The following is a 262,777-nucleotide window of genomic DNA, read 5'->3' on the forward strand; positions in this document are numbered from 1 at the left end:
ATTCTATATATTAAAACTATAACATTTTCTCCTTTTTTCTGCTAATTTTTATTTTATATAGTATTATTTGTTATCCAATTGTAACGTACACAAAGAAAAGATGCGCATTAGGTCAAATGAAGGTGTTGTGCCGGTATAAAGGTGTGACAACAACGAAGGTATTTTCCATGGTGAGTACGGAAGAGGAAAAAAATCAAGATTCTGGACCAGTGAGCTGAAGGATGGACCCTTCTCCATTTGATCAGTAGTTACTGTCAAAATCATTCGCATTCATATAGAGACAGTTTTCAATAATTGTTATACTTCTTTTGTCCTTCCAAAACCTTTTGAGAGATTGGAAAGAATTGGATTCGAGATCATCCATCCATTGTCCAATTCTGAGCTCTTTCTGGGGCTGCAAAGGGAGGCCTTTTTATGAACTGACCTGGTGGATGTAAATCACCTTTCTCTTTGTTTGTCATACTAATTCATGGATATTTTGGCCATTTGCTTTGGATTACTATTTTTTTTTTGGGGTAAAAGTTTTTGGTTCTTTACTTTTTGCCGTAAGAAGGCACCACAATCATGTAACTAACAGCTATTCAAGCATACGAACCAACTAAAAGCAGCTTTAGACGAAGCAAACAAATTACTTTTTTTTAAGGATCTAACGTGCAATAAAATGAGTTACACATCTAATAATCTGCAAATTTTTTTCTTTTTTCTTGGATCCAAAAGGCACAATCATAACCGGTTATCTTCATATGCATGAGTCAGTTTACAAGGCCATGCACCAAACTAGTTCAACATATAGTGTTAGGTGGCCACAGTAATTTTCTCATGGTAAGAGAGCATAGTTCTGAATTTTGGGGTATTGGAAGCACTTACTTGTTGGTGAATCGACATAAGAAATGCTTTGGGGTTATCCACACTAAGTTTTTCACCTTCTGGATTTGGTTAATCATTTTACTAAACGATGAACAAGTTGCTCTGTTGGTTTAGAAATCAAACAATGACTAAGGGTCCGTTTGTTTCGGGTGAAAATCTTTTCTAGGAAAATATTTTTCTAATTTTCTGTGTTTGGTTGCACAAAAGTTACTAAAAATATTTTACTGTGTAATAGATTTTCACTCATCTTATGGAAAACAGCTTCCCTTCCAAACTTATTGAAGTTGTTTTCCGAAATGCATGCATCCCAGCTGATAAAGGTATCTGTCAAACTTTCAAAACTTGTAGTATATTCAAAATCAAAAAAAGACCTCACCCTGCTCATCCTATGCTAGTAATTAATTATGTATAATAGGGGCATTCTTTTCTAGAGAAACTTTTAGCAATGAGAATGCAAGATATATATCACAATAAGCATTGCGTGTGATTGATATTTGACAATGAATGGCCAGCAATTTGTTTATTGCTTAAGGATAAATTTTTTATTCACATATACATTTCTCCAAGATTTTTTTAAAGTTAAACAATGAGATAAATTTTTTATTTTTTTTGCATGGGAAGATGTATGTGGTTATAATGTGTAGAAAGTACAGATAGAGGTAAAAGTGAAAATATTTCAAAAGTTAAACAAACACTAGAAAATGAAGTAAGAAAATATTTTTAATAGGCTAACCAAACACTGAAAATGATGAAAGGGAAATGATTTTCCTGGAAAATTACTTCCATGGAAAATATTTTCCCAAGGAAAACATTTTACTTCCAACCAAACGGACCCTAAAGGTAATTGTTTTGTCTTAAATCCATAGTTTGTTAATTTTTTTTGGAAAAGTTGTAATGTTAGTCTCCAATATTTGGCCTGTATATAAAACTGGTCTTGAATGTTTCTATCAAAACAAATTTGGTCCTCAAAATTTAAGATTTTGGGCACTAACAACTTTGACTTTGCACTTTTGGTTTTTAGTATTTCAAATTTAGCTCATCATGTTCCTCAATTTTTAAATTGTGATATTGAAGGTTTTAAGATGAAAAGAAAATGTGAAATAGATCAAAATTATGTTAAAAAACACGCAAAGGCTAATTAAATTTTTTTCTTTTTATTTTTTCATCCCACTAATTTCTCATAGGTTTTCTTCTCTCAAGCATAACTAGTTTCAAATTTGGCAATATATGTATCTATTATTTTGCACTGCAAACTATTAATTAATAATGAGTTCTATCATTTATTCACTTCTATTGATAATTAAACCTTCAATTAAATATCTCTTTAAACTATGAGGAATATATTCTATATGTAAATCAGGTTGATTGTCTTTTTATCCTCCCTATTTCAATAGGTTATCAATTGCGTTTGCAAATGAAGTAGATTTTTTTTGAATTATTTGAATAATTCAATAAAATTACCAAGGTACATAAATAGAAAAATCAATACTCTAAAACTTTAAATTGGAACGTATTTATTTAATAGGTAGACAAGATAACAAAAAATATAAGAAAGTTTTATTTTCAAAAATTCCTAAAATCACTTTGTATACTTAAAATTACGTTTACTAATTTATATAATCACAATTATTAACTACAACCATTTGAAAACTATATCATTCATTAGTCATGCAAGAATTTGCTTAGCAGTAATTAATAAAGTTATATATTTTTAATTGATATTTAATAATTATTAAAGTTATATATTAAAAATATAATGCTTTCTCCCTTTTTTCTAATAATTTTATTTTGTATGTTACTTATTGTTATCCAATTGTAACTTGCACAAAGAAAAGGTACTCATTAGGTCATCAGGTTACATGACGATATTGTGCCCATATAAAGTATTCTTTTATGAAATTTTGTATGGATTTAGGAGTGCATATATCATATATTTAATTAATTCACATTTCATTTCATCTTTGCAAGCTAATTGTGATTATTTATAACTTAAGAGACCACATTAGTTAAAATCTATAATATTAGAGACAAAAAGTACAAAGTTAAATCTGTTGACTAAAAGCAATTTAATTTTAACCATTAGTCATTGTTGAATTTCGTCGATTGTCCTAATTGAGCCTAAAATCTTGAGGATCAAATTTATTTTAGTCAAAACATAAAGGACCAATTTGACATATAAGTTAAATAATAGACATCAAAACTGCAATTCTCCCTACATAAAATCTGCTTATTGGGCTTAAATTCTGAAAGGATACAGCATTTGCATCCTAGAGCTGTGGACTAGACATTTGGTTGCGCCATTACCGTTCATGAAGTTCTATGGTTCATCAGCCCTAGAAGTTTTGCCACAATTTAAGAACACCAGATATGTAAATATACAAATTTCATGATATAAAAAATAATACAAGATAACGAGATATGAATAAAACCGCTGCCCTGTGCTTCTGAAAATTGTGGCCCACTAAGAGTTGGGCCTTAACACAATAATCATGGGCAAAGTTTGTTGCAAACAGTAATTAGCCCGTCGATTTATCCAGAACGGAAACAGCCTGTAGTGCGAAACTGAATACCGTATAGCAAAGTTCAGGCAAATAAGTAGTATGTTTGGATAAGAGGTTATTTGGGATAATTTTTTTTAAAAAAATATTATAGCACTTTTTTGATGTGATGTATGTGAGATGAAAAGGTGACCGAAAAATATTCGCATTTCAAAACAATTCCCCAACACGTGTGTTTGGATTGCAAGACTTTCAAATAAAAATCGCAAATTTTGTTTTGCTTGCATCATTCACATAATTTTCAATCACCTTTTTATCTCACATACATCACGTCACAAAAAGAATTACAGTAGTTATTTCAAATAAATACTTCAAATAACCTCCTATCCAAACAATCATAACAATAAAATTAAACTTTTCTTTGGTTTATCTTTATTTGGCTTATCTTTATAATAAAATTACCCTCCCTCCCTTTGTCTTCTGCAACCAGACAAGTTCCAAAAACACTATAGCTGCTAGAACAAGCTAATTGGGTAAAATGAGAGCAATGTTTTCTTTTCTTTTTTCTTTTTTCTTTTTCAATGTTCTCTCTTGAATAATCTGAGAAGATAATCTTCCTCGTGTAGTAATATATTAAAGTGGAAATAGTACAGTATGCTTATGTAATCCACACAAGTGAGGGGTAAACCCTATGGAAATAGTACGGTAGGTAAGAGCTAAAACATAGAACAAATAGAACAACTAAGAAACTACAATGAAATTGGCTAGCTGGGATGGAATTAGGATCTTGGTTTGGGAAGAGGGAGGGGGCGAGAACATTCACCATATTAATAAGAAACAGACATATTAACAATCATTATAAAATTTTGAATCACGAATTAATTTAGAATAATAAAAATAGTTGCTTAAATAACTAATAGTTACAATAGAAAAAATTGTAATGCAACAAAAGAAAAGAAAAAAAGAATTGCCTTGAAACAATGGTGTTTGGGGAAGAGTCAATGTGTGAAATAAATTCGATGAAGATGGGTCAGATAAGATTGATGCTTGATTAAAGTCGAAACTTTTCGTGTTTGTTTTTAATAATACTCCTACCATTGTTTTTAACAAAATTGTACCAATGGTCAAATTTCCTTTTGTTTGTATTTTTTTTCGATTTGTGCAGTTTTTCTTTAGTTCCTATTTCAAAATTATACTACTAAGTACTAATTGTATATTGCTGTTAAAGTAATATACTAATAGTATATCACTATTAGAACATTGATTAATACATTAATAGTATATTAATTAAAGAAATAAAGAATCGGGTTGCTTTAAACGTTATTTTAAAGAGAAATTAAAGGAGATTTATTGATTGCTATTTCAAATTTACTGAATATTACTCATCTACTAGAATTAAAGTCGTACTAATTGCATATTAAATGAGGAAACTAAGAGTTAAATTGTTCTAGTGCACTTATATATATAATGAGAAATTAAAGGAAGTAAAAAGCCTAATAATAAATATATGAAGATAAAATTTAATTTGAAAGCTACTAGTCCTTGTACACATTTGAAAAAAACAACTGGAAAACTTTAGAGGTGGTTGCCCGTGGCAGTCCCCTTCACCCCTAAATCCATCCCATGGTGGCAAGTCCAATGTAACTAGTACTTGTTCTTTGATTCTGTAATTTTATTTTCCAAATTTGCTTGTTATAGCTAAAATTGCTTTTCTTGGCATGAAATGCAATACTACATATATAAGTACTGTAAGCATAACATAAATTGATATCATGATATCAATTTATAGTCACGCACCAAATCGCTATGTTTAATAGGTAAAGCTTCTGATATCATGGGTTAAGATCAGTCAACGTATCAAAAAAAAAAAAAGATTGGTCAACGTAAGTGATGAATTTATACTAGCATAACCAAAAAAAAAAAAAAAAAGGATGATGGATGATCATGATTGATGAAAGACAAATGCAGCTCGTCAAATACAGCTGAAGTGGAACAACTATATATCCTTCGATTTTGGATGTTGCATAGTATCGTCTGCAGGTCTGCTGGCTTCTCTAGGCAATAAAAGTTCTCCATCTACTCATTTTTCTTCGCTTGAGCTTTCTGCCATGATCAATTATTATCAACAGAAGACTGTAAATCCATAAATAGAGAAAGTGAACAGTATTGACCAGCTGCAATAAACTCAGAGATTCTTTGGTGACTTGCATGCACTGATGTTCATAGATGGTAACAATAATGTCAGCAAGCATTTGGCTGATACATATGCCTATGAACCTGCTGTTGTCGGAAATTCTGATCCCTAATATTGGAGACAAACTAGTCAAGCCCCATGTGAGACTAGCCTGCTGCTACTATTGATCTGTATAACTAACATTTCCATGGTGGGAATGGTGGTCGAAAATATCAGGATTGAGAACGATCATTGGGCTGGAATGTTGCTCCATTCTTTCACGTAAACTGTCAATATCATATCATGCATGCATGTGAAGACAGTTCTCATTTATTATCTTCCTGCCGTCCTTCCAAAAAATTTTCGGTGATGGACATCAAGCATTTAATTCGAAGTTTGGACAGCATTCAGACTCCAATCCATGTTTGTCTGTCTGATTCTTTCCAATGGTGGAAGGGACACCTTTTTCTGAATTTCAAACTGACATGGACTATTGAGTGTTATATGCTTTTTTGAGTATCGTGACGATACTATGATAAGATAAGGACGAGGGGCAGGGATGGTTATCGTCCTGGCAGTTTACGATCAAGAGTTGCCAAACAAAATTATAAGGTTTAGATTTTAATATATATGGGATTCATAAAATTTTGTTCTAGAATTATACGTTATTAAAAGTAAATTACACCATGTACAAACAGACTTATGTTGTGTACAAAATACATATAATCTTCCGAAACAGTTGCTTCTACAACTGCTCCAGCCCCGGGTCCGATAAGATAAGGTTTTTCAACTGACATCTTGGATTCGTTCTTCCTACTTTCCTCGATAAATTTTGTACGCTGATATACTTCCTTTAAGTGAAAATATATTTGTTTGGACTGCGATTTATTTGTCAAAATATATTTGCTTACATCATCATTATAATTTTCAACACACCTTTTTATCTTCTCAATTACCTTTTTATCTCACATACATCACATCACAAAAAGTGCTACAGTAAAAATATCTCTAATAATTCACAATCCAAACAAACCCAGTGCATCCAATTCCACTGATTTTCTTGACTTTCAGTAAGAGGGTGAGTCGACAGGTTACTGGTTCTATGGATATTAATCGTGAATATTCAATCTTTTTGTACCATCTAGTGATAAGAACGTGTATGGTTGAGTTTTGTTATCAAAATCCCACCGGTACTCGCTCCTTCGAGTAAAAATATGCAGCGTTTTAAGTAAAAATTTGGACTTTTGTGAAAGTTTCTCAAAATTAGATTATTACTAACACATTCCTCACGAACTGCGTTCCTTTGGAGGTGTAAGTTTTGTAATTTTTTTTTTCTAATTTCTACTTTTACCGATTTAAATTTTCATGTTAATTATACTTTACTCATTTATTTCTTTTACTTGAAGTAACGTTCATAGTGCATCACATTCTTTCCAACTCATTTTGGCGTAGTTCTTACAAGTTTAGGAATCATTTAAATTTAGGAATTCAAAATAAAATTTATGGATTACGTTGCATAATCAAGAAGACTTAATTGAATGGTTTTACCATTTTAGAATTTCTCAAAAGTTAAAAGCCAATCTAATTACATATACCAAACTCCTCTAATTACATACAAAATAGGAAAAGAGAATGGAAAAGAAAATAAATATGCAAGCATCCTAATCGAATACTAGTTGTATGGAGTATCCGGGTTGGGATCCTCTCCATTGTACGCTCCATTTTGTCTTCATTTATTTATATCTAAACTATTATAATTCTATAAATGACCCAATTATGTTATTAATTACTTTTCTTTTGATTTCTAGATCCATATACTCGAACATGATTTTTTTTAAAAAAAATATTTTGACATTTAATTTGCATGAAATACTTGAACGACAAAAAAATGGGTTCAAATTACAAAAATAATCTAAATGATTATTCAAACGGTAAAACTTAGTCAATTTCATACGCCATTTAATTTGTGTATAATTAACACAATATATCATGAATTTTGTTGGTTTTCAAAAACAAATTTTCAAATTAACTTTGTTGTGATGTAATAGAGAGAGAAGTTCTTTCCAATTCAATGAAGAGGAGCCTAGTCCGAGATCATTCCACAGAAAAAGCTCAAAACAAACCTTGGATTGGTTTGATTTTTTTTTTTCTTTTTTGGTTTTACTTTGTGTGTTCAGTGGAAGAATTTATTTAAACTATACAATTTACGAAGGGAAGGGAGGAAAAGGTACTAGAGTCAAAAGTCGACCTCACGATCACTTGATTCCTGTCCATGTAACATGGGCTTGATGCCCAACACGCTTAGACGTAACGGGTCTCAGTAAGGATGAGTCTTGGGCCAAGCAACAACCTCTTAGTCGCGGTTAGACTTTACCCTACGCAAACTTTAATTGGATTTATCTCCTTTTTGGTCACTTCATTCTTGGGCCGATCTGCAGGAGCGAAACAGGAGAAAGAGGAGGAGAAAATGATTACAAATTTCTTTCGAGTTGTTTGAAAGTAGGGAAAATGGCCATTTTCGTCCCTAAATTTTTTTGTTCTGTCGATTTGGTCCCTAATTTTTATTTTTGGCCAATATAGTACATGAATTTAATTTTCAGATCCAATTAAGTCCTTCTGCGGCGGCGCCACCACCTTTAGCTCCAAATTTAACATTAAACAAGAGCATTTTGGGAATTTTGAATTATCTTCTCCCCACTACCCGGCTCCACACTAAGAAAGTTTAGCATTCTTTCATCTAGAAATTTTAATCGCTTTAGATAAAAGAAAAAAAGTTAATGAAAAAACTCCATAGGAGCAAATCTCTATCCAGACAACCCAAAAACAAAAAAAAAGAAAAAAAAAGTGGATAAATTCTTACATTGAAACTGAGTGGGTAACTAGAGACGGAGTTAGCTTGGCATGTAGAAGATTAAAGAGCAGCAGCAACAGTAGTATTCTCCAAATCGCGGTCGGTAGTCGGTACGAAGCAGATGAATCAGTAAATGAACTACGTTGTATTATTGATTCTTGCGGAGCTGTGTGTGTGTGTGTGAGAGAGAGAGAGAGAGAGAGGGGGAGAGAATTTAAACGAAAAATGGTCAGGGTGGTGCTGGGGCAATACAGTGGGATTTTACCGTGCGAATGAGATGTTTTTTGCCATTTAGTCTGTCAAGATAGTAAATAATTTTCATCGGAGATACGAGGTATTCCACTTGCTTTCTAAGTTTTACACCCGAAAAAAAAAGAAGTCTGAAGAAGAAAAACTAAAGAAAGATGCTGTATTTATGGCATCCCTTTCTGGCTTTGGTGCTCCGATATTAAAAGGCTGGAGGATGGTACAGTTTTGAATCGAACGAAAAAAGGGCAAAAAAAAGGGGAAGAAGAAGACGAAAAAGGGTCCGCCGGCAAACACCAAAGGAATATAAAGTCATGGGCAAGCCAAGCCACCCGTGTCCAGACTCCAAACCAGATTGGTTGGGTTGGAGGGTAGAAAAAGAGAAATGGCCAGGCAAAAACACACGCGCACACACCACCAACAGACACACATTCTCTCTCTGCAGTGGAGTCTGGTCTCTGCAATGAATTCATTCATGGCTAGGCCCATTTGAGCAGCTTCAACTTTGTCGTTTCCCATTTAGAATTCCACAATTAAACAATAATTTCCATCCATCCATGGGATGAGATGGGATGGGATGATTTTATGATTATGCCCCAGAGTGAGGGTAGAGAAGAAAATGTGCAACGGGAGTTGAATTATACTAACCCACTGTGCACTTTTACCCTCTGTGTGTCTGCATCCACAAATTGAATTGCGATCTTTCTTCTCTTTTTTTTTTTTTTTGCTTGCTTTTTGGAAGATGATAGAACTGGGGATTGAATTGAAAGAGTATGATCTGGAGACAGTTCTGGGTGATTGGTGGCGGAGCCGGGTAGTGGGGAGGAGATAATTTAAAATTTCCAAAATGCCCTTGTTTAATGTTAAATTAGGAGCTAAAGGTGGTGGCGCCGCTGCAGAAGGACTTAATTGGATCTGAAAATTAAATTCATGTACTACATTGGCCAAAAATAAAAATTAAGGACTAAATTGACAGAACAAAAAAGTTTAGGGACGAAAAAGGCCATTTTCCCTTGAAAGTATTAGCAAATATAATGAGGATGACTTAATGATGATTTGTTGGGTAGCCAATGAGGATAACTTAATATAATGATTGAGAGCACTCATTTTGTCTCCATTGCTCTCTACTTAGGGATTATTCTTTTTTTTAAAAAAATAATAATAATAAGAAAGAAACTTGGCAAGTTTAAAGTATAAAAAATCCTCTCATCTCTTTTCTTTTCATTTCTTTCAAAGCTTCTAAAGATAAGGGTATTTTGATTTTGGTTAATTATATTTACCTCCTCTAAGATTTGACCAAACTACCGATCGAGCCTTGAGATTTAGCCAAAAAACAGTCTACCCCTTGAAATAAACAAGCGTTTATAAAAATACCCCCTAATGTCTTGAACCATTGGAGTTAGCGTTGATGTCAACAAAAACATAATGTGAGAGTCCAAAAATACCTTCATAATATTCGTACATTATCACAAACAAAAATTTTTTTTTTTTTGCTGATAAACTCAAAAGAAAAAAAAAAAGTACTTCAAATATAGCAGAACATAATCCGAACGGAGCCACCACTTTCTCCATCTTCATTAGGCATCATTCAAACTTCTCTATTTTCTTTATCAAGAAATTTTTCTACTACCACCTCCATCTTCTTCTTTGTTTTCCTCACATATTCACACACTCAAAGTCTCAAATCTACCGGTATCCTTTTCGTCTTTACAAGTCATAAGGGATGTTCTACACAGTTGGAATCCTCTGTACCACTACTCGGTGCCACTACACAGTTGAATATGCACATCAATATCGATTGACACCAAGCTGGTAGGATTAGTCGATTTCTGTTTGCAAGTAGGTATGATTGATTATAACTTGGCTTCAAGTGAGAAGGAATTCTACCAAAAAGATACCAGCAATTAAATGCACCATTCTTTTCTTTTCAACATTTTCATTATTTCTTGTGGGGTTACTGATTGGAGGGGCTATGGCCTTGTTGAGGACTTAAAAGCAAGGTCTTGCACATTAATTTCTTCGTCCTAAAAATATCTCCCAAGTAAAGCCTTCAATTTCCAGTTCACTACTTCACTCTTGGCTCAAGTATATAGTTTCATTGAGACTTTATTTTCTGTAAAACATATGGCTTCTTTTGCATTTTACGCCACCAGAATTGGTAGTAGTCCAACAACACACATGGCCCTTTTCGAAAAATTTGACCACCTTAAAAATGATCACTCCATCTTTGGGAAGGTTAACTGCCAAAAATGGGACTTGACTGCTGCCAACGTCGCTAGAAACTTCCGGCGGCTGCTTCGCTGGCTCCAACAGTGACAACGATGATTGATACGGTCGACAATGAACGAAAGCTTAAAGCGTGGACTAGTATCCAGCAGGAGAGGTGGGAAGGAGAGCTCGAGGTCGAAGGAGAAATACCACTCTGGCTGGCAAGTCAAACTATATTCTTCCATTTGAGTTGCCTTTTTGTTTATTTCAGGACTAATTCCGCTTTACATCCTCTAAATTGGATCATATAATTACTTTTCACAATAAATTTTAATTTTTGATATAATTTACCCTAAACTCTTATATTCGTCTAATTAGAGTCCAATCGTTAGCATTATAAACAAAATTAATAGAATTAAGAAGCGAGCACAAAACGCATGAGTATAGCAATTGCATGTCGTTAAAAGGACCAATTCCATTTTGCACTCTTAGCTTGCATCCAATTCTTACATTGTTGCATGTAATTCTTATTTTGGTCCCTAAACTTTAATTTCAGATAAATTGCACCCTAAACTCTTAAGTCTGTCCCATTCGTGCCAAATTATTAGTACTATTAGCAAAACTAACAAATTAAGGAGCATTTCAAAATGCACTAGTATAGCAATTGCACATGATTAAAAGAACTAATTTCACTTGGCGCCCCTAACTTATATCTGATTTTCACTTTACACTCATATCTTGTACCCAATTTTTACTTTACACCATAAACTTTAATTTTGCATGCATTGTACCCTAAACTCTCTGATTCATCACCTTTGAGTCCAGCTTTTTGGCACTGCTAAGAAAAACTAATGGAAGTATAGATCATGCACACAACATGCAAGTGTAATAATTACACACCAGGAAAAGATGAAACAATAGAGATGGTAAATTTTCTCTCATTCACCAATAAATTGGTCTTATAAATCGAGTCTTTGGGTTAAAAGGAAACTCAATTGCTTAACAAAACAAAATAGAGCTAAGAAAAGAAATTAGAAACTATAGAATTTCAACTAGAATCTTTTCAGCATAAATAAATCCAAGACTAAACTTAGAAAAAGATTCTTGAGATATGCCAAGCACCAAATTAGTGGCGTGAAATGATGCTTTTTATTGGGAGTATTAGCAGCACTAAATCGCCAATAGACCAAATCATTTTTCTAGCTTTATTCCCAGTACGGCATTTGTTATTTCTTGTGCCATATTTATCAATTAGTGGCCTATCATGTCCAAATATTTGGTACAGCATGGAACATACCTAAGGAATGGCCCAGGTTTGTGGCACTTAGGTGACTACAATTTCCGACACTTGTTCAGTGGTTACGCCACCCTTGTTCGACGGCACATCGAAAATGGCCGTCTAATCATGGGACATCGACAGATTGAGTCCGAGGCATACAAGGCAGCAAAGAAGACCAACAAAGTTTGCCACCGAGAATTTTCAGAGTCACCTTATGAATCTAATAATTTTCTGTCCTACATTGGACGCATGGCTAAGTTATTCACGGGTGCTTTGCTGACGGATAATGCCAACATCGGCGTCTTTATGCTCGGGGATGACCGTGTCATTTGCCTTACGGAGACCATTAAAGGGTCGATCCAACGACATTGGACACCATTGGAAGGAAGGTTTGAGTACGATGATAGTCTTGGGCAGTTAATTCAATCCCCTCATCCAATTGTGACGGATGAGGAATTTATAACTGTGTTGCCCGATTTGATTAATCCTGGATATACTGTTGTGAGGATGGAACCGGGCACAAATGAGAGGAAATTTATTGGGAGGGTGGATTGCCGAGGAGGACCAGCACCTGGTTGGCTCCATTCTTTCTCCGTGACTGAACGCTACGTGATTGTGCCGGAGATGCCACTCCGATACTGTCCACAGAACCTACTCAGGGCTGAACTCACTCCACTCTATCAGTTTCAGCGGCACCCCGAGTCCAAAGCGTTTATCCACGTCGTCTGTAAAGCCAGTGGCAAATTAGCAAGTCTCCCTTGGAAACGAGGCTTCATAAGCTTGAGTTTTATCGAATTCAAATTGATAAATGTAATTCTTATGATTTTTGGTGTATGCTCTTTCAACTAAATTGACGAAAATTTCAAAATTACATCAAAACTGTACGAGTTTATATCAAATATGATAAGAATTACATAAATTGGTTTGAACTCAACAGTACTTAACACAAACGAGTTTATACCAAATCATTCTTTGGTCCAATTATTTTCCCTTGATCATGACATACTGTTTGTGTTGCAAAGGTGGCAAGCGTAGAAGTTCCACTATATATGACTGTCCACTTCATCAATGCGTATGAAGAGACAGATGAACATGGAAGGATTAAGGCAGTCATTGTTGATTGTTGTGAGCACATTAATGCTGATACAACAATTCTTGAAATGATGAATTTACAGCATCTTAGATCATTCAATGGTGAAGATGCCCTTCCAGATGCAAGGTACGTAGCACTTAGGTCTCAATATTTGAAGAGTTGTGAAGTCCTCTGTCAACAACACTTCTGTAAATAAGATATTAATTTGTCTAGATCAAATAGGATATTTAGGCAGGCTTGTTTTTAGGAAACAATATTTGAACGGTGAAGATGCCCCCGACATTTCGACCTGAACAAATGTGATCCCAAAACTTTTGATTTTAGGCATATTTAAAACAACCAAGGAAAGTTGATAATCAGGTAAAAATCAAATTACCATTAGTCAACAAGTTTAACTCTGTACTTTTGATCCTTAACATTCGGAGTTTGAATCATTATATCCCCTAACTTTGAAGTGATGATATTATGAGTTTTAAGATGAACTGAGATGCAAGTCAAAACAAAATTGTGTTAAACAAGTAATAGGAATTCTAATAATAAAAAATGTATAAAGGCTAACTAAACTTATTTTGTCTTTTTTTTTTGTCATTTATTCATGCCAGTAACTTCTCACTTACCTTCTTTTTTGGAGCTAGTTGGCCTCAGATTCGGTATAATATATGTAATTGTCATTTTGCACAATTAATAATTATCTTATAAAGAGTTCTATCATTTTTTCACTTGTAGTGATAATTAAATAGCTTAATTAACTATCCCTTTCATATATAAGGAAAGTATGATATATGCAAATTAAGTTGAATATTATTTTGCATCTCAAATTATGTTATCAATTGAGATTCAAATGATGGCAATGTTTTGCAAAATTATTTGAATTATTCAACAGTTATCAATGTACTTTATATTAAAGTAAATACTTTAAACCTTAGTATTAGAACATTAAATTTTAATAGGTAGGAAAGACAAAAAAAAATGAAAGGAAAAATTTTCCAAAATCTCTAAAAGGAATTCATATTGGTACTTACTTTTAGTAGTTTTTAACATATTCCTAACTACAATAATTTGAGGCCTTTCACTACAAAATTTGTATAGGATTAATTATAAAGACCTTGAATGTCAAAACTAAAATTTTCTTTTTCTTCCACTAATTTGCAGTTATCCATATATTGTTCTCCAATTGTAACTTATTTAACAAAGAGATGCTCTTTAGGCTAATCAATGATTTTGTGCCAATTTAACGTGTTTTCATAAAATTATATAGGGACGTTGGAACACATTTGTCATATATTTATTTTTGTTCATATTTTATTCATCTTATAACCCCTAATTATAACTGTTTCAAATTCAAGGGGCCATATGGATCGAAATTTCAAATACTAACGACCAAAAATATAAGTCCAAACTTTTGACTAACGACAATTTGATTTTAACTAGTAGTCAATTTTTCATTAGTCGTGTTAAATATGCCTGAAATCAGAAAATTTGAGGGCAAAATTCTTTCGGCAAAACATTAGCAAGTAGTTTGGCACACATGCTAAACATTAAGCACCAAAACTGTATTTTTTTTAAAAAAAAATTTCTTGTTGCTAAATTTCTATGATGGAAACAAATTGAAAAAGAGTTTGATTGAGTAACAGGCTGGCAACTCACTTGGACGACATAAAAGACTTTTGCTCAATGTTTAGGAAATGCTCATTTGATAGTTTGCCTGTTGCTATGGATAGACTCAGTACTAAACTGAGTAGATTAGCTATGATTATACTTTGAGGATGAAATTTCAGTTCATCAGTGGCCTAGTCCACTTTTGTAAAGACCAATTTGAGCCCTTGCTCAACCTATGTAATTTCACTTCCTTATTATAATAAAATTCTATCGTTTCAGGAAAAAAAAAAAAGAGTAACAGGGTGGGGCGATTCATAGTACCGTTGGATGGTAGTCCATATGGGAAACTAGAGGCAGCATTGGACCCGGATGAACATGGGAAAGGCATGGATATGTGTAGCATAAATCCTGCTTATCTAGGAAAGAAATACAGATATGCCTATGCCTGTGGAGCTCAAAGGCCTTGCAACTTCCCAAACACCCTCACTAAGGTATAGCACTCTTCATCCCTTCAACATCAAAAGGGTGGTTACCTATTTTGTACATATCTTTTGTCTTTTCTTTGGGAGGGAGAATATATCCAAAAGAGTTACTTTCCAATTTTGGAAAAGCTGACTCCAATTGACTCTTAAAATTTTTGTTCTGCAGATTGACTTATTTTAAAAGAAGGCAAAGAACTGGTGTGATGAGGGCTCCGTGCCCTCCGAACCCTTCTTTGTGGCTCGACCTGGTGCCACAAGGGAAGACGATGGTATGTTTTGATTAAGCCTCTTCCCGTTGCTTTACACATAATAAATATAATACAGCTAAAGTTAAGTTGTAGCACTAATTTGATTTTGTGCCTGTTGCTCATTGTCCATTCCACCAACCCTCCAATCTAAAATAAGACGTTAAAAAAAAAAAAACAACCCTTCCGAATTTGGCTTCGGGACTAAATCATATTACAATTTGTATATAGGAGTTGTGATCTCAATTATCAGTGACAAAAATGGGGATGGATATGCTTTAGTGTTGGATGGAACAACATTTGAAGAAATTGCTAGAGCAAAATTCCCTTATGGTCTTCCATATGGATTCCATGGCTGCTGGGTGCCAAAGAAGTGAAAATAGTCATGTTGCAGTTTAATGGAGTATCTTTAGCATTATTACTAGCCATCAGTAAGGAATTTGTTCATCCATGTATTATATGAATCAATATTGTGGTTAGTTGTCATCATAGTGCTTTTGTCTTCTCGTCAGCTGAACTCTGAGGGATCGCCCGAAACATTGGTTGTAATACGTAAATCCATGTTTTTAAGTAATGCAGTTGAAGATCCATTCTGCTATACTATCTAAAGTATAGCATCCATTTCGTCTGGTTTTCCTGATCTACGACTAAGAAGGTGGCTTTACCACTAAGATCAATCTTTTTTGCAGTCGACTAAAATTTGAATATGCAGGAAACCTGTAAAATTTGGCCTTACTCTGAAACTTTCTCAAAATTAGACTATGATTAACATGTTCCTCATGAATTGCTTTCCTTTGGAGTTTGGGGCAACCCCCCCCCCCCCCCCAACAAATTTTTTTCCTTATTTCTACTTTTATCATTTTAAAATTTCAAGTTAATTATGCTTTACTCGTTTAGTTTCTTTTACTTTAAGTAGCATCCATAGTGTATTGCATTTTTTTCCAACTCGTTGTGGTTCAATTCTTCAAAGTTAAGGAATTATTTATAGATAGGAATTCAAAACAAAAATCATGGATAACGCTGCATAATTTGGAACACTTAATCCAATGCTTTTGCCGTCTTAAAACCTCTCAAAATTCAAAAGTCAATCTAATTACATATACCAAACAACTTTGTTTTTCTTTTTTTTTTTCTCCTTGTGTTTTTTCCCCTTATGAGTGGTGATATATGCTTTGAATTTTGAAATTCCAAATTTTGCATATGTATTCTGCATTCAACTATGATAATGTATATACTGTCAGCGTATATAAGATTTACTCTAAGAAAATCTTGTATAATATCACATAATATTTCTTTTTCTTGCTTCAGAGTGATAATATTGATACCAAATGTTATCTTGAGATCAGAACTCAAACGGCGAATCATTTTCCATCTTTTAGTTTAGCAATCAATTATATATAGTTTAAGCTGTTAATTTTGTTGTTATCTGGTGTCAGTCTTTATTTAGTTCTTTTGTTCTTCTCCTTCTAGTTTCGTATCTTCATAATTGAGAGGAAAAATTACATCATTCATCCTTTCCACTCCAAAATAGGAAAAGAGAATGGGAAAAAAAAAGTAAATATGCAAAAACCCTAGTAGAATATCAGTTGTAAGGAGTATCCGAGTTGGAATCCTCTCCATTGTTCTCTTCATTTTTTCTTCATTTATTTATATCTAAATTAGTATATTTTTATTAAATCACCCAATTATGTCATTACTTTTCTTTTGATTTTTATATCAACATACTAGAAAATGGTTTTTTTTTTTTTAAAAAATATTTTGACATTCAACTTGCATGAAACATTAAATGATAAAAAAATGGGTTCAAAATTTATAATGATTACTCAGACGGTAAAACATAGTCAATTTCACACATAATTTTGTTCTATATAATTAATGCAAGTGATGAGATATATCATGAACATTGTTGATCTTTAAAATAATTTTCAAGTTAAATTTATCATGACGTAATAGAGAGAAGTTCTTTCTAATTCAATGAAAAGAAACCTAATCCTAGATCATTCCACCAAAAAGTCCAAATTGAACTTTGAATTTTTTTTTCCCTTGTATGTGTTCCTTAGGAGACTCCAAACTTTACCAACAGGCTGGAGGAAGAACAGGATTCAAGAGTCTACCTCGCGGTCACTTGGTTACTCTCCATTTAACATGGACTTGGTGACCCAACTCGTTTAGACGTAACGGGACTCGGCCAGGGTGAATCTTGGGCCCATAAATGATCTCTAAGTGGGAATTAGAATTTACACCTAGACAAACTCTAATTGGATTTATACTTCATTCTTGGGCCGATGTGTAGGGCCATGTTTGAGAGTTTAGGTGGGGGAAAATTTTTTCTTGAGGAAACTTAGGAGAGAGAGGAGAAGAAAATGATTACAACTTTCTTTGGAGTTGTTGGAAAGTTTTAGCAAATAAAATAAGGATATGGGTCTTTGACATGTTTGATGTACCATTAAATTTGGAATCATGATGATTTGTTGGGTAGCCAATAATGATAGTAATACATTATTGATTGAGAGCACTCATGTTGTCTCCATTGCTCTCCTCTTAGAGAAAAAAAATATAAGAAAGGAACTAGACAAGTATAATGTATAAAGAATCCTCCCATCTCTTTTCTTTCCATTTCTTTTAAAACTTGTAAAGTGAAGGACATTTTGCTTTTTCTTTCCAAACTTTTTGCTTTTCTTTCCATCCAAACACAGAAGTAATCATGGCCACAGCTAAGGCCAAGTTAATTGCCCCAAAACCTAGTTTAACCAATAAGAACATTAGTCACATGATTATAAAATCTTTCCATTGTAAGGCTTGGAGCCTTCCATTGAATTGAAAAAGGTGAATTCATCAAAACTCAAAAATTTTTTGGTATTTCTTTGACGCCTTACAATTATCTTCCCTTTTTCTTTTCCTGGTTCTTTTTTTTCAAGTTTCTTTGGTAGGAAGAGGACAAATCACGTTTTAGCCCTTTTTTAAAAAAAAAAAAAAAATTTATGGTAGTGATTAGGAATTCGTACTTTTGTTTTGATAAAATTTAAATTTCATTAATACGTTGTTAAAAATCATACAACACGATTTTACTTTTTTAAGAAATTCGTTCTTTGTCTTACCTTTTGTCATGACAAGTTACCACTTTATGCTACTGCATCATTTCAATGTAATTCTGATAGCTGATCAAAGTTAAAGAAATGAAACATGAAGTCAATTGACACCATACAATAGGTTTAATAGGTGGTGTGCAATAAATAACTCGAGAGTGTAAATTAGAATCCCTATGAAGGCTATGAGTGTGCAGTGAAATCAATCAAACGAATACAGAAAACAATTCCTTTAATTTCGAAAGCCCCAAGATTTGGTCGTCCAAACAACAATAAATGGCAGTGTTGGATTAGTCCACCGGATTAAATATTGGTATAGATTATGAATGCCTTTTAATGATCCCACAATTTCACAAGACCCTATGCACAATATGACAAAAGGAAAGGTGAAGTTATGGAATGCTTTGTAAATGGTCAAGGAAAAAAAAATTATTAAGAGCAAGCAATCATGGTCTATGGATAAAGAACAAGCTCTAGAACATGTAGAAGTCTAAGTTGATGTTTACAGAAAGAATAATATAATTACATCATCTCATATTTTCAAATATGCACATCAATGTCAATTGTCACGAGGTCCAATACAGAAACCACACGGCCGCAAGGAGCATGCAGCGGAAAAGAGAAAGTACAATCATATGCTTACAAAACTAAGTTATGACAATTAGAGGAATATTCGGACTCTATTATACTTTGTCTAATATGACCAAAAAAAAAAGACGTACATACTATTTAATTGTAGCACTGAGTATATCACCTATTTTGGAGTTAAGATGTCTTACATTTCTGACAGAAAGTACAGGCTAGAATATGCGTTAAACATCATGCTTTCTCACATCCATTTTGAGAAAGTTTTTCCCATTTTATATTTGGATGAAATATCTCATACTTTTTTGTCCCAAGTTTAGTTGTTTCCTACTTTGTTTTTCCTGATGGTAAGTTATGGTTTTCTAGAAGCTAACTTGTGTCATCAAACAACACTTAGATCAAGGAGGATTAAATTGGAATTAGCGAAATCACATATTTATCAAATGTCAACATTGGATTATACATAAGGGTATTTCATGACGTGCCCTAATGCCGAGATCCAAAGATTTTCTGTTCCTAAACAAGGACCAATTTTTAATAAAAACACAAAACTATAACAAGACAACCAATTTTGGTTGCTTGCTGAACTCTTTTGTACTTAATTTGTGTCATCTCTTAAATTTGAAAATCCCAACTCCAAAAATTCTAATATAGGCCTAAATCAGTTAATTAATGAATTAAAGTTGAATTTTACATTTGAAAGAATTGGATTCATTGAATGGTAATATTTTGTATTGAATTACGTTTCATTTTTCACCCTCAGATTCTCTCTTTCAAAGCCAAAGAAATGGTAATCAAAGTTCAGTGGACTGGACGTACACATGAGGTCTAATCCGTATCTCGATTTTCACAAACTAAAGCCCTTGAGACATTCCACATTTTTGATTCGCTTCCCACTTCTGATGTATTGATTTTGACTTTGATAAGCTTGAAATGATAAAGCACATAATAAAAATTGAACAGAGAGAAAGAAAAGCTTAGTGCAAGTAAATCAATCAATCGTCAAATATTCTTTTACACCAAGGGAGGTTATCAGATAAATTACCAACCTGACACGTGAGTACGAGTCAGCATTAGCCCCAAATTCCAAATGATGGTTCATGTGTAAATGGGGCCTCCCATTAGTGAATTCTAAGTTAGTTGACAGGCCAAATTAATCTCTCCCTCTCTCTCTGAGTTTTAGTGTTGCCATTGGGAAACCCTAATTTTGTCTGCCACATTAGGTCAGCCCATGACTCTTTGGTTGATGTTTGTGGGAATCAAAGAAGGCATGAAGGGACAGAAGCAATTACAACAGGCACTTCAACAATCTTAAATATGTATAATCCTCCAATTGCAAGCCAGATAGGACACATCTTTCAAGGCATTTTAGGTTTAGTGGATCATAATTCATGAGTTATTTTATAAGTTAATCACTTTAGCCATTACACATGTAGGGCTCGACTTAACCCTCAAAAAAAGAATAGGAAAAGAGAATGTAGGGCTCCCATCAGTTTCAGCTGTACCGCTGCCTTCTTTTCTACCCAATAAAATTAGGGCACTGAATGCAGTTAATTGACCTTGTGTAAGTGTAATCAATTTCGAACCATCTAGTAATACTCAAATATGGTTTGTTATTATTTTTTTTAGTAGGGAATGTGAGAAAATCCTATTATTAAAGCCAATAATACTTCTTTATCCAAATATGATCACATTTTCATCTCTCAATTATTGGTATCCTATCAGTAAATCCTATTATTCATCTGAAATTACTTATTTATGAAAATGGAAAAAACAACAAAAAATTGATATGTTTAAGAGAGGGGGGGGGGGAGTGCTTACAAATAAGATAACGATGTAATTTTTTAGAAGTTTGAGTCCGTTCTATTTGGATTATAAACAAGAACATGAAGGTGAATATTGACTATATGGATGCAGTTCTTTTGGAATTTCTTATGTTAAATTCATTCATGAATTTTAGTATCTAAACTATATTCTCAACTTGAAAAAATTGAGACCAAACGTAGACAAATCAAGAGTGGAAGGGTCAGCTCGAGCAGTCGAGCTAATTTTACCAAGGTCTGGATGGTAAATTTTGAAAGCAAATTTTGTGTTTTTCAAATTTGAATGCAACAACCAGGATTGATTTCAGCCAATTCCGGTCATGAACCAATCTTTGCTTTTTTTTTTCCTTTCTTTTGTTTTAAACAAAAAAAACTTTGGTCACCATTTCAAATCATGATACGTTTTCACTATCATAAGTTACTTGTCGAGAGATTTACAGATTATTCATCAAAAGAAACCTTAATTAGTAACAAAATTTGAATGCATAATATTTTGCAAGAAAAATGATCCGTTCTTATCAATTAAACAAATTTATATTGACAATGTGAACCTTCTCTTCTCTGCAACCACAGCCTCGGATCCAAAAATAATAAACCGAGCTAAAATATTAAACCAGAACCGTGGATCCACAAGTATGATCCAATGTGAGTCCTAAACCAACTTATGTGATTGGAGAGCTGCCGATCCACGATAGACTGGGCATTTCTTGTCGTGTGCATGGCCGAGCACAGTGTCTGACGTCAATTCAACATTTGAAAGATTCCCATCAATTCAGGAATAGTAATAATTAAGAGTTCCAAGTGCGTAATTAAGGTCTGTCATTTTCCACCACAACTCTGCACAAAGAAAAGAAATTTTATTCCCCATGAAGTAAACTATAAGTAAATACTAGTAGACTCGTGAAGCTTTGGCATGAAAGGATGCCGGGTGGCAGACACGAGGACCCATATAGATTTGTTTTGCGGACATTAAAATGTTTGCTGATTGCAGCAACGTTGATGAATCAAGAGGGAGTTCTTGAGAAACCACTTTCCCAAAGGGTGTGGACTACCAAAAGAATGAAAATGGTGTCCCCATCGCCTTGAGCTTGAAATGGGCCACAGGAAACACCCCTTCTTCCTTTCCAGATATCCTCATGAATGTTCTTCTGTTCGGTGATTTTGGTGCAGAAATTGAAAAAAGAAAGAAATTATTGATCAATTATATGATGACAAGAAGTTAGTAGATTATTTTGTAGACACTTGCTACTATATTCCGAATGCTGTGTGCTCATTCCCTTAGGAACATTCCACAATATTGGAAGCTAAGGGTACATAGAAAGTACCCTATAGAGCCAAAATCTCCATATGACCCCTATGGCGAGCAATGGATGTAGGCCTGTCAACGGGTTGGTTCTAGACCCGGATTCGTGAAATTATTGCGGGTATGGGTAAGGATTTAATTCCGTTTTCCGGATCCGTTTTGTCAAACAAAAAAACGGGTCGGATACGGAATATAGTATTCCGATCCGTATTAGATCCGGATCCGGATATAAATGAATTAATAATTTAAAAAATATATATTTATCAATATAATTTGATTAGGGTGATGTATTTGAATAAAGTCAATTTGATTTCTTTTCTTATTTGGTTTTTTCTTTGCATTAGTTAGAAATTAGTTTACAAATATATTTTTTTCTCATTTTTATTAGAAATTATAAATTTTGCTAAATTTGTTCGGGTAGACCTGACCCGGATCCGGAACATAGAATAAAAGACCCGTCGGGTAAACGGGTCGGATCCGGGTCCGGAATAATGAATTCCGGCCCGGACCTGGCCCGTTGACAGCCCTAAATGGATGATATACTTCCTCAGGAGTTTTTGCGAATAAAATTTGAAATTTGCAGGATGCATAGATTTTCTTTTGCATGGCTGTGGAAACCCACTATTTTCTTTTGTATGTTCCTCCTCCATTTCTGCAGGTGTTTCTCAATTTTACTACATTTATGATGGACGTATATAAAGTAGGTTGCATCGTTATATTGTTTTCCAAAAGTATTTATATCTTACATTAGTACACTTGGATTGTAAGGGAGGCGGGGAGGGGCTACCACCCCTAGAAGACCACAAAAATTCTTTTGCATCCCTTAAAAACTCTTAAACATTTCATATATATATATATATATCGTTATAGAAATTAGTATTTGTCCAACCCCGGGATTTAAAATATCCTTTTCTATCTTCTTAAAACATTAAAATGTTCACTTATATCATTATAACCATTAGACTTTGCCCTCAAGTTTCTTATAAAGATATGGGATAATTTCAAAAACCTCTCTTGAGGTTTTTAACAATATCACCTAGTTCTCTTGAGGTTTGAAAAATTACATATACCTCCCTCGAGTTTACCGTTTCTGTAACAAAAATTATTTAATGGTCAAAATTTTAAATGAATAACCCAAAATGCCCTCATGAAATTGTGAAGTTCATTTTATCTTCTTACAAAATTATTCAAAAACTATGGAACATGCACAAAATTTCAAACTCATTTTCAACACTCATCTCTACTATTTTAACCCTTTTCATATTACCACATTTCAAATTAGTACTATTATCACCATGACCATTACCACTACCAATTCCTCCTACATTCTAAAACCTCAATCAAAATTTAAAAAAATTGTATTGTTAAATTCAAAAAATTTTAATTACCGCATCAATATAACATCCTATCCCTCAACTATTGAAGTATCAATACGAACCTATCTTTTTTAAACCCAATTTACATATTCTTCTATTCATATTCAAATCCTTCAAGTAAAGTTAAAATTAATTTTTAATATGTTATTATTGTGTCTAGGACATGATCGATTATTTCACGAGTGAATTTTATTTTTGTTTCTATTAAATGTCTAATTGTGTGATTCATTCATATGAACAAGATTAGAAGTGAATTGGTTAATTGCATAAAAAATTATTAATATGTTAAAACTATTATGGTCATTTTGTAGGGCCAAGAGAGGTATGTGTAATATTGAAAATCTCAAAGGTACTGGGTGAAATTGTCACAGACATCGAAGGAGGTTTCTGAAATTATCCCTAAAAATATAAGAGTACCCCCTTAAATACATACATCTTCACCAGTCTTGCCTCCAAATTCCATCTCTGATTCCATCATGCCAGTGCATGAATATCCTTTGACAACTGAGATTCAACATGCTACTAAAAAGTAGTGAAAGCATCACAAAAAAATTTTATGCGATATAGAAACTACAATCAGCTTAACATAAAAATCTATTTCTTTACCTGGCAATACCCGGCAAGTCTCCACTGTTTTCCTCTAGGATGGAAATTGATAATCTTTGAACACCTACTCAACTCCACAATCAAGTGTTTATGCATCTTGATGGGACCCAAGACCCTCAAGATATTTAGGCCATTTAGGCCACTGGATATTTGTTTTAGAACATTTTTTGTTGGCATATATTTAATGCAATTTCTCTTTTCGTAGTGCTTGCTCGGGTGACGTTCTAATTATTGTGAATAAGTTCAACTTAAGCCTTGTTTTAAGCGTCATTGAAAAATGAACTATAATAATTTGATGTATATGAGATAAAAGAGTGACTAAAAAATATATTCATGAAAAATATAAAAAATTTTCCTTAAAAAACTGCAATTCAAACAATGCTTAATTTTTTTTCCAATTAAGATTAGATCGACAAAACTTTTTTCTCTGCACATATACTCAACAAAACAGCTAAAGAAGCCCACGTACTGGAAATCTCAAGCCAAGGTCAAGCTCATCCAGGGAGCCTATCATGACGTCAAGTAGGCAAGAAAAACGATTGAAAGCAATCAGCTCAGAATCATTTTAACTAGCTCTTATGTCGGCCTAGCCTTATTCGACATTTGATTTAGGGATAATTTCAAAACCTCTCCAGAGGTTTCTGATAATTTTACTGAACTCCCCTAAAATTTAAAAAATTATACATACCTCCCTTATCATTTAAAATGACAATACTACTCTTAAATATTTTAATAAAATTTCCTTATTTGGTATGCTTATACTTAAAATGACTTTAAAATTATTTTTTTTTATTCTTTTTCCTTCTTATTCCTTTTTATTTTAATTTTTTGCCAATAAAATTGTAAAATTATCACATTATCTCTAGTTTCTATTGTAACCAAATATTGAACTAATGATTTTTTTTTATGAGTTAAATTTATACGTAATCCGATGTTTTTTGCCAATCTTTGTTTTCTATTTTTTGGTATTAAAATTAACAATAAATAAAAAAGAAACTGCCCAAATCACTATTAAATTATCATAATTTCACTACTCAAAAAATTCATGAACTCTGAATCAATTATTTCAATATTTTATTTTTTATCTTATAAACCTAAATTCATAATAAAATACCATCAAAAGTATCATATTATAGTGATAAAATTATTATTATTATAGTTGTTTATCAGATAATAGGTATGGATATGAAAAATTCGGCACCTTTTCCTTATAATTACAGTAGATATTCTTATGATTCTATAGAAAAGTAAATTAAAATTCATTACACAAGTACATTTTTGGATATTCATTTAAAAATTTGACCAAGTCAATATTATTCTAAAGTTTTGCTACAAAACTATCAAATTAGGGAGGTATGTGTAATTTTTCAAATTTCAGGGGAGTTCAGTGAAATTATCAGAAACTTAGGGGAGGTTTCTGAAATTATCCCTTTGATTTACAACGTTAGATACAGTACTTCAGTTTCCGAGCTTAAAAGGCGTAAAACAAAAAAAAGTTTTCAAGCTTAAAACTTTTGATACATCAAAAAAAATTATAATTAATTTTGGTACTTTAATTAATAGGTTATAGAAGTTGGGCTCCCTCTCCATTTAAGAGTATGACGGAATAAGTTATAAATGTACACTAATTAATATAGAAACCCCCATTACTTTGTAGAAATAACTGAAAACAGCGAAAATTCGGGTGTCTTTAGGGTTGTGTTCAAAATTGGCACCAACAGTAATTTCAGAAATAATTAATTTGATTACCCATTTAAGTACTGAAATTACTATGTGATATATCTACAGCTCGTGGGTCAATTCAGTTAGTTCAATTGTCAAACCAGTGACTCTTTGGCTAATCACTTTTCCTTATTAAGATCCTATACTACAAGGAAAAAGAAACAAAAAAAAAAAGAAGAAGACCTTTTCTATGTTTTAAGGTTAGAAAACTTTGTGAAAAAAGTTGAAGGACATCAACAAAAATTATCCAATCTTACTTTACACTGCTCTATGACATGCTCGTGAGAAAAGAATCAAGATCAAACTCTCCTCTCTTTACTTTGGACTGGAAAAATAATAAAAAATTTAGGCCGGAGACTAAACTATTGACTCATCTTCAGTTGCTTAGTGGCAAAATCAGAGGGCTTAGCAACCAAAGAATCAAGCTCGAAATGAGATGTCTATGGAACCAAGATTGATACTCCAACAATAGCTAACAAATAATCAGTTCGTGGCCTGCAAAAATATACGTGATTGACATTTTCCAATCTTCACCATTCCTCTCCCAGTAGAGAATCTATTAATTTAGCCGAATATAGGGACATGTATATACTCTTAGTATGCCAAAGTCCAAACAACAAAGGAGTTGTAATTTATAAAAGGTACATTTTTTTTGTTAGAAGATATTACTCTTTATAGTATTCAAACTGTAAGTTAAAAAGCGATGTTGAGGAAGTCCATTGAGCTTCTCGTCCAAATGAAAAGGACGAGTTTAAATGCTTCCGTATCCAACTTCTCTCCAATGGTATAGGTTTCTCAGCTACTCAACCACGTTATTAGGACGTGATTTTTGGCTTCTTTACCTCATGAAATGGACTTGACAGGAAGAATCCAGCTGTTTACAAATGCATTCTTGCAATTTGCCAAACTTGAAATATGACATCGCCCTAATCAGTTCCTAGAATTATAATTATCAAAGAGTTACATATTGCTAACAATAGTTTAGTTAATGTGTGTCTATTGGACACTCGATAAGAGGAAGTTCACGTGTTAGTTTTTTAGAAAAATGTAGTTTATTGGAAAAAAAAAGTTATAACTCTGGGAGTGCAACAAATGTGAGATAGATGTGTCAATGTGTATATTTGCATGGTAATTTAACTGTAATTTAAGTGTTTTAATGAGTGTTCACTGAATACCCGTTAGAAAAACCCTTTTAATAATAGAAAACCTCAAGGACATAAAATTGCTGGAACCTAGTAAGTTTTCAAAAGGTAGAAGGGCCTTGTTCTGATGTGTTTCAAAGAGTGGTTAGTGATGTCAAATCCTCACTAGTGAATTGTAGAAAAGTTGAAAGAAGCAAGAGGAATTGAGAGTTCATGAGTATAATTAGTTGGGACTTAAATCAGAAAATTTTCAGTTAATTTTGTTGTTTAGTTTGTCTTTATATTCGTTTGCTTTACATTGTAATTTGCTTGGTATTATTTATGAAATTGGTTGTATATGCAGCTTTGTTGTACTTGTGGGTTTTCCCTTGTGTACTCTTTTAATGAAATGCTAATTTTGTTAAAAAAATGAAATTGCTCCAACAATTATCAGAGTGTGTGTATGCCTTGGAGTATAGAACATTCGGCCTAAGTAAATCTTTTCATGCTTGAAACGAGCATACAATTGCCCCATTCCTTATCCCTAATTAGGATGGTGAGGGATTGTAGTCAAGGAAAAGAAAAAAAAAAACCAAGAAAAACATTAGAAAGTGCTAAGATAAGAAAACAGAAAAAAAAATTTCGAGTTCTTCATTCTTCCGCTCAAAAGTATGACACACATTCTAAGAGGAAAGTCTATCTGGAAACCAGGTCTCTAAAGATTATATCTAGAAGATTTCATCTAGAAACCAATTGAATTGTCCTCTTACCTTACATTAGGTGGTTGTGGATAGAACCCTAAATAAATTTACCTTGTTCAATTTTGTACATGCATCACCCCTGCCTCAAAAGCATGATGCACATTTCGAAGAGGAAATTCTATCTAGAAGCCAAGTCTCTGGAATTCTATGTAGAAGGGTTTCACCCTCTTACCTTACATTAGTTAGTTTCGGAAAGAACCCCAAAATAAATTTACCTTGTTGAATTATATATGTACATCAAGTTTGCTCGAATTTCATCGAGAAGGGGTATCCAAAAAGCTATTTAGGATGGTCATCCAAAACTCCAACTATTTTTAGAGTGTACTCCACCGCCATAAAATTGTGTTCCTCTATTAAATTACTGTTCTTCTAACTTCTCTACATTTTTATTCTCCCCAAAAGGTTTTCCAGGTAAGTATTAAGTTTACCAAGTTTGCTTTTCTTTAGCATATTTACTTAACTTCGGAAGCAACAAAATAAAAACACCTTTTGCACTGACCTTTCTCCCATGCTCATTTCTCTGTTCAAAAACTGATCTTTAAATAGGTTGAACTGAAAAGGTAACGTAAGCATATTATCAGCATGTAGCTAGCATATTGATATCCTACCCCAATCCCAACAGCTTAGTGGTTTTACCCCATCTAATCAGATTCACATACCTTTTTCTTAAGCTAATCAGATTCATTAGTACAAAACAGACAACTTGGGTTTACGTGTCAACTCAACTTTGATTTCCACTGATTCCCAGCTGGTAGGATTTGTATATTTCTGTTTGCAAGTAGGCATAACTATTTGTAACCTGTCTTCAAGTGAGAAGGAATTCCACCAATCAAGATACCAACATTTGAATGCACCATTTTTCCCTTTTTCAACATTTTCAATATTTCTTGTGGGGTTACGGATCATGGGGGGAATTTGCCTTTGTTAGGGACTAAAAACCAATTACGACTTGCATATTTCTTGGTCCTATAAATACAGCCCACCTGAAGCCTCCATTCTCCAGCTCACTCCAGCTTGGCTACACATATATAGTTTCCTTTAGACTTTATATTCCAAAATACGTAAAACTTCCAATGGCTTCTTTAGCATTTTCTGCCACCAGCACTTGGGGCAGTCCGACGTACATGACCCTTCTCGAAAAATTTGACGGCCCTAAAAATGATCGTTCCGTTTTTGGGAAGGTTAACTGCAAGAAAAGGGACTTGACTATTGCCAACGTTGCTAGCAAACTTCCAGTGGTGGCTCCACCGGCTCCACCTCCCACAACGACGAAAACTGTCGAAAACGAATGCAAGCTCAGAGCATGGACCAGCATCCAGCAGGAGAGGTGGGAAGGAGAGCTTGAGGTTGAAGGTGAAATACCACTCTGGCTGGTAAGTCAAACTATATTCCATTAGAGAAGCCCCTCTCCTTCTTCCTTTTTTTTTTAAAAAAAATTTGATCATCCCAACATCTAGCGAAAACTGTACGATTTTGATTTATCTAATGAAGAATATTCTAACTTTGATTATTGTGATGCTTTGCACATCGGTATCCAACGCATGGAAGCTAAATATAAGATAATTGTTTGTCGCAGTGTTGTCATGTTGCACGTAAATATTTTGTTCTGGTGGGATCATATCCCAGAGAATGAAAATGGAGACCACCAATATTTTTTCATACCGGTCCCCAATACAATCAGATATGATTACACATGAGATGTCCTGAGGTGTTCTAATTTTTTTTTATTGTGCAGGGAATATTGATCCGGCTGCATCAATGATTACCTCATTCTACTGATAATTGAATTGATTCTGATTATATAATTTTTTGAAAGAACTTGTCTTGTGAGATAGTGCATGTTGGTTGGTAACTGGTAAGGCTTGCATGATGATCATAGCATCTGTTTCAAATCAAATCAATTTCCTAACATAAAGCCTTATTCCCACTACCAGATTTATTTATTTCCTGTGACGCATTTATCAACCAGTGGCCGATGTCTTTTTTTTTTTGTTTTTTTTGGTAGAATGGAACATATCTAAGGAATGGCCCAGGTTTGTGGCACTTAGGTGAGTACAATTTCCGACACTTGTTCGATGGTTACGCCACCCTTGTTCGACTGCACTTCGAAAATGGCCGTCTAATCATGGGACACCGACAGCTTGAGTCCGAGGCATACAAGGCAGCAAAGAAGAACAACAAACTTTGTTACCGAGAATTTTCCGAGGTACCTAAACCTGATAATTTCCTGTCCTACATTGGAGACATGGCTAAGTTATTCTCCGGTGCCTCATTGACTGACAATGCCAACACCGGCGTCGTTAAGCTCGGCGATGGCCGTGTCGTTTGCCTTACGGAGACCATCAAAGGGTCGATCGTGGTCGATCCTGCGACTTTAGAAACGATTGGGAAGTTCGAGTACGATGATAACTTTGGGGGGCTGATTCATTCGGCTCATCCAATTGTGACAGATGAGGAATTTATATCTTTGTTGCCTGATCTGATCAACCCTGGATATACTGTTGTGAGGATGGAACCAGGGACAAACGAGAGGAAATATATTGGAAGGGTGGATTGCCGAGGAGGACCAGCGCCTGGTTGGGTCCATTCTTTCCCTGTGACCGAACACTATGTGATTGTACCGGAGATGCCGCTGCGATACTGTGCACAAAACCTACTCAGGGCTGAGCCCACTCCACTATACAAGTTTGAGTGGCACCCTAAGTCCAAAGGGTTTATCCATGTCGTTTGTAAAGCCAGTGGCAAATTAGTACGTCTCTCTCTCTCTCTCTCTCTCTCTCTCTCTCTCTCTCTCTCTCTCTCTCTCTCTCTCTCTCTCTCTCTCTCTCTCTCTCTCTCTCTCTCATTGTCACGAAGCAATTCGAACACCGCATACATACATAGAGATAATTACAAATTTATGCTATACAAAACTGGACTGCTAATTCTAGTATTTCGTGAACTTGCTTGAAGTTGAGTCGCTAACTAATCAAAACTATTGGTTTTAGCTTTTCTTTATTTGACAAGCCCAACTCGTAAAGTAGACTAATTGATAATCATTTCCAAATGGTTTAAGGATCTGCTCGACTTGGATTTGACTTGGTTCCCTACATTTTTTACGACTTTTGGTTGAGTAGTAAAACAAGTTTGGATATAAATTTTAACCTTGTTTGATAAGAAATCTTAAAAAACAAAAAAAGGTACTCGTATAAAATAATGTTAATCTAAGTTTGCTTGCCTCATTCACTCCCTACACACTGTTAATCTGATTTAACTATAATCTATTATCATATCATATATGGATGCATTTATTTAACTACAAACAAGAGGAGGGTATGGATGACATCAATCCTAGAGACATTAAATTAACCAAGAAGAAGCCGGTTTAACTTTGTTTTTACAGGAAATCACAAGAGAATCCTACATCGAATTTTTATATGCTCGATGTTCTGAATCTTGATATCATGTCTACTCTTGTCCAGTATGAATACGATGTATGCTGCCATCATTTTCTGGTCCAATTTTGTTCCCTTGATCATGATCTGCTATTGTTTGTGTTGCTAAGGTGGCAAGCGTAGAAGTTCCCCTATTTGTCACATTCCACTTCATCAATGCATATGAAGAGACAGACGAAGATGGAAGGATTAAGGCAGTGATTGCTGATTGTTGTGAGCATAATGCTGATACAACAATTCTTGAAAAGCTGAGGTTACAGCATCTTAGATCATTCAATGGCGAAGATGTCCTTCCAGATGCAAGGTACCTTGCTCTTATATATACATCAAATTTTTTAGAGTTAGTCCTATGTACACTACCATTATAGTTGAAATTAGTATAGAAAATTGAAAATTTTCAGATTAGTTATCATGCATCTAATGAAAATAGTGTATACACTGTTAATATATAGAAAGTTAATTAATCCAACTTTAAATAGGTATACAAATTTTTGGTTAGTAACATTTCCACAAATAGGATATTAATTTGTCTTGATCAAATGGCATAATTACGCAGGCCTGTTTCCTTGCAAATCTTGAATTGGTTCATTGTCAGTTGATAATTAGCCTGTCATTTTCTAGGTTATGTAATAAATTCTTTGTCATTATCACCAACCGAGTTAGTCTAACCGTTATCAAGATTTTCTTTATGATAATTATGATTCATGTCAAACTTTCCCGTCCAAAATCACAAAAGAACAAACGTTTTAATAAATTAGTGATTATGATTGTCTAACTCATTTTCCCTTCCCTTCTGAAGAACTCTATCTTCAGAAGGGAAAATAAAATCGAGTTTCTTCAACAGTCGGCTCTGCATGCAGATGCATGGACTTTAAGAATCATCGTCTTTCTCATATGTGTCATATATATGTGGCCAAACATCGTGGGAACAATTTGGAAAATAGTTACCCATGGCCATATATATATATATATATATATATATATATATATATCTATATCTGACTTGACAAGAAGTGAAAGCCTCATCAAGGAATCCTAACCTAGTGAAAGTTGATGAAGAAAACGATAGATATAAGAACCCTTTTGCATGCATGGTCAACACATCGCATTATAACATCAAAGCGCCGGCTTTCGGCTGGCCATATTTCGTCAAATCTGCTTTTCGTCTGCTTGTTTTTTTGGCCTCGGATAGTGCATGCACGTCTCTTTCTAGCTAGCTAGTTCACCCATTCATCACTTTGACTTACAAGAACCTTCTTTGCTTTCATAACAATGGTGTAATCCAGTTACACATCATTTTCACATTATTTGCCTAGGCTTGAATCCAAGAACACATTTTGGCCGCAAATCAAGGGGTCATTGACTTGTAAACTGATTCTTGATGTGGAGGAAATTTAAAAAAAAAAAAAATTTTGACAGAAGTGTATGAATGATATTAACAGGGTTGGCCGATTCATAATACCGTTGGATGGCAGCCGATATGGGAAATTAGAGGCAGCATTGAACCCTGATGAACATGGGAAAGGCATGGATATGTGTAGCATAAATCCTGCTTATTTAGGAAAGAAGTACAGATATGCCTACGCCTGTGGAGCTCAAAGGCCTTGTAACTTCCCAAATACACTCACTAAGGTACTATACTATTGATCCTTTAAGGGCCAATTCTTTTTTTTTTTGTTCATAATTTTTGTAGCCATTTAATTTGGGAGGGAGAATAGATCCAAAAGAGCTACTTTCGGATTGCGAAAAGCAAACTCCAATTGACTGTTAAAATATTGCTGTGTTATTGCAGATTGACTTATTTGAAAAGAAGGCAAAGAATTGGCATGATGAGGGCTCCGTGCCCTCTGAACCATTGTTTGTGGCTCGACCAGGTGCAACAAGGGAAGATGATGGTATGGTTTGATTAGGCCTCTTCCCATTGCTTTATATAATAATAATAATAATAATAATAATAATGATAATAATATAATCCAGCCGAACTAAAGTCAATTAATTGTAGCACTAATTTGTTTTTGGCCTGTTCTTCATCATCCATTCCCACCAACTACGCAATCTCAGAAAAACAATTAAAGAAAAAACACCGTACGTACATTTGGCTTTGGGACTGAATCATATTACCATTTGTATACAGGAGCTGTGATCTCAATGATCAGTGACAAAAATGGGGACGGATATGCTTTAGTATTGGATGGAACAACGTTTGAAGAAATTGCCAGAGCAAAATTCCCCTATGGTCTTCCATATGGGCTACATGGCTGCTGGGTTCCAAAGAAGTAAAACAGAGAAAAGAAGATGATATTTGACAGACATCCATCAGAATTATACACTGAACTAATCAAGAAACACCACCATGTTTATGGTGATTTGATATCTTTGGGCATCATAAACTAGCCATCAATAAGCAATTTTGTTCATCTCTCTCTCTATATATATATATATATGGTGAAGCAATGTGGTTAGTTATCAGTATAGTGCTTTTGTGTTCTTGTTAGCTGAACACTGAGGCGATGATATTCCTTGTAAATCTGTGTTTTTGGTAATGAAGTTGAAGATCTATTGTGATACATTATTCACAGTGAAGAACAGCAAATTTCCGAAACTCCAACTGCTAAAAGTTTTTACTAATACCGTGTAACTGGTGAAAAAATGAAAATGTGAGGGAGAGAAATTTATTTGTTTACGTCTTTTTGTTAGAAACAAAATCAGAATACATCAATAATAATATAGGAATTATAAAGCTCTAGCTAAAGTACACAGGCAATGTGCACAAACATAGAAATGAAAACAAAAGTATGTCCTTTTGGTCACCTGAACGTTGACTACCAGCTCCTCATGCAATCATAGAGGAAATGGTCTGCTAAAAAAAAAAAAAAAGGCCAGCAATTGCAATCGAGGGTGTGAAATTTCTTACACAACCAGTTAAAGACGTACTCGCAACTATTAGGTGAACAAAATTCTGGTGTTTTTATACCTCTAATGATCTATTGGGTACATGGCTAAAGACGAGATTGAACCTCGTGGAGACATTAAATAATGTTAGCGTCAGGCGGTCGAGATCTCTTTCTTGGAAAGAAAATTGCATCAACGAACTCTTGTGGTAAAACAACTCTAATGTGTGTTCTCATCTTTGCCAATGGGTAATTCTCATCTTCCATGTTCTATAAGATGCATTTAAGCTGCAAAATTGCATATTCTGAGCAAGAAGTCACACAGAGAATGCGTAGATATTTACATTCTTGATTCAAGGGGAAATGAGTCATAAACATGAATGTGGAAACATATGTACAGCTGAGCAAATGTTTTTGTAGCAAGTGAAGGGGCAATGAGTCAAGGGACTGAGACAATAAAAGTTCTGATTATATCGGTGCAACAGCCTACCAAAATGGCAAATCTGTCAGGCTCTGGAAAGGTAAAGAAGGGAAAGAATTATTACGATTAGACTTTCACAAAGAGAATACATTACATACCAATGAAATAGGATCAACAGCAAATGAGTGTCAGTAAGCAAATCATGAATCAATTTCAGGACTCCAGTAAATTATATTTGTGATTGTGAACAACCTTACAGAAGATGAATTAGAGGAGCTATAAGCAAAAATTCAGGCGCCAATGAGATCATGATGAAAAGGGTCGCTCTCCAGGGTTGTCTTCAAAATCGGAATCTACGGGTTAATCTAAACTAGTATCTAGAAGAAAAGAGCATATGGCATTAGTTACAACTCGATCTTTTCATCAAAACTGAAAATCGAATATGTATATTTTCCTGTGCAATATTCTGTGAATGCTACTGCTACCAGATATTTCTAAGCAATGTTCTCCAATGAATGTTGGATGAAGCCATCCGCATCATCCATGGAATATTTATGCTAAGCCTAACAGATCTAAACCTCAGTGACATTTTAGGTGTTTATTACAATTATTGATCTCATAACTTCTGATCTGTATACACGGCATCAACATCATCAAGTTCAAGCAGTTTGGACATGAGTTCTCTGTTCAAATCCATAGCCTCATCATCTACCTGCAGACCACAAGAAAGCCTTTCAGTCACTCGAACAATAGATTTATTGTTGCAATGCTTCTTAAAGCAAACAAAAATCTTGAGATAACTGGAAAATCATACATGATAATATCCAGAATGTATGGACCGCATAAACTAGTCAAGTTAAAGTATTTGCTATATACTTGGCAAATATGTATCAACATGTCAGTTTACCAGAAGAACTACCTGAGATAACAAATCTCGGAGAAATGGTTATTGTAATTAAAATAATTATTCCAAGCAAAGTGATAGATCTTCAAAGCTCTCTCCAATTTATCAAATAATAGGGCAAAAGACAAAAAGCCCCCTGTAATAAACCTAATATACAGAAAAATCCCCCGTGATTTCAAAACGTACAACACGACACTTCATGCTTTGAACTAAATTGTAAAAGTGACGGAATCCGTTAAACTTAACGGAAATAACTTATTGGAACCTAAAAAAAAAATTTTTATACCTAATTTTTACCAAATATACCTGTTGTACCTCTTAACCCTCAGTTCTCTCTCTCTAGAGAATAAAACAAATGATTTTGTCGAATTGTCTTTTGCTTAATTATATCAAGGCATTTTTGTCATTTCATCCATTTCCGTTAAGTTTAACAGATTCCATCACCTTTACAATTTAGTTCAAAACATGAGGTGTCGTGTTGTATATTTTGAAACCATGGAGACTTTTTGTATTTTAGGTTTACCACAAGGGGCATTTTTGTTTTTAACCCCAAATAATAAGATGAAAACATCATAAGACCATTTATAGTTTTATCAGCCCTCACTCTTGTCTCAGTCTGAATAGAGTTGTTTTCTTCTCTTCACTGAGGCTTCGATGTCTAAAGCCTGTTAGCTGTTCTTGGGTATGTTGAGATAAAAGATGGCACATCTTCCTACATATTTTCTTTGTTGTTGCCTAATAATTCCCCACCTCATTACCAAAGTGTTCCTCAAAACATCAGAAGTTCTTTCGTAGAAAAACGCGAGTAAAATGCAGAACTTTGATGGTCATCATGGTCATAATTATCATTCTAAAATTAAAAAGCTGGATTTATGCGTCTCTCGTAGAATCAGAGAATCATTTTCAAAGTTCACTAGACGCAAGAATCTTTATTACCATCATTCAGATCAGTTGATAGCGTCTACCTTAGACAGGAACTTCCCCCGTAATAGAGTGATAAGGACAGGGAAAACAGTCTTTTACATTTACTTACCTCAATCGGATTTATGGGAAGTAGCTCAGATCCATTATCAGTTTCACATGGAATTCCAGCATCACGAAGCTTTGATAGCATATCAGAGTAATTCTCAGCTGAACTCACAACTTTATAATGTCTGCCAAAGGACCATGAAAACATTAAAAACTTCAACAGTTAAGCACTATAAATTAAAAGAAAAGTCAAAGTACTTCCTCCAGATGCTGCATAAGGTAGAGCGCAATTAAATTGATGCCAAATGTACTTAAGGAGATTTCAGAATTTTTACGAATGACACAACTGATTGTAGTCTCTCTCTCTCTCTCCTCTCTGTTGGACACACGCACACACACCATTTTTTCTTTCTTGCGGTTGGAGCAGACATTACATGTTATCATCACCACCTAAAGATTATAACAGATTAGGAATTTGCTCAAGGCCACACTTCTCAACCATTTCAACCCAAATGAACATTAATAATGAACAAGATTCACCAATAAAGTAGGGAACCTTGAGAGAGATAGGACTTGTGACAGAATTTCCTTGTGGCAAAATATATTTTCAGGCAGATAGTTATGATTTTAAGGGACAAAAAACAAGCAAATCTGCACAACAACAATAAAAGCAATAGCTCAAGTTACACATATGGAAACGAGCTCCAAACACCTTTCTGACTTGTCTTCTTCAGAATCATCTTCATCCAGTAAAGGTTCTATGATGTCTTCAGCACCAGCATCTAAAGCAATAGAGAGAAGTTGGTCTTTCTCAACATCTGTTACCTTTATGTTCACAACCCGAGCACGTTTGAACTTGAATGCGATTGAACCAGAATCAGCCATCTTTCCACCACAGTCTTTAAGTACGCCTCTGATAGCTGCCACTGATCTGTTTATTTTATCTGTTAATACTTCAACAACAATACCAGCTCCACCATAACCATATACCTGAATATAACAGGCAGAAAGTTCAGAGCTTGTTATATCCATCAAAGTTGTAAACATAAAACTAGCATGGAAATGGAGATGAACATGTAGCACGCAAAAAATTAATCATGGACTGGACGATACATACAAGATGAATGCTACCTCATATGTTTTCTCGATGTAAGCTTCCTGACCCTTCTCTGAAGCTCTCTTAATGTTACGCTCAAGAATTTCCTTAGGCACATCAAACTCCTTAGCTTTCTCAAGTAATGCAGCAAGAACTATGTTAGATACCGGATTAGGACCTCCTTTCTTAACCCTATAATAGACATATCATGACTATCAGTTAGCAATGTCGCTCGGGGTAACCAGTCCAGAAAATACTTCCCTGTTTATGAAAAACAGAAATAAGACTTCTATAGGAGTTCCTTGTACACTTTAAAGGTTCAACCTATTTGTTAAATTGGTGATCAGAGGCAAACTTACGCTGATACAACCTCTTTTCCAATCCTTGAATACAATTTTGTCTTCTTAGCATCTTGGGCTGTCTGCAATCAAAAAGAGATTCACTGAACATAGAGGTTAATTATAAATGCAGACCCTCAACTTCTAATCCAATGCCAAGGAAGCACAAGATCAAAATAGAAATGCGTTGATATTCCTCCAATTCAAATTTTTCTTAATTTGCAGTAATCACCAACTTTATATGCTTTGCATGCCTCCATAGGAAACCAGAAAGAACACAGTTATACAAAGTGATTGAATGAAATGCCAATAGAACACAAGATCAAGCAATCATCGAAATTTTATCATTTTGAACAGGGTTGTTGATACAACAAGCTCCACATTCGTAAGATCAGCAAATCTACTACCAAAATCATTTTTTCTACAACTCAATATGTACTCAAAGCTCAAGCTAACTATCTAATAAAGGACATTGATTAACACCATTCATGGCGACTGCCAAAGAAATTGCACTCATCTTCAGCCACACGACATAGACTAGTTTTTCACTGGAAATATTCATAAATTATACCTTTTGCAGTTAATTCAATATATTCTCTCAAGCAATTAATCAAACAGGTACATCTTGAAGTTGAATTAGAGTTGCTCAATAACCCCACGTATCATCAAATTATCAACAAATAACAATGAACAACTAGTCACAAGAGCCACCAATATCACACAAAAACGAAATTGGAGATATACAAGTACTTACCTTTCTACCAGCAATTTTGCAGGAGCGCCTCCCCATAAAAAGAGGGGCGAAAGTTCGAATCTTTCTAACAGAATTCCCAGTTCCGAAGTGAAATGCCGAAACCCATTTGCCTGATGATGAATACCGCGAGCAAGATGATAGCTTTTCGCTGAAAAATAGCTTCCCTGCATCCAAAGAAACAAGTTCAAAACTTTATGTAGCAAGACAAAGAAGTTGTCTGTGGCGGGGCGACACAGAAAAAATGTGCTTACTTTGAAGAGCGAATGAGTGAGAGGGCCTAAGAAAAACCCCATTTGAGAATCTGCAAATCAATGAACCAAACGATCTAATTGAAGAAGAAGAAGCCATACTGATGATTGCTCTTCTTTATCTCTGCACACTTTTTTTTTTTTTTTCCAATTCAGTTGGCAGTCACATTCCCCTTTCGGGTGTCTATGTTGACTGGAATTTCGATTAGAGGATTGTGGAAGCTATGTAATTTGTAAATGAGCGTCTAAGGTTTAAGCGACTGTAATTTGTATCCTCCGAATTTCCAACTTTTTACATGTTTTTCCTGCATGTCGTTTATTCCTTTGAGCACTAAGTGACCTGCACAACAGGGTTAATTTCTGGATTTATCCTTCTCTTTTCTTTGTTGTGTGCAAGAATTTTCTCAAATATAGATAAAAAGTCCTTCTAAAACCAATCGAAGGTTGAGACTGAGAGTAACGCCCCATTTGATAACCCAGTTCAGCGCTTAAATTTAATGGATTTAGGTTATAATATATTCAGACGCATTTGATAACAAAAAAATAGAATATATTAATTAATTAAGTAACAGTAAATCTTCTAAACAAAACTAACTCCGAAAAATAAATGATAAACTACTCACTTATCAGTTAATGCAAAACATGCTGAAATGTTAAAATTTTATACTTAATACATTTTAATTTTATCAAATGCACCCTAAGATTATTCATATCTAAGAAAGAATTTCTGGGTGAAATAAGCCCCTCCTACGCTCCCCACTCCCGCCTCCCCAACCTCCAATAGAAATATTGAATTGACATCTAAGCAAATCAATAATTATTTTTATTGGATTTATAAGGTTAAATTTGGGGGACAAAAAAAACCAAAAAGTGTCAAGAGCGCCATCACACTTCTAGTATAGGTACAGATACATATACGTAATAGTAATTCAATCTTGTATCATCGCATAAATCAAGTTCAATTTTATATCGTTCCAATGTCCCAAGAACCAAGAGAACGGATACAGATAACCGAAAGAACCCACATAGATAGTTTTAGAATGCTGTTGTTAGGACCCTCAAAACTATCTATTTGATTTTGACAAAAAAAAAAAGAAGAAATGAGCCAAATATTTGATGTTTTTTAGAGAAGATAAATCTGAAGGCGTGATTTTGTGCCTCGGATGCATTTATACTTTGGGCTTGCTCATGGAGATTGCTATGAAAAAAATTGAGGCTTCAAGTATTAGTAAGGTAGAATATATTCATCTCTGAGGATGTTCAAACTAGTAATGAATTCATACTAAGTATCCAACGAACTGTAGCAGTTGTAACTCTAACTAGAAGAAATGATAACCAATTCGTTAACAACGCGTCAAATCTTCTGAAATATAGAACCATAATCTGTTATCCCTTCAAAATGAAACCAGATTCTAAACAAGTGAAAGGACAATGCAGATGAGAAAATCCACTCATTAGATTAAATATGTGCAAGGAAAAAGGACAACATCCTCCTCACAAAATATAGAAAGCTTAAGCTCCATTTGGATTGCTATTCTTAAGAGTTTTTTGTAGAAAAATATACTGTAGCAATTTGATGTATATGAGGTAAAAAAGTAGAGCTGGCAATTTGTCCCAAGTCCCAATGGGCTACCCATGCCCAAAGGAACTTTGGGCGGGATGGGTATTATAATTTGGTATTGGGTTTAAGTTGGGACACATCCCAACTATACCCATTAATGAATGGGAAAGGATGGGAAATACTTGGGTACCCATTGGGCTCAAATGGCAAGGGCTCCGTTTGGATTAGCTGTTTTTGGTAGGTGTTTTTGAAATATTTTATTGTAGCAGTGTATATGAAAAATTTTTACTATAAATTTTTTTTGAAATATTTGAAATATTAATATGGATGGGATGTTTCTTGAGTTATTGTATATTAGTGTAACATTGTATTTGAAAAACTTATTTTTTGAAAAAAAAAGTCAATCCAAACGGAATCTTAGATTCAAAAATTATTTTTAACAATTTTTATAATCATACCAGCGAATATAATCTAGTAGTCTTCCTAGTCATTATCCACAAGAATTTCCAGCATTTCAGTTAGTTTAGACCTGTCATCCTTGGACAATGATAAGGATAAATATTCAACATCCTAAGGACCTTGGCCATCTTGATATATGTTGGAATATGGCTGTATATCTATCTTTTCCTTTATTTGTTAATCCAATTTTTGGTGGGAATCTTAAGTATAAAGCACTTGCATGTTTATTTAATAAAACTAAAAGAAATTTAATAAATCAAAAATATTAAAATTATATAAAAATAAAAAATGAATTAAAGGAAAAAAAATATGTAGAAAATGGATTTGGGTATTGGGCGGGATCAATCTAAACCCATCTCAAAATGATACCGCCCAAGTTAGTCCCAAAACACATATGGGTAAGGTTGGGCCCAAACCCATATGACTCGGTTCCATCTCAAACCCAAGCAAATCCCGCCCATCCCGCCCATTTTGCCACCTCTATAAAAAAGTGATTGAAAAATATGTTCGTGGAAAATGTAAAAATTTTTCTGCAGAAAAAAACTATACAAAAATCCAATCCACACAACTAATCCATGACCTGACTTATGTGAAAGTGCCTAGCCCTAACTTATGTTCTAAACACTAAATATTGAAGCTCAAATTAGAGGAGCAACGTAACTCATTCAAGAGAAGGGCACTTTCTAGTTCAGACCCTGGAAAAGGAACAGAAATATATGCAGCACATATGGAGTGACAATTGTAAGTTTGTAACTCCCCTTGTGTTCAGTTGTAATGCAAGCATTCTTGTTTTCTAGATGTATATAACTATCAAATTCAAATACTTCTATATGGCAATTCCTGCATATGAAGGCTGCTAAATGCACATCTTTAACCACAAATCTAAAATCCTAGTAAATGTAGACAGAGTTCCTCTATAAAAGCCTGAAAGGCAAGAATTCATATGCCAATACTTAAAACTTGTGCTGACAACATCAAGAGCACGTATTGGAACACATTGAGAAGACCATCAAGGCTTGTACTGCTAGCAATATCAAGTGTAATTGAACAACTGAACACTTCCATTCCTAGCCCTCTAAAGATGATACATTGTGCCTGCTGAAGACAATCTGCAAATTCAACAGAGAAAAAATGTTGATCAAGTACAACAAGCCCAAGGTAACTCCTCAGTCTAGAGATTACACCCTCGTATATGGAGTTAAGAGCCTAAACATGACGTTATATGGCAGAAGAAAGGGCACGCAAGAACAATGATATATGGTTTCTACATCAGTATCGCATAGCACACAAGATGTATTAATAAGGATCCCTAGGCCAGCAATCTAGACTTAGTAACAAGCCTACCTTTACAGAACAGAATGAAATCCTGGGAGCAAGTCAGTCATACAACATAAGTGAAAGCCAGCAAAGAGTAGGGTGATGTGACTGTAAAGATACAAAGGCCGATTTAAGTGGGAGCAGACCAGATTTAGCCATTTAGGTACTAACAGGTAATCTAATCTTTCCTAAACACTAGATCAGATTGCTAAAAATTCTAATCAAGATTACTTTAACATTTGAAGGTTATTGGCAAACAGAAAGACAATATCCCCACAAGGAAAACGAATTGTACATCCAGCATACACAAAGAAGCTTTGTATCATTACAACTATCATCTCTAGGATTCCATGCAACTGCTCCTTAACTGCTTCTTTACCCAAACAGAGACTCTTTAACATGATCTAACAAGACTCACAAAAGAATATAAATAAATTTTATGAGACAGAAACATGGGAACGATAGTAATGAAAGTGGACAACTAGAAAAACAGAAAGAATATACCTTGACAAACTTGAGCACCATTAACTCAAATCCATTTGACATTTCTACATAAACAAAAAGAAAAAAAATATAAAACAATAAAAAAGAAAAATCACCAGTCAGACACGAACATAGCTGTCTGGAGAAAGTACGAACTCCAACTTCTAGTTGGCTCACGTTTCAGACCACATGCGAAAGGTGAGCATTCTAAAACTACAGGGATGTTATGTTATACTTCATAATGGTTCACGAACCACAGGCTATCCTTGACCTTAACTTTTATGAATGAGCATTACATTAGCATCTTGTAAAGGATATTATAATGGCACCACATGCTACAAGATATCCAATTCTTTTGCAGGAAACCAAAGTAATTCCGTATAGGTACTTCACCAAATTGGCCTTCTAGTAGGGATACGTCCTAATGTGAAATCCCTTCACCTAGAATAGAAGCTTGAATTTCTGTCTTGTCTTTGCCTTTGCACTTATCATCATCATGTTTGTCTAGAATACAATGAGGAGCAAAAATCACAGTATAAGAGATGTCACCCGCATTGAAACCAAATTGCATTATAAAAATGGCATACAGGAACGGGAAGTAAAAGAAAAGGACACAGTTACCTGCAGAACAATTCCTTCTACTAACAAATGTAAGTCTTTTATTGGTCTATAACCTCCAAGAAATCCGACAATCTGGCCTAAATATATTCCCCTGCTCTGTAACAGGTATCCAACTTCTCAATCTTTGATCCATTCCAATAAACTCCAAAGATTGGCATCCAAGCACCAGCTCTTCGACATCATTTACGTTAAATTTATAAATACCATACAATTCTAGCTTACGTAAAGACTTGTGGCCAGTAAATGCACGGATACCATCTCCTGTAACCAATTCACAGCCCTCTAAATGAAGTGTCGCCAAATTTTTGCTATTTTGAGCCAGAGCAAAAACTGTGTCATCAGATACATTTATCAGCCACGATAAATTCAATCTCTTGAGACTTTCAATTGCAGCCACAGCCCTCCCACCAACATCAGTCACTTTTGGACCACATTCTGCCAATTTCAATACCTCCAAGGACTTCATTGCCACCAATTTCATCACCCCATCATCCGAAATTCGATCACATTCTGCAAGATTTAAGAACTCAAGGGACTTGCACAGAGACCCTTTTGCCAAAGAAGCCAGCCCCTCATCAGAAATTAAACAACAACCTTGCAAATTCAAGCTTGTCAAAGCACTCATGGTCCCAATTGCCTCAAGTGCTTCATCACTAATCACTTTACACCATCTCACGTCCAAATTCACTAAATTTCGCGAAAACTTAACAAGCGAAGAAACTCCAGCATTGCTGACTCCTCTTCTCCGCCTCAACACCACTGACCTCAAATTGCAACACCCTTTTGCCAGAGCACATAAACCAACATGGCCAAAGTCGGAATGTCTAGCTGATGCCCAGGTGTGAAATGCCTCGTGGTAGTAGAGGTTGAGTTTCTGAATGCTGGGGCATGTTCTTGCAAGAAACTCCATCTGGGCATCTGAGATTGGCTCCGATGATTCAAACATAAGCAAATTTGGGAATCTTGGTAGAAAACTTAGGAGGTAATTAGGCTCAAAAACGCGGAGAGAAAATTTATTCAAGCCTTCAACATTGCACCAACGCTTGCAAACCAGAGAAAATGAATTTCTGTCACGAGGGTCTTGAATCCATTTCAAAATTGAGGCTAATTCATCTTCCCCAAGCCTATCCATTTCACAATTTCGGCTGATGTGAGTTCTAAGATTTTGCAAAAATAATTGAATCCCTAATGCTCAGAACTGAGTTTGAGGGGGTTCAATGTTCTTTAAGAGGCGGCGGTAATTGGGCGGGTGGAGCAGGAATTGGGCGACCTATTGATGGGTTTACTATTATGGTTGGGCTATGATCCAACTAGTCTAAACTTTCAATGGGTTACTTTTGGGAAAAGTGAACTTGGGTTCACTCAAACCCGAATACCCAAAATGACCCAAATCAGTTTTTAACTCGATTTTAGGTAAATTACACATTTTAGTTCGTCGTACTTTGGATTAAAGTGTAATTATCTAATTTTTTTTTTTTGTCAAATTCAACTACAAAATAAATGAATTCATAACTTCACAAATTTTAGTTTTTTTTTTTTGCATTTTTCTTTTTAATATCTTAGTTTTTTTTTTCCTTTTCCATCTATTTTCTCAAGTCAAATATGATTTTGTAAAAATTTAGAGGGTCAAAGTGCAATTTCGAAAATTATTGTTATCCTGATAGTCTAAATGTTTGTAACAACACTCTTTACCGCTTTTACATGTTGTTTCATAACTGAATATTCTATGGTTTTGGTAAGTTAACATTTCATTTATTAGATTTGAAAGGGCATATTTTTAAAATTTTATAGTCCTTGAGTTATTGGTTTTTTTCATAATGTTACTTTTGACCACACATAGAATAAATTATATATTATTTCAATATTTCTATTATTTGTATATTAATTCAGTAAATCATGTCCATAGAACTATTTCAAGGAAAGGCTTGCATATTCTCTATGTTTTATATTCCTAGAATTATCGATAAGTTTTATGATCTTTCTTTTCTTTAATATTGACTAGGTTTTAGACTAATAAAAATTATGATACACCTAACCTGCGCTCATACATTATTGAAGTTTTTTTTTTTTTTTTTGTTAGTGTAAGTGAGATAGTTCAAAATTGGGATCTCTCACTTATACTCCCTTCCCCAATTATTGAAGTCGTTACATATAATGCTTCTAGGTAAACTGCAAATGCATGTGACAAACAACTTTATCTGGATAAACAGAAAGTACTAATTAAGGTAAAAACTAAAGAAAGTGCAAAGGAAGAACAATGATCAAATTTGTCAAGTATGCTTAGAGAAAATTCTTCTTCAACTTGTGCTAGATATCCTTGAACCACCATTCAGATTATATTCAATAGTCATGGACTATTCGCACAATAAATTAAGTGTAATACATATTATAGAAGCTGTTAAAATCTATTTATTTATTTTCCAAAACTTCTGTGGAAATCGAATACATTTATACCACAAAATTATAGTTATTAATATTCTCAACACAGGTGTGTACCTGTACTTTGCATAAGACTAGAGTAAGTTCTGTCACAAAACTACCATGTTCTGCTCATACAAGTAAATCTTCTGCAGAATACGGATTAATTAAAATGAGAATCAAATGAGTTGCACAGAACTTATTGGCAAATCTAGAATGAACATATAGAATTACGGATTGATCTTATATATATTAACAGTGTATACACTATTATGGTTGGATAAATGACACATAATCTAAATTTAAACTTACAATTCAAATTTTGCAGATATGTCATTCATCTAATCATAATAGTATATACACTATCGGTACATATAAGATTTACTGGTAGATTAATTAGGTAGGGCGAAGCGAAGAGAGGACGACATCTTGGAGTGAGCTGTCTCTTTGCATTGCAGTTTTAAACTCTTCAAAGGTGACTCTTCCATCACTGTTGGCATCCATTAGATCAAATATCTCATCTAATTTCCCAGGTTCAGTTATATCCACCGGAAGGCAGTCATCAGGTAATGCCTGCAAGTTTTGTTTCAAGAAATTCTAGTGTATCACATAAATGTTATGGTACAAGAATTTACATATACAACCCAAAAGGTCTCAAGAATTAGCTTGTGGTTAGAAAAGGGAAGAGGGTTACTCTAAGCATTGAGGCTACTTCTTCCTTGCTGATGCATCCTGACCGGTCTGTGTCGTACATCTGAACACCAAATTTCTTCACTTTAACCAAATATCATGTTGTTCAACAATTAACGTACAGAAGATAAATAAAATTCTTCATGTCATGTTCTTTTTTTCCCCTTAATTATTGTCAGTGCTAGATCAATTTGGCAGTCTAAAGCAAAGAATCATTGCTGGATGTGGATCTTTGGCATCTGAAGAGGGACCAAATTAATATACCTGGAAACAAAGACGAAGTGCATCATCTCCTTGTGAATATTTGAGACAGGAGAAGCCCCCTATTATCTCTCGCATGTCAACAGTGCCATCACGATTGTTGTCAAACAAATCAAAGATCCGAGCTGCTAGAGGAACCAGTGATGACATTTCCATTGATTTTAGCACTTCCTCGAACTGAGATAATGTGGCATTCTCACCATTCGTGCATCTGCAGATATTTCAATGAAAAGATACAATTGCAAATTACTCATTCTACTCTCATTAAGTCTTGTTTGAAGTTCCCCTTTTCCCCTAGTTCTGTATGCTTTAGTTGGTGAAACCAAAACCAAAAAAAATCCAGCCAATGAGGTCTTGATCTAATGGTCAAGGTTGAGATCATAAAATTTAAAAGTATTTATTTAAAATCTGTGAATTTTGTTTAACTTATGGATTACGTGAACGGATACAAAAAAAAATAAAATAAAATTTTGGGCTTCTTATACTCTTATTAAACACACACAAAAAAATTCAGAAAATGACAATTGGAATCGAAAACATCAAAGTTTAGTACTATTAACTTCTCACAATTTGCTCAAAGGCCCTTGAATCCTTTAAAAATGTTCATTTCACCATCTGTAAACTTTTGGCTGCGAGGAAAGGCTTCTTTTTTCTTTTTTTTTGGCGAGGAAAGACTAATTATATATAAACCCTTGCAGTTGAAGAAACACATGAAGAATGGAAGTTTGACCGGGGAAAAGAATTAGAACACTGCACCCAGTTTTGCAAACCAAGTTGAATTACTGCAAAACTAGGTTTCGCTCCTTAGCAAGTTCAAAATCTTTATAGAATAAATCTTATATACACTGACAGAGTGACAGTGTATACACTATCATCGTTAGATTCATGATATACATGCAAAAGTTAAATTTCAAATTCAAATTTTGCACAGTTGTCATTCATCTAATACTGACAGTATATATACTGTCGGTGTAGGAAAGATTAATCTTTGTTTATAAGCACAAACTTTTGCCCCCACAAACTTGAAACTATTTTATATTATTTCTTAAATTCAAAATATGCAAAAAGTTTGCCTACTCAAAAGTAAATTTTCTAATTCTGTATACTAAATGAAGTATTAAGTTGAGCAAATTCAAAGGTTTACCCACACACTTTAAGTAAATTATCGTGGTACTCGAGTGCTGTAGAAAAAAAAAAAAAGTTACAAAATAGTAGTATTATTTTTGAAACAAGGTTTGGTGACTTACATTCTCTTGAAATGTATTCTGAGATTCTCCAGTTCCTCAGGCTTGAGGTCATAGGATCCGACCAAATTCTTAAGCTTTTTGGTTCTCAAGGAAAAACTAGTGCTTAACACGCTTGCCATTGCAGCAGCCCGGAACTTGCGCCTTGCATTGAAACTCTGAAGGCGTGAAACAATCTCTGCATCCATCTGTTCTTCCTTTGCCAAATCCCCAGTAACCCAAGGATGTTGAAGAACCTAAAACATAATTACAAAATGAAAAAAAAAAATTTTGGGATTGTTTCGACTTTCGACTACTAATTATTCCAAAGCAAAATTTTTAAGACCATTTGAGTCTGCATTACTATGATTTTTAGGATCCCATTAGCATATAATTGCGAACAAACTGTGCTTAACCTATTTTACATCAGACCTGAGCAGCCGTTGGTCTCAACTGAGGATCAACAGTAAGAAGACTGGAAATCAGTTGCTTAGCTGAAGAAGAAATGCTCTTCCATGTTTTTTCATGAAAGCTGAAGTATCCCTGCATGTTTAAGATTTAGCGTAGGCATTTATTATTGTGTGTAAAGAACTACAATTCCACAACTGATCAGTATGCAAGATATACATAAACAGGAAGACTCACTTGCATAATCATCTGCTGCTTTTGCCTAGTTGATTGTGCTATAAAAGGCGGATACCTAGCAACGCAACATTGAATATATCGTTAGTTTAACAGTATATTGATAAAGCCGAAGAAATAATTTCTTACCAAAAACAAAAAAAAAAAAAGATGAAGAAATTATACTGTATCAAATTTCAATCCATGGGGGGGGACAGTCGTAATTTACTATCCTATGCAAATCTCCAAACCTACTTCAGCATTCACTTTAGTTTCCCTTTCCTTAGCATTCTTTCTTTGTCAAGGAACGACAAGGGAGTGAATAAATACTCTTTTTTTGTCAAGGATGTAAGATGAAGTTAGTCTTGTTTCACCTTTAACAAGAGCTAAAATCAAAGCCCACAATTAATAAAAAAAAAAAAAGGCTTCAATGGTCTATTTGTGTGTTTTTTCTGTTAAATCTAATATTTGTCCGACTGAGGCAATAATGTCACCCCAAAAAAAAGGCTGAACAAAAACCCAAGTTTTTTTTTTCAATTGTTACTGAAGCTGGAATATGTAATTTCTTGAATTTCTTTGTTGTCCCTTGAAAAAAATTGGCTGGAGAGTTCTAAACTAATTTTTGGTCGAACTTAAGCTCCAAAGTTGCAAATTGGTAAACATGAAACTAAAACATCACTGCCCGAAGTCAGTTAACATACCCGGAGAGGAGGATATAGAGGATTACACCAAGTGACCAAATATCACTCTTGGGAGTAATTTTGTCCTGGGAAAGTGCTTCTGGCGATACATAATCAATCGAACCAAACAATCCAACAACAGAATCAGTAAAATCCTCTACAGAACTCAGTCCAAAATCCATGATCTTCAACGGAGAATTTTCATCTTTATCCAAAAACAGGCAGTTTTCAGGCTTCAAATCCCTATGAATAATCTTAGCTTTATGAAGAGAATTTAACCCTTCAGCAATTTGCCTGACAACAGCCGCAGCTCCAGCCTCTGAGTACCTCTCCTGAGCAACTATCCGATCAAACAACTCCCCACCAGAACAAAGCTCAAGAATCAAATGAACCCCATTAGAATCTTCACAAACATCATAAAGATGAATCACATTCGGATGAGGTGAAACATCTTCCACAATCTTCCTCATGACCAATAGTTCATTTGTCAGTAAAGCATCAGAAACCAGGGCCTGTCTTGAGTTTGGAGCAGTCACGCTCCGGCCGCGACCGCCAGGGGAAGGCTGCCATGGTCCGATTCTTCTCAGGGTTTTGATAGCAACTTGAATTTTTCCACCACTGGATTTTCTTATCCCTCTTCTTACAACAGAAAAGCCTCCTCTTCCTAAAACATCAGTCACCTCATATTCATCGTCAAGTCTTTTGGTTCCTTGTCCCATTAAATTCTCTTAAAATCAAAAGGATTTGAAAAGAATAAGATTCTACGATGGAGGGTTTAAGAATTTTTTCAGGTCAACTTGGAGGATGAGGACAGGATTGATGGATCAATGATGAGAAGAAGTGGAGTAAGGTTTGGTGTATGACTAAGTAGTTTATTGACACGGATTTACATCATCATATGAACAACTCTTATGTTGTTATTAGCATATGATAAGAATAAATTATGAGATGGCTACAATTGAATAGCTGTTAAACATGGAAAAAGCTAAAGAACAAGAGACGATGACCAAGTCTAAGAAGGGTTTTTTTATTCTACATACACCCGTTAGTTAGATTAATCAATCTTCTTAATAGCTCTCCTCATCTCCCATTTTATTTTTGTTTCTTGAAGGAAAAAAAGAGAAAAAAGTTCAAGTCTTGTCGGTGTTACATTCTTCATGTCTATCTCGACCTGTATTTTATACAATCCAAAAGGAAGAAACAACTATTGTGTACATTTCTTCAGAGCGTATTAATCTATGCACTCTATGCTAAAATTGTGAAAAGATGCTAAGGAAATATAACAGCAATGAGAAGATGGATTTAACGCTAATGACTAATATTGACATGTAATGTAGTTGAACCTTTCATGATTACCGGTCAAAAAGTAGAATTGCTTCGAACATGCAAGATGAGAATAAGCAAAAATTGAAAATTATAAATTCTAGAGCACAATTTATGTACTAAAGCTCCTTCAGCTAAAATCCTGAATATTCCTCAATTATGCAAACGAGTTGAACGTAATTGAATAGTTTGCGGGCTTACTCGACACAAGCTCAAGTTTGAGTTCGAGCAACTCGACAATTTGACGAGCTCAAGAATGAGCTTAATATATGAAACTCAAAAATTCATTAAACTTAATCAAATTTAATCGAGCTTTATGTATATATATTTTTATTTATTTATTAGTATGAAATGTCTCTCTTGTCTCCAGTTTAAAATTATATAAAATATAATTTTATATTACTTACACTTGATTGAGCTTGATTAAACTCGTTTGAATTTGAATTTAGCTTAAATTGGGCTTGATTTAATTAAGTACACAAAACAAAATCGTGCTCGAAGTCAAATTCAACTTTCAAGAACTTGACAAGCTCGAGTAAAACAAAACAAAACAGAGTTCGAATTCAACTTTCAAAAGTTCGACTTAAATTGGGCTTGATTTAATTAAGTACACAAAACAAAATCGTGCTCGAAGTCAAATTCAACTTTCAAGAACTTGACAAGCTCGAGTAAAACAAAACAAAACTGAGTTCGAATTCAACTTTCAAAAGTTCGACGAACTCGAGCTCAAGTTTTTTAACTTGAGTCGAGCATGAGTAGTACACTACTCGATTCGACACTAATTCAATTCGATTTGATTACATCCCATCTTGATCCCAAAGAATAAATGGTAAAATACATAAAACCCCCCTGTGGTTAAGGAAATTGACACGAAACTTCCTCATTGTTTAAAAACTCCCACATAACCTACTTGTGCTTTGGACTAATTTGGAAAATGGACGGAAATCATCCAAATTGACGGAAAGATGTAAATTTCCTATATTAACCCTATTTACAAACTGAATCGAAGTTTAACTCAGGGCTCAATTAAAGTTTTAAAAACTTTCTTCCTTCATTTGAAACAAAGGTAGGACTAAGGGGCTCATTTGAAATTTTATAAGATGTATCATCTTCTTCAAGGGAATGTCAGAACGTTCTGGGCTTTTGTTTCTTCCTTTTTTTTTAACATTTTTCCTGTTTTCCCTTTCCCCTTTGATTTTCCATTCCTTTTCTTGCCCCATCAATCCAACCAACAGCACCCTTTCATTGCTGCCACCATCTCACCATCTTCATTTTCAATAGCATCTCTATCACTGCCAGTCCAGATTCAACACTTTTTCATGTGTTCTTTTGTAAAATTAAGAACCCAAATCTAAGCAGCAACTTTCTTTGAAGACTTGGGTTGCTTAGTCTCTTTCTCGTCTGAATCATTAGAGCGCATGCAGGGTTTTATAAAATTAAGAGTTTCAACTGATGGTGTGGTTCTTTAACTGGGTAATCCACTTAGTGAATCGGCTCTGACGCTCTGCGTCCATGGGATCAACTACATCTTAGGGATCTAGAGGATCCACAACTACAAGCTCTCGAGTGGCTCAGAAGTACTGCTCCTGCTGATAGGTATGTAATCGAAGAATCAGGATCTGCGAGATATGGATATGAAACTGGATATGCTCGAACCGGACCGCATCTCAATTTGCACATGGATAATCTACTAGTGGACCCCCTTTCCTTCCTTTCCCAAACCAATCTTCTTTTCTTGTTTACGAAACCAACCGCTTTCGTACCTAGAAGAGTGTACTTGGGTCTAGGATCTCTGGTGTTGAAGATCGTCTTCTTAGCTTAGAGGAATCGAAAACGCCACTCATAGAAGCCCGACAGTTAGCATCCTCCCCTTTCTCCTGAAAAGTGGAAGCAGAAGTGGATGTTCCGGGCTTAAGGAAGCGATTGACTCCGAGGGTCATTTTCTTCTTTACTTTAGGGCGTCATACCAGGAACTCCCATTCCAGTACTTGAACCTTCTCAAGACTAGAACTCTTCCTAATGTGCCTGATGTTGTCACAAGAATAGCATGTCAAGTAGCCTAGCAAGGGAATCCACTTCCGAAAAAAGACAGTCCGGTAGGAGATGACAACTAATGGTAGCTTTCTTCTTTCTGCTGAAATGCTATGGACGTCACACACAATCTAGAAAAGGACACAATCTAGAGTTGTTGGTGATTGGTGGTGATGGTGGAGCTACTGGTGATCGGTGGCGGTACTGATGATGATTGGTGTTCACCAATGTCATTGACCATTTTGGTGTTATTGACCAGTTTGGTTGCAAGCAGGGAAGAAATGGAGAAGGAAAATAAACAAAAAAAATGACAAAACACTGCAAAATACTAAATTGTCCTTGACAATGTCACTTGAAGCTCTCTTAATACACGAGTGCATCTCAAACGCCGTTAATTTGGATGATTTTCGTCCGTTTTCCAAATTAGTCCAAAGCACAAAGAGGTTATGTGGGAGTTTTTAAACAATGAGGAAGTTTCGTGTCAATTTTCTTAACCACATGAGAATTTTATGTACTTTACCCAAGAATAAATGACAATTCTTCTTTTCAAGGCTTTTAAGTCAAGTGCTAGAAACTAAATGGGCTCACCATTATTTCCTCGGGTCCATTTTATTACGGATTGTAGTCCGTCGCCAAAAATACCATTTGTTAACAACACACATGTTTCTATTTGGGGCCCCTTCAGATTTTGAAGCTAGTTGTCTTGGTCAATTCTGCACCTTATGTCATTCAGCCAGTGGCCTTTCTCATATGATTAATTTGACTTTTGATCGATCTTCAGAGTTTATTTTAACGTTCGGCCAAGTTTTCTCTTTCGAGTTTGAGAAGCCGATTTCTACTGAACTCGTACAGACCTTTTATTACTTTGTTTAATTTTACCATGACTGGTTGGATGCAAGACTTTTACTCACCTCTGTAATATAGTCATCAGAGCTAGGATCTAATTCTTTTCGGTTATTGAAAATGATAGGTTGAAAATATCCAACTACATTTGAATCAAGTTAAACCCAAAAGAAAATATTCTTTAAGTATCATAACATGAATAAAAACAAGTACTTTATTGCTTAATTATGAAGTTAAAAACTTGAGCCCCATAGAGTTAAAAAACATCTGCAACTTTTGTTACCTAGCTACACTCTTTTACCTTAATTAACTAGAATGAGAAGTAAATAGAAAATATTCCTTTGGATGCTACTGATATCATTAGGCATGACAACGAGTCGTGTCTTACTTAGATCTAATCCAGATCTAATATATTTGGACAGGGTTTGAATTTAATTTATCAAATCCAAACCCTGTAAGAATATTATAGATATGGATAGGGTCTAATTTTCTATAATCCATATCCAAACTCAAATCCAAATCAGACCCAATCCAGGGGTCTAATTACAATATTTATAGATATAGATGAGTGCACACATACACACATATATTTATTGGATTGATTACAATAACACTTCGTGACTATTAGATTAAAAGATGTGCTCTTAATACAAGAAAACACCACCTAAATAGAAGTAATTGACAATAGTTCTTTCTTTGAATTCATAACGTTGCATTCTATGTTTTAAATGATAATTTTATTATTTGAAAACAAAAATTGAATGTTATTTATACCATTTTTTAACTTTAAATATTTTTATTTTAGTTCTTGACTGTATATCTAGAAAAATATCCATGGATACTAATTAGATAATCAAATCCACGAGGGTCCGAATTTCGATTTGCTTTTTCAAACTCATAAAGGTTTAGATCTGAATTTGAATCAAGATTTAGCTAAATTTAATGAATTTAAATTTGAATCAAATGATGCAATTCAGATCCTATCCATTGACACATCTATCAAATATTAACAAAGTTGTAGTTAAAATACTCGTTGGATAACTAAAATCGTACTCTTGTTTTTTGTCTTCTCCAAGGAGAGAATATCATCCTTTTCGTAGTAGTAATTACTGAAAATCGAATATGAAATCAAGAATGTTAAAGTCTTGTAGGCTTCTTCTTGATCCGGGTCGCCGCCTTGGAATGTTTTATGCAATTTCTACTAGTACCATGTTTCCCCGCATCGGCGCTGCTAATTGTCGGTCAGGAAATAGATAAACATTCTAGCCGGTGTCAAATCATTCGTTTTTCATTTGATAAGATTGCAAACAACTTATAATGGTGGAGGTATTATAATCAATAAACTAACTCATTAATGGTATTAATTACAACTCAATTATACTACAAATAAGCCACAAAAAATGTGAGAAGAAACTCAAATATAATAAAATTTTATAGACTTGTGGGCCGGGAAAAAAAAATCAGAAAAGACAAAATGGTAACCTTAGTGGATTCTGAAACTGGTCAAGACATTAATGTGACATTTGCAAAGACTTGAAAGATTACAGATTCTATCTTAAAAATCAATCACCAAATTCATAAGTTTATCAGTTTAGTTTAGAGATGATTGCTGCAACTATACTGTCAAAATATGCTTTGCTAATTCCAACATTTTATTGCATGACAGGAGCATGTGGCAATTTGTCTTCTCAGAACTTCTATCTGATTCTTAAATCTTTCACAGTTTGGCATCTATACACAGGGCGGGGCAGCTGTCCAACTCATTGGACAATCTGTCCCTATATGAATAACAGTACTAATCACTATTATAAAGTAATGAATGGTATTATTAATAATGACGTTAGAGGCCCTCATTCTTGCAGAGAGATGTAAAGCTAATTGTCTTGAAAAAGGCTGCTGAACTTAATCAGATGGTCAAGATATTGAAGAAACCACGGGAAGAAGGAATACAAAACATGAGAGGAATTTGTACTTCGAGATTTGAAGCATAAGACCATGTCCAATCCGAAGATTGCATAGAATGTAGAACCAAACTGAATTGTTTTCTCATTTTAACAAATACAAAGCAATTTTCTTGCACAAAATTGTAGTACGAAGGAAGAATGACATGTAACTTTATTAATAGCGATATGTCTAATTGAGTACCGTGTTAACGTGCGTCTACTTGGCACTCGAGCACTCGATAATTTATAGTTCAAGTGTTCAGTTTTAGAAAAGTAAAGTTAATTGGGAAGTTAATTATTACAGTATGTGCTTGTATGATAAGTTAAATGTGATTTAGACGTGTTAACGAGTGTCTATTGAACACTTGCTAGAAAAACTCAATTAGTAGTTATAGAACCCTTTCTATTACTAGTTAGTGCATTGGATTAGCCATTCGAGCCAACATTTCTTCATCAAAATTTTCACAAATATGAAGTCCTATGCTGAGCCTAATACTTTTAGTGGAGTTAAAAAGTCGAGAAACCATGGTCCTTGTTTAAGAGGGCAAGTAAGAGATAATTGTACTTATTATCCCAAAATCTTTGTGCACTTGATGACTTGACAAGAAATAAAATCGAAGCAACCAATCCCATTGGATAGCAAAGCTGCGTCCACAACTTTGTGATAATGACTTCTTAGCTACTAAACCATAATCATTTTGCAACTCTTCTTGTGAATTAGTCAATGTAGCTGTGTCTAGTCCATTCCCTAACATATCAACAATGGAAAGTTTTAAACATTCACCACTTAAAACCTGCCAAAAATTTGCTGCCAACAAGATGACTCATAATTTTATGTTTTGTACCCATTTTTAAACAAATTCTCCTACAGTTACAAAATCCATCTATACATAAAAACTAGTATATACAAATACTATTGCATATGGACCCAACTGGTATCTTTACTCAAATAACCTACCTGTGTAATCACCCCTTCAATTTTCTATCGTTCCCAACAACATTTCTCTTATGTGAAGTAGTATTACTACCAAACTACCTCCAAAGTCATAAAGGAACCAATATTGGGAACATGGGGCTAGAGATGTAATCGAGCCAAGTCGAGCTCGAGTATCGCTATACTCGAGCTCGACTCGACTCATACACATAGAAGCTCGAGCTCGACTCGAGCTCGATCGAGCCCGAAAAATCGATACTCGAAGATCGACTCGAAGAATTTCCTTAGGCTCGAGACTCGACTCGATAAGGCTCGATCTTTAATCGAGCCTTATCAAGTCGAGCCTTATCAAGCTTTTTGACTCGATTTGACCAAAAAACCAGATCAAAGGTGACGTTTTGCATCTTCACAAATCAACTATACAGCACTTGGCACTTTCAATATAACAATAACCCAAGGAATTCACAAATGGTGAAGTGGTTCAGTGATCAAATGGACAACTTAAGCTTTTACATAAGGTGATATTTAACTAAATTTCAAGTTAAAGGCAAGAGTAACTTATTTATAATGCACTCTTATTTATAAGGTGATTCTAATGTCTTTCAATAGGCCTAGCATGTATAGACATTAGAATCAGAGACAGTGAGAATTTAACTCAATACATACCCACTTCAGTACCATTCTTTTTTGCTACTTCATCCAAAATTTTTATTTGCGAGAAACAGAAACGATCTATTTATTTCTGCACTCTAAGACCAGCTATTCTGTTAAGTGTTCATATATTTGAGTAAATGCAATAAGAGAATTGGCAATGAAGTCAGTTTGAACACCAATTATGAATGTGATACTTAATTACAGATTATCAGAATCAGCGAAGAAAGTTGAAATCCTGAACAAGCATGATAGTGGCTAGGCTCAATCAACTGCAAGAGGCCAGCAACCCCATGATATCATGAAATTGTTGACCATTTAGTGAAGGTTCTCCTACAAATGTTTTATATAAAAAGGTCGAATGCAACTATATTGAGAATTCAGCTTTCTTGCTCAATACAGAAATGGACAAATGCGAAGCTCATAAAATCATTTTAAAGCAAAAGATAAATGTTCTGCAAGGAATTAAGATAATGATGATTGATGAGCTGAGCCACCAAATTGAGAGACAAACAATTATCTCAAACAGCCACAATATCCCAACTACCACAAGCTCAATTCAGAAACCAATGCCAAGATCTATCCAGAAATTCCTTTTCCCCACAAATATCACTAATTACTAACTAAAGAAAGCTGCTTTAAACAAGAACATGTCAGAAAAATATTTGAAGAGCAAATACTTGAACTCCAGCTGTTGTTGTATCATTACTTATGAAAACAGGGGTATCCAACGTGAATGGAGTAGTTGAATCATGAGCAGATGATCGCAGGATAGAAGATACCTCGGGAGGACTAATTGCCATACCTACAATTTACCCATAAAGTGAATATAAACATTCATTAGTACCAGCATATCACCTCAAAAAAACTGCCCAACATATTATACATTTAGCTTACCAACTCCTTCGACATTGCCTTCTAATCTTGAGCAACTCGTTGAATGTCTAGTGCCACTTTGCATTTTCTTGACAAAGATTCTGCCCGACTGGATTCAGAAGGCATGAAGGTAGTAAGACATCCAAAACAGTCTAAGAAGGAGCAGAAAAAGAAAAAGAATAAGCATGTGAGGTTGCTCAAATCCGAATTTGGGCAAATTCATCACACCTAGTTGGTCAAATCATAACACAAAGGATTTTGAAGTCAGTCTTAGCTATATTTTTGCACACCATTATCCTAAGTCTGATTTTTTTAAGAGCACAAATTAAAATTATTTACATAAATATTGCACGATTCCTAAATCTGCATCAGGTATTTGGCGCTTCTTGAGCGCCCACAGAATTGAAGTACTTAGAAATCCGCAGATGCCTCATATGACGCATACTATTACTAGCAAATGTCCAGTTTTAAACCAAAAGTACAAGGTTTAATGTTACCGCAGGACAGATGGTTCAAGTGGAGTAAATCCAAGAGCAGGAGACTCTTTGTTCTGGTGGACATATACAACATGCCTAGCCATTTCAAGATCAGCATCCATCTCACTGTTGTGTTAACACTCACAACTATCAAAGCAAAAATAATCAATGCTCTTAACTTTAAGCAGCATGGTTTGCATGGTTTACGGATAACAAGTTTCCTAGTCGATCTTGGCCCATTTTAATGCCAGAGACACAGAGCCAAAAACAGAGGAGCACTTACCTAAGTGAGCCAGAGATGAGCAGTGATGAACCAGCAATGAACTAGTGAGATCTTGGTGCTTCGTCTTCGACACTCGGCAACGATGAACCAGCACGGCAGGACACAGCCGACAGGAGACGTAGAGCGCGGCGGACTGGCGGAGGCCGGAGAGGCAGAGAGCAGCTTCGATTTGGGACCTGGGACTTGGGACTTGGGACTTGTTAAGGCGATGGCGATGGCAATGGCGATGGAGTCTCACAGATGCGGCGAGCAACGGCGTCGGCGACGAACGGAGTGAGGGTGTAGATCTAAATCAGTCAGTGGCTGCCGGCTGGTGAAGTGAATTTTTTTGTTAGGCTTTCTTCGAACAGAGAAGAAAGTCGCACACAGAAGGAAGAAGTCTGTTCTTCCTTTTTTTATTTAATTAACTCCGGCTCGTCGAGCTACTCGACGAGCCACGAGCCCGGGAAATACGACTCGAAACTCGACTCGATTTGGAGTCGAGTTACTCGAAACTCGACTCGAACTCGGTCAACCCGAGTTCGAGTCGAGTTGTTGACCGAGCTACTCGCGAGTAGCTCGCGAGTAGCTCGGCTCACTAACATCCCTACATGGGGCATTAGTAATGTACAGCTAGATGTAGGTTTCATTATTCAATTGACAACTAAGCTGCTTTACAAGACAAACTCACCATCGTAATCCATTTCCAACTTCACCAATTTGCTAGAAGAAAGCAACTGTCACCACATTTTTTTTTTCACTGAAAAGTTTTCGACATCCAATTCTCTAACACATACAATATCAGAACTTTCTAACACGTAAATAGATTTGTGCTGACGCACCAATGTTTCAAGATCCAGGCAAAGGAGAAAACCCTAATCCCACGATTATGCTTATTTATTACCATTAGCCAGTTGTATATTTTCAGTTTAGTCTAGTAATCCAAAGTCAAGGCATATAATTAAGTATAGATCAAAAGGGGAAAAAAAAAAAGAAATTGTCTAACCCTAATGGGCTTCTTCTTCGCTTCTTCTGCCAACTTACAGTTGAGACATTAAAGTGTAGAGGTATTGGGATCAAATTCTCTCTATCTTTCCGTTTTTTAAATCTCATCCGCTTCGTATTGAAAAAAAAAAAATTGAGTTTAATTGTGTGTCTTGAATGATAATTGTAATTTTAGACATCGTGTGACATCTTGTTCGATTTTCATTTTTTTTATCCAATCATGATCACAGCCCTTGATAAACAAGTAGTTAAGTACTAATATATCGTTAATTCTTGCAGTTGGATCTTGCTTCCCATTCTTTAATATCTCATATTTTCTGAACAGTTAGAAATTAGGATTCTGTTTATGAATAGGAATAGCTTTATCACTTGAGCAAGCTATTTCTTTATTCCAGCTTTTTGTGATACTTGATCTTTTCACAACATTGGGAGAAAAGGACAGAGACATAAAAAAGGAAAACAAGCAGTGGCTTTTAGATCAAATGTGTAAATGGTTTTTTTTTTTTGTTCATTTTTTGTTCCAAATAATGAAGTAAAGTAGGTAAGATGTCCTATTCATGTTTTTTTTTAATATTTAAAATGGGGAGAGTAGATTGAATATCCTCAAACATGATACACGAATAAATATGCGAGCCATTTGACCAGCACTTTTATTTAGCCATCTTTTGATTACAAATGCATTTTTTTTTTTGGGAAAAATAGAGGTAATTATAAACAAATAAAGCCCTTAGCATTTTCGGAGCAAATTGTTTCTTTTAATATTTTTTAAAAATATTTCTAACAACATCTTTATTTCACATCCATCATATTACAAAAAATATTACAGTGTTATTTTAAATATTTCTTAATAATCTTCACAAGTAAATTCTTGATGACAAATGATAACATCCAAGTATATCTAACGATTCATAATATTCCTCAAGTGTTTGGGTGAAAATTGATGAGCACCATAATATGTTACTTCGCAGTAAATTTCAACTCGTCAGTGCTCTGCAGCTATGAAACTTTCTCTTTTCTTTCTTTCTTTCTTTCTTTGGGGCAAGAGAAGGACCTTTTCTTTATTGCCCGCTGTAGTAGCCAGAGGATGCCGGTTGACATGCCATCATTCTTGAATCTTGTACCTACTACTAGCAGGTTGTTAGTTACAAATGAAATAACTAGTAGAACAAAAATTTGGATGAAATACCAACCACCTTGAGAGAGTCCTTTTTCAATTTTAACCCGATTGATTTTCTTTGTTTTTAGCAATAATAACTCTTTACTGAAAGGGATGGACTGAAAGATAGAGAGGAGGACTGTAGATAAGAAATTCGAGTTTGAATTTGAGTCGTCCGACTTATTAAAAAAGAAAAAGTTTTATTGTGCTCATAATAAACATTAAATATCGTTAACTTTTTTTTTATCTTTATCTAAAATGCTTTCTTAAACATTACTTCAAATTAATATTTATTTGTGTATCACATTATGAAAATAAAAGCATCACAAAAGTAATTCACTATAGATTTTTGCAAACAATCACAAATCGATTCTCAGCAAAAAAATTCAGCTGTTAAATGTGTCAAATATTTTGGTTTTTTCCCTATGCAAATCACTTTGCATATACAACCTTTTGTTTTTATTCTACTCGTAATGGACTGTGCTGTTGCTGCCGCTAAACATCATCCTCTATATTTGTGCAATCACCTTATCGTTTCCGGCAAACCATGCAAATATTTGTCTCTTTCAATCCTTACACGTCAGGATTATTTCTCCCCACCTCTCCATCTAAATTATTTCCACAAAATTAGCAAAAAAAAATTAAAACAAGAAAAAAAAACTGAAACCACATTAAAATCATAACTTATAGTAATCAAAATCCCAAAAACCCAAACAAAACTTGACTCTTTTCTGGACTACAATGGATTATCTCTCTATTTCTCGCATTGCACTGTACATTTGAATGCATGACACGTGTTTTAAACGTAAAGGTACTCAGATTACAAATCTTACTAGAACTGTTCGTTTTCTATCAGAAACTCGTGACTTGATCGTTGTAATCGAAAGTCGGGGAAAACAATTCTTAATTGTTGGTATTAAAAATAAAGCAACCGATTCAGTAGTATGAACTGATTAGCATTAGTCAAACTTAAAATGATACGCTGTTAATTACTAGTAAAAAAAACATGAAGAGAACGTTGTGAGAAATGGAGAGGGAACCCAAATCCGACCCAAACCACCAATCACATTCTATCTTTCTCTCTCACACACTCACACACTAACTCTCTAGTCTTCTCCTCTACTCTTTCTTCTACTGCCAAACTACTACCATACTTTCTCTGGTATTTTCTCTCTTTTTTTTTTCCTTCCTAAGGAAAAATAACAATGGCTTCTCTTTTTAGTAGGGAGAGGACTTTTGGCCACTCCAGAAGAGATTCCCATTCCTCTTCCACCCCCACCACCACCATCACAATGCCCTCCACCGCCGCCGCCGCCACTGCTGCCTCCTCCGCTAGCTCCCGTTTTTCCACCGCTGCTGCTACAACAACGACCTTGTCTCTCTCTTCCCTGCCCTCTCCATTCGGGGACCTCACTTCAACTCTCTCCTCCTCGGACCTCCGGGAAACCGCCTTCGAGGTCTTTGTCGCTGCTTGTCGGACTTCCACCGGAAAGCCACTTGCTTACATTTCCAATAACAACACAAGCAGTCCTACGAGTACTGCTGCGGTTAATGGGCATGTTAATAATCATCATGCGAGTTCCTCTCCGATTTCGAACTCGAGTTCGCCGTCTTTGCAGAGATCGCTGACGTCGACGGCGGCGTCCAAGATGAAGAAGGCATTGGGGTTGAGATCCAGCTCTAGTTTGAAGAAAGGGGAGGGTAGTCCGGGTTCGGGTTCGGGCTCGGGTGGAAAGGGGAAGAAGCCGGTGACTGTTGGGGAGCTAATGAGGGTTCAAATGAGGGTTTCGGAGAGTGTGGATTCGAGAATTCGTAGGGCTTTGCTTAGAGTTTCTGCTGGACAGGTCTGCTTTTAGTCAACATTTCTCCTTTTTTAGTGTTCATTTATTATGCTAAAAGACTTTAAATTTGGAATCTTTAGAAGTTTTAGGTGATGAATGGGGAAATTATGATCCTTTTTTCAACTTTTAGCATTGGTTGGGAGTTAATTTTCAGGAATTATGCTTATTTTGTAGTGGGGTGAGATTGATTTTATGGGATCTGGGTGATCCTCTTGCAGTTTTAGGAATAACAGAGCACTGGGGATGCTTATTCACTTTTTAAGATATGTTGCTTATCGGTAATTTTGTAATGACTGGTTGCTGAACAATTTGTAAAAAGTTTGATTCTTTATAATATTTCCTTTTTTTTTGTGGTTTTGTTTTTGTGGCGAATGGAAGGTTCTAGAAAGACAATCACCTTGTATTGTATTGAGGTTTTCAGTTTTAGATTTCTTCTGATCCAGATTAGCATATCTTTCTTAACATGACTTCTCCACGAGAAAGCAGTCAAAGGCTATAATTTTTGCTTCTAAATTAAGTTCTCTGATGGAATTGTAACAATTTGATGTGATTGTCAAACAGATATGTTGATAGCTATGTCAAGTCATTAAATTTGTTCATGTATCCTGAAATTCTTGGTATTGTTATACTGGTTTAATTCAAAGTCTGTATTTCTTTTGATTCGTTGTTCCTTTACAACATTTAGTATCCAAAGTAGTATTAAACTTCTTAATGAGGCAGTTTGTTGTCTTTTTCTGTAAACCTGGTATGTTTGTTTTGCACCATTTGTCTGTTTGAGAAGTTTTTGTTTAGATGTTAATTTGTCACGAATGTTGCAGACAAATGTCTCCCTTGGACGCTAGTACTCATAAATTATGGTAAAAAATAAAAGCTGGTCAAGTGAATATTTAATTCAAAACTAAGTGGTCGTGGGATTTCTTTTCTCTGTATTTAACACAGACTTTGCTTCAATGTTGGAGCTTTATAGGTTACAAATGGCCTGCGCTTCTTCTACATTGACTGATATCATAAAGTTTCTTACTTTTCTTGCAATAGGTTGGCAGAAGAATCGAGTCAATGGTTCTTCCTCTAGAGCTGTTACAGCAGTTCAAGTCATCAGATTTTACTGGTCCACATGAATATGATGCGTGGCAGAAAAGAAACTTGAGGCTTCTTGAGGCTGGGCTTCTTTTACATCCTCAGATTCCTCTTGATAACAAGTCCAATGCTGCTGCACAGCGGCTGAGGCAAATTATTCAAGGGGCCTTGGATAGGCCAATAGAAACCGGCAGAAACAATGAGCCGCTGCAAGTTTTGCGCAGTGCCGTCATGGCTTTAGCAGGCAGATCATCTGATGGAATCCTGGATTCATGCCACTGGGCTGATGGTTTTCCATTGAATCTCAGACTTTACGAAGTGCTTCTTGAAGCCTGCTTTGACATTAATGATGAAACATCTATCATCGAGGAAGTTGATGAGGTTATGGAACTCATAAAGAAAACATGGGGTATTCTTGGATTAAATCAAATGCTCCATAATCTTTGCTTTACTTGGGTTTTGTTCAACCGATATGTAGCAACTGGACAAGTCGCAAATGATTTGCTATATGCTGCTGATAATCAGCTTGCTGAGGTAGCAAAAGATGCAAAAACAACAAAAGATCCATCATATGCAAAGATCTTGAGTTCTACTTTAACCGCTATGCTTGGTTGGGCTGAGAAAAGGCTTCTTGCTTATCATGACACCTTTGATAGTGGAAATATTGATTCCATGCAAAGCATTGTTTCTCTAGGCGTATCCTCAGCTAAAATCTTGGTTGAAGATATATCTAATGAATACCGCCGCCGGAGGAAGAATGAAGTTGATGTTGTCCGCAGCAGGATTGACACTTATATCAGATCTTCGCTTCGCACTGCTTTTGCTCAGGCAAGTTCATATTCTGTGTTACTTGCAGTCTTTACTGCTTTTGAGAAACAGAAGGCAGCTTTCAATGGAATCAATATTTGAATTTTGTATGGAGGAATTTTTACAGATGATTTTCCCTCCGGTCATGCATGCTTGTCAAAAGAATATGACAAAAATTTAACAAACTGCAAAGTTATCCAAAATTCCATTACTTCTATTTTTTTTTTTAAACAAAGATGGGCAAGGTGGGGGGGTATCAGGGATCAAAAGAATGGTGGCACTGTGGCTCACCATCTCTTAAAAGCTGCATTACAGCAGAACTGTGATTATAGCATCCTGTATACATCTATTATTTAAGAGTGCAGGAATTATCTAATGTTTCTCTCTGGAGTGCTCATCTGGTGCCAGACCAACCAAATTGGTGGCAACTTTGTGGGAGTATGTGATACTTAAGGGCATACAAATTTACTAATAGTTATGATGGAGATATGTTTATCTAGTAGCATTTCATCCTGGCAACATAGCTGGCAGAGAGAATTAGTGATACATCGTTGATGTGCATTATGTTGATTTCGAATTAATAAATGAGCTGCTGCAAAATAATTTGACATGCTCTGGCTCAGTAGCTGAGGAAACATCCATGAACAAAATTGAAGAAACATTGGACAGTTGGTGAAGTCAGGTTTCAACTGGTCCTTGAACAATTTTTACCAATTGCTCGACTTTGGTAATATTGTATTATAACCGTGAAAGGAATATGGACTATTGAGGTTTGATTGCTCTGATATAAATTTATTTGCCAATGTACTCATTACTGAAGGGAATACAACAAATTGTTGATATTTGGTTCAAGGGCCACAAGATCCTGACGAATCAGCAGACTGTTTACGAGGGTGCATTGACTTCATTATTGCTGTTATCAAAAGACACAAATTGGGTCTCAGCTCCTCGCAAACAGCTCAGGCTTGATTTGTTCAAAGCTTCACTCGATTGGTGTTCCAGAATAAAGATAGAACAATTAGTGAATCAATCTGATGTCTAAATAGTTTATACAATTTATAGTCTGCAATAAGCTATAAAGGTTTCTGTCATTCGTTGCTCTCTATTGCAAAAGAAGAAAAAAATAATAATAACAAGGACTGCTGATTCATACTGTCCTGTTGTTTGCTGATATAAGAAAGAACTGCATAACTATTCTGAATGGATTGTAAATTATCTAGTAAGTAAAAAGATTTCTGAATTTTGACTTGCAGAGAATGGAGAAGGCAGATTCAAGCAGGAGGGCATTGAGAAATCAACCAAATCCTCTTCCAGTCCTTGCCATTCTTGCTAAAGATGTTGGCGAACTAGCTAGTAATGAAAAGGAGGTCTTTAGTCCTATCCTGAAGAGTTGGCATCCTTTTGCTGCAGGTGTTGCTGTTGCCACCCTTCATGCTTGCTATGGAAATGAGCTGAAGCAATTTATTTCAGGTATAACAGAGTTGACACCAGATGCTGTTCAGGTATTGAGAGCTGCAGATAAGTTGGAAAAAGATCTTGTCCAGATTGCCGTTGAAGATTCAGTGGACAGTGATGATGGTGGAAAGGCGATTATTCGTGAAATGGCGCCTTATGAAGCTGAAGGTGCAATAGCCAAGATGGTGAAAGATTGGATTAAGGCAAGAATAGACAGGTTAAAGGAATGGGTTGACAGAAATCTGCAACAAGAGGTATGCTAATTGCTCTGCATTCCCCAGGATGCTTGTGATGGAATATACTTTTCAACCTTTCTATGATTCCCTCAAAATTATGCCAGACTTTGTTTCGGCTAAAAGGGAAAGGAGACGGAAGAATCTTTGAACTGAGATAAGAAATAAGCATGAAGAATCTCAATATTTTGTAGTTAAGTTTGCTATTTGAATTGACTAGTAATGACAAAACTGGATATGTAGGCTTGATGGGAACTAATTATTTTCATACACTTCATCTCTCTTTATTCCTTTACAGCTCAGTTTATTACTTGTGCTGTCTGAAGATTGAAAAGCTTTACTCGTGTGAATCTGACAATATGTGCTACTATTGCAATTCTATCAATGACCATTTGTGTTTAACTTTAGTGCTAAAAGTTGTTGCTTTGCGGCCTTCAACATATAGGTATGGAATCCCCAAGCTAATCAAGAAGGATATGCCCCATCTGCTGTTGAGGTCTTACGAATAATTGATGAAACATTGGATGCATTCTTTCAGCTGCCAATACCAATGCATCCAGCACTCCTTCCTGACTTGATGATGGGCCTTGACAGATGCCTTCAATACTATGCAACAAAGGCAAAATCTGGCTGTGGTAATTATTGTAGATCTCAATGATTTTGCAGTAGAAAATTTGCGATTAGAATCTGCTCTCATATTTTCTTTTTCCCTAATTGCACTCAAATGTAGGATCAAGGAACATGTATCTCCCAACTATGCCAGCTTTGACAAGATGCACAATGGGGGCAAAATTTCAGGGGGTGTTTAAGAAGAAAGAGAAGCCAGTTCATACCCAGAAAAGGAACTCACAGGTTGCTACGATGAATGGGGATGACTTATTTGGGATACCACAACTTTGTGTGCGTATCAATACTTTACAGAGGCTGAGGGTAGATTTGGAAATTGTGGAAAAGAGAATTATTACCCTCCTCCGAAACTCTGAATCGGCTCATGCAGAAGACTTTTCAAATGGATTGGTCAAAAAGTTTGAGCTTACGCCAGCTGCTTGTGTTGAGGGGATTCAACATATTTGCGAGGCAGTGGCCTATAGAATCGTTTTCCGCGATCTTGGTCATGTCCTATGGGATGGTTTGTATGCTGGGGAGCCTGCTTCATCCAGAATTGAGCCTTTCCTTCAGGAGCTTGAGCAGAAACTGACAGTCATAGCTGACACTATTCATGAAAGGGTTCGTACGCGTATTGTTGCCGACATAATGAGAGCATCTTTTGATGGTTTCCTGTTGGTTTTGCTGGCTGGAGGACCTACCCGTGCTTTCTCCAAGCAGGACTTCCAGATAATTGAGGATGATTTCAAGTCCCTCAAAGATTTATTCTGGGCCAATGGTGATGGATTACCAACTGATGTAATAAACAAGTTTTCTACCACTGTAAGGGATGTCCTTCCTCTTTTCCGAACGGACACAGAAAGCCTGATTGAGCGTTTCAGACGGTTGACTCTGGAAGCATATGGTTCCTCGGCAAAATCTAGGCTTCCACTGCCACCAACATCTGGCCAGTGGAATCCAACTGAACCAAACACGCTTTTGCGTGTTTTGTGTCATCGGAATGATGAAGCAGCATCAAGATTCCTTAAGAAGACTTATAACTTGCCCAAAAAACTGTAGGGATATATGGTGTGCCTGGGTTTCTACTGAACCTGCTACTCAGAAGAGTGATACCGGCAGCATATTGAAAAGATTCTGGCCTGTAATTAGTATATTGATCAAGGATGCTTGTGTCATACTTAAGCGTTGCTAGTGCAATTTCAGAGTTCCGAGTGCCTTAAGAAGTAGATTATTTCTTGTATAGGAAACATTCAAATCTTGGTTGTTTATCTCCTGTTCACTGCTTTCTTGAGGATCAAGGGTTCTAGAAATATTTAAAGGTTTGTCCTAGGGAGGGAGTGGTAGTGGGAGATGGTATTTAGTGGTTTCGATCATCTGTAGATTATAGGATAGAGTTTTGTTCTTTTTTCTGCGTTGCATTTATTCTTATTCGTTTCATTGACATCATTGGTCTTTCCATATTCATTTGTTGGTTATAATCTTTATTCTGATCACCTGTAATGTAGATATGGGGCCTTACCCCTTATTGCAGCAATGTAGTAATATTTGATTAATGTGTTGTGTTTTTTGGTATCATGTTGTCCCTTACCTTTTTAGTTTATTCCATTTCTTTAATGTCTGTTTATATATCTTTAGGGTAAATCAGTTTCTGGTTCAAGATAGCATTTGAATTTGCAAAGCTTGGTCTTGCCCTTCGTAGGTTAGAAACCTGGAAAAGAAAATGAAGGGGTTTTGCTTTTCGCCTTGTAAGTGGGACTGGGAATTAGCATCAAGGAATTCATAGGAAACTTGCATAATGTATAAAGAAGACCACGTAATTACCATGACGTTCTGTTAATAATCTCTCTTGGCGATTAGGTGTTTGGCACACCTTGTGCTACTTAAAAGGCAGGCACAGAGTTGTCTTTTTATGTTAACAAGGAAGTTAAAACATTTCCCAGAAGCCAAACATGTTTTCTTCTTTTTTATTATTTTGTGCAAGGAAAAGAATAAACCTAACTGTTCATATTCACCCTTTTGGAGATTATCCAATAAAGCAATTACACTTAATGTAATTGGTTTATTCAAGATATAATAGTAAATTAATCCACACATAAGTTTTTTTTTTTTTTTGTTAAATCCGTATATAAGGTTGATCATCAAATTCATAAAATAAGTTAATGTTATGCGAGTCAAATAGTCAGGTTGGTTGATCCTGCATTACGAGTTTTGTAATTCTCTCCATAATACATTTAAACTTTTCATGCCAAGTAAAGCCCAAGAGCAGAACTGAGAGCTATGGATTTTATCTTTCTAATGAAAAATTTTTACGTTTTCGTAAACATATTTTCTTGTCACTTTTTATCTTATATACATATATATATATATATATCAAATCATTATAATATATTTTCCTATTTAAACTCCAAAACATAACAATCCAAACGGGACCAAGCTACAAAATCAAATACTGCAGCACTGTGTGTTCAATTTGAAAAGTAACACGTGGCTTGTACTAAAAAAGAATGTACAATGAGAGGGGTTAATCTCTACAGTATTGCTACAAACTTACAATAGCGTCAACTGGTACACAGGGAACCTTCACCTCAGACCAATTCAGTCACCATACATCTCATCACACTGAGCAAAACCAACTTCTAATCCTGTAATCTAAGAGTAATTTTACGTTGAAAGGTCCCTTCTTTTTGAGGCACAGTAGCAACATTCTCAGCACATAATGATCATCCAACACAAGTCACAAATCAATTAGTGCAGGTATGAACCAGTGTCCTTTCTCTTCTCCATTTTCCCAAGAGCATGGACAATCGGTGACCTTGAAAATCCACAGTGGAGATAGCTTTGGATATAGATATCTCTGCGGCAGGAAATTATTACATCTCTGGGCATAACAATTCTGTCAATGATCACTCGCCAAAGTAGATTATGAGGTACACAATTAATGAACCCAGCCCACAAACAGGATGATCCAGAAAAGCGCCACCAACTCTACAAGGAGAAAATGCAGCAAATCACTGGTGTCACTCCTCAAGAATAGCACGTCCAAGATTAGTGGCAATAGCTAATCTGACAGAGTTCAAGGCTTCAGGTGGCAAGTCAGCATTGACAAAATCTGGCCGCAATCTTGCCATTGACAACTCTTGCAGTTTATTCAACAACACATTAGTCTGTGAGACATTAAGCAATGGACGCCCTGCCCAGTTAAACAATTTCAACTGCAAAAACACAAAAACAGGTCAGCAGGGACTCTGTGAAACCACTATGAGTTAACACATACAGCATCTTCAAACTATTATCTTGCAACTATGTGATCGCCTGTAAGTACCAACTAATAGTGGGGCAGTGCTGTTTATATTCCATGCATCAAACTATTTCACAGAAAAGTGCAGGGTGTAGGGAAAGCCATGAACTAATTAAAACTTGCAAGGCCGCAAAACTAAAGAATATAGGATTAGAAGCAGCTTACCGAATCATGTAGAATAGGCAGCCAAAATCTCTGAGGTGTAGAGGGGTTTTTCATAAGCTGCACAAAGTTACTAGCCTGATCATTGCTCAGAAGAATATGAAGTTGAAATTGCAATAGTAAAGTATTTCATTTATCTATACAGAATAATGGACAATAGGTTATCCTTAAAGGGAGTGCACCATGATAACAATCACAAAAGACCATCATATCCATTAAAAGGCTTTCTATCAATTCTTATAAGAGGTCTAGAAACTAGCACAAAGTACCGAAAGCTTGTAAACCTAGAATTTCTTAAAGATTAATTTCTTTGTTGTTGCTTTTAAATCAATCATCGTCTCTTCAATGAATATGGATGCAAATATGTGATGGGTTAAAAATGTGTGGAACATACTGATATAAGGGCTTCAGCAGCTCTCTGAGCAGCATCAGTAGCTGTTCCACTGTGAACCTGCTGAAGAGAACGCCTAAATTCCCTGTACCTGTCAACAAAATTGGAGAGGTAGAATGAAATGAGAATGAGAATAATGCTACTAATTTTGAGTCTGGTTTGTGTGAACAAACAATCATATAGATCAGCAAGTCCATACTTGTTCAAAAACTCGAGTCCCCCAGCAATCCCTGACTCAGGTCCTAGCAATTCAATAAGTCTTTCCCATTGCTACAGAGGAAGCAACAACAAAAGCGAAGTAATTAGGTAAAGGCACCACACTAATTTGCAAAATTTAGTTTGTTTATGATCCAATGTAACATGACTTCACTTGCTTGATTGACTTTCACAACAGCTAAGAGCTAGCAAATAACTCATAAAAGTTGGGTAACTTTCCATAATGTTAAACCAAAGTTCAAAAGTAGAGCATAATTCCAGGGAAGATCAAATATTTATGATTGATGTCAGGGTAAATGACACATCCCAAAATTGACTTTGTCATAGTTGCAAAACCTCCCCTTCTGAATCTGGAAGTAACTACTCCAGTAAAAAATTTTCATGATACATAATAAACCACCTCATGGCTATGTGGCCAAGAAGATGGTGCTTGTACTTCAAATATATCCTTAATGTATACTATAAAGATCACATATATAATTTAAAGGACAACCAGAATATATTAGCATAAACATCACCTATGATCCAGATAAACTACTAGTAAAACCTTACCAAAATCAGAATTTTGAACAATAAAAACGGTATTCCATTCCCCGTCACTCAAATCCATTGCAAATTTAGCAATTCAAATAACAGAAAATGTTTCATTAATTTAACCTAGTGGCTAGTGTTATGCATGCATTACCTTGAAACTTTCATCAGATAATGACTTTCCGACAAAATCAAACAAATGCTTTGCAATTCTATTTAAACGGACTTCATCTCGAGCTTGCTGAAGCCAGAAGACTCCTGAACCTTTCTTTCCATGTTTCCAATCATGCACTGCAGTTATCTATTTGACAATATAGCACAATGTTAGTGAAGACTACAAATACATTTATTCTTTTGTTCTGCAGTCTCAAGACTCACCAAGAAAAGGATGCTTGTATCAGGAACACTATCCTAAGTTACAAAAGAAAAATATCCTACAAATGTGCTTGCTGATACCATAATATGAATCAATCACCATTTGCATCTTAGCATACCTTCATCAGGTTAGAACTAACAGTTCCAAGTTCGTAAAGGCGGCAAATCTCTATGCTCTGCTTAAAAGCAAAATGCAATTCATTGTTCCATCAGAAAACAAGAAACCATCACTTCAAATACAATACGTGGAGACAGAAAGGTAACCAGAGGAGGAGGAGGAGGAGGAGGAGGAGGGGGGGTGGGAGGAAGGGTGTTAGACATTCAATAGAAGGTCATACAAGATTGAGTCTGTAACCTTTAGAAGTACTTGATCATGTTGTAGGGCTTGCTTGCTCAATACTGTCTCCAACAAACCCATTCCTTGTTTCATACAGGAAGACAAATATATTGGAGCGATCTGTGAGAATATCAAAATCAGGGAAATAATGAACGTCATGGATAGTAACTAGTAGTTGACAAACGAAGGGAGGTAAATCAAGTACATTCAGAGGACTGACCATAATGGAAAAAGTGGAAAGGAAAACAATAGCACAGCCCGCAACTTTCACTTGTATGTCGTAATATATACTATTTGGCAAACAACATATACAAACTAATAGAGCAACGAAAGAAAGGTTAACCAACCCCAGAGATATCCCATGAAATACACTTGACGTGCATACAAAAACCATTTCCTTCTAGTATAAATAAATCAATCCATTTCTCTGTTTAGGCAGTCCTTTCACTCAAATAGTAGTTTCTGTGTCTCTTTTACCTCATGCATATGAATATTCAGGGGAACACATGCAAATGTTTTAACTGAAAGGAAATAAAGAGGCCGAGGAAATGAAATTGTTAAGGTAATGTCTAATTATTTTTCACACTTACCTGCCAAGTCAAGGCATGAGAAGATAGAACTTGGGCATATACAAGTCGATTCAGCTCCTCAATGCAGATTCCCCCCAATTGAAATTGTTCCTTCTGCAAAAGCATTTCAGCTTGAATGTTCCCAGCTGTCAACAATTCTGCAGCATGTGCCATCATCCTATTGAATTTTAAGTACAAGATGCAGGTTAATGTCATAAGTATTTGGTCCAACCACCTCATTTGGGTCAGTAAGGACACTCACAGACACTAAAGGTGCCAGATGTAAATCCCCCACCTGCAGTGTCATCACTAAAAATGTCGTGTGTTCTTCTTACAACATACTATATGCCAAAGAAAACTACTAAAAATGGCTCCAAAGTGAGAGGATTTACTTGTCCCTATGTATTCAAACACCACATAGAGAAGATAAAACAGTCCTGATAAATTATTAACAAATACAGGAAGTATTTTGAAAAAGACAAACAGAAGGGCTGCAGTCACAGTATCATGCTGCCTGGGAAAAATGATCAGATATTGCAGAAGTTTCTAATGTTTTTGCTATTCTTTTGGAGCAAAAAATGCTACACAGACTTAAAACTGATATATTGCAAGTTTTCCAGCGGATTCCATCAAGTTAAAGTAAAATGGACCATTCATGCTCCATATGCGAGATTCAAAATTTTTTCACGATGAGCAAGAAAAACGGTTGCTGGATATTATTAAGTAAAAATGCCATGTGCTTACCTTTAAAGAATCAGTGATTAATAAAAAACTGTTAATGAAAATTTTCAGAGGCATGTGAAAATTGAGTTCGGGAAGGATTCAATGACCAATCCATCTAACAGGTCCAGAGTAAGGTAAGAGAAGAATTTGCTTTGATTCAGGTTGCCTGTGTTATTATGGAGTCTGGTCTTTGTTCAATAGAAAAAGCCCCTTTGGCTGCTATCACGTAATCCATACTCCCCCGAGATTAGGGAGTGAAAAATGAAGAAAACTTAGATTCTACTTCTCTATTCATTGTTAAACCACCATAATTTACTCGCAGAATCAGTAAACGAAAAATAACCATAGCAATCTTACCAGGAGCCAAATGATTTTGAGCACTCTGCTAAGACAACCTGAATAAGAAATAAAAACCAAATTATTTATCTTCAGATGAAAGGCCACAATATGAACATCATGTTAACCAAATTACTTATTTAACCTCTGGATTTTCGCCAAGAATTCCAATTAGAAGTCCAATCAATTTATGGTGACCAGAAACTGGTTTTATCTGCATGCACTTTTGAGCTAAGTTGTACATGCTTTCTAAACCCTGCACCAGGAAAAATGATCAACCCTATTTCCTGCCAATTTCCAGTCTAACACTGAACAGAAGTCACAGCAAATACATGATGGTAATCATCAAGTACATATAGGGATTCTAGAGTTACTAACAGCAGTGAAGGGTCTGATGTACAAAAAATGAGCAATGTACAACTCCATCCAATGAAATGTTGCATTGGACAAACTAGTGGAGTTTCCAAGCATGGTTTGAAGTATATTTTTCAGCCCGTCCCTTGTCTGGTGGTGCTCACATTGAAGCCAAAATGCACTGCAGTCCAGCTTAGTTATTTGTGCTCGCCATTTCTCCCAAGCCTAGCAGAGAATAATGTACTTATAATCAGCCAAATATCTTTTTACCTTAGATACGAGTTATGTGACAACCAAAAGTACCAAAATTACCTTCACAAAATCAGGCTTGTTCTTATAACATTCGCCTAATTTGTCTGCTCCCAGATCAGCGCGCAAACGTGGCATCTTTGATATAAGCACAGCGACTGCTTCCACTAATCCATTTTCAGTCTGTTAGAAAGGGTGAAAGGCACGAAGTACTATGTTACATGTCTGGAAACTTAAATGATATTCTTAATTAAGAGATCAACTTCTTTTTCAAAAAGGGAAAAAATAAAAACACAGTCAAAAATGAAACCAAATTTCAGTGATTCTCCCTCCTCCCCCCAAAAAAAAAATTCAGTCAAATATGAAAAGCTTCCATTCCTATATCAGTCGAATAGAAGTAAAACCTTGAAGAGAAACAGTTACATTTGAACTCCATTTGATGAGCAGCACTGGATATTCCACTTAAGCACAAACTATATGCTACATGCATGTGTTTTCCAACCCCAAGGAAGAAAAGGTTAAAGATGCAAAATTGCCAGTATGGAGTAAGTAGCAAGCAGATATAAATTTTGCTCAAAGAAAGTAAATGCCCTTCATTTTTGCATCTGTTTTGAAGCACTCAAATGTTCAAATACATACCCACCAGCATTTTCCAAGGACAAAGAAATATCTGAACTGTTTTTTTTTGGTACAAAGGATCCAAATCATACAGTCCGGATCCTCATCAACTTAAGTCTTCCGTGACCTCCTATTAGCAAAAGCTTCATGGACCTGGTTGCCATCCCCCCCTTCCCTCACTGCCCCACGAGTATTCTAGCAGCCTTTTATCTTAATAGAGCACAGATATATCTGGCAAGAAAACAATAAAAGAGGTATAGAAAACCCTAAGAAGGGTGAGGCTTTCAGTTCATATGGGCACTCGCAGTAAGTAAATGACATCTATGCTGTAGTATCTCTTTAAAAAACTTGCCCCAAAAAAAAAAAGATTTGAACCCAAACATCTATTACATGATAGAAATGTCAGAACTGAATATCAAGAACAAGCTAGGAGATTTGATTTGCTTCCTTTTAGCATCCTCCTCAAGTTAAAGGAGAAACAGAAAAACTTTTTCCCCTGTTTTGGCCAGAATATGGAGCAACGGAGATATACAGCAATAAGGGTCATTTTTTCATACACTACAAATAACACAAAATGGTTCCCTGGCACATTCAATTTCTTTTACAGTCTGTTTGGGAGCTTGGATTTGATAAGAAAAGAAGAGAAAGTGAGAGAAATCAGAACTATTCCTACGTTTGCAAGTTTCTTCAGACAGAAAAGAATGGAAAGGGCCAGAATTAGACAGATTATGTAGCTGCTGTAGATTCAAAAGTTTTCTGCCCATTTATGGCCAGATTTGGACAGGAAGCTGGGAAAGCATTGTATAATTTTTGAAAATACCAACTCTGTCCTGGAATGACTTCTAAACTAAAATTTTAATGATGTCTATATCCAAAATCATCCCATTTCTTTCATAAACTCCCAAAAAACATTAAAATCTCCTCTTCTTTTCTTACCGTTTCTTTTCTCTCACAACTTAAGGTTTCTCTTCTTTTCTTTTCTGTCCTCAACTCCCAAACTAGCCAATAATGCTTGATTCTCATTCCATTACAGAAGGAAGTTCTGAAATATGAAGCAAATATTATGTACTCCAGAAAAGATCAACCAGATCACAGCAACATTATCTTTATGGAAAATCATGACACGCAGACAATGAGAAGGTAACAGTCATGCCACAAACTACTAACTACCATAACTTACTTCACGACTCCCGAGCTGATCAAAGTCATATGATCCATGCAACCGCAGCAATTTCACCTGCAGCAGAACTTGAACTTTTATGCACATTCATACAAGAATCATAAAGTACAACTCAGTCACTCCTAATTTTCATGTAAAAGGCTTCATGGTAAAATTCACTGTCGAAAAAAGTTAAATTCACTATAGAAAAACAAGGTATGAATACCCCAATTTCCAGCCAGCCAATTGCCAATGTTGATGATATTGCTTCCCAATACTTGGGGTGATCTTCAACTGCCTGAGACATCACATGGTTCACCAAATGAAAACATTTTCTAAAGAAAATAAGGCATCAATGAGTATAATGATTCAAACAAGTGTTTGCTTCCAGAAAGAAAATGCATTAACTGATCGATAATATTTGATGCTAAGTGCTAATCCAGAATGATAAATAAATTTAGCATAACCTTGATGCAGCCCCCCAAAAAAAAAGGAGTACTACAGTCAAAATATTTAACTGAAAGGAAAGGAGTGAGAACAAAAATGTTGAGTCTTTTGTGAACATCAAGAGCTACACGAATATCTCTATTTTGAATCTTGCCTCAGAAATTGGTACAGAAATTTCCATGTCTGCCTATCCCAGTCACATATAAAGCAAGCTTATAAAACTCAGTTCATCGTTGAAACAATAAGAATTAAAAGTAGTTCCTAAGAACATGGCCAGAGCCATAAGTGCCTAGTTCTGTCTGATAATAAGTTAATTATCAGGGTAGCAACCTGCCGAGTGACCAGTTCCTTTTGAAAGTTTACAAGTTCTGAATGGACAGTTGGCTGAGTACCAGAGAATAGACAATCGTAATCCTGAAAGAGAAACCAATCGTTAGATCACCTAAACTTTATTCAGACGGTAACAGCAGAAATAGAGATCCAAAAAAGTAAACCACAGGTTATAAAGAGAAAATATCCATACAGCCAACCAATCAAGAAGCCTTTCAGGGATCCAAGCTTGAGAGTGCTGGTCTGCATAAAATATTTCCATCAGCTCCCAGGCAGCTTTGAAACATGTTGGCTTTTGGACATCCTAAAATTAACAGACACAAGATGGATAAGCAAGCAAAGAGCTAATGTGCACTTATAGATGCAAGGAACCACTCAAAGGTAAAGATTCACCTTTAGCACTGTCTTTTGATCTTCAATGGCTAAACTAGGAGACGGCTTTGGGTTACCAAGGAGAGAATTTATCTCCCTACTATATTCCATAATGTATTGCCACCTAATTATTCAAAATTCACCTTGATCAATTAATGGATAGATATCATAATTCTTGGACAAATTACAAAAGTTTCCTGGCTTTAAGTGTAGAACATGGCCCCCATGTCATCAAGAGAAGACATTTTCATTTGAGCATTGCCCTTAAGTCACTATGTACAAAGAAAGCCAGAAGAAGGGAAAGAAATAGAAGGAAACTTGAACTAGAAAATATCTACTCTGCAGGATCACCATAATAATAATTAACCCAAAAATCAACGGAAAATTATCAACTTTCTTCCATTGTTTTACTTTTATTACCATTCTGTACTGTCCAAAGCTGAGATTTTCGACAAAGTCGAAGTCGAATTCTTCCGGCTCTGAAGCAGCGCAAATGGAGTTACCGAGCCGTAGGCGATCCTCCGCCACTGAGCATCGTCAATTTCGCCGTCCCCGTTGTCGCTGAGCTTCACTTCCAAAACTCTACCGCCGGCTTCTTCCTCGCCGTTGGCAGCAGACGGCTGAGGTTGACGGAGAACAGTGACGCGAAGCGTGTTTCCACGCGCCCATGAAATTGAGAGTCGAGCGATTGGGGGTTTAAGGCCGTGGTGGAGAGGATAGGTTGTAGGCTGGGGGTTTGGGGATATCGGGACGACGGAATTGGAGTGGTCTCCGGAATCTGATGTCATTCCGGGCATCTTCGCCGGAGAAACAATTAGACCCTCAGGGCCTTAGCTTGATTGACTGATTGAATGTTTGCTGGGTTTTGGTGTCGTTTTTGGAGGGTTTTTGACTGTTTAAAATCGTAGGAAATGACAATCGATGTTGTAAGGTAGTACCGTATGCCTTGACGATTGTACTCGCTGCATTGTAGTGTGTACTCAAAGGTGGATATTAGTTTCCTCGTTGGTAAGGTAACAATTGTTTACTGTAGCGTTTGGATTAGTTGTTTTAAAAAGTGTTTTTCAAAAATTTTACTGTAATTTTGTATATAAAAAACTTTTATTGTAAATATTTTTTGAATTATTTTTAGACGTATTTTAAAAATATATTTTGGGATATTTTTATAATTTACAATTTTTTTGGAATATTTTTTTTTAAAATTTTACATCACCCACCACGGCCCTTCTCTTCCTCTCATCCTCTTTCTCCTCCTCATCTTCCTCTCTCTTTCCTCACCCTTCTTCCCCCCTTCTCTCCTTTTCCCTAATCATAAACCCCTCTCCCACTCGCAGGTCGTGACTGCGACTCTAGTCACGACCAAGAAGGTTACGGTCAGTAGAGGGGAGGGGGAATTGGAGGTTGGGGAAAGGGAAGGAAGAAGAGAATAAGCAGAAGGAGAGAGAGGAGGAAGAGGAGACAGGGAGGAAAGATGGGGTGAGAGGAGAAAGGGTCGTGATTGTGGGAGTGGTGACGATAAGGTGGTGGCAATAGTGGTGGAGAGTGATGGGTGGTGGTGGTGGTGGTGTACTTTTTTGGTATATTTGGAGTTATTTTTTATATATTGTATTGATGTGGTGTTTTTTAAGTTGTTTTTATTTGCTTATTATTGTAACATTATATATGAAAAACTTGTTTTTTAAAAATTGAGAAAGCCAAACAAAAGGAAATAATAATAATATGTGATTCCTTTGATCTAAGCATAAATTGAGGAATACAAAGAAAGAAATAATAATATGTGATTCCTTTGATCTAAGCATTCCAACTTCCAACCACTAATATACATTACATGCTTAGCTGCTCAAGTCATTTAGTCCATCAAGACTCAGAGGATATCAACACAGCTTAACTAATGTGCACTTGTTAAAGGAGAAGGGTTGTTGCTAGTTTTTCGAAAAAAATTTGAAATTAATCAGGTAAAATTTTCAAGTGCAAAAGGAGACATGTTAATTGGGGCATGGTCATGTGTTAATTCTAGTATAAATTAGGTGCAATAATAAGTATTCATCAACAAAATCCTTATACTATATAAGAATGAGTTTAGGGCAAAGATGATTTTTGGATTTCAACTGCAAGGGTGGGGCTATTTTAGGAATGTGAAAGTAATTGAAGTATTGAATACAAGTCATTATGGCTAATTTGGTTTTGTTGTAATTACTTAAATGTCCTTTCAGACATTTAAAGTTAGGGGCAAGTTTGACATGTAATAGTGTTCAATATCCGATTGAACATGGGAACAACTGAATTCAGCTTGTGTTTTAGTAGAATTACATCAAAACCCTTCTAATCATTTAATTGTATTAACATTCAAGTCTCTTAATTTTCTAAAACCTTTCTCATCAGTTATTTAAAAACTTACGATATATAGATGTAAGACAATTAATGCCAATTGGTAGATAAGTTTGGTTTCTTATCCGTTACCATAGTAAACCCCATGTTCAAATTCATTTCATTTACTTACAGTTTTGTTACACCACAATCATGCAGCCTATTGAATTCAGATATTTCTACATTAGTTATTTCTCTTCCCTATTTTGCAACACCTTTTCTCAATAGATATGTTTTCTTTAACCAATTTACTTTTTCGTTGTAAGAAATTTGTAATCTTGTAGGTTGTATGTGCGATAATTTTTTAGTGTTTCAATTCAATTGTCCATGTTAGACAGGCTTGATAGGAAGGAGATCACATTTGTTAATTGTTATTTGTGGTTTAAAATAAGTTTATCATTATAAATTTTTTCATTTATAGATTGCATCTACTTCTTTTGTTGTTTTAACTATTGGTTATGGAAATTTTCAAACGATTCCATTTAGGCAATTTTTTCACTTCATTTGATTTGTCAATATGTTTAACTATCTACTTAAAACTATTTGGCTGCAAATTTAAAGTATGTACTTCATTACTTTTAATTGTTTTCTTGAATAGAGTGGATTAAGATGCTTTAGTACTTTTTTGAGATAATTATTCCTCTAAATTAGCATGTTAATTGTTGTACATCATTGCAACTAACTCAAAAACTGATGCTTCATGATTGTAACCCCTATCAAGATGGAGATGCTTTGCTATATATCCTAAATCATACAATAAATCACGAGCAAATTGTGCGAAATGTCACTAAACCATTGCGAGGTGCCGATTTTGGTCATTAAACTTTTTTATTAGCAAAAAATATCACTGAACTAGTAAATTTATACCGTTGTGGTCATTCCGTCTATTTATGCCATTAGGAGAAACGGAAAGTAATTTTTTGAGGGACAATTTCATCTATTTATGCCGTTTTGGTCATTCCAGCCACTCGTTTTTTAAGTCAGAAGAAATTGCCACTTCACAAATCCAGGGCTAGTGGTTGTCAGTGCTTACTATGTTTCTATCACCGTTCTTGTCTTGCCTTCTGTCTGATCTCCTCCAAAACTTTTAGCAATACCGAAGTCAGAAATTTTTGGGTTCAACTCACTATGTAGCAAAACGTTGCTAGCCTTGAGATCCCTATGGATAATTCTTAATCTGGAGTCTTGGTGAAGATAAAGAAGTCCTCTTGATATTCCCAGGGCAATTTCAAAGTGATTTTTCCAAGCAAGCAACTTTTTTCTACTCTGATCTGCAGGCAGGATGTGGTATTATCAGTGGATTCTCTGTTATTTTTGTAAGCCATCTTTAATTCTCCTAAAGATTAGAGAAAGGAAATCGGACCGAAGATAAAATAGTCCAAGCTCCTGTTAGGCATAAGTTCCAATCCAACGACTTACATCTATGGGAACCAATCGAATTCCAGTCTGACGAATCTGACTCCTCCTCTTCTTCTTCTTGCTTTTTCGGAATCCCTCACTAGGTATTGGTCCCAGATTTCCAACATCTCTGAGGACAGGGATTGCCTAGCCCTCTCGAGTTTTCGGTGATCGCGAAGCCCTTGCTCGCCGATGGCATTGCCAGCTCTCACCGGATGTCCTTGGTCTTCAATCAGCAAGGATTGAAGCAATTAGAGGAGGAGGAGGAGGAGGAGGCACCATTTGTACTGCAGAAGTTTGTGAACCACGGCGGCGTTGTCTTCAAAGTCTATGTTGTTGGGGACTACGTGCAATGTGTCAAACAGAGGTCTTTACCGAACATCCTCATGGATAACGATGACGACAAACCATTAGGAAGATTAGAGGCCTCTCACCGCAATTTGTTGACCTATTCCCAAATTTCAAATCTCACCGCCGCCGCCGCCTCTTCTTCTTCGTCTTCTAAGAACAATGATGAGCAGCAGCAGGAGGATGTGATGAAGGAGAAGACAACCGCCCAAATGCTTCCAGTGAGTTTCCTTACTCGCTTGGCCAAGGCCTTGAGGAATGCCTTGGGCTTGCATCTCTTCAACTTTGACGTAATCAGGGACAGTCGGTTTGGGAATCAGTACCTTGTCATTGATATTAACTACTTTTCCGGTTATGCTAAGATGCCTTCCTACGAGACTGTCATTGATATTCTGGTAGTAACATATTCATATTGAACTTACGAGTTGTCTGACACATTTGAGAGCAATTTATGTTAGAGAGCTTCAAGGAAAAAGCTGTGCAGACAAAATTGCCCATCAAAAAGTTACTTTCCGTCTCTCCTAACGACATAAGTACACGGAGTGATCAAAACGGTACAGATTTACTAGTTCAGTGATATTTTTTGCTAATAAAAAAGTTTAGTGATCAAAACCGACACCTCACAATAGTTTAGTGACATTTCGCGCAATTTGCTCATAAATCACAATTGATTGATTGGTCAAGGTGGAGACCTCATGATGATGTCCTTGGAATCAATATAAATTCAAGAATTTGGCTTGCAAGAACCAAAATTCCACTAGCAATGATTTCTTTAAGTATGCTAATTATTCAAATCTCACTTATATGACAAGATAATATGATGGATTGCCCTCATATCAAGATCAAATTCAAACTAAACAGTAGATTTTAATATCCCTAATGTGCATGAGCATATATAAGTAGGTTTTTTATTTTACTGCGTCAGACGCAAAGTGGTTGATCGTATTTTATAATTATGTTTCATTGCATATTATATTTTTTTGACTCAATATGTAACTTATGATTTTTCTGTTTAATATCACATAATAAAATTGTCATACTTCAATTCTTATACTACAAAATACCAAATAATAATTATCAAACATTTTTAATTACAGACACTAAACTCCAGCGCATTGCGCGGGCTTTTCCCCCTAGTCAATAATAAGAAAAAGAAGTTTGTGATGGATTGGTTAGTATTGCAGTATACAAAGTGCTTTTAGCCGCGGGAGTAACTAATCAATTTACAATTGCGCTTCTTTATTGAGAAACAGAAAATGAGACGAGAAGTTAAAGGTAAAAAACAGAAAAATCTCATGTGATAAATCTAATATACAAAAAGCCCCCTATAGTTTCAAAACGTATAACACGAGTACACGACACTTCATGTTTTAAACTAAATTGTAAAGATGATGGAATCCGGTACAATTAATAAGAACGGACAAAATGACAAAAATGTCCTGATATAACTAACCAAAAGGCAACTCAACAAAATCATTTGTTTCATTCTCTAGAGAGAGAGAATTGGAGGTTAAAGGGTAGAACAGGTATATTTGTTAAAAATTAGGTATAACAAATTTGTTTTTAGATTCCAATATGTCATTTTTGTTAATTTTAACATATTCTGTCACCTTTACAATTTAATTCAAAACATGAGGTTTTGTTTTGTACGTTTTGAAATCACGAGAACTTTTTAATATATTAGATTTACTATAACGGACTTTTTGTTTTTTACCCAAATTTATATAACACATGCAATTACATATTACTTGGAAAGACCCATTGGTATGTGAAAATAATAGAGTTGATTATTTAACCATATATCCCTATTAGAAGCGAAAGTGCTTTAGTTGTTCTATTTGTACCTTGTGAAAATGTTCAATATGACTTGAGCTACAAATTTTTGCACTATAGTCTTATACTTTTGAACACAGCCTGTTTGGTTCTTTGCTTGTTGTGATTAAGGTTGGCCGTTTAGTGCCTTCAGTCTTTGTCTTGTTCTTTCACAAGTAGTTCTTCTCTTCTTTGTTGTTGAATTTGCCTTTTTATTTGTTCAGTTCATTAGTGTTGTTCTCGACAGCTAATTGATATTTGATATGGAGTAAAGGCCTTGAACTATAATTTGGACTTAAGCTTTTAGGATTTCCAATATTGTATTTGAGTTTGAAGGTTGGACAATCAAGAAAAAGTCAAATTATTGTATGTTTTTCAATAAATTTTAAGGCTAATATGCCACTTGTGTGTTTATCGTTTTCGTAAGAATATTTAAAGCAATCTATCTTTGTTAAAATTGTCTTCATAGGATAGAATAGTCGAGTCAACTATATAGCACATGATGATTGAGATCATTGTGGTTACAAAATAATACACATATCACCTCAATGGCATTTTGTAGAAATGGGTTGTTTTTTATACAGTTTTTGCATCATTATAGAATGTGGACTGCTCAAAGAGTTACACATACGATTACATTTCTTTTGTTCTCTTGAATAGAAAACGACTGGATTGGTGAGAGGATGCATCCATACATTTTTTATGGGCATCCAATCATGTCTCTTAGTGCTACCAAATTGATTCAATTAGCAAATAAATATGTATAGTTAATCCGAGTTCAATCTCCAACTGATTCGTGAGAGGATGCATCAATTTAGTATCTCCGTTTGCAGGATTTTACCTCCCACCACTACTTGCAACTTGGAAGTAATCTTGAATTTCCTTTCTTGAGCCTGACTTCCAATTATTGAGGTAACCAAGTGAAACAAAACGCTATACTTCTTCCCATGACTAGGGCTTTTCCTAATTCAGCACTTTGGTCCTAACCTAAAGGGAGTAGCTAAGAGCCTTCAATAATACTACGGAACCTGCTAATATTAGAGACTCTACTCAATGAGTTGCGTACACTTATGATGGATGGGCTTGGCTACACGCGTGCTGCAATGGCAATTACAATGGACGCCTAGCTAAGTTTCTCCTCATTTTTTTTTTTTGCGAAAAGCCATCCATAAAATGACCAAGTACAGTATCACATTTGACACTTGGGCTTGGGGCCATTTTAAGCACATCTTGTCGAAAGCTCTTAAGCAACTATACAAGTAGGGTGAAGATGGGAGTAGACATGCCTGTTTTGGAATTTTCCTCGTCAAGCCTCTTTACAACTGACTGTGCTGTAGCTAAATTCAGTGGAATTGCTTTGGCCTCTTCCAAGAAGTTTGAGTTTGCCAATTTGAACTGCGCTAGTGGGCTTGACGGCCGTGGAGTGGTGTGCAAGAGACAAACGAATGCTCCTTTCCTACATAATGTTCTCATGGTATCTTGAAAAATAAACGCCAGTTATAATTACAATTGATTAACTGGCCAAAATCTGTGTCATTATTATTTTGATGAACTTTAATTAATACTTATATCAACAATAAAGGACTCCAACATTTAGTTGGTTTTAACTTAGCCACTGTTGTTGCTGAAAGGTAATTCATTCCAATAACCAATATTATTGCCCCAGTTTAACAAATAGATTTTCTAAATGGATGCTCAATAGGTATTGGTTAGTACATCATTGCTCAAAAAATTAATGAGATCAATTCCCCAGGGGGGAGGGTTCTTTTTTTTTTTTTTGGGCTTCAGATTAATAGAAAGGGAGAAAGACAAAGAGATTGAAGAATTTGAGTCTCCAAAACTAATGTCCTACCGGTTAAATTGAGTCTTAAAAGTGTGCAATTCTTACCTAAAGCTTGCTATACACAATACAAAGTTAATAAAAAAGGTTATGTACACATAAAACTTTAGTAAGTTTAATTTTTTTTTTAAGCTTGTGAGACACTCTAAACCTGATCAGGGAATGATTGTTGATGTTGTTTGTTTCTTATTGATTTTCACTCAAACTATTAAAATGTTTTAACTAATCAAGGACCGAGGAAGCAGGCTGCGCACAATGTAAGTCCGTTTGGCATCAGAAGCCTTCTTCATACGCAGAAAGTAATCCAGTATACAGCTCAACTCAATTTATAATTTGAAGTTGGATATCAGAAATAATTGGATATCCATCATCCATTTAAATCCAATTCACATACAACCATTTATCATATGAATTTAAACAGATTGGATGATATAATCGATGAACCATTTATATGAAACCAATTACGGTTCATATATCCATTTTGTCATCTCCTCTACAGTATCATTAACGAGTGCTCTAATGACACCTGTTAGAAAAACGTACGTGAATGGTATACTGGACTTCATTTACCATCATAATCTATAACGTAATTATCTGTAAGGAGTGCAATTAAGGTTACTAAGCTGTTTTAATAAGAACTTTAGTTAAGATATAAACATAAGGAAAAACCAAAATTGGCTTGATAAAAAATTTAAGGAAAAACCAATTCCAACTTCAACATTTTTTGGTCATTAGTTTGGTAAAAAGAGACAACTAGAAACGAATCAATTTGGGACAAAAAGAATATTGTTTAGTAGCTCAAAATTCTCAATTAAGAAGTTCTGAAAAGGGAAATACGTGGAAACCCGAATATAATCTCAAAGTAATTAGTAGACTCAAATTTAGTCTAGATGATAAGATTTAGCTGCCCCTATCAGCCCTTATCTTCCTAGTGACACTATGGACCGTTTAGAGCTATCGTATTTTTGTTTACGAAAAAAAAGGTATTTTTGGAAGACAAAAACACTTCCAAAAACACCTTTAACATATTTGATTAGTATCGTTCTTTGAATTTAGCAGTCGAAATTTTGGTCATAGAGCACTTTTTGAATAAATTCAAAATTGGCGCTTTTAGAATAATTTTTGTATCTTAAAAATTAAAAAATTAATTTTGACCATTTTATTATAAACTTTGAATTAAATGAAGAGATAATATGTTTTAAAAATTCAAACTTACACATTATAAAACAAAAAAGTTCGTACGCAAGTAAGTATGACTAAGCATTTAATAACTATTTTAGCCAGAACCCCTTATCACCTATGGGCGTTTGTTTTTCCCTTTTGATTTTGGTTCCGTTGCGGGCCAAGAAATAGATTGAGGTTTCAATGCCAAACACGTGACAATTGATCAAGCTAAAACAATTGGTTTGACAAACCCCGCGAGACCGGATTGTACTGCCCCATCGGATTCTATATCCTAATCTTATCGAAACATCATAGATGAAATAAGAAAATTTACGTTGATTGAGCAAATTTTAAGATGTCTAAGGTTCCGTTTGATAAAACTGAATCTGAATTCTGAAGTCTGAATTCTGAATACTGAAACAATTAATTTGCTGAATTTTAAGCACTGAAAAAAATTTATGAATGTCTGAATTTTAATGCTAAACCTATTTATGCTGTTTGATAAATATTTATAGCTGAATGCTTAATAAGTTTAATTTGACAATTTTGCCCTTATATCCTTTCATTCAAAAAAGAAATAGAATCTATGATTTAATTAGTTTAAAATTGTTAGGTATGAAAATGACAATATTTATTTTTAAATCAAATTAATATAAAAGATGAAATATATTATATGAGGAGTATGGAGAAGATGTGAAAGTCATTAAAAAGGGAGAAAAGAGAAACTAAAAATCGTTAGATAGAGAATATTATATTGTTTAATTAGATAAGAATTTTGAACATAATTAACAAACAAGGGTAGATTTGGTAGATAAGATAAGGTAGTTGAAGTAATTCTATTGATTCTTATCAGAATTAAGCATTCAGTTAGGATTCTTGTGCTGAAAAAAATACACACAGGTTCAGCACTGCTTAATAAGTTCAGCAAATAGATTTTCATTTATCAAACACTCAAAACATCTGAATGTCTGAAAAAATTCAGATTCAGCACTTTTTTATGTTATCAAACGGACCCAAAGTATAAGTATATTGCATAAACTAATTTCTTATATTCACAATAGTAAAAGTTTGAATGAGAGGATGGATTGGATGATTCGAGAGGAAAGAGTGTAATAAGGGTGGGTTTGATAAAATTGAATTTTGAAAACTGAAATTTGAAATTTGAAATTTGAAATCTAAATATATTAAATTAGCGAATTATTAAGTACTAATTTTAATACATTTGAGCGTATATCACAGTAAGTGATAAGTGCATAATTCATCACTTATTTTTTGAAGCAAATTTTATCTAGAAAATTCAATACCACTTAATGAATTTAGATGTTTTAATTTTGATTATCAAAAGCATCTGAATATATTAAGATCTGAATCCATTAATTTCAAGTGTTGAATTGGATTATCAAATAGGATCTAAGTGAAAGATTTCAAATTTGACCCCTACATATACATTTTCACCGCTATACTATTAGATGCATGACACATAAATACATAATTTGAACTTGAATTTGAAATTTAAATGCATCTTGACACCGTCCAATTCCAACCGTGCATATACCGTCACTGCCAATATATATAAAATTAACTCAAAAAAAAATCAAAATTTCTAAACTTGGGTGCGGGCCTCAGACCATCCCTAAGTCCGCCATTAATGTCAACGAGCCTACATTTCAACGGCCGTACTTAAGGTACGTTTGGTCTCTCCGATCAACGTGCTCTAAATCTCTACACCTTTTTTATGCTTTAAAGAAAAATCTTTGTACTTTTTGTACCTTTTTTTTAGAAGATACAAAGAATAATACCAATGAATAATTAATTAAAACAATTTATTTACAAGACTAGTCTACCTAAATATTTTCTTTAACTTAGCCACACGTGAATTCTTCATGGGCTTCACCTAGGCACACGTAACAATCTCTGAAGTGAAGATTAAGTGGGAAACTTCCACAAAGCGACTAGAGTTGAAATTTCTCAAGTACTCATTACCTAATCCATTCCCGTTAACAAAGAACCGTCTGAAAATGATAGCAAAGCAATAAAAAAAATGGTGGTTTCTACCTTCGACCGCAGACGCCCTTCCATCCTTGAAATTTCCTATAGTTCATTTGATTACAAACTTACGTGTCTCGGTGTACAATTGACTTTGCATATTTTAGATTTGTCAACAAGTGTAAAAAATTTATCTAATGTCAATTGTGACTAAATCAGCCAATATAGCCAACTCTTATTGGATAAGGATTAAGTGCAATTGTATTTCGTGCGGCTCCATTCGATCGTTGTACATATTTAAAATTTTAGCGTACAATTATATCATAATATTGAATTGAATATATATTAAATATTTTATTTATGTACGTCAATTTTACCTCGAATGTAATAGGGTTAAAAATAAAAAAAAATCCCACGTGATATACCTAATACACAAAAAAGTCCCCCGTTGTTTCAAAACATACAAAATGACACCTCATGTTTTGAACTAAATTGTAAACTAACAGAATTCGTTAAAATTAACGAAAATGACGGTTTCGACTGTTAAACTTATCGGATTCCGTTTAGTTTACTGTTAAGTTTACCGAATTTCATTAATTTTAACGAATTTTGTTAGTTTACAATTTAGTTCAAAACATGACGTGTCCTTTTGTATGTTTTGAAATCATGTGGGACTTTTCTATGCATTAGGTATACTACATGGGGCCTTTTTGTTTTTAACCCAATGTAAGAATGTAACATAATTATAATTAACGTGAAATGTATAATAATCAGATTGATCCTACCAGATCAGCACTAGCCCCCCTCTCCCAACACGTACTACTATTATAAATCTTCATGCATTGAATAAGATTTCTGATAGTATTAGGTAAGCAAGTTGCTAGGTACCTATGATTGATTTTGGCGATTGACTTTCTTGGCAAGCCCCAAAAGACTAGGTCCAAGAAAATTAAGTATATCTTTTTTAGAAGTTTTGAAAACTAAAAGTTGACATTAGAAAACAGGGAGAGTGCCCCTTGTGAAGTAACATTAGCAAAATCAACATAGAATCACAGCTACTGAATAGTTTTTTTAATTCCGAATGAATTTCAAATAACTTTTTCTTGAACATTGCATTATGGGGAAAACTTTAGTGGGAAATATATAGCAAGAATGCAGAAATCAAAACAAAAAGCTTCCCAGAGTAACAATTGTCAAGAAAGAAAATTCTGGATTTATAGTCGCTGTAGTATGAAAAAAGGGGAGCTGTATAGTCCAAAATGAACCTCTGAGTTACCCTATATTACTTTTCTGCATGGCTGTATCCAGTGCGTTCAAATTATAACTACTGCAGAAGAACAAGTCAGGCTTACAAAAAAAAAAAATTTCTCGATTGTTGGCTGGCATACTGGCACAAGGAAAACTGGCAAGTAACGCGTAGCAGAAAACAGTGACCATCAAAAAACCAAGAAAGTGAACAGCATCGACCTTGAATCCCTATAAATATTCTTGTCCTAGGCCTTCACAAACATCTTCAATTCTAAGTTTCTAACAACAAAGATCTTCTCTCTGGAGGCATTTTCAAGCATCTTCATTTTCTTCAATATTTCGAAACAAAGATTATGGATTCTTTTGCTGCAAAGGGTGTCATATTTTGTGTACTTGTACTCTTGCTAGCTAACATACAATGTGAAGCATATTTATCTCCAAAATTTTACGATGGTACATGTCCAAAAGCACTGAGTACTATCCGAAATTCTATTCGTCGAGCAGTGTCACGTGAGCGGCGCATGGCAGCATCTCTCATTCGCCTCCATTTTCACGACTGCTTTGTTCAGGTTAGAATAAAATGCAAAATTTACCGCTATTATTATATGCTTTTTTAAAAAAAAAAAAAATTGATTCAATGCTAAGCAAGATTAAGAGAATTTATTATTTACAGGGCTGTGATGGATCAGTTTTACTTGATGCGACCTCTTCATTTCAAAGCGAGAAAACGGCACCGGCAAACAGGAATTCAGCTAGAGGTTTTGAAGTCATAGAAGCCGCGAAACGCGAGGTAGAAAAAATATGCCCCGGAGTTGTTTCTTGTGCAGACATACTTTCAGTCGCAGCAAGAGATGCATCAGTTGCTGTAAGTATTAACATTGACAAAATTCATGCTTGTTCAAGTAAACATTCTTCATGATAATCTGCAGCTAGCTAGCTTTTGAAGGCTTAGATCAACAGTTATCATCTAAAATTACTTTCCTGCATGATTCTAGGTTGGCGGTCCAACATGGCAAGTAAAGCTTGGAAGAAGAGATTCGACCACTGCAAGCTTTTCTCTGGCACAAAGAGATCTTCCAAGTCCATTTGCAAGTCTTAGTGATCTAATTTCCAAATTTGCAGCAAAGGGTCTTAGTGCAAGGGAAATGGTTGCCTTGTCAGGTGAGGATAGACCAAAAATTTTTTTTTTTTGGTTGGTTAAAATTGCATTGATTATGTTTACAGAAAATTAATACATTTTCGAAGTATCTAAATCTCCAATCAAAAACAAAATGCAGGATCACACACCCTAGGCCAGGCTCAATGCTTTGTATTTCGCAACAGAATATATAGCAATGGAACAGATATTGATGCTGGATTTGCAAGCACCCGTAGGCGCCAATGCCCACCAGCCAATGGAGTGGGAGATAGCAAGCTGGCACCACTTGATTTGGTTACACCAAATTCATTTGACAATAATTACTTCAAGAATTTGATGCGGAAGAAAGGTCTTCTTATATCAGACCAAGTCCTTTTCAGTGGAGGATATATCAACCGACAGCATTGTCTCCGAATACAGCAAAAATCCTAGGACTTTTCTGTCCGATTTCGCTTCTGCCATGGTGAAGATGGGAGATATTGAACCCCTCACAGGCCAGAATGGTATCATAAGGAAAATATGCAGTGCTGTGAACTAGAAATAATTCTGATTTGAATGGCTTTCCCTTCAGAGTCCACATGGAAGAATAATTACGTCCAATAAACTTTTCTTGTCCGTCCAAAAATAATTAGTTTTTCATTCATTTGTTCTTCTTGTAACTTGCAAGTGTACATCTTCGCTCTATTCCCGTGTACAAGTGAATTTTTCTTGTATTATTTTTTTTTTTCAACTGAGACAGTACAATCATTTGTTAATCTCACTGTCTTGTCTGCTAATAATATACTCAATATCATTATCATCACAGAATTAGAAATTGAATTGGTTTTGACTTTTGACCACCCTAATTTCTCTATTATTCCGACACTCAAATTTGGTATACCAATACGTGTTTATTAGAATATAATTGTTGCAAGAAACTCTTACCAGCAAGGCTTGAATCAAAGAGCTTGACGGATACAAAACTTTTCTTTTGACGTATGCAACTTCCGAAATTTTTTTTTTTTTTTATGGTTGTGATGGATCAGTGTTGCTTGACGAGTTCTTATCAACTCAAAGAATTGGAAAAAATTAATTCAGCTAGAGTTTTTAAGTCATAGAAGCCGCGAAACGGGAGTTCAGAAAGATATGTCTCCGATTTGTTTCTCCAACATGGCAAGTAAAGCTTGGAAGAAGAGATTCAACCATGCTCTACAAGTCATTCTCTGCCAAATTGAAATCATCTAAGTCCTTCTGCAAGTCTTAGTGATCTAATTTCCAAATTTGCAGCAAAGGGTCTTAATGGAATGGAAATGGTAGCCTTGTCAGCTGAGTATTACAATGAACTAATGTCTTGCATTTTTTAAAACCTCCAACACCCTTTCCATCCCTAACTGTCAGACCTAGGTCTTGCATTTGTTTCTTTTTTTCATTTTTATTTATTTATTTTTTTCATTTGATTGAATTATGGTTATAGAGCACCGATTTTTTGAACCAGAAATTTTCCAATAAATATTTTTCTTGAACCAGAAATTGCTGCAACATTTTGGCTTTCGTGTGGAATAATATAAAGATAATTGCTGCAAGAATTTCGTACCAGCAATCTTTGGAAAAGAGCTGGAAAGATGCAAAACATTTATTTTGACATATGTCAACTACAGGTGAAGGGGCAAATAATTTACCACAAACATCCTACAATAAAAGAATAAAAAAAAAAATGGAAACAACAAGACACTTCAGAAGAGCATTGATATGGTAGATCAGAATTATCGCATTCCACTTCTTTCTGCAGGGGAAGCCAGTGGTGGAATGCTTTGCTTATGATAGAAAAAGTTATCAGGATCGACTATACCTTCAATAAGTGCCAGCTCTTAAAATTATTCTTGAAGTATTTGGATCCCCATACCCGAGCTATAGAATAGCTATTGCCAATGACATTATTGGAACCCAAATCAAGGTCTCTGGAATTGACAATAGCACCTCTTGGCCGTTTTGACACATAAGGAGCCATAAACTCGTACAATCCTCTGATCCATTTGTTGTAGTAATTCTCTAAAGATTCACCATCTTTATCCTCCATCCACATCACTACATGTAGTAGCTCATATAGCACGCCTTTCCTGTGTGGAAATGGGGTTTCTGATTCTGATATCTCATTCATTCTTCCTCCATAAGGATGTAAATGTATGACTAGCCCGGAGGAGTTGATATCTGAACACCATTTCCAGAACTCTTCTACAGCTTCATAAGGTAGAGTGTTGTGAACCAGGTCTGAGTTGCTCTTGAAATGCATATGAGGTGCAGGAGCTACTCAATTCTTTAGTTGCATCTATAGTTTCCTCTCCTGGGTACTCAGAAAAATGGAAGACTGACTCAATCCAACTCATCTCTAAGCAATCTTCTTTTTTCTAATGAATTTCAGGAAAGCTGTCGTCAATCATGTTAAGGAGATGATCAGCTTTTCCAAGGAACAGAGAATTGAATGTGGCTTGGATTGTTCCATCATTTCCTGATGTTGTGACTATGCTCAGGAGCAAGTCTTCACTTAGCTTGTGTCCTAAATATTGCCATTTGTGAATAACGTCTATGGCTGCTTGCTCTAAAGCCTTAGATATTGTAAAAACACTAACAACTGGTGGAACATGCACAAGCTTGATTTTCCATGCTACTTTGACTCCAAAACATGCTCCTCCAGCTCCTCTGATGGCCCAAAAAAGATCAGCTCCCATCGATCGACTATCGAGAATTTGACCATTAGCGTCAATGATGCAAGCATCAATGACATTATCAGCAGCTAGCCCGTACTTTCTGATCAGGTTACCGACTCCGCCACCACTAAAGTGTCCGCCAATTCCTAAGCCCAGATAGAGCCCAGCTAGGAAGCCATGAATGGAACTTGAATTCAACTTGAATTTGATGATAAATTTAGAATAGAAGCAAGAAAAATGAATTACAAAGTTCTATACCCCATGTCTATGTTATCTTCGACTATGTTTTCCCCCTCACTTCACAATGTTCATTATGAAAAAAGTAGCCCTTTATTTATAGAGCAAGGCAGACTCGAGTAAATCTGCAGAGATTGTGCCGGCCAGTTGTAGAAATGCGGGATCTTACCCGAGAATCCTGACTTCTAACAATGGCTATTCTGTTTTCTGGGATTGCTACTGTCCGGAAGATAATAACAGGATACTCTGGAGAATTTGGAACTACTTGACTAAAGACAATTTGGTATTTTGTTCCTTGTTCTTGGTATGACCGTATCAGATGGTATATAAACATATATTTCATCCGAATCTATCTTTTTCGGCTGACCATGTCACCTTGTACAACGTTATTCGGGCTTCATGTTATCTGAAGCGCTTGGTGCCAGAAATCGGTTTCATTACTCTGAATAATCGGTTTTATCGGAACTCACCCATCAAAGTATTTCCTTTTTTTTTTTTTTTTGTACAAGGGATGAGGCCAAGCCTCTTAAACAGTGATTAAACGTGGGGTTGCAGCCCCAATCATTTCTGCTTCTAACAACATTCTAAGCTCCCTAGGTGGTTCTGTGATGATTTGCAATCCCGGCTCCTGATTAATCCTCCGTTTTGATAGCCAATCTGCACATCAATTGGCCTCCCTCCATGCATGCTGTAGCTGACATTCCCAGTCCCTGTTGACATACTTTCTGATCTGGTAAACCATGTTATGATATGGAGACTCTCTTCCCGCTGATCTAACGAGCTCTACTCATAGTACAAGAACCATCGACTGGCTGACAAAGTCCAAATGTGCTCAGCTTTGTAGAAGTCCAATATGACTAATCACCCATCTTATATTGCACCAGATATTTTCTATTATTATTTTATTATTTTTTGGGGGTGGAGGGCGGATAATTAGACACTTTATATAGTTATTTGAAAAGATTAACCTTTTATAGTGTGACAGTCTAATGATTTCTTTCTATTAACAATTTTGAATATAGCATCTGCATGATTTGAATTTGGAAATGTGAAAATTTGTTTGAATGACTGTAGGTTCAAAAACTTTAAAACTAAGAGGGCTTTGTCTTCGAAAGCTTTGAAAGCAAGAACCAATTTTCGAAAATCCTCCATCCCTTGAAGGATCAAAATTTTTGCTAAGCTTAATTAAATTGAAATCAGAAGTTTTACTTCTTAGAATCCGAGTTAACACTGTCAAGCTAGAGATTAATTGCGATGTTGATGAATAGATATTTTGCTAACTGATTTGTACGTATATCATTTGTTCTTTCTTCCTCTCTTGGGTGTACGTGCGTACGTGCTTGGCAGCCGTAGTGAGGAAGTGCAGGACTGAGTCAAAGTTCTTAAAGTAAGGAGATGAGAAGTTTTTTCACCACCGTAGCTTGTAAGGTTTGGTGGAGTGGAAAATTAAAAATTTAAATCTTATCTCCTATCATTTGTCACTGTATATGGTCTACCACTTTAAATGTCTTTCTAGATGGGTGATATACATCTATTTCGGTCGGTGATAGTTCAACCCTCGATTTTTCCTTAGATCTATTCATGTCCCTCTACCCTAGTATAGATAAGTATAGGTGTATGTAAAAAAAAAAAAGAGAAATTTTTTTATATAGAAAATCTACAAATTTATTACATCTAATAGATCCAATCTTTAGGCCATGCGCATTACTATTTACTAGTTGTAGTGTCGTAAGCTTTTGGTCTGCAATGCCAATTCTGCATGCATATTTTCCCACAAAACTACTTAGCCCAGCTATAGTGTCGGCTTAGTATTTTACAAACCACTAATTTAGAAGGGTCAAAAGGGTTCTTGGAAATGTTGATGCTACTTGAAGAATCAATAGCTTAAAGGTCCGAAACCTGCGACGAAAGACTCTGTCCTGTACAATGAATTAATTGATTGCTTTGATTCCGAATTGACTTCTAATTAGTGCTAAGCTGTCACCTTTTTATGCAGAGGTGTGCACTTTGTACCACAATAAAAAGAAGTAATATCTCAAGTTTTCACTCCGGAAATTCGTGATCATTTGGTTGACATATATGATTATGAGCCCATGTGGAACCATAGAAGCAGCCTGAAGTGAGGAGCACTTTACTTCTCAAGGCAAGAAGGTATTATTATTTAGCCACGCATGCAAGATTAAAGGTCACACAACTTCATACTCAATTTTGTAGTTCCCTTTTTGAAGCCTATAAAAGAAACCAGGTTCGAACTTGCATAAACCAAAATCCTATTACATTGATCCTACGCTGTAATAATTAGCTAGTAATTCGATCAAAACCAGAATGGCTCAGGCCATGATTCGCCTTCTTGCATGTGTTGTCCTCGTCCTTGTGGTGGTCGTGGCCGAGGCTCAACCTAATGGTCCCAAGAATAAGATGGTGCAATGTCAAGATAGAGCTTCCCCTTGTTACCATGACCATATGTATTGCCCTGATGTTTGCCCTCGAGACTGTCATGTTGACTGTGCTTCATGTCAACCTGTTTGTGATGTTCCGTCTCTGCTGCCTCCTCCACCGCCGGAGATAATACATCCTCCCCCACCACCTGACGTGCTTTCGCCACCTCCTCCTCCGACTCCAACTTCTGCACCACCTCCTCCTCCAACTTCCACCCCACCTCCTCCACCAACACCAACTCCGAGCTCTTCTGCACCACCTCCTCCTCCAACTTCCATCCCACCTCCTCCACCAACACCTACTCCGAGCTCTTCTCCTCCACCAACTCCAACTGGGAGCCCTCCTCCATCTACACCTACTCCTCCACCAGAAGTATCTGGAAAAAGAGTATACTGCAAGAACAGAAACTACACCCGATGCTACCGCATGGAGCAACGCTGTCCTAGCTCTTGCCCAGACCAATGTGAGGTTGACTGTGTCACCTGCAGCCCTGTTTGCAGTAAGTCTTCCCCCACCCCCCCACCCCCCCTCTCTTCCCTCCCTTTCTGTTCCTTTTCCTTATTTTATACTCTGCCAAAACATTTAATTTCTTACATTCTTACCAACTTACTTATAGTTGACCTGTCAGCCATTTGCCATATTAATTAGTTGAACTTGAAGCTATTTGACTTATTATAACTATTGAGTTTCCCCATTGTACACATGAATTATTAGTGAATAAAATTAAAAAAAAAAAGATTGTTTGCCATCCAAATATTAGTTTCCCTAGAAAGTATAGGAGGAAGAGGAGGATAAATCATGTGAGTAATTTTTCACTTCAGAGCCTACAACCCTCAAAAAGGGAGTTGAGTTCATGCAATTGTATGTGTTTGGCTTATTCTGCACAGAATTTTATTGCATTTACACGTTTTTCTTCTCATGTAAATGGTGGATTTACAAGAAGAAACGTTGATCTCGGCTATAACAATATCTGGATTACGTAAAAAAAAAGAAAAAAAAGTCGTAGATTGCACATGTTGACATGCAGAACCAGAAGCTTTGGCCTATGGAGCTATTACCACAACAGTTAATCATACATAGTAAAAGTTTACACTTTACATCACTAAATAAGAAGAGTGGAGGTACAGATATTTCATGTTAGTTTTATTCTTTTTAGTAGCCAAGTCTTTGAATTTCTTTTCTCATTAGGTGGTTCTTGTTGAATAGGGTAGACATAAAAATTAATATTGCTTAGGGAGGCAAGGGTTGAAGGAAGTTTTTCCAAATTAATTTAGGGGCCGGGGTGAGAAATGTAATGCAAATCCTATACATTAAAAGCTTTACTATGTTGATTTGAATATCTTGAAAGTTGAGGGGGCAGTCTTCCCACCCACCCCAAACATAATGTGGCTTAACAATTGATTGTACACCAGATTTTACAACAAAAACAAACGTCCAATACACAAACGGACAGATAGCAACCTTTTATAACTTGGGCATTCCTCTAGAGAGATTTACTAGCAAATAATATTGACGAAGCTATATATATATCCAGGTAACGTACTTTTCCATGAGCAGATAGTTGACATGCATGAGCAGAGTGTGCCAAGAGGAGTTAATATTTATGACAATTTCCGATTAAGCAAGAAGAGCAAATTCTGACAATGTAAGAGTGACAAAAACAACTGAAAATACTAATTTTTCTCTGTCACAATGGAGCTACTAATCACCGAAGTGAAAATAATAATATTAAATCAATACATAGGTAATTTACCAAAAAGAATAAGAGGGAGGAGACAGTTCATGTATAACAATTACCACCTTTTATTTTAGACCTAAAAGACTTGGTATTCACTGAAAATTGTCTCAAGTAATATAATTACTGGCAACTAGTACAATTTTTTGGCTAATCTTATATTCAGGGTAATTTGATATTGATGCCTCCAGAAAAACTGCATATTAAGTTCTTGATAGATTTATAACATACCGCATTTGCTAAAATACATGAGCAGACTGCAATAGGCCAGGAGCTGTATGCCAAGATCCACGATTTATTGGTGCTGATGGGCTTACCTTCTACTTCCATGGCAAGAAGGACCATGATTTCTGCATAGTTACCGATTCTAATCTGCACATCAATGCTCACTTCATTGGAAGGAGGAATCAAAATATGAAGAGGGACTTCACATGGGTACAATCTCTTGGCATTCTTTTTGACAATCATCAAATCTATGTCGGTGCCAAGAAGACAGCAACTTGGGATAATGCAGTCGATCATCTGGGCTTGGCCTTTGATGGACAACCAATATACTTAACCGACGGTGAAGGTGCTAAATGGCAACCAATTACAACACCTGGCGTTTCCATCACAAGGTCTCACGACACGAATTCTGTGATCATTGAAGTTGAAGGGAGCTTCCAGATCAGGGCAACTGTCGTGCCTATCACCAAGAAGGATTCATGGATTCACAAGTATGGGATCACTGATGAAGATTGCTTCGCACATCTTGATCTGGGCTTCAAGTTTTACTCGCTGAGTGGTGCAGTCACTGGAGTTTTGGGTCAAACTTATGCAAGTAACTATGTTAGCAGGGTGAAGATGGGAGTTGACATGCCAGTTTTGGGTGGGGAAAAGGAATTTGCCTCTTCAAATCTCTTTTCAACGGATTGTGCAGGTGCAAGATTCCATGGAAGTCCTTCAATTACCTCTTCAAAGAGTGTTGATCAGTATTCTGATTTGAAATGTGCAAGCGGGCTTGATGGCCGTGGTGTGGTGTGCAAGAAATAATTATCTCTCTTTTGATTGTTCGTTCGAGTTAACTTGTATGTGGTCAAGAAATAAGTTAACATTAATTCTTCTCTTGATAGATGAGAGAAATAAGTCCAGACCATAAGATTGTAACGTGTTCGAAGTTTATATAAATTTAAATTATAAATAAAATGCATTTGACTGGCATCTTTTTGGTTTACTTCAAGCAAATAACAAGCTTTACTTCTTTGGGTGAACATGCTGTTAGTCTGTCAATCTTTACTCACCTTTAAAAGGTAAAACAGCTATTTACATTCAAATCCAATCTGAGTTGGTCAAGTAGCCCACTTATCAAGTTTACAATTTTTCACAGGTTTAGAGCAGGCCAAAGGTATCTAAAATGGTGCACCGGTCTGATTTAGAGATAGATTCTCTAGTCTTGACCAAACATAAGCTGTACACTCATCTTTGTAGTAAAATTTACTATTCATATTTATCATTTCTTTCTTCCTTCATTCTTCTTCATCTCCTTTTTTTTTCTAAGAATCCCTTTTCTTCTTCTTTGATTTTCCAAGGTATAATCTTAGAAGAATCTAACCCAACTATTAAAATGGAGTTAGGATGTTTCATTGAACCATTTAATCAAGGTAAGCCTAGTTAGGATGTTTCTTTGATTTTCTATGATGTTTTGGGTTTTGATTAAGATAATATTAAGTATTTATTATGATTTGACATTAAATTCAAGATTTGGGGTGATTGATGATGCTTTTAGTTGAGTTGGACTTGGATGAATGATTTGCTAAATTTCTTATATGTGAGTTGGTGAATTATTTGGTTATTGAGGGGTTTGGATAATATGTTGAGGATAGTTTGATGTGTAAGATTGAGTAAACCGACAGAATGGTCATTAAACTATTTAAAATGGAACGCGTTGATTACTAAATTTTTTTTTTTTGGTAAAATAGGTCATTCAACTTGAAAAAACGAACTATATGGTTAATTTAATCGCCTTCTACTGATAAATCAACTAGTTGAGTGGGCCTCTCACTTGGATGAATATTCTTTTTGGACATAAAAAAAGTTTAGTGACCATTTTGTCCATTTGCTCTTTAGAACTTTATTATCGAGTAATTGTGGTCGTTTCGGCTTGATTTAGGCTGGAAAAATGATGATATTGGAGTTAAAATGGGTTTGGGAAGGAAAGTGATTGATTTGGTTGGTTCGAATGTGAGCTGCTGAGAAAGGGCTCAAAATGGGCCTGCGTGAATGGTCCAGCGGCAGCACCTCCTCCTGATAAACCTGTAGGTCTCAGGTTCGAGTCCCTGCGCTGCTGGATTCCTCCGTGCACTTACCCTGCATTGGGCTAAGACCTAAATTTGAGGCTGAAAATACTTCGGGTGGGATCCCGATTGCAGTACCATCGCGCTTTTAGTAAATCCGAAGGCATATCTTTTCGTATGAAACTCAAAATTGAGTGTCGTTTTGCTTGCGGGGTTAGAAACTAGATCCAAAGGACTTTTAACTTTATATATAAAAAAAAAAAAAAAAAATCTTACAAGAGGAGTTCTATATCTATAAGAATATTTCATGGCAAGAGGAGTTCTACACGTGTGTTTGTAACTTCATATATAGTCTAGAAAAAGTACAACTTGTAGAATATTCTATTCTTGTGTGTGAAAATTGAATCATTAGAATACACAATGAACCCTTTTTCCTATGATAGTGGTCTATTGTTCTTTCATCCAGGGTTTGAGCACGAGCAAGTTAAAAAGCACTTGGGATTCTCTGTGCCACTATTCGGTATCAAATTTAGTGTCAATCCCACTTATCACATGATGGTAGAAAAAAATTAAATAAATAGCACATGACAAATTAAATAAACAGGACACTTGACATAAATATAGAAGTGACATTGAATTGTTACTGGAAAAGTGGTACTGAGGATCCCGTGTGGTTAAAAAGGGGCTATGCATTTGTCCTTCACATCTAATAATGGATGATGAAAGTGAAAATTATATATATAGATTCTACTCAACTCAAAGTGAATGCCAGTCGCCGCCAGATAAAGCTGCAATCTAAGTGGTAGAAAGAAAACCTGAATGGAAGATAGATTTGTCTCTAATACATACCCTTAATTCCTTGAGTTTGACAACTTGCAAGAGCCAAGAAAAGGTACGCTAGAACTAGTTGAAGCTTTCTGATAGATTTCGGTGGTTTTTTGATCATTTTTGAAGCTAAGGCCATGTGGAACGTAAATGAACCTAAATCTAACAGGCATGAAGTAAGGAACACTCCCATTTTCAACTCCACCAGGCATAGTTTGGCCAGTCGGTCATTGGTGCCATTTCAAGGGTAGATGGCTTAACAAGCAATTGTGCGTTCACCTTTTACAACCTATATACAAGGTGCTAATAAACGTTATCGAAGCACAACTCTCCAACATAGCTGAAAACTGCATTAAGAATCAAGAACGAGAATCAATGGCTCCAGCCATGATTCGCCATCTTCTTGCAAGCGTTGTTCTCCTTATGGCGGTCATGGCAAACGGGCAACCCACCGGCTCCAAACATCGGACGGCTAGATGTGCGGACAGGAAATTCAGTGCATGTTACAGTCAGCCGGCACAGTACTGCCCCGCTGAATGCCCAAATTACTGTGCAGTTGACTGTTTTAGATGCCTACCTGTTTGTGTTCCAAAGCCACCTCCAGGTCCACCACCACCACCAAGACGAAGACGGTCACCGCCTCCACCTCGTCCTCCACCACCACCAAGACGAAGACGGTCACCACCTCGACCTCGTTCTCCACCACCACCTCCTCCTGTCAATGCTCCACCACCCCCACCAACTTTGAGCCCCCCTCCATCTACACCTAGTCCACCACCAGAAGTATCTGAAAAAAGAGTCCATTGCAAGAACAAAAATTACACCAAGTGCTACCGCATGGAACAACGTTGCCCAAGTTCTTGTCCAGACCAATGTGAGGTTGACTGCGTCACCTGCAGTCCTGTTTGCAGTAAGTCCCGTTTCTTCTAGTTTTATCTTCTTTTCTGGTCAATCAAGGAAAGAAAAAGAAAAATCACACTTCGTTTTGTTAGGATTCGTAGAACTTAAAATGGTTGTCTGAAGCTAGGGTGATTTCAATATTGATGTCTTTGTTTCTTTCCAAATTCTACTGTAACAAAAAACATTATAGACTAATCAAAACATCCTATTCTTCATGTCCAGACTGCAACAAGCCAGGAGCTGTCTGCCAGGATCCACGATTTATTGGGGCTGATGGAATTACCTTCTACTTCCATGGCAAAAAGGATCAAGACTTCTGTATAGTTTCCGATTCTAATTTACACATCAATGCTCACTTCATTGGAAAGAAAAGCGAGAACAGGACAAGGGACTTTACTTGGGTTCAGTCCCTTGGTATTCTATTTGACAACCATCAAATATTTGTTGGTGCTAAGAGGACAGCAACATGGGACAATGCAGTTGATCGCCTAGACCTAGATTTTGATGGACAACAAATACTCCTATCCGAAGGTGAAGGTTCCAAATGGCTACCAGGTACAGCACCTGGCGTTTCCATCACAAGGTCTCTTGACGTCAATGCTGCAGTTATAGAAGTGGAAGGGAACTTCCAGATAAAAGCAACTGTGGTTCCAATCACAGAGAAGGAATCAAGGATACACAAGTATGGCGTAACTGATGAAGACTGCTTTGCCCATCTTGATTTGAGCTTTAAGTTCTACTCATTGAGCGGTGCAGTAAATGGAGTCTTGGGTCAGACATACAGCAGCAATTATGTCAGCAGGGCCAAGATGGGGGTGGACATGCCAGTTTTGGGAGGACAGAAGGAGTTTGCTTCTTCAAGCCTCTTCTCCACAGATTGTTCTGTTGATCAATTCAGTGGAACTTCTCCAATCACCACTACAAATAATGTGGAATACGCTAACATGAATTGTGCAAGTGGATTTGATGGCCGTGGTGTGGTATGCAAGAGATGATCAATCTCTCTTCACTGTTTGACTAAGCATATGGTGAAGACATTGGTTTCATGTTATGTACTATAAGAAAATAAGGCCAGATCTCATAATAGGATTCTTATATAGTAAATCTTGATTTATCATAATAATTATTCCAATAACATCTTTGTTTCTCCGAGATGAATATCAAAATATCCGGTTTTTACTAATAAAGGTTTATAAACAAGCATAATCGAGATGCTAAATTACTTTTAGCAAACTATTGACGTCTGTTATCCATGTTAAGCTTTAATACCATGAGTGTCCAGGTTAGTTACCGGGTGCCTAAAAGGAAGCAATGTTCTTATACAGTTGATTAAACAGCAGATTATAGAAAGGAAAAAGTAAGGATTGATTCTACAAGCAGCTTATAGAATGGCTTTTTTGTTTGGAAAGCAATTTTTTGAAAAATTGCTACGTTTTCCGAGAACGTATTCTCCGATCACTGTTTTATCTCATATATATCAAATCGTTACAGTAATTTTTCTATAAAAAATCGAAAAAAATGCAATCCAAACAAAGCCAAAAAAAATTCTTAAGCTAGCAACTCAAGGAGCTCTCCGTTTCTATTTCACAGGGAGGTAACTGCTTTCTGGGGCAGAATCCTGCACATCTATCTTCTTAGTGTAATTTACTTCTGTTACATTATTCATCATTGTTGGTCATGAGGAAATATGATGGAAGGGTGAATCTACAAATGACCAATGAATTGTTCAAATCACTCTACAGGGTTTTAGTCAACCCGTTGCTGGAATTATTCTCAATCTAAATCCTAGAGATAATTTGAAAAGCAACTTCGAGTAAAGATCAGTTAAAAGTCCTTTGACCTTTTATTCCAAAAAACAACAAAACTTTCGAGGATTACAACTTTCTCTTTGTACAGTGCGCCTTGGATCATTCAATGGTTTCCAAATATGAGGTTGCAGCTATCTACGGCCTTGTTCTATTTAGCGACTATCTACCTTGGCTGTAATTATATCTGATAGGTTGCAATTTATTCATTTATTTTATTATTAATTTCCCCTATTACCTGACTTGATATGGATTAATTGCTGGATTCTACTCATTTTTAGTATTTTGTACTTATTTCAGGGAGTAGAACGAAAATATGATAACAAATGTCAATTTGATATAATAAGAGTCCAAGTCATAGAGCTTATCCGAGGGGCATAGTTGGCAAAGGAAAATTTGTTCCCATCTTGGTAATTGCTGATGAGGGCGGAAGACAGTATAAAGAGAAGAAAAAGGAACGCAGGGCGGGGGCTTCTTCTTTTCTCCCGGAGGAGGAGAGCCGCCGCACAGAAAAAGATCTTGGCTAGAATGAGATAGAATAGAGAATAGAGAAAGAGCAGAGGAAGAGCACTATCCATGGAGCTTGGCTTTTGACTTTTCCACTTTGGTTGTTTTATTCTTGCGCATGTCAGGGCAAGTAGGAATTGCTTCCATTGACTTTTCCTCCTTTGTCTTTTAGTAGTACTTCTTTTCTCCTCGGATGGCAGGAACATTTAGGAAGACATTGAATTACCCTCTGTAGCTGTGCTTTTCTTTATTCCTTTGAACGAATTGAGTTCGCCTATTTTCCACTTAATGGCCGCAGCTTTTATTTCACTTTTGCGTGGATTTTGTTCATCAATTATGAGCTAATTTCCTCACCCTAGTCAAGGGACAACGGATGCTCTGAGTCGTCTCAAAATTGTGAGATCGATTTGATTTTTATCTTTCCTTTATTTATTGGTATTCGCTTATTCCTTGGTTGCAGTGCTCATGATTATTTGATTAATTGATTATTTTGGATCCGGATAATTAGTTAATTTGGTAATCTATTGTCAATTAGGGCGTTAGATCCGTAATTGTTTAATTGCTCTAAAATAGTGACAACTAGCATGATTAGGTTTGTGTCAGGGGAATACGCGGGCTAATCTAAAATAACCCTGGTAGTGCGTTATTTGGTTAGAATATGACTCCTCTAATACGTAAGGCAATTGAGAAATTAAATTCTACGGGCGTACCTAGAATTATTTCTCAATTAGAGCAGTGATTAACGGGCGTACCTTGATCACCGATACAGTAAGGAGGGGTTGACTGCCATCGCTTGTTTGGTAGTTATAACCTATTTATTGATGAATAATTAGAATTGCCTTTGCTTCAATGATCAATTAGGTGCACCATTGCTGAAGTTATTTCTTGGCTAGATCCTTAATTATCACTCGTTTGATTTTAGTAAATTGTTATTTAATTTCTAATTGACTATTTTATCTTTATTATTTTACTTTTAGTTGAATTGCTTAGATTATCACCCCTGATATAAAAACACCCCCTTGTCACTGTGAATTTGAAAAGAAACAATTACTCCCAATTCCTGTGAATTCGACCTTGCTCACCGCTATCTACAAAAATTACTTTTAGTTTGAGCAGGTTTTATTATTGCACAGGCTGTAATTATATCACACTCCTTCTCTACAAGATGGCAAAGATAGGTTGCAGTCACTCCGTGATGTCTTCTGTCTGCCACTTCGTCATGTGTTTGGACACGGTAAAGCATGCACATTTTTAAGCAAGGAATGGCCTGATGAATGAAAAATGTCTTCCAAAGCGCTATCTTATATGCAGGAACTGATACATAAAACTCAATATGCCAAGCATCTCCAGATCATGTGTTTCTAACATATTCAAAAGAAACTGATTCCCATCCTTTGACAAGATCCAATATAGGACCAGTAATCAATTGTTCATAAGTAACTATCCCAGGACCATTGATATTCGTATTATTAACCATAAATACAAAATTATTCCAAACTAAATTTCACAACAAAAAAAAAAAATATCATAGGTATACAAGCTTCCTGATCAAAGAAAAACTTTAATTTAGCACTCTATCCTGCACAAATTCGTAACAAAGTTCAAATCTTCATGACCATGCTATTACTTCCTTTCCTTTAGTTTCCATTACTTGTTGAATTGAGGCATTCTTTAATTAATTCCTGTATCCTCCTCTTCATCAGCTTGTCTTTAACGCCTGCAAGCATGTTACGATAAAACTTCTCCAGTCGGACAAGGTTGCCATGATTCAATGACTCCAACATGTTCTCCCACTCTTTAGCAATGTCAAATGTACCTGATCTCTGCAGCGACATTGGGATATCTTGCTCTTCAAAAGCCTTCCCAAAGACTGAACCATGAAGTATGCTTGCATACCTTTCCATTACGGAAAGTTTGGAAGCAAGGAGCTTCATCTCCTCCATTGCGGCAGACAACATCTTTTCCGTCTCTGCAATTGCTTCAGGATTCTTTGCTTCATTTTTCATACCACCACCACCATTTCCTGATACCTCTTTCCTGAAGTCCTCTACCAGCGGTGGCCACAATACAAGGGTAGGAGCAAAATAATCATCTGATTTACCATTTCCAAGGACTCCACTTCGTCCCCTTCCCCAAGACCAGAGCTTATACCCTTTATCTCCAACAAGAACAGTGTGGGCTGCACCACAAGCAACTTGAACAGGTTCAGGATTTCTAGGCCCATAGAGGCTACTGGATGTAATCAACAGGGGAGAAATAGCATCTCCGGAATCGGTTCCCGTGAAACTAGCATCAGGGCACAGACCAAGCCCCTTTTCCATTCCCCAAGACCAAACGTCTCCAGCTGATGAAACAACACTGGTGTGAAATAACCCACAATCAACAGATATAAGGAATGTGTTTTGTGGCAACTCCAACACAGGTTCAGGGGATAGGACACTTTTTGTTGTTCCATGACCAAGCTGCCCATTGTCCCCAAGGCCAAAAGTCCAGCAAAAGCTCTCTAATGTGTCACTTGGTTCCTTTTTGTTAGTCAGAACTGCTGTATGGAAAGCACCGCATGCTACCTCATACACTTCCCATGGAGATTCCAAATTAAATGTTTGAATAACTTCAGGGTATAACCTGCTCTCTTTATCTCCCAAGCCTAACTGGCCATGGCTATTAGAACCCCAGGAATAGCATAAAAGGTCATTGCCATTATAAGTTTCTTCAGCACTCACTAACGCTACAACATGCTCATTCCCACATGCCACTTTAACCACAGTCTGACCATGAAGACTCCAGAGGGGAATTGGGGCAGAACAGCTAACAAGAGAGAATTCCCCCTGGGGTGACATGCTTTGCTGGGGATGAGGGCAGTTGCCCCATATCCAGAGACCACCAAGATCATCAATTGCTAGAGACATCATTCCTCCAGCTTTGACAGAAGAGACCTAAAAATTCAATGTCAAAACCCAGAAAAACCCCAAGATGACCCAGAAATGCAAGCTATTCAATACCTTAAAGGGTGTCTTCGTCACAGTCTCCAAATCATCTGTTACCAAATTCGGTGATCCCAATCCGAGAAACCCTTCTAACAAGCAAGGCAATGAAGAATTCTCTTCATGGCTACCAATTTGGCCATCCATGAAAGAGTCAAGGATAGACAAGATTTCCACCACCAAAAAAGAAAAAAAAAATGGCAAACCCACAAAAAGAAATGAACTGAAATTTCAATATTCAATCTTGATCACTAAATCAAACAGGTTACAGGCAAAAATAACTGCAAAAGGATACATACATTATGTCCCCAGCCCCAGACTGATCCATCATCTGCCACCGCCATATCATAAATTCAATCATAATTCATGTTAAAATATAGTAGTAAAATAATTGGCATACCCAAAATTTCTTTATGAACAAATCATCTAATAGGAAATAAAGCAAAGCAACCGAAGATAAATAATAAAGCTTGTATAATCAATCTTGAAAATAAAAGAACCTGCAAGCGCAAGATTATGATAAGCCCCAGCGGCAATCCCAACAATTTTAAGCTTGTTTTCTTCAAAGAATCTGATTCTGGTCGGCAAAAGTAGGTCAGATTCTGAACCTGAGCCCAGACGACCGAAGGTTCCTCTGCCCCAAGAATACACATTTCCATCCCCTGTTTCACCAAGAAAAAAGATGCATTACAAAAACTGCACTACTGAGTTATATCCAAAAATTCAACAAGATTACAGAAACACATGTCAATTAATTTCGAATTACCGGTGAGAGCCAGAGTGTGAGATTCACCAGTGGCAATTGCAATGACTTTGTGAGCCATGTTGTTGCTGCCTGAGTCTAGGAAGTTGGAGGTTGTGGGTTTATCCATGTTCAGCTCAAAAGATATGAATTCAGGATTCAAAGTCAATAGTAGTCGTCCGGTTGCTTCTGAGAGAAGATAAAAGAGTAGTAGTAAAAAACAGAGGTGGACTTGACGTTGCAAAGACTGCGGGTGTTACTTGTATCTTTTCTCCCAAATTCGATTTCTATATACCCCTGCAGGCTGCAGGTGTCAAGTGATCATCTATTTTATCTATCGTTAGACCGACAAGACTTCTCGGTTTGCATTTTGAGTTGGGCAAAGTTCTTTGAAAAGTTGCTAGAACAGTGATGGGATGTGGCACTCGACAATTTGCCATATCCTTTAATAAACCTTTACATTTGCCATTGGTCTATTAGTAGAAAATTTCTCGGTTCTAAACAAGCCTGTTGAATAAATGGATTAGGAGTGTCATATAATTGTGTGTTTTTATGTACAAATCATATATGGAGAAGCAAGTTTTACAGATAATTACATTTTTTTTTAGTAAAGATTAAGTTATTTTTTTCTTTTCTTTTTTGGTTGACGATAATATCAACCTATTCCAACTTTTACACTATCAAAGGAGGAGTAGATCTAGAGGAATCTAAGCCATCTTGAACTAGGAGTGGCAATTAGGTCAGTAATGAATTAGTGAATCGGGTTGAAATCCAGACATAACAGGAGACTTAGCTCCAATTATATGCTCCAACTTCGTTCAAGACCAATTATATAATCAAATAATCAAGTCTCTCGTAAAACAATTCAAATCCAAATCTGAGGTAAATTAAGATACTGTAAAAGTAGAAAATAATGTAATACATTATTATTTGTCCAAATATAACTACTCCAACTTCACACAACCCAAACAAATTCAATAATGGATTCAAAATCTGATTTCTTCAAAGGAGGCACACAAATGTGGAAATCAAAAGGCGTTCCACCTTGCTGTTGGCCAGCGTTTGCTAGTGACAGGTGAAGGGCGGCGATGGCGTCAGATACTACTGAGATTTCATCCCCTGCTCAACCTATAATTGTAGTAAGCCACATAATTTGATCTCTCAAACCAACATTCCAATAGAAAACTTCTGCAGTGGATAACTCACTTGGACTGGTTGATTTAGAAGAAAGCAGTCTCAGGGCAGTGCCGCGTGTGATATCTAATCCAAGTAAAACCTCCTATAGCCGATATGGTGGATGTGACATTTGAAGTTGGAATCTTGCAAACCATCTGCTAGTAGGCAATGAATAAATTTTTTTCATTTTGTAAAAATATATATATATTTGGATGGATTTGACTCCGATCACCATCATGAATCATCACCATGAGTCACACGATCTTTTATGAGAAAGTAATCGTTGTTACCAATTGATCCAACTTGTGTAGAGATAGCAAAGAATAAGTGCTACTATAAGTCCATGTTAAACTATGACCTGGTCTGCTGTCTTGATCTTGTCGTGGAACCTCCATGATTAACATAAAGCAATTAATCAGACAATGCATAGAATCATGCCAACTATGCTCGTTAAGTCATCCCGATTAAACATAACCAAATTATAAAGTATCACCATGATTAACTTTGAAACCTATTTTTTAGTATGAAACCCATTTTTGTGGTTTAAGAGACACTCTGAATCTTTGGTAAATGGAAAAAACTAAGGATCAAAAGTCGAACAAATATGTCTAGAAGACTAAAAATATGTACATGCAAAGTTAAATTTTACATATATGACGAGACAATAAATATAAGTAAATAGTGTAAGTGAAAGGTTTCGAACTCGAGGCGGCATAAAAAAATTGTTTGTTTAGTCAAAGGATTGAATTTCTACCTATAGAAGCAAAAAAAATAAAATTTTTTTGACGATATCACATGAATATTATAGAAATTCATTATCGATGATGTTTATGAAGATTAATTTAGATTATTAATTGTCTCTCCTTTTTTTTTTTTTTTTCAATTGCCCCATGGTTCTTGCCCCTATATCTTTGAATACATATCCACCTTTGTTGAATTTCATAGTCATGTAAATTTTTGAAAATTGACATCTAAAACCCATACGTAGAATACCAAAAATGCTTCATGAAAGTGTAACTTGTACAACTTCCTGCTCAAAATCCATCAATTGATTGGAGACCAAAATATGAGCACAAGTTAAGACCTCCTTGAAGTTCAACAACAACAACAACAACAGAAATGAATACGGCATTTGTTATCAGCAAAAGAATAACAAAATTTATACATCAAAAAGACTTAGAGCATTAAAAATTTCCCATACGTTGCCTTTTATCCTTCAAATTGAGCCAGAAACTCATTTTTTTTCTGCCAGAAATACTTAACCGTGAGATCGTATTGTGCTGGTATGAACTGAAATCAATTAAAAAGGAAGAGAGGCAACTATGAAGTTGGAAGAATCCAAAGACAGCTGCTATATTATTGGAGAATTCAATTGATCAGGCCCATCATTTGTTCTTATTATCCTGGTAAGAAACTCCAAAACCATGATGATTAATCAATTTCTTCTTATCCTCATGAGACTTTTAATTGATCAAGCACAAATCAAAATGCCGTTTGTCGGGTTCGATGTGTTAAGATTTGATTTGCTTAGTCCATTAGATTTTGACACATATTATTATGTGGCGCATGCTTGCTTGTTGCTATCCGGTGGATGGTGATAACTCTTCATGTTTTGTCGCATTATCGTAGGGCACTTGGCATGCATTATTAATTATGATAAAGTTGAATTTTAAGCATGGGGGACTTAAAAAAAAAGTACAAATTGAAAATGTAAGAGACTTAAAAAAAAAAAGATTTTTTTCCCTTTAAATTTAGATGATATGCATGATAAATCAAACTAAGGATGTTTCAGGTTATTGGCTAGAGAGGGAATATGAAACCAAATTAATTTATGAAAGTTTTCTAGCGGAAATGACACGATAAGTTATTGTTGATTTTGACATATTACTATAGATGCCGTTGCTTTCAAGAAATTTCATACATTTTCAAGCACGAAATTCTTTTCAAGAAGAGAAGACTTACAAGTACTACTTTGGTGGAAATATAGATAAAAGGCGGTCTACATGTTAATTAATTAAAATTCATAAATACAAGATGCAAACTATATATTGAAAGCCCTAAGCAATGGAATATATATATATATATATAGACACACACATACACATACAAGGCCCTAAAACCTTTAATTTTATGCTTGCGAGAAAACCATAATTCGAAGAGCACGAGAGTTGGAATATTAATTCCGTTTCCAACAAAATTGACTCTTAAACAATCAACTTTTTCTTTCTTTTCTTTTCCAAATTTGTTTTGTTTTGTTTTGTTTTGTTTAGCATGTATATACAGTTATAGTCTTCTTTCCCTAATTTCCACTCCTTCAGCTCTATCTAACATCCCCACCGAGGATTCTTGAAGGCCTGAAGAGTTGCTAGCTGCAATGGCCTTCATCTTCAACCATGTCATCCTCACTAATATATGCTGATAAGTTCAAGTACTTGTCTTGATCAGCCGTATTTCTCCACCTAGCGCGACAAAGTACACAGCTGGTTGATCTTCTTCTGCTGCTTTTCTTCCACGCCATTAAACATTCTTCATGAATTGGATTTCTGCAGGTCCCACAAGCTACGATTTTCTCTCCTTTCCCCAGTTCCTCAAGACATATCGGACAAGCCGTGCCGTCTTCCATGTCAACACGAGGGCCGCCTGAAGTACTCGGCCCAGCCTGAAAAAACAGCTGGTGGAACATCTCTCGAACGGTAGCCCCGGCTAAGGCATCCGTCAACGTAGGCGAAGTGAGAAGGCGGTTGAGCTGGCACGGCCTCAGACTCCTCCTCCAGAGACAGGAATCATCGAGGGGGACGCCTAGAACGCGTATAAACACGAAGAGAATGTGCTTGCAAGGGACGGTGCGATCAGGGCAGGTGCATGATGGGGTGTCAGATAAGTTGACAGTGTAAACATTTCCTGTGGCGCCTAACACAAAGAAGGAGGAATCAAACCTGTGGAGGAGGCGGAGGCGGTGGCGAAGGGCTCGGATAATGCGCTCGGCGAGCGGTTGCGTCGGCTCCAAACGGTGGTGCTGCTGGTCGTGAGGAGGGGATGAACTGGATGCAATGGATTCCATATGCGGGGAAATAGGTATAGAAAGGTAGTTATTTGCAGTTAGGTCTTTCTTTGGAGGGGAAGATGTTTTTTTATTTTGTCATAGGATAGGATAAAAGGATCATATGCTGCTAGAAATAATGTGAAAGGAAGTGGCGTTGTTTTGTAGAGGGAGGAATATTGTGGATGGGATTCTTTGGACAGTTTTGAGGGACACGTGAGGGGATTGTGTAAGGTGAAGAAATGGAAAATCTTGACTTGACTTGGTCACCCCTCCAATGGTTGCCCTCAAGGCACGTCATATGTTATCCAACTTCTCCATGCTACTTAATTTGCCAAGTTATTTGTACTGTAATTTATTTTACGAATAATAATTTTTATATTTTTTATGAACATATTTTTTACCTTATATATATCAAATTGATACAGTAATTTTTTTTTAACAAAAAATTCTAAAAATAATAATCGAAACGAGACGAGGTGATCATCAGTCTTGCTGATTATTGAGTTAACCATTAATAACAGTTTCTGTTAACAAAAAAGTGTATATCAAATACAAATTATGGGATGTCTAGATTTGATTCCTTAGATTTCACAAAGATTCCTTGAACAGAGACTCTGGTCATTTTTCAATGAAACGTAGCAAAATAGTTAATACTAATCGACTTGGACATTACTCATACTTAGAATATGAAAGGGTAGGAGGAGATGTGCAACACATAACATGTATGGATATGCCTATACAATATGACTTCCAAAACTTAAAAAAGGATGCAAATTGAGAGGTTAGGTTTGGTAAAAAGGATGCAAATTGAGTTTTTTTTTTTTTTTTTGATAAGCAATAAGATAATTCCACTCTAATGACAGCAAATATAAATAATGGATGCGAATTAGGAGTTTGAGTCCCTCCCTAATCTTCAACTAAAACTCAATTACATTCCCAAAAAAAATCGTCAATTATTTAGCAATCATAATATATCAGATGGATTGCACCATACGCAAAATGGCTGTGGATAATTTTTCTTTTAAAGCCATTTAGGCCTGAAAATTATCTTTAACCACTAATTAGTGCTTCACTTCTTCAGACGAAAAGTGAAAGATTCCGATTACTTCTAAATTACGGCACCCGTTTCTTATAATTGCATTCTACGTTCTCTAATTTTTTTTGCAGCAAGACTCGTCCACCTGAAATTCGATTCTGCAAAATGTATTTTCTTGTCTGGCAGACTTGCAATGGCTTCAGAAAAGAATCAAACAGAAAAAAGGAAGGGAACAAAAATAAACAACTAGTTACTGAAGACATGATATAATTGGAAAAGAAAATCCATAGCCTTCTTGATATATAATTCCGTAATCAAATCTATCAAAGAAATGATTCCAATCTTCTTACTACTATTTAAGCATGACAAAAAACTTCCACTCAGCTTTACTGAACCAAACAATAGTAAATGAGACAACTGACTCCATTATGCAACTTCCATAGGCTGAATAGTATCAAGGCCATGAAGTAATTTTATCAGAAGTTCCCTTAATTTATTTGTTGTATCCAATACTTCTTCAATAGCATTCTTTAAAATGTCATCCTGTTCCGAAACAGCCAAAGTCTTCCTGTCATGCCCAATACTTTTATCCTCAACAGCAATTTCTTTGTGAGAAAGAATCCGAACCTGTTCATGGAAAACAAACAGGAAGAATCACAATGCTTGAATGAATCTCATATGTTTCGTTAATCACATCAACTTCTATGTCTAATAAATTCTGTATTAAGATCAAGAAAGTCGGATTATTTATGAATTATGATCACTTACCAGGCGATTGTGAGAAGCCTGTAATGCCCCATCATCTTGCCAAAGATTATCCTCACCTTTTTCCTGAACTGGGCTTCCTTTATCAGACCTTGATATCGCTGTTGTCTGTGAATCGAAAGGTGCATCATCATTCATTTCAACATAAGTATCTCCATTTCCTTTTTCTACTGATTCATGCAAAATGTCAACTGGAGCATCAACATCATGAACTGCATCTTCAGATGAATTCTTAGGGAAAACGTTTGCAGAATCCTGGTTGGATGTCAAGCCAACTTCGGATTCCTTCGCACAATTTTCACCTTCGGCTGCATGATAGATCATGGGATCATCGTCATTGGCAACCAGGTAGCCTTGTTTATACAGTGGTGATATCACTTCGTGCAAAGTTTCTTCCTTCTTCAAATCTAGAACAATTGAAGAAGAAGTCTTTGTACCGACTGCGGGCAGCACATTTTGTTCATCTGAAATAGCTTCGCCATCATCATTTACAGATTTACCTTCTGGTTCCGTCGAATCAACAATAGTGCTTGCTGCGACGACTGGATGATCTCCTAGATTAGCATCTTTTGAGGAGTTGCTTTTATCAATCGCATCTATAACAAAATACAGTCAATCAGAATGTCATGTTTACATAACCTTATAGACTGAATACTGCAAAATATTCAAAAGGGTAATGTAGCTGAAATGGTTCATTTAAGAAGAAAAGAAAAGAACAAGAATAATTACTTGATATTACCTTCAGATATCGTTGCAACCCTTGAAACCAAGATTTTTTGGAGCTCTTCCTCCTTCTTTCTCTTGGCAGCTCTCCTCTTCTTTGAACCTGATGGCATTGTGGAAAGTTTTGAGGTTATGACATCAATTGAAGCTGCAAAAGATCATATTTATGGAGGAGAAAAGTTCATGTATCGTTACATCTGTCTATTTGAATTCTGGGACAGTAGTGTTATCTTAGAGCTATAAATAATGAACTATACCTTTAGAGTTCCAATAAAGAGAACAATTGGTTGGGACCTCAAAAGAGCAGAAATCTAAGAGGTTCCATGAAGAGTCATATGACTGGTTCGTATTCCCATAATTTAGTTGAAGGCTAATAATTGATTTCTATGTGCTATGAATTGCTACATGGACATGTATATCATCAATCAAATAAATGGAGGGACAAAATCCGAAGAGTTTTTGCTTGAATTTTTTTTTTTTTTAAAAAAAAAAGAGAAAAAGTGGAAACATTTTCTGGCGCATGAGGAAATTTTTTGTAAGGTCTATTGTAATTTCTTGGATCTGCAAACGCCTTAAATTTGGAATCTCTTGAAATTTATATTATCTTACCACTCTAAACTTTTTACCACTCTAACAAAGTTTCAACTCATTGCCCTCATGAAATTTATCTCAAATATATTGTACACAAATTGATCATTATATATTGTTTAAAAATAAAAAAATATATAAGTCTACTAGTATACAAAAAATGTCCAATCTCCCAGCATTGGCCAAATGTTGTTATCTGGTCAAGTTTCCCAACCCTCTCAAAATTTATTTATTTTTTCAATCTACAAGCAAGAGGGCACCGCTTAATGCCCAAAACTCATTCACTGGTCAAACTCTGAAGTTCAAATCCAAACCCTCTCCCAATAAGGATTCAATCCACATATACATAGTTGTATTTAGTGGCTACGTATTATTGAGACCAGCTACCAAAATAGTTGTTCCAATAAATTTGACATCTAGCAAATAAAAATGACGAATTAAAGACGAATTAAAATCTAACTTTGAGTTCTTTTTTTCTATATTTCTTTTTGAAAAAGATTTTCAGTTTAGACTTTAATTGTGATGTGGGGATGGTCAGTATCTTCTTTTATATACGCGAGGTATGTGTAATTATTAAAACTTGAGGGATATTATTTGAAATTGTCAAAAATCTCTAGGGAAGTTTGTAAAATAGTCTTTTGGACCTTGCTCGGGGGGCTGTTGAGCTGCTGGATTGGGCTGCCCATCTTAATTCCATTGACTTTGTTCTTGTCTTGACATTTCCACCTAAAAGGTTTTAAGGCCCGTGAGGGTGAAAGATCAAATGCAGTCAATACTCCAATTATAACGACGTCGTACCTTGCTTCGCTCTGCAAACATAACTGCAGCCAACCATCTCTATTCTGTCGCCCACCGTATCAGAACAGAAAGTTTGCAACAGCTAAAAACCCAATGCTGGGTTCTTATAGAAACACTTCCCAGCCATCAAAAAAGGTCATATTACATTCAAGAAAGAAAACAGAAAAAGCAAAAAAAAACCCATGTCATTATTTTGTTTCTTGGTTGTTTTTTTTATTCATTTAATTACTAAGCTTTTCTGATGTTTTAATGATAATTCAGCAGAAAGAAGAGAAGAAAGAATGGTTGGGAGTAAGTTTCAAGCCAGAAAACTTCATTCCAGGGTTGATAATTGGCTTTATTTTTGGGTTGTTCTTGGATTTGTCCAAGCCCAATAAAGCTTCTACTAGTGCTACTAAAAGGAGAAATTTGTTACCCAGCAAAAATCAAAGATTGACATCATTAGCTGATGCTGCTGATGAAGAGCTAAAAATGGTGACTTTTCACTGCATTTTTTAAGTCCTTTTTATTGCATGCTTTGTCCTATTTCAAAAAGTTGATAGCATTTTGGTACTTTCTGATTTTTATTGTTTCATTTGAAATACCGAGTTACTAGTAAATTTTTAGCTTCTTTTGGCTTTTAGGATGAAGGTATCCTATGGAAACTGTGATGCAGTTCTTGTTGGTTGCTTTAATCCCTCATGTAATCTTGAAGCTGAATAGCAGTGGATACTAATACATGCTAGTCATATAAACAAATTGGAAGGAGAGGCAGTAGTGTAGAACCTTGGTTTGAGAGAATTGTGCAGTATTCCATTGAGAAAATTTTTGGTTGTGGAACATGCAAATAGCCCACTGGTTGTAATCACTATTTTGTCATATATTGAGTTGCTATTGACTGTTATACCATGTAGAAATATGCTTAATTTGAATGCTTTTGCATATAAGCTTATGTTGGATTTTGTCTATATCTGAGTCTCTATTACTCTGCTAAATTCGATTGTTATTTGCTGACAATCAGTACTTCGAGGGATTATGTCTCCTTTATTGGATTGGAACTTTCTACAATATAGAAGTGCACCATTCTTTTATGGGATGGCTATTCAATAGAGTCTTCTTGTTTGATGGATACCTTTTCAGCTGCCCTTTTTGAGTTATTGTGCAAATGGGGTTTAGTTATTTAGGAAAGGTTTGTCTTGGTTGTGGGTTGCTGCATACTACATAATCTCATAAAATAGAGATGGTGAGGTATTGATTCATCTTTGTTACAGAGGCAATCTGAATATTTTTTGTAGGCCATCTTAGTTTGAAAATGGGCATGTTGATTTGCAGGTTTTGGTAGTTAGACAAGACCTGAAGATGGGGCAAGGAAAAATTGCATCTCAATGTGCTCGTAAGATTTTAGTATTCTTGGTTTGATACGTTTTCAGGGTTTCCTCTTTCCATTTTGCTATTTTATTGCTATTGCTGCATTGCTCATTTCATTGATTGATGTACCTGCAGATGCTGCAACTGGCATTTACTCAGAACTCGTTCAAAGGTATGTTTATAATCACCATTTTAAAGTGTCCAATTTGCTGCAATTTTGTATGTTTTATCAAAGATTAAAAGGTTTTCCTTTTATTACAGATATTTCCTGAAATAACTTATTAATATAGCACCTAGACAATCTCTTTGTACATGCATATTAACATGCTCACCTACGTTTGTTCACAAAAGTGTTATTATGTTTCTTATCTGTGCTGGCATAAAGGAACATCCAATCCACATTTAATGCATTGAATAGGTATTAGAGAATGTTGTCACTTTGCCAGAAGAGTTTTGGATTATGGCAAGATGTTATATAATTCATCAGATTATCCCATGAAATTTACATATACTGCATTTCTGTTGACTACATGAGTATTGAAAGCAGCCACCGGTCTCTGTTGAGACAATGGGAACTCTGTGGTCAAGCCAAAATAGTTGTTACCTGCAAGAATCTGCAAGAAATGTAAGCAGGTGATCTGAACTTGTTCTTTTTCTTCACTTAGATGTATTCAAGGAACATCTTTGCTGGCACAATAGTTATTGCTTCGGTAATTTTTGGGTTTTTATCAGGAATAAGCTGAAGGAAGCAGCTGAGTCCATTGGTCTTCCAACTTTTGTTGTGGCTGATGCAGGACGGACCCAGGTATCCACTTCGACTTATTGAAATATTTGTTTGTATCCAGCTGGAAATATAGTGCAATGGACAACCTAAAGTGCAAACTGTTGAACTAACCAACTAAGGAGATGATGATTAGGATGAATAGATATATGCTTTTCAATACCGTGATTAGCCGTTGTTCTTTATTGCTATCATTCTGGTAATGCTTGCTGTCTTGCATATCCTTTACTCATCTCTTGAAACTCACAATGTACAAGGAGTAACAACGTAGAAACTAATGTGTATACAAATTGCACAGTGAATTTTATTTCGGGTTCTGAATTATAAAAGCTGCTTTTTTTATTTTGTATTTTCAGATATTATGTGGGGATGAGGGAAGTTATAGGCCCACATAGAACACAAGCATATTGTTTGATGTGAGTCATTCTAGCTAAAAAAGCAGAGAATGAAACCTCATATTATGAACTCTATTTGCTAAGAATTAATCACTACGTAAAGAATAAAGCAACACGGTACAAGATTTGGTCATAAGCTGCAACAGATAGCTTCAGTTCTGTGTAAACGAAGAGTCAAAGTAATTTTGGAGTTATGGAGTCCCACCCGACATGGCTACTATATTGCAAAATGAAGAGTTAAGCATGGGTATGGTAGGGCAAAACAAAGAGTCCGATTAATAGAGTGCAGAACTAGTCTACCCTTGAATTAGGACTCAAAGTAATGCATTCAGGACCATACTATTTGCTCTCCTTACAAGTAATAGACTCTTTGGAAACATATACAATGCTCAGACCTATTTCTTTATGCAGGTCTCTTCTGGGTCGAAGACTGTACTTGCCATTGGGCCTGGTTTGCTTCTGTTCAATTATACCTTGAATTCCTGCAAGCTTTTTTTGTGAAAATTCGTGTCTAGTCTTGTCAATTACTTGTTATTGTTTTGCAGGAAGTAGATCAACTGTAGATTCAGTTACTGGGAAACTACGCCTCCTATGATGATGATAACTTTTCGAGTGACAGCTTACTAAAGCAGCTGGAGTTCTTGACCGATAGAGTTCTTCATTGCAGATCTTGGGAAAGGACGGCCTTTGCACAAGTGTCCTTGCTTTCGAGTTTTTGGATGTGTGCATTGTTTACAAGATAGAACTCCAACATAGCATTCTTCTTAACATTGTATCTATGTTTTATTAAGCAAAATTAGATACAGATTCTTATTCTTGATATGCTGTTTTATTTGCCTTTGTTATTGATACCAATATGCCAAATCCGCACAAGGCTCTTTTGCTCTGTTTCCTTCTTCCTGCTAATCGTTCTGTAATTGGAGAGTACATATCCCTTTTTGATAATGATCTCAGCTAAACCAAATACTTGGTTAGCTCAGTTGCACATCTGTGCTGAACTATCAATTTCTTGGAGGGAGATTCTTTTGCTTCTGCAACGTTACAGGGAAGATATAGAGTTGATGAAAATTGGCTGTAAGAATCTCATTTAATCGACTGAATTGCCACCAGGAAAGGAGCAAGGGAGCAGTAGCTTCACTTCTTCCAAATATGCAGCTAGGTTCCTTTTAACACTTTTCTACTTGAGGACCAAAAAAAAAATTCCTACTAATGAATGACTGCATACGCCACTGGCCATTTGGTCCAGTGGTCATCACCATTAAAGGTGATGCAGTGGTCATCACCATTAAAGGTGATGCTGGAGGTCAGGGGTTCAATCCTTGCCTCCCATAAATTTGCCACAATTTGTGGCGGTCTTAATTGACCTTCATTGATGGAGTCTGTACTCACATCGAATAGTCTCGCATTTAAAACAGATTCATCAAGTTGTCAATAGGATGAAATAAATTTGAGGAGAAAAAGGTTATTTAACCAAAGCAAAGTCATATTCTTGAGAAATCAACTTTTTTCTTTTCTTTTTTTTTTTAACCACATTTTTTTTTTTGTGTTTTTACTGGAAAAAAACAGTGAAAATCCCAAGTCCTAATTCTAATCTCTCCCAGTTTCACTCTGCTGCTTCAAATACCCCTAAACCCTATACCCATAAGTGCCCAGCTAAAAAACTGATCGCTTCCTCTCCAATGGCAACTCGCTGTCGCACCCTTTCAAGACCAGCATTTTCCCTTTTCAAATCCACCATGTCACAGCCCTCATCAATCAGGAGACCCACTTCACCTTCGTCTTCAGTATTTGGCATCCCTATACGCTCTTCTCCCACGACAACAACACTCTCAAGGCAATCCCCTTCAACCCTAAACAGACAAAGCCCTCTTATTTCTATTCATTTCTTTCCTCAAAATATGATTTTTCTCAAATGGGTTTTTCCAAATCTTCCATAAAGATTTGATTTTTGACCGTCTAATGTGAATTTGAGCCATTTTTCTTCTGTGGTTGTTCTTATTTATTTTCAAAGATTTGATTTTGAATTGTTACTCTGGATGAAACTTGCTATTTGGTTCAAGATTGTCTCTATCAAGATTCAATTTTTTAAATCTTTAGTTTTTGGGAATTTTCAGGCCGTTAGCTCAAATGGGCTGTCTCCAATCTCTCTTGCCACTCCACACAGCAGTATCTTCAGCTCGGCTGACATCGTGCCTTGGTTTGGACTCGAAGGGCTCCAGGTCGTTGTCTCAGGGTATGCTCTGCAGTGCCAATCCAGGAGTTTGATACTATTTTCTAATGTATCTGTAAGCAAACTCCATCAACTGGATTGATCATATCTCTGTGCGCTTATAGTTAGCTTTTCATCTTTCTCAGCATTTTCTGCAAATTTTTTTCATTTTTTTAATATTTTTAATACATGTTCTTTCTATGCGTGTTCTGGCAGCTTTTCAGTCTAGTAATGGTAAAACGTTAGTGGCATTTTGTATATGTTGCTACACAAAATGTACCATATTTGTTCCATATAAGCTACACTATGTTGGATGATTTATGGTTTTTGATTAAGTGCCGAAAACAACAATTGAAGAATTTGATTACAAGCAATGTATCTGGTAAAGACAAGTGGTTCTGTTTTGAGGCATATTTGTTTTACAAGTAAAAAACTTTGTGCCCGCAAAAGGACATGGTGGAGATAAGTGAGAATTTGCAACCAGTTATGCTTGTTATTTGACAAGTTCCGATCGCATGATTGCGTTGTCTTCTGAATTTCCTACTTTCTTTCACCACCGGTGGTTCCCCACCCACCACCCCCCCCCCCCCCCCAAAAAAAAAAATTAACACAAAAAGCTTGGGGAGTGGTTGGATTATGTTATCCCAGGAGCAATAGAAATGGAAACAATGCAAGATGACGTCCACCTGTTAACCAATTTTGTTATTAGACATTTATTCAAGGACAGTCCATAATCTGGTAATAAGAAGCTGCTCTGCTGCTGCCTATATGGAATTTCCCAAGGCAACCACACTCCTTGGGACATATGTGAAGGTAGGAGGAAGAAATTTTTCATAGTTATATAGTTTGAGTTGTCCTCCAGTCTATGGTATTGAGACTTAGATTTGATCAAAATGCAGCAATCCTTACAATAGTTAACGTAAAAGTACAGTGCACATCAGATATTAGATTGGTGAAGAGAAGGCATAATAGTTTTGTAGGAGAATAGCTTCTGGGTATAATTACTCCCCTAGAGAACTGAATTGGATATTTAAGTGATAAAATGAGGAAAGTTATTTTTGCAGTGCACAATAGGAATACCTATAGAACTGGAGGACAACTTATCAACTCCTACAACTTAGTCATTAAGTTTATTATTTTACTAGTTCTTACTTATCAACTTCTACTACCTACATAACTGGGTGATAAATTGAGGAAAGTTATTTTTGCAGTGGACAACAGGAATACCTATAGAACTGGAGGGTGACTCATCAACTCTTTCAACTTAGTCATTAAGTTTATTATTTTACTATCTCTTAAATAGCGCACATACGTGCTGTAAACTTCAAGTATTGAGTGCAGTTTGAAGTTCTTTTCCTTATGCCTTTGAACAAATTGCAGCCATCCTGAGATTAAAAGCTTATAGAACATATGAGCAGGTATTTATAGGCACGGAACTTGATGTTGAAAGAGCCAGTGACTAATCTACTTATGACAATAAAAAGGTAGTAGGAATTGATGACCAATGTAAGGTTTTAGAATAACCACGTTGATGATCAAGTTGTACAAGTTGATGAATCACGTTAGGACTGCAAAACAAAATTTTTCCTTAATAATGGCAAATGATGCAGGACCCTCAACGAAGCGCATGTGTAACATATGAGTATTTACTAAACAATTGTATTTACAGTACTTGGCAGCATTCAAGTAAAACCCTACTGAATGATTACGTTAGAACAACGTACAATTATATGACTAAGATGCTCCTGCATCAGTTAAAATTTCAATTCTGGAAACTTGGCTACAATTGGAGAACTGTTCATAGCATGTTTGTTGAAGAACTGAGCTAGGTCATGTTTATTACTGAGAGAATGTAGTGGTCATTGTTACCACTACATTGTCTCATAGACGAATATGTCATATTGACCCATAGAGATAAAACTCAAGATTTGCATGAAAAATAAGGTAATGGGGCTAACAAACTCCTTTTTTGGTTTATATCAACAATGAGCTGTGTATCATCAATATTGTTGAGGGTGTGATAAGTGTTGCTGTCATTTTACTGAAGTTGCTGCATTTTCTAATTACTTTCTCTTCACTGCACACAACAAGGATTTTTGGCTGCTTTAAAAGTTTTTTTGCGGGAATATTCAGACAGAGAAGTTCGTTGCTTGCCTTGCACTTCTTCATAATATTTGGCCATCTCATATAATTTTAATTGAGGGTTACTTCCTGTTTAGTGATAAGGCATGCCTATGGATAAAGAGAATACATAATGTTTTGCTCCAACACCTCGTTTCACATGGGCCATATAGGGCTATGACCACACGGTTCTCTATATTCTTAAGGAGTTGAGTGTTTTTGCACTATGATCTAATGGTTTTCATTTGCTTCCTCATGGATAAAGCTTTCCGTCAAAGAGAGTTCCCTTACAGATTAAAAATGGGAAAGTTACAGTTTATTTTGAAGTGTAATATCTATGTTTTACCCCTCAAAAGCAAGGGAAAGTAATCCTACGGAAGAGAAAATTTTCACTAGGATTGCTATGCACCATTATGAACAAAAGATGGAAAAGCAAGGGAGGCTCTTCATTAGATGATTGTCAGGAATGGAAAATATTAACTTGTCTTGCTCTGGTCTGCCAATGTTGATGTTCTCCTTTGTTAAGTAATCATTCTTGCTTGTTACTTCTAGCACATGTTAAATGTAGTGGACGTCTGCTGCTACTTTTCTGCATGGTAAGGAAGTGCAGAAACTTTTCTTTATCTACTTCATATTGGAACAGTGTATGAGGGAAATTATAGTGTTTCGCCCAAGACTAGTATTATTTGCTAAGGCGCTTACTACCTATGAATTAAGTTGTGAGATGTGACATGATTGGATCTTACTGCAATTTTTGGGTTGTCTCCATTTTCTTCATGCAAGCTAGGAATTGGGGCCTGGCATAAAGCTTTTGGGTTTTGTGTGAGCTGATTTAGAGTAATATGATGAGGCAGCAGAACACGTGATTAAAGTGTTGACCGTTAAAGGTAGAAAAAAATAGATATTTGTGTGATCCAACATTCAAGAAGGTTATATTCATGGGCATTTTGACCTCGATGGAGTTCTATCATGCTCCACTGCCATGTCAATACATGTTTGGGATTGCAATCAATTCACTGATAGGCAATTGCATCCCTAGCTGCCTGTCCATTTATGTGCTATGGGATAGTAGCATCCATACTGCCTAGTTTTTTTTATGGTGTCTACCAGCAGGAATGCTATTTTCATGATTAAACATGTTAAATTGCTGTTCTTCTTATCTACATTTGTTTTCAAGTCGACTGATTTTGCAAAAGTTTGCGGAGGCAAGCATTGCTGGATTTTTCTTTGAGAAATAGAAGTCGTTCCTCATTTTATTGGCTCACTGTCTGCTTACATATTTTCTCCTTATCTCCAGAATTGGGTCTCTGCGTTCCCCGATAAGAGACAAATGTTGAAGGTGGAGGACTGATTTGCACCATCAAAGTGATGACTTCTTGGGAAGAATACTCATTCATCTCTAACTTCAGTTTCTTTGAAACAATTTTGTATAATACATGCGTTGGTGTAACTTATAGATTATGGCAGATTATTTCTGAACATTCTCAAGCGATTTGCCTTTTTTAACTTGAAATTTATTTTGAAAACAATGTAGTGATGATCAGATTACATTGGCAGAACTCGAAAATGCACAAATTGGGTTAGCACATGTTAATGTTCTTGCTGCTTGTTACTTACAGACCATTGATTCTGCCTTTCCTATTCCATTCCCTTAAAAAGAATGACCCTCAAGCAATCTGAACTTTTCTGTTGGATTTTTTTTTCTTTGGGCAGTTGCTCCCTGTCTTCAGCTTGCAAATGAGTAATGATAAAAAAAAATTTCTGCTTGTCTCAATATTTAGCAGAGAGCTCATATGCATTGCCGCAACTGATGCATTTGAGTCCTTCCATACTGGAGGATTAGCAATATCAAATTTTTACCAAGTGTTTCCACTTTCCACCACATGAGGCCAGCCTACCAACTCCAAGAAGAAGCCAAGTACTTAAATGGATTTTGCCTATATTTAAGTAGGATTGTGTGGGGAACGTGCATGTCACGTGAGGAAGTGTGAAGGTTGATGATGCATATCGTTAATGTGTCTCCTGCCCCTTCAAAAGGGATCCTTGGCCCCTGCAGCCTTGTCTCCCTTGATATATCAATACATTTCCATGTCGGCCTCTCCCTCTTTCTCCCACTCATGTCATGTTACAGTCCGTATTTTATAGTTCCTTTCTAGCTTGTACAATCATCCATGCGCAGCTACAGTCTTGTTTGCTGCAGTGAAGAATTCTTAGGGTCTAGAGGGAACTTCTTGAAAGAGTTCAATTTTAGTATTTTACCAATTCTTTTGCTCAGGGTATCTAAATGGACTGGCATAAGGCATAAAGATGTACCTCTTCCTGTTACCATTGGGATATTGTGTACTAAATTTCCTGCTCGACAGACAAGTTTATGCATCGTATCATTCATGCTTGCTCTTTCATTTGAGTTTCAATGGTCCATCAATCATCAAATAAGCTTGGATTACAAGTTGAAGTTTGACACAACTTTTTGGTTGAGTTTGGATACAAATGAACCCTCAGTCAAGTTCAAATACTTGGGAGTTTAGATTGTTAAGAAGGCAATTAGGGCTTGGATTCAGAGAATTTATCTGACAGCAGTTTTGTTCATTAATCCACTGAACAGCTTGAAATAAATGAGATCAAAGCATGGTGTAGTCTCACTTTCAAGCTGACCCTGAGTTGGCCCAATACGAGCGCTGTTCTTAGTTCAAATTGATTGCTCCAAATGGCCGATTTTCCAAGGATAACTCTTGACATTTTTGCTCCTCGGAAAATAATAAAAAGCTTCACATCTTTCATTATCTTCTTAATTTCTTGATTATAACTTGTCCTAGCTTCTATCAATCATTCATGGTACATTTCCTATCACTTGTCCCAGCTATTATTAATGAACCCCTCCTCCTTCCAGTCTTCTTATCAAGCTGAAAAAATTTTGCTTTAAAAGAAAGAAAAAAAAGGGTAAATCTTCTTATGTGAAGATGAAGTGCGATTTTAGATATGATAGTCAATAAACGTTAATCAAATTGAAGTCTTGAAGGGTTTCAAGTCTCATTATTAAAGCTCTTATTTTTCACAGTGGATTCTATGTTCTTGTAGCAGTTTATCAAGGGCTTGAATTTGAGAGTTCAAAATTAGGAATTATCTTTGTGTTTTTCTTACTGTAGAATATTAAACTACTAATAAGCTGTTTTAGATCTAAGTCACAAGAGACATTGCCAGTGATGAGATTCTAAGAGAGAAAATAAAAATCCTCAGAAACATTAAATAAAGTCTAACTGTCTTTAATTATCACTTGAGAATCCATGCTTGGAGCCATAGTCACCATGTAAATTACTGTAATTAGCAGAATCAAACGTAAAAGAGGAGACAGACACCATACAAGTGAACGTGGAAATATCCTCATGCATGGGAGCCCATATAACCACTTCACAATAAAATATTTTTGGGATGTATACAGCCATCTTCTTGTTACACAATTTTTATAATTTCTCAGGCACTTTCAGTGCACTAAGTGGTACTTTTTATCTATTTCATTGGAGTAGCGTTGAAGATAGAGCATATACTTCTACAAGGCATAAAGGGCTCTTGAATTCATATATGTTTCTAAGTAATCAATTGTAATGATTCTTGAATAAGCAGCATTTGCTGCAATTTTGTGAGAGAAGAGTGCTCACAATGTCTCCCATGGATTGCGCTACACACGTGCATGCAATGGCATCGTTGTGATCTTGTATTTTGGCCGGTGGAATGCCTTTTGCCTCAAAAACAAAGCCAAACACTTAGCAGTTAGCACCCAAAAAAAAAAAAAAGGAAAAGGAAGAACAAAAAGCATAGATAGTTATCAACTTATTATCCTTATTCATAAAATAAATAAGGGTTTGGCGAACAGGTGTTTAATGGGTACTTGTTAAGAAAGGTCACAGATATTAATTTTTTTTTTTCAAGTGTAGTTGTTTTATAAAAATTACACCAATTTCTGGCCCTTGCAAACTTTGGTCCTTTTCTTACAGTTTGCTATCAAAGATTCATGCATGTGCCTACGTATATGAAAGAGAAGAATAAAGATGGAAATTTAGCTAAAAACAAGCACTAAAACTTGCTTACATGAGGGGGACCAAAAAAAAAAAAAAAAGTAAAAAAGGAAGCATGTGAACACTGCTAAAATAGCTGCTGGAAACACACAGATTAATGCTTCATTCACCTGCCTGCCACAGTTTTTTGCAGCTTCTACTGAGTACCTAAATTTGTTTAATGAAATATTTATTACTTTGCATGACAAAGGAGTACAGAAGATTAATCAAAGACGCATTGAGGGCATCTTGTAGCTGCAGTAGACATGCTGGTATATAATTTTATTTTTTTTTCAGAAATTTTTTTAGTTTAAAGATTCTCAAATTTCATCTAGTGATCAGAGTTAAAGAGAATCAGATCACATATTGGCATCCATCTATTAAGATTCTACGTGCAGTCTATGGATCACCAACGCCTAGGATCGCACATATGTACAAATTAATAGTACAAATTGAAGTCTTAATTATCCCTCTTTCTCTTCCTACACACAACACACACATTTCTAATTCTTGTATTGTAGTGAATTGGTATATATACATATGCATAATGCGTATAATCTGTGTCTATCCAACCATCTATGCATATTAAATTACAATATAGATCTAATTTTGTGATCATATAGGGGCCATAAATTTTCACAAAACATATAATCTAGAAAAATGAATACCTTTCGTGCATTTGAGGAAAGAATTAATAGAAGACGATTTACATATTAAATAGAGTTCAGTGTTCAAACTTGTTTTGATTATGAAAAAAGAAGCGATCTTGCATAATTACTCAGTTGTATTTATACGTCATCTCTATTTATACCTTTGCTCTTCATGTGTTGGGAAACGTATTAGGCAAAAATCGATTACAAATAACAAAATGTTTACAATCATTGCCGTCAATTCATATATTTATCATTGAAGTAAGAGTTTAAATGCCAAATTGGGGGAAACGAATTAAATAAAATATTGCGAGTACAATTCAAGTCTAGTGTGTTGGTTAAGTTGAGGCATGATTTTTCTTTAAGAATTTTGGGGGAAAGTGAATAGAGTCTGAATTATGGATTATCACATGGTGTGCATAAAAGTAGGCACGTCCAAGGACTGACCTTAAGTCTTACATATAATATGTGAGCCTCTTTCTCGAGGACCAAGGGGTGGAATTGAATTCTGTGCGAAGATATACGTAGCAGAAAACGATGTAAAATCCCATGGTGCTGCTTCTAACATTCTCTGTATTACGTTAATTGATCTTGAGGGATGAATTTCACCACCACCAGATTCATCTGTTCCATCTTCACTGAAATTCATGCCTTTTAGACAACCGAAAATCAAGAAATTGGAACCTTTTTTTGGCTTTCATTTTCATTTTTGTCCATTTCTTTTCATTGTCTGTTAATTTGGACAAGGACAGAGATATACTACAAGGGTTTGACTTAGATAATGATCCCTTTATTGTGAAAGAGTTACAAATGGAAAGTGTCCTCAACTTAGTCTTTTTTTTCTTTTAATCTAATCCTATTCATGTATTTTGATTACTGGTTAAATGTACAAGGAATTTTGCAAACTAGTCTTAAGGAATTTGATCTCTTCTTTTTCTTAGAATATCCTGCCATAGGAAACCAAAAAAAAAATAGGGTTCTATCGTGAAGTCTAGACATGTTATAATTGCTATCTTAATTAGCACAAAATAGAAGCCAGGGTCAATATTTTTTTTTTCTGAGTAAGAAAACAGAAAAACTGTACATATATGCAGCTCGTACTTGACTGGCTACTGAAAATAACAGCAGGTTTAGTTAGGACATATTCTTGCAAAATTGCATGTATCTACAGAACTGCAAGCTGGAAATAACAGCAAGTGCCAGATTGGTTATGGCAAATGAAACTACAAGAACAGGGTTTTCTTCTTGTTGGAAAAGAAAGAACCCCCCCCCCCACAATCAACATCAATACTTCTTTACACTGACATGAACCAATTTATCAATCACCCAAACTTGTACAGACACTGTGAGTTCCCTGTCTAAACCAGTAGTTAAATGGTGTAGGCCAATGTATATTTATTGGACGTATCTACATAATTGTACATTTATATATCATCAATATATATATATATATATATGATTTCCATTAAAATGTGAGTAGAGCTAGAGCCCTGGCTTTGAATGTTAAAATTGATAACAAGAGCTTAGCTGTTGAGTAAATAAACATGATATTGTAAGTTGGAAGTAGTTTAACTGGTTGAATGAAACTCCAGTAAACCAGAAATTGTAACAAAAATTAAACAAAAGGAGATGGAATGAAATTTTGGTCCAATATTTCGCCAGAAGTTGAGGCAGATGAAACTCAAAAGGGACACTAGACTAGAGCCTACATCATCTACTGTCTCTCTCTCTCTGTTGCCCTCTTTCTCCATCCAATGATCCAAAATTCATGTGCAACAAAAAAGGAGTACTACAAAATTCATTTAAGTCAGGAAACCTCAAGTCTAGCTACAGAAATCATCAATTAGATAAAAATTAAAATTATAGAGAAGTTTTTCTGGTTAAGCTTCATTCCTTCTTCCTCCCACACTTCACTAAACTATGATTAGGACTCGAATGATAGCTAAATCAGCTGCCGAAAATCGGGCCCAATATGTTGATGAATCAGGTAATCATCACCGTTGGATGATACATCAAACATCATATTTTGATGAAGAAATTGGTGCTGCTGCTGTTGAGCCCTCAACATCTCTTTTTGCCTCCTCAGCTCTAGCACTTTTCTATGTGAATTGGAATGCTTGGTGAGGACAAAAGTCGGGCTTGCAGCGGGCCTGTATTCTGGCACCAGCCTGCCCGACTTGTACCGAACCCCACAAGCGTTACAAAGCGTTTTGGGGCCCATAGGACCAGTCCTCCACTGTGGTGTCTTATCTGTAGCACAATGAAGGCATTTCCTACCTTCACCATTGGCCATGCTAGCATTTTGATCATAAACTTCCGTCTTCTTCGACGGCGCCTTCACCGCCTTCTTGCCAGTGCTCGGGGTCATTTCCGAGTCCGAGGATGATGACATTGCCGCCGCCATTATGGTGGTGGTCGTGGCCGCGGTCAAGGTAGTAGTGGAAGGTGAGACCATGAGTAGGCGAGACGTCCAATTGCATGGAGCGGCGCGTGAGCGCTTGCTACGTGCCTTCGCAGGGACCGACATTTCGGGCCGAAGCATGGGTGTGGCAGTTTCTCGATTGGGTTCCGGCTGGTCGTCAGGAGTTTCTGATACCTCATTAGTACGGGCCTTCATACCTGATATTATCTGCAGCTTCTGCAGGTCCTCACTGGAAAAGGATTCTTCCACAAAATTCGATAGCCATTCCAGCTCAGCCAAATCATCATACTGTCAAGTCCAAGGGAAAAAAAAAAAGAAAAGAAGAGTGAAATTTTTAGTAAGACAAACTAATTTCATTTACTCATATAATTAAATGTTCCAACTACCAAATTGTACGTGCAAAATTTGTATTTGAAATTGGATGATCAGTGCATCCCTTAGACATAACAACTAGCCGGAAAAACTCAATTTCAAGCAACTTTGATTTGGAAAAAGAAAGAAAAAATCAAGTATGCAAGCTGGACCATACATAAGGTTCAAGAATTTGAATAATTATAATGTTACTATCTTTTTCTTTCTTTTATATTTCAAGCAACCAAATAGTAATTATTCTGCCTAAAAAAAAAAAGAAAAAGCCACCAAATAGAAAAAGGTCCAAGTTGCTCTTTTTAGAAGAAAACAAAAGCCATTAAAACAAAATTCTCTGAGCATATTAACGTACAAAAGTGTAAAAGTCACACGTCTAGTAGTCTCCTTAGGCTTTAGTCGCATGACGCACTTTCAATAAATTAGTACATAATTTCTTGAAATTGCAAGTATGCTTTATATTTACCGGCACGCAAAGTTCACTGGAGAATTGGCCATCAGTGAAATTCCGGCACCCCATATCGCCGCCGGGGAAATGAGGTTCGGTGCTACCGGAGAACGAAGAGTTGCATGAAGTGTCAACGACCGTGGAAGAATCAGTGGAGGTGCCCGCCGTGATGGTAGTGTCAAAAGTGCCGTCAGCCACCATGCCATCATCATTAGGGTAGTCCAGGAGGTCATCGATGATAAAATGGTCGCTATTTTTAGCGTCGGAGAGACGTTTTTCTGGTGCCATATGTGTATTGTAGTAGCCTCCTTGAAAGAATTCCGGGGTCTCCATTCAAAACCAAAAAAATTTTTAAAGACAAGGTCAATGTTACAAGCAAGTGTGTATATATACCAGTAGCTGGTGAAAAGATGAAAAGAGTGTTCGAGTGTGTGTAATTTGTGTGTGTTCTTGGTGGGGTGGGAGGTGAAAGAGATGGAGAAAGTGTGTGTTGTGCGTGTGAATGTGTTTGAGGGAAGTGAAGTTTTCTTGGAGGAGAGAGGTGGGAGAGGGAGAGAAAAGAGAGGGTTTATTTGCGCTTGAAGGGGACAGGCAGACAGCTAAAAAATTGGATTTTGACGAGGAGAAATTATGGCTTTAAAAAAAGGTTGATATTTGGTCACTTTGAAACGGAAAAAGATTTTTTTTTTTTTTTTTAAAAAAACAACCGATAAAGTGTCTTTAAATTGCTAATTACATACAAAAATGGCCTTATTAGCATTATGAATTTACCATAGTGTCCTTGGTTTTCAAGACCTTAATATTGCATGTGTGTGTGGCTTTCCATCTTTCTAGCTCATTGAATTTGGAGACAAAAAAATGAGGTAAATGGTCATGGGGTGTTATGATCAAGACCTTCAATTGGATGATGGACCACACGTGAGTGTTTGTTGCTAGAATGAATGAAAATGAATGTGTAGGAATGGCCTTTACTTGAGAACTAGGTCATCCCACCTCCTCTTCCTCCTTCCCCCCTCCCCCCCCCCCACCCCACCCCCACAAACTCCCAAGCTTTATAAGATAAGAGAGAATTCTCTGCAAAAAGTGCTCATGGGACCATGATAGAGTAGGGCTAAAGGTTTTGAATCATTTCACAATTAGATGTATTTGCAATTCTTGGTCTTTAAATTAAGCTCCTAGGATTGAAAGAAACACTCTTTCTTCTTAGCTAATTAGGTTGAGAACCAAGAAGAAATTGGCTAATCATCCCAATGATGGATGATTCATGACTAGTTGTGGGACAATAATGCAGCTCATGTACTGAAATTGCAAGTCATGCAAAGATTGCTTGAAATCCAATGCTTTTCTTGAGGACATGTTGGTAAATTGGCAAGACAAGTTAACCCTTGTCTTAGGGGTTAAAGAAGTAAATTGATCTAGAAAAAAAAAAGTGATTAATTAGTAGATTAAGCAAAATTAAGTGTTGATTATTCAACCCCCTTTGGAACCGATCTAGCAGGTTTGTCGCTGCGACTCGTGCATTAGTGTCCAAGTTAACAGCCCGATTCCTCAGCTTTCATATTTTATCATCGGGACTCGCGCTTAATTTATTTTACTTTTCTGCCATAGAAAATAAAATAAACTCTGATTTTTCATCTTTATTTTATCTTATTTAACAATTTTTTTTTCCCACTGCTGCTCTAATTATAAAATTCTGACCTCCCCACCAGTAAGCACGACAGATACAGCTAGGCTTGCCATGATCGGACGGTCATGATTCTCTCAACGTGTCTACCGGCAACGGGCCCTAAGCCTGCCACCGGTCAAGGATTTGGTTTCTTCCCGATGAATTTTCTCGCTATTTGTTTGCAACACGAATAAATGTGCTTTCATTTATTAAGAAGAGACATGATCATTTTAAATTTGACTAAGACGTGTACTGCAAAAAATAGAGAGAGAATCCACCGGAGAGGAACTTAATTCACGAATTTAGAACCTGTTTGGCTTTGCATTTTTTTTAAAAAAAAAATTTATATTTTTTGTAATTAAATTTCCTAATTATCTTTTTATTGAATATGTAGTATTAAATTATTGCAGTACATTTTTCTATAAGAATTTCAGAAAATAGCAATCGAAATGGGTTCTCAAGTTTTTATTTCACTTTTCTTTTTTACAGCCGTCATTGCCACATAGGATGCTGAGCAATCCCATGGTAAATACCTGGGAGGCGAACACGTGTCAGTTGTCTAGGTATGATTAGTTGAAGTGGGTCCCACGTTAGCAATCCCTATGTAAGAGAGACCAGATAAGGTGTCCACTGCTGTCATTTATTGACGTGATCAATTCAACTGCAGAAAAAGTAGCAGTAAAATTTTTAGATATTTATTCTATCCGTTAAGACCAGCAAAATAACTAATCTAGAAATGTGGAGCAAGTCGGGCTAAGCCCGAGATTTTTTGATGGTTGGCCTGGTTTGCTCTTTGGAGTCTTTTGTACGTGTGATCTCACATTCATTTTCCACTTTTTTTTTTGTTATAATTTATAAAATCAAAATTTATCCAATTCTTTTAGCCAAAAATCTATCCCATTTTTGCTGACAAAGAAAGTATGAAAGAAAATACCAAACCCCTCCACCAAATTATCTCATTACACAAAATAATAATTCTACAAGATAAAACTCGTTCAATCACTCAAAAAAACAAAAAAAATGTTGAGCCTTACTCAGTAAGTTTGAGGTTTAAAAAAAAAAGGTTCTTTTTACAACTTAATAATTGAATTTAAACATGAACTTCCTGCAACGATCTCTTAAAATTTTATATTTTAAGTACCAAAAAAAATAGGACAATTAATAATATTGTTCCGAGCCTTAGTATAATTATGAGCCTTCGACGAGTAAGGTAAGAAATGATAGCTATGAAAAAAAAAACAAAGAAGAAGAAAAGTTACATTTACATCTACCTAGCTATCAAATAAGTATTACTACACAGAATTTTCCTTGCGTAATACTCGAGTCCTTGATTTTACCATTTGAAAAAACCTTGGAAAGTAAACCATGTTTTTTTTTTTTAAGTAAAAGGTGCAAGACTGATTTTTGAAAACATCAAATATCTTGCTCAATTTTCAACATTGGAAATAAAGCATGTTAATTAATTTTCGTATTCTGTAAGTCCATCTAACATGCAAAATTTCGGCGTACAAGTCCATATAGATGAATATGATTGAACCGTACGCATTTACATGTGATCTTTGTCCCCATTGGTCAATGGCTTACTGGATGTACTACTCTTGTAAATTTGATTCTGCGAATATTTAACATTTGTTTTTATTTTTACCTTACATTTCAGCCTTGACATTATTTGCAGTCATAGACTGCGACATTTCAAAGCCACAATTGATGTTGAATATGTAACACCATTTTCAGTAGCTTTTATTGTTTTCCATAAAGATATATGTTCCATAAAATCTTTTCAACTCGATCGAATCAGCAGAATTATGCCATAATTATATCCTCATATGGTAGATGAGTCATGAATCGCACAAATGTATTAGTAACTCTAAGACCCTGTTTAATAATCCAATTCAACACTTAAATTTATTAGACCTATATCTTAAACATGTTTGAACGAGTTTGGTAGTAAAAAATATAGCATTTGAATTAATTAAGTGACACTGAATTTTCTAAGTAAAATTCCCTCCAAAAAAATAAATGATAACTCAAATGTGATACACGCCCAAATGTATCATATTAATATTTAACAAGCACGTCATTCTAAATCTAAAACCCACATGTTATCCACTAGTACCATTTTTAAGGGTTTTCACTATTTTGTATTTGGTATCGAAAATTGGGGGTAAAGGTAATTTTACAAGTTTAGTTATGAACGATTTGTATCAACTCGTTCTTCTTTTTCTTGCAGTACACTTTTATGCCTAAATTTGAAATAAAGGAAACACTGAAAAAGAAAAGGAACCCAAGTCGTTGCTTGGATGGGAGGCTTTACCAGTACAAGAACTCGCAGGGTTTGGCCTTTTTTTTTTTTGTTGCTTTTTCTTCCTAATACATATATATATATATATGTTCACTTTTTATCTCAAAAGAATTCTTATTCTTAAAAATACAAATAGTTGGGGTCCAAAATCCAAATTGCACGTGATGGAGGTTGATGCTGTGTCAGCTGAGCATGTGCGAGTGCTCGGCTGGCGTCAAAAGCCACCAGTGACGGTGGTCAAATACCACGTGGCAGGCATCTGAGTGGGCTGTTTTTCTTCATTTTAGATTTTGCCCCTCCGTCCGTCGAGGAATCTGGTAGTTGTAGAAGATTAATTAACACACGAACCATTGGTCGACTAATAACGTGAGTGCACGTGCCGTCAATCCACGTGAGTCGAATGCTGGGTATTCTGTATAGTTTGTACACGCAATAATGCAACGCACCTGCTGTGGGTCTTCTTGTGACCTGTCACGTGCCATGGATGCCCTATTTTACTTGTGCTCATGTTTTGCTTTGTCATCAACACCTTATTAGATTTGGATTAAGAAATGCAACCCCATCACGTCAATCAAATAATAATAATAATAATAATGATAATGTAAAGCTTTTAATGATCACTATGTCTTCAGCCTCATTATGAGTGTGTTTGATAAAATTGAAATCTGAAATGTGAAATTCAAAGTCTGAATCCATTGAATTGTTAAGTATTAAATCTACTACATTTGAGTGTATATTACATTCAGTTATAAGTGAATAGTTTATCACTTAATTTTCGAAACAAGTTTTGTCTAAAAAATTCAGTGTCACTTAATTAATTCAAATGTTTAATTTTTAATTATCAAACGATTTGAATATGTTAAGATGTAAATCTATTTAAATTTAAGTGCTGAACTAAGTTATCAAACAAAACCTATGTCATTATTTTACTTTGGCAATTTCTTGAACATTTGTTTTTATCAGGAATTATATAGTTGTGATGAATCAACTGCGAACGTGCTTCCGTGCCATTTCATGACCCTTCGAGTTCCATCCCAACCAAAGTCCTTGTAACCAAATTTGAAGGAACGTAGGGAAGGAGAAATAGAAAAGGTAAAGCGAATTCGTGAATCGGATTGTGATTTGTGCCCAGAAGTTTACTCAACTATTGAGTCGGATCCGCTAGGGAAAGGATTCGCGCGGAGATCCTTTGAAAATGTGGATTTGAGCATATTATTTCTTCCTTTTGCTCCTCGATCCAATTCCAATCGCTTGCCCACAAATTTCGCTCCACATCATGACTTTTTTAAAATTCGCGCGGAGTTTAAAGTTTTCTACAAGCTAGAATAGTACAGGCTTTGAATTCGTGAATTTACGAAAAGCAAATATAGATGATAGAATTCAAAAGAAAAAAAAAAGAGAGAGAGAAAAAGTAAATGCACGTTACAGCAAATTTGTCGTCCTAAAAAACTTATTGGATGAATGACAAGCATACAAAATTTGAATTTAAAATTCAACTTTTATACATATATTACGTATTCGATGGTGATAATATGTACACTGTCAGTGTATATAAGATTTACTTTTATTCTAACGGTGATGTTAGGATATTTCTCCATAGATTAGGATTAACTAGTGGACGAGCAATGAGTTTGCTATATTTGTTTCTCCCCTCCAGATTATATGTTTCATGTCTTCCTTAAATAAAACTAGAATTTCTTTACTTTACAATTTTGGATTATTGATTGGTCTTAGGTCCATTTCTATTGAGTGGCCCAAATTCATAATAAATTACTTTGGAGGAGATATTGAAATATCAAGACTTAAATGTTCATCTGGTATGGTCTGTCGGGCTTAGGTCTTCTTTCATATGAGTAGGCCGAAACCAAAAAGCCTATCACTTTATTGCCCAGAACCATGAGAGTTATAAACCACTCTCAGTCACGACGGATTCTTTTAAAATCTATCATTATCTTATCTCTTTGTTTCAATCTTTTAGATACTTTCACCCCTAATTTATAGATACTTTTCTAATTATTTAAAATCCTAAACCATATAAATACTATTGGAAGGAGTGTCACATTCGTCCATAACTTGTCTATCATCCGATTACTATTTCTTATTATTATTGATTAAGAAAAATAGGATTTTCATAAAATGCTGTAACTCTCACCACGATTAATCACTACTTCTTTCACATCTATAGTATATTATCCCGCGTCTACTTTAGAAATTTTCACCCTGTGATTTTAGAAATTTTTGAGGTCAAGACGTCCGCCGTGTACTCTCCATTTTCAAATTTCAAACTCGAGCAATTTAATGAGCCGAGCTGTATGCCAAAATCCAACACTATTTATATACCAACTTGTTTTAAGTCTATATTCATGTGGACAAGTTGCCAAAATCCAACCCTATTTATATACCAACAAATTTCAATTATCAGAAACATAGACGTAAAACATTACATGCTCAAATCATTAAAAGCAAAGAAAAGTCCTTTGTATTCCAAAGAAAAGTCTCGAAGATTTCACTACAATGTGGATTTATATTATCCTCATATTCCTTAAAGCCCCAAATCTGGCAGAAAACTTGTCAGACAACCCTATGTATCGTCAAAATTAGCCCTAGACCCATGGTTTCTATGGATCACATTTTCGAACTTATAAAACAAAAGTTAAACATATCAAGTACAAATCTTGTTGTACAACAATGAGTGAACAATGTCCTCCATTATTTTCATGTGGTTACTATTACAGGGCCGAGGACCTGTATTAAACGATACACAATTTAGATGGCAAAAATAAAATAAAATAAAAAATGGCCCATCTTCTCTATTATAGGGATTCTCATATTTGTATCTACAGAAAAAAAAAAATTGTCCAACATTGGTGTTATCTAAGCTTGTGCTAATTACAAATTTGTTCGGAATTTGGTTACTTCCAGACATTGGACCCAACCAACTATGTTGGCCCAATGTCAGTCAAAAAACACCTTTGTTGGCCCAATACAAAATCAGCGCTTTACACAGTGGGTCTATTACTGGCCCATGGCATCTTTGTTATATAGCCATGTCTTATTTTGATAGTCATATTTTCCTTTTTCGTCTGTCTCAAATTACAATTTACTTTCGAATTAAAAAAATATATTATTTTTTAATTTTTTTAAAATACTATCATTCAATATAGATTGTTATTAGTATAAATTACTTTATTTAATATAAATTGTTAACCTACCCTATTTAATACATTTAGATTTTTCAAAACATATTTATATATGAAAAGCCAGTTTTGTTATTTTTTTCAAGCTAAAATGTGAAATAATGTAGAATGATGATTGATTCTTTTTTTATCATCAATTAAAATTTTCATAAATCATCAATTCAAGTTTTTATGAATAATTAATATAAAATTATATTCTATTTAATGTAAGAATATTTTAGAAAAATTGCAACCTAAATTTATTGTTTTAACAAAATTAACTATATTTTTTGAAATTGTATGAAAAAAAATTAGAATTATCAAAATGGAACGGGGAGCTAGTATATACTAGCATTCGAAGCTCCGGTATTCTGGGATCGCCTAAAACGAAGGCATTGAAGAATAAGCTAAGTAGAAATGTCGAGGAAGAGTAGCAGAAGCAGCAGTAGCGTGGAGAGAGATGGAGATTTGATCGACTTTGTAGCGAGAATTTGGAACAAAACGGCGTCGGAGCCGTACTATTTGTTACATTTCTTAGTTTTCTTCTCTTATATCCCCATACGCTTCTCCGCCGCCGGTGTCCTCTCTCCTTCTCGCTCCGGCACTCTTCTCATCCGTGTATTAATTCCTTTTATTCATTTTTCGTTCTCTTTCTCTATTGATCATTAAGTAATGAAATTGTAATCTGCTTAGTAATCGTGATTTTCCTTTTTTTTTTTGAACAGGAAATTCAGGCCGTGGTTGCGTTTTGTATATTGACTGTTATAAAGGTAAATTCTTTATCATATAATTTTTGTGTGTTTTTTCTTGAATTGTAGTGTAATTATTTAATTGTGTACTTTTATTGATCATTTACTTTGTGCATTTGTAATTAGTTGAATGTTCTAAGAGAGAGGGGAATGTGGATGAAATTCTGACTTTAGTATTTTTTTTTCATTGTTTAGTAGATTTGTGAAGAATTATTATTGTTACCATTGGTAGACTTGAGTTACCTAAAAGTGTGTTAGTTTCTATTTACTGTATAAATATCAGAACTAAAACTTAGAACATTTTCATGATTCAATTTTATTATTATAGTCAAAGAGATAATTAGGCTTATATGGTGTTGACGATTTCAAAGATGGACATGGAGTTGATTCTTACATGTAGAACACGGCCATTCTGGAAAGCATATTTATTTGATTCTGGAATTTAGGACTCGCTTGAGACCTGATCAGAGCTTCCAAGTGGACAAAAGGCCAAAAACTGTAGCAACTTGGTTCAAATTTTGACTAATTTTTATTTTTTGCTATCAATAACTTTGCTGAAAGTACGTGATGGAACCACATTGCTGATGGTAAAATGTATTGTAGAATTTATTATTTCTTCTGTGTTAATTTTCTGAGTCATGCTTGCCATGTGGTTGACAGTGAAATTGATAGAAGTGTAATAACTGAAGTTTTTTCATCCATGATTAGAGATTTGGTGGGTGATTTGAGTGATGAAAGATCGTTGGATTGAATTACTATATGTTGTTAATTCAGCTTTCTTGTCTTTTATTCAAATTTGGCAGTTGGTGAGAGAAGAAACATGGGAGACCTTCATTGCCAACACGTTCTTCTTTGCTAAGGTGGCTCCATTCTGGCTTTTTTTTTTGTTTATCATATTTGGTATGATGCAGTCTGACTGTACATGGAACAATGCCGGCTCCTTTCCTTTTTTTTTTTTAATAATTATTTTACCCTTCTGAGAATTTTCCAAATGACCTGAAGGATTCTGGAAACTTGATGTTAAAAGTAGAGGAATTCTATCTAAATTTAAATGAAAGTAAAGAGAGGTTTCTCTGTAAGTTCGGTGAATTGCGGAAAGATCCTTATATTCCCAACAAAGCTCAGGGGAGCTTGGTAGATATATGCTAAAATTATTGGCTTCTACCCCATTTCCCAGAAAAAGTAACTTCTTGGATGGACCAAGTAAATTTACTATGATTATTTAAATCATTGTCATCTCTCATCCCTGAGAAGTTGTTGTTTTGTTTAACTCTGTAGATTGTAAATCTTTTGCTGAATATCTCTGCTTGCCACATTAGGACTGTTAAATGTTATCTCAATTGAATAAGGCAACTGCCAAGCAGGATGCTAAAAGCTTGCCTTTCAAATCCGCTTACCATCTTTATAACGACAATTAAAATAGCTATACTTGACAGCATCTGTTCTCATTTAGTTTAAAGTTAGTTAATTAAAAAAAAAAACCAAAGAACATGATTGATAATAAACGTAAAATTCGTTTCTTAAAACTCATGTCATGTTTCTTTTCCATGAATTTCAAGCCAATTTGATAATCTACCCGATGGAAAATGGTTGCCTATGTATTTATACAGTGGTGAATATGCATCTATTCTTTCTTGGTTCTGTATCAATGGAGTCTTATTACTCATACATATTGAATTTGGGTATTATATTCACATGATAAGTTCATAACATGTGATGTACAGTAATAAGTAGCTTTTTGAATTTTGTAATTCAGAAAACCTTTTGTCATTATGTGTTCCTTTCACATGAATTTCTTATCCAGTTGGCAGGTACCTAATGGGAAATTATTGCCAAATTAATTAATATTGGAATCGATCTGCATAATTGCAATCTTGACTAAGACTTTGCGAGAGAGGTGAACGAAACCTTTTAAGGATGACATGTAAAAAGTTGATGTACTAACCTTTTAAGGAGCATCCCACGATGCTTTCACAGCCATGTGGTTTCAAAGCTTCATGATAGCTCAAGTGTCACTTCTCTAAATTTAAGATGAGACAAATAAATATGTCCTCTCAGTACCCTTTTGGAAAACAAAAAGGGAAACCTCTAATATGAGTCCATATTTCCTGTTTTCAGATTTTCCTTGCTGCCATTGCTTTTGTCATGGATTATCACGTGGCACTCTGGTATACATTGGCTTTCTTAGGTAGGACTTCTTTATATGTTTGTAAAGATGGTAAAAATTTAAGCTGAAGAATTTCCATGTCTATCTGCAATTTAGTGGGATAGTTGTATACATTTTAATTGTTCTTTTGTCTAGTGTTAGGGCTTTATAGCCTTTTCTGAACCTGCCTTTAGGTGTCTTTATTGTGACTGTATTGTAAGAAAATCAGTGCATTTGTTAAGTTGCTCGTTTGGTAGTCATATTGTAGCAATCTTATTTTTTAATTGTCAGTCCCATATTACAAATATTGTGACAGCGAAGTTGCCAACTTACATGATAATGTATCTCAGGAGGCTTATAAACTGATGTTAACTGAATCTGTCTACTTTTTATCACAGTTATTTACCTCTCAGCACAACAGCCTCCTCATGAAGGATTAGGTATGATGATCTATATTTCTGGTGTTCGCATACATGTGTTTCTTTACATTTTATCCACAAGCGTTTGGCAAGCTTTCTTTTTGGAGTGATAGGTCATATTTTTCTGATGAACTTAACTTCTCTTTGTGCTCCTTCTTTGGTTGATTTTTATGCCTGACTTGTCTAGGTGATTTAAACCATTTAACACCATTGCAGTTGGAAACTTTACTCACTGAAGGAAACATGTCAAGATTCTGGTTGGTTGGTGACCATTCTCCTTATTCCATCTAAATTTTGGATTTTTTGATAAATTGCTTTGTGCTATGGTTTGCCCACATAACTATTCTACTGACTGAACCTTATAGAAAATTCACATATAAAGATCAGTCTAGGAGAGGTGTGTCCGTATCAATGTGTCATCCGTATATGGTCTCTGCATGTCTATGAGAAATTTATGCATTCTTTGATCTGTAAGAAATGCTAACATTTGGACATTTTGCTATTTCAAATTTGAAAATCTGTTTGCAACAGAACATGATATTTGATTGTAGCTTGAAATGAACCTTTTGTCAACATATTTTGGAAAAAAAAAAACTTTTCGTTTTGGTGCCAGTTATTGTCTATTCATTTCTTTTTACATGCTTTTCGTGATTTTGAAAATCTGTAGGTCCTTTTGCTATGTATTCCCAATTGCATGGTACTGCTGCCTGATGATGCATGGCCAATGCTGTCAAAATTAGTCTGTTGATATTTCACCCAAACTGGTTGCTTTATTTGTTAGTTTCTTTTGTTCATCCCAAATCTGTTCAATCATTTGGGATGCAGAGGGGTAGTGCAAATTCTCTGGTTCTGCTTTATGATCTACATAGCTCAAGCAAGTTTAGTAGTATGAGTAGGGGACAGATTTACCTTTTAGGTTTTTGTTTGTAACTATGAACATGAATGGCTACCAAACTAGATATCATGCAAAATGATTGGTTCGGCTTATATGTTTTGCATGTACCTAACCCAATTCTCATTGCTTTGCTCTTGTTTACCTCTGGCATCCACTTTGGCAGGTCGAATTCCGTGCTTCATCCGTATCTTCGTGTATACGAACCAGTTCATTCTTCCCAGAACTCTCAATTACGTGAGTGCTATTCCTTTTGATAAGATGGGAGCAAAAACAGGGCTGTTTGGACTAAGACAGTGGAATGTTAATTTGTGTTATGGAGTGCCTTAGACACTAGTACGTGCTCTCACAATTATGTCCACTATTTCGACCTGCCTTGTGGATCTCTTTTAAGAAAACATACAGACTTTAAAACAATAAAACTGTAGACCAGTCTCCGGTTTTTGGCTCATGGAGTAGTGATATTAAGTCTTGCACCATCGATAAAGGTTGCTGATTTCATGTTTGTATGAAATGTCCATTTTTATGCTCTCTACACGTTGGATTTCAAGCCTCGTCTGTTTCAAATTCATCTCGTTTTGCAAATAATGTCTATGTTTTCCTGAACAGATATTCAAATAAAAGGCTGTCATTTGGGACAGTTGATCTGGGGCTTTTTCCAAATGCTGCTGAAAAGTTTGGAATTTCTCTTGGTAGGAACTTTTCATTTCTTCTTCTAAAGAACTTCTGGCGTAAATAGTTTTCCTAAAATTGATGTTTTCCTGTTGATTAAAAGAGTTATTGGATAATTGAAACAGATAGCCTAAACCAACTTCCAATCTACAAATTATTTGACAATGGGACAGAGGTCTCAAGCCTTTCAGAGGTGGATTTTGAGACGTATATTTTAAGTCCTTCTCTGACTAAGGTAATCTTTCTTGGTTGCCTGTAATTTGTTGTGGACTGTACAAACTTAGGGTATTTGACAATAGCTTTTTTATTTGCAGCATGCATCTAGATGATTATTTAGGTAATAATCAAGCATATGTGTAAATCATTCTAAGGTTTTTTGCTTTATGAGTCATTGCTCAGATGAATAAAAATGAAAACAAGTGGAAGTTCATTGTTGCAATAGCACCAATTATAGGAATTAATCTTGTCCCAGCAGCCCCTTTTGATATTTCCCCATTTTCTCTGAATCAAGCAGCACAAAAAGGGTGAAACAAAGGAACAGCAATTACAAAAAATAAAGATGTAGAGACAAGAGAGTGTAGATATTATTTTAGTTCTTTAAACAATCAATGTAGGATTAGCCTGTGTGGTTGTCTTTGTTTACCATAATAAGTAGACGGGGTATAAGGTCTCTTAATTAGCCTCTATTCTTTTGCTGTGCATGGATGCTTCTCCAAATCTTTCTTATCAATATGTGTGCTGGAGGCAGCTGAAGAACATCATAAGTACTGGACTGCGTAATCTGTAATGATGTTCTGCTGCCTGCAGTTTTTCCGTGTTTCATAACAGATTTTGAACTTGTGTGTGGTTTCATAGTTAGTCTGGATTTTGTTTCTGATGAACCATACAAAGGGACACTCAGTTGCTAGATAACTACAATAAATTGACTGGGAGATGAAGCTGTTGATAGCAAACATTTAAGACCCCGTCTTAGTGTTTAGGTTGATACTAGTCGCTGGAGTGAGATGGATGTCTGAAAAGATTTATATTACCTCATCAACAGTATAACGATCCTTATCTTTCTCCGTCTAGAGGAAACTGTGGCATTATAGAATGATTCCCATCACTAAATTACTTATAACTTTGAACTCCGGCAAACAGTTGTCAAAAGCTGCCAAGGCCTATTTGGACTCTGAGCTTCCCAAGTCTCCTAACATTGTACCACTTTGTGGAATTGGTGAACTGCTAAAATCCTCGAAAACCGCCAGTTTTAAATTTGTTTTTGTCCTGTCATAATATATATTGGTTATAAAACAGAATCACTGCTTGAATTGGCTACTTTGTGCCATTCAAACGTACGATTAACCTGGTCTCTACCTCCTTTTTGCTACAACATGATTTTGTGCAATACAAATGTAGATGTTTTTGGACTTTTTAATTCTTTAACTTGTGATTGTGATAATTTTGTTGTTAATAAAATGCAGAAACATCTTTGCCGGCATTTTGAGCTTGACAAGCTTCTCCTGGATTACGTGAACGGCAAATAGGTAAAACTTGGAACACTACTCACATTGTAAAAGGGTTTTAACAGTGATGTGCTCATATTTACTAGTAATTAAATTGTTGAGTTCATACTGTAAGCCCCTTGATTACTTTAAACAGTAACTTCCAGTCCTACAAGTTCTTCAAACGTACCTTGTTAAGCTGGAGGTATGATTGTTAATAATGCGGGACTTCATCCGCATGAGCTGTCCTCTGGGACAAAAACTTCAAACTTTTATATGGTACAAGTGCTTTTCAATCGTGGTATGTATAACTATAACATGCTTTCTTGACAAATTGATCAAGCAAGAAGGAACATTTAAATCACTGCTTGGTTGGCCGGTATTAAATAAAAGGCTCTCAAGCCAGTTATTATATGGATTTTAGTCGGTCTTTGATTTGAACGGTGATTTGGTCAAATTACTAACTTGAGCACTGCCATTTTGTACTGAACTTGCACTGTTGCACATGTAGGAAGTTAGGTAGGATATGCAGGATTCCTGCGTAAATCAAGTAGAAAGCGAAAAAAAAGAAAGAAAGAAAGAAAAACTAATTTCTTTCTTTTGCTTGCTTTTCAACTACTGCGTTAATTCGCCGGCCTGAAAGTCTTCTCGGTATGTGATCACCACATGTACCAACCACCAAAGCCCGGCACTTTTCCTTTCTTACATCTAATTCTGACCAAAGAAAGTCTGGTTTGGCTTGAAATTGAACACTTGCCCCTCTTTCAAGTGGTCTTTGTACATTTGACTGAATACATCTGAAATGAGGAATTCTTATTGTCAAAATGGGCTTTGACAGGGGTTTTGTCTTAGAGAATATTTACACATAATGTTCCTCAACTGGCTACAAACTCCGCCCTTGTCGATAAGGCAGACTATTATACTCAAAAGAAAAAAGAAGAAAAAAAAAACTCTCTCATGATTCAGGTCATATTATGCAAGATTTGCCTGTTTTGCTCGGCGCTTTGTCTTAAATTGTGGTAAAGTGATAAAACTTTATAGCTGGTACTATTCAATATTATGATGGTTTGGCACTTTTGTGCAAGGAAATGGTAAAGTGATAAAACCTGGCAACTTGTCTGGTTTTTGTCACAATGTGAAACTCACTAACGTGCATATTTCATCACGTTGTTGAAATTTACCAATTTCTATTGTTTGAGTACAACTCTAACAGAGCTATGGATGGATGGATGGATGGATGGATTAACTATTGTCAAGTCGAAGAGATATAATCAATTAAAGTCAGATTGGATATAGTCGAAGGACAATAGTAATTATTCCAAAGAATGATTGTAGGCTTTTAGCACAAAAGAAAGATATTTGTTCCGCCAAACACCATCCTTAAACTTTACTAGAAAAGCTCACTCTTATCCCATAATGAACCAATTGGATCATCAGCTCTCAGAATTATACCACAGTCTGTTTTCTGTACCTTCTTTCATTGTATATTTAACATATATAGCTCTATCCTGCTCACCTCATGTATGAAACTAACAGACTGTGTTATTGGAAGTGAGGTGAATTTGGTGGTGTTCAGTGGACTTGGAAACAATCAATTCATAGGCTTTTTGAAATCAATCACTACTGATAATACTGCCTAACAATTTCATTGACTTTTCATTTCTTCATTCGCTTTTGAAACAATACCACCATCAATAATTTTGCCCTGGATTAAATCCAAAGTGTGAGTTCATTATTGTAATTAGATCTGAAAACGATTGGATAACACGTACGGTATCAGTTTATTTCCTAATTTTTGTTTAGGCTAAAAACCAAATCGGTCCGTCCATTCAAAGATAGGATTGTAGTAATTCGTTTAACCAATAGCTATTCCAACAATTCACATCCCCTCTGTAAGATTAAATCCACATCAATTGAACCCCAAAAAAAAAATAAAAAGAAAGTTATTTCAATTAAACTCAAACAATAGAAACGAAGAAAAGGTTAAAAAAGGAAAAAATGTATCACAATGAAGATGGGAAATTTTGGTATAGGGTTAGGGGTATTTACGACCATCGATTATAGTCACACTGTATGTTTATGACAAAATAATCATTCACTCTAAGTCTAATACTCAAATTCTAAATAATCAGTAGGTGGGTTGAATTAAGCGATACGATGAGAAGACTGGTAAATAGAATGTCCTAAATTTAAAATCTCACACTTACAAAAAAAAAAATTAAAATTAGACAAATTCTATATAATTAATCTGAGCTATTAGTCTCATATGGAATCAATAATCATTTTTACTTGCACCAACAATATGCAAGACTAGACGGTCTCAGTTCTTGCTTTATAAAAAAAAAATGAAAGGAAGGTTTTATCCTCTCTTCTTTTTTTTTTGGAGTAATAAAGAAGAATAAAGGATAAAAAAAAAAAAAGGGAAAGCATCTCAACAAAATGAACTGTGAGATCCAGAAATGGGACCAACCAAGATCAACATCGTAAACATTCCCATAAAGAAACCGAGATTTGCGTTCCAAAAATTAATTGTGAGATTACTACCCTTCAGGTAAGGAGCCGCCGCCGAATATTCCTCCTGCTATATTTTAACACAACGATTTGCCACCTGGTACTATTTCTGGCCCCAAAAGCCCTAATCTCTCTCTTTCATCCTCTGCTTTTGCGCCGCTATCATGGGCCCATGCCAATCCCTGTCGGCTCACGCCCTAACCGGCCCACTGACAACGTTCTTTTCTTGTTCCCACTTCCCATTTTCATCCCTACGCGTCACACCATCCAACCCTATGGTCTCGCTGTGGTACCGCGTAGTATCTATGAACAGTTTCTGCTTCGGCTAGGGTTGGTTTCTACTTCGTAGTTCGTACCAAATTAATTTCAAATTTCTATTTCTGAATTTTAGAAAATTGTGTCCTTCACATATTATGAAGAATTGGTTTCTACTACTATAACAAATAAAAAACTCTCATTTTTTCTACTTTTTTTTCATAATTTTTGGCACTTGATCACCTTTTGGATCAAATTTTGATCAGAGTAAGTCACATACACATCACGTGATCAGATTTAAAAAACAGTTCTTACAACTTACTTCATTTGTTAACTCAATTCCATATTTAATTCATTTGTTAACCAATTATCTCTAGAATAGTTAGCCACCACATGTCCTATGCGGTGGGAGGTAAAGGATTCAAACCTTACCTCCCATCAAAATTACCACTTAATATGATTTCTCTTAAATCCATATAGGTGCGTAATGCACTCATATGGTCCGATAGTGTTTCAATCTCCGTCGATTTCCCGTGATTCTGTTAGATCACCTCCCTTACAATTGATAAAAAAAAAATATTCACCATTCACCATTTTCACTTGATTCTTTTTTTTTTTTTCTAAAATCCAAAAACATATGTTTTTCTCTCTTCTATTGTCACTCTATTCCACCATTCTGATTTCCATTATCATTCTTGACTCTTATGTTCACTCTATTCCACCATTCTGACTTCCATTATCACTTCCACGACCTCTTTTCTTTCTCCCTCCCTCTCTCAACGCTTTCTCCTCCTCCTTCTTCCTTCTCTTTCTCCTATCATTGCTTATTTGACCACCCTCTTTTCCTCTTTCCCTTCCCCATGTCTTCACCTTCACCACTTCTCCCTACATTTTCTCTTCTTCCCTATCCCCGGTCTCCTTTTCACCTATTGATCTAGTCATAAAACTAGATTAGATCTGGTCTCATGACCAAATCGATGAATGAAAGGAACAGAGAGGATACAAAACTTGGGTGACAAAGAAAGGGATGGAGAAAAGTTGAGGAAATGGAAAACAAGAAAGAAGAAGGGAACAAGTGGTGGGTGGGTAAATGAGAAAGAAGGAGAAGGAAGGAAAAGAGTGTGGCGAGCAAAAAAATGGGAAGAAGAAAAAGAATGTGGGGAAAGAAGTAGAGGAGAAAGTACAAAGGAGAAAAGGTGACAATGGAGAAGTAAAAAAAAGGTCGAGGATGGTGGTGACGTGGGAATGGTAGAGCAATATAGCAGTAGTGGAAGAGTAAAATGGGTGTATATGTTTTTGGATTTACGAAATTAGGGTTTAAATGGAAAGAATTAGAAATATTGGTAGATTAAGTGAAAAATTGGGTCAATATTAAGGAAATTGTCATATTTGCCATTAAAAATTTGACCATGTGATGTGTTCGTAATATATTCCAACCAAAATTCAATTGGAAAGGTGATCAAGACATAAATGAATGTTTTTTCTTTTATTTGTTATGGACTAAAATAATTCATTTTGAATATGAGGAATTAAAATTTACATCAATAACATGTGAGGAGCAATTTTCCTTTGAATTTTGATGTATTGAAGACTTGTATATTATAAATCCCAAAAATTTTTCAATACATATAACTCTATTTGAGTAGAAAGAAAATTGTGTGGAAAATGAAGTAAAAGAAATAAAAAAATATTGTTCTATTTTCAATCAATTACCAAAAAAAAATTTGAGAAAAGATAAAAAAAATTAATGATCATTAGTGATAGTTATTGTGAGTTTTGCATTTAACTAGCTATTTTCGTTTGCAATTAGGTAAATTTTGCTCGATACGAAATATAAGAAAAATTTTCAACTATCTTGTGAACAAAACATACATAAGGGGAAAAAGAATAACTTTTGATTTACTTTCCCATACTTGTTTTCCACACGACTTTCATTATGGTAATTTTTTCCACCTAATGATATAACAATCGTACAATTGGAATAAATAGAAAATGATTTGTTTAATGAATGCCTGATAGGAGTGCTACTCAATCGAGCAGCTTGATTCGAACTTGCGAGTAATTCAATCAACTTCTCGAATCGAGCTTGACCAATGCCAAGGTTGAGCTACTCAGATTGAGTTTTTGAATCAAGCTCAAGTATGTATATCATATATTCGAGAGTTTGTCGAATTCTATCAAGTACTCGATGTAATATTTAATTAATATATTACAAATAATTAAATTACTCTGTTAGATTGATTATTTGCAATATTTACGACCCTAACCGTTTGTCGAGCTCTCGAACGCTAACTTCTCAAGTTCTAATGAGTCAAGTTTGAGCCTTCTCAATATTATGTCAAGTCGAGTTTCGTTCAAGCAACTCGCTCTAGTTTGAGTTCAATAACTGCTACTAGGCATCTAGCTCGAGTTCAAGTACGTCGATACTCGAATTCAACTCGACTCGGTATCACCCTTAGTGCCCAGTAATGTAGTTCAAGTATAAAATTTTTGGAAAAATACAGTTAATCAAGTCAAGTGTATAAATGTAAGGAAGAATAATAATTATTAGTGTATATATTCACATCGATGTGATTTAGGTGTGTTAATGGAAGTAAGTACCCCGTTAGAAAAATCCAACAAAAAATAATAAAAGGTGCTCAATATGTTATAATCTCAATCTTTAATATGTCGGAATGGATGATGTATGTTGTATGTTATCTTCTAATCTGCATCATGATCAGGATAGATCATTATTGTGCTGATAGGAACTTGGGGAAAATATTTGAGCCGAGCTAGATTATGCATCCGAGCTTTGAAATTACCAATATTTTTTTCTTGGTTGTAAACTGAAGTTTGTGAAATTTTAAGTTTTCATATCAGCTTTTAAATGGAAGCTCGAAAAGATATACTTCCTTGGCCCAAAAGTTTTTCTGTCCAATCTTACCATGCAAAGCTAAAATATTAAATTCCATAAACTGCCTAGTTTTCTTTAACCAATAAAAAAAAAAAGGGGGAAAATGGAGAGGGTGACAAATTATAACGAGGAGTATATTATGCAATTTTTAGAGTTAGTATCTTCGTAGGATTGCTAATTACTAATTCTTAAGGTAATAATAGAATAGAGCTTTGAGTCATGCAATTCAGTAATTTAATTAGCTAGCTATATGCTTATATTATACACATAATATGTTTTCTTTTCTTTTCAGTTGTCTAACACGTGATCGCTAATCACTCGTTAGTATATTTAATTCACACCTAACTTATCAATCACACTCACTTCTACCACTTACCCTCTAATGTATTCATCTTAATTACATGCACAATTTGCTAATTTAACCTAATTTTTGCAAAGAATTAACACTTAAAATTCATCTTAATAAATTTTCACTCGACGCCCCGTTAAACGAAATCCTTTTCTTTATTTTTACTATCGCATTAAAACAAAAAGGAAGAGAAAAACAAGCAACCTCTTTTGTGAACTTAGAAGATCATATGTTGAGAGAAAGAGTTGGTTCAAAAACCTTTCGGTATTAAGAATTGTGAGTTACTAGTATTTTAAGGAGCTAGGAATAATAAGTTGGGGTAGTTTAAATCAACAGGGGGTTGACCCAGGGCTTCAAATCAGACCCATTAGAAGAGGGCACGTGGCAAAAGATACATATCTCTTGAGAAAAAGGTAGGAGGTAACATAAAAAATTGGTGCACCAGTTAGCAAAGCATGTTATAAAGTTACGCCAGTCTTCACGCGTGCGGCCCACATCCAACAAATCGGGGGCATTATTATATTGGACCAGCGAAACACGGATACGGCCCTGCTGGCGTCAGTCACACGCCAGACAAGCTCAGGGGACACGTGCCAGGAAATAAAGGTTTGAAGAATTTAATATTTGACCATGATTTTTTTTTATTAATTGACGTAAACCTTAAAGTTTGAGTTAATTCCTTTGGACCCCGTTAAAAGTTGAAGAAGCTTCCTTTTTGAAATCCTTGCTTTTTCGATACTCTGAAATAGTCTTATAAAACTTGGAAGTGAGTTTAGGATAATGGGGTAGTCTTTTGTTAAAGGAGACTTATTAGTGGCAGCTGGCCTAACTTTTTAAAGCATATGGTATTAATTATTTTTTTCACTAATTATCTTCTAAGGTTAGTCTTGAAGCATGGTATTGTTTTTGATATAAATAAGTGATTAAGAAAACTCAACGTGTTTCTACATTTGTAACATATTTATTTACGAGTCCACGACTAGATTGAAAGAATTATGTTTGGAGTCTCTCTTAAGAGCATATACACATACGTGTATAAAAACTCAAAGCTTTTAAAAAATCAGCTCTTTAAAAACTTCTAATTTTATTGGATTTGGCATAATACCCCTAGACTACCTGTGTTAGACTCGTCCTGAGTCGCTAATTATTTTGTTAATACATCATTACTAACACTAGATGTATCTTAACCTTAGATAATTATAGATATCACATTAACATTAATAAAGTATGCATGAGATACTTTATAATTAGAGATAGTTGTATGGGGTAAAATGCGCTATAGGTCATTGAACTTTTGTAAAATAATTCATTATAGTCAATGAACAATTTTCGCTTGAAATTGATGAACAAACAATCTTACAGACCGTATTTTGTCCATTTAGTCCAATTTTAGGGTTGTACATGTGATCTCCATGCGTGCTTCAGGGCAATTTTTGGCCTTTTGCGTTGCTCAATTGCACACCTCCCATCACCATGCAATATTTTTCTTCACAAATAGGTACCTAGTGAAGCAAATAAACAAAAATTACCATCAAACGCAACAATTAAATCATATATCGAGCCCTCAATTTGTGGTATTAACAGATGAATTTGGAAAGAGCGAGCAAAATGTGACAATTACGATTGTTGAATAATCAATTCGAGATGAGAAAAGTTTTTTTTTTTTCTTTTGCTGGTTAGAAAAAGGTTTGATAGATTTGGTATCGGCATCATTATAGGTCAGGGTACAACCCTAGAAACATAGGTTGCTTATCAGGATTTTTATAGATCGTTCACCAATATAACTCTCACATCAACAGTGAAATTCAAACACACAATTTTTTATATAAAAAAAAAATATCACTAATTTTTATCAAGTGAGCCAACTTGTGTCGACAAAAAAAAGATTCAATGAAGAAAACGAGACATCTATAAAAGTTCAATGCATGATCACCGGTGCAATTCACCCCATTCTTTGCTAATAAAATGTAATGCAACAAGAGATTATGCATGTATCTAAGCGAGCTTCTTATGTACTGATCAAAGGCTTTCATTGTAAATGTGATTACCAATAGTAATTCTAAAACTATAACAGTAAATTCCACACTTGTTCCGATTTCTTGTGTCGGCTAATGTATGTTCTGAGTTCTGACAAATGACTTGTACTACTGAACCTATCACAAAGAGCAGAATCACATTCCTCGGAGTCCTCGAATAACACATTCTGGATTTGGTTGACAGCGTATTTATTTGACAAGGAAGTCCTCCATTGCGAAGTCTACAGATTGGTAGACTCACCCTTACATTGAATTGACTTCCATGACCCAACAAAAAAAAAAAAAATTTACCGCCACACACACATATTTTACACACAAAATGTCGGTTTTCTTCATAGAGGTGAGGTGAGGCCACAAGATGACACATGTATTTGCACTTTTGCCTTGTTTTACAATTCAAAGAAATTTGGATCTTTAGAATTGAAAAATTGTGGATTCAAAACCTGTTAAGGCTTTGGAAGTTGAAAGGAAGTCCATAATTGAGGCCTTGGAAGTTGAAAGAAAGTGATAAAATCAAAACCCACTTAAAATGGTCTGCCACGATTGAGTTTTCACCAATCAATTCCAGGCAAGAATCAATTTCTGACGTCAAAACTTCTGAAAGAAGACCGGAGAAAAAAAAAAAGAGTTAGTGCATAATTTGGAATTATCAGGCAATCACTTGTACAACCAGGCATTGACTCAGTAATCGAATGCTATTGTGGTCTAAGAGATATACAAGTACTAGTCAATTTGTACACCTACCAAACTACGAAATTTAAAAAGTTTTTAAAACTTGATTTAAAAAGTTTCAACTAATTTATTGGCCATAGCAAAATTTTCACCATAAACTAATCAATTTTTTTGTAAGTATTATGTATTGATCTCCTCAAGTTTATATTATTGGTCTATCTGTTAGTTCTCCTGTTAACGGGGACAGAACCACAATGGTTCCAAAATTTCATTGTGCCCCCGCTTTGAATTTTATAATTCTTATTTGGGCTAAGAATTTTACCTTAAAAATTTATTTTAGAGAACAATATTAGACATTATTGTCATATATTATTGTCATACATTTTATTTTTGCCTCCATAAATATCAAAATTTTATTTACAAGTATAAATTTTTAACTCCAAAAATACACTAATAGTATATATATACACTATCACCGTTAGATCCATGACATATTTCTAAAAGTTGAATTTCAAATTTAAATTTTGTATAATTGTCATTCATTGAAAACTGACCGTGTATACGTTATGAATGTAGAAAAAAAATTAATCCTTAGGTTTTTACCCTCCAAATCTTCGAATTATATGTTTTGTCAAAAACATTACTGATGTCAGACATTCCATGTTTCCTCTCCAAATTCAAAAGGGATAATTTCATAAATCTTTCCTGAGGTTTCTCATAATATCAATGAGCTCCCCTGAGATTTTTAAAATCTCGCTTACTTCCTTTGAATTGACATTTTTTATACGATTTAACCTCTTTGGAAGAAATACAAGAAAGATAAAACTTTTGTTCTAATACTACTCTTCTGTTATCTTACTTATGAAATTTATAACAATAATAAAAAATAAAATAAAGTTAACATTTTATAAGGTGTAAAATTTCTTAACGGAAACTATTTATTTTAGTTATATTGGAACAAAAGCAAAATTCACACATATAAAGAGATTATTTTAGTTTTCAATACAACTTCAACTACACCATGAATTAAAACATATTTTCCCAGAATATATCTGGACTTCCTTAATTGTAACTTAACTATGCACGAAAATTTTAAGGTATTAATTACTCACAAAAATCCTCCTAAGTGGCTGACCTTGATTAAATTTAATTCATCTACGTCCTTTGCTATTCCACCACAACCTCAATATAAATAATATGGACCATTATTAGCTAGCAATTTATTTTTTTAATTTACATTTTTTGGTTTTAAAATTTTATTTTGTTTTGGTTTTGTGGTTAAATAGTTATTAAGAGCAAGGGCAATATTATCAATTTGTGACTTTGAATAGGAAGTTTGTCAAGTTGACAATGGCGGTAAGTGAGATTTTAAAAATTTCAAAGTAGTTGAATGATATTATGACCGACCTCATGGGAGAATTATGAAATTATCCCAATTCAAAATTATGCTTTCGTCATTGCCTGTTAATAACATTTTGATTTCAACGGACTAGATTTCTATTGTATATTTATTCGATTAATCTGAATTCTAATACTCCAATGGAAAAAAAATAAAGCAATAACTATAAGTTCATGATGGCCATGCAAAACTTTAGTTACAGATGAACATATTTATTCTGGAACCAATCTGTTGAAAGATTAGCAAAGTCTACCCCTAAATACATGAAATAATCCTGCAAGATTCTTTGGTCAAAGTGAGGTTAACTTTCATTTTCAGATTAATCTACTTTACAAATTTGATGATATGCTCTTCGTTCTATTATGTTGTGCAGCTGTAAATTCCATTAGCCGACCTCTTTTGCTTGATTAAGTGGTAATGCAAACCTTATCTCTGATAAAAGCAAGCTTAATTAAATATTTTATATACCCACTAACCCTCTACCTTTGAATCCTTAATTCCCACTCTTCCCTGAAATGTCAACGGATACTTTTGCAGTTTCGCTTTTCAAGTTTGTTGTAGTACTAAATCTTATCACAAGGAAAAGTTTACTCTTTCTTTAGATTAACGTTTGCAAAATTAAAAACTTGCATTTCCATTCGATCAGTCAAGTCATGGTAAAATATATATATATACTGTAACCTGCTTGGATTGTTATTTTTAGGAGTTTTTGTCAAAAAATACACTATAATGATTTGATATATGTGTGCTAAAAAAAGGTGATTGAAAAATATATTCACAGAAAACGTAAAACTTTTCTGATGAAAAATTGCAATCCTAATGATCAATTTACAGTTCTCGTGAGGAAGTTTCCTACTAAATTGTTGATTTCCATTTTTGTTTTCATCAGTGTACTAAACATGTATTACATGCATTTCCTAATCTTGGATCCAAATAATGCCCTTGTCAAGAAAGGGTTGATGGGAGTTCCCTACTACTTCTATCTCTTGGAAAATGTCGGGAATATGTCGGCACTAGAATTGAAGTTTATCTTTCTACAAACACAAGAAAGGAGGTAAAAAAAGTTATTGACCTACTTAAATTAGGTCCACCACGTCAAATTGCTGCTCATATAGCTAGGCGTAATTATAATCTATATCTTATAATAATTCTAATTGGTTGTATTTTAAATTTGTATTTCGTTGTCATAAAAAAGTTCATATTTCACTACTTGGACTATTTTGCACATCTTTAGTATTTTCTTATAAAAATTATCTATTTATATGAGATAAGATTTACAAATTCTTTTGATTGAATCGAGGAGAAGTGGTGGAGGGTTTCTTGGAATCTCGTTACTTCAAAGACAATATTGAAAGTCTCCTTTCCCACCTTAGACCATTTGGGTAACATTTCATCTCATGCTATAGTATAGGAGGCCAAAAATTGGAAGGACGAAAATCTAACATATCCATGCCATTTTCCTTCATGAACGCGATAAGGATTGAAAATTGAAGGATTTCGTATCCAACTTGAACTTTAATTATTTGAATTCCTAGTCATGCATCTCGTCGCCTTGAACCAAATAAGAATTCTTCGAGCCATTTTCACATCTCATAAGCTAAACCAATAGTCATTGGGTCGTGGGAATACATAACCTCTACAATATATAAGATACGATACATATACGATACGATACATTACGTGCATCATTCATTCGCGAGAATATTAATTTTTTTTACACTAACAGATACGATACATTAATATATATATATTTTTATATAGTCATGGCTTGCATGCATAACATTCAAGAATCTCATGTTGTTGTTGATGATGATGAAGAGAGAAGAAAGATGGCATAGCGAAAGGAATACAGCATGATAAAGCATATGGCATCGAGGGGGAAAGCGCATGCAGAACATCTTCATTATCCTGTCCTCATACGTTATATTTCACCCCAAGCAATCTCTTACCTTTTTTTATAACTATGGGCCTTTTGGTTGTTTCGGATTTTTTCCCAACTTCAACATACGCATGACAATTGTCTCCTCTGCCCTGTCCCATTGCCCCCACGTTTCAATGTTTTCACTTTTGGCCCTTTATCTTATTTCAATGTCATGGATACGTCCATTTGAGAAGATCAAATTATCATCATTCCATGAGAAGAGTGACTTGCAAGAATCACAAATTGGTGTTCGCTTTCAGATTTGTCTCCATTAGCCTGGAATGTGTAGGAAAGTGGATAAACCTTTTGTTTTCTTATGACAGTATGCTATAAAGAACAAAAAAAAAAAAAAAGGAGGTGAAAACAATAGAGCTCTATTGATATTTCTCGTCCTAAAAGGCTAAAGACATAAGCAACAAAACTTGCAAGATGCCCTACAAACTTCCCAACCAAGTTTGTTTGCTTTTTGTGATGTATCCCCATTTTTATTTTCAATGCAGTTACTTTCCTGAATAAACTTTAGTATCATTTTGTTGTTCCAAAAGCTTAAAAAAGCCAACGTTAAGTTAATTCTGCCACCATCCTAATACATACATAAACATAATATCAACATTATATAAAATATTATGTAAGTACTTAAGATAGTCCTTAAATGCCTAAGATAAATAATTAAATAATACGGTCACGCGTCATGAAATATTATCAAATTAACACGTCGTAAACTTCGTTATATATGCTGCATGTATGAGATGTTTATAGTGCACAATGGCATGACTAATATTGATGTAGATTAGTAACATAAACTTCTTTAGCTAAAAAATGGAGTATTGTCAAAATGCCAAATTTTCAAGAAAAGGGTCAAAATGCCAAATTTTCAAGAATTGTGATTGAATGATAGTAATTTAGCAAACCCTAAGGACAGTAGAAGAAAAGTAGGCGTGAGTTTCTGTGAGAAGCAGACAGAATGTGAAGACAGTAGGATACTACACTACTCATTACAGCTCTGCGGAGGTATCACTAAGCTCCCTGCAGCTGCTGCTGCAATGTCACTTTTCTAGCTTCCAGTTTTCATCACTCTAAAAAGTCCCAAAAGCTTCTCTGCCCCCAACCAACACAACACGCGCTCACACACGCGCACACACTGTAACAGTACAGACTACAGACTACAGACTACAGAAGCAGAGTGAGAAAGCAAAAGCCAACAAGAAAACCAAAAGACAGAAAATAAAAAAAAAAGACAAACAAAAAAAGAAAAAGAAAAAAGAATAGCAGCAGAAGCAACAGCATAATAGATAGCAACGACTCACAATAATAAACCTTGAAAATGGTCTCCACTCTCCTCCACTACCCTTCTTCTCCTCTCCTCTCCTTTTCCTCCATTCCTCTCAGTCTCCACTAATAATACGAAGCCTACCCCGTTATAGTCTTTCACTCAAAACACGCGCAAAAGACACATACTTGTGTTGTACTGAATACTGAGAGAGTATATTTGTTTGCATGTTAGTATTAGGTGGGTGGTGGGTGGTGGTGGGCTGAGTGAGCTTCTCTAATTGACAGGGTTTTGGGATTTTGGGAGGAAGGTAAGGCAAAAAAAAGGAAAAAAGAAGGTGAGGGATCCGATGATGGAAGATCTGGGTTTTGTGCTTGATGCTGCGTGATTATCAAGTATTAAGATCATAGGGGGGGAGGAGGAGGTGAAACGGCCGCTTTTATTTCTGGAGTTTAACTGTAAAGCACTAGGTAAAATCGTGTCTCCTGCTTTCACACTAACACACGCTCTACTCTGTGTTTTCTGACTGCATGTGTGAGTTTTCTTGTTTAAGATATGGCGTTTTTGTTTGTGTCGCATTTTTCCATGTGGTTTTTGTTTAGATTTCTTGATTTTGAAGAATTCTGGAAGATCCAAAGCTTCAGACACAAACTTTCATTACTTATGCAAACTCTTGTCCAAATTTCTATGCATAATAAAAATAGCAGCTTTGGTGATGGCTTAATTTTTTAATATGGTATCATAATCCATGTGGTTGTTTGTATGAGAGAGTACAAATAATCACATATACACAACTGATATAGTGATCTCAGAGTTAAAGTTGCTAACTTTACCGTCTTGAAAGAGTGTTTGCTTTTATTTGTCTGTTCACTGTACTTTGAACTTATCTTGGATTCTTGAAGAGGAAAGATCATTTCTTTGGCTAATCTTGGGGGTAAGAGAAAAGGGATAAAATTTCTTGCTTAGTATGATAGATTTGAGACCCCATTTTTTTTAGGATTTTGGAAATGATTTTTTTTCCTTTTCTAAATTGAACGATATGATTGTGGGGATTTTGCTTTCTTTCTTTTATTGTGGTTGGGAGATAATTAATACTGATGGACTTCCCCGACCTAGAGGGGTTTGTTGATCTGTTTGTTTTGCAATTGAGTTTTTCTTCTTCTTTCTTTCTTGGTTTAGATTTTGGTAGTGATGATGGCGGTGACTTCGGCCTGCAAAGATGGTGGCACTAAAGTTCAATTGGACAATGGGAAGTATGTCCGTTATACGCCTGAGCAGGTCGAGGCTTTGGAGAGGTTGTATCATGATTGTCCAAAGCCTAGCTCCCTTCGTCGACAACAGCTGATTCGAGAATGCCCAATTCTTTCAAACATTGAGCCTAAGCAGATCAAAGTTTGGTTTCAGAACAGAAGGTATTTACTAAGGCTTAATGTAATTTGTGCTGAGTTCAGGTAGATTTATGTGTTTCTGGATTTATGAATTTGTTGTTAACAATATTGAAAATTTTCAATTTTGTTTGCAGATGTAGGGAGAAGCAGCGTAAAGAGGCATCCCGCCTTCAAGGTGTGAACAGAAAATTGACAGCAATGAACAAGCTGTTGATGGAGGAAAATGATAGGTTGCAGAAGCAGGTTTCGCAGTTGGTGTATGAGAATAGTTTTTTCCGCCAACAGTCTCAAAATGTAAATCTATTATCAGCTTATCTTATTTCTTGTGGTTTTTCACCTATTCTTGGATCCTTTTTGCACTTTCGTTGGTAGCTCTGACTTAATGGTTAAATGCTTGTTGTCAATCCTTTTTCTTGTAAAATGAGGGGGAAAGGGCAATAAAGTGAATCTCAAATATGTGCTTTTTAAATTACGATAGTAATTGGGCTATAAATCTTTCTATGAGTGACGTTTTGTAACTATCTTCAATAGAATATTTTATTTTGATTAGTGGAAAGTCATTCATGTATTCTGATTTTCAATGTTTTCAGGCAACTCTTGCCACCACTGATAATAGTTGTGAATCAGTGGTTACAAGTGGTCAGCCCCACTTGACTCCTCAGCGTCCACCAAGAGATGCTAGTCCTGCAGGGTTAGTGGGGAATGCTTCTTGTTCTTTGTGCCCCTTGATTTTGAGATATTTATTATTTGTGTTGCTTTGTGCCATGGCTGATGTGTGGCATGCTTGTATTTCTTCTAGACTTTTGTCCATTGCAGAGGAGACTTTAACAGAGTTTCTATCAAAGGCCACTGGAACTGCTGTTGAGTGGGTCCAAATGCCTGGGATGAAGGTTACTGACTTCTTTATTATAATATTTAATGGTGTTAATCTGCACTTTATTGTTCTTTTAAGAAGTTATTGAAAGTTGAAAATGTTCTATCCTGAATGCTTCTTGCCTTATGCGTCGCCTTTGTCAATTTTTGGCACTTGTGCAAGTAGTGGTATTTTTGCTTCTCCATTTCCTTCATCAAGTTTTCCTTCTGTTAGTTCAGTTGGCAGGTTATGGGAGTCTATTTTTAAATTCCCTTTTCTTCTTGTCACTTGTGCATCATGTTATGATTTCAATTTGTCATTCCTCTCTTCAGAGCAGCTCTATTATTTGTACTAAAACCTAAACTTAAGTTTGGTCAAATCCAATTTGACAGGAATTAATAAGTGTAAAGTCATTCTGATGTTTCTTATACTTGCCCCGGCTTAATTTGAGCTTTTCAACTAGTATCTAGACAAAGTTGAATCCAAATCATGTACTGTCATGTTAATTGCTTTTGGGTTTTATTTTATTTTTATTCTATTATTTTTGCCTTGATGTGTTCAATCACTTTAATTTGTTGTATTAAAGAGTTGCTTTCTGAATTTGCAGCCTGGTCCGGATTCCATTGGAATCATTGCTATTTCTCATGGTTGCACTGGTATAGCATCACGTGCATGTGGTCTTGTGGGTTTGGAACCTACAAGGGTAAGTCTTCAAGGATGATGTTTGGTAGATATGGGCCACTGCTCATGAATAACAGATTGTACCAATTATTAATGTGTATGTAGGTTGCTGAAATCTTAAAAGATCGGCCCTCATGGTTTCGTGATTGCCGAGCTGTGGATATCCTCAATGCGATGTCTACTGGAAATGGTGGAACCATTGAACTTCTTTATATGCAGGTCAAAATTTTTCATATGTTGAATTCTGTGGTTGTCATCCACTGTTAAGTAAAGTCGTTTGACAAATGTAGTTCTGACTTCCTTGTTCAGCTCTATGCCCCTACTACTTTGGCACCAGCTCGTGACTTCTGGCTATTACGCTATACGTCTGTGATGGAAGATGGTAGTCTCGTGGTATGTACCTCATAGTAAACTTGTGGAATGCAAAATGATCTCATCTTAGCTAATTTAGGTTGATTTATTAAATTCTTGAAAAACTTTAGGTCTGTGAAAGATCGCTGAACAACACTCAGAATGGTCCCAGTATGCCACCTGTTCAGCATTTTGTAAGAGCTGAAATGCTGCCGAGCGGATACTTGATCAGACCTTGTGAGGGAGGTGGCTCAATAATCCATATAGTTGACCACATAGACTTAGAGGTATTCTACTTAACATACAAGTTTCATCATAGAGTAGGCTACCCATGCTATAATAACCATATTGCTTGCCAACAGCCATGGAGTGTGCCTGAAGTGATCCGTCCGCTATATGAGTCGTCAACGTTGCTTGCTCAGAAGACAACAATGGCGGTATGATATTTAGATTCTATGCAGTTCTCTCCTTTGCACAAGTCATGCCATTGTATTGGTTTCAGATAGTAATCTCAGTTTCTGGAGTGTATTTTATGAATGTACTAAAGTATCCAAAAAGAGATGAATGTACAATTTTGTTCTCTAATTTGAGCCTCTAATATCTTGCAGGCTTTACGCCAATTAAGACAGATTTCACTTGAAGTTTCTCAGCCTACCGTCACAGGATGGGGAAGAAGACCTGCAGCATTACGAGCACTTAGCCAAAGATTGAGCAAGTAGGTTTCTGAGCTATTGTCATTATGTTCTGATGGCTTCTAATTTTTTATGTGAAACTAAAATTTACTTTATTTTTTCTCTAGGGGTTTCAATGAGGCTGTAAATGGTTTCACAGATGAGGGATGGTCTATGCTTGACAGTGATGGCATTGATGATGTTACTGTTCTTGTGAACTCTTCTCCCAGCAAATTGACGGGAGTAAATTTTCATTATACTAATGGATTTTCATCCGTCAGCAATGCAGTGCTATGTGCCAAGGCCTCCATGCTTTTACAGGTAAGGAGATTAGATGCATAGTAAGAAACATTATGAGGCTCCACTTGGATCTTTAGATTTTCTCTGAAAAACAGAAGGAATTGATAAATGGGTGAAAGTTAAGTTGTGGTACGTATTGCCTCAAACTACAACTGTATATACCACAGTATAGCTAAAAAGTGTTTTTGCTTTTTTTGTTTTGTAAAATAAGATAATAAGATCAGGAGTTGAAACTTAAGATAATCCCAAGAGGTTTGATGGCAAGACCAAGTAACCATTACCTTTGTGTTTAATACTGTAGGTCACAATCCTTGAAAACCAAAAACATGATACGAATGTTAAAACATAATTTCCTTTCCCACTGAATCTTCAGGTTCCGTACATGCATAGTAGTTCTATGGGTAATTACATCACATCTCTTAAGAAAAAAGTCGTATTAAACTCTTGTTTGTAGTCAAGTGCCTAAACACTTTTTTTCTTTTTGGAGTGCCTAAACTTAAATTTCTTGTCATTTTCATCATACGCTTGTTTGGTGATGATGTTAGCAAAGCCATCATTTTTTCTTTTCTGAGATAGCCATGATTTATAATTTGCAGTGCTTATGCGTTTTTAAGACAGTCAATAATTCACTGCACTAACAACCATATTTTAGCAAGAGCAAGTTAATTTAAAAGTTGACATGCATTTGTGAGGTTGTTAAAGTTAATTTAAAAGTTGACATGGATTTGTGAAATTATTAAATTCCATAGTCTTGATTATGTTCCTTGTCCTATTTTTTTGCCTATCAGCTTTCATCTTCCTTCTTCATATGTCAATAGCTGGTCATGTTTACCCAATTTTCCTGTTATTCTGGCAGAATGTCCCTCCTGCTATACTTCTCAGGTTCCTCCGGGAACACCGATCAGAGTGGGCTGACAGCGGTATTGATGCATACTCAGCAGCAGCTATTAAAGCTAGCCCTTGTAGTGTACCTGTGTCTCGAGCGGGGAACTTTGGTGGGCAGGTCATCCTTCCACTTGCTCACACCATCGAACATGAAGAGGTTGATGCTTGTACTTTCTAATATTCAAGTTAAAATATATATCCTTTCAGCTGTTAACTTGTGCTATTATCATATGCTTTACTGGGTAAATCATTGATTTGCTTCTTTGAAACAGTTCATGGAAGTCATCAGGCTGGAAAATATTGGCCATTATCGAGAAGACATGATTATGCCTGCTGATATATTCCTCTTACAAGTAGGTGTTTTTGTTCTCTGTTTCATGTGAGGCAACTTAATACTAGTAACTTATCCTTCTTTCACTTATTTTGTATCATTTTTTCTTTCTGGATAGCAGATTTCTTGCCCTCTATTATTATTTCTCTCAGTTAATTGCAAACTTAGCAATTATATGATATCTTTACCTGTGTTTTGATTTTCTTATCTTGCAGCTTTGTAGTGGAGTGGATGAGAATGCCATTGGTACTTGTGCAGAACTCATCTTTGCCCCAATAGATGCCTCTTTCTCTGATGATGCCCCTCTTCTTCCATCTGGTTTTCGCATCATTCCCCTCGATTCCAAAGTGGTAGATTTCTATATCATATGCTGTGTTGTCAGAGTTCTTGTCACTTCTTACATTTGTTTACTGGTATAATCTTGTGATTGTGCAGGATTCCTCTAGTCCTAATCGAACACTTGACCTTGCATCGACACTTGAAGTTGGACCATCAGGAAACAGGATATCCGGTGAATGTTCCAGGCACTCTGGTAGTGCGAAGTCAGTTATGACAATAGCATTTCAATTTGCATTTGAGATGCATCTTCAAGAAAATGTAGCAGCTATGGCTCGGCAATATGTTCGCAGCATAATATCATCTGTTCAGAGGGTGGCCTTGGCTCTTTCCCCTTCTCATCTTGGTTCTCATCCAGGTTTACGGCCACCACCAGGGACACCTGAAGCACAGACGCTAGCTCGTTGGATCTGCCAAAGCTATAGGTACGTTGATTGATTTTCTACTTCATTAGTACTTAATTTCCTTTTTTATCATCACGGAATTGCTTACATGTTTAACAGTTGACATTTGTCTACTCTAAAGAAAGTCTCCTATGCAAAATTTTTTATAGTTATAACTGGCTTTATTTTTTACAAAATATATTATTCGAAGCCCCACCCTCTTCAAATAAAGAACTACTTTTAGTCTGACATTTATAACATTTCAAGCATCATGCAGGATATCCCTTTAGGGCTGTTTTAGATTAGGATCTTTAATATCATTGAAATAACATGTCAAAGAAGATTGGATAGCACAGGACAGGAAATAGTGCCCCATTGATCACATTGAGATTTCTTTCAACTTTACAATAGGAGATTTTCTGTAGTCAACAAAACATTGAGTGTTTTAAATGAAATGTGTTCTCAGATGAGCTAACAATTATTGTTTGTTAGATTATCTATGCGACTATCAAAAAACGCACTACATAGGCCACTCCTGTCCAGGTGGTGAATTGCATAAATGGTGCTTCCGATCATTGGTTCTACTTTTACATGATGGGGAAGAATTACATTTATAAATACTTGTACTGAGAAAGCATATGGTTAAAACATTCAACTCTTCTATTCTGTGTGCGAGTGAAATTTCATGAAATCCTTCCATGCATCTTTTTCCCTTCTACGGGAAAAAGGGAAAATAAAAGAGTGGAATCATTTGGGACTGATATCAGTAATCAGAGATGGGTAGTATTTTGATCTTGGGCTGCCCAAAATTATTTGTTTGGCTTTGTATTTAAGGTTTTTTTCTGTTTAATTGCAGGTTCTTTCTAGGTGTGGAGTTACTTAAACCTGTTAGTGAAGGAAGTGAATCCATCCTCAAAACTCTTTGGCATCACTCAGATGCTCTCATGTGTTGCTCTTTGAAGGTGCTTTTTCATTCATCATTTTTTATTCCTATAATTAACTAATATAATAATAGCATTTCTTTTTTTTTTTTTTTGCTTCAGTCTGTTTTTGGAAATTCAATGTACCATGGCGTTTTTGACTTGTTGCATGGGTTAATACATTTCTTGAAGTGCTTTACCTGCTGGAGGAGGAAGCTAGGTTCTTAAATTGAGTAATATGTTATCATGAAGAGGGTCATCTAGGAAATCTCACTTGCACCAGTAAAATAAAAACCAATAGAGGAAAAATGTCAGAAGAAAAAGTGAATTGTTAATATCCAAAACAGAGAATTGACTATTGGTACAAAAATAAGAATGATTATGATATCAGCCAGATGATGAATGTGCTTGCTCCTGAAGACATACTATAATATGTCCGTATAGGACGCACTAGGTATCTCTGGAGAGGAAGTTGATGTAGTCCTTGGTAAGACCAATGATGGCTTTTAAAAATAGTCCAAGGGAAGATTAACAAGAATGTGGCTTGAAATCACTCCATTGGCCTTTATTTTTGTCGTCTTAGTGGAAATTAGCATGTCTTATGAGTTTTTATGTTGCAAATGAAAGTTGATACAGAAATCATTAATGTTTTCGTTTTTACATGTGGCATCAAGTTTAATTCTGTCTGAGGTAAAAAAAATGTCTAGTGGAAGTATGGAGTAATGAGGTGGCACCACATGTTTTCTGTAATACAGGGCTCAAACACTAGTTGAGACAAAGTTTATGCTTGAGCTATTCATCTTACTTGTATGTACAATCCATGATTTTTTGATTCTTTGTTTTGTTTTTTGACTGCTGCAGCCATTGCCAGTTTTCACCTTTGCTAATCAGGCTGGACTTGATATGCTTGAAACCACTTTAGTTGCACTCCAAGATATTACTCTTGAGAAGATTTTTGATGACAATGGAAGAAAGACACTCTTCTCCGAGCTTCCACAGATTATGCAACAGGTACAGTTAATTTGATTTGTGGTTCAAAAAAAAAAAAGATTTAGAGTTTCTGCCAGGAATAAAACTTTACGTTTTCTTTGACACCCTATACGAGATGATGGAAGGTTATGGCATTGTTCTCTCCCTCTCCCTCTCTCTCTCTCTCTCTCTCTCTCATGTGCATTAATAGGAGCTTATGTAGCACATTTGGTAGATTAAGGATCAGATGTAAAGCAACAAATACCTGGCAAATGACTGTTCTTATTAGGATAGCTGTTTCCTCGAAGAAAATACAAAGGCCAAACAAGTGCTTATAGTAAGACTAGGTATTTTCCCTACTGTCCCCTGGTGTAGAATTTATAACAACCAAACAAAGAACAGAACAGAAGAATCATCTTCTCCTGCTGCAATGAACTTTAGGAGGATGGCTTAGCCCGGTTAATAATTTTGATGTCGTTTGGACATTTTGAAGACTCCTCATCTGAAATGTTGAATAATGGTGCGCAATGAGAAGGGTAACAATAATCTAAGCTAGAGTCCCTGGTAATTGTGATGTTTGTCTTATAGTCCAATCGTTAGACGCATCGAATTGTGGATGATACTTGGGTACTGGGAAGCCATCAAATATTCCTAAATTTCTTACGTAGCTGAAGCTTTTCCTAATGGAATTCATCTTTTCTACTTTCTTTGCAGGGTTTTGCCTGTCTTCAAGGTGGCATCTGCTTGTCAAGTATGGGTAGGCCAGTCTCTTATGAGAGAGCCGTTGCTTGGAAGGTGTTGAATGAAGAAGAGAACGCTCACTGCATATGCTTCATGTTTGTTAACTGGTCTTTCGTTTGATTTTGTAAAATCAGTCACAGTAGGCAAAAAACATCACATTCTGGCTTCCATCTATGTCGTTACCCTTTTAACTGTATACTGTTTAACTAATCCATCAAGTTATTTTGTCTTGTTATGCTATATATGGATTCTTCTGTGCCATGCTTAATCGTCGATCTATTTCCTTCTCCAAGTCCTTTCTTCCGAATAGTGTGCTTTAATAGTCCAGAGTAAGCTGCATGGAATTGTGATTATTGCGAAAAAAATTGCTGCATGTCATATATTTAATCTGGTAACAAGATATGATGACCGTTCTGGCAGAAAAATTATCGGTCTCGATATGAACTTTGTGTTATTGGTCGTTCCTTGTGCTACCAGTCTCAATATCTGCTGGTGAGCTCCGTGCCTACCTTTAAAAAACTTAAGAGCTGCCAGGACGTGTTTATATGCAAGCTTGTTCCTTGTATTTTGGGGCTGCTGTTGATCATCCGCAGATTACTTGGTTCTTTAGGGGAAATGGGGATGAGGGTTGAAAATGGCTAGGATTTTAGTCTTGCGTGTGAGTGCTCCTGGGCCTAACAACAATCTGAGGAAATGAACATTTACATGAAAAATGAAACATATATACAAGAACTGTGAATGTTAACTGTAATCAAATACCATAACTTTTTGCCGAAAGTTGGGGAACCAAAGGAGGGCGAGAAACGATTCCACCAAGACATCAGCAGTAAGGATTGCAATTTTTAGCTCTGATGGAGCTAATTTGTCTGCTAAACATCGAAGGTGTTGATAAAAATAAAGTGGAAAAAAAAAATCAATCTGAGCTAGATGTTTAGAGAGACGATTTCATGCCTTGAGACAATAAAAGCTCAAATGAAGTTTAAGATTACAGCCCCACGGTAAAAGGCCAATGAGGGAAGTTTAAGGATTTCATTCTCAAGCATAGAAATTGTAGAATGTAATGATGATATGATGCTAGTACGTTATAGTGCCTTAAAAGGGCACTTTTATTTTAGCCAGTGAGGTAAGTAGGATTGAGCCATCGCTGGACAAATGGTGTTCGTATTTACCTGAGTTGGACCAAATATCATTTTCCTCAGAATCTTTGTCAATCTACTTTTAGATTTTCTTGCTGCAGGAATCATTTGTTTCCATGCATTTGTCTGTATTATGCTTGAAACCTGAACGAAGAAGAAAAAGTAAAGCCTGTCAGGAATAAGAAAAATTTTGGTAGATTACAAACACTAAAGTTTTTACCTCAGCCTGATAACAGGGTTTTCACCAACAACCCCCTTCAGGATTGGGAATCTTATGATTAATTTCGTCCTGTTGTGTGAAATCCCCATTTCTTTCAAGGATGTGGAGTTCCTATTGCCATCTTTTCAAACATGAAAGTTGATTTTCAAACGTACCCAAATGGGTAAAATAGGCAGGCAAGTGTTCGTTATCAGATGGATCGATCTTCTTCAAGATAAGGAGTACAGCACTAAACAACTTTGTTCAGTGTATCTGTCCAATTTTGATTGCTTCACTTCATTAGCTCAAATCACTTTTTCCTGGTGTTGGCTCCTTTTTGCAATAAATAATTACCCTTTAACAACAATTAATTAGAGAATTTGTGCATTGACAACGAAGAAAATAAAAAATCATCTTGAGCATGTGATGAGTTATTAAGAAGATATTTTATTTTCGCAATTAATTTATATGTATATGAGATAAATGACATTAAGAAGAGACAACTGAAATAATCTTTTGTACCCAACTTCATTCTGCTCATGCCACATTGGGTGGTAGAATGCACTTTGGTCTATATACAAATCATCATAGTGAATTATTGTGTCCTCAAAAATGACATGCAATTTGAAATATCCCAAGCACTTGGATCTTTCTTCTCATTGGTTTTGAATCAAAATGCATGTCACTTTCCATTCAAATTGTTCTTCCATTGAAATGAAGTGAGCGAGACGTTTCCTTTGGTGCACCTAGATTTCAATCATAGAGTAATCCCTCTTGACCAACCTTCTGCTGATAATTACATGAATCTACTTTTATCAGTTGAAATGTATCCACACATAATTTTGTTGGATCAAATCCCGGCCGCAAATTAGTTCCTTATGGCATCGATTAGACTATACCATCACAACAGTCTTATGTCATTTCTTTCTTGCTTTATTCTTATTTTCTCTTGTTCTTATGTTGAGGTGGCCGGCAACAATTGTGTAGGAATGGTTGGTTTTGGATCGAGTTTAGATGTCAGTTTGGAGTTCTTGGACCATAAAAATTTTTTTTTTTTGTATAGAATTGGTTTGCAGTTGGATTTGGTTTCCATTTGAAAGGTTGACATCGCAACGGATCTTCTGTCCCACTATGTGTTTCACTTTTATTATATTGCTATTTCTCCTTCACAAACATCATGTTTTAATTCTTTTTTATTTCCTTAAGATCCAATAACTATTAATTGAGTAATACACAAAATTTAACAAACTCAAAAAATCAGAATGCATAAAAAATGAGATTTTTTATGAATTTTCTGCTGTATTTTTTAATTTTCTATTAAATATTACTTTTTTGAAGCTGTTGTATTTATTTTTTACTCAATTAATAGTTATTGAATCTTAAGGAAACAAAAAAGAATTAAAATATGATATTTATGAAAGAGAAATAGTAATATAATAAAAAATGGGACAGAGAGTGGCACAGGATGTGAGACAGAAGATCCGTTGCGGGTTGACACCCTTCATTATGTCCTAAATTCTAAAAGTTTATGCTTATTTAAGGCACATTTTAAGTGTATTAAAAAAGGATTTATTGTCTCTTAATCTTGCACTTTTCCTATTTGATGTGTGTGTATATATATATATGGTCTCAACAGTGTAATTTTTACCTACATAATTACAATATATTTGTTCTTTATATACACCAAAAAGAGTTCTAACATGACATACCATTCATTTTCCGACTTAAGCGTTACCTTTCATGCAAATTCAGCTTTACGAGTTTTAATAGATTGATATTTGTTTTTCTCCATTTTTTTTGTTTGATTGGAAGACAACAATAAAAATTGATTCATTCTCCAAAGTTCTTTAGGGAAGTGGCCATTTTCCAAACATATAATAGTTACACACCTCTGTCAATTTTTTGCTTTATTTGGTCACGTATTGCATGACATGAAACGTACACAAAAAGTTTTCTAGTGGGCCTTGAAGGCGTGGTTTCCTCATACTCCATTTTAGCGCTTCTAGCAATGGAATCATGAACAGGCGATTTTCGTTCTTTTCTGCAAATTTTACTCCTTCAATAACTTGCATGAATTTATTCGTTTGGAACATAAAACTTGCATAAGAAAGGAAAGAAAAATAGATATGATTCACTAATTACACATGAAGTACGCCCATCTACAAAGCAAATTCACAAAATGAGTCTATTCCCACCACTAAGGAGTTGGCTCCTGATTCAATTATTGTTAGTTCTTTTTTCTGTTTTTCCGTTGTTTAAGTATAGCTATTAGCTGACAACAAGCAACCTAGTTGACAAGATGTTTCACCTGTAATCGATAACAATCTAGTTGACAAGGCGTTTCACCTGTAACAGATAGGTCACAAGTTCGAGTAATCAAGGGGTAAGTAAGAAACTAAGATTGCAAACGTATTGAATCGAACCGAGTTTTAACTTAATTGAGTCGAGTTTCGACTTGATTTTATCAAACTCGAGTTCAACAAACTCTCAATGTAAAACTTGAATTCGAGCTTAAAAAATAAAAAAATAATTATTTTATATTTTAAAAAATGAATAAAATAGTACTTTTTAATAAATAATAAAATATTAAGAATATATATATATAATTTCACTATATATATATATAAATATAACGAATTGAATATTTTTGAACTCGAATTTTTGAACTCGAGTTCGGTGTTGATCAAACTCGAGTCGGCCTTTGATGTGAACTACTTGCGATTGATTCGCAAGCAGCTCGACTCGTATGCAACCGCATAAGAAATCACCATTGATTCTTTTTGAAAAAAAAAAAACAAAAGTACAGCTATTAAGGCATAATTGCTAATTATGTCTTCAATGGTTGAATTCTGAATGGATGCCAACCTTTTGCAGTTTGCAGCAAATGTCAAAATTCCATTCTCACAGACGACTTTCCTTAATTCTCGCTAATGTATCAAAAAAAGCCTACTTAGGTGCACCAGTTAATTAAGTGGGTTGGTATTGCATATTCCTATCTAGTGCACGTGTTATCAAGAATAATGATTGCTATGGATCTCAAAAACCGAACTGGCTCTCCTAAACTACAGAAACAGTGATGAAAAATGTTAGTTGCATGATCTGCAAAGTGAACATAAAAAGAAGGTGAAAAATTAGAAGGAAGATTTGACACATTCACTCATGACATTCACTTTTCTTTAGTGTACTCTCCTTGATCCGAAGAACTTGTAGTGTTATTCAAAGTATTGAAAGGGGAAAGAAAAAAGAAAGGAGCTTTACCAACGGAAAGAAGGGAAGGCAAAGAGCCCCTTTTGCATGGTCTCCAAGAAAAACCATGATTAAAATCTTGAAGCTTTTATGATGGGAAAAAAAAAATAACAAAAGAAAGTAAAGATATCATCAAATCCCTGCCAGCCCATCTTAGCTGTTTGCTTCTTGCTTCTTACTGCAATTGATGTCAGCTGGTACTTAATTGTACACCATTTTTTATGTTTAGGGTTGGAATCTTCTAACAGTGTAAACCCCCCTCAATCAATCCATGACTGATCTCAGTTCTCATTGAAGCAAAAAGGAAAAGAGTTCACAGGGGAATATAGATTCATGGCAGAAAAAAAAAACAATGGGATGATATCAAAAGAAAAGGAGAAAATTTGTGAAGCATCATCATTAGAACAAAGAATAAAAGTTGTCACTTCAAAGTTGATGGTGGGCAGGCCTGGTTGGAAAGAGAGTCCCTATTCCAAATTCTGCTTCTTTTGACCTAACGTGGAGTGCACTTGACTTAATTAGTGCTTGATCAAATGCCCAATTTCATACTTAGGATTAGAGTCAAAACAGATTTATTTTGACTCCACATGTTTCCCATCATCGGTATTTAGTTTTGATACTCACGAGTCATAAGCAGCAATGCTACGAGACAATAATACAACGTAAAAATGTCAAACAGAATCATGTTTATTCAAAAGAAAAGAAGAAAACTATCCAATCTCTGTTCATTTTGTCCATCAAGCTGAGTCAAAAAAAAAAATAGATTTAGTTCGAAACCTATGCTCGAACAGTAGCTGACCATCATCATGCCCTCCAAAAGTTGCTAGACATGAAAGTTGGAATAAGAAATGTTTGTCTATTACTTGGATTTTCTGGCAAGCAATTTCACCTAGTACTGTCTTTTGATGACTTCGATCTAATGACTCACAAGCAACCAAAAGATAAAAGACAAACAAATTTTTTTTTTGGGCAGAGTCTCAAAGAAACTAAGAAAACTTGAACACACTGAAGAATGAAATTTCATTAATTAATGCCGAAAACAAACCCTAACGTCATTAATAAGAAAATGCATGCAACAAGGAAACTGGGAGAATGGGATGCAACATCATTAAAATAGGATGTTTGTGAAGAAAATAATCATATAATAAAGTGAGTCACAGATCAAAACAAGAACTGCCACAGAAGATACAAAAGCAGAAGTGGTTGAAACATGGTGTTAATTTGGCGATAAAACTGGGCGCAATAAACTTCAATTGATCGTGGCGCTATAAAGTTCTAACAGACGATTCTAATCTATATTACAAGTCTCAAAAATTCCTCCCTGAGTGAAAAGCTATGGTTGTTTAAGGTTTGTTGCGCGTATGGAACTTCTCCTCACCTCAACCCACATTAGAACCATCCTGCAAGGCCTAGTAGATGTAAATCTGCACAACTTTTTCCACACCATCTAATTTTCTATGAGAAGTTAATCCGACACCTGCTAATGTCACTATGGCCCATTCATGGAATCACAACCAAGAAGCAACATTCAACAGTTTGTTGTAAGTACAACTAAGACGTTTTGAGTCATGATAACATTGAACACATGCAATCGTTCTAAAGCATGTATTCAAGTTTAAGGAACATAATTGGGAGTTAATAAAGAGTCACACCATCATAACAACTAGAGAGGAATTGTTTATCCAATTGCAGCTGCGCTGTTGGATCATGTTGCTTATGGCTACATGTCAGATGATTTAAGATGGGGAAAATGAAAGCATCAGTTATTGGACAGTTTGCATGCCTTACAATAATTTCTTGAAGTAGACCTCTCTCTCCAGCCTTTTCTACTATATACCATCTTTGCAATATGTGAACCATGGTTAATCTACATTAAACAATTCAGTACAGTGCTTTGGTTGATGTTACATTTTAACCCCATCTCTTTACTTTTTTTTTCGTAAAGTAGGCTAGTTTCTCATTTCTCGGCCATTCACATTAGAACACATTTGAATGCTTGAAGATACCCTTTGACTGTTCTTGCAGTTAAAGTAGAAACCTAAAATGTTATTTACTTTTTCGTTTGTGGTAGAATATTTGATTTTAACTTGTAAAGGTAAATTTTTAACCATGCAGCTAAGCTTTACATGCAGCTTTTGTGCAAACCTTTGCGACCACCGGACAGAGTCACAGAAGATTTCATCGAACCATCAGGACAAATTAATGGTCCCCTCAACAATGAGAATTTTTGTCCTAGCTGTTGACCTAATTACTCATTGGTGATGAGGACCACTCAAGCTGCTTTGGTTTGCTGTTACTTAAACATTACTGCATAGAAAAGCAAAAGCTGTCACTGGATCATTCTAGCCCTGTTTTGATAGTATATGGACGGGGGACATTTGTCTTGGAAAGCGTTTTTCATCATAAAACAAAAGAAATGAACAATGTGGCATGTTGGTAATGTTAAATTTTTTTGCATTTTTGGCTGGTCTTTTGAATTAAACTAGATGATATCCTTATCTGCTGGACCATTTCCTATCATATTCTCACAGTTAAAGATTCAGTTCAATGGTTCATATAGGTATACGGCATCATGGTTTGTCAGTGATCTTATGGCAAAATGAAGATATGATGCTCTAGGACAAATATTGGAGCCCATGCGTAAAAGGATTTCCTAATTCATTATTAGAGATGTAATTAGAGACTCAGTCTCATCTATACATGATGAGATAAATGGAAGAAACAGTTAGTGAGTGTTATGTAAGGCCTAAAATGATTCCATTGAGAAACCATGGAAGGATTTGAATCATCAGCAATGGATCCAATGGAAATATCTATTGAGTTTGAACTAAATGTAGTTTCTTTTAAGACCCAAGAAGGAAAAAGGTTGCTCATTACTCTCTTCCCAATTCAACCTTAATCAGTTATCTTGGCTATGCAAAGAAATATGAAACAACCAAAAAAAAAAAAAAATCGTATTGCCCCTTGGACTATTACAAGGATTCACATTCCGCCCTCCGTTTAACCTTAATATTTTAATTCATACTGTGATTGAAATCATTGATTTTACCAGAACTAATATATTAAAGGGAAAAAGCAAGGTATTTGAAAGAACATCTGAAGAAGATCAAATTGAGGTAGTCACTAAGAGCTTGCATGGAAGACTGATACAAAGAAATTACTTGAAGATATTTAGAATATATAGCTGTAACCTCTATACTGGCTTTCAATATTATCTACATTTTGCACCGAGTAGTTTGTCATCTTAACATCAAACAAAACATTGAGTAACACACTCAATTAGACTCCATAATAAATAAAAAAAAACCAAAATCAATTAAAAAGATCCAACAAAAAAAAAATACTGATAAAAGAAAATCACCATGGAGTTAGACATCCAAAACTTGATTATTAAGAAAACCACTTGAAGCCTAGAGTACAAGGGCCCAATCTGACAACCAGTTCTAGAGCTTTAGCTACGTCACTTGCACAAGGTCTTGCTGCCGGATCTCTAGCAGTGCATTGTAGAGCTAAATTCATAATCTCTACTATCTGATTCTGATTATTCAATGCATTTGCCTTGATGATTGGATCGACCCATATTTCAAGATGACAATCTGAGTAGCAATAACGAGCCCATTCGACAATGCTTTCATGCACAGCAAACTCCGCGTCGGTGGGACTTTTTCCGGTCAAGAGCTCAATCATTATGAGCCCAAATCCGTAAATGTCACTCTTCTCAGTGATTAGTTTGGATTCTGAAGTTTCTGCAATCAAGTATACAGTTAGTAATACGTGCATGGACGAGAAAGGAAGATGGAAATTTTCCTACATGGTATGATTATCAAACTTTTGTTTGATTGGAACGTGAAAGTGTGGTCTACGTAGATAACCAATGTATCTTTGCAACCGGAGACTATTATCTCATAATTGAACCACCTAATATTCATTTAAAAAAAAAAAAGAACCAGGAATCTTACATGTCCATGGCTGGATAATAAAAGGTAATTCGACATATCTCGACTGTTTCAAAACAAGTATGAGGCTATGAGCCTAAGTAGCAATGAAAATATGCACATCTTTTGTACACTTTCCAAAACCTAAGGATTGAATGAAGTAATCTTAAGTCTTTGACTTATGAAAATGCAAGTTGACAAGTAAATGCAGAAGTTGAAAAGTGATAATGAAGGATACCCTAATTATTGGAGAATGATGGTAAGGTACCTGGAGCAACGTAGGCTGAAAAGATGGAACTTTTGTTTTCTGCCCAAGTCATTCCGGGAAGACTCAATCTCAGGCGAGCTTCATCTTTGAGATCAACTATAACTTTGTCCGGTGAAAGGTCACCGACTTGTATGCCTGGTGAACAATAACAGTGCAAATATTTAAGAGCTCTTGCAATCCCAACAGCAACTTTTTGTCGTCGATCCCAGCTCAGCCCTCCAAGAGCTTCACTCAATATTTTCCCTTCAATGTATTCATGAATCAAAATCCCTCCCTTCCCAGACCTGCATGCAGCAATGAGTTTAACAATATTGGGATGATGAAGTCTACCAAATTCTTCCGCTTCCGTCCAGTAACTTGCTGGACTAACAGAATTCACGTCGCCAAATGCTGTTGTGACGAAACGACTGCCACCAATGCTGCAGTTTCCTTTGTATATGGTCCCTATTCTTCCCCTGGCGATCAGATTTTCCTCTTTCATAGATGAGAAAATATCCCTGGTAGTCATGGACTTCAAGGCCTTGGAACTAAAAAATTGAACTTCCCAAGTCCCATCTTCACTGTCCGTTCTCTTTGACTCCATCTTCTTTCTACGTTTTCCTATAGCGACAATAAAAGCAGCAAGAGCCAAGGCCACCAATACTGCGAGAAGGCAGGTCGGAAAAAGCCACCAGGCGGGATTCTTCCTCCGTTTGCATGGTGGTAAACCGGTGGTTTCATCGCCACCGCATAGATGGTTGCCTTCAACTGAACTAGAGTTGATGGCAAGGAATGCGCCAGTTGATGGCAAACTCCCATGCAAATGGTTATGAGAGATATTTATTTGGACAAGTGATCCAACTGTCCCCAGTTTTCGGGGGATTTCGCCCGATAACTGATTTACCGACAAATCAAGCAGGCCAAGAACTGGCATTTCAGAAAGACTTATGGGAATTTCTCCACTTAGCTGGTTATGGCTGAGATCAAGAGCAACAAGCTTCTTACACGAAGACAATTCATCAGGGATTTTACCTGAAAGTTTGTTCTGGCCGAGTTTGAGCTCTGCAAGCTCTGAAAAGGTTCCAATGCTCTGAGGGACGCTACCGGAGAAATCATTATCAGACAAGTCCAAGTTTTCGAGCTTATTGCTGCCAAAGGACTCAGGTATCTCCCCGGAAAACTGGTTTCTTGCCAAGTTCAGCATTTGGATTGCTGGCATATTCCATTTCGGCTCCTTGATTGTGCCTCCGAGATTGTTACCTGAAATATCAAGGAAGTAAACAAGCGGAAGTCTCGTGAATTCAGGTGGTAATTCACCGGAGAGTTTGTTGTTCTGAAGGCGAACTCGTTGCAAGCTTTTGCAACGACACAAGCTTTGTGGGATTTCGCCTTCAATGAAATTTGAGAAGAGAATAAGCTTGAACAGGCTGCCCGATTCGCAGAGCATTTCAGGAATTTTTCCAGTGAGATTGTTGGTGGATAGGTCCAAGATGGTGAGATTGTTATACCTCCCAAGGTCTTCTGGAATAGCACCTGATAATTTGTTGGACCATAATTGAAGAACTTTGAGATGAGGCAAAGATGATAAAGCCCTTGGAATTGATCCCGTAAAATTGTTGGAAAACAATTGTAGGACTTCCAAGTTCTGCAATTTAAATATATCTTCAGGGATTTCTCCTGACAAAAAGTTATCACTTAGATCAAGTGATATTAAACTCTTTAGCCCGAAAATGGATTTCGGAATTGGTCCAGTGAGTTTATTGAGGTAGAGAAAGAGGTGTTGAAGATTGATGAGGTTACCCAAAGATGATGGAATTTCACCTGTGAGATTGTTGTTGACAAGATCAAGATGATGTAAAGAGGTTAATTCACCAATTTCTGTTGGAATTCCACCAGAGAAATTGTTGTACCCCAAATACATCCATGTCAAATTCTTCATGAGGCCTAATTCTGGTGGAATTTCCCCAACCAATTGGTTAGAGGCCAAGGTCAAGACTTGAAGGCTTGTCATATTTGTGATGGACTTTGGAATTCTTCCTTCCAAAACATTCCCACCAAAATCAAGTACTCTTAGGCCTGACAGAAGTCCAATATTTTCTGGGATTGCCCCTGAAAGCATATTGTTTGATAGATCATAGGTCTCGAGAAACGGAACTGAGCCCTTGGGAAGTGGACCTGTAAAATTATTGTTGCTTAAATTGAGATGTTTAAGCGACAAACAAGAAGACAAATTGTCTGGAATTGAACCAGACAACTGATTATTCGAAAGATTGATGGTTTCAACATGTTGCAACAGGAATATAGTCTCTGGAACCCTTCCAGATAAATTCTTCCCTGAGAGCTCTATTTTGTTGACGCGAGACAAGCTATCGCAAGAAACACCGTGCCATTGACAAAAAGATAGAGAAGAATTCCAATTGGAGAGAGACCTTAGCGGATCCTTGAACGATGCTTTGATAGTCTGAAGCAGCTGAAGCTCCGAACTTTGGCATGTCCTCCATGAGTTCAAGAATATAAACATGAAAATGAAGGCAAAAAATGCTTCTTGGGCTCTCAGAACTTTCTTGGCCATGTTTTGCCACAACCCCTATAGCTTCAGCAACTTTCAGCTAAATTGCATGATCGAACATTTTTCTGTCATCAACTAAGAAAATAAAAGTAAGAATGAAACCTTGGATCTGATGCTTGTAAAAGTCATGACGAGAAACAACTTTAGACATTATTTATACAAGTACAAAAAAGTAAAGGGATAATACAATTAGTCCTAGAATACATAATTACTATCTCTCATGTTGCCAGTTTCAATTAAATTTGATGTTTTGACATGGACAGAATCATCTCATTGAAGAAGAAAATCAATGGCTCAAAGCATATGCATAATTGAATTGACGTACCAAAAATGCAATGATTCGGGCCTTCCGAGGATATAATTGCTAAGGATGGATCGATGTTGTAATTGGTATGATCGATATAGCTTAGAGTGAAAGAGAAGATGGAGCCATGAATTTATTTGTTTGGTAACAACAAATGATGAAGTGAACTGAGGTGAAGTGAAGTGAAGTGTACAAGTGGCTATAGATTTGAGGGTAAGAATCCGAGTGTATAAATAGAGGGTGAACAAAGGATATGTATTGGGGCGTGGGGTTTGAAGTAATTACGAGGCTGCACCTTGACTGATGTTTGAACACGAATGGCTGAAAGGAAGGAAGAAGGCAGGGACAGATGTTGGCAAAGCCTCTGATTTTGTCGGATATTTACCAAAATGTTCTTTTGACTGGCTTTGAAAGGTGACAAGGATTTCTGCAACGGTTGAAAAGTTTGAACGTTTTTTTTTTTTCTTTTTGAGTCTTGTGGGATAGCCATTGCTTCTCCTCTCTTGTCCTTGTTTTCAAGAATGATGAAAAGCTAAAAATAAGAGATGCAGTATTAACCTAGATCCTAGAAAGAATATGTATCAATCAGAATTTCAGAAAATGCAAATTTGTTTCAATTGAGATTTTACAATAATCTTGCATTCAAACAAACTGGATACTTGAAACACTGGCAATTAAGTCTAAAGAATGCTATAGTTAGTTAAGTAGTGTTATGGTAAAACCTTGTATCTATATATTGCGCTGAATCTAGAAATTTGCAATCCTGCTCACCCTAGAGAAAAAATTTGGGAATTGAACCTTGATGTGGAAAAGCATTATGCATTTCTACCACCAAATCTCCAGTGGGCTTATGAAAGATATTTGGCAAAATAATGTGGTATACACGATTAACTACCACACATAATGGATACAATTATCTAAAAAGACTTGTAATATCAATAATCAAAGAGATTGAAGGAGCAATGTTTTTGATTGCCAGCAAAACACATGCATCGTACGTCCTCAAACCATATCATCACCTCGAAAGAAAAACCAATTAAAAAGTGGAAAATTCACAAGCACACATATTTCTTCTCATCTGCTATATATTTTAAACTTTTATAAGAAAGAAAGATGAAAAGGCAAGAAGTGTGCTAAATGATTGAATCCTCAATCCAAGCTGGATCTAAATATTCTTGCCATGAGTTGTCTTCTCAATTGTGCATAAAATTTGTCAGACCAAATTATGGCAGCTTATTGATTCAGAATGAATATTATACTAACTGCATGCTACTTTTTCTCAACGTTCCATATAATGCAATGATAATTAAACAGAGCCAGTCCACTGTTGAGACGCAGTAGAATTTGGATGCAGAATTGAGGAATATTTAGCAGAAAAAAAGAAGGAAAGTTCAGGCATGTAAAAAGCAACATTCTTCAACCCCTTTTGTTTGGACGTTTCGCAATTTATGGATTCTCTCTCTCTTTTGTCTTCTGCCCCCTGAGTTTTCTCCCCATCTCCATCTCTTACGCAAGTACGTACACGAAGTGGGAGTTGCAGGTTAGGCAAGCAGCTTTGTGGCTGTTTGTTTAGAAACCCCTTCTACCTCAACCCAAAAAAAAAAAAATTTGTGGGGATGGAAAAAGTGGAATGTCTTTACATTTACACTAATGCTAGCTCGTGCGCCCCTCTCTCTATCTTGAATGGGGCCCTGAATGTCTTTCTCGAAGGAATATACAGTGTGTGGTCGTTGTCAACCGAGCATGCTTTTTTCTCATCTCCATTTTCTAGGGTTTTTCGCTAGCCTTTCTTTTTTCCATTACCTTCACCCCACGCCCAGCCCAGCCATCCAATCTCTCCAATTCCTTTAGCCTTTTGCATGTTCAATTTCCCTTTTTTTATGCTTACACACAGTACATAATGCTTACACACAGTACAAATTTTGGGTTTCCATGTTTTTGCATTGCCGTATAGGATAAACTAGAAACTTTGTCCCCAACCAAGCTGAGAGGCCTGCGAGGATCAATGTGGACTTCAGGCATGCGTCTGTACGTTTTGTTTATCCATTCATATGATAATCTTTCTATGTGCTGTTTGTGTTGGTGGGAATATTTTTCCTCCACTGTGGTCAGCTATAAACTTGGGAATTCTTGACTTCAGGTCTTTCGTAGGCTGGCTAGTTGCTTAATATTGTTTAGCTGGAAATGTGTAAGTGATCAATTTGGCTTCATTTTGAAATTGGACAAGTTTGTTCCAGAGGGTACAAGTTTTAGATAGATGCTAGATCATTTCCTACTAAGATTTCAAAATAATAACAAGGGTTTTTGACATCAATTTGAAATGTTTTCTGCAATACGAATTATTTGAATTTTTTTTTGGGGGTACAACTATATGACTGAAGAAAGGGTTTAGCTTTTACCGTCTCCAATCTATCATTCCTCTTACCGCTTATTTCTACCTACTCTCCACCGGCTAAACACTTACAGAAACACATAAAGCTGGAGAAAAAAGTTTGACGTGTCTGGAAGGGCGAGAGATTTGGAAGGGCTTCTTGAATTGAAAGTCAACTTTACAAAAGTAAATGTCGGGAAGCCATCCCGTTGTAGCTTCTTGAAAATAGGTTATTTAACAACTTCTTGAACTTTTCCATTCCCATGCATTTGTTTTGGCATTGTATAGATGAATATCTTTTGCCGACAGATAATTTCTTTTTTGTTACTGTATCGCCATTTTTTTTTAAAAAAAGTTTTACGTTTTTAATGAATACATTTTTCAATCACTTTTTCACCTCATGTACATTAAATCGTTACAATATATTTTTCTATAAAACTTCGGAATCCAAATGGGAATGTAGAAATATTGATCGAAAAAAAAAAGGAATTGACCTTAAGCCAACTATATATTACAGTGTGGCATGGTGTTTGTTCTAAGCTAAATCCTACAATACAGACATTGCTGACACAAATATGAATCTATAGTGTATCTCAACGATGTTTAATAAATTAAGGTAGCCTTCAATATAATATTAGGTAGCATGATGATTGCTGCTGATTCAATTCATCCCCTTTGTGGATAATAGTGGAAAAAGTGGATATGCGCCATTTTCTGATGGTGGTGCAACTAAGTTACTGTCTTAATTGTACTTAAAAAACTAATTAAGTTGTAGCTTTTTGTTCCATGCCCTGTAAAAGAGAATTATTAATCATCAGTTTTGTACGTTGTTTTTTAATATCCCTTTTGAATAAGTCAGTACAACCTTAATTAATTAATTAATTAGTTTTGAGAGTGATGTATACATGACGTGAAGCCGACCCATTTCCACTGAATAAGGGTCGCAATCTCTTTAAAATCATTCTTAGGCCTTCATTAATGTTCTTCTTAGCTGTGGTCCAATCTCATCACTTAAGAAAATAATAACGTTAACTTTATTCAATCAAGAAACATTATAGTCTTAGGTGGGAGAGAAAGAGATAGACGATAGAGTGGCAATTGTCTGTTTATAAAGGTGACGAAGAACAACCCACTTTGATATGTCAATGTCGGGATTAAGGGTCCACCAAATTGTGCCAACATCGTTCTTTTTCAGTTTCAAGAGTTGAATGTATGTCTAATTAATTGCAATTACACCAAATTAAAAGAATTGAATGGCTAATTCAATATGGGATTATTCATTGGGGAAAATCATTCAAAACGCCCCTCAAATTTTGTAAAATAATTTTTTTCATCCCCCACTTTTAAAAGTGTAATTTTATATCCTTTACAAATTCACATTGGTCAAATTTGGCTCCTACCTAAGTTTCCGACTAGTTTTTGACTGGAATTCATTACATGCCTTGCATGTGATCATTTTTTAGGGGTAAAATTATCAAATCAAAATTTATATAATTCATCCATAGTTTCTTACATTCACAAAATGAATTGTTTTGTCCCTCTTTCACAAAATAAATTTTTTCATTCCTCATTGACCATGTGTACGAATAGTTTTGTTTTAAATCCCTGTATATATATATATATTTGATTTCACCTGAACAGTACGAATATCATGTAATATATCTCTATTTGATTTTATCTAAATAGAGTAATTGTAGTTGTACATATGTTATTCAATAGATATATACATGAGTTTAAATCTAACAAATTTGTTTTAAACTCATATATATATTTGATTTCACCATGTGAATCTGTTTAATATTTGTAACATTTTCTATTTTGGTAATAATTCATTTATTGAATTGTATAATAAGGCTATCTAATTAATTGGTCATAAATCAAATTCTATAGTCATGCTAACAAATTACTATTTAAATCTGAAATTTTTACTCGTCACCTTTAAAACTAACAGTTGAATTTCTAGTCTTGTGATTATCTTAAAATTTGAAAGTGTCAATCACTTATTTCTTTTTATCATACTTTTTATTTGTTTATTTTTTCTGTCCAAATTTAATTTGATATAAATATTTGATAATGTTTAGGATTAAATGTCTTTTTTGTTTTCAATTTTCGAGTAAAAGGAAATGAACATGAGTGAAAAACTAATAATTTTTTTAAACCCCCGTATCTTTCTATTTTAATTTCATCTGAACAGTATGTTCAGCCGAAATCAAATAGAGATATATTATATGCTATTCGTATTGTTCAAGTGAAATCAAATAGATATATACATGAGCTTAAAAAAAAAGTTATTCGTACACATGATCAATGAGGGATGAACAAATTTATTTTATAAAATATGAGGGACGAAATAATTCATTTTGTGAAATATGAAGGACGAAACAATTCATTTTGTGAAATATGAGAGACAAAAAAATTCATTTTATGAAATATGTGGGAGTATGGATCGTATTATGTAAATTTTAATTTGACAATTTTACCCTTCAAAAAATGATCACGTACAAGGCATGTGGTGGATTCCGATAAAAAATTAGTCGAAAATCTAGATATGGACCAAATTTGATCAATGTGAATTTGTAAGGGACATAAAAGTATATTTTTAAAAGTGAAGGATGAAAAAAGTCATTTTATAAAATGTGAGGGACGTTTTGAACGATTTTCCCTGTTCGTTGTGATCAGCTGATTGCTGATTCTTGAATCCTTTCCATTATGGACTTGGCGGCTTCTAGTAAAATAAGTAAGCTGGGTAGGTAGATTTATTTTACAATTAGACAATGGAAAGATAATCATTTTAGTTTTTATTTTTCACTTTTATCCTCACACCCCTAATTGCCACGCGCAAGATTCAAATTTTGAACTTGATAACAGAAAACATCCTAAGAATCCTCCCTAACTGTTAGGCCAACCACAGTGTTTCAATGGAAAGATAGTTGATTGATATTTAGGAGATCCTTCTAGAAAATCCTTTTTGCATCTGCATGGGGTTTTGAGAATTTAATACCTCCATGGTATATTTTAACTTTATAAATGTCCACTGAAATGCATTAACGCGGATTAAAAAAAAAAAAAGAAGAACACAGATATAATTGAGTTAGATTGTTTAGAGAAATGGTCTAATATTGTTCTGCAAAACCATACATATACACAACGGACGTGAACAACCATAATTATCGTCCGTCATACGAAGAAGGTAAATAAATTATCGTTGTTCATATATTTGAGTTTTATAAAATTTCAAACAAAGTAAAAATCTCAGGACTAGTATAGTTGACAAGCTCAATATAATTTTCACTTTATCTTTTCGAGCAATTAAAACACTGATAAATTCTGTTGGCCAGGGCCAGCCTTGTTGTTTTGGCATTAGCCCAGCTTAGCCCATTCTTATTGCAGGTTGTTACATTTTTGGTCCATTTTGACTTAACAACTGCCTTTCTCGTGCAGTGTACTCCATTCTGTCAATTGCGATACGCAAAGCTTATGTCGAACCCAAATTTTTAGGGTTCTAATAATAATCAATGTGCGCAGAATTACATCACTTGCGATACACAAAGCCTATGTCGAACTCAAATTTTAGGGTTCTAATAATAATCAATGCGTGTAGGATCACAGAATTAAAGGGATAAAGCAAACACTTAAAATATATGTGGGGGAGAAGAAAATAATAAATTCAACTCACAATATTATTGAAATCTCAAACAATGAAGAAAGTCATACCACAATAGAAAACTTCACAAATTCTTCGAGACTCTCTCAAGAAAATAGTCTAAACTAATATCCTATTTATAAACTACCAGATTTGTTTGAAAAGAAATCATTTGCATAAGAAATTATCTAATAAAACAAATCATACAAGTACTAAAAACTTGATTCCAATAAAACTAATAAATAAATAAATAAATACTTCTAAACTTGATTTAATTTGCCAACATTGCCTCTCTTAAATCAAACTCTCCATTGAAATAGGCCCAACACCATTTCGAGTAACAATTTTTATGCAAATTTCTGTCACTGTATAGGTGACATGCAACTCCATCTTGTTGCTGGTTATTAACTTTATCTTTACACATGGCAATGACGCACTTTGTATTTTGTAAATAATATTTCAACAATTTCTTCGTGATCAAAGTCCTCATTCATACAAATCCATTCATCATTAGAATCACCATATTTACCACCAATGTAAGTGCCCAAAACTACAAATTCATAGATTGCTTTCTTACCAAAATTATCATCACCAAATAATTCAAAATATCTACTACCATAATTATCCAAAAATTTCATACTATCAATCAACTCTTTTGGTACAAAATTTTTTTGAATTCCAATGAAATCCGTATCTATCAAATCAAATATCTTTCGATCATGTTGAGAAGAATCCAAACCAACGATTTTTTCACTAATAATTTCTTTTTCTTCGCATACCAAATCAGACTTGTCTTCTTTTTTTACCAGATTACTACATTCTTTTCCTTCAACAAATTTATCACTTGCAATTTCTCCAAATAAAGGATGCAAATCAAAACTATCAACTGATTCAAAACTTTCAATATCCCCTATATCATCAATAAATCTATCATTCTCAAAATTCACAAACCATCTCCAACAACCAGACTTTGGTTTGAAAGTATAATTCTTCTCAATCATCTGCAAAACATAGTAAATATCCTTCCAAAATCTCCAAGGTATTTTAGTACGACCAACAAAAGTTTTGTAAATACTTTTTGCCATTGTTTTACGCATCACTTGAAAAAATAATCATGTCTTTTTTTTTTTTTGAAAACATGTTTTAGCGACTCACTTGCATCAATCCAACAAAGAATATCATCCAAATTACATTGTTTGAGATATTTTTTCACTATTAAAATTCAACCAAAATATGTATGTCTATTTGTACTTATAGGAGTCAATATGAAAAATTTTTCACCATCGATCAGATCTCTATAATATTCCATTATTTAATAATTCATATACCTGAATAAATTTTTTTTCCCTTCTGTCAAGCTTTTCTTGACCTCCCTGGTTGATTGACCAATTGAAATTTTCAATCTGACAACCCGCAGTAATCAATAAATCTGACAGGATTCCTCTCTGATATCTATCCTCACATCTGCAACAATCTAACAATTTTCGAACCAATCTTATGGTTGAATTTTTCACCAACTACACACTTCAAGACCAACTTTATGGTTTAACTTGATTAACTGAATACTATTCGGCAACTTTGTGCCCTAATTTTCTGACAGCGAAAACGCTCAGGCTTTGATGCCAATTATGGAATCCAAATTTTAGGGTTCTAATAATAATCAATGCGTGCAAGATTACACAATTAAAAGGATAAAACAAACACTTAAAATATATATGGGAGAGAAGAAAATAATAAACTGAACTCACAATATTATTGAAATCTCAAACAATGAAGAAAGTCACACCACAATAGAAAATCTGACAAATTCTTTTAGATTCTCTAAAAAAAAAAATCTAAACTAATATCCTATTTATAATCTACCAGAATTATTGGAAAAGAAATCATTTACATAAAAAATTATCAAATAAAACACAATTCCTAAATCATACAACTACTAAAAATCTGACTCCAATAAAACTAATAACTAAATACATAAATACTTTTGGACTTGATTTAGTTTGCTAATAGCTTATAATTATGAAATTAACAGTGGGACAACAACGAAAACAACCAATATAAACTAACCATCACAATTAGTGGGACAACTACTAACAATCCTGACGCGTTAACATTAACTAGTAGACCAAGAAGTCATCAGCACATATCAAATTGAGGATCACACAAATGTCAATACCATTTGTCAGATTTGGAACTCGGAAGTGGGCAATTGCATTCATTTGTTATGTTAAGAAAACGCGTCCACATACTTTTTTCGACTTAAGCAATATATGTACGTGCGAAATGAAATACAATTATTTAAATTTAAAACATCTATTGGCGAAGATCTTGTAAATACTTGAAAAAGAAAAAGTGCACAAGTGGATAGAGAAAAAAGTTAGTTCTTTTTTTTTTTTTTTTGGTTGATAAAAATACCGCTTCTGCATGCCCCCACTAGACATGATCATAGTTCCAAAATTGCCAGTTTTGGTTTAAAAATCCACTGTTTTGATTCTTTTGAAAAGTAAAATCTGAACCGGCCCTCTAGTTCCAGTCTAGTTTCGGTTTCAATTTTATTCCGATTATGATTCTAGTTCTTTTAGTTATGCTTAAATACTCATTATTATAAAATTAATTCTAAGAAAATATGACAATAGATGTTGTGTTATCATGTGCAAGGAAAAAGAGAAAATGATACAAATTTTATGAAAAATATTTCATTGTTGATTAGACTCGATTGATCATAGACTTGGATTAGTTATAAGGTATAGGCTTACTAATAAAATAGAACAGTAGGTTGTTGAGTTATGCTTGGAACTGTTAGTATTAAGGTACTGACTATTGATATTAAACTCTAAACTGGTCCAATAGATTAGACAGCAAATGTTTTGTTGGAAAGCTTGAACGGGTCTTAAACTGCCAGTTTTGGTTTCGATTCAAAATTTTGGTAAACTTGAACCTGAACATTTTGTCATGGTTATGGTTTCGATTCCAATTCAAGAATGATTTTGATTCTAGAAACTGTTGGGCGATTCCAATTGAAATCTGAACAATAGCCATCCCAATACCCTACTAGAACTAAGAATGTTTTGCAAGCTCATGCCTGTAAAAAGGAAAGCTGCAATCTCATAGAATACAAACTACAAGGACCAATTTGGAATAATATGTGACTGCAAGAAGGAACTAGTCATTTCGTAACGGTTTGTTACACATCTTCCTTTTACGCTCAGTTACTCAATTTGTTATATCGACAAGTATCCCAAAATATATTGGTCAAGAAAGATATTTTGAAATATGAGACACATATCAAATTATCAATTGAATAGATAGCATAAGAAAGTGTAACATGAAAAATGGTAACTGAAGATCCTTTGCCGCTTGCAACTTAATAATTTCTCAGACCAAAATGAAAGGGCAAATTGACTGCTTTTATTTGTAGCATCATTCTATTGATAGGATCTTTTTGAAGTTTTGGACTTCTTAGTTACTAAATACTCTTCACAATTTGCAAACATGATAATCTCAGAATCTATGTGGAACTTGTTTTCTCTGATTTGTCTTTGCTGATCATTGGTCAAAAGTTTAAGATATGAGAGAGATGAGTATTGCGTGTACCCCGTTAGGGCTGTAGAAGTCATTGCAATTGGACCGCCTTTTGGTGACTTTTGGAAGAGTTGCAGTCATATTCACATGCATCGTCACGAAAGCGTGGTCCATGTCTCTGCGAGGTCCTTAGATTGCACTTTTGAGCCTCCAAAGTAGAAACTGCGGGCGTATGGCTAACGTTCACGTGTGAGCCCAGTCCATTTCTTCAACTTGGGTGGGCTTTTCATCTGGTAATTTATCCTTTTGTCTCTTTTGAAACGTTGGCTTCGAATGAATTAGGTGTTTTCGGAGTGTTTTTATATGTAAATGAAATTCTTTGTTATTATTTTTAAAATTTAATATTTTATTGAGATACTTTAAAAATTTTAAAAATTGTTTCTCCCAACCAACCACACATCACCACCCATTGCCCACCACCACCGCCACCAATCCCCTTTTCCCTCCCTTCTCCTCTCTCTCTCTATCTTTCTCCCATTTCTCTTCTTTCCTCCTTTCCCCCTTCCCCTGCAACTCCCTCCCTCCTTGCCTTTGCCCCCCCCCAAACCCCCTCCCCTCTAAGGTCGCAACCAGAAAGTTCACGCCCGCTGGATGCTGCTACCAGCCTCGCGGGAGTGGAGGGGTGAGACAGTGGTGGTAGTGATAGTGGAGCAGGGAGGAGACGATTGAGGTGGTGGTGTGTGATAGTGATAGATAGAAGAAGAAAATATAATAATTTTTTTTTGTAAGTTGAATTTGAGATTATATGGATTAATAAGTGTTTTGGGCAGCATTTTTGGGATGCATTACTGTAGCATTATCTTTTTGTTTTTATTTGTTGACGTATTTCCTTTCTTCTCTAGTTCCTTAAACTCCTGTTATTTATATATTTTTCTATTATTATAGGTACAAACAATAATAGTGAAATTAGTGAAATACTACTCCACATACATAGGAAGATAATTATATCCTAGTTTTTTTTTTTTTTTTTGGATGATTGAAACCTGGATGCTTTAAAAAGTAAAAGCTACATTATTATATACTCAGAATTAAGTTGGCTTCCGAATTGCCTACATGGCTAGACCCTAAAATGAATTATGGATCTAAAAGCAATAATGTAACTGCCCCACTGACGCGTCTCCCATATCAACTTTGCACCTTCTTTCACGACTTGCTGCTTTGGACTATCTTTAAAATCAAAACTTAACTCAAATGGAACTATATATTCCCTTCGTCCCGTTTTGTTAATCTTGGTTTTTTTTTTTCACACAGATTAAGAAAGTGTAATTAATTTGGTTGAAAACATAAATTTAGATTAATAATTTCCTAAAATACCCTTATGCTAATCACGAAGAGTGCCAATTAATATCAGTTACAGCTAATGGTGCTAATAAATATCAGTTATCGCCAATAGTGCACCCTGATTGTTTCAATTACCGCCAATAGTGCCAATAAATATCAGTTGCCGCTAATACTCCATTTCATAATCCATTTCAGGCGCCTAATACTCCATTTCATTTTCAATCATCCGTCAATAGTGGATTCAAGTTCTTCCCACCAAAATTATCTTCAATTTTTACACTGAACTCTATAAATATGGCAACTAATTAAGCTTAAGCAAAGGCAGTTAAAAATGGATAATTCATCCATAATTAGTGCCATCGATTTGAATATTTTGCCAGAAAACGTCTCCTCAACTTTGCAAAAAAAATACTTTCATTGATTTAAATCATCTTCCAGAAGATTTAAATCACCGATTTCAACTTGGGCAAAAAAATCCTCTGCATTTCAAAGACAACTTGTGCACATTCTTGACTCGTTGAGATGAGATCATATTCTTTTGTTGGTGTTTCATCAGAAAAATTGTGAGAATATGGATGGTTTTTCAAATTTTCACTCATGATTTTGTAAATAATGATGGCATTATTTGTTTCCCTTGTGATATAAATAAATTTCAAAGAATAACAAAGATAGACTTTTCATTTATCTATGTATTGGAAAAACTCAATGTATTCAATGTAGTGGGTTAGTATTTAATAACAATGTATTAATAACAAGATATTTAATAAGGGTATTTTAGACAATTTGAAAGATTACTACATTCCTTAATGGGAAAGTGGACTATAATTTGGGACAGACGAAAAAGGAAAACAAGACTAACAAAACGGGACGGAGGGAGTATAACATTTACTTTTTATGGATTAAATTTTTCTACACTGACAGTGTATACACTAAACTGTTAGCGTTGGATGAATAATAACTATACAAAATTTGAATTTAAAATTTAACTTTTACACATATGTCATAAATCTAACGATGATAGTGCATACACTGTCAGTGTATATAAGATATACTCTATATTTATAACGTCAGGAGGAAGAAGAGATACCATTCTCACAAATGCTGGAGAACGTCAGCTCCAGGCCTCAATTTTTTCAGATAATTCCAACTTTAAAATATTTCAGTAACTGACCGGTGAAAATTTAACCATGCAAAGCCGTATCTCACGTTTCTTTAATTAGCTTTCCTTTTCTCTATGTTTGTACCTCATCATCAATTGCCTGAATTTTCAGATTAAATCATTGTGGATTTTGACCATCTGTGTTAATCTACAGTTCTTGGTCTTTCAAAAATAAATAAATAAATAAAGTTCTTGAAGTATAAGTTAACTTGCTATATTCAGTTGACCATCCTTGTTCCTTGATGAGGCACGTGTGGAACTAGGTTAAGAGAAGAATCTTTTACATTTGTCAGTTGTCACTCATTATTACTCCCTAGTTAAACCTCCTTTCCAGTATGGATATTCATCACATGACGTCAAGTTGCATTAAACTATAGCCAGGAGGGCTTCACTTGTCAACTAGGATATATAAAGGCTGCACGCTCATCCTTACCTTCTTGTAACATATACTTGCAACTCTTTCCATCCATAAAGATAGTTCTATTTCTTTTTTTCATATAGATTAAGAAATTTCATTAATACAGTTACAATAGTTACTTTTTGTTCATACTTTTCTCAAATATTCCTTATTAATATTAGATCATTCATTCAAAGTAAGAGGCACGTATTATTAAGGATAAATTTTGTATATAGTGATCACCGTTAGATTCATGACACATGAGCAAAAGTTGGATTTTAAATTCAAATTTTGCATAGTTGTCAGTCATTCAAGACTGACAGTGTATACACTGCAAGTGTAGGAAAGATTAATCCTATTATAATTATTTTGTCCTTGGAACTTAGAGTATTTTAGTTTTTCAATACAAGAGTTAATCTAATTAATGTTATATATTTGACTAAAATGAATCACAAAAACAAAATTGCTAAACTATCAAACTTTTCAATTTAGAGCCATTAGAAGACAACTATTATATTCAAAAATTGCTAATAACTATGCATATTACATATGGGTATGTTAGTAAAATAACAAATTAACTACTCTTTAAAAAAAAATAGGCTTATAAATTGGGGTAAATACAAAAGAAAAGTGAGCTTGTTTTTATAGGACGGAAGGAGTATCTATTAATTCATGCTACAATTTGTATCTCTGAAACTGTAACTCCTTGACTAATTTAAAGAGTAAATCTTATACATGCTGTCAGTGTATACACTATCACCGTTAGATATATGACTCATGTGTAAAATTTGAATTTTTGTTCATGTGTCATTCATCCAATCATGATAATGTATACACCATCAGTGTATATAAGATTTACTCTTTACAAAATATGAGAAAGTAATGTGAACGTTAATATTCAGACAAGCCTAGGAACACAACTAGAACTCCTAGAAATCTTTGTCAAACATGGACTAGTGTTCCTATTCTCGTGGCTCCACTTTGCTATTTCCCTCATAGTACAGGTGAAGGAGAGTTTAGGGTTCAATCTGGTGGTAGAGTTGAACTCTTGACAGAAACTTCTGTGATTGCCAACAGCTTCTTCAATGGCTAGTTGTTTTCCCTTTAACCTTTCCTTTACAGCTTCCGAGCAAAGCCCACAAACAAATTTACCCGAGTAAGAATCTTTAATTTGTAGGACGTATTCTTGGGTGCTTTCTTCTTGGAGACCACAGCAGTTGCATTCTTCTTTCATCACCTCATCAATCTTGGCAATGGTTGCCAAGTCCTTTCCTAGTTTATCTATTTCACTTGAAACATCGGACACCACCTTCCGAAGGACCTGCCCATTCTGTTCAAAAAGAGGCAAAAAAGTTGAATCATCATCAAAAGATAAATCTTCATGTATACTTGAATTGAAAATTTACACACAAAAATTTAAAAAAAAAAGTGAACAAAAAGATATTGGAAATTAAACTTCTTGTACATTTGAATATATACTGTAAATTATAGAGCCATGCATGCAGTTTTGTTTGTTCCTCAATGCAGAGGAAGGGCCATTGAGCTTTAGTACGTATATATGTTACAAATGAGGACTTACATACCATGACAGGCAAGAGGGTTGCTTCTGCATAAGCTGCTTTAGTTGTCATTTGACTCATTTCTTCTTGAAACGAGATGAGCTTCATTTGAAGAATAATACTTAGAAGGATAATACTTAGAAACCAGCAAATATAATGAGACAGCTCTTTATGCATCTCCGTGGCTATTTATAGGAGAAAACCAGGGTTTAATTAATGAAAGTACGTGACAGCTGCAAAGTGATAAAATCAACCAAAAAAAAAAAGCAAGACAAGTTGGAATTGCTTTAATAAATCATGAAACTATCTTTTGATGCTGATTAAGACCTTTACCTGTTTGAAGGTTGTAACTCAGAATACAGATTAAGGTTGCTTTCTTGCTATGCAATCAATGCGCAAAATGCATGCATGCACAGCTATGTTCCCGTTTGCATTTTGCAAATTGCAACAGATAGATAACACAGACATTGGTATTCCTAGTTCTTGAGCATAAATATAATAATATCAAGTGTTGAGAAAGTTGGATACGGCTCGTGAGGATTCACAAGTGAATCTTGCTATCACCTATCTAAGAAGTAATCCATGTTGGGAAACCTATTAGTATTTGCATACATAGGTAGGCATATATCTCATGTGACTACTCGTAGATCTTCTTAGTTACAGTATTTTTAAGGCTGCAAGCAGAACCAATTCCCTCAAAAGGCAAATGCAGATGATACAGTTGAACATAGTCTTGTTGGATAAGAACTATTCATTGGATTCTTCTGTCTATTTCATATACTGTTCAAAGATATTTGTTTTAGTCAATATATTTTGGAATATGTATTATTCAGAAAAGTGTAAAACGTTACCAACATATTTCATTTCAGAATTCGGTCCAACAGATTTATGTATAAATCCGTCTTAATTCATCACAAAGGCGTTAAAAATGCGAAGATATCACTAGAAGAAATTAATTGGTTTTTCCCTTATCAGCTACTAAATTTTTTCATTAAAATATACCTTTTTGTGTTAATGGATTGGAAAAAAGTAGAGGTGGCAAAATGGGCGGGATGGGCGGGATTTGCTTGGGTTTGAGATGGAACCGAGTCATATGGGTTTGGGCCCAACCTTACCCATATGTGTTTTGGGACTAACTTGGGCGGGATCATTTTGGGATGGGTTTAGATTGATCCCACCCAATACCCAAATCCATTTTCTACATATTTTTTTTCCTTTAATTCATTTTTTATTTTTATATAATTTTAATATTTTTGATTTATTAAATTTCTTTTAGTTTTATTAAATAAACATGCAAGTGCTTTATACTCAAGATTCCCATCAAAAATTGGATTAACAAATAAAGGAAAAGATAGATATACATCCATATTCCAACATATATCAAGATGGCCAAGGTCCTTAGGATGTTGAATATTTATCCTTATCATTGTCCAAGGATGACATGTCTAAACTAACTGAAATGCTGGAAATTCTTGTGGATAATGACTAGGAAGACTACTAGATTATATTCGCTGGTATGACTATAAAAATTGTTAAAGATAATTTTTGAATCTAAGATTCCGTTTGGATTGACTTTTTTTTCAAAAAATAAGTTTTTCAAATACAATGTTACAGTAATATACAATAACTCAAGAAACATCCCATCCATATTAATATATCAAATATTTCAAAAAAATTTTATAGTAAAAATTTTTCATATACACTGCTACAATAAAATATTTCAAAAACACCTACCAAAAACAGCTAATCCAAACGGAGCCCTTGCCATTTGAGCCCAATGGGTACCCAAGTATTTCCCATCCTTTCCCATTCATTAATGGGTATAGTTGGGATGTGTCCCAACTTAAACCCAATACCAAATTATAATACCCATCTCGCCCAAAGTTCCTTTGGGCATGGGTAGCCCATCGGGACTTGGGACAAATTGCCAGCTCTAGAAAAAAGTCATCAGCAGTGAAATTAAGTTCACACCACTTAATTGCTGTGTAACAATTACACAACCACTTAACTATCAATTCATTGTGATAATTAAGCTACCATTTTTATGTTCTTGTGTACTTCTCAACTTTGAGTGGCGAAAGTTATTGTTCTAGTCTCAGTTTTATTAGATCAAGTACTAATTCTTGATTAAGGTTCAATGTTAGTGTATAGACTCTTTCTTTCCTTGGGGTTAATCTTCTTGATTGAGAGAAGGTTTCACTCGACCAAAAACGTAGTAGACACTCACTTCTTCTGTAGTCGTGGATGTCTAGGCAACATACTAACTCAAAAAGGTGAACATGATTAGCTACCCAATTTTGATCAAAAGTTTTTTTGTCCCTATTAAAGCTACTCAATTTTGATCAAAAATTTTTTGTCCCTATTAAAACTTTAAAATCATATAGGGCTGTTCTCTTGAAATCAATTAAATCTTACTCCACGCCTTTATTCTTGAACAACTTGGAACTTGTCCTTCTTTTCAGCTTTCGCACTATTACGGATATGAAAATACTGATAAAAAAGGGTTACGAGCAAAACTTCGACCCAATCAGAAGCCAAAATAGGCGTTATAATTTTTCTCATATTTGTATGAGGCCTAACTTTAAATTTCAATACAAGCAACTCCAACTAAGGAAAAAAAAAAAAAAAAAAAAAAGGGAAATGTGGGATGCTTGTAAAGTAACCTCTTCCGATACTGGTTATGTGTTTGATGAATTTATCTGAATTTCTAATAAAATGTGATTAATCGTAATTTGCAAAGTCGACAATGGCATCAGACTGGAAATAATATGTGAAATTGAGAAGTAGACCCCTCACAAGCTGCAAACATTAACTGGACAATCGCTTAATCTGAATCCGTCCAGAGCGTCCATGGCCCATGAGCCCATATAAACTCACCTGACGGAGCCCAACGTTGGGTTGCAGATATGACGTCGTTTTGGTCTTCACTGCGCTCTCTATCGGCTGATTCCAGCTTCCTCCGATCCCTCTCCTCAGACACTTCACTTCTCTCCTTCCTTTGCCATTTCCAAAACCTCAATAAAGATTCACAGAAACCTCAAAAATTTTTGTGGGTTCTTTCAATTATTAGACTTTATCCATTAAATTTCATGTTTTCCTCCCCCCTTTGGTTTTTTTTGATGTACAGTATCTCGTTCAGCTGAAATGATTTAGTGCCATTTCAAGACTTCAAGAAAGGTACACCTTCTCCTCCATATGATACTATTTCAGCCTTCTTTCTTCATTTTTTCTTCGATTTTGGAGATATTGCATGTTATAACTGATATTTCTTTATGTTTGGGGTGTCTGTGTGAGTGAGTGAGTGAGTGTGTTTATTTTTCTTTTTGTGCAATATGGCCTTTAAAAATGCGAAGATCAAATTTTTATGCAGAAAATTTGTTGCCAGTGAATTTAGTTCTAGTCAATTATAATTATTCCTATTATGCTACTTGAATAAACTCTAGTCTTATAGTGTGACACTGTTTGCAGTTTTGATTCTGTAAAATATTTTTTGGCAGGCATTTTCCTATTGGCCTGAATTTTAGCTTTGGGTCTTCACCATTTCTGTAGAGGTTATAGCATGGTCGTCTTAATTTATGCTATTAGAGGATTTGCATACAAGAATTCTAATGCATTTCCCTGTAGTCCAGTATATATGTTTTCTTGTATTGGTTTGTTTTACTTAAAATATTCTTTGCATCATTTAGGTGTTAAAATGGATTTAATGGCTAAATGTGCATGTGGGCATGTTGCAGTAGACGTATGCGATACTGGTAGTGGTGATAGTGATTCTGGTGAGGGTAATAGGAGAAGTGGTAAAGAAAATGGGATGAACATAGACACCGAAAATAATAATAGAAGTAAAACTGCTGGTGCTGAACCGGACACCAGAACTGATGATGCTCGTGACGTGAGTTGGGTGGATTTGGATAAAGGCTTGCATGAGCTGACTGAAAATGACGTGTTTCACCTGAAATTTGACTGTGATGAAGAGGCAGGACTGTTTTATGAGACTTATGCCAAGCTTGTTGGGTTTAATGTTCGAAAGGTGCATACAAGACGTGATGAGAATAATAAGGTAAGATATAGGGGATGGGTTTGTTCAAGAGAAGGTTTTCGGGAGAACAGGATAAATATGTGGGACAGGAAACGAGATCCTAAACCTGTAAGCAGAATTGGCTGTCTTGCTCACTTTCGGGTCAAATATGATAAGAAATCAGGCAAATATGTTGTTACAAGTTTTATTAAAGAGCACAATCATGAGTTGGCACCTCCTATAGTTGTCCCCTTTCTGCAGCCACAAAAGCGTGCACGTAGAGTAGCTGTAGATGTTGGGTTTACTAAGAAAGATATAGAGCGTGAGTGGGCTAGCTCTGACATTCGTGATGGCGACAGTAGGTGTGTCTTAACTCACAGTGTCTTAGCTTACTTGAGTGCTAAGAACGACTATGATCCAGGGTTGTTTTATAAGTACGATCTTGATGAAGAAAATCAATTGTGTAGTATATTTTGGGCAGATTCAAAGTCTAGAGCAGATTATGCCTTCTTTGGTGATGTTTTGGTTTTGAACACTAAATTTAGAAAGAATGCTTACGAAAAACCTTTTATTATTCTTGCGGGTCTAAATAATCATGATCAGACAACCGTATTTGGTTGTGCACTATTGGGAGGCAAGACAGCTGAGACCTATGTATGGCTCCTTGAAACATTCTTGGAAGCCACGAATCACAAAGCACCTGTCTCAGTTATTACAGATGGTGACAAAGCTATAGAAGAAGCAATTCAGAAAACATTCCCCACATCTCAGCATCGTATATGTCGCTGGCACCTATTTAAGGATGCTGTTTCTAGTGCTGGTGACTCATCATCTTTTGGGCCTGAGTTCAAGAAGTGTATGGAGGAAAATTGGAATCCAGAAGAATTTGAGGTGGCTTGGATCAAATTGGTGGAGAAATATGGACTTCAAGGCCATCCATGGTTTGAAGAGACTTACTCCAGGCGTACAAAATGGGCAGAGGCTTACTTACGGGAGCATTTCTTTGCTGGTCTGACCAGTATTCGAGGCCATGGAATGAACACATATTTCACCCGGTTCCTGCAAGTTTGGCACAAGCTTCATGAATTTGTGAGGCACTATGACAAGGCTCTTGTTTGTCTTCGTGAAGATGAGGCAAAAGCAGATTCTGAGTCAGAAAGCGCGTATCCTGCTTTTTGTACAATTTTGAGGGATTTAGAGAGGCATGCTGCTGATGTCTTCACAAGAAGTATGTTTCTCAAAGTTCGTGAACAGATAATGGGCGATGCCATGCTAATTTTGAGTGGAAAAGAGTACCTCAAAGATGATGCCTGTTGGCTTTATAAATTTTCTGAATATATGAAACCTGACGCGATATGGAAGGTTCGATATGATCCAAGCAATCAAAGCTTGAAATGTTCCTGTTTCAAGTTAGTCACAGATGGAGTGCCTTGCTGTCATATGGTTTCTGTGATGAAAGCTGAACATCTGAGAGAATTTCCTAGATGTTGCATTCACAAAAGGTGGACCAAATGTGCAAGGAGTGAAATAGATTCTGGGATCGATATTCAAGCCTTAAATATGGCCACTCAAGTTGCACGTTTTCGAATTTTAAATTCTACCTGTAGTGAGATGAATTATTATGCTTCTCAGACAATTCAAGGTTTTAATGAAACACGGAGTCTCATTTCTAAGATCACGTCTCGTGTGAAGCATATTTACAATTCAAAGGGTGAAGTGGACGAAACAGCACCAGAAGTCAGCCTGGATGCTGATGGCTCAACCACAAGGTCTGGTATGCATGATCCCAAATCAACAAACTCCAGTGGGCAATGTGACGCTACTGCAGTGGAAACACCTCAACCTGACGATTGCAGCCAGCGCAGGTAATGGGAACGTAATAAGCTTTGAACTGCCATGTTTGATTTTTCCAGTGGATGGAGTTCTTAGCATGTATGTTATTTCTCCAACTTTTTCCATTTTCCTGCAGACATTATTGAAAGTGTGAGTGTCATACTGTCAAATAATGTTCAACAAACTGTAAGAAAACAGGAACTGCCCAGGGTACATGTTGCTTTCAGATGTTTTTGCAAGGACTAAAGAGTTAGATAGTGTTTTCAGGTTTGAGTTCAGCATGCTTGTATGCCCATGTTTAAGTATGGAATGCGGCGTTTGATTGCATCTCTTTTCATGTTGCACTGCCCATCTTATTGATTTTTTTAGGTCATCTTACTGAGTTATTTACCTGGAAATTGTGCTTCAAACTGCCACAATAATTCTTTCTGCTGTAATCCTGCATCTGTAATCACGCTTTTTTTTTTATTTGAGACCCATAAATCAGATCGAAGAGAAATTATTGATGTTTGTCTTATCTGAAGCTAGTAAAAATCCTTAGTAACAAAACTATTGTTCTATTGTTGCACCAGTCATGATCAGACTACATCCCAGCAGCTGCGTCTAAATCATGGCTTACAAACATCTGAAGGTACTGGTACAACAGATGATGGTGAGGGACGCACACAGAATGGAGAATTTTCTGGAGCGCCAAGCCAGCCCATAAACTTGATTTGGGAAGACAATGATTAGATTCATCCGAACGCCTATCTGGTAGGTCTTATCCCCTTTTAAGTTCTACATTTTTGACATAGCAGATTTGTCCCTGTCTCAGAAAGTTATATTGTAAGACCCCTTTTACTCGTATCAGTAGATTGAACGAGTTAACATACTGTGGAGAGAAAGTGAATTTTGATTGAAGGGTAAATATACAGAGTCCTACTTCAATAGAACTATTGGTAAATAGGTCATGTTATGCGTGGCTTCAAATTTAAGGTAGTTAATTGTATTTATCCCTGCAGGTATATTGCTGATTGGTCACAGTATCTAGAGAGTGACTATGAATTTCGGGACAAAGGAGCTAAATGTTGGTTAGAAATATTGAGGGGTAAATTAATAGTGGGTATAAGTTCGGGAGGATCAACTGTAACAGCCCTCCATAGACAGATGTCAATGTTTAGATTCACTCTATGATGTTCTATTCACCCAATCATGGTATGTTTAGACTATTAATTTCTGGTTATTGGCCATAGCAAAGAATTTATTGATGGATTTTGCTAGTGGGACATTTTTAAGTCTTTGGAGCAAGGTAATACTCCAATATAAGTTTGACAGCTCTTAATCTAATAATACCCCTCAGACTAGATATGTTACTGTTCACTTTGAACCTACGATGATTTTTTCAACTCATTATAAGAAGTGAAAATTATTTGGGGCCTCACTATTGTCGCATTCAAAAATTTTGTAGACTGATTGTGTTTATAAGGCTTCCCAATTTTGCCCAGGGAACTAACTCCACCAATCTGCAAATTGTATTTGACTTAATTTTTCTGATGCATTCTTTGGAGCTCCTTTTCATTAAAGTGTAGCTCTTGTACTTCTATGACATACTTATGTTTTAGGACCGAGGATTTCTTATTTTTCTCAACTTATGTTGTTGGAAATGTGAATAAGATTGCATGTTTAGGAGACACATTTATGATTCCCCAGCTGTGCTTTGTCAGAAAGGAAGCTCCAGCCCTCATAACAAATTTCAGCATTCTTTAATCTTGTTCATTCTCTTAATCTGTTCCTGTTCCCAGTAAAATGTTCTTAAGTAGATATTTTTTATTTATTTCTCTCTCTTTTGCGCATGTGTGTGTGTGTGTTTAAAAGTCATTTTCTTCAAAATTCGGAAGATCTCTTCTTCTTTCATTTTGTAAGTATCTTCTCTACCCTCATGCAGAAATTCTACCATTTCCCATATTTGACCAAACTACAAAATTTAAAAAACAAAAACTTTCATATGTTAAAGATCACCTGCTCTACAGTGCCATATGTAACAAGCAAAAATGTTTTTTTTTGCATCACTGTGTTGAACTACAGTTGTGGATCGGTCCATAATAAAATATTGAAGCTTCACAGAATATTACCATTGTTTTTGTAACTTTAGTCTGAGACACAGTATGTTTACTGTAGATTTTGAAAAAAATATATACTACTAAAATTGACTGTTAAAAAATAAAAAATAAAAAAATTAACTGTAAAATACAAATTCAAGTTGGAATAGTGACTCAGTACTTCCAAACAGATTAGGTTCTTGCAAAATTGATTTTTAGCTTTGGCTCAAAACAAGAGGATATGTTGGAAAAATCTCTTCAGACATCATGGATGTATGATATATTGAAAAATAAATTATGCATTGACTGGATTGCCACTAACTTGGGAATTAGATATTATGTGGAATGGATTTTGGCTTGCTTTTCTTGATTGTGGGTTGTAACACTTTAGGCTGATTGTTCGACTTTGTAACAAAGTATGGTGTCAGTTTAAAATGCAAGAACTAGTGTAAGTGAAATGTTTGGGGTAGCATTCTAAAAGTTATTAGTCACTAAATCTTTTTCCAGCCAATGACCAAGAGGTTTAAGCCGGGGGCTAGACTACACACCAGATGAATAGGCATGTACATTCTCAGAAGCAAACAGATTGCTGCTGCATTTCTTCTTCTTTTTTTTTTTTTGTTTGGTTAGTGATGGTTTTCTGTTACTCAATTTCAGGTTGTACAAGTATTAGAGGAGTTGAACTGGATTCGACTTTATCCACCCTGTCAGCCTCCTTTCTTCCATCAAAGGAAGGAAGGCAGAAGTTGGAAGAAGTTGCTTTTGGTTCCCGCAGCTTTGCACATATTTCGTCTCTGCTATGCTGTAAATTTGTAGTTCGACATGACATGCAGGTTCCCTTTTTTCCTTAGGTGCTCTGTCAGGCGAAAATGGTTATGTTCTAACTGTAACAATCGCAGCTACGCTTGTATTGTGCTAAATTAGTCAAAATGCAACCTGTGTTAATTTTATTCTCTATCTTTATTATCTCTTGGAAGAAAAAGAAAAGCAACCAAATTAAAATGATCTATGACTGGTGCAATGCCTGCTATAGCTCTTTTTTTAACCCTCTTGATTATTTTCAGGTTTGTTAAGTATAACTTTTTTATCTTTATTATTGAATTTCCTTGTATTATAGGAATTCGCTGTACTAGTTGAAACTGTTTAACTACTGGGATGAACTAACTACAGGCTGCAATTATTTAAGCAATTTAATAAGCTGATCCAAGAGGATTGTACATTATAGTTTCGAATAAGTGAAAAAAAAAAATGAGAACCCTGTATGAAGAATTGAAGGGTACTGCTCAACTTGTCCTGTGGCATATTGGCATGTCAGAATGGAGATCAGTTGCTTGGCTCTTGTACTGAGGATGGAGGCAAAAGACTATCTGAATTAAAGTGTAGCTGATCTCCTAAACTAGTCAACTGATTCTACTTAAATACCTTTTATTCCCTCTTGTTGATGGATGAGCAATTGACCACTTCTTAACTGTTGATCTCTTTTTCAATTGCTTTAAAAAAAAAAAAAGAAGGATTAAATAAAGGGGATAATGCATTTGATTGCCCAAATACTGATTCCACTAGAAGCAAATCCAATTGAGTAGTTCAAACCCTCCCTCTCCTTGCTTCTTAATTCCCATCCCTCCTCTGCTCTTAAAAAAAAATATATGGAGAAAGGGTAACTTGAATTGCGACCTCATGAATCTCAGTACAGGTAACTTTGACAAAATTCACCAAATAACTCGTTGGATAATCGGGCATTATTCGTTGGATTGAATCCAGGCTTTTTCTAGGTCTTGGCCAAGAAATTTCCTGAAATATGATTCGATTCACTTCACCAATGAATTGATGTATTATATGTTTTGTGGCTAGGCACCCAGGGAAACCAAACAAGAAAAAAAAGAAAAAAAAAATTCTTGGGCAATAACTCTACGTCTCTATTTGTGGGATTTATGGCCATTCAAGTGCATAAAACGTGATGACTGTGACATTGATCTGGAAATCAGAATACCATATATTGTTCTTGTTTTTTAGCATAAGAAAAGAAAATGACTTTCATACTTGATTTCTTGCAGGGTCTGATTAAACCTATTCGGGTTAATCTAGCGATTAGGGGAAGTATTTGATTGAAACTATTGGGGTTAGTCTAGTAATTAGGAGAAGGTTTTTAGAGTTTTCCCTACTATTAGTTCAAGATTCAAATCTAGAATCTCAGGGGATGATCGGTTAAAAAGGAGGGGTTGGGGGGGGGAGGGTGTGAGGTTATGGACAAGTTCAGTCAAAAATTTGCCCAAGAGAAATACTGGTTAATGAAAGTGCTGGAAATGGAACTAAGCATTTACATAAGAGCAAGAACTGAACATTTACATCAATTTCCTTTTTTTTTTTTTTAAAGAAAACATATATTAAAAGGAAATTAGGAAAAATTTACAAGCTGCAGGGGACAAGTGACCCTCCTTCCTTTAAATCCATGGCCCATGAGCCCATCTCACCTCACCAGCCCAAGCCCAGTAACCGCTTTTCAGAGGTGACGTCGTTTTGATCTTCCCTCTTCTCTGATCAGTGATCACACTCACTTGTCATTCCTTTGCCATCTTTGAACCTGAAGAAGAATCACAACCGAAACCTCAAGAATATTTGTGGGCTCTTTCAAATATTAAACATTATTCTCCAAATTTCATTCTTTTCTCCCTTTACTCCTTTAAAATTCAGTATCTAGTTTTAGATCAAATAACTCAGTTCCATTTCAAGACTTCAAGAAGGTACACCTTCTCCTCCTCCATGTGGTGCTACTTCTCCGCTTGCTTCTTTAATTTTATTGTTTTACGTGCGTTCATTCATATACACACTTGAGATTCATTTCTTTCTTGCTTTATTTTACTTAATTTTGTCCCATTTCTTCTTTTTTTCCTTTTTGTTTTTGGCTTTTGTGTGCATTAGGACGCTTAAAAGTGCTAAAGAACAAAGTTTTAAGCGGAAAATTTGCTGCCGGTTAGTTCATGCAATGGAGGAATTTATTAGTTTCCAGCTACTCTTTCTATGCTACCTGAATGAACGATAGTTTAGTATGTGCCCCTTTCTGCAGTTTTGATTTTCTAAACTTTCTTTTTGGCGGAAAATTGCCCATTGAGCTGAACTTTATCTTTGGTGATGACCTTTTCCTGTAGGGGGTTTTGGAACGGTGACCTCAGTTTCTGCACCTGGAGAATTTGAACTACACAACTTCCAATTCAGTTCCAGAAGTCCTTCTGGTTGGAAGATGAGAAATCATAGTTGGGAAAATAATTTTTAGCCACCATGTAATCATAGTAAGTAGTGTTCAAGTTATTGTGGTGTATGTGTTTCTGTGTGTGTATGAATTGTTTTTTTTTTTCTGGTAGTAATCCTATTTTATATATATTCTTTGCACCATTTAGGGGTTTCAATGGATGCAGCAGCTAGGTCTGCATGTGAGCATGCCAACGTAGACTTGTCTGATAATGGTAATGGTGTTGGTGATTCCAGTGACGATAATAGGAGAAATGTTGAAGACAATGAAATTAACATAGATGCCGAAAATATCAATGGAAGTAAATCTGGTGGTGCTGAACCTCACACTGAAAATGATACTCGTGAGGTCAGTTGGGTGGAATTGGATAAAGGTTTAGATGAGCTGACTGAGAAAGAAGTTTTTAAACTGAAATTTGACTGCGATGAAGAAGCAGGAATGTTCTATGAGACTTACTCCAAACTTGTTGGGTTTACTGTCCGAAAGACATATACAAAACGTGACAAGGATAACGTTGTAATATACAGGGGATGGGTTTGTTCAAGAGAGGGTTTTCCAGAGAACAGGATAAATATCTGGGACAGGAGGCAAGTTCCTAAACCAGGAAGCAGAGTTGGTTGTCTTGCTAGCTTTCGGGTCAAACATGAGAAAAAATCAGGCAAATATGTTGTTTCAGGTTTTGTTAAAGAGCACAATCATGAGCTGGCAGCTCCAATAGCTGTCCCCTATCTGCAGCCGCAAAAGCGTGCACGTACAGTAACTGTAGAACTTGGGTTCACTAAGAAAGATATAGAACATGTGCAGGCTACCTCCGACATTCATGATGTTGACAACCGTGTCTTAACTCACAGTGTCTTAGCTTACTTATGTGCAAAGAATGACTATGATCCAGGGTTGTTTTATAAGTATGATGTTGATGATGAAAAGCAATTATTCAGTATATTTTGGGCAGATTCAAAGTCTAGAGCAGATTATGCCTTCTTTGGTGATGTTTTGGCATTGAACACTAAATTTAGAAAGAATGCTTATGGAAAACCCTTTATTATTCTTGCGGGTCTAAATAATCATTGCCAAACAACTGTATTTGGTTGTGCACTATTGGGAGATGAAACAGCTGAGACCTATGTATGGCTCCTGGAAACATTTTTGGATGCCATGAATCACAAGGCACCTGTTTCAGTTATTACAGATGGTGACAAAGCTATAGAAGAAGCAATTGAGAAAATATTCCCCACATCTCAGCATCGTATATGCCATTGGCACCTGTATAAGGATGCTGTTGCTATTGCTGGTGACTCATCTTTTGGACCGGACTTCAAGAAGTGTATGGAGGAAAATTTGAATCCAGATGAATTTGAGGTGGCTTGGATCAAATTAATGAAGAAATATGGACTTCAAGGCCATCCATGGTTCGAAGAGATCTACTCCAGGCGTACAAAATGGGCAGAGGCATACTTGCGAGAGCATTTCTTTGCTGGTCTGAGTAGTATTCAGGGCCATGGAATGAATACATATTTCACCCGGTTCCTGCAAGTTCAGCTCAAGCTTCATGAATTTGTGAGGTACTTTGACAATGCTCTTGTTCATCTTCGTGAAGACGAGGCAAAAGCAGACTCTGAGTCAGAGAGCACATGTCCTGCTTTTTGTACAATTTTGAGGGATTTAGAGAGGCATGCTGCTGATGTCTTCACAAAAAGTATCTTTCTAAAAGTTCGTGAACAAATAATGGGTGATGCCATGCTAATCTTGAGCAATAAAGAGTACCTCAAAGATGAGGCCTGTTGGGTTTACAGATTTTCTGAATATATGAAGCCTGACATGATATGGAAAGTTCGCTATCATCCAACTAATCAAAGCTTGACATGCTCCTGCTTTAAGTTAATCAAAGATGGATTGCCTTGCTGCCATATGATTTCTGTTATTAAAGCTGAGCAGCTAAGAGAATTTCCTAGATGTTGCATCAACAAAAGATGGATGAAACGTGCAAGGAGTGAAATTGACTCTGGGATTGATATTCAAGCCCTAAATATGGCCACAGAAGTTGCACGATTTCGAATTTTGAATTCTACGTGCAGTGAGATGAATTACTATGCTTCTCAAACACTTCAAGGTTTTAATAAGGCACGTAATCTCATTTCTAAGTTCACATCTGATGTGAAGCAGATATACAATTCAAAGGGTGAAGTCGATGAACCATCACCAGAAGTCAGCGAGGATGCTGATGGCTCGACCTCAAGGTCTGGTATGCATGATCCCAATGGGCAGTGTGATGCTAGTGAGGTGGAAAGACCCCGACCTGATGACTGCAGCCTGCACAGGTAATGGAAACTTATATGGCATTGAACTGCCATGTTACAATGGATGGAGTTCTTAGCTTTTTATGCTTTTTTTTTTCTTTTTCAAATTTTTCATTTTTCTTCAGAGATTATTTGAAGTGTTAGTGGCATCCAACTAACCATAAAAATAGGAACAACACATGGGTCATGTTGTCCTGAAGGACTGATGAGTTAGTTTGTCTTTTCAGCTATGAGTTCAGTATGCTAGTAGGCTCATCTTCAAGTTTGGGACACTGCATGCAAATGCAAAGAAGCTGTAGATCCACTTTACTTTTCTTTTCGTGTTGCGCAGCCCATCTAACTGAGTTATTGTCCTGGAAAATGAGGGATCAATCTGCCATAATAAATCTTTCTCCTGTAATCCTGCACGTGGGGTCATACTTTTTTGTTTTCAATGAGACCAATAAATCAGATAGAGGAGAAATTATTTAGGCTTCTTTGGTTTGAAGCTTGTAAAAATCCTTAGTAATGACATATTCTTCTAAATGTGCACCAGTCATGATCAGACTACATCCCAGCTGCGCATCTAAATCATGGCTGCCAAACATCTGAAGGTACTGGTACAATGGATGATGGTGAGGGACACGTGCAAAATGGGAACTTTTCTGAAATGCCAAGCCTGCCCATGAACTTGATGTGGGAAGATGACGATTAGATTCATCCAAACACCTATTAGGTAGGTCCCTTTGACTTTTAAAGTGTAACCTTCTTTCCTCCTGCTGGAAAGTTATGTTTCAAGATCCCTAATACTTATATGCATGGTACACAATGAGTTAAGATATGGAAGAAATACAGCGAATTTTGATTGGCAGGTAAATATTTTCTGTCCTACTTCAACAGAACTATTGGTTGCACAGGCCTCATTATGCATGGCTCCAAATTTAAGGTAGTTAAGTGTAATTTACCACTGCTGGTATATTGCCGATCTTGCTTCCTGATTGGTGACAGTATCTTGAGTTTGCCTATGAATTTCGGTACTAAGGAGTAAAATAGTGATTATAAAGATTGAGGGGTAAATTGTAAGCGGGTATAAGTTTGGAAGAACTCTTCGTAGACAGATGACAATGTTTAGTTACAATGTATGATGTTTCTACTCAGCCAATCATGATTTGCACAAAATATATGATGTCTGGTTATTGCCCATTGCAAAGAATTTGCTGATGGAATTTGCTAGTGAGACGTTATAAATTTTTTGGAGCCACTTAATACAAAAATATAGTATGAGAGAGTAAATCTTATATACACTGACAGTGTATATCCTGTCACGGTTCGATGCACGACACATATGCAAAATTTGTTTTCAAATTCAAATTCAGATTATGTGTCATACATCCAATGGTAAAAGTGTACACACTTGTCAGTGTATAGAAGATTAATTCTTCAATATATGGTGACCTTTTTCCCTAATTATAAGAAGTCAAGGCTATTTTCGTCCTAACTATTAACCTGTTCAGTAAACTTGTGGACTGGATTTTATTGATGAAGATTCCCTTCGCTCACCAATCTGCAAAGTATATGGATTTTATCTGTCTGATGTATTCTTTGGAGCTCCTTTTATCAAGAGAGCTCTTGCACATAACATGTTTATGTTCAGATGTTAAATGTATTTCCAGTTTTTATTTGGAGTATAGATGTATGATCTGTTGTAGGATACATTATGATGACTGCATTACCACTAACTTGGAATTAGATGTTTGGTCCAATTCTTCTTGGCTTGCTTTTCTTGATTGTTTGGTATAATACTTTAGACTTATTTTTTTCGACTTAGTAATAAAGCAGGGTATCAATTGAAAGTGCAAGAACTGTTGTTAATAGAATGTTCGCGAAAGAATTTTACGATTTATCAGTCACTTATTCTCACACTGGCCGAACAAACAAGAGGTTGCAGCTGGGGTTAAACTTCACAGCAGACGAAAAAACATGTTCCTCCTCAAAATGACTACGCCTATTCATTTTTGGGTAGTAATGGTTGCGTGTCATTCTTCATCAGCCAACTTTATCTTATCAAAGCAAGCTGGGAGGCAGAAGTTGTAAGAGGTTGGTTTGGTTCCTGCGGCTTTTGCACATACATTTGTTTCAACCTTGTATGCTGTAAATTTTGTAGTTAAATGTGCAGGTGCCTTTCTGTGCTCGCCTGCCTTGATAGGCAAAATGGTTCTGTTCCTAACTGTAACAATCAGGCTACGCTTGTAATGTCCTAAATTAGTCGGAGTCCTTCTTGTTATTTTATTCTCTATATTTAATCTACTCTTTGGGAGGGAAAGAAAAGTAATGAACTAGGATGGTCTACGACTTTTTCAGTCTGCAGACAGCTAGAAGTTCTTGAATTTTTGGCTGAGTGATGCTATGCCTGGTATTGATCCTTTTTTTTTTTTTTTTTTTTTGGCAATAACTTTCTATCTTCATAAATCATAATCAAATCAGGATAACAAAACTGGCTTTAGTTTAGTAGTCAAATTTTTAGTCCAAAAGGCCAGGAGCCAAAATTTAAACTTCAAAGGGCTGAAGCATTTCAAGCCTAAGCAAAAACCCAAGAGATATTTATCTCCACCTCAAGCAAATCCAATTAAGACGGAAAATCTGAAAGAAATCTTATACGAGTGCTGTATTGATGGATAGTTTGAAAGAAATCTTATATGCAACTTATGGTTTTATTAGAAGGGCATGAATCTTGCTAGAAGTATGCTACTAATGCTGGCAAAGCCTCCGGAGAATCATTGATGTTATTTGTTGGAAGGGCAATTGGGTTAGAATGATGATTGGAATACTGGAGTTGCTAAAGTAAAAGTTGGACATGAAATTTTGGACAAATCTCCTTAAGAATTTACCTTTGCCGAAAGGACAAATATTTATTAGTGACAGCTATTTGACCCGTAAGTAAGTAAGGTGGAACTGAGCAATCAAATTTCTTAAAAAATTAATAATAAATAAATAAATAAAGAAATTTAAACAAGAAAGATAGAAATCAAGAAAGCATATGTTGAATAAAAATTAGGAAATTTTACAAAATCTCTCAAAAACTAGCCTCTTGGACTCAACTCTGAACCTGTCCAGAACATGCATGGCCCATGGGCCCATATCGCCTCAACCTCCCAAGCCCAGCAACCGGGTGGCTGAGGTGACGTCGTTTTAGTCGTCTCTGTTCTCTGTTTCAGCTCCCTCCGACCACTCTCGGGGCACTCTCACTTGGCCTTCCTTTCCCATTTTCTGAACCTGTAGAAGAATCACAAACAAAACCTCAGGAATTTTCGTTGGCTCTATCGATTATCAATCTCTATCCAACAAAATTACATCTTTTTCTCCTCCCATATGATGGTTCTTTAAAATACAGTGTATCTCGTTTTGAGATGAAATGATTAACTCGTTTAGTGCCATTTCAGGACTTCAAGAAGGTACACCTTCTCAGCTTCCTTTCTTAGTTTTTTTGGTTTTCATGCATTCACCATATATATACTCGAGAGTTTTCACTTTTTTTTCCTTTCTTTGTTGCTTTTGATAAGCGTTGGGGTTGGAAGTAAACAGAGGGAAGTGGGATTTGCAGATTGTTACGAGACAAGTAACAAAAACCCTTTGAAGTTTTAACTACTGGATTTATTTGGTTTTCGAGGATTGGAGATATTGTATGTTATAGCTGCTGCTGCTGCTGTTGTTTTGTGTGTGTGTGTGTTTGTTTTTTTTTTGGGTGCAATAGGGCCCTTAAAAGTTTAAAGGCCAGACATTTATGCAGAAAACTTGCTGCCAGTGGGTTCCTAAATTTAAGCAATTTAGTACAATATTAGACAGTATTCCTTTTTAAGCTACTTGAATAAACTAAAGTCTAATATGTGACCCTTTCTTCTGTTTTGATTTTCTACATTCTTTCTCTTTTTTTTTGCTGGAAATTTTCCTATTAAAACTGCATTTTATCTTTTGGCCATGGTCGTTTCTGTAGAGATTCTGGAATGGTGACCTCAATTTCTACATCTTAAGAGTTCGAAGTACAGGACTTATCATTCATTTCCCACTAGTCCTTCTTGTTGGAGGATGCGAAATCGCAGTTGGAAAAATCATTTTAAACCACCATGGAATTATAGTTAAGTGTTGCCCCAGTTATTGTGGTGCGTGTGTCTGGGGTGTCTCTGTGTGTGTATTTATTTATTTATGTATTTATTTTGGTCTTTTTAGCTTACTGTAAATTTTCTTTGCATCATTTAGGGGTTTAAATGGATGCAACTGCTAGGTCTGCATGTCAGCGTGTCAGCATTGACTTGTCCGTTGATGGTATTGGTGATAGTGATTCTGGTGAGGGTAATAGGAGAAGTGTTGAAGATAATGAAGTGAACATAGACGCCGATAATAACCATGGAAGTACATCTGGTGGTGCTGAACTTGACACTAGAAATGATAATACTCGAGAAGTGAGTTGGGTGGAATTGCATAAAGGTTTAGAAGATCTGACTGAGAAAGAAGTTTTTGGCCTGAAATTTGACTCTGACGAAGAAGCAGGAATTTTCTATGAGACTTATGCCAACCTTAATGGGTTTACTGTTCGAAAGGTTGATACGAAACGTAAGAATAATGTGATAAGATATACGAGATGGGTTTGTTCAAGAGAAGGTTTTTCAGAGAACAGGTGGGCAAATAACTTGGATGGGAAACGTGATCCTAAATCTGTAACCAGAATTGGTTGTCTAGCAAGCTTTCGGATCAAACATGATTTTAAATCAGGCAAATATGTTGTTACGGGGTTTATTAAAGAGCACAATCATGAATTGATGGCTCCAAGAGTTTTACCCTGTCTGCAGCCAAAGAAGCGTGCACGTAGAGTAGCTGGAGATGTTGGGTTCACTAGAAAAGATAGAGAACGTGCTTCAATGAGCTCCGACATTGCTGATGGTGACACTCGGTGTGTTTTAACTCAGTGTGTCTTAGCTTGGTTATGTGCTAAGAGTGACTATGATCCAGGATTGTTCTATAAGTACGATGTTGATGAAGAAAATAAATTATGCCGGATATTTTGGGCAGACTCAAAGTCTAGAGCAGATTATGCCTTCTTTGGTGATGTTTTGGCATTGAATACAAAATTTAGAAAAAATGCTTATGGAAAACCCTTTATTATTCTTGCGGGGCTGAATAATCATGATCAGACAATTGTTTTTGCTTGTGCATTATTGGGAGATGAAACAGCTGAGACCTATGTATGGCTCCTGGAAACATTTTTGGAGGCAATGAATGACAAGGCACCTGTTTCAGTTATTACAGATGGTAGCAAAGCTATAGAAGAAGCACTTGAGAAAACGTTCCCCATGTCTAAGCATCGTATATGCCGTTGGCACCTACATAAAGATGCTGTTTCTAATGCTAGTGACTCATCTTTTGGACCTGATTTCAAGAAATGCATGGAGGAGAATTGGAGTCCAGAACAATTTGAGGTGGCTTGGATGGAATTGCTGGAGAAATATGGGCTTCAAGGCCATCCATGGTTCGAAGAGACTTACTCCAGACGTACAAAATGGGCAGAGGCTTACTTAAGAGAGCATTTCTTTGCTGGTCTTAATAGTATTCTGGGCCATGGAATGAATACCTATTTCACCCGGTTCCTGAAAGTTCGGCTTAAGCTTCATGAATTTGTGCGGTATTATGATAAGGCTCTTGTTTGTCTTCGTGAAGAAGAGGCAAAAGCAGACACTGAGTCAGAGAGCACGTATCCTGCTTTTTGCACTGTTTTGAGGGATTTAGAGATGCATGCTGCTGATGTCTTCACGAAAAGTATCTTTTTCAAAGTTCGTGAACAAATAATGCGTGATCCCATGCTAATTTTGAGCAGCAAAGAGTACCTCGATGATGAGGCCTGCTGGGTTTATAGCTTTTCTGAATATACAAAACCTGACATGGTATGGAAAGTTCATTATCATCCATCTAATCAACGCTTGACATGCACCTGTTTCAAGTTAGTCACAGATGGAGTGCCTTGTTGCCATATGATCTCTGTGATGAAAGCTGAACACCTGAGAGAATTTCCTAGATGTTGCATTAATAAAAGATGGACCAAATGTGCAAGGAGTAAAATAGCCTCCAGCATCGATATTCAAGCCTTAAACATGGCCACACAAGTTGCACGCTTTCGAGTGTTGACTTCTGCGTGTAGTGAGATGAATTACTATGCTTCTCAAACAGTGCAAGGTTTTAATGAGACGCGGAATCTCATTTCTAAGATGATGTCTCATGTAAAGCCAATACACACTTCAAAGGGTGATGTGGATGAACCAGCACCAGAAGTGAGCCAAGATGCTGATGGCTCAAGCACAAGATCTGGTATGCATGATCCCAGATCAACAAACTCCAATGGCCAGTGTGACTCTAGTGCAGTGGGAACATCCCGACCTGGCAATTGGGGCCAGAGCAGGTCTGGAGCTTTGTATAGCGTTGAACTGTGATGTTTAATTTTAGAATAAATGGCTTATGCTTGTTTTCCAGCTCGTTGCATTTTTCTGCAGATATTATTGAAAGCATTAGTGTGATACTGTAGAATAATATTATCCAACAAGTTGAACAAAATTGGAGGTACATATGGATCAGATAAAAGAGGAGATATTAATGTTTAATTTGACCCAAAAATTTTTTTATGTTTGTTTGGTTGGAAGCTAGTAAAAGTCCTTGGTCACAACATATTATTCTACAGGAGCACTAGTCATGATCAGTTTTTATTCCAGCTACTGCATCTTAATCATGGCTCTCAAAGACCTGAAGGTACTGGGACAACAGAGGATGGATTGAAATGCATACCCAATGGAAACTTACCTGAAATGCCAAGCCTGCCTCTGAACTTGATGTGGGAAGATAGTGATTAATTTCATCCAAACACCTATCAGGTATGTCTCAGTGACTATTAAATTTTAACCTGTTTGACGTAGCAGACTTGTCTCTGTCTTTCCTCTTATGACAAATTTATGATATATGACTTGTTACTTATGTTTATGCTATAGATTGAGTTAAATCTGGAGGAAAGGAAGCAAATTTTGATTGGCACTGAATGCTTGCAGTCCTTCTTATTGGATTCATAGGTCATTTATACATTGCTCCAAATTTAAGGTGGTTAAGTGTAATTTGTCCCTGCAGTTATATTGTTTTGGCCCCAAAGAAGAGGATATGTTGGAAAGATCTCTTCGCACTGCTCGTCTGTGGAAGCATTCTACAAGAAATTATTATGTCATCCTGTTTTGAGCCAAAAAGGAAGACTACAGCTGGGGATAGACTTCATCCCAGACAAATATGCCCGTAGGTTCTCAGACACAAATACATTACTGCCTATGTGGTTTTTGGTAGTGAGAATGTGTGCAACTTCTTTGCAGATTGTACAAACTATAGAGGAGTTCAAGTTGACTTGACTTTGTTCACTTTGTCACCCAACTTTCTTCCATCAAGGCAAGCTGGATGGCGAATCTTAGAAGAAGTTGGTCTTGTTTCCTATGGCTTTCCACATATATTTTGTCTTCAACTTCTTAGATACTTTCTGAGGCTGAATGGTTATGTACCTAACCACTGACTGACCCTGAGGCTAAGCTTGTAATATCCTAAATTAGTCAAATTGCTCCAGTTGTGTTGTTTTGGCCCTCTGTATATTTAATCTACCCTTGGAAGAAAAGGATATCCAACCAACTAAAACGGTCTCTGAGTTTTAAGTTTGCAGATAGCAAAAGCTTCTGCGATTCCTGGTTGAGTGGCTCCGTTTTTAAGCTTTCTAACCGTTTCTCAAAGTTATAACTTTTTATTTCACGGTCAAAATTTCGTACATAATAGAAATTCACTACTGTTTTCCCATATTTGGTCATTACTGACAAAAATGAACTACAGGCTGCGATTAACCTATTATTTCTTAACAAAATAAGAAGATCCAAGATGATTAGAAATGGTGAGTTCCCTGAATGTTGATGTTGGATTGGGGGATATTGCTTACGAGACACTCAATATAACAATAACAACAAAAGGCAAACTATTCTATGTGAAGGTTTGTACAAATTACATCACTAAGAAGCAACAACTCTTTTATTTTTGGACAAATTATTAGAAGGGCAAAAGCTGCTGTCGATGGCCAGACGAATCGTTCCCCTGAACATGACTGGAAACTTGAGATCCTAAGAGGGATGCGGAGGCACCTCATCCGGGCAGTTGCTCAGCAGAGGGAAGAAACAAAAGGTGTAAAATTTTTTGTTTATTCCGAGTTGTGGTCTGGTGAAATATTAGGATACAGATTGATTGCTTGCCTCTTGTACTAAACTAGCAAAAGATGCAGGCAACAGAGAGAGGAAGAAGATGATGTTACCTAAATTGAAAGAGTAGCTAACTTTTTTTTGTCTCCTAAAACTGGTCAACATGTTAAAACAATCTAGTAAGTACCCTTTTATTCTCTACACTGGATAGACGATCAATTAACCATTTCTCGATTGTTCATCTCCTTTGTAATCGCTGGAATGCAACTTGAACTCCTGGCAATCCCACCTTTCTTTGGGGCAGCCGCGTCTCTAGGACTGAGGGACTTTGCCCTATTCTTTTTCAAGATTTCTCTCATGGCCTCAGCCTGGTAAAGCACGGGATATGCCCTGCCAAGCCTGTTGAACCTGACACATGCATTCATGTGCTCATTCAGGGCGGCTTCTCTTTTTCCTCCATTTTTCGCCATCTCTTCAGTAACAGCTTCAGCACACAGGCCACAGATGAGCTTCCCTGAGAACTTTTCGCGCATTCTTTTGATGTAATCTGGGGTGCACTCTTCACTCATGCCACAGCACTCGCACGCTGCATCCTCAACCTCAGAAATTGGGGGAAGCTTTGCATCATTATCAGCAGCAGCAGCTTCTTTACTTAGTTCGAACGAGATATCAGAGATTGTTCGATGGAGATTTTCCATTGGGAGTATTTGAGGCTTGCGTGAAACGGTGCTGTTATTGTTGTGAGTTCCACCATATAGCTCCCTGTTAGGTGCCATGGTCACTGCTAGCTATCTGATTTGTAAGACTCAAGGTTTGAAGATACCAAGACTCTGCAACTTCTATGAGATGTAAATATTCAGGTGCTTTGGCTCAATGCTCTCAACCTCCTCATTAATATATATATGCATGAGCAAATTATTTGGATGGCCATTGAACTTTTGGAATTATTGAGTTTTGGCCACTGAACTATTAAAAGTCTAGTTTTGGCCTCTAAATTATGTAAAATTTAGAGTTTGAGTCATTTCGTCAGATTTAGTTGTTAACCATATCCTTTCTTTTGTCTTGTAAATCGTGCAATCACTCAGATCCGTCATGTTTAATGATTAAATCTAACGGAATGACTTAAAATCTAAACTTTAGACAATTGGGCTGTCAAAACAAGACTTTTAATAGTTCATGATCAAAATTCAACGATTTCAAAAGTTTGGTGGCCATCCAGATTATTTGCTCGATATACGTAAATGCTCAACTCCACATTTTTCCAGTAGGCTGATAGCAATTGCTCGTGTGTCAGCATTTAATTGAACTAACAGAGATGGAGAAATGTTGAGTCACTAGGATTTTTCATAAGATAACATGGAAATATAATTGTGGATTTTTCCACATATAATTACATATGATTTTTCATTAAAAAAAGTTACATATAATTGTGGGTTATTTGAAAAATGGCAAGCAATTTTTTTTTTTTTTTTTTTTGCCCTTTACAACATTTTGGAAAGTCAAAAGCTACCATGAAATTTGAATTCAACATTTTGTTTGCTTGCTGCTTTTAAGTTTGAGATAAAAATTTGAATTACAGATGTTAACTCCTCAAACTAAAAACTTCTAGACAGTGGTTTAGTGGACAAAATGAAAGTTCTGGAGTCACACATCACAAAAACTATTATTCCAAATATAAAAACCTTTGGAAACTTGATCTGTTGATACATGTAATATAATTCCTTCTTAACCCTCTTTTTTTTTTGTTTTTTGTTTTTTGTTTTTTGGGCTAGTTTGGATAGTTTTTCTATAACCGATCCTGTCCACAAATGTGGAGTCTGGTCAGGTGCACTTAGAAAAAAATACTTGGGTGGCAGAATTGCAGGACTTGTCTAACTGTATTTAGATTTGTTAACTAACCAATTAAATTGTTGCCACAAATTAAAAACAATTATGTTATATGGAACATTAACTATCATTTCCAAACAAGTAAAAGGAAAAAAAAAAAAGCATTTTTATGAGTTAAAATTTGGTTACTTGAACATTTCTCTATCGTCTTCCCTTTTTCTGATCAGATGAATTCTGTGCATGAAATGCATTCACGGGACAGTCCATTGCAGCCTTGTATTCTTTTTCGGGTCTGGATTTTTTCACTAAATTTGTTGGGAGGAAGTAAAAGACATATTTAGTAAAAACAAAAAGTGACTGCTCAGAGGGACTTTGGCCCTGAACTAAACCTGGACCAATTAGAGCACAAAAAATCACGAGAAGAAAAACATTTAATAGTTAAAGAACAAATTCACATGAATCTTGTAGGACAAGAGCCAAAAAGTGTACGTTTGGGGGGCCGTGTCTATTTTCCTCTGCCACAGGGAATAAGAAAAAGCTACGTCTTTTTTCTAATGAACTTTGCATTTTTCACGGGTAATTACTATGAACCCTTGAATACTTAAAAAAGGTTTAAGACCCAAGAAAGCAGTACTAATTAATCTAAAAAAGCTAAAATTCCAACATTACCTGTCGCGATAGATTTTGTGGTCTCAACTTTAAGAACCGGCGTTTGAAATTAATGATGTGGTTGTAATTTTTGGACGATATTTGTTTAGTTAATCGAACACTATTTTTGCTACCATCCAATTTCATGTGAGCCTCTGAAAAATTTTTCCTGACATTGTGAACGTATCTCTTTTTCATCGAACGGAAGTTAATATTATTAATAAACTAGTTTTGCACCCGTTCGTTGAACGGGAATTTTTGAAAAATAATAAACTATTTAATCAATTTTATAAAAATATAGATATGAAATACAAATTTAGTGTATATTTTATTATAACCTTTCTTAAGTATATTACTACACGCGCACTGTAATATAAAGTATTCTTCTAATATAAATTTGAACATCTAATTCAGTAAATATTAATTCAAAAATGGAAAAAATAACATTCGACGATACCATAACATTCAAAAACTGAAAATAAATAAAAAGTGCAGTAAATAGTATCAAATAATATTCTACTCTTCAGAAACTTGTTTTTGTTTTTCTTCTGTTTGAACATTCTCTTCGATTTGTCCGTGCAAATCAGCATTTATTGATTTTCCATTATCACTGCATGATAGCAAAGCAGGATAACTAAGTATAAAAAAATAAATGATTTATCGCATTCAAGGTTGTGTATAACAATACGTAAAAATTATAATTTAAGAAAGTAAAATAGTATATTAAATCTACCTTCTCATGCAAATCTTTTTATGAGAATTCCCTTCCTCTGTGATTTTTGTTGAACCTTCTGATGAATGATTCATATGAGGTGTATTGAAATGTTGTTGATTAGAATCATCTGTTATACTAATTGGGATCTGGGAAGAAGATACTTCAGGTTGGTATTGGTTGTCGGTTCCACCAATCTGATAATGATTTATCAAAATTAAAGACAAAAATATTATGTGAGATATAATATGTGAAATATAAAAGAAATTTATTACTAATTCAAGATATATTACTAATCTTATGTGTTCATAAAAAACAAACAGAAAATTAAAAAAATAAAATAAAATTCAAGATATGTTACTAAACTTTTACAATTGAAGATCAACGTGGCTTTTTAAAAAAAATATGTGTATTGAAAGAAGATGTACCTGATAATCAAGAGAAGTGGAAACCCAAAATCGATGTTTTAATGTGCCAAGCACTTGCACAGAAAATACCTAACCATGAATTTGATGTTTGAAATCAATATATTAAAGACTATATGTAGCATAGGCATAAGAAATAAGAATTGATAAGAATATAAAGAGATATTGATAAAAACATTAAAAGTAGGTTTATCTTGATTTAAGTTGTTTAAAGTACGTAATTTTGGATAGAAAATAAGAATCCTATAATATTAATAATTTTTATAAGAAATAAAAATGCGTTCTCAAGACAGATTTTACCTATCTTGAAAGACCATTTCAACTATATCGAATCCTTTAAGTGCATGGACTCCTATGGTGTGGGTCTACACACTAAATACTCCCCACCATCCGAGCAAAAATGTATTGTGAATCCTATAACCTAACAATGAGTATAACCTGCATGTTTTGATTAACAACGAACAGGTTTATAGGAATTTACAAACCCGTGCTCAAATAGGAATTTATATTTGATCGAACGGGTCAAATACATATAGTTAATTGGATTCAATTAACTTTTTCTTTTCCATAAATTTCGTGCTATGCACTATGTCTTGATAACGTACTTAATAATAAAATCTATTAAGAATCCTATTTCCAACATCAGATATTGACTTCTGTTATTAATGGTTCATTTTGAAATTAGTTACTTTTCTACTTTTTGTAGTGATAACAATTTTTATTTAATTCGGTTCCCTATGTCGTACATAAATTATTGGCATGAATTTGGAGATATATCTAATAGAGATATTTATGTCTCTTTTATTTATATCGCATTATTTTCCAGTTCCTTTTTTGGATAGGAAATAAGAATCATATAATATTAAGAATTCTCATAGGAAATAAGAATTGATATATATCTAAACAAAAAAGGAGCAAGCCACGTAAGAAACTACTTGTCATTTCGTTAAACCACGTAGGAAAGAGAAAACATGAAAGGATAAGAATGATGATACAACTTTATTATATATATATAATTAGTTGAAAATCGTCCAATACGATTTGTTTGACAAAAAAAGTTGCACTGTTGGCAGAAAATATATAGAATGTGTCACAGATATATCCGAATTGAAAAATTATTAAATTTAACAGAGTTACAAAATAAGAAAAATTATATTGTGAATCACATACCATCAAATCTGACCCATTGCATGAACTGTTCCATAAATATACGTCGTTAGAACATATCTCAATTGCAAACCTTTTTTGACAAAAAGGGCATACATTGATTTCAGCAATAATATGTCATGCATGCCTAAGATGTGTGATGTTCTCATCACAACTTGAGGCTTGATTCTTGATGATATGTCTATTTCAGCTGGTCATGAAACCAATTGATCAAAGGCTGGTTCCATGAAGTTCTTATGAATGTGTTTCCTGCAGTGAAACCCCAGTTGCAAATTAACCAAACGTTTGTTGACAAAATAATCTATGGTTTTCTTTTCTGAGTTAAAGATTTTTCTCAGGGAACAATCAAAAATTGGGACATGTTTAATTGTTGGATGTTGCAACTGTTTATCTTAAACGCTAGAGGGAGTGCCCGCGCATTGCGCGGGTGTTTAGTGCCTGTGGGGAAAGACGTTTTTTTTGTTGAACAAATAATAGTACATTGTAAGAAGAAATAAAACTTAGTATGAAAAGATAAACGCTATAATCAATCAATTCACACAGCGTAACAATAAAACTGTGTTAAATTGAAGGTTGTTGATAATGCAGAAAGGCAAAGCAACACAGAAAACTAACCTTATTCCAGAATCCCCACCAAGAGCTCTTTCTTGCTGTTGCTCCAAACCTATAAGATTATAACCAATTCAAATCAATTGGGGTTAGGCAACGTGAAAAATGTTATCTTGCAACTAGGCAACGCGATAAGAGTCACTAATTGTAGGTACTAAAAACACACCGACAAAAGTAAGGGATGAGTTGAAAAATTGGGGGAGGGGTGAAATCTAACCTCACGGTGAACCACCAGGAATAGCTGGGACTGAAGAGCATTCTGAGCTAATTAGTATGAAACCAGATAGAATTATCCCAATTCTAGAATGCAAACATGGAGAAACTGATAATCAACCGTTTGGGCATTAACATACCAACGGTTCGGCAATTGAATTGGGTGTAATTAATGACGAAATAATAGTTAATTTCAAAATTGAGATCGGATGGAAGAGAAAACGATGAGGCAAATCGTTGTAGACAAAGGCAAAAAGGAAAACTTAACTCCTGAATCTGAAAGGAGATAAATTGACCAATGTTTGTGACTCATAAATGCGGATTATAAATGATAAAGAAATGGGTTCCTACCATTGATAGAGAAATCGTTGGCTCATTTCCAAAATCCGATTGTCATTCAAACGTTTCAGACAAAGCAACATCTCAAACGGTTATCTGCGGCTGAAAAGGGAAATTATTGGTAGTTAAGGGATATTCCAGTAATTACACCAACATACAAGCATATATGGGTTATACAAAATGCAAAAACGGTTGCACATTAATTGCACATTCCATCAATACCCAGATGGCTCATCAATGACAATTTTAAATGTATTAAAATAGGGTCATTTCAGTAAACATACCCAAATACATGCTTCCTTAACTTGTACTTAAAGTTTTTAAACTAATACACAACATTTCACATTTCCAAAAAACCCCCACCTATGCGGTTGAAATTCAACTTATTTTTTGACCAAAACTCAATCTTATATAGTATAAGGAAACATCAAATTTATTTCAGAAAGGGGCATAGATATAATTCTACAGGGCTTTACTATACATTTCACATTAAATAGCAAAAGACATATTTTGGTTCAATCATTACAATTTAAACCCTGTGATTCAGTTTGCTTTTATTTTCATTTTAAGGTTAAAATGAATTCGAAAAACTTTTACTAGCATTTTACTAGAGGTTTCGAGCCATACATACATTAGTTTTTTCTTTTTTCTTTTTATTGCAATTGCCAATAAGAAGTTGGTACTCTGTTTTCTCAATTAAGGTCGGATCATCTCAAACCTTTATATGGAGTATTAATTTTCAAATCAAATTTATCACTTTGTCCCCCAACCTATTTATCATTAATTTTTTTTATCTCCTTTAATTTCTTTCTATAAAATAGTCTTACATATTAGAGCAATCCAACTCTAAAATTCTTTATATCTGTAACCGACTAATATAAATTTATAGTATACGGTTAGGATCCAGTACAACCTTCAAATAGCAATTAAGGAATACCCTTTAATTTGTTTTCCTTTATAAAAGTGTCATATAGCTATTCAACCAAAAAAACCATTAGTACTTAACAGGACTTTTAAATAATGAGTAAGAAAATACCGAATTTTTCTTTATTAGATATGATTAGCATCATTTTAAAATAGCAACTAAAGAAACACTACGCAAATATGATACAAAAGACAAGCAAAAGAAAATTCAACCGTTGTAAACTTTTTTCAATACAAAACTGACTTCAGAAAATAGAAGTATTAGTAAAAAAAAAAAAAATGAACACCAAACATATTGAATTTTGTCTATTTGACCAAGCATCAATCTTTTCTAACTCCATTGAACCTATTCAAGCATCTACTCTCATCTAAACTCTACTTTTTGGATTTTCTTTTTTTTTTGCTTGCTTGAGAATTTCTACCGTTATTTTATCTGCTTTAAATTTCTTGCATTACATTTCAAATTGATTATTTAAACAGTTATTCTTATTGAACCCCCTTAATTAAGTATGCCTGCTCACTAATCTTGCCTCCCCAAATCTAAACCTCTGGCCGACTGCTTCCGCTAGTGTGTCTCTTTTTTCTTCTTTTTTTTTTTTTTGTCCATGCAGCGATGTTTGGGCTTTCGACCTGACTAATTCCCCGCGACCCGGGAGAGGGCACCCCAACCCGCTCCGAGCGCTTTAACAGCGGGACTCGAAATCTAGTGGGCATGCCTAAAGAGGAACAACCACACCGGTTGAGCTATCCTGCTGGGGGCTTCCGCTAGTGTCTGAACTAACGAAAATGTGCACGATTGTCTTAACAATCTCATGGTACCTAGTTCTATATAATTTTCCAATGCATATTTTCTTTGGTGAACGTAGGTCCAAAACATGATAACATGTCATATTTAGAAGTCCTAAGAACGAAAAGTGTTAAATCGGTAGCAGCAGTTTCCTTCCTTTTTCTTCTTCCAGACCACACGCACCAGAACCAGTAAAGAGATCAGTGAAAAGTATAATACTATTGTTCAATTTCTCCTCGATCATTATGCTCATTAACAAAACTAGTTTTCCAAGACAAAAGAGCGGACGTGAAGTTTCAACCGAAGCAAATTGTAACACATATATATATCCCAATTTGTCAAAGAGATGCAAAGTCAGAAAAAAAGGAACCAATACGTTTGCATCCTAAACCTACGCTAACACGTTACTTAACAACCAAAAGGAATCATTGATTATTAATTTGCTGTTTTTCAGCAGAGACGTCCTTGTCTTAATTAATAACTATTTAATAAATTTACTTCTCAGAAGTGCTAGCTAGACTTTGCCTCCTCCAAGGATCCAAAAAGCCTGACTTGCCAATTCTGCAAAACAACGTTTCAAGCTTTCGTTGGCTCCAATTTCAAACATGTTCCTCAGTTGCATTTGGTTTCTTGAGTTGCTTCTTCTTTCTCTTCTCTTTAACGTTAATTCGGCACAAACCATCGTGAAGAGTTTACCAGGTTACCCCGGAGAACTACCATTCAAGCTTGAGACTGGGTAATCATCAATTATGTATCTTCAGTTCAGTTTATTTTCACAAGTTACAGTGGCTGAATGAAAGGTGACAATTTTATGTTCTTTATATTCAGATATGTGAGCGTGGGCAAAAATGATACCGTGCAGCTATTCTACTACTTCATTGAGTCTGAGAGAGATGCCGTCAGGGATCCTCTTGTGCTTTGGCTCACTGGTGGCATTGGTTGCTCTGCTTTCTCTGGTCTTGTTTATGAAATAGGTACGCGTACTCGGATCACGTGCCTCGCACGTTCCTGTTCAAACCAGTTCAGGGCAGAACGGTGACGTTCTATTTTTTTTTTTTTTTTTACACCATAATCCTACTTGTACTTGTTTTTACAAGTAGGTTTGTTTGCTATTTCTTCACTCATTTCCACTCGATCGAGGGTTCAAATTGGTTTGGATTGAAACTTGCATGATCCTAATTCATGTATATTCTCATCCATTATTCACACACTAGGAAATGTATATTCTCATCTATACACTGACAGTGTATGCATTTTCACCATTAGATGCATGGTACATAATTCAAATTTGAATTTGAAACCCAAATTTTGCATACGTGTCGTGCATCCAACCGTGATAGTGTATACACTGTCAGTATATACAAGATTTACTCTTGATTTAATGTGTGTCTTTCTCCTCGAAATTTAGAAATGAGGTATATTACCCCTTCTCAACATTAATTTTGGTTAAGCAGTTAATAGTTGACTAATTTGGCAAACAGGAAATGACAACAATATTTTTGCAACAATTTACACTGTGTTTTCAAAATTTTGCCCACTATATTTGTTGTTATTTATCATTAGTATTCGCTATCAGGTCTAATAATTTTTAAAAAAGAAAAAAATATACAATACAGAAGGGAGTATTGACTACACAAAGATTTTAAGGATAATAGAGTAAAGTAACGAATTCTTGAACTTTTGCTGGTCCATAAATGATAAATCACAGCAGAAGTAATTATCCAACATTATATTATTTAGTAGGTAAGGTCAACAGGACCTCTAAATGGTTCCTAGCCAAAAATCAAGAAATTGCTAAATTAGATATTATTATTGTTGATCACTCAATACATTTGTTCAATTATAGGTCCTTTGAATTTTGATGCCGAATCTTACAATGGAAGCTTACCTTCATTTATTCTGAATCCTTATTCGTGGACAAAGGTGAAAAATTTAGCCCAACTTTAAACTACTTTAGGCATGTGTTTCCAGTCATTCATTAGCGTTTTAATCCTATATGCCTTCTGCAGATAGCCAACATTATCCTTTTAGACTTGCCTGTTGGCACCGGATTCTCCTATGCAACTACTTCTCAAGGTTACCTCTCCTCAGACACTAAATCAACAAATGACGCTTACATGTTTCTGCAAAAGGTAATTAAAACAAACATCAACATCAACATTACTAGAAATTGATAATACTATATATGTTGCTACTATGTTTTTTTTGTCTTTTCATTAACTGGGATAGATGGTTATTACAGTATATTTATTACATGACTTTATGCTTAATCATGCTTCCGATCATAGGATGAAGAAATATCAAAATTGACTCTATTTATGCCCATCAAATTAAATGGATGTTGAAAAAGATACATATAACAAGGCAAATACTCATGATGATTTATACATGCAGTGGCTGTTAAATCATCCCAAATTTATCAACAATCGCCTTTACATTGCCGGTGACTCCTATGGAGGGAAAATTGCTCCCATGGTCGTTTTAGAAATAACAAAAGGTGGTAATCCTGATTCATGTTTAGATAGTTATATTTAGAAAGATTTGCTTCCACCATGCTGAGAAGAGAATTATATATATATATATATATATATATATATATATCACCGTGTGTAGGTAATGAGGCTGGATTGACGCCACATATGTCAATCGAGGTGACTCCCTTGAACACAATTTTTTTTTTCATTATTAGCCATTTAGTTTTGCTAAGATTTCATATAATATGTTGAAACGATAATGTTGTACTATGTTCTTCCAAAATGTTGAAAAAGGGATACTTGATTGGCAACCCTGCAATGAATGTTCCGAAGGATGAGAATTGGAGAGTCCCATATGCTCATCGTCTGGCGCTCATATCAGATGAGTATTACGAGGTGGTACTCAAGTCTCTTGATTGTTTTTTGTTAACACTAGTTTAAAGCTGAAATTAGAAAGATTAATATTATGTTATCCAAATTATGTTATTTCCCAAGATACAAATACTTATACTAACCTTGCTCAATTTTTCCTTTCTATACTAAACCTAACCAATGGAATTGAAAAGGCAGAAGGAATATAAGTTTTCTCATGTTAATTCAAGGATTTGGACCTGCTGCTATTTGATGCATTTGTTTTTTTCAACTTTCTCAAGTTTGAATTCTCAGACTTCTTACCTTTCATACTGTAAATTTACTATCAAATCATGGACTAAAACTGAGATTACATGAATTTCAGCGGGCAAAAAGTAGCTGTGATGGGGAATACATGAATCCAAACCCGAACAATGCAGAATGCCAGTTTGCTCTTCAGCTTATTAAACAGGTAACAGCCTTACAGGTGCATTAGCATTGCTGCTGAGTGCTGACTAACCAGTATCTTCCATTATGTTATAGAACACCGAGATTCAATTAAAGCAATTCTTTTTCCTACTGCAGTGTACCAGCAATATATGCCTTTCTCATATTTTGGAACCAATATGCAAATTTAGAGCACCAAAACTAGATGGACTCAAATGGGATCTAACATATTTTGAAGAAGATCCAAATGACATTCTCCTCCCCTCATCCGATCAAGAAAATCCAAAGTGTCGCGTAACTTCTTCCTCCTCCTCGTTTGAAATTTATATACTAACTTTTACACATTATTTTTACTTCATAGCATGCTATATATCTTTCCCTGATTCTAAATATTTGCTAAAATCAACTTCCATTGGGCATGTAGTTTACTGATTATGTGCTGTCCTATGTATGGATGAACAACCCAGGTGTCCGAGAAGCTCTTCAAATTCGAAAAGTAAGTTGGGCACGAGGAGGAAAAGCATGCGTCAATCCTTAAATGTTTTTTAAGTTGTGCCATCTAATCTTGTTTTCTAACCAATTTTTTCTGTTTAATTGCAAGGGCACAAAGGAAAAATGGAAAAGGTGCAATGGGAGCTTACCAATATCATATGACCAAGATGTGACAAGTGTATTTGACCATCATCAGGTTCTTAGCACAAAAGGATATCAAGCTCTGGTGTACAGGTTAAGGATGGGATATCTGCTGCCTCCTTATATTTGTCACGCTCTTGAATCATCATGCATTTCTTGTTTTGTCTTGTCATCATTAGGCAATTGAATAGCTCATCAACAATATACTTCAATTGCAATGAAAAATACAGAAAAAATATATATATATATCAATCAGCAGTTCAGCACAGATTCATTGGCAGAGCAGGAAATTTTATTGATCATGAATTGGATGGTTAATTTGCAAGATTCCAAGTACTTGATGCAAAAACTAATTGAGCGTCTATCAATGAAGTTTATGAAAAGGCCAAAAATTTTATTGCTTTAAGAAGTAGGGACTAGGAAATGCATTTTGCACTCAATTGTCCATTTTGATCAGTCAGTCCACCTACATCCCTACTTCTCCTGCAGTGGTGATCATGATATGATGATTCCCTACATTGGCACACTCCAATGGATACGTGATCTGAATCTTACTCTTGAGGAGGATTGGCGACCTTGGTTTCTCAATGGTCAAATTGCAGGGTTCGTTTTTCAAATTTTTAGCTGTATTTAACAGTTGTTTTCTTTTTTTCCTCAAAATTTTCCCCACTAAGAGCCAATGCATGAGATTTATAAGTAACCAAATATTCAAGAAATTGTCCCTTTCAGGTACACATTGAAGTACCAGTTCCAGGAAGATCAGTGCTATCTCACGTTTGCAACTGTCAAGGCAAGACAAACGCTTTGGCCATGAGTCTTTTTCCTCAGAATATGCAAGGAAACATGAAACTGTTGGATCCTTAATCCAACATTGGACTTATATGTGAATAATTATGTATTGCAAACTGTCAATTAAGGTTAAACCCAATTAAAGTGATCAAATATAGTTTGGGTTTAATGTATCTAATAGGATGTGGGCCCTTTTATGTGTAGAAACTTATGGGCTCCTATTTCAATGATGGGCTGAAATAGGGCTCCAAAGGTAACAGGAATGTTACCTATAAATAGGGTTATGGTCCCCAGGTCACAGGTATCGTTTTAGTTGTCGTATTCCCTAATACCACAAAATACCTCTTCCCTGATATCCCATCGTCAGGAAAGATACCAGAGAGAAACTAAAGGCCTCTCTCAAAGGATCGGTGAATACCTGTTGACCTGGAAGGCCACCCCAAATCTCTAGGGATTCAAGTATCAAGTTTATCAATATGGATTCAGGTACGCTTCCGCTATTTTATCGTTTATTTATTTCTTAATAATCGCCATATAGATCTTGGGTTCAATAGGTGATGGTTTTCACCAGTGGTTAAATTTAGATAACCACCCTTACAAGTGGTATCAGAGCCCATATGGTTGGTTATTAGGAAATAATTTTGTTTTAGTAATTCATAGTTTTTATTACTATTAGTTCTGTTTTCATGGTTGCTAGTTGCGGACTTTGATGCTATTAAATATATGACCGTTATGTGTTCAAGTCTTGTTGATTCACTGGTTTGATCATATATGTGTAAGATCTTGGTTGCTTCTGCTGCGATACATGGATTCAGAACTATGATGTTTCTTAAGTTTATTTGTATCCAATCAGTTTGTTTGATATAATGGCCGATTGACCTTTACATCCGAAGAATTTGTCTTAGCATACGGTGGCTAGTTGGCACATGTTTCGGAATCTTAATTGATTGTACAGTAGAAAGCCGAAACAGAAAGCTTCTGTGGGCCATTGTTTTGCTATGCTAAAAGCCGAAAAAAAAAAAAAAACCAAAATAGCTTCAGAACGAATTGATGCTTCAGAACCAAAATAGCTTCTGGATTGATGCTTTTGGTCTTCGGTCAACTTTTCAATTAGTGGGTTCCACGAATTGTTAGGCATTAATATATTGCTTTGCTATGGCTGCTGATTCATTGTTTCATGTCCTGCCATCATTATTGCTAGTTTCATGTTTCGGCCATTATTGCTATTGTAGTAGTCATGCGGGTTCCACCGAGTAAAACCTATAATTGATTGTACTAATAGTCAATTTTTTTTTATAACCAAATTGGATATAAAACCTTGTATAAAGATCCGGACTTTAATTTGAATCTTTATAGGTTGATTTGGTTAATACTTGAATTTTCTTTGATTTGTTTTTTTTTTTAAGAACAAATATGCTTATATTTATGTTAAAGATATTAGGGTTTCTTTAATTTAAGTAAACCCTAATAAAGTTAAATAGGACATTTAAGCCCTATAAAATTCATATGTGTGGCCCATTAAATATGTTTTTTTTTATAAAGTACTTATGGATTTCAAGAAAATTTTTGGGCTTAAATGTTAATTTTGGGTCAAATTATGGATATGGACCTTTGGTCCAATAAGTCATGATTTAATTTAATTGATTTGACCATGTTTGACCACGTTTTGACCAAAGTTGACCAAAGTTGACTTTGATCAAAATTTTTGTTTTATTTGGATAATTTTAAATTTGAATATTGGTATGATTATATATATTTTGGAATAAATTAATTGAAATAATATGCCACCAAAGTGACCTCTATTATGGAAATTAATTTATTTTAAAATATAATTAGTTGGGCACTAGTAATTTTATGAATATTGATCGGCCCAAAGGAAGGTCAATATTTAATGAAATTACATGTGTACTTGTGGTAATAAATGCGTGATAATTATTTGGATTTTACATGTGATTTATAAATTGGCCCAAAGGAAAATTTATTTTCGACATGTTATTATTATCAGCATTTATTACTGCACCAAGATATCACTCACTAGTTAATATTTTTGTCCAAAGACGAAATATTAATGGAATATCGGTATCTTGAGATGGGACTACCATTATTTAAATTTATTATTGTTTTGATTTATGTGAGCTTGTTTTAATTATGTTATGTTTTCTGTTCAGTTGCGAATGATCTTACAAATATTACTTCCAACATCAATAATATTCCTATGCTGAATGGCACAAACTTCAAGTCCTGGAAAGAAAATCTCTTGATAGTACTTGGAGTAATGGATCTCGACCTTGCGTTAAGGGATGATTCTCCCCCACCTCTTACAGATCAGAGTACCTCTGATGAAAAGAGAAATAATGAGAGGTGGGAGAGATCAAATCGCTTGTGTCTGATGATCATTAAAAAGGCCGTTCCAGAAGCATTCAGGGGAACAATGTCAGAAACGACTGTAACCGCTAAAGAGTTCCTTCAGAACATTGAAAAAAGGTTTGTCAAGAACGAAAAGGCTGAAGTTAGTACGCTCTTGACACGCCTGGTTTCAATGAAATATAGTGGTAAAGGCAATATCAGAGAGTATATCATGGAGATGTCTCATCTTGCTTCGAAATTAAATGCACTTAAGTTGAAACTCTCCGAAGAGTTACTAGTGCATTTGATTTTAATATCTCTTCCTACACAATTTAGCCAATTTAAGGTGAGTTACAATTGTCAAAAGGAGACTTGGTCTCTAAATGAACTCATCTCACACTGTGTAGAGGAAGAGGAAAGGTTGAAGCAAGAGCAGACAGAAAGTGCTCATCTGGTGTCAACCACTAATAATAAAAGTAAGGGACTTAAAAGAAAGAAGGAAAAAGGAGCTGCAGGTACAGCGCCACAAAAGAAACAACAAAAGAAATCAAATGATCAGGGAAAGAATAGTTGTTTCTTCTGTGGGGCTGAAGGGCATCAAAAGAAGCATTGCACCAACTATCACGCTTGGCGTGCTAAGAAAGGTATGCTTCTTAATTTGGTTTGTTCTGAGGTTAATTTAACTTCGGTACCTAGACACACATGGTGGTTAGATTCCGGTGCAACAACTCACATCAGTGTGTCTATGCAGGGTTGCCTGAATTGCCGAAAGCCCAATGATAGTGAAAGATATATCTACGTGGGCGATGGCAAAACAGTTCAAGTTGAGGCAATTGGAGTTTTTAGATTATTGTTAAAGACCGGATTTTATTTGGATCTCAATGAGACATTTGTTGTACCGTCATTTAGACGGAATTTAATTTCTACATCTGCTTTGGACAAATTTGGTTATTTCTGTTCATTTGGAAATGGAAAATTTGAATTGTTTCATGATTCAAAATTGGTTGGCTCTGGTTCTTTAATGCACTACGATAATCTATATTTAATTGACACAATTGTCTCATTTAATGAATCTCTGCATTTGAGTACTAGAGGAGTTAAAAGAAAATTAGCCAATGAGAATTCAGCTGCATTATGGCACAAGAGATTAGGACATATCTCCAAACGGAGAATGAAAAGACTTGTGTCAAATGAAATTCTCGACCCCTTGAATTTTACAGATTTTAATGATTGTATTAACTGTATAAAGGGGAAACAAACCAATAAAAGGAGATTTGAAGCCAATAGGTCCTTAGACGTCTTAGAACTTATACATACAGATATTTGTGGACCATTTCCTACATCTGCTTGGAATGGTCAACAATATTTTATAACGTTCATAGACGATTTTTCAAGATATGGCTACATATATCTCATTTCTGAAAAGTCACAGTCACTGGACGTGTTCAAAAATTTTAAGGCCGAAGTTGAGAATCAACTCAACAAAAGAATTAAAAGCGTCAGATCTGACCGTGGTGGTGAGTACTATGGTAGATATGACGGTTCAGGTGAACAACGTCCAGGACCATTTGCTAAATACCTAGAGGAATGCGGTATCGTTCCACAGTACACTATGCCGGGTTCACCCACTATGAATGGTGTAGCTGAAAGACGAAATAGAACGCTTAAAGACATGGTAAGGAGTATGATATGTCATTCCACCTTACCAGAGTCACTCTGGGGAGAAGCACTTAAGACTGCAGCATATATTCTTAACAGAGTTCCAACTAAAGCAACTATCAAAACCCCTTATGAGCTTTGGACAGGGAAAAAGCCCAGTTTAAAGCATCTGCATGTTTGGGGGTGTCCAGCTGAGGCAAGGCCTTACAGGCCAAATGAAAAGAAACTGGATTCAAGAACGATTAGTTGTTATTTTATTGGATATTCTGAAAGATCCAGAGGTTACAAGTTTTATGATCCCACAGCCAAATCAATTTTTGAGACAGGAAATGCCCGGTTCTTTGAGGATGTCGAGTTTGGGGGAGAACATACAGTAAGGGACATTGTCTTTAAAGAGGAATATATTAATATTCCCACAGGTGTCATTACTCTTGCTCAGGACCCTATTCCTGAATTTGATCATGATACAACAAATCAAGACAATGTCGAAGAGCAAACTGTTATAGAAGAACAAACTCTTCCTCTTCAAGAACCAGTGCCATTAAGAAGATCCACTAGAGAAAGGAGAAGTGCAGTGCCAGATGATTACATTGTTTTTCTCCAAGAACATGAGGATGACTCTGGATTGATGGAAGATGATCCAATCAACTTCCGTCAAGCCATGGAAAGTTCAAATTCTCAAAAGTGGATCGATGCCATGAATGAGGAGATTAAATCCATGAAGGACAATGATGTTTGGGATCTTGTCCCATTGCCAGAAGGTGCGAAACCCATTGGTTGTAAATGGATATTTAAAATCAAAAGGGATTCGAAAGGCAATGTGGAAAGATTCAAAGCTCGTCTTGTCGCTAAGGGATTTACACAAAAAGAAGGTATCGACTATAAAGAAACCTTCTCTCCAGTCTCTTCAAAGGACTCCTTTAGAGTTATTATGGCATTAGTGGCACATTTTGATCTTGAGTTACATCAGATGGATGTAAAGACAGCGTTTCTCAATGGTAACATTGATGAGACGATTTATATGGTGCAACCAGAAAACTTTGTATCAGGAGATCCAAAGAATATGGTTTGCAAACTTAAAAAATCCATCTATGGGCTCAAACAAGCGTCTCGACAATGGTATTTCAAATTTCATCAGGTGATCATCTCATTTGGTTTTGAGATGAATTTAGTGGATGATTGTATATACCATAAGTTCTGTGGGAGCAAATATATTTTTCTGGTATTGTATGTTGATGACATTTTGCTTGCCAGCAACGATATTGGTCTATTGCATGAAACCAAGAAATTTCTAACTAAGAATTTTGAGATGAAAGATCTTGGTGATGCATCTTTTGTGTTAGGCATACAGATACACCGTGATCGCTCTCGGGGTATTTTAGGACTATCACAAAAGGGCTATATCGAAAAGGTCCTTAAAAGATATGGCATGCAAAATTGTAAACCAGGTGACACCCCTGTGGCTAAAGGAGACAAATTTAGTCTTGAGCAGTGTCCCAAGAATGCTTTTGAGGAAAGAGATATGCAAAAGATTCCTTATGCCTCAGCAGTAGGGAGTCTAATGTATGCTCAAGTATGTACGCGTCCGGATATTGCATACATTACTGGAATGTTGGGTAGATATTTGAGTAATCCTGGATTAGATCATTGGAAAGCAACCAAACGGGTCTTACGGTATCTACAGAAAACAAAAGACTACATGCTCACGTATCGGAAGTCAGATGAGTTGGAGATCATTGGGTATACTGATTCCGATTATGCTGGATGCAAAGATACTATGAAGTCAACGTCAGGCTATGTCTACTTGTTGGCTGGAGGTGCCATATCCTGGAAGAGTGCTAAACAGTCCCTCATAGCATCTTCCACTATGGCTGCAGAGTTTATAGCTTGTTATGAGGCATCCAATCAGGGAATTTGGCTGCGAAATTTCGTCACAGGATTACGTGTAGTGGATGGCATTGAAAGACCACTCAAATTATTCTGTGACAATAAGTCAGCAGTCTTATATTCCAATAACAATAGGAGCTCGACCAAATCTAAACATATAGATATCAAGTTCCTGACTGTTAAAGAAAGAGTGCAGAATGGACAGTTATCAATAGAGCACATCGGGACAAACTCCATGGTTGCGGATCCGCTTACTAAGGGATTGCCACCCAAAATGTTTCATGAGCATACTGCTCATATGGGTGTCGTGTTAAATGATGTATAGTTTTTGTGGGAGTTTGTTATTTTAAATGCTCTTATGATATTTTTCAGTTATTAAGGATTTAAGGATATTTTATGCATAAATAAAGTTTGGATTTATTTGCACTCTAATTTTGGTATGGTTTGATCTCATAAAATTTAAGGTGGACCAGTTGGAAATAGGCATGTTTTGGTCACATTACATGAAATTTTCATGCTACACATCCACATCATAATTCATGTCATTCAATTGCATTGATATATGTGACCATTGATGGGTCGAGTTACGAAATTGTAACAAAGGCCGCTTTGATCCTATATTGGTGTAATTGATGGACCGAATTGGTTGCAGATACATTGTGATAATGACAGTAAAGTTGAGCTCATACGGTTAATTGCAAAATATAATTATAAGGTTACACATATAGTCCAAGTGGGAGATTGTTGGATCCTTAATCCAACATTGGACTTATATGTGAATAATTATGTATTGCAAACTGTCAATTAAGGTTAAACCCAATTAAAGTGATCAAATATAGTTTGGGTTTAATGTATCTAATAGGATGTGGGCCCTTTTATGTGTAGAAACTTATGGGCTCCTATTTCAATGATGGGCTGAAATAGGGCTCCAAAGGTAACAGGAATGTTACCTATAAATAGGGTTATGGTCCCCAGGTCACAGGTATCGTTTTAGTTGTCGTATTCCCTAATACCACAAAATACCTCTTCCCTGATATCCCATCGTCAGGAAAGATACCAGAGAGAAACTAAAGGCCTCTCTCAAAGGATCGGTGAATACCTGTTGACCTGGAAGGCCACCCCAAATCTCTAGGGATTCAAGTATCAAGTTTATCAATATGGATTCAGGTACGCTTCCGCTATTTTATCGTTTATTTATTTCTTAATAATCGCCATATAGTTCTTGGGTTCAATAGGTGATGGTTTTCACCAGTGGTTAAATTTAGATAACCACCCTTACAGAAACAAGTTAACATATTACTACGTTTGCTATATATTCTCAGGGTGGAGGTCACACCGCTCCAGAATACAAGCCAAAAGAATGTTTTGCCATGATCGACCGGTGGTTCTCTTATTATCCTTTGTAGATCAAGAAAGAAAGGCTACAAGAGAATATTTCTCTACAGTTACCAGAAAGATCCAATTCAAGATTCCAATTTTATTATTTCAATCATCACAGAAAATACTAGTAAGATGACCATTTGCAAAATTCTTTCTATGTTAATAAGGCTCAACATTTTCACCTTCAGTGATGTAAAAGAGTAAAATACTCTCGTTTGGTCTAGAATTTGTCAGTTCCGGGTGGAATGAGCCAAGACACACTATCAACTAGGAAATTGGAGAAATTTCCAATTTTGTGATGAATTTTAAAAAAATTCTACAAAAGGGGTGATTTTGGTGAGATATTCCGTAGGGGGTCTTCGCATTCGGGGAATGCGAGCTCAGCAGAGCTCGCATTCCTGAAATGCGAGCTCTACTTACCGTGAATGCGAGCTCGAATGCGAGCTCAATAGAGCACCCACACTAAGTATAATTTAAATTTTTGTGCTTTTTTTTTGGGAGCTAGAGAATTTTTTCCAGAAAATAGTAAGAGCTAAATGCGAGCTCCTAAATGTTTTTTTTAAAAATTTTTCAAATAGCTCGCATTTGATAAATTTGACCTCCAAAAATTGTATTTAATTTTTTTGTTAGATTTCGCATTTATAAGTATGACTTTCAGAAAATTAAATTCAAACTTGCTAGAAAAAAAATTTTAAAATGAAATTTACGAGCTCCCAAAAAAATGTAAAATTAACTGTAAATGTTGTTTGTTTTGTAGAATTTGCCTTTACTAAAATGTTGTCGGTAGTAAAATCTTATTTTAAAAACTCTACTAAAATCTTATATTTCGGAGAAATGTTAGAGAAATGTTATTTAAAATTCTGTAATTAGCAGAGGAATAAATTTTTTTTATTTTAAAACTTGCACGTGCCTAAAGTCATCAAATATGTGCTCTAAAAAAATCATATTTCTTTTATATTAAAAAAAATTGGTAATTATACGGTTGGAAATACGTTATTTTATTATAATACATTTAAATGGTGGAAAAAGTACACATGCATAGTTCTTTCTATTTCATATATCAATGTAAAAATAGAGTGAAATTGTTAACATGTAAGGTGTTGACTATATTTTATGAATAAAATACTAACTTTTTTTCCTTTTTTATCAAATAAATTTTTTTTATCAAATTCTTATTTTCCTTTGTTATTAATGAATCGTATTTATTTGTTGACACCGATGAATATTAGTTATAAGAATCTAATAGTTAATAGTCATTAATATCTATTACAATTTCAATTGTAATTTTAGAAATTTCATAATGCAATGTTATTTAAAAAAATTATATAAGTTATTTTTATGAAGTGCATGTTATTAGTTTGGTAGTTGAAAAGGAAAAGAAAAAAAATTAAATCAAATATCTAGTGATTAAATCTTGCGTGTTTTACCTTTTACAATTATTGGCAGGATTTCTATTTTGATTAAAAAAATAAAGCGATAATCAAGGCAAATTTATTGTAATGCAAAAATCCTAAAACCCCAAGTGCTAAAGCCGTAAAACACTAAATCGTAAATCTTAGAAACCAAATCCTTGTAAACCCTAAAACATTAAATCAAGGTTGTTGGGTTTATTAAAATCCATTAAAAAATATTTTTGCGGCACGATAGGATTACCATTTTAATTAAAAATCTAAAGTCCTAATCAAGACACACTATTGTCAAACTAAAATCCTACAACCCTAAACCCGAAAGTGTTATTCTCCTAAAACACTAAATCTTGATCTCTAAAACCCTAAAATCCTGAATCCTAAAAGCCTCAAACCCTGAGTGTCTCTAATGTAGTCAGTAGCTGAACCAAAGATATGATATTTTCTTTTGTCTACAACTCATTTGGTCTTCTCTTTTGTTGCAGAAGCATGTGCCACTGATTTCTGTCCCTCAAAATAGCTGGAAAAGTTGTGAGAAAGGTAAAGGAAAATGACTATGTCACTTGCTGAAGAGAGAGACAGATCCGAGTCTCGGATCCGAGGGTTGAATATAGATCCGAGGACTTCCCATGATGGATCCGGGGTCGGATCTTCTGACCTCGAATACACTCCTCCAGAAGTACAGACGAGGGATCGGATCTCTCTTTGCTCTCACGGATCCGAGCTCGGATCCGTGCCATTAAATTTCCAGTTTTTTCGCTTCTTTCCTTTTTCCTTCATTTTTGCTCCTAATTTTTTGTGTACTTTATCCTCTAAACAATCCTTACATTTCTTTCAACTCGTGCATGAACTTCATATATCGATATCCTTCACAATTTCACAAAATTAATGCATTAATCCACTCATTTAATCCACTCATTAATCCACTCACAATTTCACAGAATTGAACATTTTGGCCATTAACTTGAAATATTGGAAAATATTTTAAAAAAATTTTACAGAGTTTTTCCAAAAAAATGGATAAAACTCCCTGTCAACAACCTCAATTTCAAGAAAATTAACCACAATACAACATTTCCAAATAAAATTCCAACATTTTTAAGTCATAGACAACTCAAATCATGCATTTCAAGACACAATCTCCATAAGATAAAGTAATCTCTCCCCCACACTTAAATTTAACAATGTCCTCATTGTGAAGAAGGTAATAAAAACTGAAACTTCCCTCAAAATAAGTGGTGATTCAATTTGAAGCCATTAATCCTCACGATCATCCAAATTTTGTTCACAATGAAACAAAAGAGTACAAAAAACCATGAGTAGCACAAGAGAATCCAATATGAAAACTACAAAGTTTAAACCGAACATAATAAAAGAAAAATATAGCAACAAAAGATGTAATCAGCTAAAGATCTTCATGACTGCTCAGAACGAGGGTCTACTGCCTCCTCATTTCCATGAGGATCCTGTGATGTACCAATATGCCCCTCCTCTTACTGAGGCATCGGAGTAGGTGACCGGCGGATATGGAAATGATCCTCGATCGCACGAAGACGGCGATCATGTCTGTCGAGTCGCTCTGTCATCATCCTCTCGGTCTGGTCAATGCGCTCGACGACTCGTGTCTCCATACAGCGGAGCTTCTGGTTCCTGCTGAGTGTGAGATGGGGGTTGAGCAGAAGTCGAAGCTTCTCCAGTGTCTCGAACCAGAGCAGCTGACAGGTGCCGAACCTGTGCAATAATAAATACCTGCTTAAATAAAATATAATTTCTGTAGATAGTGATAAGTAGGGTCGAATCCACAGGGACTGGGGATAATTTATTTCTTTTAGAGTCCGAAGTATATGAGGGTTTTTGGAGAATATAAAATAACTAATTAACTAACTAATAAAATAACTAATAGAAATTAATCAATAACCAATATGACTCTAGCCAAAGGTACAACTTTTCAGACACGGTCCATGCAACTGATCATCGACGCAAAGATAATTCAATTACTCATTAATAGATTGGTTATAGTTGCCATACACGCGATGAACAACCAGCCTTTCCTTAATTTCTCGATAGTTAAGGTACGACCGTTAACTATTTCTTTAACCAAGAAATAACCCTAGGTACGACCATAGGATTTAATTACTTGACTGCATTAATAATTAGAAAAGCCCAACCCTAACCAACAAACGCGCTACGAGGGTTTGTTTAAGTTAGATCATACGTTTCCCTAACATGAAACCAATCACGCTAGTCGCCACTGGTATTAATCGATAGAACAGTTACGGATTCAATCAATTAATATGACAGTAGATTATTAGGTTAATTCGAATATCGGGCCCTTGACATTCAAATAACAAAACAATCATAAACAATTAAATCAGGAAACGTACAAATACCAATAAATAAAAGAAATAAACAAAATAATTAGATCTCAGAGATGTTCGGAACCGAGTCCTCAAATTGACTTTCGACTAGAAAAAATGAATTAGTTCATCTTCATGGAGGAAATCCCATGCAAAATTGCAGAAGTAATTATTCTAAAACAAAGCTATGTTTACGTCCTCCCCCTAGAAGAAAACGGCAAAGCTATATATAAAGTAATGAATACGAAGGAACTAGCTAGAAGCAAAAACAAAACGAAACTCTCCTATTCTAAAACAAAAACTACTTCTTGTCTCGTGGTCCCCACGAATAAGGAACAAGCCACAAAAACTAATGCCTTTCTTCTCCTCTGTACGTTTGTTTCCTTAAAGCCAAAAGAAATGACTCAATGCTATCTATCTAGTGGTCCTCACCGAATTGAGAGTCCAAAGGCCAAAGAATTGGAGCTCTGCGAAATCCTTGATTTTAGTTTCCTCTTCATAGGAAAACTTCTAATCAGCAAAAGAGATGCAATCCATCTGTGGCACCTTGTGGGCCCGGGTTTGTGAAGCTCTTCGGAATCTCCCACGTGTGGAGCAATTTTCCTCAACAGGTCCTCCTTTTTAGTATATTTCAGTTCAACTTCCCTGTAGATAGGTCCAAATACCAAAGATAAGTATATATTAACAATTTAAACAATATTTGACAAGGACAAAGGGGGAAATTAACAATAAAATTACTAACAATTAGCACCCTATCAATTTCCCCCACACCTGAACCATGCTTGCCCTCAAGCATGAGAACAGCAATTGAACACCAAAATTTGACAATGGCTATTGCTCAAACTACCGTATTGCCAAGATACCCAGAAAAACATATATCAAGCATCACAAGTTAAGATTCAAGAAAAACCACCCCGATTAGCTTCCCAACCACCAATTCCTCCAATTTAAAGCAAACTAATCTAAGAAAAATGAATGGTTGCTCACATTTATCAGCAAATGGTCCAACTATTAACCAAAATCTCGACATTAAAATCACAAACCGGCAAGCTGATTTATTCGCATACTAACACAATCTTTACTTTACTTTTTTTTCTGTTTGTTGTTTTTTTTTTTGTTCGAGTAGCAAAAGACTTAGTCTATAGCCCTTAGAGTCTTTTGACGCGAACTCCAACATTTGCCAGATGGAGGAGCCCGGTTACTCAGCTCTAATTGCTACGGGACCACGCACTCATAGCAACTTCTACCTTTTGACGCGAAAATCAACACTTTAGGTGAAGATCCCCGGTTACTCAGTAGTAACTACTAGCGGAGTACAGTCAACTCTTATTTACAACCATATAGCACGATACCTAAAAGCAACACAAGAATAACAGCAGCTAGCCTCAAATTTCCAGACATGGAGAACTAAAATTAATAACTGGACCAATTCACATGAAAAATGCCAACAATCATTCCCTATGCCTAGAAAAATTAACCAAAAATTGGAAAAGTTAAGCAATTATATATTCACCAAAGAGATGTTCCTGAACTCAACCACATCAACTTGATACCTTTTTATTAATAAACTTGGCAATAGCAGAATTAGAGACAACAATCCAGCATCAAACTTGGTATTCATATGAAGACTGACCACTAGAAAAAAAAAAAGAAAAGAAAATAAACGAAAAAGGAGATAAATATCAAACTAAAACAAAGGAAAAACCTCTAGAACCTAAAAATAAAAATACTAGCACCCCAACTGATCTCCCCCCCACACCTAAATAACACATTGCCCTCAATGTCATAACGTAAAAGCAGAAGGAAGGAGAGGGGCGACGGTACTTCCCTGAAGTCATCAAAATAGGGGCGGTTCAGGTGGAAATTGTGGATCAACTCGCATCCGGAGCTGGTGCCATTCGTGGCTTTACCATGGACTCTAGATATCACTCTAAGCAACAAGAGACTACAATTGCCAACAAATAATGGAAGCCAGAAATTCAAAGCAATAACAATTTTAAATCCAACCCAACGAATAAAATGCACAATTCAACCACTCAGAGGACATACAAATACCCCAACACTTATGGCAATGGCAATCAATACGCACTTGCGGTCCCAATGTAGTCAATTTCAGAATCAATGCAGTCCAAAAGTGCAACAAATGCTCCAAAGATGTAGGACTTGAATTTAAGAGGCAGTGTTAGGCATACTCGATCAGCAATAAGCAAAGGAAGGGACACAGTAGCCTTCCAATTCAACGAACGGACGCAGAAAGTACCCTACGATACCAGAGCACAGCTCCTAACAATGCACCAAAACAACAAGTCGAACAAACTAAGAGCGGTGCTAGTGCTAATCAAAATAACAAATTTCAGCAATTGGATACAATTCCACCCACAACCTCAACAACTGTCTCCAATTGGACAGTCAAATACTCAACTCAACCTACTAAAATCAGCAAATGACCCAAGAAAAGGGAAATTCCAGCAACAGTAGTTCGGAGACTAACAGGAGCAACACTTTCAGCGCAAAAGCCTAGTAGTCAATGGTGCATAACAAAAAATTAAAGCAGAGCAAAATTAAAGCAGCCACAAGAACCTCTTACAAATCGCAACCAATGGTACACAGAAGCGACACCTAAATGCCCAACCCAAAATCGCAACGAACGCCCACAGAAGCAGAAAACCCCCAAAATCAACTCCCAATAACTTCCAAAGAAAATAGCTATCAGAGGGTCTAGAAAATATCAATCTCAAGGGCGAAAAGAAGTCCCAAACAAATGAATTGGGATAGTAACTATGGCCATGAAATCAGCAATCAATGCACTAAGTATTATAGTTGCTGGATTGAACAAATAAATGCACAACTCTGCCAACTACAATTCAGCAGAGGCGCGAATACTTTAGCTACTTAAATCAACAGTCATAGGGCATCAAGAATTCAGCAAAATAATTTAGCAGGGGCCCGAAAACCAAAATTCAACATAGAACCCAAAATCTGTGCCCAATTCAATCTAGAAATCTATTCCAGAAATAGTACTCCAAATATAAGTAATTTACCTTAGAAAGTTGGGCCAATAAATTGGGAAAAACAAATACCTCCACTTCATACCAGAGACACCAAGCAGATGGCCATGGGTGGTGGAGTAGTGGAGCAGCTGTTGGCCGTGAGATGGTGACGAAGTGGAGAGAGAGCAGAAGGAGATAGCGGCGGTTGGCGGAGCTTGGGCGAACTGGTGGTGGTCGCGCGTGGTGGAGCTCGTGGCGCGCGACGGCGGCCAGGAGGCGCGCAGTAGGGAGGCAGGCACGGCCGTGGGCTGTGGGTGAAGTGGAGAGAGGCTGGTGAGGCGGACGAGCGGCAAGAGGGCTAACGGTGGAGCTGGGCGTGCGGCAATGGCGAAGCTGCGGCGCTCGGCTGTTGGAGGTGGAGGTCCATGGGCTCCAAGCGATAGGAGGCGGCGAGGGATTTCGGCCCAAGAGAGAAAAAGAAAAGAAGAAGAATGAAGCGGGGAAGAAGAGGAAGAAAAAAGAAATAAAGAAAGAAAAGAAATAAAGAAAGAAGAAAAAATAAAAATAAAAGATAAAAATAAAAGAAAATAAATTGGTTTTGGGGGTTTTTTTTCAATGTTTTTTCCAATTTTTTTCGGATTTAAATTTTCAAATTTTGAATTTTTGAAGAAAAAGAAAAAAATGTTTTTTTTTGAATTTTCTCAATGTGAAATTTTTAATTTTTAATTTTTTTTTTTTGGATTTTGGGTCGTTAAACACAGCGTGAGCACGCCAAGATTATAAAACGTCCACTGATCTCAGGAGTCATTAACATGGCGTAGGCACGCCAAGATTGCATTCCCTGCCAATGTCACGAGATGTTGAGATTTGACCAACACCGCGTGGGCACATCAAGATTGGCAAACGCCCACTGACCTCAGGAGTCACAAACACCGCGTGGGCACGCCAAAATTGTTGTCCTGACGACAGTGGAGGAAAACATTAAGACCGACCACAACCTAAATAAGAAACGACATAATTAAAGAATTTAACAACGAAAAATAATAAAATCAATATTTGGGTTGCCTCCCAAAAAGCACCTTTTTTTAATGTCTTTGGCTAGACATTGTCATCTTTGCTCAGGGAGGATAAAATCTTGTGACTCGTTTCAATGTTTCATCCTTTATATAGTCCTGATAACCTTCGTAAATAGAGTAATCCTTGAGCACACGAGCTACGGTTTTCCTTGGACTAGTAGATGGCGCCAAATAATCAAGCAGTGATCTCAATTCTTCATCCACTCCTCCATCAAGAGCACTCAACGGTTCAAGATATTTGACCATAACTACTCTTAACTTATTTCTACCATGAGATTCAAAAACTTCCGATATAACAAAATCAATCTCATTAACAGAAATCATAGAGTAAGAGTTAAGAAAATACGGGTTAGGGAATGGAGGTGGTGTCACCACATTTGATGATTCTTCACTGGATTCTTTCACTTGAATGGGTTGCGGTTGGGGTTCCATTTCTTCCTTTTCGGCTTCTTTTTCAACTGCATCTGTAGATCTCTCATTTTGACACTCTTGCATCTCCTCATCACTAGTCAAGCAAATTGCACTCTCATTTTCTTCAAAATCAACAATGGTTTTCGAGGGCAATTCTTCAATTTGAGAAGCCAATCGATTTATTCTGGATGTCAATAGACATATTTGATCTGCCAGATTACTCATTGCATCCTTCATCATCCCATTTCTCATTTGTGTCTCCTGTTGAAATTGATATGTATTAGTAGCTATTGATTCAACTATTTCTTCAAGAGACATACCTGACATAGATGATGATTCTTGAGACTCATACTGCTGAAAATTCATTGGCCCTGTTGTATAATTATAACTGGAGTTATCCCACCATCCTTGATCATACCCGTTTGGATTAGGGTTATACCACGTTTGAGACCAGGGTGAAAAATCTCCATAATTATTGAGTGGGACACTCAGATTATCTTGATATTCGGGGCACATACCGGTTGAATGATCCCTGACATAACAAATTTTACAGGTTGCAGCAGCCATTCTTTCTCTAATAGAGTTTAGTGCCTCTGAATATGCAAACTTAGCAAAAAAACAAGCCTCATTGCCTTCCCTGGAAACAAAATCCAGTCTATCACCAAAATACGGAGTGTTAGAAGCCATAAACTATATAAAAAAAATAAGAGAAAAATAAATAAAAAAATAAAAATAAGATGAACTCAAAAAGAAACAAATTAATCTGGCACCAGTCCCCGGCAACGGCGCCAAAAATTGACAGGTGCCGAACCTGTGCAATAACAAATACCTGCTTAAATAAAATATAATTTCTGTAGATAGTGATAAATAGGGTCGAATCCATAGGGATTGGGGATAATTTATTTCTTTTAGAGTCCAAAGTATGGGGGGATTTTTGGAGAATATAAAATAACTAATTAACTAACTAATAAAACAACTAATAGAAATAAATAGAAATTAATCAATAACCAATATGACTCTAGCCGAAGGTACAACTTTTCAGACACGGTCCATGCAACTGATCATCGACGCAAAGATAATTCAACTACTTATTAATAGATTGGTTATAGTTGTCATACACGCGATGAACAACCAGCCTTTCCTTAATTTCTCGATAGTTAAGGTACGACCGTTAACTATTTCTCTAACCAAGAAATAACCTTAGATACGACCATAAGATTTAATTACTTGACTGCATTAATAATTAGAAAAGCCCAACCCTAACCAACAAACACGCTACGAGGGTTTGTTTAAGTTAGATCATATGTTTTCCTAACATGAAACCAATCACGCTAGTCGCCACTGGTATTAATCGATAGAATAATTACGGATTCAATCAATTAATATGACAGTAGATTATTAGGTTAATTCGAATATCGGGCCCTTGACATTCAAATAACAAAACAATCATAAACAATTAAATCAGGAAACGTACAAATACCAATAAATAAAAGAAATAAATAAAATAATTAGATCTCACAGATGTTCGGAACCGAGTCCTCAAATTGACCTTCGACTAGAAAAAATGAATTAGTTCATCTTCATGGAGGAAATCCCATGCAAAATTGCAGAAGTAATTATTCTAAAACAAAGCTATGTTTCCGTCATCCCCCTAGAAGAAAACGGCAAAGCTATATATAAAGTAATGAATACGAAGGAACTAGCTAGAAGCAAAAACAAAACGAAGCTCTCCTATTCTAAAACAAAAACTACTTCTTGTCTCGTGGTCCCCACGAATAAGGAACAAGCCACAAAGACTAATGCCTTTCTTCTCCTCTGTACGTTTGTTTCCTTAAAGCCAAAAGAAATGACTCAATGCTATCTATCTAGTGGTCCCCACCGAATTGAGAGTCCAAAGGCCAAAGAATTGGAGCTCTGCGAAGTCCTTGATTTTAGTTTCCTCTTCATAGGAAAACTTCTAATCAGCAAAAGAGATGCAATCCGTCTGTGGCACCTTGTGGGCCCGGGTTTGTGAAGCTCTTTGGAGTCTCCCACGTGTGGAGCAATTTTCCTCAACAGGTCCTCCTTTTTAGTATATTTCAGTTCAACTTCCCTGTAGATAGGTCCAAATACCAAATATAAGTATATATTAACAATTTAAACAATATTTGGCAAGGACTGTGGCGACCCCACTTCCCCCTAAGGAGAACCAAAGGGTTGGCGGGCCGTCTGCCCAGCTCTCGCCATGACTCACGCAAGCATACTAACCCAAATCCTTTCGAAAAATAACCTCATCCCTTATTACAACAGTTCTCCCGAATAGACAGTCACTAAATCCACATTAACTTCAGAGATAGTAGTAATCTAACGTAGCCAATCGACGGCTTCCTAAAAATCTCACGCAATACGAACTGCGAAATAGAATCGTACCGTCCCAACTAAGTAAAAATTCATACAACAAAATACAACAATCAAGCCGAGCATCCAGATTAAGTCTTACACATTTTCCAGCTTCAAGTGGCAATCCAAAATAAAAAGTACATTATCCAAATTAACGCATTACAGCCCACAAAAGTAGTCATAGTATTCAAATACATTCCAAAAGGAAAACATGAGCAAGTTTCAAATCTTTCAACTTCCAGAACCTGTTAAGGAAAACAAATAAACGTGGGGTGAGCTAAAGCTCAGTAGTGCCCCAAAACATGCATCTAAATAAACAAATAGCAAGAATCAATATTGACTAAGGTAAACAAGTAGGAAAGCGGATAACAACACAAGGTAGGATACAGGGGCTCTCAGGAGCCATTTTCCTCGCTTGATCGCCATTCATCGTAGTTGACCCTCCGTCAACTCTCACTACTTATAGTCCATGTAGATCCTCTCATTTTTACTCCTAACCCGTTACCGTTCTTACCCCTGTCCCGGGCCCGAACACCGACTAAGGAAGCAGTATACTCGAGATATACCCTTATAAAATTGGGAGCAGCATACTTGAGTATACCCTCAGGAAATTGGTCGAGGGATTCACCCAGCGACATTTCCGTAGTTGGATTCAGAAGTCGAGGGATTCACCCAACGACGCAACTACATTATGATTCACGGATTCAGGAGAAAAATGATTCACGCAACTACATTTTGATTCACGGATGCATGAGAAAAATGATTCACGCAAGTCACCACTCGAACGGCTAGTGCGATAAAGTACACACTGCTCACTTCGATAGATCTAAACTAGTTTTGCAATTTATCACATATTGAATCAGGAAAGCACTTTAACCAAGTAAGCATAGAACAAGCAGGGACACTCACCAAGAGTGAAGTTACTGATCAAGCTGGGAATCAAAGTCTGCGTCCTCGCTAAACCCTAAAATACCAAATTTTAAAACTATAAGTTGGCTATACTAGTTCTAGGATTATGTAGGAAAATTATTTGTAATATAACTAGTTTATTTGTTTGTAATAAGTCACAAACCATGTAGTAGTAAAACTAGTAAAATACTTTGTAAAGTTTCTGTAATATCCCTTTTCTTGTAAAAGTGTTACTAAAACTAGTTTTTACGTGAAATAATGTTTCTTGCCGAACAAGTTTTCTACGCTTTTAGCTAAAGTCACTAAAATCTCATATTTTAGAAATTTCCTCTAGAAAACTAGTCAAGGACAAATTTTTAACGAAAGAAAAGGAATTTAAGCAAGACTTGAGTTTTTGAACCAAGTGAAATCATTTCCTAAAAGTAGTAAGGCCAATTTAAGCTTAAGTAGAAAACGTCGAGTCGGCAAGGTTTAGAAAATCCTCACACCAGAATTTCTAACTTAAACGTACAATACTAAGTTTTATCGATTAATGCTAAGCATAAAAGTTTTTTAAATAGATTGCTTAAGCCTTCGCGAATTCGCAGGGTTGAAACGAATTCACAAATTCAATCTCATCTCGAAATCTCATTGTGGTTCAAATTTTGCCAGCAAATCAAAATCACATTTTAATAGAAAATCCCTAGGGCTTCGTCAATCATTAGCCCTGGGCTTTCAATAGATTCACTTCTGATCAAGATGGAATAAATGACCAAGGCTTCGTCAATCATTAGCTCTTGGTTTTGGCAATTTCATATCACCTCACAATTGAAGCAAAATAAATATAAAGACTTCAAGTAATTCTAGCAATTGATTTCATCACGCTTTATCACTTGTATAAAATCATTCAAATGGCCAAGGGCTTCGTCAATCATTAGCCCTTAGCATCCAACAATTATTTCTCACATCAATTAAAGCTAGCCTTTCAAGCGTTTAAAATCACTAACCGGTATATGGACGTAAGGCAGGATTGGTGACAATATTTTCATCCAAGACCTCAACAAAATCTCATTACACATAATCGAATGCAGATTAAACATTTCACCAAGGTTATTTTCCAAAATTTTCCATTCTAATACCGATCACTTTATCACAATATTACAGTCATAGTAAAATCAAGTTGTCACTCCAAACTATACAAGTAAGACTCTCTTAATATAGGTTCAAGTGAAATCAATGAACATAAAATATTTTACAGCTCAAAACAGCATTTTTAGAACTAAAATTCGCCACAAGAAATCTGGAAAATTCCTTTACTACTTCTATCGATTCACTTGGAAAATTTACCAGGTCTATACTTCCACATTCTTAGTTCAAACTTCCATCATATCAAATGATTCATAGTTAAACAACTTATGCAGCTTAAAACACATATTTCTGATGCATTTCAAAACCATGACACCCTAAGGAAAATCCGGAAACAGGTTAAAGTTCCAAAAAGAAAACAAACTGAAATTTCTGCTCAAGCCTCTCGGCTATCAAGAATTTTTCCAGCACTTAGGTGTTTATAAATCCAACTTTTCCTCGGTTAAAACATGGTTTTAGATTCTCAAATTCGTCATGTGAACCTTTGGCTAGCTAATTAACATTTCTGGTTCAAAATCGAATTCGAGTAACAACTACAAACATCCCAAAAATCCAGAAATTTGTCCAGCTAGTCACGGATGAGCATGCATGAAGAAATTTTTCTGTTTTCATTTTATTTTCTTGGTTAGCCGAGCTACTTAGCCTCATGCCAGACTTAATTACCTTATTATTAGTGAGGTAATCACATTCACCAGTTCAAATTGTTACCAAATAAATAGATTAGTGCTGCCTTTTCATTTCAGCTACTCGGCAGTCCATTTCTTTCCAAATCAAGGTTTCTTATGCTTCTAATTTAATCATCCAATACGCACAAATCAACATGCAAAGCCACCTAAAGAATTTACTTATCATATCCAGTTCAAAACAGGTTCGGTCAGCAGCTATAAACACCCACAAATCCAGAAATTCCTCCAACTATTCTCGGATGATCTTGCATGCAGCAGGTTTTCTTGTTCATCTTTATTTTTCTGAGTTAAACCCGTTAATTAGCTACATGCAGAGCTTAATCATCTTGAAATTTACTAGTTAATCATGGTTAGAGGCTCAAAACAGCAAAATTAAACCAAATGAAGCGGCATTAAACCAGTCAGATTCTCGGCAGAAACTTTTACTTCCAAAACAGATTTTTCCACAACTTTGATTTCATCATCCGACTGCACAAACAACACATGCAAGCTCTGATACAGCTTCATCTACCAGCAAATAGCTATTTTAAGACTCGAATTTACCTCAGCTAGGAACTCAGCTCACGCACAAGAAAGCTATGAAGTTTTGCTCTCTCAGCTCGTGCACACTATTTGGTCCTGGTTTTTGGTTTGCAGCTGGAATGGTGTTGCGGTGAAGATGGTTGCAGCTGGTGGAGGTTGAAAAGAAAACGGAGGAGACTCACGCACGACCTCTCCCTTTCTTCCTTCAACTCACGGTCAGAACCAGAAAATTTGTTTTGCAGCTCGCGGATTCCCCTCTCTCGGTTTGTAGAGTGCGGCTCTCTCTCACTCCCTCCCTTCGTCGATGGTAACAAGGCAGAGTAGGAGTGCAGTGGTGGTTTGTAATATAGTAATGAAGAGGAAGAGGGATGGTGCCGCTGTTTTGAGAAGGGAGGTTGAGTGTTGAGATGGTAAAAAAATTTCTATTGGCCGGATGGTGCGGTGCTTAGGATGCTGTCAGAGGGATTGTTTGGTTTTGCATGGAAATGTTGGGGTTGTATGGGGGCATTTTAGTCTTTTCACTTTTCTTCCTAACCTCTACTTAAATTCTCAATTCTAACTTAATTCCAAAAATTATCCCCAAGTGTGATTTGAACGCCTAATTATACACTAGTCATGCAAGACTTTAATTATCGTAACTTCATGCTTTAAGTATGTTTCACATACTTGTATTATATTTATCTAAAATTCATTGATTTCGTCTTATCGTGAAAAATTTCCTTTTAACATATAACGCTAGCAACTAATTGGAATTAATCATTAAATTTCAAGTAATTTATTTTAAGGTAATAAGATTAATCGGCTCGAGTATCATTAATTTAGCATGAAGGAATCTAAATATTCTAACGTTTTAGATTAATCTAATTTTAAAAGTAGTAATTTAATCTATCGAAGCATAAAAAAAAAATTCATAGTTTAGTAAAATTATATTATTTTCACATAAAATTGTTTTTACGTACTTATCTGCAAACAAGTGAAAGTAATGCTAAAATTTATTAAAGAATTAAAAGAAATGCAAATGAAATATGTACAGGCTTATATATATTTTTGGGGTTCTCACAAGGACAAAGGGGAAAATTAACAATAAAATTAATAACAATTAGCACCCTATCAGCAACTCCAAAATCTGTAGAGATACTCAAGGATTTGAGTATCGAGGCACTGACCTCGTCGGCGGACCTAGTGACAATGGCTTGCTCGGTTCCAAGAGAAACCTTGAGCTTCTCAAAAATGAGGGATAGCAGTCGAGGGAATCCAAAGCAAGCCCCGCCAGCCCTCATGCGAGCTGTGGTCCGCATGTAACTGATGATGATGTTGGGCAAAGGAATACCAGTCAACTGCCCACCCACACCATGCATCATCTTATCCAAGAAGTAGAGGTCACTATTGCGGAGCTCCCGTTTTTCACTCCGTGAGTTCGCATTTGCTGAATGCGAAGTCTCCTCGAATTTTCGAACAACGAAATCCAAAAAAAAAACAAAAAGAAAACCAGACCTCGCATTTATAAAATGCGTGGTCAGTTACCTCGCATCTCTTAAATGCGAGGTCACTGAGATGCGAGGTCAGTGAAAAGAAACAGAGCATAGGATCTGCTATGTCCGCGAACAGATCCGAGCTCGGATAATTTCTGGCATCCCTCGGATCCAACAGGGTTCGGATCCGTCTCAACAGATGATCAGACGAGCCCTCGGATCTGAGTGAACAACTATGGATCCGAGGTCGTATCACCCAATTTCGCCTTTGATTCTCAAAGGATCCGAGGTCGGATCCGTCTGGGTTGAGTCGGATCCGAGCTCAGATCATGCTTTTTCTGCACTAATTGCAGAAATTGCAAATAAACTGCAATAAATTGGAAACAGAAAAATTGCAAGAATTCGAAAAATGTAACGTATATCCTCAAATCCACCACAAAATTGTAAAAATAAGCACAACCCACATCAAATTTAAACCCAAATTTCACAACAAATCTGAACTTGCCGTTGGATTCAAGTATTCAAGTATTAATTAAACTTAAAATGCTATAAGTGAGGCATTGCAAATGGAAAAGGCTCACTTTTATGCTGTTTGAGAGTCGCAATGGGACGGCAATGCTGGCAAATTTTGGGCCGGCAATGGGGCGGCAGTGGGTGGTCAAAGGCGCAAATGGGTCGGCAATCTGGTGGTTGAAGAAGCTCTGAAAATCGGCTGCAATCTGGAGGGCTTGCTTCAGCGAGGCACAAAGAGAAGGAAGCGTGGCTTCCGGCGGAGCAGAACAACAGAGATGGTGGCGCCGCTCCTCCTATTTCTGCCGTCCGGCGTTTGGGCAACACAAAATAGGACAAATGGTGGCCAGCTCCGGTCTTTGGATGCTTCGATGTGCAGAACCCAGCTCTGTTTTCTTTGTTTTGCTGTTCGACAGCTCTGTTTTCTTTGTTTTGCTGTTCGACAGCTATGTTTCGATATTGCGTTCTGCTTCTTTGACTCACTTTTCTCTTCTTTTTTTCGAAATGGGGTCTTGGCGCTCGGTGAGCTCGCATTCCGCGAATGCGAAGACCCCATTTGTAGAACAATCTCCAAAAACCGCCCTAGTTGTAGAATGCCTTTTTTTTTATCATAAACTAAGAATTCACCCTAGGAAATTGATGATTGAAAGGAAGTAGTATGCGATAAAGAGTAGTAACTTGTAAACCTCCTATCCATGTCTACTAATCTTTACCCGTGAGTTTGGTACTACCCCAATTTCCATCTTTTCCATATCCGATGGAATATAAAGAAATCGCTTTATCATCCAACCAGATGTCCTTAAGGCATCCACAACGCTATTACACCTTATGGAGTGTAATCCATTGTGAGTGAAAATGTAATAAAAGAGAAGATAGTGCAATGCTGACGTGGTGTGAGTGAAAGTGTAATAAAAGAGGAGATAGTGTAATGCTAACGTGGCATGTGAATTACACTCCATAAGGTGTAATAGCATGAGTCCACAATTACATCAACTATTTATTTTAATAATGCATAACTCATATCCCATAAATAAATAAAGTAATTTTTAAAAATAATTTTGTTATTTTTAAAAAATAAAGTACTAACTTTCATTAAAATTTTTACCTTTTGAATTTTTTATTTTCTAAAAATTGTATTATTAATTTTTAAGTTTGAATAATGTATCTTTTTCTATCTCTCAAAAATAATATATTGTTATTTTTTCAAAAATAATTATGCAAAAAATTAAACAACTATTTGATACCTCAAATGCGAATATATCATAATAATCCATACTTAATTAATTTTAATTAATAAAATACAAATGTAATTAGTTGAACTCCATAACATAATATTACATAATTTAAATCAAATAAAATACAAATAATAACAAAATGAATACTAGTTTTAAATCATTTAAAAATGATTATGGATCCCACAGCATCATGGATTACACGCATCATGGATATGATGCGTGTAATCTCCATGACACGGCTCCAATGGGAGATCATGTCATGGAGCGGTGTAATGGGGAGCCATTACGCCCGCGTTGTGGATGCCCTTACACACTTGGTGGATCCACTCATACCTTTACCCCAATTTCTCCATGATGCGTGTAATCTCCATGACACGGCTCCAATGGGAGATCATGTCATGGAGCGGTGTAATGGGGAGCCATTACGCCCGCGTTGTGGATGCCCTTACACACTTGGTGGATCCACTCATACCTTTACCCCAATTTCTCTTCTAATTTTCTTTTATGCCTAGTTTGGGAGTTTAAAGAAGATAAGAGAAGTAGATAAAGTTTAGGTTAGAAAACATTGGAGAGCAGAGAAAGGATAGGAACACTCTTCCATCTTCTTGGAGAGTGGTGGAAGAGAATATGGAGAGAAAAAGATTGGTAATAATAATATGAGTATTAATTATTGGAGTTTGTCTTGATGTACAGATATGCCAATTCACAACCAGTAAATAACTCAATATCGCTTTCCTATAATTTTTACCCCTTTTGGAGAGAGTTTAATTTCTTGAGCCATTCATCCTTCCATTTCTTTAATTTTCTCTCTATTTACACCTCTTTCTCTCTCTCTCTCTCTGCCCTTCGTTAGCAAGTTAATAAATTCTAATATCTCCTGATAATATTCAATGTCAAAATTCTGAAATCAAATCCTAAAATAATCGGTGCATAAATTCTTAATTTTCAAGGCTGAGTATATCTCAAAATTTTGAGGTTGGAAGTTTCAAGTGTTTGGAAAATATACGAATTCTAAACTAGTTAAGAGGAGAAAATAGTACGCATCAAGGAGTACATCCAATTAACCGGATTACACTGCAGTGCCTTCAAATTTCTTAAAGCAACACACAAATATTAAATTGTGCCAAATTATTAGAATAACTCCACTAATAATAGAGGCAAACATAAGAGTCTATTTAACGCCACTAATCATTATTTGAGTGATGGTAATTACTCAAAGAAACAATTATACTGGAACATTCAAAACCAATCACAAAATTGAGCACCCTCGTGTTGTTGAAACTTTACGGTTTAATTTTTATTAATTCTTTAGATTTGTAGCATTGTTCTTTAGATCTTATTGTATCTATGTATGTGTGAAGTAATTTTTGTCATTAGTGTAAATTTAATTTAATGAAAATATGGTGTTTTATCCAAAAAGAAAAAAAAAAGAAGAAGAATAAATGAATATCTCAAATCTTTGAACTCAATTAAGCGTTTGGTAGTCCTAACTCCTAAAGCTAGTCGTCCACTTTCTATCTTGAACTGCAATATTTCATTTCTCTCCTTAATAATTGTGCTCAAGTACTAAACTTATTTTCCAACCAACCAAATCAAATTAGAAGAGCTAACTTGACCAACCGGCCGAACATATATACGAAACAAGGAAATGGAATTGCGTAAACAACCAGCCTATTTGCTTCACTATTTGCCCCGAGGCCTGGACTTCTAGAGTTCTTTCACTCCTCCTCTGTCCTCACAGAATTTGGTTCACATGCATGTGCACGAGTTTGCATTAATAGGCTTGATACTTAATTTACTTCTTCTTTTCCTTCTCTTAATTAACGTTGCAGATGCACAAATCATTGTGAAGTCTCTGCCAGGTTACCCAGGAGCACTACCTTTCAAACTTGAAACTGGGTAATCCATCGTTTAATCTCCTTCTTCTTCTTCTTCTTCTCCTTCATCGTTTAAACTTGATTGCATTAAACTTGTGGTCAGATACGTTGGGGTGGGAGAAAATGATAGCGTGCAGCTGTTCTACTACTTCATCGAGTCGGAGAGAGATGTCAGCATGGACCCTCTCGTGCTTTGGCTCACCGGTGGCCCCGGTTGTTCTGCATTTTCCGGTCTTGTTTACGAAATCGGTATGCTCTCTGCTTTTTCCGGTCTTGTTTACAAAATTGGTATGGGTATGCTCTCTTGAGTCTCGTTCCAACATTTTTCCTCTTTTAGCAGGCGGGGAGCTAGATTTAAGAAACGGACAAGACTTGTGGAAAACGGACAAAACTGTTACGTTTATTAGACATTAGTGGGTGGGATGATTTAGTTTAGATGATGATAAAAGATTGGTATAATTCTGTTAATTTCACTGAACTCTCTTGAAGCTTTTAATATTACACTTAACTCCCTTGATGATAAACAATGATTATAATAATATTCATAATTTTTCAAAAGACAAGCCATTGATTAAAAAGGGAAAAGATAACAGAAAATAGAAAACAATTCTTCTTGACCAGGCCATATATTGTGGTCAAACTATTTCAGTTATAACCATTAAATTGTAACGTTCTATCACTCAAATATACTAATCAGGGTAGACGTCTCCTTCCTTCTAGCATCAAATATGTTATTGCTATTGATGATGATGGAAGCAATCATCTTTGCCAACAACCCAATTATTCATATTATTGAGCATAAAAAAGCTACTGAATTACGGAAAAATATAATTTGATAGACTGTACTAAAATTATTATCCCAAACTTGCACTTTTGTTGATGTTTTGCCTTTTAAAAAATTTTTATGATTATTCATACTAAGGAAATTTAGATGAGGGCAATTTTGGGCATTCATATACTTTTTTTCGTCTTACGTCATCAAGGTGAAACCCAAACTTATGTACTAAGGGAGGTATGTGTAATTTTCAAAACGTGAGGAGAGCTGTCTAAAATTACTAGAAACCTCAAGGGAGCTTTCTGAAATTATCCTAAAAGATTTGAACAATAATAGTTTATTGACTACTAAGGTACTTTATTTACCATCCACTAAGGTGCAGCTACTTCTTTAAAAGTAGGTCCTTTGTCCTTTGATGATGAACGTTACAATGGAAGCTTGCCTTCATTGCATGCAAATCCCTATGCATGGACAAAGGTGCTCAATTTATCTCAGATCCATTAAACTGCTCTCAACATCTGTATTGAAAATTTATTTGTAATTTGCTGCTCATGTGTTCAGCAGATTGCCAGCATTATCCTTTTGGACTTGCCTGTTGGTACCGGATTCTCGTATGCAACTACTTCTCAAGGTTACTTCTCCTCCGACACTAAATCAACAAAGGATGCTTACCTTTTCCTGCAAAAGGTGACTTGAAAAAATCTCCCAACCATCAGTTGATTTTTTAATAATTTTAGTGTAGCTAGCATATCATATCACTTTGGAGAAGAAATATCGCGGGAGGGAGCGATATTAAATGATTCTCTTTTTAAACTTTAATTGAATTGACACCCGAAAGATGAATAAAACTATGATGATAACCCAATGCAGTGGCTGTTAAATCACCCCAGATTCATGAAGAATCGCCTCTACATTGCTGGTGACTCCTACGCAGGGAAAATTGTTCCAATGGTTGTTTTAGAAATATCAAATGGTGGTAATGCGATTATTGTATTAAGTTTTTCATGATGGAAGTAGCTTCCACCATGCTCAAAATGAAACTGATCATTACTCTGTTTAGGTAATGAGGCTGGATTGAAGCCACGGATGTCAGTCGAGGTGAATCCCTCAAAATACACTTTTTTTTTTTTATTTTTCGGTTTCAATCATTAGTTTGCTACACTTTATGCTGGCTATACTGATATTTGAAAATTTTAATTTCTGTGTTTTTCCAAATCTTGAAAAAGGGATACATGGTTGGCAACCCAATAACGGATTCTAGGAAGGATGAGAACTGGAAAGTCCCTTACGCTGATCGTCTGGGACTTATATCAGATGAGTATTACGAGGTTTTACTTTCTTCCTCAACTTTCACAAACTTCCTTTAACCGTTGTGTGCTTTAATTTGTCTGTTCCACAGTCCCCAAATGATAGTAAATGTGATGTTTCATTTCATTTCATCACATAGAGATCCCTCTTCTTTTTTTTTGTGAAAATTTGACTAGATCATTGAGGCTAGCTATTTAATTTCAGCGGGCTAAAAGTAGCTGTAATGGGGAATACATCAATCCAAGCCCAAATAATACAGAATGCTTGTTTGCTCTTCACCTCATTCAAGAGGTAAGGTGCAAAATACACGAGTTCTGACTATTATTTATTTGGCTTCAATTCCGTTAGCATCACGAGATTACAGCAACTCCTTCCTATGCAGTGTATCAGTGGTATATACCCAGCTAACATCTTGGAACCAAAATGTAAACATCTAGCATCAAGAGAAGGACTCCAATGGGATCAAGATTATTTGGAAGAAGATTCAATTGATATTCTCCTCCCCTCATTCGATCAAGAAAAACCAAAGTGTCGGGTAACTTCTTTCTCCTTCCATTTTTATATGCACATTACGCAATTTCTAAGATTTTCTAAAACGTGATCTCATATGTAGGATGATACTTATGTCCTAAGCAGAGTTTGGATGAACGACCCAACGGTCCAAGAAGCTCTTCAAATTCGGGAAGTAAGTAAATCAAATGGGGGGATATCATTATCCTTAATGTGTTTTGGTTGTACCTTCTGATATTGTAAAATGACCAACTTTTCTCCCGTGCAATTACAAGGGTACAAAAGAACAATGGAGAAGGTGCAACGGAAGCATATCTTATGATATGGATGTTGCAAGTGTGTTCGACTATCACCAGGTTCTTATTAGGAAAGGATATCAGGCATTAATATACAGGTTAAGTATATGTCCTCTTGCCTCTCCTGACTTGTTACAGTTTTGAATCGTTTCTTGTTCTCTTTAGTTGCAAATTGAAGATCCAATCAACACAGTGCTTTTCTACAACAAGGACAAAATGGACAAAGATATAGATTCTTAAACAAAATTTTCTATAGTTTAACTATCATAGGAAAATATGCATTTCGTAAATTAGATTATCAGTTGGAGTAAAATTATAAGACCTGAAGGACCAAATAATTGAGAGTTTATCTGAACAAGGCCTAATGATTTGTTCTGAAATAATTCAGAGTTTATCCGAATAAGAAAATTGCAGTTATAAGTCCGGTTTTGATCCCCATTGTGTACCCTATTTCTTTTGTTCCCCTGCAGTGGTGATCATGATATGGTGGTCCCTTACCTTGGAACACTTCAATGGATACGTGATCTCAATCTAACTGTTGAGGATGATTGGCGACCTTGGTTTGTCAATGGTCAAATTGCAGGGTTAGGTTTCATTGCTACCTGTATTCAACAGTTTCTTTGCAATATATACCAAAAATTGTGTGACCTAAGCTAACAGCAATGCAATAATTTGTCCCCTACAGCTACACACTGAATTACCAATTCAAAGAAGATGTATGCTGTTTCACATTTGCAACAGTAAAGGTGAGAAAATGTTAACCTAATTCTTTCTTCCGATAACGCGCGAAAGCATGGACTAAGTAATACTCCCCTTTCTTGTTTTCTCAGGGTGCAGGTCACACTGCTCCAGAATACAAACCAAAAGAATGTTTTGCCATGATTGACCGGTGGTTCACTAATTATCCCTTATAGATCGAGATAAAAAAATAAAAAAAAAAAGTTTCTAGAGTTTGTAGGACTTACAATCACATTTATGCATTTTGTCCCATTCACCTTAAGACTTGATGTTGTATCAAGCGTTTAAGTTGAGATATCAATATTTGTGATTTCGTGATAAGCTTTACCCATTCCCTTTTGAAGTACACAAAATGTGTAAAATCCAAATGTGAATCGGCGGCCTTCTCTGCAGGCTGATTAATAGCATTGTACCTCTTTTTTCAAAAAAAAAAAAAAAAATCAGTTGAAACCGTCAAAAAATCGACCTAATGTATGAACTGGTTTGATCATTTGACCTCGGTTTCCAAACTTTTCTTTCTTGTTTTTCTCAAACATGATACAAGTGACCTAACTTGTAAATCTTTCATTTATTATCAGGAATAAAAAAATACCGTTAAATCACTCACATTCTTAAACAATCTATAAATCAAGGGGCTTTTAATTCCTATCATCTTATCAATTTAACATGGGGGATTCCAACTTGCATTAGAAAGCCATGTAGGCTTTTAATCCCTATCATCTTATCAATTTAACATGGGGGATTCCAACTTGCATTAGAAAGCCATATTCCCCACAGAAAGCTCTCAAATTGGGTATATTTTGGTTTAATTTAGTTTTACAATTAGTTTAATAACTAATTGTCTCTGCCAAAGTATCTATTATTCGTTTTTGTTGTTTGTTTCCTTAAAATGGGCCCTCAGATTGACTTGAAGTAGTATTCAATTACCTTGCATACAGACAGTAGTAATCATGTAATAAGATCGATTGTACTGACAGGTTGATTTATGCTTCCTTTGTCGTTTGTTACCATTCAGGCTTTCAAGTATAACATTTAGGTTTCATATTCAATTTACTTGATTGTTTTGCTACAGATTGGTTTTTCATTTGTTATATGAAACTTGAGGATATATATATGATAAGACTACCAACATCTAGAACCTGCCTCATAAGGTTATATTTCTTGACATATAGTAACTAAAAGTCCAAAGTACAACGAATCATGTACCAGTACGAGCTGCTCATTCCCAGATCTTCTCTTAGTTTCTATCTTTGCATAAGGATGATTATTTTTTCTTTATCAAACTTCTTGATTTCAGGACTGAAATCCAAGAAACACATGATGGAATCATACACTTGATGGGGCAGAAATTGTTCTAATTTTAAGCAGTATATGGGTTCATCAAAGTATCTGCAATTTCACCGTAAGAACGCTTCCAGACGCAGGGGAAAAGTTGATTTGTATCTTGTTCATCCAGTGGAGTCCAATTGAATTTTTTTTTTTTAGGTATGGAAGGTGCAACTTCACCCTCTTTACCTTTGAATTCACAGTCAATGGTACAAGGGTCTACTACTGTACAAAATCCTCGACGAAAAAAATGATCGTGCATGGAAACATGTAATAGAGGGTCAAAATCTTGAAGGCAAAAAGGTTCTAATATGCGGGTTTTGCAGCATCTCTTTGGTTGCTTGTAGTATTAATGGAATGAAGCAACATCTTGTTGGATTAAAAGGTAATGTTAGTTCATGCAAAAAAGCATCACCTGATGTTCGTTTCTTATTAAAAGGGTCATTGGAAGAGACTGTGCAAATGGTAAAAGAGAAATAATTGGTCTAGCATGCAAATTAAACCAAATAATACTGATGATGTTGATGACGATGAAGAGCAGTAGATGAACCAGATTTTACTGGCTATTTGTATGAATTGCATTTGGTTGCTGATTTCACATGCAAACATGTTTTTATGAATAAAATGTCCTTTCTGATGTCTTTTGTTTCTTCAAGCTAAGTGACTCTTATATCTAAATGCGCCATATTTCATATTATTTTGATGTAAATTGCCACTTTTAGACATTGAAATGGTGATAATTTAGAATTTGCTTCTTGAAGTGTTTGAATCATATTGTTGTTTTTGGAGAATTAACATATTTTAAACGTGAATTCACATTTGTATAATATAATTTCAAGGGCAAAATGGAAACAAAATGTGTTTCCCTTCACACCAAAAAAAAAAGCACATCACCTCCCATTTCCCTCAATTTTCATCCACCAAACCCTATTTCTAATTTTCAACCACCAAACCCCAATTCCCAACAACAGAACTTTTAGTAAGTTCACAAATAACACATATAGCTTTATAATATGAATTAATATTTCCTATACTAACAGTGTATACATTGGATGAATGACAACTATGCAATATTTGAATTTGAACTCCAACTTTTGCATATGTATCATGGATCCAACGGTAATAATATATACACTGTTAGTATATATAAGATTTACTCTTATAATATTACATAATATATGCAACAAATCACGATATTGCGCTATTTAGAAAAAATTTTATTATGTGTACTGATTCACTAGTGCTTCTCGATCGTTTTTACCTTTTTCCAATCTGATCCCTAGCTTTTTTCTCCATCGCCTTTTTATGAAGGTGTATTTGTTCAAGTTTTGCTATTAGGAATTGGGGTTTGGTTACTTAACATAAAAAATAAACTTTTAGTGTCTGTCTAAAAATGGGGAGAAGGGGTGTTTTTTTTTTTTGTGAAGGGAAATGAATTTGATTTCCATTTTGCCTTGAAAATTATGTGAACATAAGGTAGGCATGCATTTTTTGACTGAAAAATTGAACAAAAATGAGCTCTAGGACCAAACGGGCAAATTTTTTTATATTTGAGAGACTATTTTATCTGATTTTAAATGTGAAGGACTGAACAAGTTTTCCTCGAAAATATGAAGGACCAAATTGATAATTCTCCCTACAAACATGTGTTTACATTTCTATTCTTGAGAAAAGCAATGTCTATGCACTCATTAAAAATACCCGTCACAATGTACTCATTTACGAATGACTTAATAAAAATCAAAGTTTATTAAAAAATACATTTTTGAAAACGTGTCATGAAAGCCAAATTTTTTACTAGATCGAATACTAATACAACTCTATGTCCTAGTGTCTTAGTGTAATAAATTAAGCATTTTCTGTGTGGATCCTTAGACATCTCAATTGAAAATCAAGGTTTTTAAATAAAGAAGAAAGACCTAAAAGCAAAATTTTCCAAGAATTTGTACGTCCACCAAAAAGCAAGGGCCATTATTGAATAACACCAAAATTGGTTAAGCTACTATCCAAGTAACAATAGAATAGAGATCATCCACGTTTCCTTAGACTTTAACACCACATAAATTCAAAGAATTGAAGCTAACCGTTTTTGATGGCAAGATGTGGGGGTGATAAATTCAAAGATGAACCTCATCTCTATGATTCCCAACTTTATTCCTATTAGTGACTTTTAAACATGACAAGGTAATGAATGGACAATTGCAAAGAAATTGGAGAAGTGGGACGGTTTCGGTGACCAAACCAAGGAGGACTTTGACACCAGGTTTTGGATGCTGCCAAGCTGATTGGTTGGACATTACTCAACCTTCTATTTCCTTGTTGACATAATTTGGCTGAATAAAGCCGTATGCAAAAGGCCTTAGCACTAGTCTATTAATCCATGATTCGCTCTTAATTTCTAAGGTTCTCTTGGAGTCTAGAGCTTCCTCCTCCGGTCAATTCACGCCTAAATACAAACCGAAACAAAGTCAAGAGTGGCGGGCATCAATAGCAAGACTTTTTCTTGTTTTCTTTATAAATAAATAATACCAAGACTTCACATAATATTGAAGGTAAATTTTAATTCAGTTATAATGTGTTTCTTTTATGCCTGTGTAAAATATATATAATTATTCATTGTTTTATTCGAGGTAAATTACATACTTCCTTTGGTTTTCCAAAAAACAAAATTTACGACCTTCCATAGTATTAATTGTTACCATATGACTAAAGAAACTCTTTAGGGAAATCGCGTGCAACGCTAAATTTATAACTTTGACGCATTGATTGTTTATATGATGATACCAAGTGTGAAATTAAGATGGAGGGATGCGAATTTATCCATTCTGTAGTCTGTACAAATAAATTTGATCTTGTAATAAATAAAGTAGATATTGAATAATCAGACAGCCCAATGCCTGTTAAAAGGGGTAATCTCCACCCTCCCCCCAAAATATTCCAAATATTCATTATACCTATTGAAGCAGTCCACAACTAAGAGACATGTAGACCATATTGAATTTGAAGGTGTCAATGCGAATAAATTTAAAAAGGAGGAAATGGATGAATCCTGGAAGCCTTCTACAGAAAATTTTTTACGTTTTTCGTGATTACATTTCTCAATCACATTTCTACCTCAAATATATCAAATCGTTACAGTATATTTTTTTTACAAAAACTCCGAAAAATAGCAATGCAAACAGGGCCTTAGTTTGCACAGGAGGATTGCTGGATCTCATCCTTATGCATACTAGATTATCAATTCTATCTACAGTTTGTATTTGCTTCTTTTTTCAGTGTGGCGGCACGTACTAGTACTATAATACATAGTAAAGTTGATGTTTAAGTCTCTAATTATGCTACAATATAATTGCATTTATGTGTTATTCTTCCTACTACAACCTCATTCAGTTAAAGTTAATTGATCATTTAACTATTTATCAAAAAAAAAATTATTTAGTTGTGCCCTGTATGATACGCTGACTTGAACTGTTTCGTCTTCAGTTTTTTATGCTTTTTAAGGAAGAAAGAAATTTCTTTATATTGATAGTATATATAAGTTAATCCCAAAAATTTAGTATACACGAACAAAATATATCACATATAGAGAGTGCAACATTTAATGTGGGTTCTATTTGGATTTCTCAATTTTTGAAAAATAATTTTTTCATATACAATACTACAGTAATATACAAACAAAAACAACTCCAAAAACACCATATCCATACAATATATCAAAAACAATTCCAAATATATAAAAAAAAAATACACCACTACCCATCACTCTCCACCATCACGGCCAGCACCCCCAACACCCACGACCCTCTCTCCTCTCTCCTCTCTCTCTCTCTCTCTCCGCCCGTATTTCCTCCCTCTCTCCTCCTCCTTCTCTTTTTTCCCTCTTCCTCTCTCTCCTTCTCCTTCCTCCTTTCTTCTTTCCCTTTTCCCGCCACCCAATTTCCTTCCCCTCCACTGACCGCAACTTTTCTAATCACGATCAAATTTGATTGCGACCAAGACGGTCGTGGTTAGAGGGATGGCTAAAGTTGCAGCCACCATCGACGAGCGGGGGAGGAGTTTGGGGTTGAAGGGAAGGAGGGGAGGGGGGAGGGAGGAGAAGGGAGAAGGGAAAGGAAAGAGGGAGGAGGAGGAGGGGGAGGAGAAAAGGAAGAGAAAGGAGAGAGGGGGAGGAAAAGGGAAGGGGTGGTAGTGGGTCGTGTAAAATTTTTTAAAAAATATCTCAAAAAAATTATAAATTATAAAAATATTCAAAAATATATTTTAAAAATACCTCTAAAAATGATTCAAAAAATATTTACAGTAAAAATTTTTCATATATACAGTTATAGTAAAATTTTTAAAAAAAATCCCAAAAAACAGCTAAGGTAAATAGAGCCGTGATTGTAGACTATATATTATAGCAAATACAATAACGTCTAGAACAAAAAGTAATACAATCCAATTGCCCCGATCTTGGATATATACACGGACGATTCCATACGCTTTGGTTGTCAGAGTTGCTTTTTAAAGCTACAAATTACAATACAAGTGTATTATTCACACTTACTTTTTTAAAGTTAATAATTGTATTTAGACATCAATAAAGAGGTAATCCTGTCAATATCTTTTAGAATTGCTCTGATCATTTGCCTTTCATGTATTATATCACTCTATATATAAAAAATCAAAATTCCAATATAAACCCCCAAAATTTTGACAACCACAACTCCGAACCGAGCTGTCTGGCTGGTTCAACCAGTACCCTGTCAGGGATTCAGGTAGAATTCCTGAGACTGAGCTGCCATAGCGCAGGGAAGAGTGGAAAGAATTTAGAGAGAATAAGAAATAAGGAAGAAGAGTAAGTGAGAGGAATTGAGGGAGAAAAATAGAATCAAGTTTGTTATTCTGCTAATCATGATCATCTCGTGTACTGAGCTCCTTATAAGGAGATTAGCTAGCTAACCGTCTGCTAACTAACTGACCTGCTGACATCATTAGTTCTAACCACCTGAGTAACCGACCCAACAGAAACAGAAACATGTATTTATTATTCACTAATTACACTTAAGTCCTTCCAGTCCTGACAATTCCCTCTCCTTATGATCAGCCTTGTCCTCAAGGCTGGAAAAGTGGAAACTGATGGCTAATAACAGAGGCATCTTCCCATGAAGCTTCATCACGATCCATGTTAATCCATTTGATCAAATATTGTATCACAGGTTGATCATTTCTGAGGATAACCCTTCTTTTAAGGACTGCTTCAGGTTCTAAGATGCACTGGTCTTGCATGTCAAACTCTGGCATGGTGGGAGTGGTATGCTGATCTGGCCCAATCTTTTTCTTAAGTAGGGACACATGAAATATTGGATGTATCCTGGCTCCTTCTGGTAACTTGAGTCTGTAGGAAACCTGCCCCACCTTCTCCAGAACTTCAAAGGGGCCATAATACTTGGCTGCTAGTTTGAGACTTTTCCTGATAGCTAAGGACTGTTGCCTGTAGGGTTGCAGCTTAAGGAACACATAGTCTCCAACTACTAAAGTCCTTTCAGTTCTGTGCTGGTTAGCAAAATAAGTCATCCTTTGCTGTGCCTTGTCCAGTTGTTCCCGAATAGACTGAGAGATTCTAATCCTTTCCTGTACCAAATCCTTTGCTCCTGGTATGATGGTGTCCT

At 35.6% G+C, this 262,777-nt stretch overlaps 26 protein-coding genes, 1 long non-coding RNA gene and 2 pseudogenes across 44 annotated transcripts; 16 read left to right on the plus strand and 13 right to left on the minus strand.

Moving 5' to 3' along the window:
- Positions 1 to 10,956: 10,956 nt before the first annotated feature.
- Positions 10,957 to 15,918, plus strand: LOC113780764 (annotated as a pseudogene).
- Positions 15,919 to 28,997: 13,079 nt separating this feature from the next.
- LOC113781727 (carotenoid cleavage dioxygenase 8 homolog B, chloroplastic-like) lies at positions 28,998 to 33,692 on the plus strand. Its single transcript, XM_027327708.1, has 6 exons — positions 28,998 to 29,297; positions 29,930 to 30,673; positions 31,469 to 31,662; positions 32,801 to 32,990; positions 33,151 to 33,253; positions 33,493 to 33,692. Exons 1-6 carry the CDS (start codon positions 28,998 to 29,000, stop codon positions 33,636 to 33,638), a joined length of 1,677 nt encoding a protein of 558 aa, XP_027183509.1. The 3' UTR covers positions 33,639 to 33,692.
- Positions 33,693 to 35,087: 1,395 nt separating this feature from the next.
- LOC113781059 (probable transcriptional regulatory protein At2g25830) lies at positions 35,088 to 39,128 on the minus strand. The gene is made up of 7 exons (XM_027326899.1): positions 38,983 to 39,128; positions 38,732 to 38,895; positions 37,999 to 38,060; positions 37,675 to 37,831; positions 37,256 to 37,533; positions 36,608 to 36,728; positions 35,088 to 35,382 (listed from the first exon to the last, which is right to left on the minus strand). The coding sequence occupies exons 1-7, from the start codon at positions 39,077 to 39,079 to the stop codon at positions 35,287 to 35,289; spliced, it is 975 nt and encodes a 324-aa protein (XP_027182700.1). The 5' UTR covers positions 39,080 to 39,128; the 3' UTR covers positions 35,088 to 35,286.
- A 2,535-nt stretch (positions 39,129 to 41,663) lies between these two features.
- Positions 41,664 to 44,602, minus strand: LOC113779043 (F-box/LRR-repeat protein 4-like). Of its 4 annotated transcripts, none has more exons than XR_003469430.1 (3): positions 43,421 to 44,602; positions 42,821 to 42,864; positions 41,664 to 42,108 (listed from the first exon to the last, which is right to left on the minus strand). XR_003469430.1 is itself a non-coding variant. In XM_027324450.1 (2 exons), exon 1 carries the CDS (start codon positions 44,550 to 44,552, stop codon positions 43,467 to 43,469), a length of 1,086 nt encoding a protein of 361 aa, XP_027180251.1. In that variant the 5' UTR covers positions 44,553 to 44,602; the 3' UTR covers positions 41,664 to 42,108; positions 43,421 to 43,466. The 4 variants fall into 4 exon arrangements, 1 of the variants encoding a protein (XP_027180251.1); XR_003469429.1 differs by having other exon boundaries at positions 42,821 to 43,303; XR_003469428.1 differs by having other exon boundaries at positions 42,821 to 44,602.
- A 1,632-nt stretch (positions 44,603 to 46,234) lies between these two features.
- On the minus strand, positions 46,235 to 50,032 carry LOC113779122 (calcium and calcium/calmodulin-dependent serine/threonine-protein kinase-like). The gene is made up of 7 exons (XM_027324573.1): positions 49,335 to 50,032; positions 48,658 to 48,712; positions 48,445 to 48,555; positions 48,037 to 48,269; positions 46,793 to 47,000; positions 46,533 to 46,592; positions 46,235 to 46,411 (listed from the first exon to the last, which is right to left on the minus strand). The coding sequence occupies exons 1-7, from the start codon at positions 50,030 to 50,032 to the stop codon at positions 46,235 to 46,237; spliced, it is 1,542 nt and encodes a 513-aa protein (XP_027180374.1).
- Positions 50,033 to 57,443: 7,411 nt separating this feature from the next.
- Positions 57,444 to 59,046, minus strand: LOC113781226. The gene is made up of 3 exons (XR_003469561.1): positions 58,674 to 59,046; positions 57,936 to 58,023; positions 57,444 to 57,843 (listed from the first exon to the last, which is right to left on the minus strand). It is a non-coding gene; the product is annotated as an uncharacterized LOC113781226 (long non-coding RNA).
- Positions 59,047 to 61,960: 2,914 nt separating this feature from the next.
- Positions 61,961 to 68,385, plus strand: LOC113779272 (protein unc-13 homolog). Its single transcript, XM_027324816.1, has 5 exons — positions 61,961 to 62,657; positions 63,690 to 64,559; positions 65,792 to 66,247; positions 66,672 to 66,861; positions 66,957 to 68,385. Exons 1-5 carry the CDS (start codon positions 62,019 to 62,021, stop codon positions 67,889 to 67,891), a joined length of 3,090 nt encoding a protein of 1,029 aa, XP_027180617.1. The 5' UTR covers positions 61,961 to 62,018; the 3' UTR covers positions 67,892 to 68,385.
- An 882-nt stretch (positions 68,386 to 69,267) lies between these two features.
- LOC113781511 (nuclear pore complex protein NUP85) lies at positions 69,268 to 78,144 on the minus strand. Its single transcript, XM_027327463.1, has 18 exons — positions 77,720 to 78,144; positions 77,321 to 77,423; positions 77,121 to 77,231; positions 76,928 to 77,011; positions 76,377 to 76,448; positions 76,172 to 76,228; positions 74,437 to 74,556; positions 74,149 to 74,349; positions 73,916 to 74,026; positions 73,792 to 73,829; positions 72,733 to 72,889; positions 72,161 to 72,262; positions 71,925 to 71,981; positions 71,585 to 71,731; positions 70,883 to 70,953; positions 70,687 to 70,774; positions 70,296 to 70,352; positions 69,268 to 70,044 (listed from the first exon to the last, which is right to left on the minus strand). Exons 1-18 carry the CDS (start codon positions 78,094 to 78,096, stop codon positions 69,850 to 69,852), a joined length of 2,148 nt encoding a protein of 715 aa, XP_027183264.1. The 5' UTR covers positions 78,097 to 78,144; the 3' UTR covers positions 69,268 to 69,849.
- Positions 78,145 to 81,089: 2,945 nt separating this feature from the next.
- LOC113780765 (inositol-tetrakisphosphate 1-kinase 1-like) lies at positions 81,090 to 81,828 on the plus strand. Its single transcript, XM_027326537.1, has 2 exons — positions 81,090 to 81,110; positions 81,205 to 81,828. Exons 1-2 carry the CDS (start codon positions 81,090 to 81,092, stop codon positions 81,826 to 81,828), a joined length of 645 nt encoding a protein of 214 aa, XP_027182338.1.
- A 7,987-nt stretch (positions 81,829 to 89,815) lies between these two features.
- Positions 89,816 to 91,193, plus strand: LOC113781558 (annotated as a pseudogene).
- Positions 91,194 to 92,422: 1,229 nt separating this feature from the next.
- Positions 92,423 to 92,869, minus strand: LOC113780767 (berberine bridge enzyme-like 28). The gene has a single exon (XM_027326538.1). It carries the CDS (start codon positions 92,867 to 92,869, stop codon positions 92,423 to 92,425), a length of 447 nt encoding a protein of 148 aa, XP_027182339.1.
- A 115-nt stretch (positions 92,870 to 92,984) lies between these two features.
- Positions 92,985 to 93,995, minus strand: LOC113780768 (berberine bridge enzyme-like 15). The gene is made up of 3 exons (XM_027326539.1): positions 93,992 to 93,995; positions 93,691 to 93,767; positions 92,985 to 93,482 (listed from the first exon to the last, which is right to left on the minus strand). Exons 1-3 carry the CDS (start codon positions 93,993 to 93,995, stop codon positions 92,985 to 92,987), a joined length of 579 nt encoding a protein of 192 aa, XP_027182340.1.
- A 1,851-nt stretch (positions 93,996 to 95,846) lies between these two features.
- LOC113780769 lies at positions 95,847 to 98,727 on the plus strand. The gene is made up of 2 exons (XM_027326540.1): positions 95,847 to 96,459; positions 97,952 to 98,727. Exons 1-2 carry the CDS (start codon positions 95,847 to 95,849, stop codon positions 98,725 to 98,727), a joined length of 1,389 nt encoding a protein of 462 aa, XP_027182341.1.
- Positions 98,728 to 101,168: 2,441 nt separating this feature from the next.
- On the plus strand, positions 101,169 to 102,688 carry LOC113780770. Its single transcript, XM_027326542.1, has 2 exons — positions 101,169 to 101,703; positions 101,916 to 102,688. Exons 1-2 carry the CDS (start codon positions 101,169 to 101,171, stop codon positions 102,686 to 102,688), a joined length of 1,308 nt encoding a protein of 435 aa, XP_027182343.1.
- A 2,686-nt stretch (positions 102,689 to 105,374) lies between these two features.
- On the minus strand, positions 105,375 to 108,004 carry LOC113781356 (ultraviolet-B receptor UVR8). 2 transcript variants are annotated; one of them, XM_027327273.1, is made up of 5 exons: positions 107,756 to 108,004; positions 107,490 to 107,651; positions 107,285 to 107,320; positions 107,008 to 107,132; positions 105,375 to 106,941 (listed from the first exon to the last, which is right to left on the minus strand). In XM_027327273.1, exons 1-5 carry the CDS (start codon positions 107,859 to 107,861, stop codon positions 105,643 to 105,645), a joined length of 1,728 nt encoding a protein of 575 aa, XP_027183074.1. In that variant the 5' UTR covers positions 107,862 to 108,004; the 3' UTR covers positions 105,375 to 105,642. The 2 variants fall into 2 exon arrangements, with proteins under 2 accessions (XP_027183074.1, XP_027183075.1); XM_027327274.1 differs by having other exon boundaries at positions 107,008 to 107,116; positions 107,289 to 107,320; positions 107,756 to 107,845.
- Positions 108,005 to 111,003: 2,999 nt separating this feature from the next.
- On the minus strand, positions 111,004 to 112,046 carry LOC113781462 (mitogen-activated protein kinase kinase kinase 1). Its single transcript, XM_027327402.1, has one exon. The coding sequence runs from the start codon at positions 111,966 to 111,968 to the stop codon at positions 111,273 to 111,275; it is 696 nt and encodes a 231-aa protein (XP_027183203.1). The 5' UTR covers positions 111,969 to 112,046; the 3' UTR covers positions 111,004 to 111,272.
- Positions 112,047 to 115,924: 3,878 nt separating this feature from the next.
- LOC113779892 (peptidyl-tRNA hydrolase 2, mitochondrial) lies at positions 115,925 to 119,328 on the plus strand. Of its 2 annotated transcripts, none has more exons than XM_027325664.1 (8): positions 115,925 to 115,995; positions 116,125 to 116,334; positions 117,172 to 117,232; positions 117,343 to 117,379; positions 117,755 to 117,832; positions 117,940 to 118,012; positions 118,795 to 118,834; positions 118,929 to 119,328. In XM_027325664.1, the coding sequence occupies exons 1-8, from the start codon at positions 115,954 to 115,956 to the stop codon at positions 118,976 to 118,978; spliced, it is 591 nt and encodes a 196-aa protein (XP_027181465.1). In that variant the 5' UTR covers positions 115,925 to 115,953; the 3' UTR covers positions 118,979 to 119,328. The 2 variants fall into 2 exon arrangements, with proteins under 2 accessions (XP_027181465.1, XP_027181464.1); XM_027325663.1 differs by having other exon boundaries at positions 115,926 to 115,995; positions 116,122 to 116,334.
- A 641-nt stretch (positions 119,329 to 119,969) lies between these two features.
- Positions 119,970 to 124,301, plus strand: LOC113781100. 2 transcript variants are annotated; one of them, XM_027326948.1, is made up of 3 exons: positions 119,970 to 120,217; positions 120,498 to 120,616; positions 124,011 to 124,301. In XM_027326948.1, exons 1-3 carry the CDS (start codon positions 120,063 to 120,065, stop codon positions 124,034 to 124,036), a joined length of 300 nt encoding a protein of 99 aa, XP_027182749.1. In that variant the 5' UTR covers positions 119,970 to 120,062; the 3' UTR covers positions 124,037 to 124,301. The 2 variants fall into 2 exon arrangements, with proteins under 2 accessions (XP_027182749.1, XP_027182748.1); XM_027326947.1 differs by having other exon boundaries at positions 119,972 to 120,217; positions 120,498 to 120,668.
- Positions 124,302 to 129,018: 4,717 nt separating this feature from the next.
- Positions 129,019 to 131,146, minus strand: LOC113781187 (GATA transcription factor 12-like). Its single transcript, XM_027327063.1, has 2 exons — positions 130,670 to 131,146; positions 129,019 to 130,125 (listed from the first exon to the last, which is right to left on the minus strand). The coding sequence occupies exons 1-2, from the start codon at positions 130,982 to 130,984 to the stop codon at positions 129,358 to 129,360; spliced, it is 1,083 nt and encodes a 360-aa protein (XP_027182864.1). The 5' UTR covers positions 130,985 to 131,146; the 3' UTR covers positions 129,019 to 129,357.
- A 7,011-nt stretch (positions 131,147 to 138,157) lies between these two features.
- Positions 138,158 to 144,453, plus strand: LOC113779878 (thioredoxin-related transmembrane protein 2). 2 transcript variants are annotated; one of them, XM_027325643.1, is made up of 10 exons: positions 138,158 to 138,413; positions 138,521 to 138,565; positions 139,348 to 139,404; positions 140,663 to 140,732; positions 141,089 to 141,130; positions 141,297 to 141,370; positions 142,168 to 142,238; positions 142,611 to 142,693; positions 142,799 to 142,908; positions 144,137 to 144,453. In XM_027325643.1, exons 1-10 carry the CDS (start codon positions 138,213 to 138,215, stop codon positions 144,197 to 144,199), a joined length of 816 nt encoding a protein of 271 aa, XP_027181444.1. In that variant the 5' UTR covers positions 138,158 to 138,212; the 3' UTR covers positions 144,200 to 144,453. The 2 variants fall into 2 exon arrangements, with proteins under 2 accessions (XP_027181444.1, XP_027181445.1); XM_027325644.1 differs by lacking the exon at positions 144,137 to 144,453 and having other exon boundaries at positions 141,297 to 141,366; positions 142,799 to 142,890.
- Positions 144,454 to 157,516: 13,063 nt separating this feature from the next.
- On the plus strand, positions 157,517 to 166,543 carry LOC113780997 (homeobox-leucine zipper protein ATHB-15-like). The gene is made up of 19 exons (XM_027326815.1): positions 157,517 to 157,936; positions 158,646 to 158,878; positions 158,989 to 159,148; positions 159,445 to 159,545; positions 159,654 to 159,744; positions 160,315 to 160,410; positions 160,494 to 160,607; positions 160,698 to 160,781; positions 160,871 to 161,026; positions 161,102 to 161,176; positions 161,348 to 161,454; positions 161,539 to 161,731; positions 162,567 to 162,752; positions 162,868 to 162,948; positions 163,142 to 163,276; positions 163,362 to 163,687; positions 164,502 to 164,607; positions 165,427 to 165,576; positions 166,249 to 166,543. The coding sequence occupies exons 2-19, from the start codon at positions 158,658 to 158,660 to the stop codon at positions 166,393 to 166,395; spliced, it is 2,529 nt and encodes an 842-aa protein (XP_027182616.1). The 5' UTR covers positions 157,517 to 157,936; positions 158,646 to 158,657; the 3' UTR covers positions 166,396 to 166,543.
- A 7,460-nt stretch (positions 166,544 to 174,003) lies between these two features.
- On the minus strand, positions 174,004 to 178,093 carry LOC113780970 (probably inactive leucine-rich repeat receptor-like protein kinase At2g25790). Of its 2 annotated transcripts, none has more exons than XM_027326769.1 (3): positions 177,933 to 178,093; positions 175,060 to 177,672; positions 174,004 to 174,602 (listed from the first exon to the last, which is right to left on the minus strand). In XM_027326769.1, the coding sequence occupies exons 2-3, from the start codon at positions 177,608 to 177,610 to the stop codon at positions 174,247 to 174,249; spliced, it is 2,907 nt and encodes a 968-aa protein (XP_027182570.1). In that variant the 5' UTR covers positions 177,611 to 177,672; positions 177,933 to 178,093; the 3' UTR covers positions 174,004 to 174,246. The 2 variants fall into 2 exon arrangements, with proteins under 2 accessions (XP_027182570.1, XP_027182569.1); XM_027326768.1 differs by having other exon boundaries at positions 175,060 to 177,682.
- A 13,149-nt stretch (positions 178,094 to 191,242) lies between these two features.
- LOC113780771 lies at positions 191,243 to 191,984 on the minus strand. Its single transcript, XM_027326543.1, has 2 exons — positions 191,928 to 191,984; positions 191,243 to 191,674 (listed from the first exon to the last, which is right to left on the minus strand). Exons 1-2 carry the CDS (start codon positions 191,982 to 191,984, stop codon positions 191,243 to 191,245), a joined length of 489 nt encoding a protein of 162 aa, XP_027182344.1.
- A 2,843-nt stretch (positions 191,985 to 194,827) lies between these two features.
- On the plus strand, positions 194,828 to 200,834 carry LOC113781286 (protein FAR1-RELATED SEQUENCE 5-like). 4 transcript variants are annotated; one of them, XM_027327193.1, is made up of 4 exons: positions 194,828 to 195,080; positions 195,590 to 197,783; positions 198,324 to 198,504; positions 200,487 to 200,834. In XM_027327193.1, the coding sequence occupies exons 2-3, from the start codon at positions 195,598 to 195,600 to the stop codon at positions 198,481 to 198,483; spliced, it is 2,346 nt and encodes a 781-aa protein (XP_027182994.1). In that variant the 5' UTR covers positions 194,828 to 195,080; positions 195,590 to 195,597; the 3' UTR covers positions 198,484 to 198,504; positions 200,487 to 200,834. The 4 variants fall into 4 exon arrangements, with proteins under 4 accessions (XP_027182994.1, XP_027182995.1, XP_027182996.1 ...); XM_027327194.1 differs by lacking the exon at positions 200,487 to 200,834 and adding an exon at positions 200,337 to 200,386; XM_027327195.1 differs by lacking the exon at positions 200,487 to 200,834 and adding an exon at positions 198,753 to 199,523.
- A 1,575-nt stretch (positions 200,835 to 202,409) lies between these two features.
- LOC113779167 (protein FAR1-RELATED SEQUENCE 5-like) lies at positions 202,410 to 207,664 on the plus strand. 4 transcript variants are annotated; one of them, XR_003469446.1, is made up of 5 exons: positions 202,410 to 202,570; positions 202,976 to 203,116; positions 203,225 to 205,394; positions 205,909 to 206,088; positions 207,189 to 207,664. XR_003469446.1 is itself a non-coding variant. In XM_027324655.1 (4 exons), exons 3-4 carry the CDS (start codon positions 203,233 to 203,235, stop codon positions 205,940 to 205,942), a joined length of 2,196 nt encoding a protein of 731 aa, XP_027180456.1. In that variant the 5' UTR covers positions 202,410 to 202,570; positions 202,976 to 203,116; positions 203,225 to 203,232; the 3' UTR covers positions 205,943 to 207,664. The 4 variants fall into 4 exon arrangements, 2 of the variants coding, with proteins under 2 accessions (XP_027180456.1, XP_027180457.1); XR_003469445.1 differs by having other exon boundaries at positions 207,192 to 207,664; XM_027324655.1 differs by having other exon boundaries at positions 205,909 to 207,664.
- A 928-nt stretch (positions 207,665 to 208,592) lies between these two features.
- Positions 208,593 to 213,011, plus strand: LOC113781336 (protein FAR1-RELATED SEQUENCE 5-like). Of its 4 annotated transcripts, none has more exons than XR_003469586.1 (5): positions 208,593 to 208,804; positions 209,607 to 211,797; positions 212,074 to 212,263; positions 212,378 to 212,669; positions 212,744 to 213,011. XR_003469586.1 is itself a non-coding variant. In XM_027327252.1 (5 exons), exons 3-4 carry the CDS (start codon positions 209,615 to 209,617, stop codon positions 212,240 to 212,242), a joined length of 2,352 nt encoding a protein of 783 aa, XP_027183053.1. In that variant the 5' UTR covers positions 208,593 to 208,804; positions 209,344 to 209,484; positions 209,607 to 209,614; the 3' UTR covers positions 212,243 to 212,263; positions 212,378 to 213,011. The 4 variants fall into 4 exon arrangements, 3 of the variants coding, with proteins under 3 accessions (XP_027183053.1, XP_027183052.1, XP_027183054.1); XM_027327252.1 differs by adding an exon at positions 209,344 to 209,484 and having other exon boundaries at positions 212,378 to 213,011; XM_027327251.1 differs by having other exon boundaries at positions 212,378 to 213,011.
- A 408-nt stretch (positions 213,012 to 213,419) lies between these two features.
- LOC113781169 lies at positions 213,420 to 214,455 on the minus strand. The gene has a single exon (XM_027327041.1). It carries the CDS (start codon positions 214,375 to 214,377, stop codon positions 213,817 to 213,819), a length of 561 nt encoding a protein of 186 aa, XP_027182842.1. The 5' UTR covers positions 214,378 to 214,455; the 3' UTR covers positions 213,420 to 213,816.
- A 5,075-nt stretch (positions 214,456 to 219,530) lies between these two features.
- LOC113780772 (serine carboxypeptidase-like 2) lies at positions 219,531 to 233,244 on the plus strand. The gene is made up of 15 exons (XM_027326544.1): positions 219,531 to 219,632; positions 221,834 to 221,988; positions 222,081 to 222,226; positions 223,099 to 223,175; positions 223,262 to 223,384; positions 223,647 to 223,749; positions 223,866 to 223,903; positions 224,021 to 224,122; positions 224,463 to 224,549; positions 224,663 to 224,818; positions 224,949 to 225,020; positions 225,126 to 225,250; positions 225,647 to 225,760; positions 225,887 to 225,947; positions 233,161 to 233,244. Exons 1-15 carry the CDS (start codon positions 219,531 to 219,533, stop codon positions 233,242 to 233,244), a joined length of 1,545 nt encoding a protein of 514 aa, XP_027182345.1.
- Positions 233,245 to 250,469: 17,225 nt separating this feature from the next.
- On the plus strand, positions 250,470 to 255,976 carry LOC113780773 (serine carboxypeptidase-like 17). Its single transcript, XM_027326545.1, has 14 exons — positions 250,470 to 250,704; positions 252,078 to 252,195; positions 252,277 to 252,422; positions 253,349 to 253,425; positions 253,513 to 253,635; positions 253,819 to 253,921; positions 254,009 to 254,046; positions 254,175 to 254,276; positions 254,461 to 254,547; positions 254,870 to 254,941; positions 255,042 to 255,160; positions 255,533 to 255,646; positions 255,748 to 255,808; positions 255,893 to 255,976. The coding sequence occupies exons 1-14, from the start codon at positions 250,470 to 250,472 to the stop codon at positions 255,974 to 255,976; spliced, it is 1,479 nt and encodes a 492-aa protein (XP_027182346.1).
- Positions 255,977 to 262,777: the final 6,801 nt, after the last annotated feature.

The sequence above is a fragment of the Coffea eugenioides genome, chromosome 8 (genome assembly GCF_003713205.1).
Source record: "Coffea eugenioides isolate CCC68of chromosome 8, Ceug_1.0, whole genome shotgun sequence".
Classification (NCBI taxonomy): domain Eukaryota; kingdom Viridiplantae; phylum Streptophyta; class Magnoliopsida; order Gentianales; family Rubiaceae; genus Coffea; species Coffea eugenioides.

Excerpts from the sequence above, each read along its gene's own strand:
- LOC113781727 (XM_027327708.1), top strand. The coding sequence starts at position 28,998 with ATGGCTTCTTTAGCATTTTCTGCCACCAGCACTTGGGGCAGTCCGACG. Across the intron at positions 29,298-29,929 it reads GTGAAATACCACTCTGGCTG|AATGGAACATATCTAAGGAA; the intron begins GTAAGTCAAACT and ends TTTTTTTGGTAG. Across the intron at positions 33,254-33,492 it reads TGCAACAAGGGAAGATGATG|GAGCTGTGATCTCAATGATC; the intron begins GTATGGTTTGAT and ends ATTTGTATACAG.
- LOC113781059 (XM_027326899.1), bottom strand. The coding sequence starts at position 39,079 with ATGGCTTCTTCTTCTTCAATTAGATCGTTTGGTTCATTGATTTGCAGA. Across the intron at positions 37,534-37,674 it reads ACATCGAGAAAACATATGAG|GTATATGGTTATGGTGGAGC; the intron begins GTAGCATTCATC and ends TGTTATATTCAG. Across the intron at positions 36,729-37,255 it reads GAAGAAGACAAGTCAGAAAG|ACATTATAAAGTTGTGAGTT; the intron begins GTGTTTGGAGCT and ends GTCCTTTGGCAG.
- LOC113779043 (XM_027324450.1), bottom strand. The coding sequence starts at position 44,552 with ATGGATAGGCTTGGGGAAGATGAATTAGCCTCAATTTTGAAATGGATT.
- LOC113779122 (XM_027324573.1), bottom strand. The coding sequence starts at position 50,032 with ATGGGACAAGGAACCAAAAGACTTGACGATGAATATGAGGTGACTGAT. Across the intron at positions 48,270-48,444 it reads TGAGACCAACGGCTGCTCAG|GTTCTTCAACATCCTTGGGT; the intron begins GTCTGATGTAAA and ends ATTATGTTTTAG. Across the intron at positions 46,412-46,532 it reads AAGTAGCCTCAATGCTTAGA|GCATTACCTGATGACTGCCT; the intron begins GTAACCCTCTTC and ends CAAAACTTGCAG.
- LOC113779272 (XM_027324816.1), top strand. The coding sequence starts at position 62,019 with ATGGCTTCTCTTTTTAGTAGGGAGAGGACTTTTGGCCACTCCAGAAGA. Across the intron at positions 62,658-63,689 it reads TTAGAGTTTCTGCTGGACAG|GTTGGCAGAAGAATCGAGTC; the intron begins GTCTGCTTTTAG and ends TTCTTGCAATAG. Across the intron at positions 66,248-66,671 it reads ACAGAAATCTGCAACAAGAG|GTATGGAATCCCCAAGCTAA; the intron begins GTATGCTAATTG and ends TTCAACATATAG.
- LOC113781511 (XM_027327463.1), bottom strand. The coding sequence starts at position 78,096 with ATGCCCGGAATGACATCAGATTCCGGAGACCACTCCAATTCCGTCGTC. Across the intron at positions 72,263-72,732 it reads CTCATGCCTTGACTTGGCAG|ATCGCTCCAATATATTTGTC; the intron begins GTAAGTGTGAAA and ends ATATTCTCACAG. Across the intron at positions 70,045-70,295 it reads TGCCTATTCTACATGATTCG|TTGAAATTGTTTAACTGGGC; the intron begins GTAAGCTGCTTC and ends GTGTTTTTGCAG.
- LOC113780765 (XM_027326537.1), top strand. The coding sequence starts at position 81,090 with ATGGGAACCAATCGAATTCCA. Across the intron at positions 81,111-81,204 it reads TGGGAACCAATCGAATTCCA|GGATTGCCTAGCCCTCTCGA; the intron begins GTCTGACGAATC and ends CTCTGAGGACAG.
- LOC113780767 (XM_027326538.1), bottom strand. The coding sequence starts at position 92,869 with ATGCATTTCAAGAGCAACTCAGACCTGGTTCACAACACTCTACCTTAT.
- LOC113780768 (XM_027326539.1), bottom strand. Across the intron at positions 93,483-93,690 it reads TTAGAAGTCAGGATTCTCGG|TTGAATTCAAGTTCCATTCA; the intron begins GTAAGATCCCGC and ends ATCAAATTCAAG.
- LOC113780769 (XM_027326540.1), top strand. The coding sequence starts at position 95,847 with ATGGCTCAGGCCATGATTCGCCTTCTTGCATGTGTTGTCCTCGTCCTT. Across the intron at positions 96,460-97,951 it reads CACCTGCAGCCCTGTTTGCA|ACTGCAATAGGCCAGGAGCT; the intron begins GTAAGTCTTCCC and ends ATACATGAGCAG.
- LOC113780770 (XM_027326542.1), top strand. The coding sequence starts at position 101,169 with ATGGCTCCAGCCATGATTCGCCATCTTCTTGCAAGCGTTGTTCTCCTT. Across the intron at positions 101,704-101,915 it reads CACCTGCAGTCCTGTTTGCA|ACTGCAACAAGCCAGGAGCT; the intron begins GTAAGTCCCGTT and ends CTTCATGTCCAG.
- LOC113781356 (XM_027327273.1), bottom strand. The coding sequence starts at position 107,861 with ATGGATAAACCCACAACCTCCAACTTCCTAGACTCAGGCAGCAACAAC. Across the intron at positions 107,652-107,755 it reads TCACACTCTGGCTCTCACCG|GGGATGGAAATGTGTATTCT; the intron begins GTAATTCGAAAT and ends TTGGTGAAACAG. Across the intron at positions 107,133-107,284 it reads GGGCTGGGGACATAATGTAT|ATGGCCAAATTGGTAGCCAT; the intron begins GTATCCTTTTGC and ends ACTCTTTCATGG.
- LOC113781462 (XM_027327402.1), bottom strand. The coding sequence starts at position 111,968 with ATGGAATCCATTGCATCCAGTTCATCCCCTCCTCACGACCAGCAGCAC.
- LOC113779892 (XM_027325663.1), top strand. The coding sequence starts at position 115,954 with ATGCTGGGTTCTTATAGAAACACTTCCCAGCCATCAAAAAAG. Across the intron at positions 116,335-117,171 it reads CTGATGAAGAGCTAAAAATG|GTTTTGGTAGTTAGACAAGA; the intron begins GTGACTTTTCAC and ends GTTGATTTGCAG. Across the intron at positions 118,835-118,928 it reads TGTACTTGCCATTGGGCCTG|GAAGTAGATCAACTGTAGAT; the intron begins GTTTGCTTCTGT and ends ATTGTTTTGCAG.
- LOC113781100 (XM_027326947.1), top strand. The coding sequence starts at position 120,063 with ATGGCAACTCGCTGTCGCACCCTTTCAAGACCAGCATTTTCCCTTTTC. Across the intron at positions 120,218-120,497 it reads ACGACAACAACACTCTCAAG|GCCGTTAGCTCAAATGGGCT; the intron begins GCAATCCCCTTC and ends GGGAATTTTCAG.
- LOC113781187 (XM_027327063.1), bottom strand. The coding sequence starts at position 130,984 with ATGGAGACCCCGGAATTCTTTCAAGGAGGCTACTACAATACACATATG. Across the intron at positions 130,126-130,669 it reads CCAGTGAACTTTGCGTGCCG|TATGATGATTTGGCTGAGCT; the intron begins GTAAATATAAAG and ends TGGACTTGACAG.
- LOC113779878 (XM_027325643.1), top strand. The coding sequence starts at position 138,213 with ATGTCGAGGAAGAGTAGCAGAAGCAGCAGTAGCGTGGAGAGAGATGGA. Across the intron at positions 139,405-140,662 it reads ACACGTTCTTCTTTGCTAAG|ATTTTCCTTGCTGCCATTGC; the intron begins GTGGCTCCATTC and ends TCCTGTTTTCAG. Across the intron at positions 142,239-142,610 it reads TTCCCAGAACTCTCAATTAC|ATATTCAAATAAAAGGCTGT; the intron begins GTGAGTGCTATT and ends TTTCCTGAACAG.
- LOC113780997 (XM_027326815.1), top strand. The coding sequence starts at position 158,658 with ATGATGGCGGTGACTTCGGCCTGCAAAGATGGTGGCACTAAAGTTCAA. Across the intron at positions 162,753-162,867 it reads ACACCATCGAACATGAAGAG|TTCATGGAAGTCATCAGGCT; the intron begins GTTGATGCTTGT and ends TCTTTGAAACAG. Across the intron at positions 164,608-165,426 it reads TCATGTGTTGCTCTTTGAAG|CCATTGCCAGTTTTCACCTT; the intron begins GTGCTTTTTCAT and ends TGACTGCTGCAG.
- LOC113780970 (XM_027326769.1), bottom strand. The coding sequence starts at position 177,610 with ATGGCCAAGAAAGTTCTGAGAGCCCAAGAAGCATTTTTTGCCTTCATT. Across the intron at positions 174,603-175,059 it reads TTCAGCCTACGTTGCTCCAG|AAACTTCAGAATCCAAACTA; the intron begins GTACCTTACCAT and ends ACTTGATTGCAG.
- LOC113780771 (XM_027326543.1), bottom strand. The coding sequence starts at position 191,984 with ATGAGTCAAATGACAACTAAAGCAGCTTATGCAGAAGCAACCCTCTTG. Across the intron at positions 191,675-191,927 it reads CAACCCTCTTGCCTGTCATG|AATGGGCAGGTCCTTCGGAA; the intron begins GTATGTAAGTCC and ends CTTTTTGAACAG.
- LOC113781286 (XM_027327193.1), top strand. The coding sequence starts at position 195,598 with ATGGATTTAATGGCTAAATGTGCATGTGGGCATGTTGCAGTAGACGTA. Across the intron at positions 197,784-198,323 it reads GACGATTGCAGCCAGCGCAG|TCATGATCAGACTACATCCC; the intron begins GTAATGGGAACG and ends TTGTTGCACCAG.
- LOC113779167 (XM_027324655.1), top strand. The coding sequence starts at position 203,233 with ATGGATGCAGCAGCTAGGTCTGCATGTGAGCATGCCAACGTAGACTTG. Across the intron at positions 205,395-205,908 it reads GATGACTGCAGCCTGCACAG|TCATGATCAGACTACATCCC; the intron begins GTAATGGAAACT and ends AATGTGCACCAG.
- LOC113781336 (XM_027327252.1), top strand. The coding sequence starts at position 209,615 with ATGGATGCAACTGCTAGGTCTGCATGTCAGCGTGTCAGCATTGACTTG. Across the intron at positions 211,798-212,073 it reads GGCAATTGGGGCCAGAGCAG|GAGCACTAGTCATGATCAGT; the intron begins GTCTGGAGCTTT and ends ATTATTCTACAG.
- LOC113781169 (XM_027327041.1), bottom strand. The coding sequence starts at position 214,377 with ATGGCACCTAACAGGGAGCTATATGGTGGAACTCACAACAATAACAGC.
- LOC113780772 (XM_027326544.1), top strand. The coding sequence starts at position 219,531 with ATGATAAAGAAATGGGTTCCTACCATTGATAGAGAAATCGTTGGCTCA. Across the intron at positions 223,176-223,261 it reads ATCCTTATTCGTGGACAAAG|ATAGCCAACATTATCCTTTT; the intron begins GTGAAAAATTTA and ends TGCCTTCTGCAG. Across the intron at positions 224,819-224,948 it reads AAGAAAATCCAAAGTGTCGC|TTTACTGATTATGTGCTGTC; the intron begins GTAACTTCTTCC and ends TTGGGCATGTAG.
- LOC113780773 (XM_027326545.1), top strand. The coding sequence starts at position 250,470 with ATGGATCCCACAGCATCATGGATTACACGCATCATGGATATGATGCGT. Across the intron at positions 250,705-252,077 it reads AGATCATGTCATGGAGCGGT|GCTTGATACTTAATTTACTT; the intron begins GTAATGGGGAGC and ends TTGCATTAATAG. Across the intron at positions 253,426-253,512 it reads ATCCCTATGCATGGACAAAG|ATTGCCAGCATTATCCTTTT; the intron begins GTGCTCAATTTA and ends TGTGTTCAGCAG.